This window comes from Harmonia axyridis, chromosome 4, assembly GCF_914767665.1.
Source record: "Harmonia axyridis chromosome 4, icHarAxyr1.1, whole genome shotgun sequence".
Lineage (NCBI taxonomy): Eukaryota > Metazoa > Arthropoda > Insecta > Coleoptera > Coccinellidae > Harmonia > Harmonia axyridis.
In genome coordinates, this window is record NC_059504.1 from 20,932,105 (window position 1) to 21,197,028 (window position 264,924).

Below are 264,924 nucleotides of genomic sequence, written 5' to 3' on the forward strand. Positions count from 1 at the left end.
AGTATGTAATTTTTCACTAGCTTGATTTTCAAGTCAAATAGATGGTTAAAATGTCAAGCTACTTGGCTTGATGAATCCCTAGGCTTATCATTATTTTCTTTCAAAAAGTGGTACAATAAATAAATAGTCAGTTTTTGAGAAAAACTTTAACACCTCGTATATCAGAATACGAAGCTTTCGCAAACAAAAGTTATTTAATAAACCATCAGTATCTATTTTTTACACGCAGAATCACCCTCTAAAGTTTGTCGCAATTATACACCAACGTAAACGTACATCTCTTACGCAAAATTTTCATACGGTCGGATCCTGTCAGTGCAAATTTTCATGCTTATTAAACTGCTTTCTTGGAACTAAACAGGATAACAAAATTTAGAAAAACCATATTTAGGGAACCCCTGGACCAACTTAAGCGCGGCAGTTGAGATCCGGAATTGACCAGAAAATTTCAAGTTTCTAGATAATAATAAAAAGCCAGCATTTTCCAACAGAAAAAATCTCTCAATGAGAGGAAAACACAATTCAAAGAATAATATTAAGAACGATATAATTCTTCATGAGAACAAAACAAAATCAAAATTATTTTGAATTTGACCACGATATGGCGCTTTGTTGGGAGGACGACTGTTCGAAAAAATGTGTAACGTTGCATATAAATAATGCAGATTTGATACCAAAGTCCAGACAATTAAAATGCTGAAGTCAAAACAAAGATGAATTCTCTATATTTGGGAAATCTGACGAATTCTGGATATAAAACAAAACAACAAACAAATGACAAATCGTGTTCCACAAACACGATTAATTCATTGATCAATACACTGAATGCATAAAATCAAGGAATGTTTTCAACATTTAAATCATCCATCTCAATTATCCATGTTAAAAACGTGATTTTAAATGAGACCATCTTCCGCATTTGTTCTCAACAGAAAATCATCGAGATTGTTTAATTGAGGCGAAGTAGGTAATTATTTTCTCGAAACCATTTTGCACGATTCTTCCAATCAAGCCGTTAGCATATAGCTCGTCCTTGAGAGGTTATTTTGCTGTCCAGTTGGTTAAAAAGTTTTTTAAGTAAAATATTCTCTGATGGAAATTAGTGTATCTCTATGTTTCAGTTTCTTAGCCTTCAAAATAAGACCTCTACAGTATATTATTTTGGTCTTGTAGAATTCTTATCTGTCTTATCTAGTCGGAAGAGCTGAAATTCCGATGGAATCATTTCGAATCCATACTGAACATAGGTATATAACAAATTTCATCAAAATTGAAAGTGTGATTTGGGTAACTAACCAGGAATTTCATGTTTGCCTATGCTCAACGCTAAGTATATTATTGCATTGTTAGATAGCTTTTTTGATGACATCAATTTCAGCAATATGTCTTACCTTGGAAAAAACTAAACGGTTCATGAGTGATGAAAAAAAAAAATGGTGGCATCGGGGTCTCACATTTTTTTTTTAATATTGCTGCAGAAAAAGTTTTTTCGGAAAAATCTTTTTCATTTATCATTTTGCAAATACGTAGTATTATAAGACTGTTTGCGGTTTGGACAAAATGTACAGGGTGTTTATCAGAAGATAACGAACTTTGACAACACAAATTCATAAAAACTCAAGATTTTCAAATTAGAACCCATATTTATTATTATTTCAGTCAATTCTACGTATGAAAAAAATGGGGGTTACTAAAGCAAACTCTATACCTAAAATGAATACTTCAAGAGTTCTCGAGAAAGAACTTCAAATGAAGAAAAACCGTAATATCTAACTGTGTGGAGTATTCTGTGACTTCCGCAAAACACAGACCCAACTCCCACAGAAAGAAACTAAAATTCGATGTTTCGATAACCAAAAAAAGCGTTTGCAATCCAATGTTGCTAGGACTTTTTTTAAGATGATCTGAGGAATCTTTCATTTTTGTTTCTATCTCCAATTAAGGAATACCCTGTATAACAAATTTCATCAAAATCGGACAAGCAAAAAGCGAGATGTGGGTAGTGGGTACCCATACTAGAAATTTCACGTTGGCGTATGCTCAACGCGTAACTCATATTCGAAAAAAATGAAATAACCATGAAATTACTTCAGACTCATTCTAAACATACCTACATAACAAATTTCATCAAAATGGGACAAGCAGAAACCAGATGTGGGTAGCAATACTAGGAATTCACGTTTGCGTATGCTCAACGTGTGACCTGTATTGAAAAAAAAAATGAAATTCCTATGAAATTACTTTACACACATTCTAAATATACCTACCTAACAAATTTCATCAATAACGGACGAGCAAAAAGCGAGATGTGGTCTGATGTGGATACCCATACTAGGAATTCCACTTTGGCCCTTCCTCAGCGACTACTCCACATTTGGCAAAAATGAAATTCCTATGGAATTACTTTAGACCCATTCTAAACATACATACCTAACAAATTTCATTCAAATCGGACAAGCAGAAACCGATATGTGGGCAGAGACAACAATTGTTGTCTCTGATGAGGGTACCCGTACTAGGAATTCCACGTTTGCCCCATCCTCAACGAGTACCTGACATCAAATCGGACAAGCAGAAAGCGAGATTTGGATACCCATACTGGGAATTCCTCACATTTGAAATGAAATTCCTATGCAATTGCTTACACGCATTCTAACCATTCATGCATGACAAATTTCATCAAAATTGCACAAGCAAAAAGCGATATTTGGGCAGGGACAACAATTGTTGTCTCTGATGTGGATACCCATACTAGGAATTCCACGTTTGCCCTTCCCCAACGAGTACCCGACATTCGGCAAAAATGAAATTCTTATGGAATTGCTTAGACCCACTCTAAACATTCATGCATAACAAATTTCATCAAAATCGCACAAGCAAAAAGCGATATTTGTTCAGGGACAACAATTGCTGTCTCTGATGTGGATACCCATACTAGGAATTCCACGTTTGCCCTTCCCCAACGAGTACCCGACATTCGGCAAAAATGAAATTCTTATGGAATTGCTTAGACCCACTCTAAACATTCATGCATAACAAATTTCATCAAAATCGCACAAGCAAAAAGCGATATTTGGGCAGGGACAACAATTGCTGTCTCTCTGATGTGGATACCCATACTAGGAATTCCACGTTTGCCCTTCCCCAACGAGTACCCGACATTCGGCAAAAATGAAATTCTTATGGAATTGCTTAGACCCACTCTAAACATTCATGCATAACAAATTTCATCAAAATCGCACAAGCAAAAAGCGATATTTGGGCAGGGACAACAATTGCTGTCTCTGATGTGGATACCCATACTAGGAATTCCACGTTTGCCCTTCCCCAACGAGTACCCGACATTCGGCAAAAATGAAATTCTTATGGAATTGCTTAGACCCACTCTAAACATTCATGCATAACAAATTTCATCAAAATCGCACAAGCAAAAAGCGATATTTGGGCAGGGACAACAATTGTTGTCTCTGATGTGGATACCCATACTAGGAATTCCACGTTTGCCCTTCCCCAACGAGTACCCGACATTCGGCAAAAATGAAATTCTTATGGAATTGCTTAGACCCACTGTAAACATTCATGCATAACAAATTTCATCAAAATCGCACAAGCAAAAAGCGATATTTGGGCAGGGACAACAATTGCTGTCTCTGATGTGGATACCCATACTAGGAATTCCACGTTTGCCCTTCCCCAACGAGTACCCGACATTCGGCAAAAATGAAATTCTTATGGAATTGCTTAGACCCACTCTAAACATTCATGCATAACAAATTTCATCAAAATCGCACAAGCAAAAAGCGATATTTGGGCAGGGACAACAATTGCTGTCTCTGATGTGGATACCCATACTAGGAATTCCACGTTTGCCCTTCCCCAACGAGTACCCGACATTCGGCAAAAATGAAATTCTTATGGAATTGCTTAGACCCACTCTAAACATTCATGCATAACAAATTTCATCAAAATCGCACAAGCAAAAAGCGATATTTGGGCAGGGACAACAATTGCTGTCTCTGATGTGGATACCCATACTAGGAATTCCACGTTTGCCCTTCCCCAACGAGTACCCGACATTCGGCAAAAATGAAATTCTTATGGAATTGCTTAGACCCACTCTAAACATTCATGCATAACAAATTTCATCAAAATCGCACAAGCAAAAAGCGATATTTGGGCAGGGACAACAATTGCTGTCTCTCTGATGTGGATACCCATACTAGGAATTCCACGTTTGCCCTTCCCCAACGAGTACCCGACATTCGGCAAAAATGAAATTCTTATGGAATTGCTTAGACCCACTCTAAACATTCATGCATAACAAATTTCATCAAAATCGCACAAGCAAAAAGCGATATTTGGGCAGGGACAACAATTGCTGTCTCTGATGTGGATACCCATACTAGGAATTCCACGTTTGCCCTTCCCCAACGAGTACCCGACATTCGGCAAAAATGAAATTCTTATGGAATTGCTTAGACCCACTCTAAACATTCATGCATAACAAATTTCATCAAAATCGCACAAGCAAAAAGCGATATTTGGGCAGGGACAACAATTGCTGTCTCTGATGTGGATACCCATACTAGGAATTCCACGTTTGCCCTTCCCCAACGAGTACCCGACATTCGGCAAAAATGAAATTCTTATGGAATTGCTTAGACCCACTCTAAACATTCATGCATAACAAATTTCATCAAAATCGCACAAGCAAAAAGCGATATTTGGGCAGGGACAACAATTGTTGTCTCTGATGTGGATACCCATACTAGGAATTCCACGTTTGCCCTTCCCCAACGAGTACCCGACATTCGGAAAAAATGAAATTCTTATGGAATTGCTTAGACCCACTCTAAACATTCATGCATAACAAATTTCATCAAAATCGCACAAGCAAAAAGCGATATTTGGGCAGGGACAACAATTGCTGTCTCTGATGTGGATACCCATACTAGGAATTCCACGTTTGCCCTTCCCCAACGAGTACCCGACATTCGGCAAAAATGAAATTCTTATGGAATTGCTTAGACCCACTCTAAACATTCATGCATAACAAATTTCATCAAAATCGCACAAGCAAAAAGCGATATTTGGGCAGGGACAACAATTGCTGTCTCTGATGTGGATACCCATACTAGGAATTCCACGTTTGCCCTTCCCCAACGAGTACCCGACATTCGGCAAAAATGAAATTCTTATGGAATTGCTTAGACCCACTCTAAACATTCATGCATAACAAATTTCATCAAAATCGCACAAGCAAAAAGCGATATTTGGGCAGGGACAACAATTGCTGTCTCTGATGTGGATACCCATACTAGGAATTCCACGTTTGCCCTTCCCCAACGAGTACCCGACATTCGGCAAAAATGAAATTCTTATGGAATTGCTTAGACCCACTCTAAACATTCATGCATAACAAATTTCATCAAAATCGCACAAGCAAAAAGCGATATTTGGGCAGGGACAACAATTGCTGTCTCTGATGTGGATACCCATACTAGGAATTCCACGTTTGCCCTTCCCCAACGAGTACCCGACATTCGGCAAAAATGAAATTCTTATGGAATTGCTTAGACCCACTCTAAACATTCATGCATAACAAATTTCATCAAAATCGCACAAGCAAAAAGCGATATTTGGGCAGGGACAACAATTGCTGTCTCTGATGTGGATACCCATACTAGGAATTCCACGTTTGCCCTTCCCCAACGAGTACCCGACATTCGGCAAAAATGAAATTCTTATGGAATTGCTTAGACCCACTCTAAACATTCATGCATAACAAATTTCATCAAAATCGCACAAGCAAAAAGCGATATTTGGGCAGGGACAACAATTGCTGTCTCTCTGATGTGGATACCCATACTAGGAATTCCACGTTTGCCCTTCCCCAACGAGTACCCGACATTCGGCAAAAATGAAATTCTTATGGAATTGCTTAGACCCACTCTAAACATTCATGCATAACAAATTTCATCAAAATCGCACAAGCAAAAAGCGATATTTGGGCAGGGACAACAATTGCTGTCTCTGATGTGGATACCCATACTAGGAATTCCACGTTTGCCCTTCCCCAACGAGTACCCGACATTCGGCAAAAATGAAATTCTTATGGAATTGCTTAGACCCACTCTAAACATTCATGCATAACAAATTTCATCAAAATCGCACAAGCAAAAAGCGATATTTGGGCAGGGACAACAATTGCTGTCTCTGATGTGGATACCCATACTAGGAATTCCACGTTTGCCCTTCCCCAACGAGTACCCGACATTCGGCAAAAATGAAATTCTTATGGAATTGCTTAGACCCACTCTAAACATTCATGCATAACAAATTTCATCAAAATCGCACAAGCAAAAAGCGATATTTGGGCAGGGACAACAATTGTTGTCTCTGATGTGGATACCCATACTAGGAATTCCACGTTTGCCCTTCCCCAACGAGTACCCGACATTCGGAAAAAATGAAATTCTTATGGAATTGCTTAGACCCACTCTAAACATTCATGCATAACAAATTTCATCAAAATCGCACAAGCAAAAAGCGATATTTGGGCAGGGACAACAATTGTTGTCTCTGATGTGGATACCCATACTAGGAATTCCACGTTTGCCCTTCCCCAACGAGTACCCGACATTCGGCAAAAATGAAATTCTTATGGAATTGCTTAGACCCACTCTAAACATTCATGCATAACAAATTTCATCAAAATCGCACAAGCAAAAAGCGATATTTGGGCAGGGACAACAATTGCTGTCTCTGATGTGGATACCCATACTAGGAATTCCACGTTTGCCCTTCCCCAACGAGTACCCGACATTCGGCAAAAATGAAATTCTTATGGAATTGCTTAGACCCACTCTAAACATTCATGCATAACAAATTTCATCAAAATCGCACAAGCAAAAAGCGATATTTGGGCAGGGACAACAATTGCTGTCTCTGATGTGGATACCCATACTAGGAATTCCACGTTTGCCCTTCCCCAACGAGTACCCGACATTCGGCAAAAATGAAATTCTTATGGAATTGCTTAGACCCACTCTAAACATTCATGCATAACAAATTTCATCAAAATCGCACAAGCAAAAAGCGATATTTGGGCAGGGACAACAATTGCTGTCTCTGATGTGGATACCCATACTAGGAATTCCACGTTTGCCCTTCCCCAACGAGTACCCGACATTCGGCAAAAATGAAATTCTTATGGAATTGCTTAGACCCACTCTAAACATTCATGCATAACAAATTTCATCAAAATCGCACAAGCAAAAAGCGATATTTGGGCAGGGACAACAATTGTTGTCTCTGATGTGGATACCCATACTAGGAATTCCACGTTTGCCCTTCCCCAACGAGTACCCGACATTCGGCAAAAATGAAATTCTTATGGAATTGCTTAGACCCACTCTAAACATTCATGCATAACAAATTTCATCAAAATCGCACAAGCAAAAAGCGATATTTGGGCAGGGACAACAATTGTTGTCTCTGATGTGGATACCCATACTAGGAATTCCACGTTTGCCCTTCCTCAACGAGTACCCGACATTCGGAAAAAATGAAATTCCTATGGAATTACTTTAGACCCATTCTAAACATACATGCAAAACAAATTTCATCAAAATCGCACAAGCAAAAAGCGATATTTGGGCAGGGACAACAATTGTTGTCTCTGATGTGGATACCCATACTAGGAATTCCACGTTTGCCCTTCCCCAACGAGTACCCGACATTCGGCAAAAATGAAATTCTTATGGATTTGCTTAGACCCACTCTAAACATTCATGCATAACAAATTTCATCAAAATCGCACAAGCAAAAAGCGATATTTGGGCAGGGACAACAATTGTTGTCTCTGATGTGGATACCCATACTAGGAATTCCACGTTTGCCCTTCCTCAACGAGTACCCGACATTCGGAAAAAATGAAATTCCTATGGAATTACTTTAGACCCATTCTAAACATACATGTAAAACAAATTTCATCAAATCGGACAAGCAGAAAGCGAGATGTGGGCAGAGACAATAATTGTTGTCGCTGATGTGGGTATCCATAGTAGGAATTTCACGTTTGCCCATGTTCCACGCGTACCCCACATTCGGAAAAATAAGAAATTCCTATGGAATCACTTAGACGCAGAAAAGTTGATATGGGTACCCATGGTAAGAATTTCGTATAGGACAATCTACAGCTTAAACAGGATATCCACACCAAAGTCCTACAAATTCTGATAAAAATTGACTGTTACATGGATGTGCGGACATACAGACCGACAGTGAAGCACGAAGCCAAAGTTGTTCAGATTAGTATGGAATGCATTTTGCGAGTGGACACTTTGAAATCAAAATCATTCAATTTTTTATGGTAGAGTGATGCCAATCCTACAATACCGTATACCTATTATATAACCTGAAGTAGTTAGCAGACAAGCTATTACTACTTGAAAATTGATAACGAAAGAATACCACATCATTAGAATGAATTGTCAGTTTCGTTCAATATTGGATCAAACCGAAGAAAAACGCTTTTATATAACAAATTGAAGGCACACGGTTTTTGTTTGCACTGTGTCAAATTGGGAACTACCTATCCAAGTGGAACAATTTCTCCAGTGATTTTCTGATTGCATTATACTGGATCTTCTGAGCTTTTTGTGAGTAAATCACGCTATACTTACTTTCTCCAGAAAAAAATTTATTGGACAATTGACAAAATGTCCCCAAAGAGAAAGATTACTGTAAGAGGAGGAAGGACAGAAAGGTTTGAACAGTTTTGAGAATCATCCAATCCGAAGATATTTGATTTTTATGATCGAAGCCAATTGGAAAAAATATTGATAGTGGCACCACCTAGTCAGTAACGCGACTTCCAGTTTAGAAGTTTGTTCTTATAGAGGACCGACAACTGACGAATTATACAGAGTGATTTCTTCTTCATAATTCTTTTTTTTTGGGATATTAAGATTTGAAATATCTATAGGTTTAGGATACGTTTTAGGATTTACATCATCCATTTGTAACAAACGACAGGAAGATATTTTTTCGCGGGTCCAGCCCTTTTTCGCCCGATAAACTTTTTTGTAGTACGCCTCTTGTGGATTCTAACATATGAAATGAATTCTATTTTTTGTTCTTACATTTTTTGTCTCTTGTTATTTTCACGCATCTGAGATCATCATTGAGAAAAAAGTGAAATAATTTTTTTAATTCGCCACACTTACTTAATGGAAACTTTCAACTAAAGATGGGAACTATTACAAACAGAAAAAAACAAAACCGCTCCGTATTTGGTTTGTGATCTAAATTGAAGTTTCCTTAAACATTAATTAAAAATAAGAAACCTAACGAACCTAGATTTCTAATTTGATCGTAATAGCTCAAAAATTGAATGAGCTATGAAGAAAAAACTAAAATATACTTGAACGCTCTGCAGTTCGGTAACGAAGCTTTTGCGGATACATGTTTATGGAAAAAAAAATCTTATTTTGACCTGAAAAATACGCCCCTGAAATCTGACATAAATACTTAATTTTGAATCATTCTGTATATTCACTATCCAATCTGAAATTTTAGTGGACTACCCTTTCATAGATGATACTACAGCAACAATACCAATGCGCCATCTAGAATTTTTGGAAAACGGTTAGTCGAGAAATTTGTCCATAGATGGTACGACACGCGGACTACCTACGCTACATCTTATTGTGGGTTATCCAACTAACTCTTACTTTTGGAATTCAATAATAGATGACACAAGGATAGGAGAACTGTTGCGCCATCTAGTCCTAAATTGTCGACCTATTTATCCGAAAACAGTTTCTTGTTTTTGCTTCTGGAACTACGAGAGGTAGAAGAAGTATTGTGATCACTTTTGGGATGAAAAAGTTTTTGGTCTACGATTTCAAAGATTCTGTTCACACCTTAGAATATAGATAATTAATTATTATTGTTCTAAGGTTTACACACAGATCATTCTGAATAATTGTGATTTTGTGTAAGCCTATTATTTGAATGTGTGTCTGCAGATCATGATAAATACTTATCAGATTTTAATGAAATGTGGATGGGTATTAAGTTTGGGTCGTAGATGATCCCATACAAAATTCAGATTTTTCAGATAAGCAAATTGTGGAGATGTTGTAAATGGTTACATCTACATCATCCATATTATTTTTCGAAACCAGAGACAATAATTCAATATTATTTTCAAAGTGGCTATGAGTTTAGTCTTAGTTGAAATCTAAAAAAATACAAAAAAGGCAGAAAGTTGGTGAAACAAAATAATTATTATTCATCAAAATTTATTGCATCTTTTTCACGGTATGTCGTTCCCGAAAAAAATAGAGAAATATGGCTTTCACGAGTGGTAGGTTGATTATTTTGAATTTAGCGAAGATGAAAATGCCGACCGGAGCCCTATCAGGGAAATCAGGTGGTTGTTTTTAGTCAGAAATTGCATGGTACTAAATCAAACATGTTATTTTCGATGAATCACCTGACATTTTCAAAAAAATGTATTTGCAATACTAAATTGAAGAAATCTTTGTGTAACGCCTTTCAAAAATATTTGAATAAATGGAAGAAATCTGGTAAATCAACTAAATGACAAACTCCGAGTGAGTATAGAAATAATCATGCCAACCTAATGACAAAAATAAAAAATCAGGCTTTTTATTTGTTCATACTTACTGGTACTCAAGGAAGTAACAGATTGTTAAATGATCAAATTGGTCAGAATTTACGTCCCCATTTCTGTCCATTTTCATTTTCAAATATATTTTCAAAAATAATAGACATTATTTGAATAGATATCAAATTCCAAACATTCCGTTAGCATGGTGCGCTACTAGAGGGCGCTACCGCCTCGTCCGTAAACCGCAACACTCAATACCCACCGATAATTACTCGATCCACAGGTAAAATATCAACAACCGTGCATTAAACGAATGCGACCGAAGTCGATCACGGGTAGTACTCGGTGTGCGGTCAAGTCTTGTGCCAATTTCGGTAAATATGTACAACTTTCTACCCTCCGTCCTGTGATCGTGTACACAAGTGAGCCCAAGGGTGAAAAACTAGTGAAAACCCAAGTAAAAGTGGTGCCGAAAAAAGGATATATCACGATGTTTTGGAACTATTGACAGTTATAACCAGAGAAGCAACAGGTGAGACCACTGCGGACACGTAGCTATTGTTACCGTGCCAAGTGTACCGGACAATTGGGCAACTGGAAACCCTTGAAGTTTGAACATTTTTTTGTCGATTCTTCGTTTGGCTTATCAAAGTATAATTGATAGGATTTCGAAAGCGGATCTGTAGAGTTCAGTACTGAGGTCATGTGTCGCATCAACGGTTATGTACATACATAAATATACCGGTTCTCTGGGTACCTACTTATGTCTTTGGTTGTTAGGATGATAAACAGGTGTATGGGATGAAAACCAAAGATGTAATTGTGGTTATTGATAGGTTTTCCTTTAACTGTCCCCCTGAATTATGGAGATTCAAGATAAGAATCGAATGTTTATTTATTCTCCTGGATAAGAATACGTGTTTTGAGATTGATTCGTTTGATTGGCTTCCTCTTAAAATTCACGAATTCCAGCTGAAGGAATTCACGTCAGGTAGCAACATATTTTCATAACAAAACTCCGTGAAAATAATTTCTGATTCTATCATCACTATCAAACCTCAAAACTGGGTTGAACTATCCAAAATAAATTATATTTCTAAGCTTACATTGTCACTTTTATCACTGTAATAGATATCTAAAGAGCAATAGTTCATAATAATTCAATTCACAGTCTACATGCCTATGATTTCCACTCGAATACAGCTCCTTATGAAGAATCGTTTTTGATTTCCATATATCCCATAGTTTTTCTTCTGTAATTTCTTATTTCGATAACTCGTTGTATAATCTCTAAAATCAAAAGTAAAAAATCGTTATTCTCGAATAAGAATTATCAATAAAATGTTAGTGAATTATACCCATAGTTAAATAGTTAAAGTTTTTCTCGAACGATTATCTGACATAATAAACCAAGGATAATGGGCACAGAAAATTCTAAGAAACTTGAACGAGAGCATAAAATCGAACAAAATATTGCACGGTCTAACGCCCTATATGATTCGAAAACTATCACGGTACATTATTCTATTATCTTAATTTTTATTTTCCGTTAGTCGTATCATTGTGAAAACTTCATGAATTTTCATGGATAAGACGTTGTAATTATTGTGGAAGTTTCGAATTATAATCGGTTGAGATAAGTGTAGTTTTATCGAAAATCGATGAAACGTGGAAATCAACGATATCCGTCCGAGTAGGTAATTAGAAGTCATCGATTATCGATTTGACGCTAAGTTGATTATGAGTTTTATGCTATTCAGTTTGATGTTTGCGAAAAATATCTTTCGTTGAAGTAGGTTAGTAGGTATTAAATATACAGGGTGTTATTGAATAAATGCGTCGAATTCAGGGGGTGATTCCGAACGATAAAATTATGACAGTTTTCTATTATGTATAACTTTTATTCGCTAATGCTTCGTATTTACAGATTCGAGGTGTCTGTTTATTTATTGATCTCTCCTTTTTGAGGGAAAGGATGGTACGCCACTGAGATATTTTGAATTGAAAATCATTTTCGAGTTGCTCGTTCAATTTGTAAAACAAATGCTAAACAAATAAAACATCTTAACTTTAATAAATTTTCAAGAACTATCTACCTAATAGATAATGTATTGAAGAAATAAAAAATATGCGACAAAATATTTAATTTTTTTTTGCATTAAAACGGCGTCCTGTAAGAAAAAAAAAGACTTTTTGTCAGAGATCATAATCCGTGTGCCAATGAGCAACATAAAATTCAATTGTATGTCAGTAACTTACAAAAACTTTTCTGAAAGTTTTGTGATTAGTTGACTTAGTTTATTTTGAGCGGGCGTCGTAGGTAGACAAGGGAAGGTATGCAAAGGGAAAATACGCTATATTTTACAGATTTTCTTCGATGAAGGCTAGAATGCACGCCAGGCGGCTAAAAATAGAGTATAATGACAAAAAATAGGAAAATTCCATGGATGACTTTTTTATTACGGGGTGAATTATGTAATAAACGAATTTCATTTCGAATAATGTTTGAATATCCCCGTAACAACAATAATTTCTATTGAAAACTAGTCTAAAATGATTACATTATGGGTAAGCAATATTTGTCGCGCGAAAGAGTTTCATTCAAGATGTTTTCCCACGAGAAACTTTACTTTGAAGCATTTTCATGCTGTAAAATCACTTCATCATGTTGTAATGTATACTAAAATTTTCTGGCACAGTACAGTAAATCTAGATTACAAAGAGTGCAAAACGCGTCCATGAGATTTGTCTGCTGTGTGCCGTTTTGACATCATGTAACGCCTTACTTTCGGGAACTCAAAGAGCTCAAAAGGGATCTAAGGGCTTACTATCTATGTATGCTAGCGCTACAACTTTATAAGCTGGTAAAAAGCAAACAACCTGGTTATTTGTTCAGTTCTCTTGTTTTGGGATCTCAAATACACGATATTAATGTAAGGGGGAACACTTACACAATGGACTAGTTTACTGATGTTGATAATACTATATTTGACACGATAGAATTAAAATATAGAGCAAAACTGATAAATCAGTGAAAAAATTTTGAAAATCCATTAATAAATGACTGAGAAATAGATCATTTAAATTGACGTATTTTAGCGCGGAACGTCTTTGGTCTCCGACTCGTCTGTGACGTCACGCCACTTGCCTGTGATCGCTACACCATAAATTACGTTTAAATACTTAGCCGCGCCAAGGCTCTCGCGCCGTTTGTAGTTGTACAGTGTAGTTTTAACTCGAGTTTTGTTTTTATGTCACCATAATGGAAGAAGGCTTCGTGAAAGGACAAAGTTATTTTTACTCAATAACTTATTTCAAACCAACTTACACCTTAGTATTTTTATTATCAGAAATAGACAGCTAGTACTGATAGGTACTTACATCAAAATGATCTTCACACACATATGAAGTAGTTTTAGGTCCAATTAAGTCACGCCCCATTAATTTGCACCACTTCTTCCTTTGATTCATGTCATTTGGTACATGAAAAAACAATTTATTGGGGTTTTTAATTGTCGTGCTTGCACACATAGGCACAATACAATATTTGTAGGATTTTTTTTATTTCAGCCATCGTGTAACGAACAAAACACGACACGAACGGCACAAGTGATTGTACACCAATGAATTCGTAAGCACTCTGTGAATACCAGTCGCCTCGTGTAAGTGGCGTGACGTCACACACTAGACTATGAAATTATTCTTCCAAGCGCAACTTCAAAGTCCCATAACTTTTTCATTTCTAGAGATATTTCAATGATTGTTCCACATTTTTGTTTCATTTTACTTAAATTTTTAGAATTAATCCTTAACAAAAAAAAATGAAAACTAGTCCATTGCTCAGAACAGCTAAGTTTCGGGGATGCTTCGCGTTCAATGCTCCTACGGTCCTGAATGAAATTTTTGATAGTTTACTACTTTCTGAGAGGTCGTTCAGGAAGAGAATAAAAACATTTCTATTAGGCACGATGTAAAAAAAAGAGAATATTGTGATTTATTTTGATTCTTCATTGGAAGTTTTTTGTGTTTTTACGGGCTTATTGTATGAAATAGGGCTTATTGTATGAAATAGGTTATTTTGTATTTTGGTACTAACAACTCAGATTATTGATGTGCAAATTTTTTATATGAAGAATAGTGGAAGATCGCCTTTGGCCGAACTCTATTCCTTTTGGCTAACCTGACATCATTTAGGATTTAGTTCATAAACATTATTATTATTATGTGTCTCGTTGCATTGCGGCCGTTTGTCTTTCAATACTCGGCTCGAACGCATTCATTGCGTTCGATAACAATCGCCTGTGATTGTTTCAGTCGATATCAACAACTCATAATACACTACGGCGAGCTAGTCCCAACAAATAGTGAGCATAACCTTGAAACCGTGAATATTCGGTTTGGCCGTCTAAGTGGAAGCATGACCGGGATATCCCCATGATTTTCTGCGCTTGGGATGATCGTAATGAACCCATTCTTAGCCTCCAGTCACACTGCGATACAGAAACCCCTTCCGTCTGTGCCTTGCAAGCAGCTGTTCACAAGCAAACAAACGCCGTTCAACATCCCTCGGCTTCAACTCGTACGACACCCAATTTCCTCGTTTCTGAATCATTCCCATGACTTTCAGGCGTTTTGAAATGGCTTGTTGCGTCACTCACAATGATCCTGCCAATTCTTGTTGCGTTTGACACGAGTCTTGATCAAGTAATGCCTCCAATTCTGCATCTTCGAAAACCTTCTATCTTCCACCGCCATGCTGGTCAAAGTCACCGTTCTTGTTGAATCCACTCTCGGCACTTTCTTTCGCTAATAGCAAATACCATAGGTATTTGGGAGCATTCGATGAGCCTCATCCGCAGATTTCTTCAAATTGAAGCATAACATTAAAACCTCCCGTAAATGACTAGAATTTGGCTCGTAAGCTAACATGCTTATTCGAGAATAACTGTATGATGCAGACACAAGTCGATTAATATTTCGATGGCGTTATATTTACAAACACCTAAGTTTATTGTATGCCATCTACGATCTATTCATTTCGACTACCACTTACCGCTACAGCCATCTATTGCAAAAGGGCGGAAGCAAAGTTGTACACTTAATAGTTTCAGAAAAAAAAGCTCTGAACAGCGTATGGATTTTTTTATTTGAATTTTCGGTCTATAGGTACATTCCAAAACTGTGGAAATTCCAGGGGTTGAAATATTTTTCGGACATTCCCAAAGGTGAATCATAGAAAATAATAAACCAAAATCGGCTCATCAAAGAAATGCACTGTTTATGTTCAATAAAAACCTTGGATAATACAATATATTATAGGATACAATATGAAATAATCTACATCGCTCGTTATTGACGGTTGGGAGGCCTTTATCCTTTATTTACCAATTTTATCGACCATAAACGCGTAAAGTAGGTACACCTTCATTTCTATTACAAGTGATTTCGTAAGTACAAAGTCAACACACGTCTAAATAAACTGATTTGTCATACTTCTGGAAATTTAATAATGGAATTTATGCTTTATTTCAGATCGAGTTAATGAATAACCGCTACAATGGTCATCGTTACAAGGGTAAGTTTATATTATTCTGTGGTTGAGGTTTCTGAATCAACTGTTTTTACAATTTGACAGTAATAAAGTTTAATGGCAAATTTGTATTTTAAAGAAAACTCCATCATTTTCATAGTAAATTTTAACGTTGTTGAAGCGTATATCGTGCAGGGCCGTCACTAGTAAAACAGCCGCTCTAGGCAGAGACCCATTTTGCCGCCCTAACAGAAGTTTACTCTGCAGAATACTAAAAATTAATTTTGGATAATCGGGGAACACAGTTTGCTCAAGCGTTTCTACCGCCCCGGCAAAATATAAATCGGAACCCTTTCAGGTTTGGGATTTTGTACTAAGCGAAAGATTCGTTCTTCCGGTAATCCAGATTTCCCAGAAAAAGTATATAATGCCGCCATCCATTATTTGCCGCCCCTCTAGAGTGGACCCTGCAGTTTCAGGCTCCTAGCTCAGTTTCGATTTTGAAAAAAAACTTGAAAATTTGTTTTTTTTTTGTTTAAGATTATCGAGTAAAACAATCGGATGATGCGGATGAACTATTATTTAGTTCGAATGCTTCCACGCCCAGCATTAGATAATTTGATATAAAAAATGAAGAATAATATAAAATAATGGCATGTGGTTATGAAATAATAAACCTTCTTATATTTCTTAAGTAGGATCAGTTGGAAGTGATGAAAAAGAATTGTTTTCTTATATTTTGTGTTCCATTCTGAGGAAACAACATTCTGATTAGAGAATTGAAAAGAAAACAATCCAGAACCCCAAAAGGCAATAAAATTCGGCAACGTAAAGGGAACGCCGACAAGCCTGATGAGTGCATGTATTTTTTTTAGCGTCAAGCACTATGAAACAGCAAACAGCACTATGAAGGGATCACGCCAAATCTGGATATTTTTGAGTATTATGTATAATTGAAGGTTTTCGATGATAATTAAATTTTTCGGTATTTCTTCCTGTTGTTACTGACTGAATTAAATCTCATTTGGTACTTTGAATTGCTATACATGTAATTTTTGTTGATCAATCTTGAAATGCCGTTCTTGAATGCCTCCCTTGGCGATAGCCTATCCCCTAGCTACGGCCCTGGTCTCGTGCAGTTTTTAATTGTCAAATGTCAAAAAAGTGAGCTTCCTAGATAGCAGGCTATTCAAAATTAAACCCCTTATAGGAAAAACTTTAATAAATCATGATCAACTCTACCAAATAATAATTGCTGAAACATTTCAATATTTCAAACATAGACGACATATTCACTTTAGGTATAAAATACCTATAGTGACTGTTTGAAGCTTTCAGAAATCTGGGGATATTTACTCAGCCTACGGGCCTGTTGCCATCAATTCAAAATGTTGTATATTTGTAATTCTCTTTGTAAATTAAATTTAACGTTTTCATTTCATTATTTCTTCGAAATCGAAACCAAAATTGAAAAATTCGAAGCATGAGAATATTTCGGCAACCACTTGTTGATATTGATTTTTTAAAACTTGGGAACGATGCCGCAAAACGTTTTATGACAACATTTCACAGCTAAGATGAATAAATTATACACACATCAAATAAAAAAAAACTGTTGTTTATGGTGATAACATGTTTATTATTGGAATTGGTATTTACTGCAACTCATGTAGCAAAAATATCATTTCTATACGAGGTGTTACCAAAAAAGAGGTGAATCCTTGTTGAAAATTAAAGGGAGTTTCTCATGTAAACAAAAGTTCTTATAAACGTAATCCATCATCTCATTTAAAGGAGGAGAAAAAACTCTTTATTTCAACTCCAAATGCTTTATTCAATGGCTACATGTTTCGATCTCAGAAATATCATCTTCAGGACTACTATTTGTTTTCTTTTGAATTGAAAAGAAACGAAATAATAGTTCTCAATTCAAAAATATTGATTTAAAAGATTGATTCATTGTCAAACTTCTTCAACTTTCATTTTGTAATTATAAAAGCAATAGTTTTCAAATAATGAAATGAATGGAATTGCAAAAATCTAGTAGGTGGTTGTCAAGCACAGTGGCGACGCCAGTTTTCAAGAATAGGGGAGCTTAGGAGAGGCCAAGATTTCGGGGTGCATCTAGTTCATGTTAAATTCATGTTGTTTTTTTTATTATGCCATATTGCAGGGGGTACGGCAACAATTTAGGGGTGAGCGGTACCCCTCTTGCCCCCCAGTGTCACAACTGGACTTTGGATGGCAAAAAATGCCATCTTTCAACTCTTGCTAGCATTTAAAAAAAAAAAATAAATACTATTTATTCACAATTTTGAAAGTGTAACTTTTCAAGGAAATGCCTAGAGCTTTTGTTTACAATGTGTGCGAGAAAGACCCTCTTCAATTGTAGACAAAAATCATTTTTATAGATACATAACAAATTTTCATTTTTGCATGGCATCAAATTAAAGAAAACTCGATATACTTTCTTGTACAAATTCGCCAGTTCACCAAAGAATATTAATTGGTAACCTTGGTGAGAAATTCGCATGATGTCTTCACTCTCTTCTATGTGATAATTACAGTCAAATAATATCTTAATCACTCTGTGAATTATGATAAACAGAAATAATCATTACCTTCAACCGCTTTTTCCTTTCAGGAATGGCCGAAAACTTTCTCGCAAAAAATGTATTTCGAAAAAGTAACAAGCAATGGGCAATTTTGAAAACTGGCGAAAGTGAAAGCAGAATTATTCATCGAACAGTGATTTTGTTTATATCAATAAAGGTTTTTCATGTCACTGATAATTGAGTTTAAAACAATGCGTCAACAAAATTGACATCATGATGAGCTGCAACAATCAATTACCGCAAAAATTTCAAGGGCATGACAATGAGAGTTCAAAGTAGAAGTATGTATTTTCATAAGGGAATATATTGTAGAAGATTTAATATATATACTATCTATGAAATAATTTTGATACGGATATCTCTTGTGAATGATATGCTGATTTTTACATACCTTCTTTTGATAATATACACACCATCAAATTTATGGAGACAGATAAAAACTCAACAAAGTTTGTAGTTTACTTTCTCTTGAACCCTTTGATCTATTTTAGCAATATTTTTCGGGAGAAATTATAGCACTTTTAATGGTTTCAGTACATTGAAAAAAAATGTTCTTTGTATTAAAGAATGACAGTCATCAACTTGATTTCATTGAGATGCAATGAACTTTTTTTCAATATAATAAAATTTTATTCTTTAACTTCATTTATTAGATGCATAGAATAGTTAACATAGATAGAAGAAGGATACGCAATTTTTACATGTCCCCAACATGGTTAGATTACGTTGTCGGATTGTGATATATTTTCAAAACCTCAATTTTATATCATTATGAATGTATATTAAATTGAATGAAATATATTTATTTGAGTGATTCCTGATTGAATATGCAAATTCGAATACTTGGAATCCAATATTTTTCCTAATTTTAGAATTTATAATAAGCAGAATATTTATTATTTTCTGTTTATACCTACTGAAATCCAAGGTTTGGCAACTTTTGCTCTCCTAGTGTCATCAGTTGTTTCACGTCGTTTGGCGCGCTTGAAGTTCGTTTTCTGAATTTCTGATATATTTAGGCATTTATTTCAATATATTTTGAGTTAATATGAAAAGTTGATTCACTATGGGACATAAGAAGTGCATTATTTGTGGAGAAACTTGCAAGTCGAGTGAAATATCGTATCACTGATATTTTTCATTTCCGCGCGCTTCATGTCATATTTGATAGTTCATCTTTGGGACAAAATTTGCTTACTGAAAATGACATATGCTCCCTCTATCTATGTTTATTACTCTGAGATTATATGTAAAAAGTATTGCATTAACTAGTTCGGACAATTACAATGAACAATACTTATACATTATTGATACAAAACACAATTGATCGGATAAATGGATAAATGGCCAAAGTATTCTACAGAAAATAAACTATAAACTTTCTTCTTATTTTGCCTGTACCCCTAATTCTAAATCAGTGCGAAAGTTTATAGGAGGTCAATATTTGTCTAAAATTAAAGGGAGTCTTTCATGCAATCAAAAGCTCGTAGACCTTTCCTTGAAAAGTTGGACGCTTCCAAAAGAGAGAATTGCTGACGATTTGAAGGAATGGCATTTTGAGGACGTGTTCTACCAATGAAGTTGTGCAAACAAAACGTGACAGCCACCTACTAGATTTTCGAAATGGGGGTTGCATGTTCCATCTTTTCGAAAAATCACAACAAAATTTAAAAATACCCATAAGTAGCCTTTTCTTTGGCGAAATATGCCTACAAAATGCCACTCTTTCAGCTCTTAAGCAATTCAAAAAAAAATTGATATTTTTCTCATATTTTGGAAAGTGTGACTTGTCCAAATAATCTCTTGCTTTGGAATTATCTATTTTTGATTCGATTTCGAAAAACTGTAGGATTTAGTTACTGCTATAGTTTTCGAGTTACCAAATTGAAGAAATTCAGAAAAGAAACAAATGATTCAAAATTTTATTTACAAAGAGAATGACAAATAGCCAACATTGGAATTGATATAGAGGAAATAATGAGGGGAATTGAAAATCAAAGAAAAAGAATGAGGACTTATTCCTCAAGAAAAAGTGCTAACCGTAGACAAGTGTTTCCATCTTTCGCCCCTCATCAGAAAGTGAAAAAAGTGTTGTTCATCCCAATATTATTTCACCTAAGTGATTATGGCCTAAAGCCCGAAACACTCGTCTATGTTTAGCGCTTCTCCTTGAAGGATGTATGCGATCGAAAGAATATGTTGCTAGACTGTTAAAACAATACTATTATTCCTTACAAAACAAATTTTGAGGTTCTATTTCGAATGTTTCATTGTGTATTGGACGGTTAATTAGGATCAATCGAATATTTCATATAAAATCTGATAATCATGAAGCCTGAATTAACCTACCAAAACCAACACTTAGAGAAAAGAAACGAATACGCAGAATTAGAATAAGTACATCAGCAACATAGCAAAGGGTTGACAATACAAACTTCAGAAATATGTAAGTTTTGTTAATTTTTCAAGGTTCAAGCTGTTCAATCTCGGATTCGTCATTATTCACCATTGCTTAGATAAATTTAAGTAATTAAAGTAATTTTTTTATTAAATATAACGAAATTTTCTTATTTTCGGCTCTTCAAATTGTGAAATTGATTCAAGAATGCTGGAATACGCAAAAAAGTACTCTACCGATAATAATCAAACAAAAAAACTATTCGTATCGTCCTCGTACATATTTTCTGATCTGCGCGGGTGGTTCGATCAGACGAGAAAACTAGCAGATGAGAAAAACAGGGGAACAATACTGGCTTAACCGCAAAATAGGACATAGCCATTCGGAAAGAACACCGGAAGAGACTTCACGCTCAACTGGTTGCAACAAAAAGTCCATCCTCACTACTAAACGACAGGCGTTTGAAGTAGATCGATGGAAATTTAGTGATTCAGCTCTTTTAAAATTTTTTGTACGGGTTCCGGCAGGGTTCTGTTTCCGGATTGGGACACCTGGTTCCGAAGACTCGTTATTGAACGGAAAAATAATCCAACGATGTAAGATCATATTAGGTGTACAAATTCGCTTCCGCCGTTTTGCAGTAGATGGCTGTAGCGGTAGGTGGTAGTCGAAATGAATAGATCGTAGATGTCATACAATAAGCTTTTTATGTTTTAAACATAACGCCATCGAAATATTAGTCGATTTGTGTCTGCATCATAAAGTTATTCTCGATTAAACATGTGAGCTTACAAACCAAATACTAGTCATTTGCGGGAAGGTACAATTTTCTGCTTTAAATTGATGAAATCTGCGGCTGAGACTCATAGAATGCTCCTAAATACCTATAATGAGGCAGCTATCAGTGACAGAACGTGACGAGAGTTGTTTCAACGCTTCAAGAACGGTGATTTTGACGTCAAAGACCAGCGGAAGAGAGAAGGTTATCGAAGATGCAGAATTGGAGGCATTACTTGATCAAGACTCGTGTCAAACGCAATAAGAATTGGCTGGATCATCGGGAGTGACGCAACAAGCCATTTCAAAACTCCTGAAAGTCATGTGAATGATTCAGAAACAAGAAAATTGGGTGCAGTACGAGTAGAAGCCGAGATATGTTGAACGACGTTTGTTTGCTTGTGGACAGCTGCGTGCAAGGTAAAGACGGAAGGGATTTCTGCATCGCATTGTGGCTGGAGACGAAAAATGGGGTCATTACGATAATCCCAAGCGCAGAAAAACATGGGGATATCTCGGTCATACTTCCACGTCGACGACCAAACCAAATATTCACGGTTCCAAGGTTATGTTCAGTATTTGGGGGGACCAGCTCGGCGTAGTGTAATATGAGTTGTTAAAACCGACTGAAACAATCGCAGGCGAGCATTGAAAAGCAAACGGCCACAAAACAACGAGAGACATAATAAAGTGATTTTACAGCATGACAATGCTCGACCCATAATTGTAAACGTTCAAATGGGAAGTCCTACCCAACCCGCCGTATTCTCCAGACGTTGCTCGCTCGGACTATCACTTGTTTCGATCAATGACACACGGCCTGGCTGTCCAGCACTTCCGGTCCTATGAAGAAGTAAAAAAATTGGATCGATTAATGGATCGCTTCAGAAGATTACCAGTTTTTTCGAAGCGTGATGGGAGAAAGTAGTGGCCAGCGATGTACAGTGCATCCCATTTTGGGTGAGACTGCCAGGTTTCTCGCTTGTTATTTAAGATAGAGCCTTGCGGTTTTCACGTTCCTGTCCTACTTTTTCGTGAAACTCAAGTTGGTCTAATCAGATTTTGCATAACTGTTTCCGTTCAAAAGATACAGGGTGATTTTGGAAATTGATACTTTGCGGACACCTCCTTTATCTCCGAAGTTGTTAGGAATGATGCTGAGGTAAAAACTACGTCTGAATCAGAATTCTGCGTAGAATCCAGTGGCGTACTCAATTTTTTTTTTCGGGGTATGGTTTTGAAGATTCAACACAAACCTATATTTTTTTAATGGAACACCCTGTATATTATTACTTCGTTGGATTCGTAATTTTTTTTCCTTCAAAATGATGTATGATACTATGTAGGTAGGACGTTCAGAAATATAAAAAAACACTGAAACATCAAATAATGATGGTTTTTTGTTAATGGGTCATGAATTTCCCAAGTTTCAATAAGAGGATTATTACTTTTGATTTTTGAAAAGTATTAGGTCATTGATGATACAAACATTCTTGTTGTTATTATGGCTACTATGCATTTGGCAGCATTGTTTTATCAAGCTAGCATTGGGAAGAAAAAACCAATCTGATCTAGCTGTCATCGCAATGAATTATTATTATTATTATTGATTCTTTTTTATATGGGAAATCCATTGCCTATTAACGAAAAAACCATCATTATTTGATGTTTTAGTGTTTTTTTATATTTCTGAACATCCTACCTACATAGTATCATACATCATTTTGAAGGAAAAAAAATTACGAATCCAACGAAGTAATAATATACAGGGCGTTCCATTAAAAAGAATATAGGTTTGTGTTGAATCTTCCAAACCATACCCCGAAAAAAAATATTGAGTACGCCACTGGATTCTACGCAGAATTCTGATTCAGACGTAGTTTTTACCTCAGCATCATTCCTATCAACTTCGGAGATAAAGGAGGTGTCCGAAAAGTATCAATTTCCAAAATCACCCTGTATCTCTTGAACGGAAACAGTTATGCAAAATCTGATTAGACCAACTTGAGTTTCACGAAAAAGTAGGAGAGGAACGTGAAAACCGCAAGGCTCTATCTTAAATAACAAGCGAGAAACCTGGCTGTCTCACCCAAAATGGGATGCACTGTACAATACTTTGAATCATGAATGTATTCGGGATTCGTACGCTGCCCGAAAGATGGGAGAAAGAAGTGACCAGCGATGGACAATATTTTGAATCATAAGTATATAACCAATTTTTTAGAATAAAGCCGCGGATTTCGGAAAAAAAACGGTGGTAGCAAAGATGTACGCCTATCTACATATATCTACACCTATATCTGTTAATACTGAAATATTGAATTTTTTCCGATTATCTTCTCGAATTTCCTTTGATTTGGGTGACGGGATCGGTATGAAATTCAGCAAAAAGCTTGAAATTACAGGTCTTCATCTAAATGCAAAATTTCATCTGGATCGAATCAGTCTCTACCAGGCAAACAAAATTTCGGAACTCCTAGTCGGATTTTGCTGTTGACGAACTCAACTTCTGCCTTAGATATCCGAAAAAGATTTCTGTTAAAGAGTTATCGTGCTTAAGCACTGATTCATGATCAGTGAGCCGACTCTTATAGTTTGAGACCATTCCCGGCACAAAAGCCGAAAATTACAGCCACCTTGACAAATTGATCCTATAACGCACTGTTCGAGAAACGAGTGCTCAAAACGTAAAATAATATCCCACAGAGATATATAATTCTCAACAACGAAAATCTAATCGAATCTTCGAATTTTACAGCCCATAAATCATTTGAAGACGAACATTTCGCTAGGCTTTCATAGGTTAATTACTTCGCTGTCTATTAAATGGAAATTACCAAATATACAGACGTTAACATCTGTTGAGGACTGTTTGACGACCCAGAAGAGATGGCAGGACTTGGGTAAACATTCCTCAGTGTCTGTCTCTCCACAGAAATATAAGTAACGGTAACGGTCAGTTATTTATGTGTTGATTACCCAGCTGAATACCTAGACTGAGAAGAATCGCCCAAAGATCCTGCACGATGCTAGCCAGTCATAAATATTAATGGTCATTTTTTTCAGCGATCTAATGAACAAATAACGCTTCTGGATGTTAGCGCTTTGCTTGGGCTAACAATATATTACTGTTACTCTTCGACAATCGTCGAAGCACAGATAACAAAATTATCTTCGAGTCAATCACTGATTTCTATAGAAATATCACAGATTTATCCACATGCAAAATATTTATCAGCAATTGATGAGAATCTGAAGCAAAATGCTTCTATAGATTTCGAGAAATTCTTTAAATACATACATTCTTATTAGGCCAATTGATAAGCGTTGTGAATGTAACTACTTTTGTTATTTGAGAAAAAGAATTTCGTGTGCTGATGAAATATTGCTTTTTGAAGAGAAAAATACAGTTGTAGCAAGAGTTTCCGGGGTCTGCACCAGAAAAATCAACCATCATTGATTAGTATGCTAAGTTTAAAAGTGGTGAAATGAACACCGAAGACGGCGAACGCACTGGACGCCCAGAAGAGGCTATCACCGACGAAAAAAACAAAAAAGTTCACGAAATAATTTTGAATTACCGTAAAGTAAGGTTGATCGAGATAGCCAGACATTGTGAAGATATCATCTGAACATGTTAAAATGCAATAAACCAGAATTTTTGCGTCGATATGTGACAATGGATCAAACATGGCTCCATCATTTCACTCCGGAGTCCAATCGACAGTCAGCTGAGTTGAGTGCACAACATGAACCGAATCCAAAGCGAGGAAAAACACAACAGTCAGCTCACAGCTGGCAAGGTTATGGCAATATTATTCTGGGATGCGCAAGATATAATATTCATTGATTACCTCCAAAAGGGCCAGACCATCAACAGCGATTATTATATAGCTTTATTGGATCGTTTAAAGGATGAAATCCTTAAAAACCGGTTCCATTTGAAGAAAAAAAAAGGGGTGTTGTTTCATCAAGACAATGCGCCGTGTCACAAATCAATGAAAACAAATGCCAAAATTGCATGAATTGGGCTTCGAATTGCTTCTGCCTCGGCTTCTGCATCTCCCATATTCGCTAGATCTGGCCCCCAGTGACTTTTTCCTGTTCTCAGACCTCGCTGGAATGAAATTTAGAAGAAGAAATTGACGAAACTGAGGCCTATTTTGAAGCGAAAGACAAATCGTACTACAAAAATGGTATCGAAAAGTGTGAAGATCGCTATAATCGCTGTATCTCCCTCGAAGTTGAATAATAAAATCGAATTTTGACAAAAAAATATGTTTTACTATGGTAGATCGGGGACTTTTCAATAGTCCTGTTATGTATGAAGATTCGTATTCCTTTTAAAGCTCATAATTGTGACAAATCCAATTAGTCTAAGAAATTCTTATTGATCTATTGACCCACATACATCGTACTCACCTACTATTTACTAATTACTTATTCTACACATACAAGAGACGGAAATGCACTATCATATTTAGCCCATGTTCTTTGTTTTCTCTTCCGAAATAAAGAACAGGACCTTGATCGCAATTATTATTGGAAGTATTTGCAGTCGTTGACTAGCTCTTGCGATTTAAACCCAAGTAGTACTTGTTTAGTTCAGTTCCTATTTGTTGTTATTTTTCATTTTCTTCTTTTTCTATGGTTTTCGATGTGTTTGGGCGTGGAGTTAGTGCCGTTAGTGGTAAATATACTTGTGGCAACATTGATACTAACTTATGATCTGTCAAATTTAACATATTACTTCATTATAGATATAAGAGATCGAGCACGGATTTGAGACAGGAAATAAATCTTATCTAAGATAAATGTTTATTGATTTATGAAGATTGGTTAATATTGTCAATTTTTAATATTTCATATATACAGGATGTTCCACTATTGACGCGTCGCTCCATTACGGTTAAGCTCCAAAATGTTTGATTTTTTTTCGACACAGTATCATTAGGCTTTTCATCAGAGCTACATTCTCAATTGGTGGGTGTACCAAAAAAGTGTGAATTACCAAACATATTGTGTATATATTCTTGGTTTTATTGAATTGTCAGATTGCATGGAACAAATGAACCTTAGTATTTGAAGTTTCATATACTGCCATCGTTTCTGGGATAAGCATTTCGATTTTTCATAGATTGAAGGATCTTTGGAAAAACCTAATTACTCCAAAAAGAATGAATTTATCTAAATGATGTTTTTAATGTGAGTATTAAAAGAATGGAGGTAAGTATACTGACTTTTTGAAAATCATTCAGAACTCTACTGGATGTTCAAAATGACGCAATTTATTGATGACCTATTCAAACGTTAAAGGGGGGTCTTTTTCCAAATGACTTACCATGTAGTTTATTTTTTTAATAGCAAAAATAGTAGCACATTTTATTATCTTAGAAAAATTCTCTACCGAATGAGAAGATAAAATGAAGATGTGTCATTTTAAATAAGCCCAATATTAACGTTTGAATGAGTCATCTATGAATCGTCTCATTGTGAACACCCAGTAGAGTTCTCAATGATTATCAAAAAGTCAGTACTTACATCCGTTCTTTTAGTACCTATTCTCTTTTAAAATCTCATTCTAACAAATACCTTGATTTTGGAGTCATTAAGTTTTCCGAAGACCAATCTTCTTCTTCTTCCAAAGACCCTTGCATATATGAAAAATCGAAAGATCTCAAAAACAATAAGTTTAAGTATATGAAACTCCAAATATACTTGGATTTATTTATTCCGTGCAACCTGGATTTTCAATAAAAAAACGGTGTGCCTAAGTAACAAATGTTTGGTCATTTACACTTATTTGATACACCCTGTGTATTTCCAAACAAATGCGAAGCGTATTGATACTGTGATGCATTTTTATGCAGAATTTGTCTTCTGCCCAGGGTCGCCGCCAGACATTTTAGCGCCTCGGCAAAATAAAAATTCGCCGCCCGGCTTTGCCTTATTTATATATTTTTTTTTTAAAGGAGCCTCAGTTATTCCTCTCAGGCATCTTTTCAATATCATATGAAATCGTATTTTTAACTCAAAATCAGCTTGTCGAATTTATCAAAACGTCGTTTTGTCGATTTCATCAAGAAACGTCCAGCATTGTTCAAAAGTACGACGCTCTATTTATAAGGCAATAGTAAAAAGACAACGTACTTCTTTAAAGGTGCAAAAACTACTGACTTTGCGCCTCTTCCATTTGGCGCCCCGGCAAAATGTCCAGTATGCCGCTCTTGGCGCCCTGATTCTTCCAGCAACTATAATATTCCTTGACATTAAGATTTAAGGTTAAGATTTAATGGATCAAATATCCATGATTGGATATTGGATCCATTAAATCTTAACCTGTACTTTGTTCAAGACACTTCCAGTCAAGGAATATTAATCAAATTGTTTTAAAACACGTGACGGACGTCGATGTATATTAAAACAAAATAATAATCACCTGTGATACGATATTTGAGTCAATTCATGGGTTTTTTCATGAAAAACACACTTCTTATGCCCATAGTGAATCAAAGTTTTATATTAACTAAAAAATATTGAAATAAATACCTAAAAATATCAGAAAACAAACTTCAAATTCGTCAAACGAAACAACCCATGACACAGATCGAAATAATAATGGCCAGTTGCACCATTTGCCTAGACATTGATTACTTTCTGATTTCTTAAGAGAAATCAGAAAGTCACATTGATTACTCTCTGATTCTGAAATCAGAAAGTAATCAATGTTTAAATTTTAATCAATGGCACAAATGGTACAACTGGCCATAGGGGACATGTGAAAATGGCGTATTCTGTCGCTATCTATGTTTATTACTCTGAGGTTCGAACATTATCAAAAATTTGGGAAATATTTGATAGCCGATTGTTCCTCCCTAAGATGTCTAAAAACCAGGTGTATGAACTGATTAGCTTTTGTTTTGCCAATTTTGAGAATATTAGTTTAAGCTTCTGATTGGCTAGGATCGGGTTTTAATTGATGTATCCTGTCAAAATCAAAGGAAAAAAGATCGAAATGAAAGGAATGACATTGCGGCGCCGCCACGAAATAAAACTAATATTTTCAATTTGGTCGAATGTAATTCCATTCAAAAATTGACGAGTGCACACACCATGTTTTTAGACATCTTATTCCTCCCATAACAACTGAGTTGTCAATTGACACTTTCAAAAAACTATCAACTACAATCACATTTTTGTATACGAAATTGTCATAAACTATTCCTACTCGAATTATACAGGGTGTTTCCTAAACATGCGGCAAAAATTCAGGGGGTTGTTCCTTGGACTATTTTAAGCATGTTTTGACCTTGGATGATTTTTGAAAAACCTCTTTGTTTCGAAGATACAGGGCGAACAACATTTTTCATATTTTTAAAATTAATAATAGTTTAAATAAAAATGCGTACCGCACTGTGTTTACTATACTTAGTAAACACAGTGCGGTACGCATTTTTAGGTACAATTTATTTTTAAATTTGTTTAACAACATTTCAATTACTAAAAACGGCCAGTTTTTTGACTAAAAATTGATAAGTGCAGATGGTAAAGGAATACAGATTAAACACGGTTTTCATTTGAATTCGTTTTGTGATGTATTAGCAATTTTTAGTAAAAAAACTGGCCGTTTTTAGTAATTGGAATGTTGTTAAACAAATTTAAAAATAAATTGTACCTACTTAGTAAACACAGTGCGGTACGCATTTTTATTTAAACTATTATTAATTTTAAAAATATGAGAAATGTTGTTCGCCCTGTATCTTCGAAACAAAGAGGTTTTTCAAAAATCATCCAAGGACAAAATATTCTTAGAATAGTCCAAGGAACAACCCCCTGAATTTTTGCCGCATGTTTAGGAAACACCCTGTATACAAATATAAAATAAGATCCAAATCTAGAAGATATAAGGTAAATCGAAACTGATCATTATTAATTTTCTTCCTATATACTGATCTAGATCAAACCAATCATTTTTATATATTTCCAGTTCAGTGCCGGTTGTTAGGATTATTTCTTATGAAGTAATAAAAAAAGTATCATTTACATTTCATTTTAACTTAAGGCTCATTTTCACGCTGATAGTAACTATCATCGTGGAAATGAGTCTTTAGAGTTGCTTTGCGGAAAGAAAGTGAAGGTTTGGAACACCATTTTCATCAACCTAATTTTCATATCTCTATAGAATATATTAACATAACAATGTCATTGTAATGTTAATCATAGATTACTACTTCTTATTTTTCCTCCGTACTAAAAAAGCATTGTTTGATTATTCTTTCTTTTTTTCAGGGCGATTACATATGGATCGAGCCAATATCAGGCGACGAATTCGATGTTGCCATCGGGGCAAAGGTAATATCGACAGAAGGACGCAGGATACTAGTCAGAGATGATGATGGCGTGGAGCAATGGCTATCCCCCGACAGGAGGATAAAAGCCATGCACTCCACATCCATTCATGGTGTGGAGGACATGATTGGGTTAGGTAAGTTGCAGGATTTATTTCTATTCGAAATATTCCAGAAAGTTAGGCAAAAAAATATATGCATATTTACACTATGTATATGCACATTTCTTAAATGATCGGTGGCGGCTCGTAAACTGTTTGATAGGCAATAACCAAGGTCTGTATATTACACAGGTTGTCTCGTAACTTGGGTTGAAGAGTGGGGTAACGCGTCATCCGGTGTCTGTCAAGGTCTATAGAGTGTCTGTATCGCCATTGGCCATCATTAACAGACATTTTATCGTAGCTATTTTATGATTGAAAATATTGAAGACTATTTAGAATAGTCAACAAACGATATACGCGATCAAACTAATAAGAAAATCCGTGAAAACCCACGATTTCATTGCAATCAAATGTTATATATTTGAATGTGTAAACCGAGTGACGTCACGAATGGTTGACGCTGATTGGTTGAAAGTTATGCGACAACCTGTCTAAATCTATAAACCTTGGGCAATAATTACCGGACAATGGATGTCAAACGGCTGAAGAGAGAGAGAGAGACAGAGAGAAGTACCGGACCTGGCCCACACATGGCACCAATGTCATACCACTTTTTTTATCGTTAATACCAAGATTCTAAAGATGAGTGGCAAAAATTCGGAAGATATATTTAAGTCTGGATCGAAATATTGTAGGCTAAGTGACGCTATTTTTATGTTTGATAAATGGGTAAAAATTTGTATTCACAACTTTGAAAGAACTTTTGTCCAGGAGGAAGTTTTGGAGCAGCGTTTAGCCACCTCCTATCAAAAGCAACAACGCATCGTCAAATCCGAAAGCTGTTTGGAGTTGTTTCAATGGTTGAACAGGATTTCTTCTATGGATATATGACAGAGTGGATGAAACATCGATTCATCACTACTCTCCAGAGCATAAGAGAGCTTCAGCTGAGTAGACAGCAGTTGTGAAAGCAGATTTGCTACCGATCGATGAAAACCATAGTCATAGAACGAATTGCTCTTCCAACTGCTTGATAACCCAGCTTATTCTCCAGATCTAACCCCCAGTGATTACTGACTTTTTGCAGACCTCAAAAGAAAATAAAAATTGGCTCTAACGAAGGAGTGATAACCGAAGTTGAAGCCTATTTCGAAATCAAAGACGAATCATCCTACAAAAAATATATTGACAAGTTGACACTCTTGAAGATGACTATGTTGACGAATAAAATAATGTGTTTTTACTGGTTAGGCCCGGGACTTGAGTGGGCAATATGGTCATGTTAACCTCGTAAACACTCACACTTACAAAGACCTAAAGATCTGTTTTACTACCATGAGCCTTTCCAGAAATGTATAGTCTGTGTAGTAGAGAATGGGTCTAATTATCGATTTGTATAGCCTGGATTGTACTTCTGTACCTAAATGTTTATTGTTCCAAACAATATCGCTGAGACATCCTGTTGTTTATGCTGCTCTCATGGCTTGTTCTTTTATCTCTGCTCTTCCATGCTTATACCCAGATATCTCTACATCTAGATATCTGAACTTAATCTCTTGCTGTATTATATGACTTTCACAGCTTGCTTCTAAGTTGGTGTTTTGGTCACGCATTTGATCTTGGACGTTGATATAACCATGTGAAATTTCTTCGCTGTTAGATTGAACAGATGCAATAGTTTCTGAAGATAATCTTCGCATTTGCTATTAATAATACATCATCGGCGGTATTCGAATTTCTCTATTACCAAATGCATACCATTTTAGTTTGACCACCTGTTTTATCAGCTCGTCTATCAAGACACTGAATAAGGGTCTGAGGGAGTCACCTTGTTGAATGCTGTTATCATCTATTTCCCTGTTTAGTTCTTGTTAGCTTTGTAAAATCTTGAAATATGTTTTCAATCAAATCATACCATTCAATACTCGTTGCAAACGCATGGAAACGACAAACCAAAGGAGATAATTACAATGTGAGGTGAAATTGGGTAAATTTCGATGCAGCACTACCAGCTTTTGCACAACCATGTTGAAATGATCAAGTGATCTCTAATCTCTGGAGTTGATTGTCAATTGCGATTGGAGGTCCCAATATCAAAAATTGAGAATACATACAGGTAGAATAATACCTACGTCACAAAATGTTGAAAAGTCCTACTTTTATTCTCATTGTCATAATCGATGCTGCACCTTTCTGATATAAGCCGCCACTGTAATTTGATGTATCTTAATCGTAAAATATCTATTCATATGAGATCTGAACATATATCTCACATGAAATAATTCATAATCAAAACAATTGATTTTCGAATTGAAATTTTCTCATAACCACTTTTTCCTTCTTTTCCCTATTAGAAGAGAATCGCCATAAAAAAACCAATTTCTAAAATGCGACAATTTCTACAGGTGACCTCAGAGGAGAGGCTGGAATACTCAGGAATCTTTTGATTAGATACGGTGAAAATTTAATATACGTGAGTATTTATTTTTTTAACACTACTCTTTCCGCAATTTGAAATCCCCTCTAAACAAATGAAAAGTTACACTGATCGGGATCAATTTCATAACACTTTCCTAATGACGAGAAAATAAAAAAAAAACCTCTCCATAAAATTTCGAGTTATTTCTCAAGAGATTGGATGATAATGATCATTCCATTGTAAATATGTGAATTTAGAAAAAATGCTGCGTCTTCTTGCCATGAACACCTACAGAAAATTCAGTCGTGTATCTTCTTGCATTTCATTAGCTCTTTCTGCAAAATGTTCGTTATTGTAATTGATCCTTCTGAGAAGCTCTATAGATAAATTTTTTGATAACTTTAGACATTGACATTATGTGAAATTGTTTCGTGTCCCCAAAAGATTATTGTAGTATTTACTAATGATTACTAGACTACTAGTTCTTCTAAATTAATCCTAGTACTCAGTAGTCAATACAACAAGAACATTGACATATTAAACACAACAAGATGAAGATTAGTCGATCAGTGTAACATTGTAAAAAAACCCCCAACAACCAAACGAAAACTGTATTCGCTGCCTTTAAAACCACAATATTTCTTCTCCAGACCTACACCGGATCCATCCTGATAGCTGTGAACCCTTACCAAATACTGCCCATCTACACGGCGGACCAGATAAAGCTATACAGGGAGCGCAAGATAGGCGAACTACCTCCACACATCTTCGCCATCGGCGACAACTGCTACAGCAACATGCGTCGCTACCGTCAGGACCAGTGCATCGTCATCTCCGGAGAGTCAGGAGCTGGCAAGACGGAGAGCACCAAGCTGATCCTCCAGTACCTGGCGGCCATCAGCGGCAAACACAGCTGGATCGAGCAGCAGATCCTCGAGGCCAACCCCATACTGGAGGCCTTCGGCAATGCCAAGACGGTCCGTAATGACAACAGCTCCAGGTTCGGCAAATACATCGACATACATTTCAACACGGGAGGAGTTATAGAGGGAGCTAAGATCGAGCAGTATCTGCTGGAGAAGAGCAGGATCGTTTCGCAGAACCCGGAGGAGAGGAACTACCACGTGTTCTACTGTGTCCTGGCCGGTTTGGGAAGGGAGGAGAAGATGAAGCTGGAACTGGGAGATGCGCAGCAGTACAGGTATCTGACTGGGGTGAGTTTTGGCTTGTTTTGTTGTTAGGGTTAGAATCCCGGTGTGTTTAGATTTGGCAATTCTTCTGTGTCCATCTGGCTTGAACTGGATAAGGTTTATCCAATGTTGTAAGTTCCCATTAAGGATTCTAGAAATAATCCAGCTAATCAGACGATTGAAGAAGATTTGGGAGGACAATTTCATATCAATAAACCTGTAAGATTCTACTATTGCTTTCTTGTCCGTTTCTTCTTGTCCCCGAACCTAAAAGGAATAAGTTGGTATCGTCTAGTTAATGTATCGGCTTTCTGTTTTTGTTTCCTGAATAACTCATCCAGCTAATATCCTCCTGACAACTTCAAAGGTAGTATCTGATTGTAAATATATTTCGAAAGTATGTATGTATTTTTGCCTGAAAATGAATCTATCCATTCTGATAATTCTATTCGTTCTACTACATCCACTTTTCAAATGGTCTAGTATCTAGACACAAGGATACTACTAGTGATGTTTTAGTTAAATTTATGTAACCCATGATGAGTAACTCCAACTGTTTTGATGTACTCAACGAACCAGATATATCTGGGATGTTCAAGTTAAAGTAGATTAAAACTACTTTGTTTTTGTAAATGGAAACGGTGTCCATTTGGATACATATTTCTATAGAATGATGTAAATACTATTTTAAATAAGAATGTATAGTGTTAAGAGAACATCCCAACCACCTGCTATGTGAATTGAAAGAATTAATACTGAAGGTTCCAACATATTTCCTCTCCATTTGGAAGCTATGAGAGGAATAATGAGGATATCTGTCTCTACTATACTCGTACAGCCTTTTCTTTAAGATCTTTCTGAAGAGGACCCTAAAATGATTAGAACAGTGGTTCCCAAAAATTTTTTTCGTGGACTCCTTTCTTAGCTTTACTGGTTTTGGTGGATACCCTTAATGTGTATACATTAAGGGTATCCATGTAGATACCTATGTATATAGGTATCTACAACCTTCTTATTTAGTTCAGAATTGCTTGGAAAACTTAAGAAATGGATAAAAAATTATATTCGGTAAAGACGAATAACATTTTCTTGTGCATTATAGAAATTCCAGGTATTATTTGATAACGTTGAATATTTTGGAATAACACAATAAAATTGGATACTTTGAGGATTGAATTTTAGTCCTACGCAGTTTCGCGCAGCTTGGTGAGCCGATATTTTTGTTATTTACAATTGAAACCAGAAAAATTTTCGTGGACCCTTATTTGTTCTTCTCGACACCGTGGACCCCCTTCGCATCTCCTGTGGACCCCTAGGGATCCACCTAGACCACTTTGGGAATCACTGGGTTAGATGCTTGAAAATAATAATAATTCCCAACAAATAAAAAAGATACAGTTCAGAATCCCGGAATGTGAAAATGAAAGACACAATTAACCCTATGCAACAATTATATGATGAATTCGAAAGATAGAATGTATCTGGTCATATCCTGTCGATAATCAGTAACACGTGAAAATATATCTTACTGTACCTTATAATTTTCACATGAACATAATAATAAATTTTAACAACTCGTTTACAATATAGAACTAGGCAATTTCTTTAAGTCTAAAGTAAACGTGTTAATGTGATTAACATGGAAGAAATCTCGGAATCAAGTACAGCAATAACAAGATTAATACACACACATAATACTCACGTTTCGATAGTTAGAAAGATGACCTTGATTGTATATTTGGCTGTATCATTGATGGATTTCAAAAAAGAACTATCCTAATCGATATCAAACAAAGCAATGTAGATCTTATAAGAAATTTTTTTAGGATTTAAACTATTTCCTGAATGCATAGATGATCAACCTTCCCAAGTCTTTACTTTAGTCTTGTTTTTCTGCTTGATTAAAAATCTTAATTTTTTTAGAACCCCATCACTTTAGTGGCCACATATTTTAGATTCTTAGGCAAGAAATTATATCAATTTTTGCTTGATGCAGGGAATTGTTATTGATTTTCAAGAAGGCTCTGATTTATTATGTTTTGGAACGAAGGCAAAGACAAATCATAGAAAATATTGAACCAATAATTTCAACATTCCTGTGAATGCTCCAATTCATTCTATTCATCATCAAACTTTTCCAGGGAGGATCCATAACCTGTGAAGGCAGAGACGACGCGGCAGAATTCGCGGACATCAGGAGTGCCATGAAAGTACTTTTGTTCTCCGACCAAGAAATATGGGAGATTCTCAAACTCCTAGCCGCCATCCTCCACATAGGCAACATCAAATACAGAGCAACAGTAGTCGATAACCTAGATGCTACCGAGATTCCAGACCCTACCAACGTCCACAGGGTGGCCAATCTTCTAGAAGTTCCTCCGCAACCCCTCATAGACGCCCTAACTCAAAGAACCCTCTTCGCTTACGGAGAAACCGTAGTCTCCACCTTATCCAGGGAGCAGAGCGTGGACGTTAGGGACGCCTTCGTCAAAGGCATCTACGGCAGACTTTTCATCCTCATCGTCAAGAAGATCAACAGCGCGATCTACAAGTCCAAGGAGCGCCAACGCACCTCCATCGGCGTCTTGGACATATTTGGCTTCGAGAACTTTGCCCACAACAGCTTCGAGCAGTTCTGCATCAACTACGCCAACGAAAACCTCCAACAGTTCTTCGTCCAACACATCTTCAAGCTGGAACAGGAGGAGTATAATCTAGAGGCCATAAACTGGCAACACATCGAGTTCGTAGACAACCAAGACGCCCTAGATCTGATAGCGATAAAGCAGTTGAACATCATGGCGTTGATAGACGAGGAGAGCAAGTTTCCTAGGGGTACGGACCAGACGATGCTGGCTAAGCTGCATAAGACGCATAGTAACCACAGGAACTACCTGAAGCCGAAGTCAGACATTAACACATCGTTCGGTCTCAACCACTTCGCCGGTGTGGTGTTTTACGACACCAGAGGGTTCCTGGAGAAGAACAGGGACACCTTCAGCGCCGATCTTTTGCAGCTAATCACCATTTCAAGGAACAAGTTCTTGCAGCAGATCTTCGCGGACGATATAGGTATGGGGTCGGAGACCAGGAAACGTACCCCGACACTGTCCACGCAGTTCAAGAAGAGCCTGGATTCGTTGATGAGAACCCTATCCAACTGTCAGCCGTTCTTTATCCGATGCATCAAACCAAACGAAAACAAGAAACCGATGCAGTTCGACAGGAATCTGTGTTGTCGACAGCTCAGGTACTCCGGTATGATGGAGACCATAAGGATCAGGAGGGCCGGTTATCCTATAAGACACGCCTTCCGCGACTTCGTGGAACGTTATAGGTTCTTGATTCCAGGGGTGCCACCTGCCCACCGTACTGATTGCAGGGCGGCAACTTCAAAGATATGCGCCGTTGTTTTGGGCAAGTCCGACTACCAACTGGGACATACCAAAGTGTTTCTCAAGGATGCTCATGATTTGTTCTTGGAGCAGGAGAGGGATAGGGTGTTGACGAGGAAGATATTGATCTTGCAGAGGTCTATAAGAGGCTGGGTGTACCGTAGGAGATTTTTAAGGTTAAAGGCTGCAACGATTATCATCCAAACTTACTGGAAAGGGTATGTAAAAATTGTGTCCATCATAATATAATATAATTAGTCGCTAGGGATCTCTGCATAGAAAAGGCTAGTAGTAGTATTGTTTTGGCTTCAAGATGAATTTTTTGTGAAATAATACACTTTCTCCAACGAATAAATCAAGGTTCAAGGCTTTTTTCAGTGCAAAGAGGTCGATTAAAGTCACTACTTTTCTTCAAAGTATACCATCAATTGAAATCTCAGAGTGGTGAAGAGGAAATGAGAATGAGCTTTTTTGCGCTTCATTCATTCGCCAATTGCAACCTTGGAGACCCGAAGTATATGTGTGGCCCCAAGTGTTTGAATTTGTAATTCTTTATATCCATGCAAAGTTTCAACTCGGTCGGATCGATCTTGGTTCGTTTTTATCTCCTTGAATTTTCTAGTCTGATGATTATCAACACAATTATGCACAAATCTTGATTTGGTTATTCTACATATACATGCATCCCAATCAGAATTGTAACCACGCAAATGTTAGGTATTTATTTACCAAGTTTCTGAATAAATAGTGATTTAGAATCAACATTCCATTTTTTAAATTGCAACGATTTTGCACGCTTCAATTCATGTTACGCTACTGGAATTTTCAAAGACGCGGTGGTTTGTCGATTCGTCGTGTGTGGTTGGTCGTCGGTGAAGCACCAAAGGATGGGCGTATCTAGAGGAAGAAACTAGAGAGAATTTTCTGAAAGATTTTTAATAATTATCGAGACTTTAGGAAAGATACCTACCTTGTTTTAGATTTCAGCCATTACTAGTTTACTTTGAAATTTAGAATTTAATTTATCGGCGAGAATTGTTTCGGGATTCTCACACTTCCCGTGGGTTTAGAACAACAGAAATCTCTCTTGGTATTGAAAAATATCAAGAAGTACAACCTCCCTTTGGATTAAACAATTAAAATCTGCATTGCGATTGAAATATCGTAAAGAAGAACTTCCTTGAGATATAGAAGGTGGAATAGTACGTACGTTAAACCACTTTAGTTCCTGAAACTGAGAGAATACCTGCGTAATACCTGGTGTGATTACATCAACTTCAATGGGAATTGGGTACTATAGCTTCCAGCTAAGATCTGGTGTTTAGAAGGCTGAAAATAATCTACAGAAGAGGTTCCATCCTAATAGCACAGTAATTCCTTAAAAACTGATTTAAGTCAAATTTTTATTTCAATATTATTTGTTTAGAGTGAAAAGAATGGTTTTATATATTTTAATTTTATTAAATTTGTAAAAACCTGGGTAGGAGTTTTGTTGCCAAATAAGCCAAACCACCCCTAGAAATCAGTCATTGGCATCAGTCATGGGCAATTGTAACGTTACAATATCCTTTTCGAATTTATTATGGTTCTATTTATGCGATCAACATAAAATTTTAACGGAGCACTGAATTATAATTCTTCAGCCAAATGCAAATTTTCATTTCTTTCGAATCTACAGTTTTGAAATGAACAAAAATATAAAATTTTGAACAGCCATATTTACGAATCAAAATTTCGGAATATAGAAAGTCAAGTACGGATCGAGATATTGAATGCTACATTTGTTGTTGTTTGAAAAATGGATAAAACCAATTTTTGTATATTGATAAAACACTGTATTTTGATGGGAAAAAATAGTGTGCAAGCAAAGCAATATGGTTTGATTGGAATGATTGCCAAAGTTGAATATTTCGAAAGCAAAGGGGAATCTTTCAAGAGAAAAGGTATTGAAAAGTAAGAGTGTTGAAAATTGTTTTTACTGATGAGACTTGGGGCTTGTTGAATGAAGTGTTAAAGTTGTGCTAACTTGAAAATATTTTCAAAATACTTTTTCAACATTATACAGAATGTCTAATGTGTTCCACGAAGAAGAATGTTATTTCTATTTTCCCCTTATTTATTCTCATTATTTCAGTTACATCCAGAGGCAGAGGTACAGAAAGATGCGTGTAGGTTACATGAGATTCCAAGCTTTGATTCGAGCAAGGGTCTTATCCCACAGATTCAGACATCTCCGAGGACACATCCTAGGCCTACAGGCCCATTGCAGGGGCTACCTGGTGAGAAGAGAATACGGTCACAAGATGTGGGCCATCATAAAGATCCAATCCCATGTCAGGCGAATGATTGCGCAGAGGAGGTTCAGGAAGATAAAATACGAGGAAAGACACCACGTGGAAGCGTTGAGGTTAAAGAAACAGGAGGAGAAGGAGCTCAAGAGCGCCGGTAACAAAAGAGCCAAAGAAATAGCCGAACAGAACTACAGAGAGAGAATGTACGAGTTGGAGAGGAAAGAAATGGAATTGGAGATGGAAGACAGGAGAAGGGTAGAGATTAAGAAGAATCTCATAAACGACGCTGCAAGGAAGGCCGATGAGCCCGTAGACGACTCAAAATTGGTGGAGGCCATGTTTGATTTCTTGCCGGATAGCAGCAGTGAAACAGCGACACCTGGTGAGTTCGTGATGATGGTATCAAGCAGCCTATCTTTATATTTTCTTTTGTGTGAATGTTTTAGGTTCTACTTCTTTTAGCTCAATGAAAAAAGTTGTTTCTACCGGTGGTCTGTTTCGGAAGAGAAACGAAGGAAAATCCTACAGTGATGATAGTTCACAAAAACAAAGTTTGTCGATATTTTCAAAAATACTATGCTGTTTCGACGTTCGACGCTTTTTTTGTGTCAATACGTGAGAGTTTCTGAGACATTATTATCGATACTTCCCAAACCTCATCATAAATAGGCTTTTCCTTAGATCACGGCATTTCCACATATTTCCTAAAAAAGTGAAACTTCTAGACTAAATATTTCATTTTATTGGAGCGATTTCATTTTGTTGAGATGAGAAAATGACTGTGTCGAAATCAATTGGAAGAATTTATTTGCAACTAGAAAAAAAATATTTCTCTATTCATCCACTATTTTCATCAATTAATATTCTGAAAACAATAAATATAATGATTTCAGCTTGCGAATTTCCTGAAAAAGTACAGAATATCGCTTTTACAATTTCCGCAAGAATTTTTTCTACTCGAAATCTAATTGGGTACTGGTTTTGACAATTCATTGGCTTGGTCATGGGCCTAGTAGTTCATTGAAACTCTCACTGAGACTATATCATCTCATGAACAATCAATTGTCAACGGAAATACGACCTCTAGAAGTTTCACTTCAAAAAATATTTCTTAATTTAATTTAGTTATACATGGTGTTTTCAAATCTGAGGTAGAAAGGAAAATGAGGGATTCCTTGAATAATAAACATTGGCCCGCAAATGCTTTGTTTTAGAGATACTGGGTGTTTCTTGTGGTCCTATATTTTTGTGATTATTGAACCAGTTATATTTAATGATTTTTTTGGGGTGCTGAATCTGAATCCAAAGTGTGCCACCAACATTCTGTGACAGAACAAAGAAATTAAAAAAAAGTGAAAACATTTCAATTTTTGGCAGTTTTTTGCATATAACTCGGCAAATATCAATTTCTCGTGTATGACCTTCCTATACGAAAGTTTTAATTTGAGTACTGTATTGTATGAATACGACGGCATTATCTCCTCAATATATTCATGTAGGCTTGGTTAATCGATCGTCTAGAGGTATGATATGATTGACTTTGTTGGATTTGTAATAATTAAACTCTTTTGAATTATTTACATCTATTTACATAGTCACAATTATACAGTACAAACTCAGTATTGAGAAGATCTTTATTACGTCTTAATTACAAGTTTCTCACTACGGTACTGAATTTCGTCTTTAACTCTAGTTTTAATTACTCGAAACGTCTTGGATTATCATGTCTTCGTCGTACTTCAAGTTTTCGGTCGTCTCGTCTTTAACTTGTTCGCGACTCGTCTTAATCTAGTCCGCGAAACGTCTTTTCGTCTTACGTCTTAAGTTGACCGCCCGAACTTGACTCGTCTTCGGCTTAAGTTAAACTGTACCCGTCTTCGGTTTAATTTGAACTGTGCACTCTGCCGATTGGAACTACTCTCTCTCGAATATAGACCTCCCTTCTCTCGGTTTGACCACACCCTTAGGGGAAGGTACCTTCCCGTAGTCCAATAAGAGCTTTTGCCGTACCACCCCCGAAGATCTTCGCGGATTCCTGGAAATCGAATATTCTAGAAGGACTAGAACCTGAGAAACAGATGTAACACATCTGGTACAACCGTCTTATTCTCGACCTCAGTAAATCTCTTAAGTTTTACAACCGACATGACACATCTTCGACACCCCGAAGAATAACAATTCCTTTTTACATTATGTACAATAACAATTCGTTCCCTGTAAATCGATTGAAACTGTCATGCCCTCGGCACTAAAAGAAACTAATAGGTCTCCAAGCATCCGGTTGACCATCTCAATTCGTTACAGGGAATAATAACTGGATCCTACATTCATTGAAATCAATATAAACAAATAAACTAAATTTCAAAAGGTGATTTTGAAAATGCTTTTTTTCAAAAATATGATGACTTTATAGTTTAAACCCATTTGAATTGTATTGGAAGAAGAAATTATTGAGTAGAAGACATACCATTGCCCATTAAAATAAATTGAAGTTTTGCAGTGGAAAAAGTGAATTTTTGTGAAGACAGAGATGAAACATGCATATTCCAACTATCGTTTGAGCCAGAACGACTTAATAAGAGAAATTTGTAGAAAATTTTACATACTTTGCTTTTGTATAGAAAGGTTATTCACAGAAAATTGATATTTTCCAAGTTACATGCAAAAAATTAAATTTTTACTTTTTTGCATTTTTTCAATGTTCCGTCACGAAATTTTGGTAACAAAACTTAGATTCAGATTCGTCACCCCAAAAAAGAATTTGATCCAGAACGGTTCATCGGACGAAAAACTCAATGAAAAAAATTTTATATACTTTTTGTCTGTAAAGAAAGATCATTCACGAAAAATTGATATTTTCCGAGTTATATGCAGAAAACCACCAAAAAATAAAATTTTTCACCTTTTCCCGTCACAAAATTTTGGTGGAAAACCTCAGATTCGGATTCAGAACCCCAAAAAATATATTAAATCGAAGAAATCAAAACTACCCCAAAACTTTCCTGTGAAAAACCCATATTGACTGGACGACAAAACTAGAAGAAACCAAAAAGTGTAGTATTGGACCAAATTTTCTTACTACCAACGGTACACAAAAAGAACGTTCTGGAACAGATTTGCATTCAAAATTAGCATCAAATGATGAAAACTTTAAATTGGAATATTTATTTAAATTTTGAGAAGGGAAAAAGCTATAAGAAAAAACCCTTGAAAAATTCACACTATAACTGTATCTCGAAAACAAAGCGTTTGCGGGCCCATGTTTATAGAACTTTTTTTTTAAATGATAAATTGATCATTTCGTTTGTACCTCCAATTCAGCAACACCCTGTATGTATTCTGACCTGTAGACAATAATTAAGCTTGAATTCATCTTATTGTGCTATTTTGAGGAATTTTCAATGTGCAATATTATAATCATTACTCATGCTGCGTGATGTAGTGTTGGAAGCCTTGCTCTACTACAAATTTTCACTTCACCAACGAACATTTTCAGTAATCTGTTTGTTGTTACAGGTCGTGAGACTTCGGTGTTCAACGATTTGCCGTCTCAACCATCAGAAAACGAGATCATAAGTCCTATGCATACTGGTTCCGACGATGAAGAAGATTTGTCCGAGTTTAAGTTCCAAAAATTCGCAGCCACTTATTTCCAAGGAAACGTAGGACATCAATACTCCAGAAAACCTCTGAAACATCCTTTGTTACCTCTACATACACAGGGCGATCAATTGGTAAGTTCCATACTCATCCTTGGGAGACTGAGTTTTTTGTGGTATCCATAATGCTTTTTTCAAGGAAATCATAGATTGTGAGAGGATACTGTTCAAAATAATAATAATTTTATTGATCCTTTGGGACAACCATGCAATTTTATTTTTCGGCCATTTAATTGGTAAAATATCAATAAACCAACAATCAGGTCATATTCTCCAAAGTAACACTTCACTCAATAAGTGCCAGGCCTAACCAGTAAAATCATATGTTTCCTTAAAAAGTCTACTTAATTCGTTAACATAGTCATTTTCAAGTGTTACACATATAATCCAACGCCTCTTACTTTTCTGTTGAAAGATTCATCTGCTTTCGAAAGAGGCTTCAACTTAACAAGGCATTTGCTTTGATTATACAGTATGTTTTTCCATAAAAGAGCAATGTTTTAGCAATACCAGAAAGTCTGTTTTATCCATTTTTCAAACAAGAACAAATATAGCGTCAGTATCAAACCTTCAATATTTTCCGAAATTATGGTACGCATCCTTAGAGCTGTGTACTATCTAATAATAAAAAATTGTTTGGCCATTTGTGAGCCAGGCCCAAGATTTATTAAAAGATGTGGTACTTTGACTTTTGAGGCCAAAGAATAATGTATTTATCGAAACTTTTATTTTTAGTTATTTTTCCACGGTACATTTTATCTAATATTAGATCGCCAACATCAATGATGGAATATTTCTCAGTGAATCATCTAAGAGCTCTTTAAGATACATCCAAAGTTGATTTTATTCTCGATTGAGTTTCATTTTTTATCATAAATTTCGATTCATAACAAGAAGAACTCAGAAAAAGTATCCACACCCATATAGTCGAAAAAACGCTATAAATATGGCTAAAAATCCAGTCTCCCTTAGACCCCTTCTCTCGTCTTTCAACCAAAAACCTCTAAGAATTCATTTCCTAACGACAATATTACTTTAAGGCCGCCCAGGCGCTCTGGATAACGATCCTGCGTTTCACTGGAGACCTACCTGAACCCCGCTACCACACAATGGAACGCGACAACACCTCCGTGATGTCCAAGGTCACCGCCACACTGGGCCGAAACTTCATACGTAGTAAAGAATTCCAAGAGGCCCAATTGATGGGCATGGAACCTGAGTCGTTTCTCAAACAGAAACCTAGGTCCATACGCAACAAACTGGTCTCGCTAACCCTCAAACGTAAAAACAAGCTGGGTGAGGACGTAAGGAGGAAACTACAAGACGAGGAATACACCGCCGACAGTTACCAGAGTTGGCTAGAGTCCAGACCGACCTCAAACTTGGAAAAACTACATTTCGTGATCGGTCACGGTATCTTAAGAGCCGAATTGAGGGATGAGATATACTGTCAGATATGCAAGCAACTGACGAACAACCCTTCCAAGTCTTCGCACGCAAGAGGTTGGATATTGCTCTCCTTGTGCGTGGGTTGCTTCGCTCCTTCAGAGAAATTCGTAAACTACCTCAGAGCCTTCATAAGAGAAGGCCCGCCGGGATACGCCCCCTACTGTGAAGACCGACTCAAGAGGACCTTTAACAACGGTACTAGAAACCAACCTCCCAGCTGGCTGGAACTCCAAGCCACCAAATCCAAGAAACCGATAATGTTGCCCATAACCTTCATGGACGGCAACACCAAAACCCTACTCGCCGATTCCGCCACCACTGCTAGAGAGCTCTGCAACCAACTATCCGATAAAATAGGCCTGAAAGACCAGTTCGGGTTCTCCTTATACATAGCTCTTTTCGATAAAGTCTCATCTTTAGGAAGTGGCGGTGACCACGTGATGGACGCCATCTCTCAATGTGAGCAATATGCCAAAGAACAAGGGGCTCAGGAACGCAACGCCCCTTGGAGGTTGTTCTTCCGTAAGGAGATATTTGCGCCTTGGCACGAGCCGGGAGAAGACCAAGTAGCTACCAATTTGATATACCAACAAGTGGTACGTGGAGTTAAATTTGGGGAGTATAGATGTGATAAGGAAGAAGACCTAGCGATGATAGCTGCTCAACAATATTATGTCGAGTACGGTCCTGATATGAACCAGGAGAGACTGTTAACGCTGCTTCCAAGCTACATCCCGGATTACTGCTTGACGGGAGTCGAGAAGGCTATAGATCGATGGGCAACCCTGGTCGCCCAAGCTTACCGCAAGAGTTACTACGTGAAAGAAAAGGCTGAATCTCTTAGAGTAAAAGAAGACGTAGTAAGTTACGCCAAATTCAAATGGCCTTTACTCTTCTCGAGGTTCTACGAAGCCTACAGGAACTCCGGTCCTAATCTCCCCAAAAACGACGTGATCATAGCGGTGAACTGGACGGGTGTCTACGTGGTCGACGACCAGGAACAGGTACTCCTGGAGTTATCCTTCCCGGAGATCACTTCCGTGGCTAGTCACAAGACCAACAAGGTCTTCACCCAAACCTTCAGTCTGAGCACGGTTAGAGGCGACGAGTTCACCTTCCAGAGTCCGAACGCCGAGGACATCCGGGACCTGGTGGTCTACTTCCTGGAGGGTCTGAAGAAGAGGTCGAAGTTTGTGATCGCGCTGCAAGACTACAGGGCGCCCGGGGAGGGGTCGAGCTTCCTGACGTTCCTAAAGGGTGATCTGATTGTATTGGAGGAAGACAGCACGGGAGAGACGGTGTTGAACTCTGGCTGGTGTGTGGGGAGGTGTGAGAGGACTCAAGAGAAGGGGGATTTCCCGGCAGAGACGGTTTATGTGTTGCCGTGCATGTCCAAGCCGCCAAAGGAGATCTTGATGCTGTTTTCTGCGGAAGGTAAGTCTTAGTTTGAATCAATTCTAAAACTTCTGCCTATTAAATATTCAATTCCTTTTAACAGTCTGAAAGGTGAGACTGCTATGTTACATTGGCGCAAAAAAAAGTGTAGGTTTCGAATATCACCTGTAATAAATTCAAACAGTGAGATTCTAAGACTAATTTTCTCCGAATAGTGTTATTATTACCCTGTTAGACAAAATTCCTTCTCGGGTTTTTCAAAATTTATGCAAAATCATATTAAACAAGAACTGATGTTGGAGTTTGTTAGATACCAGAAGCTCCTTGAAATTATCAATATTTTCATGTTTACTCAAGATTGAGAGTGAGAATTGAAGAAAAAATGTTCGAATATATTAATTCTTCACTCTATGGAAACGTAATCCATCTTCTCTTATTGGGGTTATAATAAGTATAAAGGAGAAAGAAAAAGCTATCTATGTCGACTCCTAGTCTTTTATTAAAATTGCTGCATATGGTTCGATCTCTCAAGAGATCATCTTCTAATTCAAAAGAAAATAAACAAGTTCAATCATTGCTCTATTTGATTTCGTTTGAATCAGTAGGGACTGGAGCCCTGCTACAGCAATCATTGCCCTGTTTGGTTCCTTTTGAATTAGTAAAGCCTGAAGCCCTACGAGCAATCATTGCTCTGTTTGTTTTCTTTTGAATTAGTAGGGCGTGAAGATGCTGTGTATGCACCCAAATCCACGTAACGTTCAAACAACATGCAATAGCAAATTGCATATTCCAACCATGGCTTTGTTATTCAGCTTGTATGGTCAAATTGGAGAGACCTATACAGGGTGCCCCGGGGAGAATGCGACAAACGAATACCATAAATTAAGGTCATCATGGAGGACCCGTATCAAGATGTTTCAATCGCCTGAGTGCCTTCGTTGGGGATATACAGGGTGATGTTCATCTTATAAGTGAAATTTTACAGTTCAATAACTCTTTAACTAATCGACCGAATAATTTCAAATTTTGAAGTTTTGTCAACCTTTCCTATCGCCTTCCTTCAATATTTCTGAATTCGAGTAAATCTAATCCGGACTAGAAAAATTTCAGACTTTTCCTATATTCGTGAATATTGGATCACCCTGTACGTGAACATTATGATTTTTTCTCATTTTCGGAACCACAAAGAATCAATTCATTATAAAAATTCTAAATCTCTGCTTGGTACGGTCATACAAGGTGATCAATAAACATTCCCTTATGAGGGACATATTTTTAGTCCAATAACTCTTCAACAAATCCACCGAATAATTTCAATTTTTGAAGTTTTTCGCCCTTTACTATCGCCTTCCTTCAATATTTCTGAAATCGAATAAATCAGATCCGGACTAACAAAATTTTAGACTTTTTCTATTTTCTTGAATATTGGATCACTCTGTACGTCAATATCATAATTTTTTTCGTTTTCGTAACCACAACGAATTAATTCATAATCAACATTCTAAAACTCAGCTTGCCACCGTCATACAGGGTACCAATAAACATTCCCTTATGAAAGAAGTACAACCGATTCAACCGAATAAGATAGCGAAATCTGTGAAACAACTATATCATATCAACGTGCTCAAAAATGCATTAAAATGAAGGAATATAATTTTGAACAATATCTGCTGAACTGAAAATATTATATTTTTGATTAATTGTTTTCAAGATCAAATATTTTCATTTTATTTGCTGTTTTTGTTCTATTCTTTATCCAGTTTGTTGATTGAAAGTTTTCCTAAATAATTTGAGGAAAATTTAGGTGAGACATTCGTGAAGGGTGAAACAACTTCAATTTTCGAGATAATTCTACCGATAAATTCAAGATATCTTGAACTATGAAATTTCTTTCATGAAGAAATGTTTATTGATCACCCTGAATAATGGCGCCAAGCAGAGATTTAAAATTTTTATTATGAATTAATTCTTTGTGATTACGAAAACGAAAAAAAATCATGATATCAACATACAGGGTGATTCAATATTCAAGAAAATAGAAAAGGTCTCAAATTTTCCTAGTCCGGATCTGATTTACTCGATTTCAGAAATATTGAAGAAAGGCGATAGTAAAGGGCTACAAAACTTCAAAATTGAAATTATTCGGTGGATTTCTTGAAGAGTTATTGAACTAAAAAAATTTCACTCAAAAGGGAATGTTTATTGATCACCCTGTATGACCGTGCCAAGCCGAGATTTGGAATTCTTATAATGAATTGATTCTTTGGGGTTCCGAAAACAGAAAAAATTATAATGTTCACGTACAGGGTGATCCAACATTCACGAAAATAGGAAAAGTCTGACTTTAATTCATGGTATTCGTTTGTCGCATTCTTCCCGGGACACCTGTATAATACGTTGTGTATAGATCAGAAAATCCTTCAAATTAACTTCTTGTCAATTTTTCAAGGGCGTAGTAACGATATACGTATTTTTCTAGGTGCAGAACACGGGAGGTACCTCAGCAGGCAATACTCAATGAATGGTCTGGACAACAGGGAGAACAGACCCCATACCTTAGCCGAATACTCAATAGACCACTTCAGGCCTCCGATGAAGCGGACTATGTCCAAAGCCTTAACTCTCACGTCAGGTCGAAGAGGAGGAACTGCAGATGACCTGTGGAGGCATAGCAGGGAGCCCATCAAGCAACCTCTACTGAAGAAGTTGCTCAGTAAAGAGGAGTTGGCGGAAGAGGCTTGTTTTGCCTTCACCGCCATCTTGAAGTACATGGGAGACCTGCCTTCCAAAAGGCCAAGATTAGGCAACGAGTACACCGACCACATCTTCGACGGTCCTCTTAAGCATGAGATACTTAGGGATGAAATATACTGCCAGATCATGAAGCAGCTCACGGAAAACAGAAATAGGTAATAAATTATGTCTATCACTTTCAAAGACAAAATTCATCAGATTAGATGATATTTCTTCTGTTTTATATGAATTGTCAATGTACGACGTTAGGTCCTTCCACATAATATTCGATAGTTTTAGTACAAACTTCAAAACCAATTCAGAATTTAATTTTTCATAATACAACTCATTCCCAATCTTCATTAGTCAGTCGCCATATATGAGCACAGGTTCCATCGTTCTGGCTCTTGTTTTACATGTGCAGTAAAAACCTTCAACTGGATCTTCGATTTCGTCTTCATCAATGTCAATACTTGACTTGTACTTTATCCATAGTTGATGGTTGGTTCGTCTTGTGAAGCGTGAATGCATTCGCATCCGTTAATGAACCTCTCCATATCTAAAGTTGTCAATTTCCAGGATTCCAGGTTTAACTCTTGCCATTTTATCTTAATATAAAAAGGAGCCAAATTGATCAATGAATCCACCAAAGGCCGTCTAGTTATTTGAATTCGCCAATTGCCTTACTTGTCATTAGTATATTTTAGATTAAGATTTTATTAAAGGGTTTCGTTGCACTGTGACCCATTGTGTCTTTGTGCCTCCCGTCAGAGCTATTCTCGCCATAGCGTGATCTACAGCTCGCCTTCCAGTTCCGGAGTTCCAATGAACTCCAGTATCTGGGATGGCTTCAAAGAAGTTACTTCCTCACTTCTACAAGTTTCTTATTCAAAGCAGATTGTGCGTTGGCTAGTGATGTCGAAGCATTCCGTCACCAGGTGATCCGGAGTTTCTTCCTCCTCCCCACAGAATCTGCACTCGTCATTTTCTGCTAGACCCATTCTCATGAGGCGTTTCCTAAGGTGACAATGCCCTGTGAGGAATCCAGTGAGGAGGTGTAGTATATTCTTGCTAAGATCCAGATACTTCTTGGATCTCGCAGTGTCAATTATTGTATTTACGCTTCACAAGACGAACAAACCATCAACTATGTATAAAGTACAGGTCAGGCTATGGCATCGATGAAGACGAAATCGAAGATCCATTTGAAGGCTTTTAGTGGACATGTAAAACAGGAGCCAGAACGTTGGGAAGCTGTGTTCATATCGCAAGCATTTTATCGTTTCTGAGATACGCGCGTCATCAACTGAACTACGTTTAAGATGCCACCTCACGAAACACATTGCAATACCTTTAAGTTGATGACAAAAATAAATTATCAAAAAGGAACAAAATTATCCAACGATGCTGACTGAATACTGCTTCAGAGCAGAGAGACTTGCTGGATAATATGCCATTCAAGAATGCAGTTTACATTCTTTCGCTTCAAATATTCCAATGAAAATAGAAAAATAATAAACGAATAATAAAAATAAAACATTATATGCGCAAAATTGCTAAGCAGTTACGTTTTTTGCCTACTCATGTAACTCATAAGTAGGGACGATAAATACCCCAAAAAAATTTAAGAAACCTTATCGATCAATGATGAATAACCCTTCTAGACACAAAGTAGGGAGAAAATATTCAAATATGTTCCTTGGGTCAAAAGTTATGGAGTAATAAAGTTTATAGCTTTTATCGCTATGTCTACATTGAATACCCAATAACTTGAGAACCAGCTTTGACTAGAGAATTCAGAAGATCTTTTCTTATTGAAGGCATAAAGATCTACAAAATACTAATATTTGACATTAATCGGTAACCATTCTTCATACATTCAAGTGCCTGGTCCTTTCTGTAATCTGAACTAGGGCTGGGACTTTTTCGCCTTTTTGTATTCGAATATTCATTCATAAATTTATTCGATTATTCGAATAATTCATTCAAACAAATATTCATGCTTGACTATTCATGAGTAGTCATGAATATTCAACTATTCGTTGATTATTCAGTGATTATTCAATGATTATTCACTGATTATTCAATGATTATTCAGTGATCATTCAATGATTATTCAGTGATTATTCAATGATTATTCAGTGATTATCCAATGAATATTCAGACAATATTCAGTGATTAAACTCATGTTTTAATGAACAAATAAAATCCGAGCGTTTTGAGGAGTGAATATACCCTTTGCGACGTGGTATAATCGTTTTGGTGTGACGTCACACACCGCCATTTTTGGTTCTCCTGTCAGTGTTCGGAATCCAAACAAATAAATTGTCATTCAAATTAGTACGGTCTCGTTGAAGGAATTGGCTTATTTTCATGAATAAGAGTATTTGAGATCTAGCAAAAAATATGCATAAATATTTAACAGATCTATTTAACGAACAGGTAATATTGAACAAAGTTTACTATAATCTAATGCATAAATGTAAAAACGTTCGTTATTCCTGGAAAAGTCGGGAGTATCCTGGTTTTACCGAAAAAATTGTCCTATTTTTATAATCAAATTGTCGTTTGGTAAATACAGAGTTTTTTTCATCACATGAGAACGTACAAAATACAATAGACGCAGTAAAACCTTCACAATCTACATAGACCCTTTACAGGTCTAGAGGTACAAAAAGAATGATGAAGCGGATTCTGAGAACATTAAATTCTTCAAGAATACACTTCGTGATCAATTATTCGGAATTTTCAAAAAAACTTTGTTTTCTGATTCAGTTTTGTTAGGGAAGGATGTTACATCAGTCGATGTGTGTACATTTTAAGACCATATATTCAAAAGAAAATAATGATTCGTCGGTTCGCAATTCAGAATACATAAAACAATATTTGACCACTGAAATAGAGCAATATGTCTAGAAATAGCAATACATACTGAATAGGAAGGCAAGGTTACATTTTCGAATGTAGAATCTTGTATTACTATTATTAGAACTCTTTATTACTAAATTCATATGTTAGAATCTTATATTCCATTTTTATATGTTTTCATTGATGAAATCCAAATTTTATTAATTTTTCTTTGGCTGAATACCTTTTTGTACTACTATTAAATGAATAATTTTAATTCAATTGTATCTATCAATTTCAATTTTATGTAATTTCCAGTAATTTTAATATTAATAAAACGATTTGTCCGTAGTGAATCACAAAACCTTGTTTTAATCATTCCTGAATAGTGAGTCAAGTGATCATTCAAACTTTCATTCGTTACTTCATAAATATCGAACTACTCACTGAATAGAAAACTATTCACAGATTATTCATGAATAGAAAAGTAGTCATTGATTATTCAACTATTCAGTGAATACTCGACTATTCACTGATTATTCATGAATAGAAAAGTAGTCATTGATTATTCAACTATTCAGTGAATACTCGACTATTCACTGATTATTCATGAATAGAAAAGTAGTCATTGATTATTCAACTATTCAGTGAATATTCATGATTATTCGAATAATGCAAAATGCAATTATTCGAATAATCATTCAATGATTATTCGAATATTCAAATCATTCATTCATGATTCCCAGCCCTAATCTGAACCATTGATGTAACTCGATCATCACTTAATATCACTCTATCAACTTCCAGGTTATCAGAAGAGCGTGGTTGGGAACTAATGTGGCTTGCAGCCGGCCTGTTCACCTGTTCCCAAAACCTCCTGAAGGAACTGACGGCCTTTCTGCGCAGCAGGCGTCATCCCATAGCCCAAGACGCCCTTCAAAGGCTGCAGAAGACGTTGCGCAACGGTCAGAGGAAGTATCCCCCTCACCAAGTCGAGGTGGAGGCCATTCAACACAAGACCACGCAGATATTCCACAAGGTCTACTTCCCGGACGACACGGACGAAGCCTTCGAGGTGGACTCCAGCACAAGAGCGAAGGATTTCTGCCAAAACATCAGCCAGAGGCTGAGCCTGAGATCCAGCGAGGGCTTCAGCCTGTTCGTCAAGATCGCGGACAAAGTCATCTCTGTACCCGAGGGAGATTTCTTCTTTGACTTCGTCCGCCATCTGACCGACTGGATCAGAAAGGCAAGGCCTACTAGGGACGGCATAACGCCGCAGTTCTCGTATCAGGTATTCTTCATGAAGAAACTTTGGACTAACACGGTTCCGGGGAAGGATAGGAACGCGGATCTCATCTTCCACTTCCACCAAGAATTGCCCAAGTTGGTCAGGGGCTACCACAAGTGTTCCAAGGAAGAGGCCGTCAAGTTGGCGGCTCTGGTTTACAGGGTTAGGTTCGGAGAGAGCAAACAAGAACTGCAAGCTATACCGTAAGTTTTGATATCGCATTGTTTATATGTTTCATGTTTTTTCGTTGAGTAGAATCGAGTGGTTTCTATTTTTAGAATTAGAGTTAATTGTTTGTTTTTTTTTTTTTTGGGTAAAGCCCTCTTTGTAGTGAACTGTATTGGGTGTCCCAATTTCATTGCCTAGTGAAGAGATCTCAGAATCTTTTTGAGCTATAAAAAAATGAATGGCACATTGTCGGGTACGATTTTTGGAAAAATCAATGTGCCGAAAGTTAAACTGTTTTCAAGGTATAAGAGAAAATTGGAAAATGGCCGGAAATGAAAAGTTCTCATAACTTCTTCATTACTGGTGCTATAAACATGAAACAAAAACATCCAACACACACTTTTTGCAGTAGAATCCATTGGTGTAATAATTTGTTTTATTGCAATTAGTTTTGAAGTTATAAAACAAATTGTGTTATTTTAGATGTAGACCATAATAATAGTATCAGGTGTACAACTTTGCTACCGCAGATTTAAAATAGGTGGTTGTAGCGGTAGTGTAAATAAATAGATCGTCGATGTCATACAATAAGTTTAGGTATCTTCAAACATAACGCCATCTAAATATTAGTCGATTTGTGTCTGCATCATAAAGTTATTCTCGATTAAACATGTCAGATTACGGGCCAAATTCTCGTCATTTGCGGGAAGTTTTAATTTTCTGCTTTAGTATCAAGAAATCTACGGCTGAGGCTAATCAAAAGCTCTTAAACACCTCTGGTGAGGCTGCTATTAGTGAAAGAATATGCCGAGAGTGGTTTCAACGCTTCGAGAACGGTGGCTTTGACGTCGAAGACCAGCATGGCGGAGCATGGCGGTGGAAGAAAGAATAAGGTTTTCGAAGATGCAGAATTGGAGGCAGTACTTGATCAAGACTTGTGTCAAACGCAACAAGAATTGGCAGGATCATTGGTAGTGACGCAACAAGCCATTTCAAAACGCCTGGAATTCATGAGAATGCTTCAGAAACAAGGAAATTGGGTGCCGTACGAGTTGAAGCCGAGAGATGTTGAACGGCGTTTGTTTGCTTGTGAAAGGCTGCTTCCAAGGCAAAGATGGAAGGGATTTTTCATCGCATTGTGACTGGAGACGAAAAATGGGTTCATTACGATACTCCCAAAGTCATGCTCAGTGTTTGGCAGGACCAGCTCGGCGTAGTGTATTATGACTTGATAAAACCGACTGAAACAATCACATGCGATCGTTATCGAATGCAATTAATGCGTTTGAGCCAATCATTGAAAGACAAACGGCCGCAATACAACGAGACATGAGAAAGTTATTTCACAGCATGACATTGCTCGACCCCAAGTTGCGAAATTGGTCAAGACATACTTGGAAACGTTGAATTGGGAAGTCGTACCCCACCCGCCGTATTCTCCAAACTTTTCTCTCTCGGACTATCACTTATTTCGATACATGACACACGGCCTGACTGACCAGCACTTCCGGTCTTATGAAGAAGTAAAAAATTAGATCGATTCGTGGATCGCTTCAAAAGATGGTAGTGACCAGCGATGGACATTAATTTGAATCATAAATGTATGTTCTTTACGATAAAGCCTCGAATTTCGAAAAAAACGGCGGAAGCAAAGTTGTATGTAACAGTTTGTTTTTGATGGGATCTCCTGCTCCATCGAGACCTTATTATGTTGAATAATTTCTGACAATTCTTTTTTTTTTTCAGTCAAATGCTCAGAGAGCTCATACCCAACGATCTGGTGAAAGTTCAAAGCAGCAACGACTGGAAGAGGTCCATAGTTCAGGCTTACAACCAGGACGCTGGTATGAGTCCTGAGGATGCCAAAATCACCTTCCTCAAAATCGTGTACAGGTGGCCTACCTTCGGTTCGGCCTTTTTTGAGGTTAAGCAGACCACCGACCCCAACTATCCGGAGATGCTGTTGATCGCCATCAACAAACACGGGGTCAGCCTGATCCATCCACACACAAAGGTAGGTCTGACTTTATTGATGATGACGTTTTTCAGGTTTTTTCGGAATTCACTTTTATTGGTAACATAGGGTGTTTTTTTTTCGAGGTATATAACTTTAAGTTGGCATTACTGTTCAAGATGGCGACCGATTTAACAGCTGTCAAGTGATTTATTCTCAGTTTGGTTTGGCAATTCATCATGTATAGACTCACGGCTGAACAACGCTTGCAAATAGTGCAATTTCATTTCGAAAATAATGGTTCTGTGCGGAATACGTATCGCGCACTACGTCCATTTTCTTTTGTTTAGCGATGAAGCGCACTTCTGGTTGAATGGCTACGTCAACAAACAAAATTGCCGCATTTGGAGTGAAGCTAATCCTCAAGTGTATGTCGAAACACCGGTACATCCAGAAAAACTGACTATTTGGTGCGCTTTATGGGCTGGTGGAATCATTGGTCCGTACTTCTTCAAAAACTATGATGGCCAGAACGTTACAGTCAATGATGATCGGTATAAAGCCATGATTACTAACTTTTTCATTCCTGAATTGAACAACCATGATGTCCAGGAGCTGTGGTTCCAAAAAGACGGCGCAACATGTCTATAGCTCTAAAAAAAACACCCTTTTTAAATGGGGCAAAAGCGGAAAGCTAAAAAGAGTTCACAAATCGTTCGATGTTAATTGAAGTGTTAGTAGCCATACTCAGCTGAAGGAGTTAATATTAAGTTTACGAAATAATTGTTGAGGTAAATGAATATTGCATAGATGTAGTTATTTTGCGGAAACAATAGTTATTTGTTTTTCAGGCAGCAAAGTAGTAGATTGCCAGGCGGCTGATAGTTCATAGCCCAGCGTAGCCTGGCTAAGAATTGAGCCAAGGCAGTCAATCAATTTTGCTGCCGAGTTTAACATATATTTGTTTTAGATTGTTTATAATGATAGTAGGATATTGTATTTGCAAATTATTACAATTCCCACAATATTTTTATTTTTCCTGTAGGGATTAATTGAAACGAAATTTGATAGAAATCGCAATTGTTGGAATGGTTGGTTTCTATGGAAATGTATATGTCCATGATAATTATAGTTTGACTACTTATGAAATATCTAACAGTTTTTCGAAAAAATATCAAATATATTTATATTATGGACAGTGATAGCGATTTAAAAGTACTTACTCCTCCAGAAATAAGGAAGGTGGTAAAAAATATTGATTGTCAGAAAATGACGAATGTTTTATTCGCATTGAATATAATCAATTCGCTGCCTAGGCAGGAAAAGTAATACTTTGCTGATTGATATGTGTCTGCAAAACCAATATTTGCTGTCAATCGGAGAAAAAGTTATTTACATACAGTACAGGCAACGATACGTCTCAATGGTGTAGATATCTAATCTTCTCTTTCTTTATCAGCCTTTCGAAATCCACTCCTGGATATAGGCCTCCCCTCTCCTCTATCTCTAGCTACTCTATCTAATGTCTGCTTCTTTTATGGAGTCTCAGTCTTCACTGCATAATATGTCTTGTCAAACGAGTGTCGTCTTGTCGTGCAATGTAAACTGCCCAAGTCCATTTCATCATGGTAGCAATTCGTTTTATTACATCTTTCACCTTTGCACGCCATCTGATATATTCGTTTCTTAGGCTGATGCCTAGCATTAGTCTCAAGATGGCCCTTTGTGTTGTTCTGATCTTGTTAGCGCTGCTGCAAGTTAGAGTAATCCTCTCTAGCCTATATGTGAGGACCGGGAGAATGAGACTGTTGAAAACTTTTGAGTTCAAGTTCAAGTGCAGCTGAGTTTTGAATTTCGGCTTGCTGGTTTTCTATTTCCAGTTTTATCTGATGAACTGAGAACACTTAATCCTGGACCCTTTCAACCGTTTGGTTAACTATCTGAATTTGCCTTTCTTCTGGTGTTACGATTTTAGTCTTTGTCAGGTTCATTATCCGACTTTTTCCGTAGTTGTTCTCAGCTTCAAAAGCATTTGTGTAGTGTGCAACTACAAAATCCCTTTAGTCAAACAAATATAGTATGGTGCGGTCATTTGAACAATTCCTTTTCTAATATCCCTTTGAGGAAAGAGGGTACGAGTAGGCGTGTTCGAAGTTATTATATCTAGATTAGGTAATTAGTATTTTATAGGAAACGAAAATAATGTTTTTTTTATATTTTTATTTATCATGATTTTAATTCGACTACGTTGATCAATGTTTTCATATCAAATTAAATATTAATTGGCCTTAGGCTGAACAACAAAATGAAATTATCATTCTAAAAACATCATGAATGATGTTTTCGTGATGCTTGGCGGAATTATTATTCCGTCCATATTCTTATTTGTATACGATCGCTCCGTTGGAGCATTATTCTTTATTATTATAATTAACATAATTTATTATGTTGTATGGTTTATCCTCTCTAATTTTGTATTTTCATGCCATGCGTGCAAATCATTAGAGAAGTGTTGTTCACGCTCTAAGCTAGTTACGAACCTCACGAAGTCCGCTGAAAATATTTGTGTGTAGGTAATTTTTTACAGGGTGCTCTTTCGGATTCATTATCAATAGTTTCAGAAGTATCATTGGTCTGGTGGTAAGGACCTGCGTTGTGTAAACAACCTAAAATACTTCGGAAAGAAAACTTATTGAGAAGTATGGATTAAAATAGATTATCTCGTTATTGGTTTATACAGGGTGGCCCCTTTTTTAATGGGATTGTATTGGTAACTTTTAAACCATAAGAGTTAGAAGGTCGGTCAAATGGAGAAAAAGTTGCATGCATAGAAGCATTATCAAGCAGTTCAAACAAATCGAGATTATCAGGGCCGGTTATTGAGATATCATAAGAAAAGTAAATTCTGTCATTTCGATTTTTCTTTTTTTCCCACTTCATTTCAAATATTATTTTATTCGACAGTAAATTATCCTCAATTTGACTTAATCAGATTTCGTATCCAACGTATCGTACTGGGCCACCCTCAACCTCATTTTTTTCAATACGGACCTGCATATTTTATGACACTTTTCGAAATAACTTTTAACGCTGAATTCAACGAAATATCATACAATGTCATTCAAAGTTGATTTTCAGGTGATTTTGACCCTTATCCAATTTTCTTTGGGTCGGATCTGTATTACATTTAGGTACCTTTAGTTTAATTAACAACATGCAATACATTTCGATGAGAAAATCAACTTACTCATCTTGAACTAAATGGAACATATCAGAATCAAAGCAAGAAACCAGTAATAACTATTTACATATTTCCATTTTCATTTGTTCCATTGAAACAAATTACAGAATCGAACTTTATTTTGAGATCATTACGATATAATTTTTGCAAGGCTTGGTATTCAAATTTAAAATCATTGTATTCGCGTCTCTTGACTATTTTATTAACAGCAATTTTTGATATATTCCATTAACTGGCCACAGTTCTCGATTTTTTTTTCTGGGTTCAATTGAATTTGGGTCAGAACATTGATATTGTTGATAGACTTGTTTTTTCTTACATACACACCAGTAAATTTGGATAACAGTCAAAATCAACTGAAAATCAACTTTGAATGATATTGTATGATATATCGTTGAATTCAGCGCTAAAAGTTATTTCGAAAAGTGTCATAAAATATGCAGGTCCGTATTGAAAGAAATGAGGTTGAGGGTGGCCCAGGGAGTACGAAACGTTGAATACGAAATCTGATTAAGTCAAATTGAGGATAATTTACTGTCGAATAAAAAATTCCTGTAACATTTTTTGATAATATTTGAAATAAAGTGGGAAAAAAGGAAAAATCAAAATGACAGAATTTACTTTTCTTATGATATCTCAATAACCGGCCCTGATAATCTCGATTTGTTTGAACTGCTTGATAATGCTTCTATGCATGCAACTTTTTCTCCATTTGGCCGACCTTCTAACTCTTATTGTTTGAAAGTTACCAATACAATCCCATTAAAAAAGTGGCCACTCAGTATAGAAGAGGATAGGTCCAATAAACCCACATAAAATAATCCAGCTGGATATTTCCATAAGTTTGTCCATGATTGTTAATTCTTATGATTGTTAATTCGTTGTTATACGATCAACGATCTCAAATGACAAAAACGGATAAATAATTTCAAAAGTTTGCATGCTGAAACAAGTTCTGTTATGTTTTCGTTTCGGTCTCTAAAAAACTCGATTGAAGTGATGGATGATGAATTTGTCGAGTTTCTAACAAATTTCAATTGATGATACATTCTAATTTCTTACCGTTCATTTCTAAACAGTAGTACAAACTGTATATAAAATAACTTCTTGCAGTTTATAAATTTGTTGTTATTGTTGATCCTTGTTGTGTTACAAAAGGTTGATAAAAATATGGAATCAGAATTCAATGGCTGCCTAGAAACAAAATATTAATAATTGCAACACATGAATACTTGAGATTCATTCAAAAATGAATGCTCTTTTAAACCGCTACCTACTCATTCTAACGAATTTTGGACTCGTAAGAGGAAAATTCGCGTTTTGAGGACATCTTCTCAAAAACTTTAAGAAATTTTGACGTCATAAATAAAAGTTATGAATTTTGTTCCTAACTTCATCCACACACTGTAGGTATATCTTCAAATATGTTTTAAAAAGTTTTCAAGGTTACTCAGTTCATCATTCCTTTCGTTCAAAATTGGATTGATTGTTGAATTCAAAGAGAAACTATCAATTAATAAGAAAAGACTCTTTGCTAAAATGCTTAGTCACATATGTGGATAATCGGACAAAATGGTTCAAAAATGGAGAACATGAAGAAAAACAAGTATCAAACAACCATGTTTCAATGAACAAAAAAGAAAACCCAGAGAAAAACGATAATAAATACCTGGGAATGATCATTGATAAGCACCTGAACTTCAATGAACAAATCGAAGTAGTTGGAAGAACAGCAAAGCAGATCGATTGATTTTATACCCACCCATCAATAGAACAAGTATGTAAATTGAAAAAAGTAAGGATATGCAAGTCAATAATTAGACCAACAATGACATGCGACAGTGAAAATGTCATTACGAACAAAATAAAATCAACAATTTGGAAAACTATAATATAAAGCCAAACACTGAAGGAAGTGTTAGACGCTAGACAAGAAGATAAGGAATACGACAGGCCACAGTAGAGACGCCAACATCAAGGATAATATACTGACAAAGAAACTGCAACACCTAGAAGGAGCTGTTTAAATTTCAATTTTTTTGTAAAACATAGATAGTATAGCAAGAAGTAAATGATTGAAATTTGGAGAAAAAACGAAGGGTATATAATTTTCTTTAATGATTTTGTTAATATGTAATATGAATGTGTTTCTCCACCGCGATTAATCTATACACTTCCCAACACGTCTCGGCATTGATACAATAAGATGGTCTATTTCTTCTTGAGGTATAGTATCCCAAGCTACCTGTACTTCATCTCTGAGAGCCGCAAAAGTCCGTGGGGCTGGGGTAAATTTCCAAGCCTTCTACCCATGATTTCCCAAACTTCGAAAAAGTTTAAACTAACTCTGGCAACATGAGATCGGGCATTATAATAATAATAATAATGACTTTATTTTCACAATCAAGTTTTTTTTTACAGAATATTCCCTTCAAATAGGAAATTATATGTAAAAAAAGGCGGAGTTCAGTAATGCACTAGACTAAGTGCATATCCTGTTCATTCTCGAGCCGGTTAAGGTAAGGGAGAACATATGGCTCCACTATTTCTTGAAGATAACGAAACGCTGTCATGTTACCTCGAATAAAGACTAAAGGCAATCTACTTGCATGTGCAATAGCACCCCATACCATAATGCCTACTGTCCGGTGTACATGATGCTCAACTCAAACTGAGTTTCACGTTTTTCTCCCCGACGTCGTCTAACCCTTTTTCGGCGACCATTCCACATTCCAATGTTGACGTTCTCTGTACCACTGTTATCGTTGCCGGCGATGCTCAACCGTCAGAGATAGCTCCTCCTGGGTGTTGCAGTTTCTTTGTCAGTTCGTTTGGTTTATATAGGCAAAGTGCAAAAAGAGCATAGGTACGATAGAATGAATGATCACGAAAATAGCAGAATAAAGAAAATGAAAAGAGAAAAGCAATGAGAATTATGTTAGAAGAATACCTGAAATGAACTTAGGGAAAACGAGGCGAAATGAAAACATGAAAAGCGAACAGAGCATGAAACTAAATACAGCAGAACTTAGTTCTAGTCTGTGAATACATTGATACAGAATACTATTAAGTCACCACGCTCCGTTATGGAGATGAAGGTGTATATGGCAGGCAACATTGAGTTGCCATAAGAACGATTCCGTCAATGGTCCCGGTCTTGGATGAAACACCGCAATCTCCTAAGAGAGGTGGCACTAAAAAAAAAGGATGAGAACTCCTCGCCAAAATATATTTTGGATCACCAAACTCGATGAAAATAACACTTTGATTCCCCGCGGTTTTGAGCTTTTTCATTCACTTCCGTGGATTAAAAAATATAGCTCATTGTTATTTTTCAAATCGACACACTGTATAAAGATGACACCGGATAATTCAAATTGTATTCTTTCCATACAAACGAAGTCCCTGAATGGGAAAAAATAACATTCTTGTTATTCTGTGGGAAAATCTGGAAATGAGGTAGCTGGATAAGAGGCAATAATATTCTGTAAGAATAATAAGATTCCCACCGTTCTCACGATGGGTGCATGTAAAATTGAAGCACTTCCTGCTATTAAGACGAGCGTGTTCATTCATTAGACTCCTAGCTTAGTAATTAGTGAATAGCAAATATTAATAATTTAATGAATAATTAGCGGTTTCTGATTGTCTTGTCATTGAGGAATTTTTCTTATGCAACATCTCCTCACGAAAAACATTAGATAATGCTTTCAGAACAAGCAACACATGAGGTTGGAGAATTTTTGCAGTTGGTCTTTCCAGTTTCGCCTGCATTTACGCTTATTCGCATAAGTTTTTAGGTAAATATAGAAAGAATAAAAGAGAAAGAATCCTATGAATTAGGACTCAGGAACGCTTTGTTTTTTAACAAAAAAAATATTTCTGTAACGTTTGAAAATTTTTGTCGTAATTTTGATGGGATAGGCACAAGAAATTGAAACTCATTTTCAAAGAAAACTTTTTATGTTCACCAATAAATTTCATGCTTGACTGATACAAATTTTGAAAATTTGATGTTTTTCCATAATGATTAAACAGGCCGATTAAAAAGTCCCCGATCTACCATAGTAAAACACATTTTTTTGATAAAATTCTATTCGATTATTATTCAACATAATGCCTTCGAGGGCGATATAGCGATTATAGAGATCTTCCAACTTTTCGATACCAGTTTTGTGGTACGATTACCCTTTCGCTACAAAATAGGCCTCAGTTTCGGCGATTACTTTTTCATTGGCGCTAAATTTCTTTCCAGCGATCATTCTTTTGAGATCTGAGAACAGTGAAAAGTAGCTGGGGGCCAGATCTGGCGAATACGGTGGATCCAAAAGCAATCCGCAGCCCAAATTCATGCAATTTGTGACACGGCGTATTGTCTTGATGAAACAGCATCTTTTTTTTCTTCTAATGGGGCAGTTTTTTAACGATTTCATCATCAAAACGATCCAATAACGCTATATAATAATCGCTGTTGAGGGTCTGGACCTTTTGAAGGTAATAATTGAATAGTATACCTTGCGCATCCCAGAATACTGATGTCATAACATTGCCAGCTGACTGTTGTGTTTTTCCTCGCTTTGGATTCGGTTCATCGTGTGCAGTCCACTCAGCAGATTGTCGATTGAACTCCGGAGTGAAATGATGAAGCCATGTTTTATCCATTGTCACATATCGACGCAAAAATTCAGGTTGATTGCACTTAAACACTGCTCAGAATCATTAACACGTTGTTGCTTTTGATCGCTTGTGAGCTCGCACTGCACCCATTTTGCACACAGCTTTCTCATGTACAAATATTCGTGAATGATATGATGTACACGTTCCGATGATATCTTCGCAATGTCTGCTATCTCGATCAACTTCACTTTACGGTCATTCAAAATTATTTTGTGTATTTTGTGATTTTTTCGTCGGTGACAGCCTCTTTTGGGCGTCCACTGCGTTCGCCTTCTTCGGAGCTCATTTCACCACGTTTGAACTACCATACCAATCAATGATGGTTGATTTTCCTGGTGCAGATCCCGGAAACTTCATCAAGCCAAGATTTTGCTTGAACTGTATTTTTTCCCTTCAAAAAGCAATATTTCATCAGCACACGAATTTTTTTTTCCATCTTTTTCCAAATAACAAAAGTAGCTACACCCACAATGCAATATCTCACAAACCAATGGTCGGAGTGCTGTCAAATTTTGACAACTTTTCAATCGGACGAATACATTCACAACTTTAAAAATTCAGTTTAATTCAATATTATCATAGCGAACCTATATTAATTTTTTATAAAATGTTATGGAAAAACTGTCGAACTTCAAATGTGAATGAAATGAAAGAAAATTGTGAAAATTCCAAAAAATTTTCGACAAAGCGAAAACAGTAGTTGGAAGAATACCAAAATTTTGTGAAATGGATAGCAAAAAACTGTGTGGAATGTATTAATGAATAAATCAGAGAGTGATGCGTAGCACACGACGCCATTTCGGGCAAGCACAAAGTCACTTCACACTCCCCTGTCAATACCGACGATACCTCGGAGGAGGATGTTCTCCGGGAAAGAGAGGGAGAGAAGAAGCGAGTTGTGAGGGAGGAAGAGCAAGGCTTAGCGTTGTTAGGTACCCTACACTGTAAATATACTGCTCCGAACATCAACAATTCTTCTGACAGAAGCCAAACAAATAACAAATTAGCATGACGACATAAGATCATTTTTAACCCAATAAATCAAATAAACTTTTTGTCAGCTGTCACAAAATCTTAACAACCTAAGAAATAGATATATATGTATCTCATTATTTTTCCTTCAACGTAGAGTATAATGTGGAGTAACATTTGTTTTTTTTTTTCAGGAAATTCTGGTCACTCACCCTTTCACAAGGATATCGAATTGGTCTTCAGGAAACACCTATTTCCACATGACGATAGGCAATCTAGTGAGAGGGTCGAAGCTGCTCTGCGAAACTTCGTTAGGTTATAAGATGGACGACTTGTTAACCTCGTATATCTCTCTGATGCTGACCAATATGAACAAACAGCGTAGCATCCGAGTCAAATAATAAGTACCTATATTTTTTAGTCGATATTTTTCCACTCAACACTGCAATACTACAAGTGAAATTAGGTTCTTCGAGAAGTAAAGGGCTTTCTCCGTCCATTGTTATAGTCAATTATTACAGTTAGTTTTATATTGGTTAGGAATTAAATACTCACGAATTTCTATCTGTATATGAAGATTGATAAAAACATATTTATTTGAAGATGTATATTTGAAATAAATTTATGATTAAAATTGGTTCTATTCTATTTCCGTTTAACCTTTTTCGAGTATTATTCTATTTGATTGGCGGAATGTTCGTAATGAACTAGCATTTCTTAATTTATATGGATTTTTTCTTCATCCCAACTATTTTAGACTTCTGTGAGTCCAAACAGAAGCTTAGAGATTGTACGAGTTAGGAGAACCGACTATGTTCTATATCCCATCAGCACTGTTTTTAATCACACAAAAATTAAAAACTGCTGTGCATTATTTTCCTTTCGATATGAATATGTTAAATAATTCGAGGAAATGAAATCTATTGGACAAAACTCTTACACTTCTTCTTGGAATCAGAAAAAAAAAATTATATTCAAGAAGTTTTAGGAGACTGGTGCGAAGACTTCTTATTCAAAAATAAAATAATCATATAAAAAAGCTGATCTAAACCACAACATGTTTGGTCAAATGAAAAGACGCCTATGCGAAAATTACCTTTTAACTAAATAGCAAATATTTAACAGATTAGATCATTCTTTGCAATTGGCCTATTTATGAAGTGAAAAATGTCGGTATTAGGGTATTACATATTTTGTTAAAAGTGCAATAAAATCTACCTCCATCGAACAAATTTTTGAAGCTTATTTACACTTTCATTCTACGAGATGAAGGATTCAAATTGAACTACATAAAAATTCCAAAACTGATGTCAATTAAAAATAGAGCACCAGAATATTTCCATACACTTTATTCAACAATAGTTTATGTCTAATTATCAATCTCCTGCGTTGTATCCTACTTTATCCCTCCAGCTTTCTAAATTAACAATCAATGCAAATGCCAACAGAATCCATCTAAAAAAATTACATACTCTATTCGCCATGAATAGAGCTCTCTGAGAACGGGAGCAATAGTTATTATGACAATTTAAAGTTCTACTCATTGTCTCTTCAAATTCCCACATTCAAATTTAATAGTTTTGTTTTCGAATCAAGATATCACAGTTTTCTCACAATTCATCTTGTGGGAACTTCCTTGAAAGTGTGTTTAAGTGTATGGGAAAATGCACAACTTCCTCATTTTTATTCATAATGCAGAACAGGAACGAGGAAAAAATAACAAGTTATTCATTCAAATATTGAAATGAAATGTCTTTGGAAGAATCACCTTCTGGGTTTTTGATATATTGGGTCTAAATAAATAATTATTTTTCTATTACTAAATATTTTAATCTGTTTTTCTATAAAATATGCAGCATACTGTACAGATATTTATTTAATCAATTCAAGAATTATATTCTCTTTGAAACTTTGTACAAAATTTTTATCTAATTCTAATATTCGATGTATTCTAAAACAATGTGAGAAAATAACGATAAAATCTATAATTTTATAAATAATTGTTTATCGTTACTTTCATTTAGATTCGAGAGGATTAAAAAATAAATGAGCAATCAGTTGTTAGCTGTATTCTTTACCCTAAGTGAATGCTTTGGTCTTTATTATTATATTAAATAGAAATTCGGGATGTCTTCTCAAAAAGTAAAATAACAGTCATCATAATTTACAAAAAGAGAGCAAATAGTTTTTTTTTCCCGATTCAAATCTATCACATTCATTTCCAATGTGTAGTTTGTTCCCTTGTTGATCATTGGAGTATTTTGAGGAGACACAGTCGTCTTGTATTAAAATTATTCTAATTGTCTCAAGTGGAGAGCTTTTTAGTATTTGCACACAATCAAAAAAAATATCACAACAAAACCAAACAGATCAAAAAATCTGAAAATCACGATTTAAAACTAATTGAACTTTCAAATGATAAATTTCCAAATTCTTATTTACTGCAAATAAGACTTTGAGAACCTGAATTATGTCAATAAAAAAATCTATGATTCCAGGTATAATATAACTGCTCATCATAATATAATGAATGTTTTTGAATGCAAAATACATCAATTAACCATAATGATAGCTAATAAGAATAATAACAGAGATTGAATCAAGAACAACATGCATGTCACATAATTAAGAAATGACATGATGCAAGAAATCATTACAGGAAATTTGTCAGGATAATTCAAAAATATCCAAATCCGTCTACAAAAATGAGGAAATTAAATTTGAAAGTTCATAATACGTTATATCTTTTCCAATGAAAAATTCATTTAATTCTTTTTTTTACAAATGGAGTTAAACATTATTGGACAGTTGAAAACAAAAAGAAAGGAGTTGATAGGAAACCTGAATTCCCATGATCGAAAGTTAAACAACCACAAAACCCATTTTATATGAACAAACAATAAATAATTTTCAAAAAATACTGATAACAAGAAAATAAATTATAAACAAAAATGAGTATGAGTTTTGAAGTGCCAAAATTCGTTGTCAAGATATTCTTTAAAATTCATCAGACCATCAAATCCTATATGTTACCTTCGTTAAGGAATTCATTTCTGACAAAAGTACATATTCATTCAATACCTTATTCAAATTTACACTGAATTCTGTTTTATTTTTGAAGAATCTACCAAAACAAGAGAAGCAGGTCATTGAATAATTTGGAATAAGAAGTAAAGGGCAGTCAGAATTTTTGAAGATAATCCATTTTTGCTTTATGTATAAATCAAATGAATCCTATAAAAATTAATTATACAGGGTGTTTCCTAAACATGCGGCAAAAATTCAGGGGGTTGTTCCTTGGACTATTTTAAGCATGTTTTGTCCTTGGATGATTTTTGAAAAACCTCTTTGTTTCGAAGATACAGGGCGAACAACATTTTTCATATTTTTAAAATTAATAATAGTTTAAATAAAAATGCGTACCGCACTGTGTTTACTAAGTAGGTACAATTTATTTTTAAATTTGTTTAACAACATTCCAATTACTAAAAACGGCCAGTTTTTTGACTAAAAATTGATAAGTGCAGATGGTAAAGGAATACAGATTAAACACGGTTTTCATTTGAATTCTGGGTGTAACTTAATAAGAAATGATCCTGGTGTTTTTGAAAGGGTTCGGCAGTCAATGAGGAGAAGATTGGATGCTTGTATGCTGGCTAGAGGTGGTCATTTTCAACAGTTTTTGTAGGTTGAGTTGAATTTTCATGTAATTTTTCATAATAAAATGTTATTATCTGAAATTTTGTTTCCCCTATATCTTCGAAACAAATAGGTTTTTCAAAAATCATCAAAGGACAAAATATTCTTAGAATAGTCCAAGGAACAACCCCCTGAATTTTTGCCGCATGTTTAGGAAACACCCTGACAATGTGTGTTTGATGAGATGAAGAATTTAAAGTATTAAATTTTTATGTCCTGACTATTGTAGGTTGGTAAGACCTCACAGAGCAAGTTGGGTGTGTGAGAAGTCTCTCTCAGTTCAATTTTAAAAAAAAAATACTACTAACAAAACGTTTAGTCAAGAATTTTGAACAATTCTGGAAAAAAATACTGCTACAATAATTAGTAATAGTATTAAAAATTGCACCAATCTTTTGAGAGAGCTGACCACCCATAACCCCTCAAGGAAGCCAAAAAGCAAAACTACCAAGACAACAGGCACTTTTCTACTATTAGAAATAAACCTTTACCACGCAGTTTTCACCCTCAACACATACTTTTTTCAATGCATGTTCCCTGCATGTTGCTGACTCCAACTGTGTTCAGGATTTTGTTGCTGTATGGTCCCCGTCCTCATCACATCGTCTGCTGGACCATAGTGAGGCCTTGGGCCAGGCTCAGGCGTGTAGGTAAAGGTTAAGCCTGTAGCATAAATAATACCATCAGATCTTACCAGAGAAACAGGTACTTGGGTTGGTTGCCGCACCCACAGCCATTCTCCTCTAAATTGGGATATGTCAGGAACAACGCACAGCATGGATTCCTGAAGAATAAGATGATATGATTGTTTTTATGTTTTTCACAACGACTCTCCTAGATTTAAAACATTTATACTAAAAATTAGAAAAAACAATTATTGAGTAACGGCAATTTTAAGTTCAGGGAGGAATATTCTTAATTTAATAAGTAATAAACTAATGATTTGTTCTTCGATTTTTTTATTATTTCCGATATTAAACCTTTACAATGGGGAGAATAAAAATTAATAAAAGAAAAAACCGTGCGACTGCCATCAAGAGTTTTTTTCAGAAACTATCAAAGTTATTTGAATTAAATTCTTCACAAAAATCATGTCCTATACCCTATTTATCCTCTTAGCTCTAGAGATCCATGAATTTTGAACATAAAAAACAAGGAATCAATTTTTGAAAAATCATATGTATCGTGTGTCCCAAATTTTTGTCTAGTGAGGGGATCTCAGAATCCCTTCGAGCTAGAAAAAGGTCGATTTTTTGGAGAATTTATTTGGTGAAAACCGCAACCTCATAAATTCAACTGTTTTCAAGCTAAAACGGAAAATTGGAAAATAGCGTGAGACGAAAAGTTGTTGGGCTCGATTTCTTGGAGAATTTATTTGGTGAAAACCGCAACCTCATAAATTCAACTGTTTTCAAGCTAAAACGGAAAATTGGAAAATGGCGTGAGACGAAAAGTTTTCATAACTTCTTTATTACTGGTGCTATCAACATGTAGAATCCATTGGTGTGATAATTTGTTTTTTATTGCAATTAGTTTTGAAATTTCATACGAACTTGTGTTTTTTTAGATGTAAACCATATGAATTTCTATAAAAAATGAAAAAATCTAACCATGTTAAATCCAGAAACCTTGGTGGCTAGCGAATATTTCATTTATCTGAAGTTCACAGATTACCAAAGATAGAAATTGGTTGATTTGCCGTGTGAAACTGAAACTTCTGATCATTTTTATAGTTTGATAAAAAATGTATATACCATCTTGTAAATTTTTGAAAAGGAAAAAATTAAGCGATTTCATTTGTCATAGAAATTTATATGGTTTACATTTAATAAAACACAAGTTTATAATATAACTTCAAAACTAATTGCAATTAGAAACAAATGATGACACCAATGGATTCTACTGAAAAGAGTGCTTGTAGAACACCAAATTAATTCTCCCAGAAATTGAGCTCGAAAATGTAGCATTTATTTTATTCTAGCTCAAAGAAATTATGAGACACCCAATACAGAAATACTATGCAGAACTATGAAATTTCAAACATCTAATACCATGATTGTATCGATTTCAATTTTTTTTTTATATCTCTTATATGTTTGCAGTTATGAATTTTTCAAAAATCCCCAATGAATATGAACATCTCTTTTACACAAGTAGCTCCATGGTTAGAAGGCTCTTCCAGTACACAGGTTCAATTCCAAGAGGTTGAATCCCTGAATTTGTAATATTTAATAATAAACCATAGTATGAAATTTGCATTTTTTTTTGGTAAAGATTATGGAATTAGTTTTGTGAAGTAGTGATACATAAGTATCATACAGTTCAATGACAATAACCAACTGAAATTTATAAAAAAACTATGTGAAGACTATAAATGAAAAGACTTGTCCTTTTCTGAACAGTAACAAGGAAATTCTAGCATGTCCAACATTTTCATCAATATGCATACAGATCTTTGCCTTCTTGAATAAATTACTTTTACATTTCGAATTTGTTTCAAATGTCTATATTCACATACCTGACATCTATACATAGTTTCCGCTTCAACATCACCAAACCAAACTTGAAGGGAAGGAGAAAAATTATCTCCGGTCAACTCTAACATAGCAACATCACCACCACCATTCAAATGAAGACTATGTACAATAGGGACGGGTGTTACAGGTGACCGGACAGGCCCCATTCCCTCGTAGAACTGATATTCGGCCTTATCAGTAGAAATGATGGTCCAGCATGCCCCGTCATTTATCATTTCCTTATTGGCTTCCTTTGGGCATGGGGTAGCCTGAAACTGTATTATCCTTTCCTGAGATAAGCACAGGTACATTCGCTCTGTGTCCTTCATGTAGAAGGCACATTTGTGGAGTTGGGAAACAGGATCGTCAGCTTCAAGAAGAGCCTGCTGTTTATCCACCTGGAAATATAATTTTTTTTGTATAGTTACAATTGATATTCATCAATTCTATATCAGCCATGGATTATGAACAAATTATTAGTTTTACTACAGTAGAATTGTTGCCAAGTGAAAATCAAAATTAACATTGTGAAAAGTGAACAAATTACAAGCAAATTTTATAAAAACTGTTTACAGGAAGAATGAATTTATGCATGAAATATTTTATGATCTCATCAATTTTCCTACAATTATAAAGAGCTTATTGAAAAATTGTCCTAAGTTAATTAAACAAAAGTGTACGCAATTAAGTTCTTTCGCATACTAAATTCAAATTTTGATATTTTTGTTCATTGACATGGAAATATAGGTCCGTTAGTAAGTAGTAGTACTATTCCTTACCTTCCTGATTATCAATCTGGGCAAAGCCATACCGGTGACTGAGCAAACTAATTTAACAGTGGACCCATAGTGTATGTACCCATCTCTCACTTGAAACTCCTCACTTTCCGACTCATTGTCATCAAGTAGATGTATCGTAAAAGCACCCCACTGAGTAGAACTGGCATGAAAATGTCCGTTTTCCACATGCAGATACCTTGTACTTACAGTTTGTGACCTTAACCGATTAAAAAGTGCCACCTTAGTACCACTAGCTATACACAAATCAGCGTTCTTTAAAGATTGTTTTTTCTTGGAGGGTTTAGAAATAACTTTGATCCTTTTGCTATGAAACACACCGATATCATGTCCTGAACCGTAGAACATCTTCACAGACAGCATGAAATGTTTCCGTTTATCGGAATCTGATATGTACAAAGTTTTCGCAGCACAATACTGTTTCCCATTGTTCAAGTCTAATTGTTGCATGTCTTGGTCGGAGTTACCGATTCCTATGAACGCACACAGCTGAGAGGACTGTTCGGACTCACCCTCCCTGGCCATCTGTTCCTGTCTCAGTCTCCAACCATCTCCGAAGAGGTATATACAGGGGGGTGGACAGAAAAAACGTTTCTCGTTACCATAGGACTTCTGGGCTACTTTGGCGTGGAGTATAACAATAACCATGTCTGATCTATCGCGTAGATACCTCTCCATAGCTTCCCTTGTCAGCCTCCTATCTTCTCTGTATCCCCCAGGCACAACTGCTCCAGAAAACCTACCTCCGTACATTGCCCCCTGTTGGGGTGGTGGTGTTGGGGGTGATTGTCCATGGGCTATCCCAGGCAGCCCATATTGATGGGGCATCTTACTGTTTATTTATTTACAACAAATAACACCAAACACATTTCAAACGTAACTCATGTTGAATTGACTATTTCTTGTACAGGACAATAAAACTAAACAATCGAATCAGCTGTCTTGATTTCAACTAACCCCGATCTGTTTTCAATCCGCCGAAATTGTAGACTACCGTAGTACGTGAGAACCACCAAGCCGGTTGCCCACAACAACCGATACCTCATTCCAGTTTATCTTCAAACACCTGTTTTCGAACTCGATTTTCCGACAGTACAGCCAACCCCACCACTTTCCAAACTCGCGTAATTCCATTCTTGAACGATCTTATTCGACGTGATTCACATATCGACCAGATATCATAGCTTACGGACAGGGATTTCAAGACGTTTTAAACGTGTGCTTCGAGAATGTTTATGAGCGCCTCGTTGTATGATTAACCGATCTCGTAGGGTTATTTAATTTGACAATATTGGTAGCGTTATGCGCCGTTCAGACGGAACCCCGTCGAGCTAAAGGTCGCCATGCCCCATAGGTCGAACTCGATGAACTAATTTTTATATTAAAAAATGGTTTCAGTATGAATTTCCGAAAATATTTAAAATTAAAATGTATATTATGAATATGAATTTCTGAAAATTTTTCAAATAAAAATGTGTGATATGAAAAAATTATATATGGAGTGCAATAGAAGAATATATTTCTAAAAAAGTTTTATATCAAAAAATCTTTCAAAATAATGGCATTGGCATGAATTCAAGATTAGTGAATTGGTGATGACAAATGTGTCCCTCTTATTAATATAGACAGAACCAGAGAAATTCTAAAGTTTGTATTATCGACAGTGTTGCCAGGTGGTTAATTAATTTAGTTATAGTTGAAGTAGCAGAAATCTGTATAAAATATCTTAGAAACTTTTTGTCATTTTTTCTATGATTTAATTAAAAACTGCTTAGAAAATCTTTAGTGAGATTTTATTTTTTTTTTGTATACAGCATCCTTCATTTTATTTATATCTAAAAAATGATGTTCTTTATTTAATGACGATTGTTTCATCATACGATACCATGATATAATCAGGTGATAATTCTTGGATACTGATCATCTAATTATTGAATGAAGTATTCTATGAAGTTTTGTGATAATTTTGAGGATAAAAAATGATATCACCAATTTCAATTCTGCTGACCTGTATCTGCAAATCCTTGCAACAGACTTCTAAACTTTGAATTTGAACTTTTTATTTTCTCAAAATTGGTTTGGTTTCGTTATTCGAATAATATAACTGCAAGACCATTTGCATTTTCCAAAGTTTTTCGAAATCGAACACAAAATTCAAAATTTCGAAGCGTGAGAAAACTTCGAAAACTCAAAGTATCATTTTCAGTTAGCAAATTTGTACCCAATATGAACTATCAAATTTGACATGAAGCGCGCGGAAATGAAAACATATCAGTGCATGGGCGCCCGCAGAAATTTTTCTCAGGGGGGGCAAAATGAAAATTATTGAAAAACGATAAGGCGTCCATGATTGTCGTAGGCGACATACGTATTCCTTTTCTTTCTATTTCTGTATTTATATTTATCAGCAGCGTCTACTCTGAATTTCAAAAGATCACTAAAAGTGGTACAGGTTGAGCAGATTCCAAAAATGTATCACATGTTGATTCCAATTGGTACAGGGTGGACAAAAATACAATAGTTTCGTGTGTGCTCATGAAATAACGCATAATATTCTTTATTAGTTAAATTAACAATATAATCAAAAATACTTATTGTCTAGCGGCAATTGGTTTGAATGTAACACCCTGTAGTTTGTTACATTTTTAGATTAATAAAAATGAGCTGTTTCCAAACATGTTTGGTACTTGTGGTCTAGCAGACAGAATATGAAAGAAATTATTTCTTATTTTTATACATTTTTATTAATCTAAAAATGTAACAAACTACAGGGTGTTATATTCAAACCAATTGCCGTATTTTTGATAATATTGTTAATTTAACTAATGAAGAATGTTACGCGTCACTTTATGAGCACACACAAAACTATTGTATTTTTGTCCATCCTGCACCAATTGGAATCAACATGTGGTACATTTTTGGAATCTGCTCAGCCAGAGTAATCGGAAAATTGAGACAAAATGGGGGTGCTCCATTAAAAAAAAATGACGCTGCGGTCATTACTCGAAAGTAATTCACCCTGTATATTAGATTATTATTTTAAAATACGGTAAATTAAAATAAAAAATCGACCTGTTTCAGGATTATTTCTTAAAATGGTCTGTTTACCTAAAAATGAATTTTGTTCTTGACGGTTACGGACGCAGTGTATAAGATGAATTTATAAACAAATTGACACGCATGGAGTGCTTTCGGTTCCATGATTTTTCTTCACCCAAGAAGTGCTCAACGCGCCTAAAAAAGTTTTCAATTCAAAAAATACCTCTGCCGATTATGGATTATATGTATAGTATGTAATTCCATTGAAAACCGGAAAATAGTTGTGAATCTATTACTTTCCTTTTTTCCTTGCCCTTTGGATTGAGAAAGTAATATTGAGGGTGCTGTGCTGAAAAATGAGGCATCCAAAATCTCAGGGGGGGCCATGGCCCCCCCTGGCCCCCCCCTGCGGGCGCCCATGTATCAGTGATACGATATTTCTCTCAGTTCGCAAGTTTCTCCACAAAGAACGCACTTCCTATGTCCCATAGTGAATCAACGTTTCATATTAACACATAATTTATTGAAATAAATACCTAAATGCATCAGTAATTCAGAAAACAAATTTTAAGCGCCAAACGATATGAAACAACCGATGACACCAGGACAGGGGCGGATCCAGGGGGGGGCCATGGGGGCCATGGCCCCCCCCTCGCGGACCTTATAAATTTAAAAATATATCCTGAATCATCGAAAACAATGCATATGGGCACTCAGAAGTGTGAAAGATTGGATATGATCTAGAATGGTTGAATGGATCTAAAGAGGTTGAATGGTTTGGCATTAATGCATATACACAGGACCATTTGCAGCAGTCTGAATGTTGAAAATACATATTATCCGAAGATACGCTAATCAAAAATAGGAGACCAGAATTTGTTATTGAATTTTTAATATTTGATCATATGTTTTTATTTAATAGGAATCCATTATTTTTTCAATGCTGGCTTTAGTTATTTGTATCTCGCGTTGTACAAGTCCGATCAGTTTCCACTATATGGCGTTAGAAAAATGAGATTTCGCACTACAAAATCATTCTGACAGTTTTGTGATGAGTTGACTCAGTCAAGTTTGAGCGCGCCACAAAGATAAACACAAGCAGAAAAAATACGCTATTTTTTATAGTTTTTCTTAGATAGAGGCAAAAAACAAGCCAGGCGGCTGAAAATGTGAATAGTGTTTATGGACCTGATACTGTAATAGCCAAACATGTGCAATTTTGGTTGCGTCGATTCCGTTCCGTAGTTTCGATGTCAAAGATGCACCACGCACTGAAAGGCCAACTGTCGTAAATATCGATAAAATCATGGACATTGTCTAGTCCTGTTTCGATTGCTCAAGAGCTTAAGAGTGCACAATAAACCGTTTGGAACACTATTTGCATAAGGCTGATCTCAAGAAGATGCTAGATATATGGGATCCACATGAATTAACGCAAAACACCGCATGGACCGAATTTCCACTGCGAATCACTGCAGAATCGCAACAAAATCGCCCCATTTTCGAAACGCTTGGTAACTTGTGATGAAAAGTGGATCATTTACGACAACGTCAAGCAAAAACGGTCGTGGTCGAAACGCGATGAGCCATCGGAAACGGCCGGGAAGATTTTGCTTTGTGTTTAGTGAGATTGACAAGGAATTATCTACGAAGAGCTGCTCCCCTAAGACACAACTGTGTACTTGGAACTGTAGTTATCAAACGAAACAGCGCATATTTGACCTAAACTGGATCATTCTAACTATGGTAATTGAAGCCTCGTTCTTTATGCAGAAATAATGGATTTCTTCTTACTACTCCTTATACTTTCATGCGCCTGAGTTTTCTTGTGAAATAAATTTACATATATTTATGAAATACATAAAATTTTTGGAACTTGTTTTTGGAAACTGAATATGATATGATTTACAAAAATCCATCTTTCTTTAAAAAAACTCTTGATCCAGTAGGTACAAAAAAAAATTCCGCCATTTTTCTAACCTATATGAGCCGTGACTTTCTATGGCCCCCCCCTCAAACATCGCCTGGATCCGCCCCTGCACCAGGAGAGCAAAAGTTGCCAAACTTTGGATTTCAGCAGGTAGATACAGAAAAAAATAAATATTCTGCTTATTATAAATTTGACAATTAGGAAAAATATCGGATTCCAAATATTCAAATTTGCATATTTAATCGGAAATCACTCAAATAAGTATATTTCATTCGATATGTATAATATACATTCATAATAATATAGTAAAATTGTGGATTTGAAAATATATCACAATCCAACAACGTAATCTAACCATGAGCGCCCGCAGAAGTTTTTCTCAGGGGGGGCAAAATGAAAATTATTGAAAAACTATAAGGCGTCCATGATTGTCATTGAAAACCGGAAAATTGTAGTGAATCCATTACTTTTCTTTTTTCCTTGCCCTTTGGATTGGGAAAGTTAAATTGAGGGTGTTGTGCTGAAAAATGAGACAATCAAAATCTCGGGGGGGTCATGGCCCTGCGGGCGCTCATGAATCTAACCATGTTGGGGACATGTAAAAATTGCGTATACTTCCTCTCTATCTATGTTTATTACTCTATGTTCGAAAATCAATTGTTGATAGTGGTTTTATGTTAAAACCAGGAAAAGTCCCCAATCTGGCAACGATGCTGGAAAACGTTATATATCGTCATTTCGCTTCTAAGATGAATAATATACTATAAAAAATATTTTTATGATTTTCTATATGGGAAAATTTAAATTTCCAGAATGTTTTGTGGAATATCCTACGCACTGCTTTTTATTTTTCAAAGGCATCCACCGATCAAAAGATTCATTCTACATTGAATGAATTAATGCAATTCCCTCGTTAATTCTAATTGAAACTCCCCGATTCATCATCTTCAAATGAACTCGATCTGTAAACGTAAGACGAGATCAGATCAGTCTTGATAAGCGGCGTTATAAAACCAATTTAAATATAATAGAGTGTACGGGTTCATGTGAATGGGGCTTTAGTCCAGTGATTATCGCCGTTCCCCCCTCACCTCTCCGGGCGGGCTAGGTCAGGCCGTGGGAAAATACCGTGTGGGAAAGAGTGGGTGGCTTGGCAGAGTGCGTTTGTTTTGTTTCCATCTCTTTCTCGGACAAGACGCCTATCGGAGATAACACGTGGACGTGTGACGTTGCTTGTTGACGGCTGGCGGATTCCCCAGAGAAACAATCGAAAATTGACGTGATAGCTCCCCGTAGTTCAGAATGGCGATCATATTAGATGACAATAGGGAGGAAAATCTAGATTTTTAAGTTCAGGATGCGAATTTCGAACATAATCTCTATTTGACAGTATAATCAAGGAAAGCACTGACGAGATGTTAGTAGCTTTTGAGTTTACGTCGATTCATGCGCCGCAGCGCCCTTAGAGACCACAGAACTGTATTGGTATATCCAGGGCCGGCGCGGGCAATTTTGGCACCTGAAGCAAAGAACTTTTGGAACCCCTGCTGAAAAATCAATAAACAGCCAATCCTCCCGAACAAAAAACATCGCCTGCCTCGATGATAATTCGTCATTTTTGATTTCTTTAGCGATTTTGCAAATCGTTTCTTTCTAAAGTCGTTTCCACTGGGTTCCTTTTTTTTCGGACATTTTTACCTACAATCAATTCCTGGATTTCTTCGACACCGATGAACAATGCGTAAGTAATATATCTGATTTTCACATTCACAATCGATCATATACATACGATGAAAGATTACCTATCACACCACAAGATACAAAGGGTGGTAAGGCATGCAAAGCTTCGAAAACTAAATGGGATTAAAAACATGTGTTCCGCTGACAACATTTAGCATTTATCAGTAACTAGTTTCGAATTCAGAATCGTAGAAATTTTCCATATGTTGAATGTGTAATCAACTTCCACGTAATTCGAAGTGTTGTTTTTCGTCTTTGTGAAATACATTCCATCCCTGATTCAATTTGGGCTAATAGGCAATGCTGCTTATATTGGTTGGTTTGCCATGTGTTATTTATTGAACAGGCGGCTTGGTAAAGACTGTTTGGAGATTTCATTGCAGGAAATGTTGATAAACGCAGCTAACCTCATGTTGTTTTTAAGAATACATACTATTTTTTTTCAGAAATATGAAAGGGCGGCCACAAACTGGGCTAAATTGTCGCCCCTCGAAAAGAGGCGCCTGAAACAGTCGCTTCACTGTTTCACCCCTAATGCCGGCCCCGAGTATATCCACCTAGGGGGGAGGCTTTGGGGCTGCATACCCCCCCCCCCAAAACACCAACAATAACAATTCAGTTTGTTAATGGAAATAACATTATTATTTATGAGACCGCCATTTATTGCTTCCATCAGCATCTTCAATAAGGAATTTCTTGGGGTTTTCATAATATTCGAATTTTATTGCCACCAGGTAGGTAGTTCAGTATTTGAACCAAGGGCGTAGAAATGGAGGGTACTGGGGATAATTAAACACTGCCCCCCTCCAGATTTCCAAATTACCAAATCGCGAATTTTCGCAAAGACGAACAACGAAAATTTTTCCATAAAATTAACCAATATCGCGAATTCTCGCAAAGACGAAGAACGGAAAATTTTTCCATAAAATTAACCAATATCGCGAATTCTCGCAAAGACGAAGAACGAAAATTTTTCCATAAAATGAACCAATAATCATTTTCTTCGAAATCCACACGGCAGTTAAAAATCGGACTCTTTTACGGTTTATGAGTTTATTGTCGCTTTCAAGATGAGTACTTTTATTGCACTACGAGCACGTCTATGTCCGAGGTTTGTTATTTTCCTTTATCTCTCCGCTTTCTCGGCATCGCCCCTTATTTGCCATCTGTGATTTTTTGCATTCGTCATCGGCAAACACTAACCCGTTGTTTTCGGTTTTTTGTATCATTCTCGTCACAAAATTTCAATAGTGTAGTTATCAAAGAACTGAACTCAGTAATTCGCATAGAAAAATTGTGTGCGGTGTGTTGTACCATTTTGTGTTTCATTCAAATTGCAATTTATTTGTGAAGACATCAGTTTTGAATTAACTATATCTACACGGTGTTCCTAAATTGTAGGTACAAATGAAAATGACAGATTTCTCGGATCATTTCAAGAAAAAAAGTCCTATAACATGATTCCCCAAACACTTTGTTTTTGAGATAAATGTATTAAAGTTTAAGTTTTTTTCTCATAAAACCTTCCCTTCACAAGATATTTAATTCAAATTAGCAATAGATATTTCAATTTGAAGTTTTCATCGTGTAATATGCTAATTTTGAATGCAAATCCACAGGGTGATATTTTTGTGGAAGGGTGCCTGATTCCTTCCTTCAGAACTATTTTTGGGTGAACCGATGGTAGTAAAGAAAAATTTAAAAAGAAACTCTGGTCCAGTACTACACTTTTTGGTTTGTTATAGTTTCATCGTAGGTATCTGCTATCCATTTCGAGAAAACAATTTCAAGCAGCTCTCTAATAATCCTAAGGAAAATCCAAATTATCATAAAGATCCTGCTAGTAAGCTGTAATAAAGGAATTACATCATTATAAGTTTTGGCACCTACTTATTTACCTACTCTGTAGCGAAGATTAATAAAGATTTGATAAACTGATGCAAGCATCACTAAAAAGTACGACACACTAGAAACACCCAGTATCTCAAGAACAAAGCGTTTGCGGGCTCATATATTTTATTCTGAAAGTTATCCAAGGAATCTCTCATTTTCCTCCGTAACTCTAATTTAGGAACATCCAGTATAAGGTCAGAAAAACCGAATTGGTAGATATCAAAGAAAAATATTTTGAGTAATTTGATTCAAATTTCGTTATCAAACTTCTTTTTCTAACATTACAGATATGACTAAACGTTGTCGTTAACAATTTTTTTTTCGAAAGACCCACACTATTATTTGACAAGGAATCACCACCTAAATTTTTTCCCAACTATTTATATACACCCTGTATATTATAATAATACAATGATAAATGGCTCGTTTCGTTGAATTTGAATATGTATTATGACTTTAAAATAAAACTGAATATTTAAAATTATCTCCGAATTATAGAATGACTTTTTCATATTTAAACCTACAACCCACAGCCGTAGAGATTCCACATTCAAAAATTTTATTAAGGTATTGGTGCAAATTTGATGAAGAAATTGATAAAAATTCATATAACCATATACCTACTACTACTACTACTATAACCAAAGTACTATTAGTACTTTGGTCTTTTCAAACTCAAAAAATATTTTGTGTTTGATATAAGTAACTTAGAGTTAAGTATGTTATAGCTTAAAGCTATAACATACTTAACTCTAAGTTACTTATATCAAACACAAAATATTTTTTGAGTTTGAAAAGATGGTCCCGATGAAACTATACAATTTTGGCGCCAAAATATAAACCCCCTGTTTATTTTTGATATTTGATATGTTAATTAAACGGTGATGAAAAACTTGATATGATCAATGTCTCGATCGGTTTGAAATTATTATTTTTGTAGATTTGCGGCATTTTTACGTGAAATCGAACAATCTAGTTATAAATCATCCGGCCTATCCATCTTGCAGGTTGCAAGAATGTAATGTGTTATTATAATAAATTTTCTACGGTTCCCACAGTACTTCTTCCCATTTCGAATCTTCATGTGGCGGAAACATCATACCATGGGAACTTTTATCCATCCATTTAAAGCTCTACATACACTATCCAGATCAATTATTCATCGTATATTTCCCTTTTATATTCTCAATATCTATACTGATACTAAATATCGAAGGAACCATCAAAATGTGAATTCAGTTTCACAGGTAGTTTGCTAGAAACTTCTCTTTGGTTTTATTCTTTCACATTGAGGTAAAAAAAAATCGAACTAAAGGAGATTTTGAGAAATGTATTCTATGGACTCCTTTATCCAAGGTCGGAACCGTCAAAATTACTCCCCACTTCAAATCAGAGACAAGTCTCATTTTCAGAGCGTCGTCTACAGATCGTGGGAATTTTCTGCTTTGATTTAAGATATTTCGCGCCTCCAGTTTAATTATCATTACTAGTCTGTCTTCTTGTACGTACCATGGGAGTTCACGGTCTGTGGAGGCTCATTGAGCCTTCCGGTAAACCCGTACCTGTGGAATCCCTAGAAAACAAAATATTGGCTGTCGGTATCCTTTCACTTTACATACATTGAAATAGATTTCAAACTGTAAAAAGACAGTAATAATAAATATGTTTCTTCAATACAATAATTACTCTTCAAACAATGAATAAAACATTGATAAATAATCTACAGATTTTCCAGGTTATCATAACATAACCTCAAATTTAAATATTAGAATTTTTCTTAAAAAAGAATAGATGTTTCAATTTGGTTGCACCAGGCAATAAAAGGATTTCAAGATGCTAAAGGTGCACCAGCTCTTAACGCTCATTTATTGGGCATCTTTCACAGAGTTTGTAAACTTTTATATTTCAAAATCAAACCTGTGTTTGTTTTTGATGGTGGTGTACCAGTACTCAAAAGAGAAACTATTGTAAGTTTAATATATCTTTCATAACTTAAATACCTTCAGTCTAGGTAAATTTCAGGCTAAAAGAAACAAACTGAAGCATAAAAATATATCAGAAGCAGATAAAATTCAGAAACAACTGCTGGATACCTTAATTAAACATTCAGCGGTCAACAAAGTATTAGGAGAAAAGGCTAAAACTGAATTAGCTTCTGTGTCTTCTTCTAAACAAGAAGATGACTTATTCAAACTGCCAAAACCTGAGGTGAAATCGGAGAACAACGATGATCAAGATTCCTCTAGTGATTCTGAGTTTGGGAGTCCAAGTAAAAACTGGAATCTACACAATATTGATACCACATCTGAACATTTCAAATCATTGCCTGCAGATGTTAGGCATGAAATCCTAACAGAATTGAAAGAGACAAGGAAGCAATCTTCTTGGGGAAGATTACATGAATTGCCTACCCAGAGTGATGATTTTTCAGGTATATTTTAACTTTTAAACCACTTCAACATACAAATAAATTTTATTTTCATTTTGCAAGGTTTCCAAATGAAAAGACTTCTTAAAAGACAAGAAGTTCAAGTAGCTTTAGAAGAAGCAGAAAAAGAGATGGGTGGTCACTCACTTTCATTAGTCGAATTAGAAGAAATTCTCAAAGATCAAGGAGTTATTACTAAAAATACAATAGGAAATAGAATCGCTTCAGATGAAAATACAAGGTAAAAAAAAAATACAAAATTTGGAATGATATTTTTATAATTTTTTTCAGATATCTCTATATTAAAGATGTGAAACAGGCTTTAGAAAGAGCCAGGCGTGAGGAGGAAAAGAAAAAGTTGAAATCTATAAAAGAAGAAGATCCTGACAAGGTTACGAAAGAAGAAGCTTTTGAATCAGAAACCAATGAAGGTGATTTGGAACTAGAAGCAGACATACAGAGAGCCATTTCTCTCTCTTTGCAGGACCAGCCATCAGGATCTGGTCAGGGTGGAAGAAAAAAGCTATCTGATTTTTCTTTTCTAGAAAATTTTGATGATGCAGACTTTGAATCAGATACAGAAGATGAGGACATAACTCAGACCACTAAAATTACTAAGTTAACTTCTGCTCAGAACTATATGATGGAATATAGTGGCTTGGCACCAAATGAAATAGCAAAAATTATTTCAAATAATGAAAAAAACAAAACGAATAAAAGAAAAATTTCAACAATATTAGAAGATGAAATCTATAGAACAGACACTGCAACAATCGGAAAGTCTGACAAAAAACACAATAATGATGAAATCGATAAAGAGAGAACAGCAGAACCAAAAATTAAAAGGATGAGATCAATGGAAGACAATGATCCATCAGAGGTATTATTAGAAAGTGAAAATTCCTCAGATAATTTTGAAGAAGTGGTAATGAATGTACAGACTGAAACTGTAAAACAGAAACCTGATTTTTCAATAATTGATGGAGATAATATTAGTGAAAATAATAGTGATTCTGTAAAAATCTCAAATTTTGAAAGCGAAAACCGGAAAAAAATTGAAGTGATAGAGGACACATCTAAATATAATAAAAAATCCTCGATGGAAGAACTGATAACTGGAAGTGAAGAATCTGAAATGGAATTTGAAGAAGTAGAGGAGACCTTGTCAGAAAAGGAAATAAGAAAGGATGATAAAAGTGATTCTGTTAAAATCTCAAATTTTGAAAGCGGAAAGACAAAAAAAATTGAAGTGACAGAGGACACATCTAAATATAATAAGGAAAAATCTTCAATGGAAGCAGAACTGATATCTGGAAGTGAAGAATCTGAAATGGAATTTGAAGAAGTAGAGGAGATCTTGCCAGAAGAGGATATTACAAAAGATGATATAATGGAAATAAAGATTGAAACTAAGGAATTTAATGAAGAAGATGACTTCTTCGCTGATATTTTTAATTCAAAAAATGAAATTTGTGAATCAAAAAAGGAAGAAGATAGTATTGATGAAAAAAGTCAAAATAAAGTGAAGGAAAAAAAAGAAGAAAAGATAATAGGTGTTAAAGAACACACAGATAAGAGTGAACTTCTAGTAGAACTGATGGAAAAAGCTGAAGATCTGAGAAACAAAGAAAGAGACGAAAAATCTTCAGAAGTAGTAATTTCAAAGAAAGCAGATTTGAAAGATAAACCTAAATTAACAGAAAAAGATTTGATTACTCTACAAGATGATTTGCATAAAGAAGAGCAGGAACTGAGGAATGAGCAAGGTTTAAGGGAACGGTTAGGAACAAATATCACTGATCAAATGTACCAAGAGGCTCAGGTAAATATAATTTTCATTTCATTTTCCCCATGGAAATATTTATTAAGTTATTTATTATTATTGAGTTATTTGGTGTTGTATGGAAATATTTCAACAATAGAAGAAAAAAAAAAACATTATTTACTTTGAGTCAGTTAACACTGAAAAAAATAATATTTACGTAAAAAAAATTTTTGCCATTTATGTTGAAAAATCGTAAGAAGCAGGTTATTTTCAACTGGTGCATTTTCCACAAGATAATTCTTACCTGTGTGACTGTGGTGTTTAAATATGCTTATCTCAAATAATGAAAAATTTTTACTTGGAGTTATTTGAGTCGTAAACAATCAATGTTATTGTGAATATATATTTTCAGGACTTATTGGAGTTGTTTGGTTTGCCTTATGTGGTGGCACCAATGGAAGCCGAAGCCCAGTGCGCTTTTTTGGAAACTGCGTCTTTAACTGATGGAACCATTACCGATGATAGTGATATATGGCTATTTGGTGGTAAAACAGTCTACAAGAATTTCTTCAATCAGAGCAAACATGTTCTAGAGTATAGAGATGAAGATATTAAACACCACTTCAGTAAGTATTAATTGAAGAACAATTCGAGGATATCGGGTGTGGTAGTCAAGCTCTATAAGATATCCCCGAATTGTTAATTTTCCGTAGTCGATATCAATAAGTTGATTAATTGAAGAAATCTATAAAGCTAAAACAAAATTTATGACTAATATAAATTAACATAACTTTTACATAAAGAGTGGAAACTTTGCTTTTATTATTATATTATGCAATATATCATCGGTTTATAACAAAATTTTTCAGCAAAATCAATTTTCTTCTTTCAGAACTAACGAGGGAACAGATGATTTTACTCGCGTTATTGGTAGGAAGCGACTATACCACTGGCTTGCAAGGTGTGGGTCCAGTTACTGCAATGGAAATTTTGGCTAATTTTCCGCCTAGTAGCACTTCAAGTTTTACCTTGTCTCACAATCAACTCTTGGTGGGGTTGAACGAATTCAAATCCTGGTTTGTTGGAGGAAAGTCGATAGCCAGAGGAAAAAATTCCTTGCGGAACAAAATGAAGAACGTTACTTTCACTGAAGGTTTCCCAAGTATGCAAGTGGTTCAAGCATATTTGAATCCAACAGTAGATGACAGTGAGGAACAATTTTCCTGGTCTAAGCCAGATATTGTTGGTCTTATTGATTTTGGTAGATCCAAATTTGGATGGAGTAAAATTAAGACAGAAGATATACTCAAACCTATTATAAAAAGAATGAAGGAGAGCAAATACCAAAGCACTCTCCTCAATTATTTCAAAATAAAACACAACTTGAATGCTGAGGAAGCTCAAAAACTCATGAGCGAGAGAGTGAGATTAGCTGTGAATAGAATTGGAAAAGATCCTAAAGATATTGAAGAGAGTGATGGTTCAGATTGTGAGGAATCCATAAAAATCAAAAAGAAGAAATCTGATAAGGGAGATAAAATGAAAACTATTTCTGTAAAAAAGAAAGCAAAAAATGTAGAAGACATGTTGTCAGATGAATTCATTGAGATAGATCAAATTGAAGCACTGCTAGAAAATGTTGAAAAAGAAACTAAAACAGGTAAAAGCAAAGAAAGAAAAAAGAAAAAATTGCCTAAATCGTCAAAGCTCTCAGATGATTTATTACAAACCGGAGTTAAAGAATGTGATGAAAACAAAGAAATAGAAAAAACTAAAGAAGTAATCTCAGTTGAACCTTCAGAAAGTATTGAAACAAAAAAAGAAGAATCTATTTCACTACTAAAAAATAAAGAGATGAACCTTCTAATTCAAGTATTGTCTAATCAAGAACCAAGTACCTCTAAGAATGCTACTAAAATTGCTAAAGTTAAAAAGGTGGCGGAAAAAATAGAAAAGTTGATTAACCCAGAATTAGAACCAACTAAAAAGAAAGACTCTTTTGAAAATTCAACAGAACAAGAGAAGCTACCTAAAGTTGAAAGTAATGTAATGAAATTGAAACGAATAGCTAAAAAACTGGAAGGAAAAAGTGTAGAATTGAACACAACAAAAGTAACCAAAAGAGGTAGAAAATCAAAACCATCCACTTCAAAAGGTATTGATAACATTGATGAAGAGTTGCAACTGCTGGAGAAAACTAAGGCTATATCAGAAAAACGTGTTGAAGAAATAAAAATGGAAGCAGAAAAAATGGTCCAACAAGAATTAAATAAAAAGAAGTTAATTGAAAGGAAGCTACACAGGAAGGAAATAATTCCTCAGAGAGAACGAGAACAGAAGAACTTGATGAGGACCAGAATGAAGGCTATTGAAGTTTTTAGAAAATCAAAAATTGACCCTTGTGCGAAAAAAGGAGGCATGCACAAAACAAGACAACCTAAAGAAGATGCGGAACTATCTGAAAGTAGTAGTGATAGTGATTTATAATTGATTGAAATAATATTATGATTGTCTGTGATAATTTATTTATTATTTATAATATTTTGAAATTAACTTTTAAACATTTTTTTACAAATAGATATTTTTTACAAAATTCATGATTCTTCATCTACAAGTCCACTGAAAAAACTTGATGCATTTCCATATTTTGAAGATGGTAAATTATTTTTCATTTCTCTTTTAGAATCGTGTTTATTGTGTTTATTATTTACTTTGTCAAAATCTGCAAAGTACTCGATATTCCAAAAATTAATGTCACTATTCATACCCAATGAAGCAATGAATGTTCCATTATTACAAATATCAACTGTTTCAACTATACTATTTTCATGTTGACCAACTATCCCTAGATGTCTATGAGGGAAAAGATGAGTTGCTCTTATAATTCCATCATCGTGAGCTGTCACAACAATATTCTCAGTTATTGGTACTATTGCGTTGATAGGATGTTTGGGTCCAGGAAAAACATCACTATGAAGTCCAAATTGATTCCAATTGAAAATTAAGTATTTCCCCTTGTTAGTTCCAACAACTACTTTCGTTTCATCACGAAATAACCCAATACAGGTTAAATCTTCCTCATACTCTTCTGATTGTACTAAGAAATTCCTGAAAAAATGCAATATAATTTGAAAATTCAATAATATTGTGTTTATTCTTTTATATTTACCTATTTCTTAAATCAAAAGTCGTCAAGGAACCATCCCCACTTGTACATAATAAATATTTTTCTTCTTCATTTGTTATCATTTGACTTATGTATTCCTCATTTCTTCTAGCTTTATATATTTGTTGAGGTACTCTTGGGTCCCACAACCTAATATGACCATCATCATCACCTGTACCAAAAATATGTTCTCCAAGTACTGATATGCAATACATTGGACTGTCGTGAGCATCTTCATAAAATTTTATCAACTTTTTTGTAGCCATATCGCTCAACATGATAGCTTTGTCTGAACCAATAGTGAACAGAGTTTTGCCATCATGGCTGAAGTCCATACCTCTACATGATCTAGTATGGAGTTCCAAAGTGCCAATATTAGTATTTTCTTCAAGTGAATATTTATATAAATTAACATCTCCCAAAGCATCCGATACTGCTAGAATATCTTCATGAGGGTGGAATGAAATAGATGTAAGATCTTCTTCTAGTCTGATCGGTGGTGGATGATTTTTTTTCTTTTTTGATGCAAGTCGAATAGCCTTTATAACTTCATCTTCTTCCTCATCTATAGGATTTTCTTCATTTTCTTCCTCATCTATAGGATTTTCTTCATTACCACTTGGTTGTTCATCAGAATCACTCATGCTAACACTGCTGTCATCACTATCTGAATCTACCATTGCGGATATAGGGGCTAATTTATCGGTTGGACACATTTCTTAATAGTAATCAGTTGAAAAATATGTTTTAGAAAATATGAAATATTGCTTTACTGGTATAAATATAAGTTAATATTTTTTGAGGTTAGAAGATGTACCACAGATCTATTTTTCTTCTTCATTCAGTTTTCATGAGTGTACTTTTAAATCACAGAAATATTTTTCTTTTGAACCATGAATATTTTTGCAGAATTTTGTTCTTGTATCCCACAGAAAAATGAATAAATGAAACGCCTATTCGATAACGTCTATGAAACTTAAATTTTCAACTACTGCTATTCTTCTATTAATAAATACAATAATTTCCAAAAGTTCTACTGACCATTAATTAGGTCATTATTTCAATCTTGATAGATATAACATCCACTGTCATGAAAGTATCAGTATGTTTTTCTGTCATATCCGATGTCACATAACAGAAAAATTTATGTATTTAGAAGAAAAGAATCTTAATCCTATTTGATTACTTATCGAAAACAATTAGGATCAACTTAATCTTATTAAGTGCGGAAAACCTATATCAGTTATAATTATTCCTTCTGGAAATATGACAATGGGCGATGAAACTCCTGTAACATCGCTGATATTTCCTGTTTTAATACGCCCCATTCTTTCCCAGGTATTTATTTATTTGAATTCAAGTATCAAATTCACTTTACACATTATTTCAGTTAGAAAAACAGGACATATCAGCTTCCCAAACATTACGGTCAGCTCTAACCAAAGCTGAAGCTTCCTATCCTGGTATAACATATGATCTAGTTGTTGGTATTATGAAGAAGGGCGATGTTGCAGTTAATATGAATGAAAGTATTTTGAGACTTCAAGGAGGAGTTTCAGACTCTGATGGTAAATGTCTCATCTTCTACAAACAAATAGTAAAAATGGTTCTTGCTTATTAATTTTGCTATTTTCAGTCGTAGAATATAGACTTAGCAGGTCAGAGGATGCTTTTCAAGAATTGAACAAAAAGTCAGCATCACTTAAAAGGATACTCAGCAGGATACCAGATGAAATTACGGATAGAAAAACATTCCTTGAAACTATTAAGTGAGTTTCTATTGTTTTTTAACTTCCAGTACTGCATATGTATACATTTGTAGAGAAATTGCGAGTGCCATTAAGAAACTATTGGATGCTGTGAATGAAATTAGTGGTTTCATTCCTGGCAGTACCGGAAAACAAGCTTTAGAACAGAGAAAAAGGGAATTTGTGAAATTTTCCAAGAGGTTCAGTAACACATTGAAGGAGTATTTCAAAGAAGGACAGTATGTAAATTTCTGTATCATGTTTATATAAATTTTGTGTGCTATCTCATTTTATATATAATGTTGACTGTTGAAAGACAAAAGTGTATAAATTTCTCTTTTGGTCCAATTGAGTTGTATATATTTCAAATAGTTTTCATCATTTGATCAAAATTAACCTTTATACCCTATTGCTTTTCAAATATTAATATACACTCTTTCACCAAGTACCTTTAGTTGTTATTCATTTCTTTTTTTCTATTTATGATGATAAGTTTCTTTGTGTTGTTCTCATTTCAACAATAAACTGATTATTATTTTTTTTTTAGTGCCAATGCAGTGTTCATTAGTGCCCTCTATTTAATTCATCAAACAAATATGATAATTGCGACTGTCAAAAGCAAATGTGAATAATTTGGTGCCAAGTGGTTCGATTTTCTTCTAATTTAGTATTGTGCGTTACATACAATTTGTTGAAGTATATGGAGTATGGTTAAGGTTAGGTCATACACAAAGTCTAGGAGGATTATACAAAATGACAATGTTATGATAGTATTTAATTAGATTATAAAACTATTTGTATATTATTTGAAATAAAGATATATTGTTGTACACAACAAATGTAATAATCGAAAATACATATTTTGAAGTTATTCCTAAATTTTTTTTGATTCAGATAAGTCGTACAATTGTCTTGAACCGTTTTCGAGATATGATCTTAAATTTTAACCATTAAAACGATGAAATTTTTCGAAAAAAGTGGCCTACGTCAAATAGTACCACAGATAAATGATGACAAGTGGGGTATGTCTAAATATTATTATTATAATATAAAAAATGGACATTCCCATCTAAAAAACAAGGTGGTATCGAGTTTAACCACTTTTGCACCATTCTGTAGAATAAAAAATAATTTAAGTTCATGCGTTGAGTGCTGTCGATTCCGTCAAAATTTTAATCATTCAACGACTGCAACAAATTGAATAATCCTTTTTTTGTTGTGTTTATTACTTGATGAGAAGGTTCATACAACAAAATATTTTCTAAAAAATCGTACGGGAAAGAAGAAAAAGGCTTTCATTTTTCCTCAGACCGACTGAGCAATCATATAGACAATTAGAATTATGTATTTTGGGTTGCCTGACAGAACGTGCGAAGCCAAGGCGGACAAGAGCATAATTTGACACGTCGAAGGATGTTTTTTGGATTGTCTGACAAAGAGTGCGTTGTCGGGGCGGGCAGCTAGTATACTAGGTGGTCCAACGAAAACTTAACACCTCGAAATTCCGATTTTAAAATGAAAATGTGGAAAATCGCTCGGACCCGTTAATTTCTGATTCGAGGGGGAACAACTTCTCCGCTTTTTTCATACCCGTAATTTTAACCCCCTAACGGGGATGAGCACAACCAGGGCCGCCACCAGACATTTTGGCGCTCCGTCAAAATAGAATTTCGCCGCCCTGCTTTGCCTAATTCATCTGGCAATTATTATTATTATTTGAACTGGGGTCGATTTGGTTCGGTAAGCCTTCCGAGAACTGCGACCATGCAGATCTTTTGTTCTCTACCCTACTCATTCATAGAAACCCAAGGAGGTCGTCAATGACGTTACTAAAACTGACAACCTCCTTAGAGGCCTTGGCCGTTACCTCTCTGGTATCCAGGACCAGCTTACCCATGTGAATGGTTCTTAGGCCAACCAGCTGCGGACACTTGCATACCATGTGTTCGGCTGTTTCTGCTTCTGATACACAGAGCCTGCAAATCTCATCTGCTGACTTTCCCATATGGTACAAATGATGTTTGTACCGACATTGCCCCGTCAGCAGTTCCACCATCACCAGAAGCTCGGCTCGTGACAGCTTCAAGAGCTTTTTGGCGTAGGTAGGTGAAATCATCACGAATTTCTTTGCCTGAACAAGTCTAGGAGTGTTAGTCCAGTAGATTATCCTGTTGTTCAACTCCCATAGCTGGACCGCAGCTATTGGTCTTTTCGTAACCCACAGAAAGGCTCAGGTCCAGCAGGTGTTAACCTTGATGCACTTTTTGCAAGTTCATCAGTTTTTTCATTTCCTTAAACTCCACAGTGCTCTGGTAACCATAGTAGAGTCATCTTATTTCCTCTGGCCAGCTTTATGATGTTACGGCGCTCCCATGTCAGCAGAGACCCCTGGCAACACGATTCTAGGGATCTCAGCGTGGTTTGGCTGTCCGTGGTGATGTAGTTATGCGCCCCCTTGAGGTTCATTTTGAGACACTCCTGAGCGCATACGTAAACAGCCATTATCTCGGTCTCACTTCCCAGGGCTTTAGGGACCCCCTTGCCCTTTCATCTGGCAATACTATCTACCTATTCATCGAATTTTGTTAGAGTATTAAATTTATATATTTAGTTATTTACCTGAAAAAAATATTTTGGCAGCTGAGCGCTATGTAGAAAAACCATTTATTATTACGTTTTTCGATTTAATAAGTTAAATGTATATATTTGAGCCTCATTATTCGCTTTCGAACTCGGGTTCTTAAATTTTCTTTGAAGGAGCCTCTGATATTGTTCTAAGGAATTGTTCAATGTTCAATGTCATATGCAATCGTATTTTTCAACTTAAAATCACCTTGCCAATTTAGCATTGGACGATTGTCGATTTCTTCAAAAATAGGCCTGAATTATTTAAAAGTATCAAGCTACAAGTACAAAGATGATGCAGTTCGTGAAGGCTGTAGCTGAAAACCAAAACTATAGTTGAGAGAGCCTTTCAGGACCGTAACTAGCCAAACTGCCGCATTAGTCAGAGACCCATTTTGCCGCCCTAACAGAATCTAACTCTGCAGAATTTAATAAAAATAAATATTGGACAATCGGGGTCCTTGGCCCATTGTAGCGTTTCTGCCGCCGATTTGGTGTTTTGTACTAAGCAAAAGATCGGTGGAAGGGTGTATTGGTGAATTTGTATTCAGAGATTTAGTGTGGAAAACACTTTTTTTATAAAAAGTATTTAGTGAAGAAAAAATGCATTTTTTATGGAATCAAATTTGAATCGAATAGATGATTCAGTAAACGGGAAATGTAACGAATAATAAACGTGCTCAACTGAATTCTAATAATGATAAAATATATGGATTGACCATCTGTTATTTTTGCCGCCCCTCTAGAGCGCGCCCTGCGGTTTCAGGTTCTTCTGCTCAGTTTCGACTTTATGAAAAAACTTGAACAATTTGGTTTTCTTTTTTTCTTAAAGATTATCGAGTGAACCAATCGGGTGAACCATCTGTTAATTTGATACAAAAAATGAAAAGTATTAGGTATAATATAATGGAATGTGGTATGAAATTTATTTACGGATATCATGCCTATCAATTCATATTTATTTGCAATTGTCAAAAATTCCATAAAAGGAAAAATATAAAATATTTGCTCAGAATCCAAATACAATAAAACGTGAAAAAAACCAGCTATAGGCGGGCCAAACTGCTCTTACGTCACAATTCAAAAACTCATCAATACTATAAAAAGCACATTGAAGCAGCAGATTCTTAATTCTTCGCTTGAACTTATCTTTGGGCAAGTTCTGTATAGCCGAAGAGATTCTATTAAGAAGCTTCATACCCACATAGCAAGCAGCACTTTGTGTTTTACTTAAGCGACATCTTTTAGTTCTAAATTGATGTCTTCCTCGCGTATAATAATCATGATTAGACCCGATAATATCAAAGTTACCCCTATTCTTGTTTACAAATATCAACACTTCCAGAATATATAAAGAGGGGAATGTTAGAATTTTTCTATTTATGAAAAGGGGCTTACAATCACCTCGATAACCTGCAGCAAAAACCATCCTGAAGGCTCTCCTCTGCAACGCGAAAATTCTGTGGGGGATAAAAACTTCTAATAGTTTTTAGGGAAGGTAAGTTGGAAATGGTGAAATAGAATTGTTTCTCGTATATTTTGCATTCCATTCTGAGGAATCAACATTCTGAATGGAGAATTGAAAAGAAAAATATTCCCAAGTGGCAATAAAATTCGTCAACTTTTAGCATAGCGAACGCCGGCAAGCCTGATGAGTGCGTGTGTTTTTTAGGGGCAATAACTCGTAAACAGCACTTTGAGAGGGGATTGCGCCACATCTGGATATTTATGAGTAGGTACATATAATGCATAACAAAGATTAATCTTTGATGCATAATGCGGAACCTTTGATGGTTTTTGATGTTGATTAAATATTTCGATATTCCTTCTTGTTGTTGCTGATCGAATTGAATCTCTTTTGGTATTCTGAATGTTTTGTTGATCAAGCTTGAAATGCCACCCTTGAATTTTGGCCTATCCTGCCTCCCCCTAGCGACGTCCCTGGCGCCTATTCGATTTCAATGAAATTGGCGCTTGGCAATTCTTAATTTACCACAAAGAGTGGAGTTTTTTCTAAGAAAATATTTTGATGAAGATCTTCAAAATGAGCCTATGATGTAGGTATCGCAACACCCCTCATCCCTATTCAAAATCATTAATGTTCTCAATATTCCTAGCAATAATGAAATATTCAAAAGATAAATATTTTTATTTTGTCTTCATGGAAAATTATACGAAATGTTCTGCGTCCCCATTTTGCGATTGGTAAGAATCAACCCCGTATCTAGAAAAACCCACGATAAAATTTTTGTGACGTAGTAGCAAAGAGTCACGTTGATTGAACACGTGAATTTCTAAAACGGTTCGATATTCGACGTTCTAGCTAAATCCCATTATAATGTTTTGAGACGTCGAGAGCACACGATGCTCTGCAAAATTTCGCTCTTTCGTCGTATGAATAATTTTCGAGAATCAGATGTTTTCAGAATCTAGAAGCTAGAGTTGGAACCCTATTCTAGATTTTTCTATTGTCCCCATCAATCGTAGTGTTTGGTATTTTTGTATTGCATTTGGTGAGTGTTTTTTATTGTTTTTTTTTGTAGCGCTCCTACAAATTCAAGAAATTGTTTTTGCGATTAAGTATTTTGAGTTTTGCCATAGTGTAATCATTTTGGTAGTTTGAAATCACGTTTTTTTCTTTTTAAATGTTTAGATCTTCAATGAATCCAGGGTTAGATAGAACAGTGCATCCGGCCTGGATGCACTGGATCTTGCCCATTCTGCGAGAGAATATGTATTTTGTTTGCAGAATAAAAGCCTTTATTATTATTATTATTATTATATATCTTTATGAAGAAAAAACATTTCATGTAACTTCTATTCGTCCGAGTTATTGAGTTGAATTCTCAAATTAGAATGATAAATTATTCCTAATAACCTTTGAAAACCAAATACCTACACACATCAGTTTCCAGAGCGCGTTCAAATTGAGTTTTTTAAAAATTTGCTAAAAAAAAACAGTTCTTATACTGGGTTACAATTATTTAGGTAGAAGGCCAAAAAACTTGCGTTATTTAGGGATGAGTGTGTTGGTATGAGCAAATCCGATATATCTCTATTGGTTTCCGAGATATCTGGAAAAAACTGAAAATCGAGATTTTCTTTTTTTTTGTATAACTCATTTGTTTTTGGAGATTTGGTTTAAAGCCATTATCCAATATAAAGATACTAATGGTGTCTTCAGATTTTTTCTGTTTTCCATTGCTTCAGAGACGCTATAGTCAAATGATGATTTCACATGACAATTCTTCAAATTTGCTCACCTAGACTCGATATTTTTGTAGAGTGTGATACATTGTTGAATTTGTAATTTTTTTCTTCATCGCCTCATAAGGGAAACCAATATGGCGTCCATAAAAAAAAATGACAATCGCGTTTCTGAAACAATGGAAAACAGAAAAAATCTGACGACACCATTAGAATCTCCATATTGAATAATGAGTACAAACCGAATTTCGTGAAGTTATCTCCAAAAAAAAATGAGTTATAGAGAAAAAAAAATCTCGATTTTCAGTTTTTTCGAGTCATCTCGGGAACCAATTTTAGCTATTTTGGATCTGTTAACATCAACACATTAATCCCTAAATAACGCAACTTTTTTGTAATTTAAGCTACCCTGTACCTCTAACAGTTTTCGATATCCCTGCAGTGCCCCTACAAATAGTTCTGACCCTGTATATCGCATTGAGATTTACAGAGATTGAGTGTTTTTTCGGGTATGTTTCCGGGATGGCAGTGCCCCACTGGGAAAAATTGAGGGCGCCAAAAATTCATTCACGGCGTTCTACTCCACGAATAAAAATTCTCATGTTCGAAATTCAAAGTGCTGAATGAGAAAGCAATTTCTTTAAAAGTTAAAATTTTTTCAAAACCTTCGGATGCTTTGCACCTCGGAACTTTGTATCAGGGCCCCAACAAACGCGCGCGGGCGAATCTATAAGGGGCGCCAAAACCCCTTATAGAGTGACACCAGTGTGAAGAACTGAAGGACCTAAGGTTTTTTAAAAAGAATTCTTTTAATTTTTCAACAATTTCAAACGAGCAAGGCACCAAAGAAATCTATTACACAGAAAATAGAGATATTATATACAATGTACAGTTCCGAAAACTCATGTGCATCCCCATTTTTTTTCAAATTTACTTATTTGTAGTAGAATAATTTGGTATGATGTCTTATTTCAAATTAAAATTGTAAGCAAAATTATGCAAATTGTAGCAAAATGTGCCTAAACTATTCAAAAGTTAGTTGATCATTTTAAAAATTATAGTGATGATAATGTTTTCGAGGAAAAACTTGCTGATGCTGGAAAACTAGCGGCTGCTCTTGAAATAGAGCAAGGTTTTTCTCCATTAAATACTGTTAGACAAAAGTATATAAACCAAAATTGTTCGATTATGAACACACGCATAAGGGCCTTAAAATCCAACAACCGCTTTTGAAATAAATTTCCTTTTGGAAATAACTGATCAAAGACTAAGTTCTTCAAATGGAAGGTTCGATGAGATATGTGATAACATTTTTGATTTTATTTGTGATATTCTTAAATTAAGTTATGAAGATTTTTTAAAATGCTGTCATGCTCTACAACAAAAACTAACTGATCAGGAAAAAAAGAGGCTGACTTGAAAAAAAAAAAGATTTATTCAACGAGATAAAAGCCCTAAGATTGTTTTCATTACCTGAAATGTCAAATCCTCTTGAAATTCTACAATATATTTTTGAAAATATATCTGACTTCTTCTCTACCGAATATTAGTATTGCCATAAGAATCCTTCTCACTTTACCTGTGTCTGTTGCTTCTGGTGAGATATTATTAATTAAATTATAAATACATGATAGAAAATTATTTGAGGTCTACATGTCTCAAGAAAGATTATCTGGTTGGCAATATCAGCTATACAACAAAATATGATTTGGTGACGCATCTATCATACTTTATTAGGTGATTTTTGCTTGGTTAACTGTTTTGTATTTGAACTGAAGGTCTTCCTTAGTAGACAACTATGGGTTTTTGAAAAATTCATTTAGATTTTGAAAAAATAAAATACATAAGTAAACCAGTTTCAAACCTCGATTAGTAGAAATTTACAGTACCTATTTGTTTTGAGTTACTTCAACTTTACCTACCTATATGTGTCATCTGCTGCAGTTAGAATTTTCAATTATTAATTTTTGTTGAAAAAAAATCGAGGGATAATTTAAAAATGGTTTCGAGTTTCGTATAAAATTTATGTAGGTACCTTAGTGGCACCGGGATGGCCTATTAGACGTTTATGGAAAACTAATCATAATTTTCAGCTGAAAATTTGCATGTTGGTGTTTGGGACAATGATCATTCTCCCTTAAATATTTTCAGATCTCTTCAACTTCCGTTTATACCGGAAACAGTCTATTACTTCCTCATTTCAAATGGCACATCCAGTATATTATTGCATCATTCTAGCTTTTCTTTTCTAGCTTTTTTGATGAAAATTTCGGCAAAATGGTTAAGAACTCAATGGCTCATGAGTTAATGGGATTCTCATGAAAAAAAAATGGTGGCAACGAGGACTCAAATTTTTTCGATTATTTCTGCAGATAAAGTTTTTTTCGAAAATACCTTCCTCATTTCCGATTCTGCCTACCTAGTAAGTATTATAAGACTGTTTGCAGTTTGGACCAAAAATGTACAGGGTGTTTATCAGAAAATCATGAACTTGAACAACTGAAATTCATCAAAACTCAGGATTTTCAAATTAGAACCTATATTTTTTTATTATTTCAGTACAAAAATAGTGGGGGTTACTTAAGCAAACCCTATAATATCTCAGCAAAATGCCATACCTTTGGTACAAACTCAACGATTCATGGATTCCTAAGAAAAAAATTGTGCCGACGAGGCCTCATATTTTTTTTTTAATATTTCTGCAGAAAACATTTTTGTAGAAAAAAACTTCTTCATTTTCAATTTTGCAAATACGTATCTAGTATTATAAGGTGGTTTGCAGTTTGGGCCAAAAATGTACAGGGTGTTTATAAGTTTATAACAAGAACATGAACGTGGACAATCTTATGTTTTGATGAATTTGAGTTATCCAAGTTTGGAAAAATTCTTTTTCTTCAGAAATATTTAAAAAACGCGGAACTCGTCTCCACCATTTTTTTCATAAGAATCCCACAAACTCATGAACCGTTGAGTTTTAACCCAAGATATAGCATATAGCTGAAATTGACATAAAAAAGCTATCTAATGATGCAATAATATACTGGGTGTGCCGTTTGAAATGAGGAAGTAGTAGTCTGTTTCCGGTATAACCGGAAGTTGTAGAGATATGAAAATATTTGAGGGAGAATGATCATTGTCCCAAACATCAACATGCAAATTTTCAGCACAAAAATATGATCAGTTTTCTATAAACGTCTATTAGGGCATCCCGGTGCTCACTTAGATACCTATTATACATAATTTTTATACGAAACTCCTGATAGGCCATCGCGGTGAAAACAACTCTCCTCTATGTCTTTGAAACGTTAATTGATATCTTTGATCTGTTATATGAGTGTCACATAAACCATAAAAATTACTGATTTTTTTTTAATATCCCGAACAGAAACCAAGATACCCATAGAGAAATATTTGAAACGGTAATTTTTAGAAACGCCCTGTAACTCGAGAACTAATCAAGATACCTATCTATGTTATGAGTTAATACTTTCAGATATCTTATTAATTCGAAAAAGAGATCGGGGGTCTTTGAAGGTTTTTCTCTGAGTCTTTTCGCCTTTTTTCCAATTTTCGCTTATAACTTGAAAATAAAAGAAGTTGGCCAAAAATGAATACCTACCACTCTTGTTACTTTTTCAGAAAAAGCGAACGAGAATGGGGTATCAGATTTTATCAATCTCCTCTGGTACAGTTGTAGTGCTAAAACATCGAAATTTGTCCATCCTGTACATTGTGACGAAAAGATGCACGGAAAGTGGGCTGCAAAACAGTCAAGTTGAATAATATTAGGAAAGGTCATCCTCACTTGACCCGTGCCGTGGTAACGTAACGGAAGTAATTCACTGCTTTGGAATTAGGTAGCGCGGCATCATATAACAACAAATATCCAGATCATCGTCTTATTTTGAGAGGGATGTTTCTATTGTTAGGTTTCGTATTTCTGTAGGAATATTGATGGTTGCGTCATGGATACCAATTACAGCGAACCTGTCGATAAAAGCTGACAATACTCAAGGACGTATCAAGGGAACGCTAGGAAAGAATGGAAATATTCCTTATTCATTTAGTTGACAGCTATATCAACTTCAGAGGAGCATGAATGAATTAGTAATCAACGAAGGGGGGCGAAAATGTCTACAACCAACAGTTTTTTTATTAATCTTGATTAGATCATTGGGACCGGTTTCGGAATAATTGATTCCACTTAAAAAAAAAGGGTGATTCCGGAGGAGACCGTCAGATTTTAGAAGTTTACACTAGTCAAGGCAGTTTCGAAACAATATTTGGTTTATGGTTGGGGGCCTTTATTGAGAGTCTACAGGGTCATTTGTCCGATTCGACCGATTTTTCTTTTATTCATAACTTTGGTATGGCTTCATCAATATTGATGAAATTTTCAGTGTATGATTGTCTACTTTCAATAATTCTAACACTTTTTCAAAAATACAGGGTGGGAATTATGATAAGTTCAGATTAAATTTGCAGGTTCAAAAAACACCCTGTACTTTCCGTTTTCGAAAATTCGCTCTCTGCTTCAGGTTCTACCTAAGATGCATAGAATACCTGGTGTGTTTACTGATTCGATTTTGTTTCAGACTTTTTGAGAGACCCACCTGTTGCTTTGGTGGTCTGCTTCACCAGAGTGCTGTAAGGTGGCGCTCTTTAAAATTTTTCGAATTCCCGCATCTACCTGGTGCCGTTTAAAAAGGAAATACTGATTTTAGACTCTGCAAACATTCACAATAAATTACAATTCAGTTCATATCAAATTTTCAATCAAATGAATAGAATATAAAATATTATTGTTCTATACTCAAAGTTCACGACAAGAGCGTAGAAATAGGGGGATACTGGGGGTAATTACACGGTGTTCCTAAATTGGAGATACAAATGAAAATGACAGATTTCCGGATCATTTTAAGAAAAAAAGTCCTATAACATAAGTCCCCAAACATTTTGTTTTGAGATACATGAGTTAAAGTTAAAGTTTTTTCTCGTATAACCTTCCCTTCACAAGATATTTAATTTGAATTGGCTATAGATATTCCAGTTAAAAGTTTTCACCATTTGATATGCTAATTTTGAATGCAAATCTACAGAGTGATATTTTTTCTGGAAAGATGCCTTCTTCTTTCCTCCAAAACTATATTTTGGTGAATAGCTGTTAGTTAAGAAAAATGTAGAAAAAACTCTGGTCCAGTACTACACTTTTTGGTTTGCTATAGTTTTGTTGTATCTGCTATCGATTTCGAGAAAAAATCTCTAGTAATCCTCAGGAAAATCCAAATTATTATAAAGATCCAGCTAGTAAGCTCTAATGAATGCATTAATTATAAGTTTTGGTATTTATTTACCCAATCTGTAGCGAAGATTAATAAATATTTGATAAACTGTACGACACACTAGAAACAACCTGTATATTGAAAGCAAAGCGTTTGTGGGCTCATATTCATGAAACATTTTTTTCTCGAAATTATCCAAGTAATTTCTCATTTTCCTTCGTAACTCTAATTTTAGAACACCCAGTATGAGGTAAGAACAACCGAATTAGTAACAAAAAAAATTATTTCGAGTAATTTGGTTCAAACTTCTTTTTCCAACATCACAGATATGAATAAAAGTTGTCGTCAAAAAAAATTTTTTTCGATTATCCCCCACCAAGAAAAAAAACTACGCCTATGGTCCATAAGAGTCGAGAATTGAGAGAAATGTCAAATGTAAACGATGTATGCGCCATCTGAAACAGACCGCGATCTCTCGAAATCAAGTAGGTATAAATCTGAAAAATCTCCCGTTTTGTCTGAAAGTTTTACAGGTATAAGTAGACACACCAGGTTTTCTTTGCATCTTAGTTCTACCATAAGTTGACATTACTGGAGCGTTTCAATTTTTTTTGGCACACGTCCAGTTTTCCAAGATAAAATTCTATGCATCTTAATTATAACCTATTCCTTCGATCGGAACCCGATTTCACTTCTGTGTTCTTAGGGTGCGTTCCGTTCAAAACTTTCAACGATAATGTGACACATAAATTAATAATTATCGATCAGTTCTACGTTTTCATATTTTGAATTCCATAATATACTACTGTTTGTGCGGTTGTCCCTTCATTATGATATCATTTAGCCTAAAGGTCTCACGCAAATTTTAAGCCGAGTGCGTCCGTCCAGCCTACGTGTACAGTGTGTCCCAAATTCGAGCATCTCGAGAACATTAAGACTTAATGAAAAATCTTCATGGAACCCCGATCATTTTTTTCGAAATAATAAGATATCAGAGTCATAGATATCTTGATACGTTTTAAAGTTACAGGATGTTAAGGCTTACACAGGAAAAATAATAATTCCGCAGCGGTTCAACTCCATGCTTACTCGCAGAATTACAGTTTTATTCAGTGTATGTGCTTTCTCTCTTAACAAGGCAAATTAAACAAGTTAAAATCATTATGGTATTTTCCTTCATCTATAATCAACATTATGCTGTCCTTCAAACAAGAAGCAACAGTTTTGTTACTCAGACCCCGAAGAAACAACATTTTGGTACTTCGAGCCGAATAAAATCATACAGTTTTTGATCCGGTTCGAAGGACCAAAAACTGTATGATTTTATTTGGCTCTGAATATTTATGAGTATGATAAATAATGAGCCACCTTTGATGTTAATTAAATTTGTCAGTTTTTTTCCCGTTGTTGTTGACTGAATTAAATCTCATTCGGTACTTTGAATTTCTACACACGTAATTTTTGTTGATCAAGCTTGAAATGCCGCCTTTGAATTTTGGCGCACCTGGCGAACGCCTACCCTATCAAAATTCAGAGGCAACAAAAGTTAGCCTGATGGCGGAAAATTTGTAAATCAGCCAATGATGATGATAGATTTCGAATTTCATTGGCGTATCTTTGCCGCTCGTGCTGTAATCTTGGAAAAATGGCAGTCAAAATCAGTTTTTTGGTAATGTCTCCATTCCGACTCATTTTATTATAAAAATAATCATATAAATATTGAACCAGAAATATTTCTTACAAATTTATGTATATCCGCTTTTCTTTTTATTTTTTTTTTTTTGGAAAATAAAATATATTAAAATAAAAATAGTTTTGGCGTAGAAACTAGGGCTGGGACTTTTTCGACTTTTTGTATTCGAATATTCATTCTTAAATTTATTCGATTATTCGAATAATTCATTCAAACAAATATTCACACTTGATTATTCATGTGTACTCATGAATATTCGACCATTTGTTGAAAATTCAATGAGTATTCATTGATTATTCAGTGATTATTCAACGAATATTCAGTGATTAAACTCATGTTTTAATGAACCAATAAAATTCGCGCGTTTTGATGACGTGGTATAATCGTTTTAGTGTTTGGCCTCTCGCCATATTGCGATCATTTCCACATTAACGAGTAATGACGTCACCGTCATTTTTTTTAAATGGAACTCCCCCATTTTGTCTCAATTTTCCGATTACTCTAGCTGAGCTGATTCCAAAAATGTATCACATGTTGATTCCAATTGGTACAGGGTGGACAAAAATACAATAATTTTGTGTGTGCTCATAAAGTAACGCCTAACATTCTCTATTAGTTAAATTAACAATATTATTAAAAATACTTATTGTCTAGCGGCAATAAACAAATAATGACATTTCATAAAAAACTAGACGGCTATGTTTCTTTTAAATTGATAAGAAATAATTTCTTTCATATTCTGTCTGCTAGACCACAAGTATCAAACATGTTTGGAAACAGCTCATTTTTATTAATCTAAAAATGTAACAAACTACAGGGTGTTACATTCAAACCAATTGTCGCTAGACAATAAATATTTTTGATAATATTGTTAATTTAATGAAGAATGTTACGCGTTACTTTATGAGTACACACAAAACTATTGTATTTTTGTCCACCCTGTATCATTTGGAATCAACATGTGATACATTTTTGGAATCAGCTCAGCTAGAGTAATCGGAAAATTGAGACAAAATGGGGTGTTCTATTTAAAAAAATGACGATGACGTCATTACTCGAAAGTAATTCACCCTGTATATTAGATTATTATTTTGAAATACGGTAAATTAAAATGAAAAATCGACGTGTTTCAGGATTATTTCTCAAAATGGTCTGTTTAGCTGAAAATGAATTTGTTCAATACTTTACGGACACAGTGTATAGTATGTAAAAGTATTGAAAATGTCAATAATTGGTCGAAAAAGATCAGATAAACAAATACAAAAAATTACCATCGATATGGATTTACTCTGATTAAAGTAATTCGAACTTGATATATTGAATTATTGTAATGCATTATGATACTAATGAAAAGAAAAGTCCCCCTTATGGAGTTCATTGAAAGTGAGCACGTGTTCAGGGAACGTGCTCGATTTCTTTATGATTTTCTTTTCAGCACTAATAGATTTTTACCGCGGATGGAAATGAATGGTATATAATATTGTTTGAGGTTCAATAGCTTGCTTACGTAGGTAACAGAAAATTATTAAGTATCACGTGTCCATCATGACTGAAATGTCAGAGAAAATAGAGATATCGTTAGAACAAAAAGGAAAAACGTCTTATTGATATTGGCTAAAGTGAATTATTGGATTTCACATAAATACAGGGTGTTGGAGAAAAAGTTCGCCCAACTCCAGGGAGAAAATTAATTACACTTTGTCATGTAATTTTTGGTTGCAAATGCTTAGTATTTCTGACTAATTGACTGTTTATTCATCAGTCTGAAAATTAAATAATAATAAAATTTAGTCACTGCGCATTAATTGTCATGCAAATAAGAATTTTATGATAATTTTTGGCAAGCATACCGGTAATGATCTCTTTTTTTGAAAGAGAAAAGGCTATGCCACTTAGATATTTCAAGCTTTAAATCATTTTCAAATTCGTTCATTTTGTGACAAAAAATCTCTCATGCCTTTTTTTCGTAAGGGACGCTGTTTTTATGCAGAAAAAATAAGTTATTATTTTTTATATATGTATACCGGTGTAACAGGATCATGGTACATCCCCCGTATCGTACCTCTGTTAGTTTTGAAGGTAATAGATTGAAATTTGGGATATCCCATATAGGGGGAGTCCGGGAGAGTTGACCCGCCTCACACCAAAATACCCATATTTCTTATTGGGTTAAAATATAGCTTTTTTTTGTTGATTTTATATTAAGGGGCACTATTAACCTACATATTGTCACAAGGACGAATGGCGTACTTCAAATAATTCAAAAGTAATATACGAATTCTCACAAATATAATTTTGGCTAATATGTCCCACCTGGGTGGGAGACTCTACCCTCCATATGGGGAGACAATACCCGAACTTGAAAATAGGTAAAATGATAAGTTAAAATACTGACTGTATTCAAAAATATAATGTTTTAATGTCAATGCACATAGTATAACATAAAAAAAAATAAGAAAATAGGAACCATAGCTAAGGGGTGAGAAATAAGTATTTGGTAAACTAATGAGTATCACAGATATAGATAATACAAAAATTTAGTTCTTCATATTCTCTCATTTTGAGCAATGAGGGCAAATAAACTCTTCCTTGTCATATCTTGTTAGCCCAACACACATTTCATGGACATATTTTCCACAAACAGCGCACAGTCGCATGGCTATCTTCTCGTCTGTCCCACATAAAAAACAATACCAATCATCTACGTCATATAAGCCATCAGAGCTATCATCATACTTGAGTTCTTCTTCAGGACTACTTTCACTGTCACTTGACTGTAAAATTTGTCTTTTGACAGTTTTTTTCTTTGTTTTAGCCTTTGTTGTTTCCATTTTAATTTTTTTTTCCTTCGGTTCGTCATTAACACTCGAATCGAATTTTTCTGGTGTTTTAGTCAAAATTTTAGTTTTTCCTGGCTGTCTACCACGACGAATAGTTTTTCTGGGAGCAGATTTTGGAAAAGGTCTAATTACTTCTGGCAAAATTATTTTTGATTTCAGACCTATCCCGGATTCTGCATTTTTAATATCTGAACTAGCTCTAGATACCACTTCTTGCGCAGTGACAGCGATCCCCGATGCAGATGTCGAAGGCTCTGAAATGTGTTCTATAGTTGATGATGAAGCTGATTCAACACTGGTAACATCTAAAGGTAGTTTGTGAGCTTTTGATGTCGAAGCAGCTGTCAAAGCAACCTGGTCTTGAAGTTCACCAGTCATCTCTTTATCCGTTACTGAGGAGCATAAAAAATCCTCATCCGTGAAGATATCTGGGTTATAAGGATGTATTCCGGTTTTTCTGAATCCACTCAATATATTGGATTGACTAAAAGCCTGCGACATGATAGTGCTCACAAAACCAGGTGTATTATAAATTGTAATGGTTCTCCCTGGGTTACTCAGCATCCAATTATTCATAGCTGCATTATATCTTGCTTTGAAAGATGAATAAATAGCAACATCTAAAGGCTGCAACTTGTTGCTACAGTGTGGTGGTAAGGTCAGTAAAGTTACTCCATTTAGTTTTGCATATTCGATAACTTCAATATTGACGTGACTCTCATGGTTGTCGAGAATGAGCAGGACTCGGTTTTGAAGTGATGCGTTCGAATATTTAACAAAGTGCTTCATGTATTTCACAAAACTTTTTATTGTCATCCATCCACTTGGATAGGAATCGCCGTCTGAGCCTGTTGGTGCACCATCTACAAAACTCTCATTGTATTTAACCCTTGGGAAAATAAAAAAAGGTGGAATGCTATTTCCTAAAGCGTTAACGGCGAAACAAACCGTCACTAGTGAGCCACGTTCGGCTGAAGTAACTTGTCCTACTTGACGTACATGTTTGCCTGCTAATACCTTCGGACAATTTTGAACAGTCGTACAGCCAGTTTCATCACAATTATAAATGTTGTGAGCTTCAAATTTGTATTTTTCTCTAACGTTTCTCAGATTTTCGAAAAAATCAGCTACGTTTTTTTTGTTAAAGCTTGTTGACCTTGACAAACTGGTTGCCTCGGGGATTCTTGAGCTAAGTTCAGAGTTTCTTCGCATAAATCCAGTGACGGCTCGTCAGGGTCGGCAGGGTCGGCCGGGCCGACCCAAAAATTATCAGGAAATAGAAAATAGTTCTAGATATTCAATTCATTCAAACTCAATCGGAGTTATCGATTTCGATATCCAAATTCCCTCGGTAATGAATATTTCCACTCAGAACAGGAAAATATAACTTATACCGGCCAATATTTTCTTTCGGACCCACCTAATATTCGATTTCCAAAGCATCCAGCGTTGTTATTCCCTTTCATAAATTGTAACAAACCACAATCGTAAATGGTTACTTTTCGTAACATCACCCCAAACAAGTTATTCCAGAATTGTACGTAACACCGTAACATAAGGTCTGAAATGTAACACAAATGTTACAATTATACAATTGCAACTCCTGGAATATCACTGAAAGCATCTCATCACGTTAGGTCGGCCGAGAGCCGATGGCGGAACCAGCGCTACCGAGAGCGCTACGTAAAGGAAAAGATACTACGACATACGCCCAGAATACGACCACTCAGTAGAACGGCACAACAACTCGATGTAAGGTCGCTTCCCAATACACAGGGTCGGCTGGCCGGTTATCCTATTGCAGAGCGTCAAGCAGCAACTTTTTACAGTTTATTTCAAATATTTGATAATTAAATGAATGGTTAATTATGAGACATTATGTCCTAATCAGAAAAGAACTTATTTATGCCGTTCGATAGTAGCTATTGATTTTCAGATCATGAAAATATAATAAATATATTCATATGAATGGTTGATAATGGGATATAACGTCTTAATCAGAAAAAAACTTATTTATGCCGTTCGATAGTAGTTAGGTATTGATTTTCTGATCATGTACTGGGACAATGCTATCTTCGGCAATTCAAATATGCTGAATGGTATTGCGGAATTCATTTTCTCAAATAATATTGTTTCCGATGTTCCTGAATTATATAAGTTATTTTGTATGATTTTGTCCCTGCCACCAACATCCGCGTCAGTAGAAAGAAGTTTTTCAGCGCTCAAAAGAATAAAATCTTTCAGTAGGAACATGATGTCTCAAGACCGTTTAAATAACCTGGCACTGATATCAATCGAAAGAGGTTTAGTTAAAGAACTAGCCAGAGGAAACATTTTTTTCGAGAAAATAATTGATGACTTCGCGACAAAGAAAGATCGTCGAATTGATTTGATCTATAAAAATGAATAAAGGGTAAGCAAGCTCATACATTTTCGACCAGAATACATGCGGTCATTTCCACAATATTTTTTGTGGTCTTTATAAGATTTTTTTATATTTTATACATTTATTTATATGTTTTCGTGAGAGGTTTTCTGTATGTTTATTCAAATATATATTTTATGTTGATAATTGAATATTTTATTATTTCTGTTTTTTCAAGAGTTTCATTTTATTTCAGTTTTCATTGATTTGAGAACTACATTTTTATATTGGGTTATAATAGGGCTATTCTAGGTGAGGTTTCCCATTAAAAACAAAAAACCAACCCGTCCTCTTGGGTGACGTGGAAATCTATTTGTTTATATATATTTATTTATATAGTTATAAGTATGATAAGGGGTGTGGGAAAATTTATATATATTTATATATATATATATATCTATATATATATATATATATATATATATATATAACCACGCTAGTGTGAATTTAAAAAAAAAATATATATATATATATATATAGATGTGTGTGTGTGTGGCCGACCCACATCTCGAGGGCACGAGCCGTCACTGATAAATCCTCTGAACCAATCTTTACCAGCACTTTTATTGGGAGTCCAAGACTGTGGAACTCTTTTTGAATTGATCTTTGCATACTCGCAAGTCAGTTTCTGAGCCTCTTTTCTAGTCAACCCATAATTCATCTTACTGCAAGTCAGAAGATAGTTTACGAGTTTCTTTTCTTCTTCTATTGAGAATATTTGAGAAGTTTTGAACTGGCTTCCTAGTTCATTTATTTTAGTTAATTTTTGTCTATCCCTGAGATAATTTCGCAATGTATTTCTATCTATTCCATACTCCAGAGCAGCACCTCTAATAGATTTTCCTTTGTCAATATCATCTAAAGCATTTTTTATCACTGATAAATTCAAATTACTCCTGTTCCTTGTTGAATCTTTCTTCTTATACTGGAAGGGCATTTTGGGTGTTCATTAATCTGGAAATATAGAAAAAATTACTTTACTAGCGAATTGCGGGAGAGATTACCCTGGGTAAAGTCTCGCCCTCACATGTGCCTAATGTCTCCCAACCCACACTAATATGTTGGTTATTCAATAAAAAAAAAATTTATGCCACTTTCATAAAAGCTTTATGCTGTTAGTGCTATAAGAATGAATATACTTGCCATATAAATAAGTTACTTACTTGAATCTATGGATACAAAACAACAGCAATGAAATGTTAAAAATCGGAAAAAATCACTCATCAGACACGAAACCACGTTATCACTTCGCATTCCTAAATCCAACTGAATAGCGCAATGATGTCGCGGGAGAATCTCGTGGTGAGCGTGTGACATCCAAGAAGTGGAGCCATCTCTTAATACATAGACACACAAAGTTTTTATGAGCCGTGCTTATAGTCTCCCTCCTGGTAAACTCTCCCGGACTCCCCCTACATAATATTTTTTGATTTTTTGATCTACAAATGATTTTTTTTTACTTCCTGTTTCGCCGGATGTGATAGCAACTTTCGATTTTTAAATGGAACACCCTGTATATTATTACATTTTTGAAATCTGCATAATCGTCTGAATCCAATGATACTATATAAGTGACATTTCAAACGTCAAAATTTTTTATAATTTAATTTTTAGTTTTCCATTTAAGTGTGCCATGATGGTTCCGATTTATTCCAATTGACCCGTCTAATACTAGAAAAATCGAAATCCCGTCAAAAATACTAAATTGCGTTTTTTATGAGCAAATAAAGTACATCATAATCGTTTTTGGGGTAAAACTCAATTTTTTCTAATGGAACCATATTGGTACCATGGTACCATTTATTAGTACTATTAATAAGGAATTCATCCATACCTGGTAATAAGATGTGCGATCAATACAATCAAAATTACAGCTAAAACAAAATAATTCTATTTTTTTATTTTCTTTCAGCTGTAATTTTGATTGTATTGATCGAACATCTTATTTCCAGGTATAGATGAATTCCTCATTTGAAATAAATCGGAACCATCATCGCACACTTAAATGGAAAACTAAAAATTAGATTATAAAAAATTTTGACGTTTGAAATGAATTTTGATTTTGTGCCAAGAAATAGTATGGCAGAATTTTTATACTAATTGGATCAGAAATTACGCACAGTATTCATTATCTAATTTTAATTTGAATTCGTTGTCTTTCTATATATGATATAACACCTAAACACCTGGGGGGGTCTTATAACAACTTCTATTCCTGGAATTGAAGACTATCCAGATGCTGCTCCTCTAATTTCGTAATCTTCTATTTAGAAAATTTTTTGCATACTTCAACTCTTCTGTACCATAGGTATTGATATTGAGGATCAATTCACGTTCTCTCACTTCCTGTACTGTACAGGGTGGGCAAATTTCGATGTTTTAGCACTACAACTTTTAAACCAGAGGAGATAGACAAAATCTGATACCCACTTCTCGATCTCTTTTTCTGAGAAACTAACAAGGGTAGTATTCATTTTTGGCCACCTTCTTTTGTTTTCGAGTTATAAGCGAAAATTGGAAAAATGTCGATTTCGAAAAACATCTATATCTCCGCTAATACTGATGATAGAGCTCTGAAATTAAAACATTATACAGGCACTTTTTTACGTGAAATCAAGTGGCGTGGTCGTCTTTTCAAAAGGGTTTTTAATTACGAAGCTATGACCCAAAGTTATGTTTTTTCAAATGGGAACACTAGATTTCTGTGCTATTTTTTGAAAGCTTAATTTTTCCTGATTTCAAAAATATATAACATCATATGGTTCGTATCAATACAAATAATAAAAAATGGTCAAAAACCTTTTTTTACCTAAGATTCTCATTATTTCTATGGTTTCAACTGTTGACGAGCACAGAAACATTGAGCTTCCTATAACAATAGAAGTGTCCTTCCGTTAATCTGATTTTTTCTATGATTTTTACTAATTTCCTTCGTAATTAAATTGTTCAATCATATATGCATTGTTTCATGTGCTATTTGAAATGGATTGGTATAGTATATCCAAAGTCACTTGGAGGAAAATGAATATTTCAATTATACAAGGTTCGTCCAAGTTTCCAGAACTTCCTTTGGACCCAGTGAATTTATTGCCTAACAATACTTTTAGATAAACCCCGGTATTTTGCAGATCGCGGTATCCACTTCAAAGGGGCATATATGGCCAAGAGTTTTTATGGAATAGTTCAAGTGACTTTGAATAAACTGTGCGTATTCATTCTGGAGACCTATGAAAATAATCTTCTGATACATCCATCTCATTACAACTCTTTCGATTGAAACAATCGATCCTGTGGATCTTTTCGTTATTTCCGAATCTATTTTTAGATAAAAAATTTATAAAATATACCTAGATTCGAATTTTGTATAAATTAGTAAAAAGCATAGAAATAATCAGATTGATGGAAGGACACTACTCTTGTTATAGAAAGCTCAATTTTTCTGTGCTCGTCAACAGTTGAAACCATAGAAATAATGAGAATCTTAGGTAAAAAAAGGTTTTTGACCATTTTCTGTTATTTATTTTGATACAAACCATGCGATGTTATATATTTTTGAAATCGAGAAAAATTAAGCTTTCCAAAAATGGCACAGAAATCTAGTGTTCCCATTTGAAAAAAACATAACTTTGGGTCATAGCTTCGTAATTAAAAATCCTTTCGAGAATACGAGCACGCTACTGAATTCTACATAAAAAAATGCCTATATAATGTTTTAATTTCAGAGCTCTATCATTAGTATTAGCGGAGATATAGATGTTTTTCGAAATCGCCATTTTTCCAATTTTCGCTTATAACTCGAAAACAAAAGAAGGTGGCCAAAAATGAATACTACCCTTGATAGTTTCTCAGAAAAAGAGACCGAGAAGTGGGTATCAGATTTTGTCTATCTCCTCTGGTTTAAAAGTTGTAGTGCTAAAACATCGAAATTTGCCCACCCTGTACTGTCAAAAATAAGGGGGAAGGGCAAACCATGATCGGTCAGGTTGTAAAATTTTATGAATTAACAATAAATTACCTCAATTTCATAATTTTCGATAGTGTAAGTTTTTTTTTTAATATTAAAATGGTAATTTCAACAGTTTTAATGCATTCTAGCAACAAAATTCAATAACGTCCTACTGTCCTCTGCTGCTACCATTGTAATGTACCAACTGCCAATGTACCATACGTAATGAAGAACAATGGGGCATTCACACTCTCTATATAAACTCCTGTACTCCGAAATTGAACGAACAATTCACAATTTTTCTTATTTGGCCATTTTATCTTTCTAAAAAATGAGAGCAATAAATAGTCAGAAACTTCAACATCCTATGAAAACCGAAAAACGAAGCATTCACTAACAAAAGTTCTCGCAAAAGTTACCTAACTATCATTATTTGCACATGCAGTATCACCCCATGGAGTTTGTCGCACACCCTGTATATTAGGTTGCTTGGCAAAAGTTTTTACATTTGCAATCGTATGTTTTATTTTACAAACAACAAAAAAACACAATAAGATTGTATCAATATCGGGAATAATAATAAACAACTCTTTTATTCATTCAACTTTTTTCAGATTCACTGTCGATTTTGAGCAATCATGACTTGGGTCAATAGTAATCATCAAATACGTAACACGTTTGCCTCTTTACTTAGACGGAATGGAGATGCAATAACAGTAAACTCAGATTGTTTGGGTAAGTAAAATTTTTTCTACATTTTGTATTTGTGATAGTCCTACTCTAAAATGTTTTATCGACTCTTCAAGGTTAATACCTCTGAGTCCCTTCTAGGTAATTAGGATCAATTAGTCAAATGAAAATGACATTCGCTACGAATAACTCGAAATAGGGGAAAGGTGCCCAAGATGATCCCCTTAAGCAAGAATTGACTTAATTCTTTAGTTTCTCCGAGTAGCGCAAAACTGAAAACTTATACTCCTCTTAGAAGTGTCCTTCTTTCTATTGCCCTTGTGGGTTGTGGTCCTTATACAGTGACCATTAAGTAGTTCAAGGCCAAGGACAATTTAGGGAAATAAAAGAACGGGATAAAATACGTATTCAATTTATTTCCAACCCACTAAAAGAGTTTGAAGAAGATGCAAGATGATAATTTATCTAATCGATTCTTAGGGTCGCTGGTCACTTGGGTCGTAGCACTCGTAGCAGGTACGTTTTCGACGGCCTCGGGTACAGATGTGAAAATCTTTAATCTTCTTGTTGTCGGTACAAGTGTTGCACATATGTTGTAGATGTAGTTTCTCGTAATCTGGTCTGAACTCAATTGAATTATTCGCCCTGATATTCCGAGTTTTATGGGTATTCAGGCTTAGGGGTGTGGCTTTGATAATTCTAAGTTTGTACACCGAATTCTTCAGCTCTCGGACTTGGAATATTTTCGAAGGAATCGATAGATTCCCTACACCCTAATCGAAATATTCAGTCATAAATTTTTTTTTGATATATTATCGATTTCCCAAAACCTTACGAAAGGTGTTTAAGATGATCCCTGTGGATCATCCAAGGGATCATCTTACCTCTTTTTTGAATAGCTTCAATATTTTCAATGATGAAGTATGTAAAATAAATATCTTCAGATATTATAAAATTATTTTGAGGCACAAAATATATTATAGATTGTCAACTGAATAAACAACTTAAAATCAACATAATATGGGATATAATATCAAAAAAAATTAGAAAAAATGAAACTCTATTCTGAGTTGGGGGTTCAATAATGAAATAAAAACAAAATAAATTACTATTAATGATCAACAAAATTTTTTTATAGAATTGACTAGACTTTTTTTTCACTTTTCTATAATATCAATTGCTTTTTGGCATTATGCGAACGTCGCAAATGAATGAATTCACTTGAATCATCACTGTCAATGCCAGTACAGGTTGGCATCTGTCACTGGAAACATTTTCTATGCAGAATAAACATTTTGCCATGATATGAAATACCTACTTTTTTGGTATTTGTTTAATAACTGAAAATACTTTTGATGCATCAATCAATATTCTATAGAGGATAGATTCAGATAATAATAAGATAATTTAGTTGGGTTCCGTCAACTTTGCTTAGGTTAGAATTGTTAGTGCGCCAATTAAAAATTCAACCAGAACTTAAAAGTCTCCCTTCCACAGAATCCCTAGAAGAAATCCTCAAGAAACTGAGCACCGAAGATTCCAACCTTAGGACCTTTAGAAGAGCGATCGGATTCAGCAAGCACATCCAGAGTGACCTTATACCGTTGCTGGTTCACCTCAAAGAGAACAAGAATGTAACCAACTCCCAAAAGATAGTCAACTGTACCATCAAACTTCTGGTTAACCTTACCATCCCCACTGAGTACCTATTACCACTGGAGGCCATGGAAAGCAGCGACGTGGGTAAGCACAGCATCTTCGAGCTCAACAGCCTCCTCAAGGAAAGTAAGGAATCCTTTTCGGACAGTCGTAATACAAAGGCTGTTTTGGACCATATAAAGCAGATGATGAACTGCGAGAGTCCTCTGACTCTGGAGCAGTGTGACAGTGTCAACGATTGCTTGTTGCTGCTAAGGAATATTCTGCACGTCCCCGAAACTAGTGTTCAGGGCAACCATTCGACCTTGCAAAATCAGATTGTGTGGAATCTGTTCACGCAGAGCATCGATAAGATCATCATCTTCTTAATAACTTGCCCGGAAAAGGTGAGATTTTATCTTGATGAGGTAAAATAGTTGTAGAATTTTTCGGTCAACTCAAATTATCACTTCGAAGTGGTTTGTTATTAATTCTTATACACCATTTTCTTCTAAAATTGCTTTCATCCTAAACTTTCAGTTATAATAGTTCTTCCCGTTTAAAACTTCAAACAATGCTGCATCCTGGTGGTCATTATATGTCGTTATTTTTTTATTATGAATAAACTCTTGTTTCCATTTACAACTCACCTCATTCTATTCATTGGCCATCCTGGAACCATAACCTCTTGAATATATTGACAAAAATAATGTGAGGCGTTGTGAGCACGATTGAAAGAACAGTAGAAGTTAGGAATATAACAATTTCAACTTTTGTCGAAAAGAAGTGCTTTACTAGTTCTTTTAAAAATGTTCACCAAATTAGAGTTCTGCCTCTTTTCAGATCTGCTGGAGTGTCACGATGGTTCAGTTGATAGCTCTTCTATACAAAGATCAACACGTCGGTACCCTGCAGAAGTTATTGAACCTATGGTTGGAGGCTTCGCTCAGCGAGAGCTCTGAAGACAACGAGAGTAACACCTCTGCACCATTTCAAGATGACGGCGGTTCTTCGCAGTTCATAACTTCTGATCCTAATTCAGACAGCAGTGATACCAACGGAGGAAACGAGCTTGCCAAAACCACAGATAACGGCTTGAAGGAGCCCAGGACTCTACACAGCAGGAATAAATCGATCGCCGAGATAAAGAGGGTTCAGTCCACGGAGACTGAGGCCAGTTCTAGCAGTGGCATCTCTTCTATGGTCAGTCAGTCGACCAGTAATAAGGTAAGTTTATTGAATTTCAAAATTTATTTCAAATGAAAATCGGTGTAGAAACCCTATTATCTACGATACCTAAAAACCCTGGTGTACGCACTGATTCGATTTTTTTCGTACTTTTTGATGTAGTCCACCTGCTGGTTTGGCTAGAACTAACCAGGTTTCTTTAAGATGGTGTTCTTCAGACTTGTTCGATTCATCGCTATATCTGTCTGTGGGCTTTTGAAAATGAAATCATGATTTGAGAAACTACAAACCTTCACAATTCAGTTCATATCGAATTCATATTGGAATATAATGACACACAGCTATTGTTCTATTCAGAGTATAGAAGATTGTTACGAGCATAGAATATAAAATATTATTCTTCTTAACTCACAGGTCACAAGAGTCAAGAATCACGAGAAATGTCAAATATACGAACTATAGTGATCTCTCAAAATCAAGTAGGCATAAATCTCCCGTTTAGTCTGAAAGTTTTACAGGTATAAGTAGACATACCAGGTCTTTTAAGCATCATAACACGTTACTCAATAGGTTTCGGACCTCAAAATCAGAGAGCGTACTGACATTGGGGTATATGCTCCTAAACTGGGGATCTCTAAAGCCCTGGGAAGTGAGCCCTCCATTTTACAGACGGAGATACTGGCTGTTTACGTATGCGCTCAGGAGTGTTTTAAAAAGAACCACAAGAGGGCACATGTCTACATCACCACGGACAGCCCAACCACGCTGAGATCCCTGGAATCGTACTGCCAGGTGTCTCTGTTGACCTTGGGAGTGCCGTAACACCATAAGGCAACTGGCCAGAGGCACTGGTACTGTAGGTACCAGGGCACTGTGGTGTTGCAGGAAACGAAAAAGCCGGTTAACTTGCAAAAAGTGCATCAAGGTTAACACCTGCTGAGCCTTTCTGTAGACTGGGAAAAGACCAATATAGGGCAGCGGTCCAGCAATGGGAGTTGAATAACAGGATAACCTATTGGACAAACACTCCTGGCCAAGAAATTCGTGATGATTTCACCTACCTACTCCGAAAAGCTCTTGAAGCTGTCACGAGCCGAGCTTCGGGTGATGGTGGGACCGCTGACGGAGCACTGTCGGTACAAACATCATTTGTACCATATGGGAAAGCCAGCAGATGAAATTTGCAGGCTCTGTGGATCAGAAGCAGAAACAGCCGAACACAAGATATGCAAGTGTCCAGAGCTGGCTGGTCTACGAACCATTCATATGGGAAAGCCGTTCCTGGATACCCGAGAGGTAACGGCCAAGGCTCCTAAGGAGGTTGTCAGTTTTATCAACTTCATTGACGACCTCCTTGGGTTTCCAAGAATGAGTAGGGTAGGGAACAAAAGATCTACATGGTTGCAGTTCGGAATGCTTACCGAGCCACAACGACCCCAGTTCAAATAATAATAATAAGTCTCGCACCTGGCGTGCAGATTGATCTAGTGGTGCCACTTTTTTCTCGTTAGTATCAAACTTAGAACATGTGTCAAAATTTGGGAACATAGAGTTCCAAAAGATGTTGATAGAAAAATGGAGAAAAACGATAATGCTCCTTATCACAAATCGATGGAAATAATGGACAAATTGAACGAATTGAACCTTCGTGTCGCTATTCTAAAATTAACCATGAACTTTTTCAAAATGAAAATCACAGAAAATAAATAATTAGCTACAAAATAATCAAATAGCACATTGTTCCAGTCCCAAACTTCCCTATGGACTGACCAAAGCGTCAACTCGAAGAAGAGACCATGTCCTTCTTCCAACAGCGAAATATCAGATTGTGGTTACGGAACACAGGTCGAGAATCAAGAATTTGTATCGACCTCCAGCAATGATGACGATCAGCCAAGTCAGAAACCGGTTCATCAAAAACCACACACTTTTCAGAAAACTAGATACATATCCGGAAAAAAGGCAATTACTGCCCTGGAAAAGAAGGAGCTTCGACGAAAGAAATTGGTGAAACGCAGCCGTACCAACATGTGAGTCTTAAATTATTAATCGAAATTGATACCTCGCATAACGCTTGGTGAAACATAACTTAAATAATAATAAAAGTAAAAAATTGTGAACATCAAGTCAAGTGTTTTATTTTATTTTCTTTTATTAATACTAAAATTATTAATGTCAAATCAGTAGGTCAACAGTCTGTAGATACAAAACCTCTTTAACCGCTTGATATCGAACTTTAGCCAGTTCATTTATAAAGCGGAGCAAAAGGAAGAACTGCCCATCAGCCCATCCAGAATTGAACTGAGGATAATTCACATAATCGAACAGTTTATACCCCGTATTAATCTACAAATAAAATATACAAAACATCTCAACATAAAATATATTTCAACAAGTGAAGCCATATATTTTCTTTCTTATTCTTCTGTAAAATCGTAATACTAATAATAATCTATTTACAATTGATATTCATAATCCGTTACGAATACGATCCTGGCAACCATGCGATTTACTTAGTTTATATTGCTCCGTCTTATATTTGAAAGGGATATTAGTAGATCTAACAAACCTATAGAACCGAATAGAATTATTGAATTGATAGATCAGCATCACTGGTGAATATAAGATTGATTCAAGCAGCCATTACATTTATCAATCAATTATATCTAAAGTAATTCCTCTTTACATAAGCGCTTGTCAAGTAGAGTAATCGGATACGTATAAATGTTATTGAGTTGTACGCCAATGTATTTTCCACAGAACACTAGAATTTTCGCTGAATTGACAGAATTGTAACACTTGCAAGTCTAAAGAGTTTTTGGCGAGTCTTTCTCGAGCCAAGTATTAATGCGCCCTCTCCCGGGGAGTTGTGTTTCGTCCCGAGATCTCTGGTGGACTCATCAGTTAGGCTATCCAGCGATCTCTGCCTAAGACACACCTTCTCACATATCGTTGAGGAGTGACTCTGTTGCAATGCGACGACCCCTTTAAGCCCGCCGGGGCCGATGTTAGTTGGCGCATACAACCTATAGCGCCATCTCGGAGCAGACACAGCCACTACAAGTTTATACATCTCCACAGCTAGTAGATCTAAAAAGCTTTGAGATATAGAAATTTCCGGACTTTATAGCTGTGGTTTTGTCGGTTTTTCAACTGTTGTTTCGCCTACAACTTCATGCCTTTCTAGGCTGTATATTGTAACATTAGATAACTCCGAATAGAGTAGTGTCCATCTAAATCATGGGACAGACATATCTGAATCTGTTGAACATCTGGCTACTGAAGCAATTTTTTAAGCCTATACAAAATGATACACTCCTGACTCCAGATATCTATATAAAAAGTGATCGAGCTTGATATCTAGCTGTTAGTAGATCTTTAAAATTTACAGACGCGCATGGATATTAGATCTGTAAACTGATTGAACCATAGAACTGGTAGTCGGTCGAACATTTTTTTAATAAGAATAACTTAATTTCATTATTTGATTTTGGCACAAAATTTATCAAATTAATATTCCGTGGTACCTATATTTTTGAACCATCAGAATATATTTATTAGAACAAGATGCCAGCATTAGAACATTGCCTTTTAATTGTCTATACTTGCCTGTTCATTTATCTAGAATCAACGTGAAAGGCCTGATGCACCATCTTCCTACTGACGATGATATCTCCAACGTTCTGAAAGAATTCACGGTGGACTTTCTTCTGAAAGGCTACGGAACCCTGGTCAAAGACCTTCATACCCAGCTGGTGACCAATATTCACATCCAGATCGACACCTCCCATTTCTTCTGGCTGGTAACATATTTCCTTAAATTCGCAACTCAGCTCGAACTGGACCTGGAACATCTGGTTCCGGTGTTATCTTACGAATTATTGTCCTATCTGGTATTCCAAGGCGTTTGGAATCTGGAGGAATTCGAACTTAGGAGAAGAATGGTCTACGTGGATCTGAAACCATCCCTGAGGAGGCTGCATTTGGTGAGCAGGATTTGGGAGAACTTTTAAACTTAATTTTTAGCATTCGATCATTCCTCATGTAGACACCAATGTTATTGAATTTCATGGTCAATCTCACACCATTTTTTAGTGCACTTTTAATGTGCAATTCCTCCTGAGGTCATTGGTTGGCTGATCAGCAAGTAATTTTTCTACTACGCCTGAGGGTCCAGTCATAATAGATATGGATAAAATTTCTTTGGACAATCATTCCTAACCAGATTCTTATATTCGTCATCCAGGATTAGTTGTCCCTTCCTGGTCCTTGTTTCCCTTTAATTTGCCCTTTTGATTAACTGGAGCAATTGCTTCTGACTACCCCGCAAGGGTAGTCAGTTTTCTGCCTTTTAATAGCTGTTATTAGCTTTCTATATGCATTAACACAGTCTGACACCCTCTCATTCGTATGTCCAAGAGCATTCTGTGAAAGTCTCATATTTCAAATCCTTCGATTCGCATCAGAGGTGCCAACTTGAGTGTCCAGGCCTCCACTCCATATAAAAGAATTGAGCATTAGAATATTATATACAGGGTGACTCATTTAAAGTCCACCCCCAATAACTCAATAACGAATCAGAATTTGTGAAAACACTCTGGCAGGTCGATTTTTGATGACAGGGGGAATGATCTGGGATACAAAGCTTGTTTCTACTAGCAACCCCCTGGAGATGATGCAACCCCATCAGAAATTTGAAAAAGGGAAAGTTTCATAGCACAAATGTATGCATGGATTCAAATTTGTATGAACCTGCAATTTGAGTTCTATAAAGTGAATATTCACAAAGCTACAGGGTGTTTTTTATGAAATTATGATACCGATAAAACAAAATGAAACAGAGATGTTCTAATTGATCGTATAATTTCTATTGAAAGAAAAATATTTTTAACAAACAGTAATAGTAAAAAATTACCACAAATTCTGAAATTTCTCACCATTAGATTGCATGCACTATACGCTGAACGCTCTATTAGTGTGACGTCACACACCGCCATTTCTGGTTCTCCTGTCAGTGTTCCGAATCCAAACAAATAAATTGTCATTCAAATTAGTACGGTGTCGTTGAAGGAATTAGCGTATTTTCATAAATAAGAGTATTTGAGGAACGATTTCAGTATTAATTGATAGACAGAAGGAACGAGGTTAATACTAGTAAGTTTGAATCCTGTATCTTTCCCCAGATTTTGTAAAAAGCCGTGTTTATTAGTTGAACTTCAAGTTCGAACTTACTGGCATTAATCTCGTGCCTTCTGTCTATCAATTAATAGTAAAATCGTTCCTTAAATGATCTTATTTATCAAAATGAGCCAATTTCTTCAACGGCAACGTACTAATTTGAATGACAATTTGTTTGTTTAGATTCCGAACACTGACAGGAGAACTAAAATGGCGGCGTGTGACGTCATCACTAATAGAGCGTATTGTGTGCTTGATCGATGACCATAGTTCTTCTTAATTCTTTATTGGTCTTGTCCCTAGATATTTGTTTAGTGCAGAAATTGATTTATGTTATCTTCTTTTAGCAGTTCTATATCTATGCTGTGAGGTTAGGCTCTCTTATATTTTCTCAGTAAAAATTTTAGCGAATATAAAAAAGACAATTAAATAAGAAAGTAGCAGGTGTGCTTAAACTATCTCGAGGCAAATTCTTGCAGGTTGTAACAGCCATAAGGGAGTTCTTGCAAGCAGTCGACACTTATCAAAAGAACCTTCATCTGAATGAGGAAGATAAAGGCGTGTTACTTGGTTTGCAATCAAAAATAGTGGGAACTCAAGAGCTTGGATCTTTCTTCCTTCTGTTACTGAGACACTACAACAACAAATTACAAAGCAGACAATATTTGCAAGACTTAATACTGACCAATCATATTTATCTCTTGTTTCTGGATAGAGTTTCCAAGATGAAGGACGTTAAACCCAAGTTTAGTTTGATGGAACATTTGAATAAGTAAGTGATTGAAATTATAACTCAATTCCACTATCACCATAAGGAAGTTTGCCAAATTTGAAGTTTTATTTTCAGAATGAACGGTTCTTTCCTGAATAATTTAGAATGATATGTAGGAAATAATTAAAAAGCCTTATTAGCCTAAAAGGATTTCCTACCTCAGTTATCCAATTCAGTAAAGCTTGAATGCTGAAAATTGTTCTGTTCTATCAAGTCATTTTAAATATTATGTACTTCACTCAATAAAGCCTGGCCTAATCAGTAAAAACACAATGTTGATATAGTACGTCAACGCTTCCCTAGCTCTTCAATACATTTTCTTCATAAAGATTCCTTTTTGCTTTCGAGCAATCACTTCTTCATAAGAGCCAACCTCCCTCCCTCCCGGGAGCACCTTATAACCGTTATTTTCGATGTAGCAAAGTCTGCATAATACTCATCAAGCCATTGGTTTGCTTGCGCAGTATTTTTTCTCAAAAAAAGTGTTTTATCAATATGCGAATCTCGTTTTATCCATCTTTCAAACAACAACAAATGTAGCGTCACTTAACTCTTAATATCTCGGTCAAGACTACACTCCATGTTCCCAAATTTTAACACGCATCTTTTGAAGTTCGGCACAAACACTGACGTGTTATGGATGTAAAAGAAATCTAAAAATATGTTGCGTTCAATTTTCAGATTTGCAGAGGTAGAAATAATGTGTCAGTATGGAGTTCTCCTAGAAAACTTTAAAGAAAATGGAGAATACATCAATAACTGCATCTTCACCATGATGCACCACATAGGTGGTGACCTTGACAATGTATCCATCTTGTTTCAGCCGAATATATTGAAGACCTTCTCCCAAATATGGGAATCGGATTTCCACGTTTGCGACGTTAGTATAACCATTCATAAGTAAAGCATCTCTTTATATTGATCAATATATGGATCAACAGCATAAGAACTTCTCCTAACTAGCACAAGCTCTGAGGTGTCCCAAAGGCCCAGGAAAGTTGAGATAGATATTTATGTTTCTACATTTTTTATCCCATCACTCTTAGGTCTCTGTGAAACCTCTCAAAAGTTTGGAACTTGTACGAGTAGTGTTCTGTTTAAGTTTTGTTATTGTTATCACCTCGCCACGATAGGCACAGCACTCAATTTTTTAATCAACAGTGCAGTGCAGTAGACTATGTGATCAATGAATTTATCATATTGCATCTCTTGCCACATTGAAATGAGTTTTAAATAGAGATAATACAATAAAGAAATTGAAATAATCTTAAAAAACATGTGAAACGGATGAGTTATCAACATATGATCCACACATTTATGATTCAGATTTCAGAATTTTTGTTTGAAACCTCATAAGCTTAAATTTGTAGGATTGGGCTGACCTCATCGAATATGTCATTCACAAATTTATCAACTCGCCAAGAAAGAACCATTACCTTTCCGACAAAAATCTAGAAAGTACTTCAGATTCAGAGCAATTGGAGTAAGTAGCTCTACCGTAAATCTTAACTTACATCTACAGCGGTTAATTTTTTTTTCAAGGTGTAAGGAAAAGGAGAAAATTAATCAAGGGTCCCATGAAAGCGAGAAAAATGTAGAGGTGGGCGACGAAAGTAATAAGAAATACAGCGATAATAACCTCATGAGATACAAAACGCAGATTTCCATAATCAAAGATCTGCTATTGCAGAATGTCATCAGTGAAAAGCAATATAAGGAATTCACCAAGAACGAAAAACCGGAAACGAATAGATCTCAGGCTGGAAGGAAAGATGTGAAAAACGACGAAGATATATCTGTGGACAAGGAAGTGGAGGCCTTGAGAAGTTACCTGATCAAAGAGGGTAGGGAAAAGTATATCTTCTGGTTGCAGGACGTTCTCTTGGAATTATGCTACGCCAAACTATTACTAGAAGATCCTCAGAGATTTGGAGATGCCAGTACTACGGTAGAACCAACTGTCTACTATAACTCTAGTAAGCATAACGTATTCATGGACATTTCCATAATTGATTCTGAACGAAAGTTTAAAGTCTCTTCTTGATGTAACAACAATTAAATACAATAGTATTAGGTGTAGAACTTTGCTTCCGCCGTAGTTGAAATAAATAGATCGTAGATGTCATACAATAAGCTTATAGATATTTGTAAACATAACGCCATCGAAATGTTAGTCGATTTGTGTCTGCATCATGAAGTTATGGTGGATTTATGCACCAGTCCTAAGAACTAAGAATTGAACGCTAACAAATCAATGAGGGCGTTTATGCAGGTTTCCTAAGAACTAACGCTACCAGGCCAACTGTTAACTAAGAACTAAGGGCTCAGGTAAAATATAAAAGTGCACGTGTGCCGCATGGAATTCCAATATTAACGAGTACCAGTTTCTATCATTTTATGTTCTTCATTCGTGTTTATCGATGAAAAGTATTAGGTGTATTTGAAAAAATTAAATTTAATTTTTTCACAATAAATATCAACGTCAAACATCAAAGTATAGAACAAATAGAAAGTAGTTCGAGCACGTGCGCATGCCTTAACTAAGAACTAACAAGAGAGTGCATAAACGCCACTGAATTCTTAGGTTTAGTTCTTAGGTACGGTGCATAAATCCACCATTATTATCGATTAAACATGTGAGCTTACGAGCCAAATTCTTGTCATTTGCGGGAAGTTTTAATTTTCTGCTTTATTATGAAGGAATCTGCGGCTGAGCCTCATCGAATGCTCTCAAATTATCTATGGTGAGGCCGTTTTAGTGGAAGAACATGCCGAGAGTGGTTTTAACGCTTCAAGAACGGTGGTTTTGACGTCGAAGACCAGCATGGCGGTGGAAGAGAGAAGGTTTTCGAAGATGCAGAATTTGAGGCATTACTTGATCAAGACTCGTGGCAAATGCAACAAGAATTGGCAGGAACATTGGGAGTTACGAAACAAGCCAATGCCTGAAAGTCATGGGAATGATTCAGAAACAAAGAAATTGGATGCCGTACGAGTTGACGCGGAGAGATTTTGAACGACATTTGTTTGCTTGTGAACAGCTGCTCGCAAGGAAAGACGGAAGAGATTTCTGCATCGCATTGTGACTGGAGACGAAAAATGGATTCATAACGATAATCCCAAGCACAAAAAATCTTGGGGATATCCCGACCATGCTTTCACGTCGACGGGCAAACCCAATATTCACGGTTCCAAGGTCATGCTTAGTATTAGGTGGAACCAGCTCGGCGTAGTATATTATGGGTTGTTAAAACCGACTGAAACAATCACAGGTGATTGTTATCGAACGCAATTAATGCGTTTGAGACAAGCATTGCAAGACAAACGGCTGCAATACAACGAGGAGATGATGAAGTGTTTTTACAGCATGACAATGCTCGACCCCATGTTGCGAAAGTGGCCAAGACATACTTGGAAACGTTGAAATGGGAAGTCCTACCCCACCCGACGTATTCTGCAAGACGTTGCTCCCTAGGACTATCACTTGTTTCAGTCAATGGCATACAGCTTGGCTGACCAGCACTTCCGGTCTTATGAAGAAGTAAAAAATTGGATCATTTCGTGGATCGCTTCAAAAGATGACCAGTTTTTTCAACTCATTCACTTTCAATTCGTACACTGCCCGAAAGATTGGAGAAAGTAGTGACCACTGACCAGCTGTGGACAATACTTTGAATCATAAATGTATAACCAGTTTTTTACATTAAAGCCTCTAATATCGAAAAAACGACGGAAGCAAAGTTGTACGCCGATGTATATTGAACAAGAAACGCCGCCAATTTAACTTTCAAGTGCATTCACATTTAAAATGATAAATGAAAAAGTCTTTATATTCCTAAGAAGCGCTGACTGTGACCTAAAAGACTATCAACCACCAATGCATAGCTTATATGTCTTAACATAAAAAAGTAGATGAATTCTAAAATTTCTGATTTTTCACATTTTCGATTAACGACCATTATTTCTCCATTAGTTGAATTAAAACCGATTGGAAAATCTATCTTAGCGGATATTAGAAAAAAATAAATTGAAAAACAGCTATACTTGCAGTTTTTTCCCAATGAAATATATAGGTACATTTTGACCTCGGTATCAATTTTTTTTCACTTGAAAAATTCCATGAGTTTATCATTGAAAATAATGGCAATGCCACATTCCTTCAGAATTATATCAGGAAAAGCATTAAATTGATTTTTTTGCGTCTTCTATTTGCTCTTAGTTGGTCTACTATTCAATAAAAATCTCTTTTCAGTGTTGGATCTACCATTGCCTTTCATTCACTGGACAACTGAACAGAGTAATGCTTTAAAATTTACACCTTTCGTTCTGTTATTGCATAAATTGGGACTTCACCTGCCGGCTCACACAGGAAGACTATTCGTCAGAATACCTAACTATTGGACAGTTGGAGTGATTTATGGAAAAGCCCAACAATTGGGTCCTGTAAACAGAGGTGAGAAGAAAATAATTTATTACTTTCGAAAAGTTATTTTCATGAACATGTCTCTAGAACCCCTTATTTCCAGAAAAAATCAAGTTTGATGTCAGTGTATTCGAAGGTCCCAATAAAAAAGAACCAGTTTATTCCTTGAAGTTGGAAGAGAATGGCACTGAGGACCATAGCAAATTTCTTTATGATTCGTCTAAACAAACACCCTACTTATTTCGTTACACACCTTTGTAAGTTGCAGAGTTAAAGTTTTCATGCATACGAAATTATGAGATCGATTGTAAAGATGTTTTCTGTTTCCGAATCTGTAATATCAGATGCATGGAGAACTCCACCTAATTCGTTTTTCCAGATAACAAAAGATTCCTTTTCAGGCCTAATTCAATGGATTGGTCACCCAGGTTATCTTCTGTTTCTACCGAAACAGATACCAACTTAAAAAGGTAACTATCACCTCATTTCAATTTACAAACATAAAACTGAATTCAACATAATTTACCTATTATTTTTTATGTAAAATACAGACTTGACGAATTAAATATCATTACCGAAGAAGAGCCAATGTACATCAATTCCTTTCCACAAATGGAGATAGCACCATGTTTCAAGAACTCTACACTTCTTTCAATAATACCTTGTTCTACAGCTAACCAAGAGGTTGATGGCAGTAGTATATGTGATACAGCTTACTCAGGTCTTACTGGTATGTGCGTCAGCGACGAAGAAAATGTTGACCATCTATAATACGATTAAGTTGGTTACACTAGAAACTATTTAGTCGAGATCCAACTGATTATGTCCGTTTACACTGAAAGAAGTAAAACTAACAACTGCCTACATAGAGATACAGATGCTTACAAACCCTGGTGTAGAAATTCATATCTGAAAATGTTTGGAACAAAATACTGTTATGGTACTCTAAATTCAGTGAGTGCTTCAATAAACTACAGTTAACCATGGCCGAGGTGCCAATAAAAATTATTGGTAAATAAAGTTACGTACATAATGAGAAACAGTTTTCAAAATTTATACTTCTTTCTAATAGTGATAATTGAAGTGTGTAGCACTAATAATCAATAAGATTTCTAATCCAATAGAAGACCTAGTTGACAGGAAAGTTGTTCCATCTCAAAAGATATAAAATGTAAATAGAGAAAAAGAAAAGTAAAATATGATTGTGCCAACTTCAGGGTTTATATAAATCTCTGTAGAAATGGGCCTAAACAATTATGTTTAGATTCTTTAAGTTAATGTACAGGTGTATCAATAGTGGATGCTGAATTATCATCAGTTCCATATAATCTTAAGATAAAGGCTGTTCTTTACACATAAAGTGTTTGCAGTTTCTATGAAAGTACAGAGAAAATAAGTTTACTGAGTGCCATTGAAAAATCTGTACATTTTTATGTTTATTTGTTATATGTATTTTTTCAATGAATGTCAGTTCCTATTTTTGGAAGAATTCAAAAAAAACTTCAGATATTGTTAAATTTCTTATTTTGTTGTATAGTTTTCTAAAAAATAAAAAACTTAGTTGTTTGACTTTAGTTTACTTCATTGTTTAATATTTCATTAATTTTATAGTGTAAAAAGATAAATGGCAAAAATGTTTTGAAAACATTATATAAATATCTTTATCTCTTCATTTGACAATATTTCGTTTCTACAAAGAAATCATCTCAAATTTCGTGAGCTTTCACAATCAATACAATTGTTTTTGACATTTATTTATGTACCAGCATTATCAACAGTATAATCAAATACATGAGATGTTTTTAGGAACATCTAAATGTGTTATACTGTTATATGTATGGTGCAAAATTTATCTAGTGTTTGCAAACAGAAAAATTATTTATTCTAGCTCTATTTATTTCAAAGAAAAGCTGAAAATAGCCAATTCCAGAAAAATATCTGCCCTTATATTACAGCGAACTTTTATTTTACAATTTTACTTCCATGAATGAAACAAAATCATTTGAATGAACCAGAGCATAAATCTTTTTTTCATTTACCCTTATTTTTGAATTGTTCATTTATAAAGGAGAACTTATTCATACTTGAATCATTAATTTTATTGAAATAACTCCTTTTTGATTAATCTGGAATGTTCCAAAAGATCCATGTAGTTTTAAATGTTCACCACATGACCTAATGAACGATGGAAGGTTGAAAAATAGGCGTTAGTTGGATTTATATCATTTAATTATCTATTATGAACATTATAACAATAAATGAGAGAGCTACCATGCTATGATACGTGTATACGTCGTAAGTATGACAACAGCAGATCTAAATCACGAAAATGCGGTTTCATTAAATAAATACCGGATTCAAAGATCAAGGTGAAAAGTAATAATAAATATTCATCAGACTTCTTATACCTCTAATCAACGTACACGATTAAATAAAAAAATTGAAATAAAAACACTAAGTTTTATTTACACATTTTGCACACTGTCGGAAAATTATAAGTCATAATACTTTAAGTATATTATATACAAATTGTATAAAATAACTGAGTGGAAAAAATATCATTCTTTGCAACAGGACATATTCCAATAGTATGTTTACACAAAGAAAGCAGAAAATATACAGGAGAAAAAAGAGTAACCAACATCATCGATGTGGGCAACAACTATCAGATGCATGTCCCATTCCTTATCATTCGAGTCTTCGAATATACTTATTACTTTGTCCTCTTTCAAACGGAATGCTTAGAGCTTTTTGACTTCTTCATTTTGATCATTTATGAGTGATATTTTTGTTTGATTGGATAACACAAGAAATTGCAGAATATGCAAATCTTTGGAAGTTAATTCTTCAATCAGGGATATCAACTGCAAAAAACATAAATGCTCTATATGACATGGTCAATTCTATGAAGACTTTAATCTTTATTTTTAACTTTCCCTAATGTATAAGATTATGTTCATGACCCTATGATTATTCGATGGAGTATGGTTTAAATCAAGTTGAAATTTATTGAAAACAATGTATCCAATTATATTGTTTGAAATATTCCAGAAGAACAATCAAAGTTCGGTAAAAAATCAAAATGAAGATTCATTTCAAAGACACCCTACATATCTCCGAGTTCTCTAATGCATTCCATCCAAGGTCGAGACAACAAATTCCAAATATTCAAGCTTATCGCAATAAGTAACCCTAAGTAGTTCATTGTTAATAAAGTGGGAGGAATACATAGTAAAATTTATCAAGCGTATTTTTCATTTTCCAGTTGTCTATTTAGAAACCTAGACTGCATCTCTTTTTGAACAATCGCTTTACCAAGTCCATTTAAGTAGAAGTTTTAACCACTAAAAAGCGTTCCTTCTAATTTCTTTTAGCTTCATGTATCACAGTTCACTTCGTTTGCCCTTATAACAATTGCGATGTAGGCCATCGTCCTTGTTAAACTTCCTAGATAACTTTGTAACAAAACGACCAAAAGGAAAATACTTTCGTTAACGTCTTCAAAAATTATTTCCACTGACCGTTAAATCCTCAAAGTTACCGTAAGATAACCAGCCGTTTCCTTACGAATGGACCTTACTACACTTCAGCATTACCACTCTCACGCAGTTTTTCGGCTTCTAACTTAGCAGCGGCGTGTTCAGCTGCAGCAGCACGGGCAGCAGCAGCGGCCGCAGATCGACTAGCACTTGAACGTAGGTTCTTCTTCTCCCGCACTGATTCTGGATCGATAGGAGGTAAATCACCAGATTTACGCTTTCCTCGGGTGCGTTTTGTACTCTTCTTTGGTGGTGACGCGGTTTCTCTCTCCTCTGCCTCGTTTATCATCGGCTGTTGCGGTTCTCCAACCTCCTCGTACTTCCTCTCCTCCTCCATCTCCTCTTTCTTTTCTTCAACCAAAGGTTCTTCCTCCAAGGTTTGAATGGGTTCAGGCGGAATTTCCGCCTTGGGTGCTTCCGTTTCCTCTCCCGATCGCTTGACCACCGTAGAGGGTGGCAGCAAAGCTTCAATATCAACGCTTTCGGATTCCCCACCTGGGGGTTTGGTATTAGTCATCGCCGGTATTTTTTCTGTTAGTTCTTTCAGTTTTTTCGATGGGTTATCGTCAAGGTTTTGTTCCGTGCTGTCTCGGTGACGCTTGGTCGACGACGCCATCATCATCGGGTTCTCCGGTGCGTATGCCTTTGAGATCATCAGTTCCGCATTGTTTTTACTAAGTTGCTCGATGGCCTCCTTCATTTGCTGTTCCTGCGTCTTTTTCGCCGTTTGGTTCACTTGAGCCTCCAGCAACTTAGTAAAATCGGACAAGCCTGGCAAGTCCTTCTTGTCCTTCAATTTATCGGGCGTGGTGAAGTCAGTGGGCAGCATACCTCTCAAGCTTTCCAACGCCCGCCGCTTCTCTTCCTTCTTGTCATTCTTTATCTGTTTGAGTGAAGCGTCCAAGGAACTTGCTGCTTTAGTAATGCTCTCTAGAATCTGTGTATCAGGAGGAAGCAACAGCTGCTGGAGGTGGGCGTCCCTACTGGAGGTTCTCGGTTTGGAGGAAGAGGAGGTGGTCATAGTGGAGGACGCTGAAGCTCTAGAACCCATACTGGATTTCCCAGATTTTGAATTCGGCGAAGGAGCCGCAGTCATGTTACCGCCGTTGAGCAAACCGCACTGTTGGGCCAAAGTGTCGTACGCTGCCGACATCCCAGGTTGCAACGTAAACGGGTTCAATCCTCCCAATCCCAGTGGTGTGTACAACAAACTGGGGTTCGGGAAGAAGAACGGGAATGGGTTGGAAGTCGGTATCGAGTTACCGGAAGAAGGTGTGGAGGACTTGCTGGAACTGTGAGCCTCCTGAGGCTTAGATTGCTTACCGCCACCTCCTCCTTTGCCACTGGACTTCTGAGGATCTGGGCCCACACCTGCAGCGGCAGCTGCAGCTGCCAAGGCTGAAGGATCCATCCCTAAACCTGGCAGGCCCAAACCGGCCAGGTTGGCGAAGAGATTCATGTTGTTGAGGTTACCGAGACCGCCCATCGATCCCAGAGCTCCCATGTTGGGCAAACCTGCGAACGGCATCAGCAATGGACTATTCTTCGGATCGAACTGTCCCAAACCGGATAGACCTGCAAAATCGTTGTTAGGTTGTTACTTGTGATAACGGAAGAATCGGCAAAAAAATGTTATATACAGTAAAACCGCGATCAATCGTGCGCAGATTATCCGTGGGATGGGTTAGATCAACCGTGCAAACGTTCGTCTCGAGGAATCCCTATCAACATCGGGTATCGCAAAATTCGTTATCTAGTGAAGATATCTCAGAATTCCTTTGAGCTGAAGGAAATGAATGGCACAGTTTCGGGCTCGATTTTTGAAAGAATTATTAATTTTGTGAAACTGTAACCTCATAAACTGTTTTCAAGCTATAAGAGAAAATTGGAAAATGGCGTGAAATGAAAAGTTTCATAACTTCTTCATTACTAGTGTTATGAACATAAACAAAAACATTCTATAGGAACTCTTTCAGTAGAATCCATTGGTGTTATAATTTGTTTTTTATTGCAATTAGTTTTGTAGTTATAATACGAAATTGTGTTTTTAAATGTAAATCAACAATTTCTCTAACAAATAAAATTTTCCCTTTTGAAAAATATATCATGATATAAATTTCTTATCAAACCATAAAAATCATTAAAAGTTTCACAGGGCAAATTAACCAAGTGCCTAATCTACAAAGTGAGTCAAAAGTGCTCAATTAGTCGATAACTCCTGTAGATTTTGAATGATTCAAATTTTGACGGAATCGACATCACTCAGCGCATAAGTTTGAATTTTTTTTTTTTACGGGCTGGTCCGAAAGTGATGGAACACAATACTATTTTTTTTTATTGGGACTTCTCAATTTTTATACCAAACACATGATCTCAATAAATCTTTCAATAAAGAATTGAAAACATTTTGTTTTTTTAATTTTTATTTTTTTGTGACTTTTCCTGTGGTTTAGATTTTTCTTTAATTTGTCGTCCTTTCTGTTTCGAAAAATATCAAGAACATTTTACAGATGAACAAGAAATAACGGAGAGATTTAGAAAATAGCTTAAAAATTTTATATTAGCCAAATAGCTTAAAAATTTTATATTAGCCACTTACCTGAAAGAAGATTAGAATTTATGCCTCCAAGTCCAGCGCCAGTCAAATTGGGGAATGACAAATTCGACGGCAATGACGTGTTGATACTAGCAGAACCCACGCTTGAGTTGGAGCCAGTAGGACTAGCCATGAGAGGGGGTCTACCAGGCATATTACCCTTTTTCGATGTACCTGAGGAACATGAACCACCCTGTACTCGTTTCTGCAGATCATGGCTTAGGTTACCCCTTTCCTTCACCAACTCCGACCATTTAGGGTCTATATCATACATAGGATTCTCCAACAACCACTGTCCCAGCCTCTTTAAAGTTGGCGCCTTAGGTCCTGTCAGTTTCTTACCGCTCACCCTGTGTATAACGGACACGTTTTCGTCTCCTGTAAGTTTCTTCCAGTCTAAAAGCGAAGGATCGATCCTGGGTCTTCTTCTTCGCGGCGAAAGATAATCAGCACCCAAGGGCTGCTCAGCTAAGGCCGCATTCTGTTCCGCCAACCACTTGTTAACCTTGGCCTCGTGCGAGAACGAATTCACCTTGGCGCTGTAGTCAGACACTTTGCTGATATCTGCTATCATAGCCTCGTAGCTCTTTCGTTGCTGTTGTTGCTTCTTCAAAAGCAGGTTCTGCTGTTCAGCTTGGGCCAGGAAGGACGAGAAGCTGTCCTTGCTAGAACCTGGCATCGTAGGCATCATGTTCGGCATCGATACGTTCCGGGATGCAGATGAAGAAGGTACGGAAGTGACTGTGATCGTGAACGGTTTTTGTGATTGATTGTGCGAACTACTAACTGGCGCCGAGGTAGGGGTTAACGTAACGCTTGGCGGAATCGTAGGCTTCTTCGAAGGTTCAGGAAACAATGATTGTTCTTTAGCTGCGGATAATCCTAGTACGATTTCGTCCAATTTTTTTCGTTTCTTTTCTTTTCCTACCAAAGGTTCAGGTTCGGGCTGAAATACAAAAAGTTAGGTTATCGATGGTATTGACAATATTGAGAAGTGTAACTTACGCAGTTCTTTCTTTTCATGAGCTTGGATAAGGTGTCGTCCAGTTTGTTACCGCCCATTTTTGATGATGAATTGCCACCTGCCATCTTCTTGGAAGGCATGGAAAAGTCTTGAACTTCGCCCATATCGGTCATTTGTCTTTCAGGTTTGGGAATGCTGTAACAAATAAAAAAAAATTGTATGGCTCTTCAGTAATGGATTCTATTGCATAGGCAACTATAAAATCTTTTTTCTACATTCATGCAAAAAGCACAACTTTATTGAACTATATTTAGTGGAAAAAGAAGTTCTTTATTGCACTAGTGCAATAAAGTTTTTATTGTACTCATCTGTCATTCTACTTCAACGTGCTGTCATCATGACAAACAAATATTTCAGCCTGAAGGAAATAACGATGTACAGTTACCAAGTACTAGTACGTTTACAGCAGTAACAAATCAAGAAGTGGATTTAAAAAGTACTTCACTACGAAATATTCATATTGAAAATTGCACCAATTGTTCATTCACTTTCAACATTGAGGGTAAAATGAAGTTTGAGTTGAATTGTTCGTAACATATTAGTTCCTGTTTCAATGCAAATCGATATTAATAATAAAGTATTCAAGTTGCCCTTTTCATTTTCCTACACCTAGTGCCGCACCTCAATAAATCATTTTTTGCTTTTTGCATGAACGTAGAAAAAATGTTGTATGCAACTCGTGCAAAAATTGTTTATTGCACTCGACGTGTTGTCCAACTTGGCCTAACGGCCTCGTCAGACAATTTCACGTCGAGTGCAATAAACAATTTTTGCACGAGTTGCATACAACATTTTTTCTACGTTCATGCAAAAAGCAAACATTCACTATTATTCAACTTTAATTCATGCTAATAATTATTTTACGTATATGAGGCAATAATGTATGAACTGCTTTTGTTTTTATTATTAAATTCCAAACTGATGTTTTGTAAAAAAATGTTTTGACTAATGACAAGTGGATCATATATACTAAGCAAGTTAAATCAGATATTAAAATCTGCTAGTAACTGTTTGATAAGAATTAAATAATCGACTCACCTAGAACTCAAATCGATTGGAGTCAGCGTACTGCTAGTACCAGGTATGACAGTAGTTTGTCCGATAGTCTTCGCAATCGGCGAGTGATACTTCATATCATACATGTTCATGTTACCCATCATCCTCGAAGTGCCTTGATGCGCAGGAGGCGGTTGCAATGTGCTCTGAACAGGTGTTGACCTCCTAGAGTCCTCTGAATCATCATTATCGCCCCAACCCATGGAATGTTTCATCATCGGGTTGCCCAGATGACTGGTGCTATTCAATAAAGCATGCAACTTGGCTCTTTCGGTCTCCACATCGATGGCTATGTGTCTTTTCCTCTTCTTCGTATTAATATCCGAATCTACAGACATTGGGGTGGAAGTTTCTCTCTTGGGAGGATCGTTGGGAAGCTCATGGATTGGAATGTCGAACTCATTACCAATACCTGAATTCAATCAAATTGTTTGATCAGACATCAACATATAATACATTTATATCATCATTGTTGAATAACTTTGTGTTTCATAAACATGTGAAAAATTAGATTTTTACCAATAAAAATATACATACCAGTGGCGTAGGCCGAGAAACTCTTGGAAGCTGGCCACTCCTTGGTTTCCACGGCATAGATTATGTGCTGGAGTCTCACTTGAATAGCGTATTCTTTGGGCCATTTCACAGCGTTGTTGAACAGCTGAGCCACAGTGGTTTCGCTAAAGTCCAAGGCACCAGTTTCCTGCTTGTCTCTTAGGACAAAGGTGTCGATCTGGGAGAGCCTGGACAGAGGCTGGATAACCTCTAAGTCGGGGAACATGGCTTTGAGTTCGGCTGCTTGTTTGGAACATAAGTCGTTCTCTTCTTCAATCTGAGTCTTCTTTGTTGCTTCTATTGGTTTACTTTCCACAGGTGCCTTAGACATATCTTCGGGTTCCTGAGTTTCCTTCTCTTCACCCTCCTTAACTTCAACGCTTTCTTTTTCCTCTTCCTCTTTCTTGTCTTCTTTAGGTTTCTCTTCTTCTTCTACTACTTCTTTAGTTTCAGTCGGTTCTTGCTCCTGTGCTGGGTTTTCCTCAGTCTCTGATTTGACAACAGCAAGTTCGGTCTTGTCTTGTTCTACTTCTTTTTTGTCTTTTTCATCAGCATTTTCTTTCTTTACGACTTTTTCTATCTTCAGGATACCTTCACCTTTTTCTAGTTTTACCAATAGTTCATCTTTATTCAATTTCAATATGTCCTCTCGACTACCCAATTTAATGGCGTCTTTAGATTCTTTGGCCTCGTGAGAAGTCACTTTCTTTCTTAGGATTTGATGGAAGGATAGGCCTGGATCATCCAGTAAGTAATAGTCTGTTCTCCCTAATCCATGTCTGAAATAAAATAACGAATGTTATATACATCCACTTTCTCAAGGATTTTTCAACACTTAATGCAACAGTAATACTTACTTGGCAACACCTATTAGCAACTCCTTATCATGTTTGCCAGAGATCCACCAATCTGGCATATCTGCAGATGTTACACAGACCTTCAAACGTTCATCCAGTTTCGGATGAGTAATAACTTCTTCCCTTATTCTTGATAATAGTTCCAACCTCTCCAGTGTTCTTCTGGCCTTCTCCTCCCCTATATGCTCTATGGTAGCATCGTAACTTCCTTCCTCATTCAATATACCTGTCTGCTTCTTACACATCATCACGAAGTGCTTGTAGTACTCAGTCAATTCTTCATCAGTCTTTTTCTCCAGTTTCGACAGCTGCTTAAACTTATACCAATCATAGGCCTTCCTCTTTCTGTAGTAAACCACCCCGTAAGATGACACCACTCTGAAGAAGTCCGCCTCTTCTCTCTTGGTCCATCTCTTGTTGATCGTCAGTTTCTCCTTCTCCCTCATGGCCTGCTCAATGACCTGCTTACCCTGGCGTTCCATCTTCTGAAACGTTTAGTATCACACTTCTAGATTTACCTGATATGGTTAGTAGGAGACGCAATGTTCGAATATTCAAAGTGAATGTCTAGGTTAGGTGATGATTGAGAAGAGATGCTACACGCAACATACAGAGATCTAGAGGGCTTACCTTGTTAACGACTTCTAATTTGAAGGAACATCTTGAGGGGTAAGGAATTCAGGGAAGGTCAGTGGTTATACATATGTTAAATTGTAGGTCCAAACACTACAGCCCTTTAAAAGTGCCAAAATACTAAATTAATAATTGTATGGTTAATTATATTGGATGTATCTCTCTATAAAAACGGTTCATTTATTTGAAAAATTTCTGTCAATTAATTTGAATATTCATAATGAAAAACACTAAGAAGGTGTTAATGAAAACCTGGCATAAGAAAGACCAGTTATGTTTGCATTTGAATTAGTGTATATTACTCTGATAAAAAATACTACTGATTAGTTACATTAGAAATGATCTAGTTACGGTCAGTATTGAGTAAAGATCACAATCACATATCAAAACTAACATTGACCAAAAACAAAATATAAGGAAAAAAAAAACAACTAGAAGAAACATATCGGAATTACTCACGAGAAGGTAGAGCGCCAGTTGCTGGAGATCCCAGCCAGGAAGTCCTAGGCCTGGAACAGAGTCCCTTCCATCGAACTGCTGGGTGACCTGGGCCAATGCTGCCAACGGTGAGGACATGGATGGAGGCTCTATGGCGTTCTGGACACAAGTGCAATAACTACATACTAACAGGTAGACAAGAAGCGCGCAACATGCTAGTGCATATCTCTCGTAAAAGTATTTTATGAAGGAGATAACACAGCCATGATGCAAACGATGATTGAATTTATAATCTTGATGGCAATACACTGAATGAAACATAAAAGAACGTGGAGCCCGTATATTCACCCTCTATAGACGCTTATTAACTACTGAAGTAAACTCTCTGGATTTCATCGTGAAGTTCAATAGATTTATAAAAATAAATTAAAGACTCATTATATACATATGTAGATGCTTTCTACTTAGTACATTTTTTACTTATTCACTTGAAACATATTTTACATTTAATAATTATAATTCTAAATTTTAAATGAAAGTAAATCCAGCACTTCTTAAAATAATTTTACCCTTTAACAAGTATGACTCCTTTGAATTCATAACTTTTGCAGATACATGAATATAAACGTCTTCAGTTCTTGGATTCATTCAGTGGAAATAGTAAGGAACTGCCAATAAAGATAGTAAAATTTATGAAATGAGTTAAATCTATTTGAAATGATGGTGAAATGATACAACTAAAATAACAATTAGAACAATCCAAGCAACAAAACATGTCCTGGAAGCACATTCAATATCTATATTGAGATTTACTGATAATAACATGAAAATTTTAAACTTTTAAATCATAAAAAGAAATTAAATGAACACGAGGTCCTGGCAAACATTCTTTCAGAAAAGACTATCATTACTTTTAAGATTTTTGTATGGTACCTAGATGAAAAAATAATTGCCAAACACTCAAACCAAAAGGAATCCTCAGTATTGTTTACCTTCAATTTGCTATTAGCCAATTTCTGTTCTTCCTTACGATAGCTTCTTTGATAGGAGGTTATAACCCTTCTCAATCTGGTGTTGAGATCTGTGATAGTGGGCCATTGCTTATCGTCCAATGGTTCTTCTGTCCTCATTTCCTCGTCAGGATTATGAGTCTCTGAGGACCCTGACGGTCCAGGTGAAGGTTCGGGAATTTCCGAATCTGTATTTTCCTTGGTTTTGGATTTAGTCTCGTCAGTACCGTCATCATCTTCTGCTTCTTCCTCGTTACTACAGAAGAAAAAGGGATTGAAATGTGAAATTGTAACAAGGGCAGTGTAAATTATATTCTAATGCTCTAAGTTTCCCTACTGGTTCTCATCTTTATTATTGATCTTACCTTTTGTCCGCAATTTTAATAATAATAATATACATGCACTGATAATTGAAAATAGTTATGCTAAAAGACAAGCTAGTAGTTGCAAAATGGAAATTATAATCCACAAAATTAATGTCTAAATGTGGCTAAACTCCTAGTTTTCGATAACTTTCATGGATTTTCAATAATATCATTTTATTTTGAGTTGCGTCAAGTTGGCATTATTCATTATGAAGTTCTTTGATTATCAGAGATGTTAAATAGGTAGTTATTCATTACAGTACCCACAGAGACAATGAAAAAGGGTTCTACCCGAAACGTTTGTATAATTATGACTGTGATAAGAATCAAAATGAAAAATTTGTAGTAAACAATAATCCCAAATAATCAAATAGCGAACAAATTCAATTATAAAAATTAATGGGATAAATAAATTAATATTAATAATGAATTTCATAGCTAATTTTTAAAAGAAAAAGGATTAAAAAGTTGACTACAGTGTGAATAGCAGCCATTTCAAATGAATTCACTCCCAATATAAATAACCCCTGTATTACTTAGATCCAATTTCATTATCAACCTTTAAAATTACATTTAGCCCCCTGCAGATATTGCTAGTCATTTTATGATTTGATTGTGGGACGATTGGCTTAGTTGCTTAGTAGGAATGTATCGTTGAGGTCATCTGAAGATATATTTGGTTTTCTATATGAACTTTTAGAATATGCAGAAGAACCAGGTTAGATATTGAAATTGGATTAAAAAGCTATTAACAAATGAATGTAGCACTCAAGTAACCTCATATGCTCATCATATAGAAAAAAATTAGTGCTGCGTAATTTCTTTTTTTTTTCGCTTTGTAAAATATTAAATATGATAGAGCACCCAGACGTTATCTTATCTACTTGTAGATCACAAAAATTTGTGAACTTCCTTATATTTTTATTCTTTATTAGTTATTTATTGTGTATATCATTATCGAAAATATTACAATAAATTACATTTTTAGAATTTATTTTGTCGTATGTTCTGATTGTCATAATTCAATCATTTCTGAGTTCAATTTTCGTGTAAGTATGCTTACGTTATTTTCTTATGAACTTTATTTTGTTTAGCAGGAAAAACCGCCTATTGAATTTAACATCAAAATATGATAAAAGTTAGCCATGCTTTAGTTAGCACATATTTTGTTGATAAAAGAATAAGTAACGTCTGGCTTTTGAACTATAATTTCAATGACCTGAAAGACTTGAGTTCAATGGCTCTTTGCGTATGTATTTCATATGAGCAATAAATCGCTGTTACTATTTGTTTAAGTTAACTTCACATATTTTAAAATCCTTGTAGGTTTAAAGCGTGAACATAAAAACTAATTTGGATTATGAAATTTTGGGGGAAAATCATTAATGAAATTGGACTTTAGGAGTACATGTCACAAGAATACTGCCAAATTACCTGAAAGAAATAACCGACAACGAAAGCAATAAAATTAAATGAACAATACACCATATTGTGAGTCGAAAACAGATCCATGAGAGTCATCGAGAAGAAAAGAGCGGGTGAAAAGTTAGTATATATATAAAGTAAACAGAGTAGGAAATTAAGATCCTGTAGGTGAGTCCGCCTCGAGGCTCCAATTTTGTTATAAAGTTTACTCACTTTGCCGTAGAGGGCGTCGATGGTTGCAAGTTCGTCGAGGCCGCCAACATCTGAAGATCTCGATCGGAGGGGGGGCCACAGCGGGACAGGAAACAAAGGTTAGGGTCGGCGCGCATCGCAGTGTAGTTCTCATAGCCGTGCTTCAGCGTGCCAACGAGCAGAGACTTGTCACACTCTGTGTCCCACCACTCGGTAGGCAATTGCTCCGTAACGGGAGGATTTATCGGCAAGGCACTGTGGATTACGTTACGCCAATTGTAAATTTTGGAATTACGAACGACTCGTTTTGCCGGATGCGCCATCTCTCGTTCTTCCGAAGCGAAACTTGAATTAGGTGCAATGAGGGTGATGGTGACTATCGAATGTTGTTTTGATTAAAATATTCGCGAATGTCAAAGTTTTTTAATAGATTCCGGTGTATTCAACCACTATAAAACATGTCGATTACTCATTCAGTGATAATAATGGGGACTCCATGTCCAAAGACACTGAACGTCAAATATAAAATTCTGCGAGGCCACAGTCTACGATAACAAATGAATGAAGGCTTATTAGTATCATTTTTTATTGTGCACTTGATAGTTTCCATCATTGAATTCATTAAAACAAGAAAACCAACTTTAACCGATGCCTATTGCTAACTAGCTGACTAACACGTTTATTCTTACATATTCAAAATAAATTCTCAAGCTACTTGACAGGAGGAAAATATACAGTCTCTATATATTTTGCAGTGTTTGAATGTTTTATAGTTCTAGCAGGAATTCATGAAGATTTACATATTTTATAGTATATCCTCTATTTTTCTTAATTGGCCTTGAGTAATAGAAATCATTTCTCTTTTTTCCACCTTCATTGAACATATTGAAGTTTCGCTTCGTTTGAGAGAAAATTACCCTCAATTTTTTCAACTTTACGAGAATTTCGAATTTCAAATCTCGAAATTTTTCTGTTTGTCAATCGGCATCGCAAAGTGCCTTTGTTTCCTACTTCATCTGATTCTCTTGATGTTATATGTTAGTCGAGACATCATTTATCAGTTCACTACATAAAGCAAACGTTCAAAAAACTTGGGCAAAAATGGGGGGAACTAACAGGATAGTGTTTTTGACTTTCAGGATATTTCCCAACCTCATTTACTCTGTGTCGAATTAAAAAAATCAATGATTCCAAACAGTGATGAGGCTAATATACAAAGGTACAGACACTCCAAACACATTGCATTAAATGATTTAGCAAGTATTTTACAAATTGCATTAATAATTTTTCAATGACGATTCGCTGGATTGTCAAAAATTCAATTCAAAACTTTCAAATTAGAAAATTCTTCCTCTCAATTTTGAAAATTGTATTGGCAAAAAACATTGCCTTAGTAAAATACACTGCAGCTCTCGAAGCTTAAGGGTAAACAGCCATTTCTCACAAAACAGACATGTTGATAAGCCTCTGCTTCTATCATGAAAACTACCACAGAATTACAGGGAGATATCTCAATTACAATCAAGCAGTAAAACTTCACATATAATGTTATCTGAAATGCAAATATTTCTCTTCAAACTGAGTACATTACAGTTACCACACAAAAAAATTAAACCTTGCAACTAACGTGCAAATTTGACAAACAGAAAATTTCAAGTTACAAATCGAAATTTACCTGTTTCACAGTTATGTAAATGGATACCAAGTATGTGAACACTGTATTTTTCTGAATGCACGGCAGTTACTTCATGGACTTTAAACGATAGTATTTTGATCCAAAATGAAAATTTGGGGACTAGTGCCGTACCGTACAGGAAACTGGATATCGATAAGTATTGGACCGTCTTCGATTGTGTTAATAACAAAATGTATGTTGTTAAGAAGTAAGCGAAAAAGCTGTGGAAATATTATTATGCCATCGTTATCGAAAAACTCTATCCATGATTCGGTTCTATTCCAAAAGCTGCAACTCTAATAGGTCAATTTCACTTTTATACAGGTAGACCAGTATAACAGAACATTTAGTTTTTTGAGGTTGTAGATTTCGGAATTGAACCAATGGACATGGCACTCAGAATCAGTTAACTGATGTTTGATATCGAAAAAACCAGGAGTCATGAAATAATCGATAGAGGCATTTAAAAGCTCCGTTTATGAAGCTACATGTGACAGGGCTTGCTAAGCTAAGCATGGCCTCAAGCAGGGACATGCAAACATGTTAAAATATTAAATAGACAAGCTGAATCCCAACATTATTCATTAGCCGATGTATGTACTTTTTTTCTTAATTTAAGAGTAAATGGGTAATGAGAACGTCCTTAGGTAAAACCACTGGATGAGTACAAAAAAAAGCCTTCAAAATATTGCAATGTATTTAGAGAAATTGATTATAAAAAGTTTCAATTTCAATTTTTTCTTTTCAATAATATTTTTGGCTGTTTTCAATCCTTTATTGTGAGGAATACTTTCAAATCTAGTCTCACCCACATTTTTTGCCCAAGGTCCGGAAAAAAATGCTTACCTTTTGACTTATCAAATAATATCTCACAGCTGAGTAATAAAAACTAGACTAAAAATGGAATAAAAAAAATTTACCTGGCATGTACTCCATCGGCTATATGTTGAACTAGATCTCCTATTATCTCATGCTTGATGTAATAAAGCATACGGACTCGTAATAATACTCTGGAAACAACACGAAGTTCATTAAGAGGAATCGGAAGACTTGAAACATAATAATGTCTCATAAAGTATTATGTCAGCTTACTTTTTGATTTCATTAAATACCTAAAGTATTCTCTAAATTAGCATGTAATTCATCATTCGTATTCATGAAATTGAATATTAAAAAAAAGAATAATGATGGAATACTCACTTGTTTGCATGTCTACCAAGATGTTTCTTGTAATTACTCTCCAAGAATATATCTCCATCATACTTTTCATCCTTGCTCCAGTGATTTGGGTCATCAACAGCATCTAAAGTATTATCTTTCTTCTTTTTATGTTTGTTTCTTATGCCCCTAGGCACAGGATCCTTCAGACCCTGATGATTTTTGGAAACTTTTGACTCATCTCCAGGAGTGATCAAGTCCCATATGAAAGATCTTATTTTTTCATCCCCTCGATAGAATCTTAGGCAATATAAAAGCTGCAAAGAAAGGGGGGACTCAGAAACTTGTATAAAACTATTTTTATTATTTTCTTTTTTTCTTGCAAAGCTCAACAAATGCTTACAATTTTTTTCAATAACAAAGAAAAATCAATAATGGAATAATCTGAAACTGACTCAACAAGCACCATGCACATCACGAATACTTAATACTAAATTTCTGGACATTGACAGTATACTCTTCTTACACATTACAAATTAATTGAAATGTAGATTATATAAATAAAAAACTGCAGTTGTAGCCTTAGTTCACTTCAACCAGTACTAAGAAAAAAGCTTGCAAAATAGAGAATTATATGAATCAGTAAAATTAAATTGAATTAATTCGTTCAAGTGATGTTTTAATTTTTGTGACTCCAAAATAAAGATCACTAGAAATAATTATCCTAAAGGCCAATAAAAAAGTTCAATAATAGAAAGTATCAAAATAATTGTCAGTCTGGGTTAAAACATTAAGACAAAAGGACAATACTCACTATGATCCTTGCACAATCCTCAATATCCATATCTTTCCAACCTTTCCTTAACTGGGAGTTCTGTAGTATCTCGTGCCACCTGCCCCATCCAAAGGTGAGAAGTCCCCTCTCAACCATAAAGCACTCCCTTCTGGCCCAACTGCCATACACGATCTCTCCTTTCTCTCCTTCCCTTGGGTAATAGTCATCTCTGAGTTTCTTCTTCTTCAGTTTGCTTCTTCTGGTTCCCCTCATTCCCGGTATACCTTCGTTCTCAGGGTCGGTGTCAGAGGAGGTCTCCAAATCTGACATGTCAATAGCGCTCTCGTCGTGTCCGTATCTCTTGATCTGAGTTCTTCTTCTAGGTTCAGAGATCACCAAATCTTCGCTTTCGTCTTTCTCGGTGGTATCTATCTCAGCCTTCTTCGCCCACTTGTTCCAAAAGTCTGGATCGTCTAGATTTATGTCAGATCGGTTGGCGCTCGAGGCGAAACTGGCCTTCGAGAAGGTTGATCCCTTTTCCGACTCCATAGTAATGACCTGAGTACGCCTGGCCAGTATAACGTCAATGTCTTCTTCGCAAAACTTATCGCCATCATTTCCTTCGTCCAAGAGGGCGCCATAGGCTCCCTTTTTGAGCAGATCTTCAATCTCTTTCTTGCTCAGCTGACGGTTGCTGGAATCTTTGCTTTGGGAGGTGTTCATACTTTGCAAGATGGCCTTGTCCAGGCCCAACTTCAAGGAGGCCTTGTCGAACATTTCTCTTTCGTAGGTGTTCCGGCACAATAGTCTGTATATCTTGACCATCTTCTGCTGGCCAATTCTGTGACACCTGGCCTGCGCTTGAAGGTCGTTTTGAGGATTCCAATCACTGTCATATATGATGACAGTGTCTGCTGCCGTGAGATTGATTCCCAAACCGCCGGCTTTGGTACAGAGCAAGAACACAAATCTATCTGAGTCTGGTCTCGAGAACCTGTCGATGGCGGCTTGTCTTAAATTCCCTCTAATTCTACCGTCAATTCTCTCGAACGGGTACTTCCTGTACATCAAATAATCTTCCAGGATATCTAGGCATCTCACCATCTGACTGAATATCAACACCCTATGTCCGTTAGCTTTTAGCTTTGGTAATAACTTGTCTATAAGAACCATCTTTCCGCTTGAGTGAATCAAGGATTTATAATAAGCGTCTGAATCGTCTCCTTGGGTTTGTTTAAATTCATATTGAATCTGTTCCTCGGCCCCGTTCAACAGATAAGGATGTATACAACACTTTCTAAGTTCCATCATAGTATTCATCAAGTTTGGTATGTTGCTATTCGTTGTTCCTTTAGAAAGGAACGAGAAGTTTCTTTCTAATATACCCCTATAATACTTCTTCTGTATATTGGTCAATTCAACCTCGACCACTGTTTCTTCTTTGGGTGCTAAAGATTTCTCTACATCTTCTTTCAATCTCCTTAACATCATCGGTTTGAGCAAGCATTGTAACTTTTGAACCTCTTGTTCGGATTTCAAAGCACCGAACTCTTGTAAAAAGGCCTCGGAACTGTTAAACTGATCTGGCTCGAGGAAATTTAGGAGGGAGAACAGCTCGTTCACGTTGTTTTGAAGCGGAGTTCCGGACAGCAACACCCTGTGGTCTAAGCTAAGCTGCCTAAGGCCGTCTAACAGCTTGCAGTTTCTATTTTTGAGCCTGTGAGCCTCGTCTATGACGCATATCCTCCAGTTGAAGTTTTTCAAGTCAGCAACGTCTGTGACTATGATCTCAAAGGTCGTGATGAGGATGTTGAATTTGGTAAGTTCTTTGATTGGTTTTCCCTGGTCATTCTTGTAATACATTTCGTATTCTTGTAACATGTTCTTGCTGGCGGCGGAACCGTGATATACAATGACGTTCATCTCGGTCCATCCTTCGATTTCTCTCTGCCAATTGGGAATGGTGGAGAGCGGGGCGATGACTAGGAAAGGACCTCTCATTCCAGTTTCCCATGCTGAATTCAAGAACGTTAAACTTTGAATAGTTTTTCCTAGACCCATCTCATCGGCTAATATACAATTTCTGCCGTTATACCAAGAGAACAGCAACCAGTTCAAACCTTCCAATTGGTATTCTCTCAGGCTATTTCCTGCTTTGTAAATGGGTGACTTGTCCAACTTGACCCATTCTTCGGCAGTTGGTTTTTTCTTAGGTTTCCACTGGTCTTTAGGCGGTATCTTATTGAATTTCTCGTACTGCTCGATCTTGATTGGATCTACATCTTCTTCCAACTCCCAGGTGCAATCTTCATACTGTAAAGATCTCCATTTGACTAAATAATGTTTAACGGTCTCTTGTGTGACCGGATCCGTATGAACCGCTACGTCCAAAACTCTTTCAACTTCGATGTAATCAGGGTTGAAAGGTTCGTCTTCTAGATTCTCGAATATGTTCAACTGTTGCGCTTGTTTCTGTTTGAATCTTTTGATCTTGTTAGCTATGCGTTTGTCACCCTTGAAAAGCTCTTCTTCTGTCTTCCATTCACAGTGCAAGTAGGAAAAATTCCTGTATTTCACATAATATTCTTCAATTTCTTCCATCTCCCCATCTTTACCCTCAGTCTGATCATTTGATGGTTTCGTTTCTATCTTAGTTTCTTCTTCTTCCTTATCAGAGTCTTTATTATCTTCTATATCGATATCTTTCTCAGCAGGAGTTTCAGCTTCACCTTCTTCGTTTTCGTTTGCCTTCTCCTCATTATCTTCGGTTTTTTGTTCATCGCTTGGAGGTGTAGGTTTCTTCGGTCTCATCACCATCCGGGACGATAGAACATGTTGTACTACCATTGAATCTTCTTCGGTAGTGTTGACGTAAACAAAATTTGGTTTGTTAGCATTTTCCGCCTTTTCTTCGATATTCGATTGAGATGATTCAGGCCTGGGCGCAGGAGGAGTGGGACCTGACGATGACTTTTTCTTTGATTGCGATATAGGAGAATCATCGTCTGAGAAACGGAGCATAACGTCATCGATATACTTCTTCCTCTGAGTATTCCTTGCGGATCTTCTCTTGTTGGAATCTTCGTCTTGCGGCGAAGGAGGCGGCGACGATGCCATATCGTCGTTTTCTCCGTCAGATTCCGGCACTATAGGTCCTCTACGTCTTCTACTTCGAGATGAACCGGAAGTGTTTCTGTTCCTCACTCGCGGCGTTGATGATTTTTTGGCCGGTGCGCGTATCCTCTTCTTACGCGGTATCTCTCCTAATTCTTGAGGACTCAAAGGTTGGTCTTCAAACGCATACTCGTCTTTGACCACAGTCTCTGTAGATTCAGGAATAGATTCCGAAACGTCGTCTGGCGTTTGGGAATCTACTACAGCGTCAGTTTCCCCGGACAGATCCGCCGACGTAGTCTCGTAAGCGGCTTGGGCCGAATCTGGCAAAGCTTTTTCTTCCGACAGAGATTTGGACTCATCGGCCGAAGCATTTCCTAAAGCTTCGTTCACACTTTCTCTGACTGATTCTGATAAAGAATCATCTGTAATCTCAATCGATTTAGTCAAAGTATCACTAGCGCTGCTGTCGTCCAGGGTTTCGCCCTTCTTCTTTCTGTTGCGTTTCTTCGAATTGGGATCTTTGGGTTCTCTTTTCTTCCTTTCTTTAGGAGTCTTGACTTCAGCCGTTTCCTGACTATCTTTGGGCTGCTTCGGTTTGGGCGGCGCCCTAGGCTTTCTTTTTTTCTTATCGGCCAGTTCTGCGATTATGGAATCGTCTCCCATGTCCATTATATCTGCGGGTTCTTCTGCAGGAATACTGAGTCCAGTGCCAGGAGTAACACAATCTTCAGACACCGGAAGTTGTTGCGGGGCCATCGCAATGTTAGTGATCGGCTGAGGTATCTGTATAGGAGACACAGCCTTTTCTCCCTTTCTCTGTCTGGGTTTCTTAGCCCTTGCCCCGCTTTTAGATCTACCCCTTCCGGTTGTGCTGGTAACTTGCGGACTATCTATCATCGGTGAGGTGAAAAGAGGAGATTGTAATACGCATTGAGGCCCGCCATTGCATTGTTCAGTGGCCTCGTGTTGACTCAATACGTTCAGTCGTTCTTGCAGATGGGCGATCTTCTCCTGATGATCAGGACCGGGCGGCATGCAGTAAAGTTCTTGGAGCTGTTGTTGCAGAGCAGCCCTCTCCTGCTGATGACTAACAGGCGGTTGGTAACCCTGAAACTCTTGATTCGGCAGGATAGTATGTGGGATCATGCCCGGGTGGTTCGGGATACCCATCGGCATGTTTGGATGCGGTATCGGGTGCGGCAAGCTTCTCGGCGGCATGGCGGTACTTTGATCGTACAGAGCAGTGGATTGAACCGGTGGGATATTCACAAGGCTTTGCGGCAAAATGCCAAGCGAGGGAATCTGCGATAGTTGATTAGACGCAACTGCTGGAGGCGTTGTGCTGTTCATTGGACCGGCCTGACTGAGCAAACTCGGGGTGGCAGACGCCGCAACGTTGTTCGTTTCGCTAGCAATCGGCGCTGGAGTCGAGACATTGGTAGGAGTGACGGGCAAGTCTTGAGATCCGAATGTGTGGACGACAGACGTCGGAGTGACATTTGTGCTAATCTGACTTGTGTTTGACATAGACAAGGTAGGAGAAGACCTGCTGGTACTTATTTGGTTAGACATTACGTTAGAAGGGGGCGGTGGCGACGTCGATGGTAACGAAGGGGCCGCAGCCGGTTGAGATTGCATAGAGAAACTGGTAGGAAAAGACGAGTTGCTATTTTGATTTAGCGAATGTTGATAAGTGGATTGTGCGACCACGTCATTGTTGGAGTCCATCGAAGAGTCCTGAGACATGGAATTCTCTTGGGAAAAGGTGGAAGGCGCATTGGACTGCACTAAATCGTCCATCTTAGTTATGGTCTTTGGTGTGCTAGGCTCGCTGTTGTAACCAGACATGCTGGAGACGCAGTTGAAATCCGTGAAGCTAGTCGTAGTTTTGCTCTGGGTTGGTTGTTCTATCGGAGAAGCGTTTTCGCACATTTCTTCCTCAGGTTTCGAAGATTCGTTTATTGGCAGAGTAACATCCGGAGCGTTATTGACATTATCGTCTGTCGTTGAAGATGGTGTAGGTGTCGGAGGATGAGGCGAAAGACTGCTAGCCGACGAGTAGGGAACATTAATCTCCCTGTTCATTTCCGAATTCGTGGTACTGCTGGGTTGTTTATCTGGCAAACTATTCGTGGGAGATTGTACCGATTGTATCGACGGAGCAAAGTCTTTGTGCACATTCTGAGGAGTAGGTGGCTCCCTTAACGTCATATCTGGTTTGTTTAGGTCATCGTTGAAATTGAAACTCATACTTTGTGGTGGCATACCGAGATTACTCATGTTCTGATTCGAGGGTAGAGATTGAGAAGTGGGAGGTATATTGGATTGTTGCGAATGCGGCGGAATCTGTTGTTGCTGCTGCTGCTGTTGTTGTTGTTGTTGTTGAGGAGGAGGAGGAGGTTGAGGTTGCGGCTGTTGTTGCTGTTGTAAACTTTGCATCTGGGAAGGATCCATCATCCCCATCAGTCCGTTGATGCTGGAGATGTTATGCGACGGTGCTTGTCTTGGAGGCTGAGCGGACCACTGATCCGCCATCTGGTTCCTCATCCCCATAACTGGAGACAAGGGATTCTGCGACGGCTGAGGTGGTATCAATGATGTCCTCGAAGGATACGGCGGATACTCTGTATTGTTGGTGCTAGAAGGAGGCATCACCATTTGTTCCAAAGCTTGCAAGGTACTTTGCTGCGAATACGGCGGGATAGGAGCCGGCGAAGCCGTTGTCGTCTTCGGTGTCAGGCTGGTGGCCGGCCTAGGACTGAGGTTTGTCTGTTGCATTTGCGGGTGCGGGGACATGTTCGGTTTAGCAGGAGACATCACTGGACGTGGCGACATCTGTGGGGCTTGTGGTCTTGGCGACATCTGAGGTCTGGGTGACATTTGAGGGGATAACTGAGGAAACGGCGCCCTATATTGCGGACTGGAGTTGCCCAAAGTGCCCGGATGCTTCTGAGCGTACTGCTGCGCAGGGGTCGGCACCTCCATCGACCTCTGCTGCATCAGTTGGTGCGTCTGCGCGTAGCCTGGGTGCGCCATCGGATTTTGCGGCGTTGGTTGCGCCTGGTTTGATGCCGGGTGCCCCATGTGCGTAGGCGTCGGTACCGGATGGCCGGAGTGTCCCATCTGACTGGTATATTGTTGTTGCGCTTGTGACACTCCTGCCATCTCCATTTGATGGTGGGCGGCGGCGGCGGCTGCAGCATGAGGATATTGGTGGTGCTGAGGTAGTCGTTGGTGCATGTAGCCACCGTAACCTTGGGACGCTGTCGGTGTAGGGTACCCGGTAGCGCCACTTTGAGGATAGTGTGGGGCGTGCCTCTGTTGCATCTGGGCATACGGCTGGTGCGGCTGCTGCATCATCGGGTGGAATTGCTGTTTCTGTGTCTCTTGTTGGTAAGCGGAAATTGTTTGTTGACGGTAGGCGCCCATTTGGGAGTACCTGGGTAAAAACCTACCATTATTAGAAGGAAAGGAGAAACTAATGGTGAATTGAAGTACCTGTGCATCGGATAGTTGGGCGCTGAAGCGGCGGGCGTCGAGTGTTGACCCCACGCGGTCGCCTGCATGCCGTTACCATCAGCCATACCGCTCAGCTGATGATCGGGCATCGAGTACATGTTATCCGTCTGGTACGGATACTGGTTAGGATTTGCTGGTTGAGGTGCGGGCGGTGGTCGCGCCATTTGTCTTTGGTGGCCATAGGCACCGCCAGAGGGCGGTCCCATCGGCCGGTCGGCTGTGCCGTAGCCTTGGGAGTACATCGCCTGCGCGTTCGGGTCCATATGGTTAAAGTCCGTGCCGCCGAAGGTCGCCAATTTCTGGAGGGGGGTCTCTTGCGAGTATGCGGGTTGCGTAGAATAGGCCGATGTGGCATTGCGCGCTCCCGTCACCGCAGGTTCGAAATGATCGGGGCCCAGTTCGGGCAGACCGTCCAACATACCACTTCCATCTTCGCCGAACAAGTCGTAAGAGTCCATCGCTTTAAGCGGCACATATCGCCTTCTTGTTCATCTCACCACACCATTGCTGTAAAAAGAAAGAAAAAATACATAAATATCATCAAGAGTATTGCATGCAGAAAAAAAATCTTGACAAAACTAACTTGATTCAAGTAGTTTGAATGAAATTGAAGCTGAAGGTGATCAGCTGAACTACAAAGAAACGTTGCCCGCAAATCCTATGCGCGAGGTAATAAATAATATATTATATTCGCTGTACTTTGCTCGAAACAAGTGTTTTTACACTTATCGAGACACTATTGTTTGTTCTTTGATATTGTTTGTGTTTTGTTCATCCTGTGGATTTCTGAATAAACACATGTACAACATCCATGACCTAGCCAGGATTCGAACTTGGTACCTTCGGCACCACAGTCGACTTTTCAGTCCGCTGTACTATAGTATATCCAGAGTTGGAGGAAGTCAAAATATTTCGATTTCACAAGGATTGTTCAAGTTTCCAAAAATTCCTTCGGGGCCAGTGAATTTATTGCCTTACAATACATTCAAATAAACCCTGGTATTTAGCGCATCGCGGTATCCACTTCAGAGGAACGTCTGGCCAAGTGTTTTTATGGACTAATTCAAGTGACTTTGGATATAATATACCGAGGCAGTCATTTAAAATTTCTAGTCCAAATTTGTGAAAATTACCGCTCGCATCTCAGACAATTTTGAACAACTTCGATTTCTTGCCTGTGTGTGTATCTACAAATCCTTTTCAACTCTCAACTACGATTTTTATCAGATCCGATTTCATTTTTTCCAGATATATGGTGCGCTTTGAACATGCGCAAAAGTGAAGTTTTCATGATCTCCTTATGTCGTGTAGTTCTAGTGGGATTTTGAAAAAATTTCATATTAGTATTGAGGTTGTAACATAATGGATCCAAAAGAATCTCAGCTATTCAAATATATGTTACACGGTGAATTAGAAATTTAAGGGAGATGATAGAATTTTTATAGAATGGCTATATTTGGCAGTATTTATAATACATGCATTCAATTAACTCAATAAACATTCATAAGATTTTAATGTTAGTAGGTGAACTATCAAATTTCCAGTTGAAATTACATTTTTCGAAATCTGTTGAATGGAATAAAAATGAAAATCAGAAAATATAACAATTTGTCTTTTGCATTTCGATCGAATTATGCGTCTTCAAGGTTAGACACACTGAACGTAATCACGGCGTCTCAAAAAAAAAAATCAATATTTTATCTAATTGGAAAGGTGTGTACTACCAATTAAAGGTTACAGGTGGATTATTCGTGTAGGAAGACAATCATTAAATTATATCAACTGAAAAGTTTAGCGGATTCCCAGGCCATAAAAATTAGAGCACTAGCTTAGAATGAAAACGTCTATGATCCTCCTACTATAACGGTATCAAAATTTATATGCGAAAAAAAATTTATCTCGAAGATAATATAAATTATTGAATATACTAAAAATTGTTCTAAATTTTTCAACTTTTTGACAAATATTATTCTAGAAAGCCAATTAGATGTAAAAGAGTTCTGATTAGTATATAGCCTTCACGAAAATAACTTGAAACAAATATTTAGTTTATGTATTTTGCAAATAAAATTTGAAGTAAGCAGCCTCCACGAAGATAACTTGCAAAAAATATTTTCTGTATGTATTTTTCTCAGCATTCAGATATAATTTGAAATGAACAGTATGTCAACGGACCGATTGATACCATACTACCATGCCTCAACAATTGAGCAACTTTTTTCAACTAAAGATGAAATTATTATAAATGTACTGTATAACCTATCTTTCAACAGTGCCTTGACATCATAAAACGTTTTCTAGCATCGTTGCCAGATTGTGGATTTTTTTCTAGTTATAATAATAAATGTCATACCATTGCAAAAATAAATACACCAACTCTAATTCTACTATGTCCACTGTGAACCAGAAAAACTCAATAAATAATAAATGTAGTAACTCAACATTGAAATACATTTATTTCGTGATTCTTAAATAGGTGACATGATATGTCATGTCATTGCTGAAATGAATAGTAACCACACGTTAATTCTACTATGTCCACAGTGAACCAGAAAACCTTTGTTAATAAGGTAGTAACTTTACATTGAAAGAAATTAATTTCGTGATTATTGAATGGGTGACTGCATATGTCATGCCATTGCAGAAATAAATACACTATAGTAACCACACTATAATTCTACTATGTCCACTGTGAAAATGAATAATAAATGTAGCAACTTAACATTAAAAGAAATTTATTTCGTGATTCTTAAATGGACGACCATTTATATAAATTTGACAGAAGAAACGTCAAAAATAATAAAAACAATAATGTACCCTGCATGAGAGTAACGATTCAAGCGCCATCTATGATCATTGATCTGAAGTACTTACAGAATATCGAAGAATTTCTGGCAATCTCGAGGGTCTACACAATGAATTTAGAACAAGTCTCACCTGAAGTTCGAACCGCATCGAAAACCTGGATGAAACTGTAGAAACAAAAGAGCCAATGTGATGACTAAAACCGACGGCAACCATTATCGAAACTTGAAACGTTATGATAAGGAATTTTCGGTAACAATGTCAACCGGCGTTATCAAAACTGAAAATAATGGTATTTAATCAAATTAAGCAGAGAGTCGATTTACCGGTACACACGATGTAACTAGAACTGCCAAGGTATCTTGTTCATAGTTTTACCTCGCCTAATTATAATATTATCGGAATTGATAAAGGGAAAGTATAAATTATCGAGTTGTGTGTGTATATCGTTGCCTGCGAATATAATATGGAATAATAAATGTGGACTTCCGACTTGGAATTATGTAAGGTGAATTTTCGTAATTCACGGATAGTCGAACTGACGTTTTTATGAAATGTAATAGAATCGCGTGAAATGATCAAGATTCGTTGGCAAAGGATTGATTTATTGTTGTCTTTCTAACTCGTGGAATAATAAAATTCTATCCGAGAGAACTCTATTTCAAGTAAATGCAGATTGTGGAAGCAAATCGAAATTTTTGTCCATTCGTGCAATCTGAACATCTCCCGATTATTTGGAAGAGTACAGAGTGTCCCAAATTCGTGGATTTTACGAAATTTTTCGGTTTTGACTGTTTTGAGTAGAGATAGAGAGATGTAGTGCTCCTTTCCATTGAACCAAAGATGCCAAAAACAGATTTGCTCTAGCTGTTCAAATTTTGCCATTTTCAAACATCGACTGTATTTTGGCAATTGCAAAATACTGGGTGTATAAGAATATTTGGGGAAAAATTGTATGTTCCTTGTCAAAAATACGGCGATTTTTTCATATACATTTTTTTTTATCCTCCTCTCTTACAGACCACTAAAGATGGTGCCCGAAAAGTAGTTTTCAATTTATTTCTCAAAATCAAAAAAATTCACAAAAATTAAATTAAGCTGACATTTTATGCGGGCGAGAAGGCACCCAAAAACCTTTATGGGGGTGTTCCACTATGATTCCAAAGGGAACGAAAAAGCCACCCCTCAAACTTGTTTCGCAATAACTTTTTCTATATTCATATTTAACAATAAGAAAATTTATTTTGATTGACTGATTCCTTATTAACAAATAAGGCCTCTTGTGAATTTTAGCTGAAATTCACGGTTTTTGAGATAAAAAATTATCAACACATAATACGCCTGAATTATGGCGGCTGAAAATAATTTTCGGCCTTAAATTTATCCAATAGGCGGATGTCAAACCGAAATTTTTATTGAGAACCGGTACAAATATAAAATAAAATTTTTAAAGGATGTTCCTAAATTGGAGGTACAGAGTCTGTACGATGCAAAATTCCTCGTAACATTTCAAGAAAAAAGTCCTATAAGCATGGGCAAATGGCAAATGCTCTGTTTTAGAAATACAGTTTTTTTTTCTCATAGCACCTCTTTTTTGCCAAGATAATCAAATTCAAAGTTTTCATTATGTGATAATATGCCAATTTTCAATGCAAATCTACAGGGAAGTGCTTTGTCTGGAACAGTGCCCACTTCTTTCCTGGAGAACTTTTTTTGGTGGATCACTGGTAGTTTACAGAAATATAAAAAAAAAACTTTATTTCAGTAAAAAGGTGATGAATGTGTTAATTGAATTTTGGTACTCATTTACCCAATCAGTAGCGAAAATTCGATATAATGGTTAAATCGTCACAAAAAGTAGGACTACACAAAAACCACCCTGAATATCGAAAACGGAGAAAAACCAAGCGTTTGCGGGTCCTTTTTATATGACTTTTTTCAATTATCGTTGGATTCTCTCGTTTCCTTTTGTCAATTTTAGGAACACCCTGTATATGTTTTGTTTTTCTATTCCAACTCCCCTAGGCCTTTGTGAGACCTCTCAGAAGCTTAGAGCTTGTACAAGTTAGAAGAACCGGTTGTATTCTGTGTAGGTTTTGTTACTGTGTCCCATCGTCACTTCAGAAACATCATGTTAATTCTTTAAAATGTCTGGCACCGGCGCTAGCCTAACTATTTGCTTTTGAGTGAACAATTAGCAATGCTGTGAAGGTAGGAAGGTAAATAGAACATAACCAGTTTTAACTCGCAAAGGAATTGTGTTTCTGAAAAGTCTCACAGAGTCTAAAAAAGTCCAAATACAACTCATAATGATTATTATTATATAATAAATAATTGTTTTAACAGCTTGAACTTAACAATTCTTGAATCAGATCATTCACAAGTCTAACCCAAATATGATGAAAATTTTATTTTATGAAAACGCGAAAAATGTTTGTTTACTATGCATAAATATTTCTTATGCATGCATAAATATTTTACTTGGCGTTATTGGAAAAGAGTGTTTTGCGTAGAGTGACATGAAGCAAAATAAAATTATTTTCATTTATATTTGAGGTACGGTATCACTTCTTTCAACTTTTCAACACATCTTGAATGTAGTCCATTTCATAGTAGGAATTTCAAAATCCAAATTCGTTCAAACAATTTTTCAAGGTCAGAGATTTTAAGTTTTCAATATTCATTATTTTTTTCTACTCCAACCATACCTACCTGAGGTAAGGTTATGTCATAACCAACCACAAATCGTACCTGAAGTAGGATTTAACTTTGAGGTTTAAAGTCGACGAAACCTCTCAATACAATAACTGACTACAAGGACGACTTTAAAAAGATTTTTTTTTTTTTTAAATGAGGGTTTCAGGCCGCTTTTTATTTGTTTATTATTTGCAATAAAAAACTTTTGCAATTGTTGGGGAAAATATTTCAACCACCTCTGAAATATTTGGATCTCGAATGCCGGTTTGAAGTTAATGACAATATCCGAGAAGATATTTTGAATAAGTACCTTTGAAATTTTGTTTTCCTGATGATGACAAAACTAATGATTCGATCCAGATGAAATTTTGCATTTAGAAATAATAATTTTAGGCTTCATTCAAAATCTTAGTAATAGTAATAGAGGGGAAAAAAATTCTAGAAGAACATCGGAGAAGAAAATACTCAATATTTCAATGACGACAGATTCGGTCAAGTTGAGATTTTGAGTGTAGATATAAAATAATAATTTCGTGTTGATTTCATGGTCGGAACCAAACAAAAATCAAGTTTAATATCGAAAAAATCTAATATGTATTTCAGTGATAAATCACAATGCCAAATATGCAAAATTTCATGTGGATAGTTTCACTAGAACTTCAATTCAAGCAGAATATCGGAAAGATTACTTAATATTTCCGTAAGAATATAGGTCATGCCGAATTTCAGCAAGATCGTCACACAGGTATCCAAGGGCGCATAAGACACATAAATAATGAACGAGCTCCCAAATCCCTAGACGGTCAGTGCTTTCAAAGAATTTTTTTAATCCCATGTTCAGCTAATGGTTAAGTGTAAAAATTGCAATGTTTTACAGCTTTCGAAATTCTTGGAATTCACGACAGACTTGCATTGACACTTATTTACTATAGGTAGTGTAGGTACCTATTTTATGGGTTGGAATGCAGATAATTTAGCCAACGTTCCAAATCTCGGAGGCCATCGCTAAAATCAAAAGGGAGCTGTAAAAATACCAAATTACCCATGAAGACGAGAGGGCACGGTCATTTCCTGAAACTATTCAAATTTTCGGTTGTTCAATGTCATTTCAAACTTACAGGGTGTCAACGTACAATGAATTGAAATCGAGAACACCTTGTATATCAATTGATGGACTAATGATATGGAAAAGCGTTTGGTCAATTAGAGAAACCAAGTGTTCAAATATCTGTTAGAAAGAGGATTTGCTTGCTTTTTTGATTTCAAGTGTTCAAAGTTAGTCACTTCTTTTGAATGGTGGAGTTTGACTAATTTTTGAAAAGATTAAATTTTAAGAGAATAACCATTTATCTTGAAGTCAATTACAATATAAAATCAAAAAAGAGAAATTCTTTGGCTTGAATAAATATTTATTATTAACTGTTTCACCGATATTTTTAAAATAGAATACCTCTTAAATATCATTTCAAATTTTCGAAGGAATCCAATGAATAAATCTTGAAATATTCTGCGATTGAATTCTTAATTTCCTCCGAAATAATAAATTTTATGTTTATCGGGTCATCGGAGCCAGAGAATATTAAGAAGTAGGATATCGAAAAAAAAAATATTTGATGTAGATATAAAAAAAGATTTCAAGCTTCATGCAAAATTTAAAGCTGATAACATCAATCAGAACCATTGGAAATTCAATAATATTGAGGAAGAAATTTCGTGAAAAATTAAGTAGAATATCTAAAAAAAAAGCACAATATTTTGATAAAAACACATTGAAATTAAGTTTATTTATGTATAATATTCGAACGAATGTTTATCCTAATTTCAGGTTTATCGTATTTTTAGAACTACTCATCTAGATGAAATAACCGACAACATTGACATCAATTATGATATCATTGTTGTATGCACTATAAACATACTTTATTTTAATAAATAACATCTCATAAAGTAAGTACAACAGATCTGTGGTCCCCAATTGGCACCTAAATGAATGAACGCTCAAAAGCTCCCGACACCAAGTTAATGATATTCTATAGAATAGAAAACAATTTGGAATTTTTGAGACAGTGGACACTTTGAATGGAGTGAAAAATCTGGGTTTTGATGTACAACTAATGTGCTAATCGAAGCATACAAAATTTGTTAAAATATGGAAAAATTCTCTGCGAACTTGCATTTCCGATAAACATGAATAAAATAACCAGCTTCTAACAATCATTCTAAAATGATCAAACATTTTCGAAGTTTGAAATTCTTGAAAATTACTTTCTGAAAAATAATACTCCAATCTCTAAACCTTACCATTTTCGAGAAAATAGGCATCAAACATTTGAAATATTTGATTTTTCATAAAAAAAAGAATCGATACTCGAATATTGATGGTATTTTTATTGAAAAATGGAGGAAGTAAGAACAGAAAGCAAATTAAATAAATGTTTTTTAACCAAGCTGTTAACCTCAGCTTTTAATTTTCCCAAACTCTTCAAAAAGTTTTTAAAACTTCAACAACCTGCGCGACTGAAGTGAGATCATTTAGAACTTATGTTTGCAGGAATTTTTTTTTGTATTGATAAGCAATCTACTCTTGCTGTCATGCCTTGTTTGTTATACCTGGAACACCCTATATACTGGGGATTTTATAAAATTTGAACAGAAAAACTGATCGATTTTAGTTCGAGATGGTTAATGAATTGTAATAAAACACAAAAATGATTTCATCATTGGCAATCGCTACAATAAAAGTTTTAGAACCCCTTATAATCATAATAAATAGGAAATTATTATTTTTTCTTTGGAACGTGGAAATAAATGATTTCTCCGATATAATTTCAGATGAATCAGTTAACTGTCAATGGAAAATAACCGATGGCAATAGTTGAAAAATCACCTCAACGAAAAAAAAATATTTAATTTACCTGATTCATCTGAAATCATGTTAGATTTCCGTGTTTTACTGAGTGTTATCAATAAACCAGAATCGGCAGTAAATTTACCGCCTACCTATCATAGTTTAGGAGTTTAGAATTTTTGAAAGTTTCATCCGAATTACTAGTAAGACACAAATTTTTGTCTTGAAAGTTTCGTCGTTCGTAAAACTCATCAGAACATTATTGACGAACTATCATGTCACTTCGCTAATTCTTAGAGCTTGTTTCAGCTTCAATGCCGTTATTTAAGATTTTTTCTTCGACAAACAGCATTACCTGTCTTGATTCAAGAAATATAACGTTGAAATCAGCATATGTCACGCCCGCCATATTGAATAAACCTCGACAATTGCCCATGATCACAACACTCTGGCAATTTAAAAATACAATTAAATATTAATAGAATAGAACGACAGAGAGTAATTGAATAGATCCATTTGGTGAATATATCCGTTGATTATTGTCACAATTTACTGTGAACATTTACATTATTTCTGGATTTTTCTAATTTTGACCTTGTATCTAAGATTTATGAATCCTAAACGTTCTCAGTTTATAGAAAAATCTTATGTTCAGATGATGCTATGTTGTTCGATGAATTGTAATGATTAAGTACCAACTTTCTTCTTTGAACGTGAATTCGCAGAGGTAGGTTCATAACATTAATGATTCATTATTTTCAAAAATTAACCAGGAGCAATCTTCTATCGAAATTTTCAGCATTGCACCAATTTCAAACTGACTCAGGCTATTTACCTGAGTTATCTTTTAGATTCATAATTATAATATTCGATTTCAAAGCTGAGAAAATCATAGAATCGAATAAGAAATAAACAATATCAAAATACACAACAATATTTCATGTATCTACAGACATTTGCTCACTGTAGTTCTAGAATTATTCATTTTAAATATAAATAAAATTTATTTTGAGAGAGGCGGTTCATCAATCGATATAATAAACTATGAAGATGAATAACTTGGTAGAAAAGAAAAGCGATATTCTCTTATCTATTTATCCTGAAAAATCGTCGAAAATAGCAGTAGTAAACATAACAATAGCAAGAGTGTAACACTGGTCAATGAAAATATGTCATGTTCTTACCAACAAGTTATTACTATTGATCAAATTCATTCGAGGAACAATAGCCTAAATAATTCGCAGCCCGCCCCCGTACAATATGAAAACCTATCAAAGCGAATCGATGCCCTGCGAAATCACTCACACTAGAATAAATCTGACAACTGTTCCCTTCCACCGGGCATTTATCCAAACACAACACACAAAACCGATGTGAGCCGGCCCAAAAACAAATACAAATTGCCGAAGAAATTGTCTCTTGCAGCAGAGGATTTTTAAAAACCGGTCATTCATTTCTAATTTCTGTAGAAATGCCGATTTGAAGATATCGCCTAGGCCTAATTACGGTTCAGGTATTGGGTCGTCGAATGTTCCAAGAATCTTACGCTACTACGAATCAAACATGCTAAACAAACAGTCCACATGCCTCCAGAAGACAGCGATTGAAGCTCAAGGGGAAAAGCTATACGCTTATGAGCTCTAAAAAAACATGAGCGACATAACTTTCCTCCCATGAGTCCCAACCAACTTGCAAATTACATAATTACGAACACATACCATTCAAATCGATAAAATTTACCTATTCGACGACACCAGATCGGCTACAAACGTGAAAACCGATGCCGAAATAATTGACAATCGACGTGGGAGACCCCTCGCATCGAATTAAGAACGAGAAAAGTAAGAAAATCCATGACAACGACAGTCGGACGAATTTGCAATTACCTACATCGACAACGCATTGGCAACCGCGCACAACAGAAGATACGGCCAGAAAGCGACTAAACTTAATTACTAAATTGATTAGCAGCGGGTGTCCAGACTCACTTTGGAAATAATTAATTCACGATCTCCATGTAAAAAACGGTACATCTGCCACCTTCCACTTTCACGGATTCTGGAAGGCCGTTTCGGGAATCCTACAGATCAAGCATGCTTCGACGAAACAAATATCATCCGTCAACTTATCAATCTAGTTGTCGGGAACAATGAACCTTACCGCGACCGCCATTTGAAAGATGTCCAGGCTTGGGTTCGAATTAGCGACATTTGCGGTGTTCGTCAAAGGTCACAGCTTCCCGCATCACTTTTGTTTTATTGCTTCGATGTAAACAAAGGCCCTTTGAGTAATCCCCAAATTTCTCAGCACAGATTTCAATATTTCACGTATTCCAATAATACAACATCAATCGTAATGAGACCTATCAGACTGTTTAATTGGTAGGAATATCACAATTTAGGATACAGTTGTGGAAACACAACCAATCAGGTGATAACTTCAACGGATATGTTTGATTTTTCGACGAAACTTTTAACAATATTTACCGAACCGAAAGGAAATTTACAGCTATCCTCAAGAATTGACCGATTTACTCAAAATATCATGAAAACTTTATGATCAGCAATTAAAATAAAAGTGCTATTACGATTTGCATTACTTACCATGGATACCTTAGATCTGTCTGTTTCGGTTGTTCTCTTTTTACTGCTTCGTATGACAATTTAACACATTAACCGGAAATTTCACTGAATAAAACACTTTGATTTTGTAAATCGCACATACATAAACCGAACTGTAGTTATAATTATCGTTGCATATCACGTATATAAAGATATTTACCTAAAATTATTTTGTATATAATCCGCACGTATAAATATGTACTCCATTTTATCATTACGCTTCTGTTCTGTGAACGGAGCGCTACCTGGTGGGCAATTTTTAGAGAGACATCTGTCATGGCGCCAAATTTAAAATAGGAAAGTACCAAATTAAAATAAAAATTAATACGGAATACTCAAAAAGCCCTAAAATTGATGTCGAATTTATTTTTCCAAAAAAAGATGCGATTGCAATTCTTTCGTAAATAAATTATTCTATAAATAATGTAATTCAATAATATATAATATATTGGTAATATAATTTTATTCAGTTGGCATTACTAGTTATTGAAAATTCTTCAATAAGCTTTTGCCCCGTGTTTCATCACAATTTTCAAAACAATAAAATAGAAATCTGATTTTACAATCAAAATTATATGGAAGGAAATATTCGAAATTATATAAGTTTAAATTTACAAAATCTTACAATTGTTTTTTTGACTTGTGTCTGAAGATAAATTGATTGTATATTTGAGATGTTAAATCCAGCAATTTGTATGTATTCAGTAAATCGTATAATAGAAACATTAGAATAATTTAAATATATACTGGTAAAAAGATGTAGAATGGATTTAATGTAATTGTAGATTTACAACTACATATACCTATATTATTTGAATAACAAATAAATAAATAAATAAAGACCTTATTATTATTATTAACAAAAATAGTGAAAGAAGAGCAAAAAGCGGACATTTCAACAAAAAAGTTAAAAACTTAAACATGACTCTGACTCATTGAAAAACCTTCAGATATCGAATAGGGAGGGACTCATTAAAGTGGAATCATGAATTTGACAAATGTGCACACCTTGTTTTAATTCACATTTGTAAGAAAAAACTTGTTGCTACATATCATTTAAGTTGAATCAAATAGCATAAGTTAAACTTTCTCTAACAACTTATTTTATTCTAGATTATATAATGAATTCATGAATGGACGTAGTTTTCCTCTCTCCAAAGATTTAGTACCACATCTTCTGAAATAACTAAAAAACCAAATGACAACATATTTATTTCTTCAGATAAATATGGTTACTAACCATACTCGCAATGAGTATGAGATGACGAGGTCATCTCCTTAACTTCAACCCCCTTATTTTGAATAATGATGGGGGTTTTGGGATAACTAATTTTGAGGATTGCATGGAGTATTATCTAACCCTAAAATTTCCCTCCAAAATATCTATCAATAATGAAATGAAATAGTGAAAGAGACAATGTAGAATTTATATCGAGAATATTATTCGAATCCAAAATATTTCAAAGATATTTAGTAGTTGTACTCTTCCTCTATTTTACCTGTCATTTCCTTATCGATATAACCCTTGAAACAAAATTTCAGATAGTACACGATAAGATCTTCAAAATGAGGTATTGCAGCACCCCTCACCCCTATCAATATCAAGAGGTTGTAGTTGTGAAGAGCGGAAAAGTTGTTCCCACTCAATCAGAAATTGATGGTACTAAACGATTTTCCACATTTTCAATTCAAGGCCAGAAAATGGAGGTGTTAAGTTTTTGTTGGACTATACTGTGTTGGAGAAATGATAGTGATTTTTATATAGAAAAAAATTGCGGCAATCAATTATTTTAATTTCAATCTATTAAATCCTAATTTGGGTTGAGTAAAAATCAATTAAACATTGAAATAATTTATTTTCAATAAAAATTAATAATAGTCAACATTTATGTAGATAAGTACAAATTATTTTTTTCTTTTCATTTTTTTAGGTACTGGTTCATCTAGTAGCATAGTTTCCTCATCTGAATCCTCAATTTGAACTGTACTTATTTCTTCTACAATTTGAACTGAATCATCAATTTCTATCAAACTTATATCATCATTGCTTGCTATTGTTTCAACCATTACAATCGATTTTCCATGACATCGTCCCACTGAAATAATAATAAGGAGAAATAATTTAATAGTTAAGAGGATAAGAAAGCAGAAAAAAATTGTTATTGATGACAATACCTGCTTTAGGACATAATTCCAAACCATGATGAGAAATAGCATCTTTAGCTTGTTGCATATTTAGACCAAATATGATACCTCTGAAATGAATGGCAGCTAATTAAATTTTTTCGAGTACCAATTTTTCAGTGATAATGTTGAAAGAGAATTGATAAGCCTTCAACTCTTATGCCACTCACGAAGCGTTTCTTCCAGCGTTTGGTAGTAAGCGTCGAAGAGATTCCAGTCAGGCAGTCAAGTTCATACTCTGAATTACAGTCGTACGGCCGTGTCCCAAGCTGTCTGACTGGAATCTCTTCGACACTTGCTTCCAAACGCTGGAAGAAACGCTTCGTGAGTGGCGGGCATTAAAGAAACTTACAAATTTATAACATCATATGCACTACTTAAGTATATTAAATTCGAAACCCCACTTGACAGAATAATATTTCTTGATTTTCCAATAGAATGATATAAATGAGATCTATTTATAGTATTTTTCCTTATGGTTGAATCTTCTTTAGTAGGACCATACAATATTTCAAAGAAAAATCCTTTTCTTATGAGATGATTGTAAGAATTTCTATCTATTCTAAATTCTTTTTCTTCTCCACAATAAGTCAGTATATCTGCTTCTACACTTGTGCATATGAACTACAATAAGAGCATTTTAAATTTGTATTTTCATTATCACCACTACTTACCATAAATGCAATTTTTGTTGTCGGTAAAACTGCTAATATAGTATATTTTTTGAAATTAGGAGATTTTGTCTAAAAAAAATTCATGATTTTAATTTGTACAGTTAGTAGTAGACTATGGTATAACTTACAACTTTATAATAAAAATCTTTATCAGAAAAAGTGACTGTTAACCTATTCAATATAGTCATATCTTCAAAATCCTGAAACAAATAAAAATTGTATAAATCATTAACGTAAGACATAGTCGGTAATTATATCAATGCATATTATTTTGCAGAACATACCTTCAACAAAGTTTCATCTATCTTAATAGGTTCTGGAACTAATTCATTATTATCTTTTGCATCTCCTTTCTTTTTTTTCTTTTTATTATTCTCTTTATTAGCTTCTGGTTTCTCTCTGATTACTTGATTTATTGCTATAGTTCGATAACCATCTGAAAAATTAAAAATCAAATTATCAATCCTTAATAACTTGAATTATGATGTCAAACAAATACAATAAAAACTGTTACCCTACTCTATTCATTTTCAATACATGAAATTAATTAAATAACGAATGAAACTTACATTGGCGTAAGACTTTTAATGTGGCAACACAATTTTCTTTGGTAAAATGATTTTCTGGTACACATAAGTCGAAAAAACCTTTAGTATTCATATTCAACAATATCTTAATAAAACCTGCATATAAGTAACCTGATATTATTATATTCCTAAATAAATGTATTATTTTCAGTACACTCGAAGTAATGTCCTGTAATACAAAATCCAATACTTCGTAAACCTATGGGGGCCCGCGGTATTCACATTTTCAAAATATTGGCTGCATAGGTTAGATCATAGAGAAATTGTCATTCATTGACATAGAATAAAGTTATAATTAGATTAGGCATCTGAAAATTAGAAAGCAGCGCCAAGGTGAGCAGACGTAGAACTATAAATGTTGACATTGGAATGTTTTGTTGTATTAGTTGTGTGTGTATTTGCTTTATTTAAATTTGATTTTACAATAAATATAAAAACTTTTCAGACTTCTATAGTGAACAAGTGTGCTACTGTGTATATAATATTTTCATTTTAGGTAAAGGCGGAAGGTATCATCATTTGTTTCAGTTCAGTCTAGTGATATTGAAAGTTATGCAAGGATGGAAGACTTCGAAAAATGACGAATAACAATCGTGTGCATATAATATGTGAACGGTTCAATCAACATTATTATACTACAGGATTCTAATAGTACCTTTTTTAGGTCCAAATGGCAAGACTGAGTTTAGTAGAATACTTAGGATATCTTAAAGGTACAAACACTTCTAGAAGTGTTTATAAAGGTGAAGAAGTTTTAAATGCGGGTCACATAATAAAAATGTTACATGTTATTTGCATGACTAATAAACTTTAGTTGAAAGGTTTTTTTACTTATCCGAATTGATCATTTCACATTACCCTTCAATTATACAGTCCCAACAAAATATTACAAATGCTAATGTATTGAATATTTTTAGGAATACTACAGAAAGTCACATATCCATTTTTATTTATTTATTAAGAGATAACTCAATTTACATGAAACTACTCATATCGATACCTATTTATCGAATTAAATTATTGCTTAACTAATGAATCATCAAAGAATAATGAGAATTCAATTGAAAATATTTCACTTATGAAATGTATTTATTCTGAAAATATATTCGGCATATTATACGACTATTTTAAAATAATTAAAATGTGATAGAGAAGTATCAGTGTTCCCTGAAAAAAAATATATAGAATTTCAGAGTAGGTACATGTCCAAATATTTCTGAGGAATTTTTCCAATATTGTGTAAAGGTACCTTAGATTTGAAGACAATGTATGTTTGGCACAATTCTTGTGAAACGCCAAATAAAACAGATAATGTCACATATGAAAGATCACATTTCAATTTTGTTAAAACTAAAACAATACAATGCTTGATTGTTAAACGATCTGATCTTTGATCACTGTAAATAGATTGTACTGCTTCTACTATCTTATAGTTTCATATTATTGAGACCAGTAAAACTGTTCAGAGCACTATCTGTTGTTATCAGGTCACACAAAGATGATACTTTAGGAGTATCCACTTGCACTTCGAAATCCTTGAAAGTTTTAGGCCCATTATAATCAGGCTGACCCTGAAGAAGCTGTAATAGACCTTGTACAGCATCGATTTCATCTTGGGAAGTAGATTGTAGAGCAGGTTCGATTTCTTCACAAGAGCATTCTTCAGCAATAAGTTTTTCTTCGTTGATATTTCTTTGATTCAATCTTTCAGATCTACTACTAGAACATTCAGGTTCTTCCTTTGTGGTAGTGGATTCAACAGGAAGATTTCTGGAAGGCACAACAGTCTTTTTCAAACATTCTTTCTGTATAGAACTGGAATCTGTAAACGATTATTATTATTATCCCCATAAATATAATCTAAAATTTTATGTGCTATCAGTGCTGACCTCGATAAAAATAATCATCATCGATAAAATGCAGGGAACATACTTTCATATTTCTTGTCACTGTTTTATCGATTTTGAATTTCAGTTGCCAAGCTTTTTGTCGATCCATCAGCACTTTACTCCCCAATTTCCTTGCCATTCAAACACGATATTCATTAACAGTTTGAGGGAAAGCATGGAACTTGATATTTGACCTTTTTTTCCAGGAAGAACACTGAGGAACTGAACAATAGCGAATCGAACGACTCATAACTATTGAAATGATTCAAAAAATATATAAATATTTGTAGAATATCACACAAAAACAAAGCAGAATGCGAGAAACTCACAGGAATGAAAAGGACTGACTTCCTCTGAGGCAAACCATGTCAACATTTCTAGTTACTCTGATTGTCACCAGGTGGCGTAGCGCTTATGTTGATTCACAAAATTCCTTCTTGCAGCTCAGAGAAATGTTCATCATATAGTCTATGATTTAAAGTCAAATCTCATTTTCCTAACCTATAAATATATAAATAAAAATATGTTTTTTAAGGAGTATAAAAATAACAGGACGTTATGAAAACACGAATCTATTGAAAACCTATGATGCTCTTATTCTTATTCCTGAAGTAGACAGAATTTTAATTTATATTATGAGTTTCGTTAGGCCCACTTTCAGAGTTTTATCTGCTATCTTGGCTGTTTCAAAAAAAAATAATGAAATACCTAGAATTTATCAAACTACAACAGGCGGAACAATGTTTTACAGACAACTGAAATTAAGTTGTATTCATAAGATACGAAAGGAGGATGAGACAACAATTCAACCTAAATACCAAGAATTTAAGGACGAATCTGAAGTAGTATTAGATATTTATGATGAAGCCAGAATTGAACAATATGGATATAATCTTCCACAAATCGAAGAGGAAGAAAATGATCGATATCAAGGATTAAATTTGAATCGTAAATTAATTCTTCACTTTCAGTACTTAACACTAATCACTTCTTTTAAGGAGGTTTAACTGGTGTTTTTGATATAGAAGATTTAATTGATGTCCTGAAAAGAGAAAATGCTTTAGATATATTTGTTGCAAAGATACCGGATGGTATAAACTATGCAGATTATATTTGTGTGGCTTCAGTTAAATCAACGAGGCATATGCATGCTGTTTGTCAGTTTGTCCGAAGAGTATATAAGATGAAGAGAAGTAAGAAAGACAGGATACCTAAATTGGAAGGAGAAAAATCAAAGGATTGGCAAGCTTTGGATTTAGGTCTGTCATTTTTATGAGCTCACTGTTTTGATGATAATGTAATAAAGCGATGGGTTTTTCCACATTTTATTTATTTTAGGTAACATAGCTTTACATATTTTCTCAAAAGAAGCCCGTGAACGATATGATTTGGATTCATTGTGGGCTGTTGGACCTAAGATGGATTTAGAGTATAATAAAGTAGATCCTCTGGTTCAGATGTTAGAAAACAATACTTATAGCCTTGATGATTTAAAACCAGCAAGTTGAAGAATAAAATTATTGTGTAAATGAATATAATTTCTCAAATTTCCAAGTCCTTGTTGAAGAATATTTGATGGAAGAAGAATTTGAAAAATAGAATTCATCTTGATTTAATTCGACCTTTTCAGTGACATGAATAATTTTTCAAAAACTTGGCACATTATTCTTCATTTAGGTTTATAAAATGTGATTATTAGAATCCAATGTTATAGAATAACAGGATGATAGTATTTCTCTAATGCTGTTGTGATTAAAAGCCCCAAACAAAAAAAAATTAGGAATAGCTCTGGTTTTGTTTAAGAAGCTCTTGAAAGCTAGTTAATTCATTGAGATTTTATATTTATACAATATGAGGTGTTATTTTTTCATGTTTTAATTTATCTAGATAATCTCATGATACAAATCCTCCTGAAATTCAGTATGAACATTTGACAAATTAAAACCTAATCTGAAATATTGAATTTTTTCTCTGATATTCTGCTTGGGTTTTCTCTGCTCATGGTGACGAGATGATTTAAAATTTCCTGTGGAGCTTGAAATAGTCAATATATGTAGTTCTGAATACAAAATTTCTTATAATCAAAATTGAAAGAGCCATATTTACGGAACCTCTAGTCGGTTTTTGTCCATTATCGAACTCAACTACGAACTTACTATGGTTTTTCTCTTCGGAAGTGATCATAATATGATCACTTCCGTTAATATTATTAACGGACGAACATAATTGAATTTGATCGTGTACTCTTCATTAAGGAGTTGAACCTTATCTTTGAGTACAAAATTCGAAAATTACAATCATGGGGACGATATGAAGTAGCGCATTCTTTGGGGGCAAGAGCCCAAAAAGAGAAATAAAAAATTAGTCGATATAGTTTTGAAACATCAAGATCCTCCAATTATTTTATAGTTGAATTTATTACTACCGTTAGGCAAAAAATTATCCGAGTGCTGTAGCGATCGGACACTGTAACAAAACCTACTCAAGGCACAACCAGTTCTCCTACTTTGCCCAAGCTTTTGAGAGGTCTCACAGTGGCCTAGGAGAGTCGAAATAGAAAAAAAAATTAACATTTAAAAATTTATTAAAGTAATTTTTCCATTTTCTTATTAATCCACATATTAAGTAATCCGGTTATTTAAATTAATTCCCCACAACCCATGGACTAAAAAGTTATGTGTCTACAAACTAGAATTCTTGAATGTGCTTCTATTATTCTCTAACGATTTGGTTGCAATAGAACTGAAACATTCAGTGGAGTTGACTCGTGGGGGTTCCCCCCCAAGCAAAATATTGCACTTTCTCTTAATTTTTTTTTAATTGTTACTTACAATTTTGTTATTTCTTTTAATCGATGGGGGTTATAACCCCAATAAACCTCCCTCATATTAAGTCTGTGAAAATGTTTGATGGAAAGTTCTGCTATTTAATAAACTATTTGCTAGTGCACAGATGAATATTATCGAGTTACTTCAAATCTTTCAAATTGAGATACATCACAAATTTTTTTTTTCTATCTAAATTTACATCACCAGTTTTATATCTAACCAGCTTGGGGAAACTGGAATACAATTATTAAATTCTAAGTATTGATTGACCATCTTCTTCCTGAGAAAAATTCTTCATACATTGTGTTCTAAATTAACAAGCTTATGGTTTCTTACAAGAAAAATTCTCATGACTGTGTCAAGGTAAGTGCATCGATTATCTCCTAGGTATATTTATTTATAGGAATCCTTGAATCCGATCCTTTCAGTGTAAGTTTCGTATAGGTAATCCTTGAAAACTAATTTTTTTTGGGTGGATAAGATAACACTTATCATTACCTGATTCTAGCTAATTCGGTCCTGCATCGGAGCTCCCAGTGAATCTGTCGATTCCTGCGCGGAGCTACGTATCATCATCCGATTACACGTCAAAGGACCACGTGATACGTGGCGCCTAATATGAGATATCGTTCGAAATGAGTTACATCCTTTTTCTTTCCTTGTTCTGCCTGCGTAGTCATTACATAAATAAAAGGTAGCGCAATTAATTATTGCAATTGTTGTTTTTGATTGAACCGCAACGAACGAGGTATTTACAATAGAACCTCTTTAAAATATTACACCGGCGAGTTGTTTGCTCCTAGGCGCAGATTCAAGATTCAAGCCTCAGCGCTAGTGCATTGTGAACTTGGCAGCTGTGTAGACGTATGTCGGTCGGATCGAAACACAATTTTAACCTCAAAAAAATCGTTAATCAAGTAAGTAATAAACATAAATAAAAGGATAAGTGAGAATTTTTCAATGCTTGAGGGTTAACAGGATTGGCTTCGTTGATTTTTCTCTGCTCTCGTTTCACTGTCAAAATTAACAACGTGTCAATAAGTGTCATTTGTTATGAAAGAACCTAATTTTTTTGCATGGAAGTGTTGCATTTGCATTAGGAATGCAGGGTAAGAATAGCCAGCAGATTATGTTAAAGAATCACAGGAATACGTGATATGTTTATGTTTTTCTTATAAGAAATCGGGTATGATTCATTTTTAGGTTCTCCTTTCTCTTCTGATTTATTTCCGATCCTTGTGAAACTACCTCTTGAGCTTTCTGAATGTGAATCCTTCGTTTTCAAATTTTACCTTATGACAAGTCTTAATTTTTATTGCGTTATTACAGATACTAAGTATATTAAATCAGACAAGAAGTATATTTAAAATGTCGAGGAAAAGAACACGAAGCAGATCAGAAGATACATCACCTCATCTCCTAACCTACAATATGGTGAGTTTCTTATTATGAAATCTAAGAAATTCTATGATATAGGTACACAGAATAATGTGAGAAATTTTTAGAATTCTAGGTATTCATTTAATTATATCTAAATGAGATTTCGTTCACTACTTTTTTTGAGATATTATAGCAAAAGAATGTTAACTGTTACATAAAATTATAATATAAATATATTTGATTGAAGTATGAACCAGATAACAAGTCTCTAATATACTCGTCTCTTTCCATGTTCGGTAACTTCTCGGATCACCCCCGTATTTATCAAGAATTCACCATTTAAAATTCTCTTTCATTATTCTCCCAGGGATGCTCCTCCGTTCGGTCAAGGTTTTTCAGATCGATAGTTTAGCGCAATATTTTCATCTCCCTGTTTTGTTCTTTATTAATAATTATTAATGAACCGATAATATATCTCATATTGATCAAAGACATGAATGTCTCAAGGGAATGAAATTTCATATTATAATGTACCTGGTCATTTTATTTTGAACCCTCTAGGCCCTAGGGAGATGAACCTTCGAATTTACGTTGATCATAGACTTTAGTGGTTGAAAGTGATTTTAGAATTCAAGACGCGGAATTTGGTGACCTTGAATAAATAACATACATAAGACAATCACTTAATATTCATTAAAAAATAAGTAATACAAATTAATACATAAATCCATTTAGTATTCAGATCAAAACTGAAAATACAGAGCAGTCTATTCTATGCTCTATGTCTATGCAATTATTTTTTTCACTATTTTCAGAATTTATAGAAGCTATGCTTATTTTTAATTTTTCCTACGTAATATCGAGTAGCGGTTTATGTTTAGATCGAGGTTAATACAAAAAAAATATGTATAATTATCTGTTATTTGGTTGGATTCTTCGATAATTCAATGAAGGCAAAAAAATCCGCTCAAGGATGTAATCTCCAATGACTCCAATTAATGTATGTATTAATTATATAAGGATTTAATAAAAAATGACGAAATTTGAAGTCGTGGATAAACATAGAAAATGAATATAATAATATAAAGGGATTTTTGATATACAGTAATATACAGGGTGCTTCCTAACTACGGTACAAAACTTCAGAAGATGATTCGTTAGGTCGTTTCAAAAAAAGTTCCTATGATCATATACGTACTTATAACGGAGTTGCTTCGTTTCTGAAATACAGCGCGTTAAAAACAGCATTGATAAAGTAATTATAAATTTTCTTGAACCGATTTGGGTCGAAATTGCTAATTTTTTACTTTTGATTTTTATTTTTTGTTGTTCATGGATAGTTTTCAGAAGGATTTGAATTGAATTTTATTTTTTTTCAATATCTCGAACATTACTTCAGAAAAATATCAAGTGTTCTATAATTTTGAAATGACAACACCATATTTTAGGAAAGCCTAAAATTAAAATTGAATAAATTATTAATTAATTAGACATATTCGGTGGTCGTCAAGATTTCCGGATTTAACACCGTTAGTACTTTTCTTTGCCTACATTCAAAGAACAAGATTTACCAATTTGAAAATGTCTAATGGTGTTAAATCCGAAGATCTTGGTCGTCACCCAATATTTCAATTATCTGTAGTTAACAGATAATTAAAGATAGGTACTAGGTTGATTTGCCGTGTAAAACTGAAACTTTTGATGATTTTTATAGTTCGATAAGAAACTTACATATCATGTTATATATTTTTGAAAAGAGACAAAGTTATTTTATTTGTTATAGAAATTGTTTTGGTTTACAATTAAAAAAACACAAGTTTTATCGTAACTTCAAAGCTAATGGCAATAAAAACAAATCATTGCATCAGTGGATTCTACTAAAAAAAATGCCTGATGTTTTGTTTTCATGTTGATAGCACCAATAATGAAGAAGTTATGAGAACTGTCCATTTCACGCCATTTTCCAATTTTCTCTTATAGCTTGATAACAGCTGAATTTATGCGTTTTTCACCAAATGGATTTCTCTCAAAAATCGAGCCGAAAATGCGCCATACATTTTTTTTCTAGCACAAAGGAAATCTGAGACGAATTTGGGACACCGATACAATGTTATTTCATTTATTGGTGATATAACGAGAATGCTACAAATTTCACATATTGCCGCATCAATCTTATTCATTGCCTAACATTGAAATTGTAAGCTGTTGGGGAGCTTTTCATAATTTCCTGGTATCTTTGTTAGTCATAATTTAGAAATCTGAATTAATTTTTTTGCCATTAAAATAAATGTATCAGATTATCAATTGAGGACTACCGTTCTTTATTTTATGCATTAAACTTTCTTTGTATCGGATAGTACCCCCATCTAAAACTTTATTTGATTGAGCGCTCGATCCCCGTACAGGTCGCCTCATCATTTCGTTACAACGTCTGTTATTCTCGAGCTGGGAATGGCCTTAAACGATAAGGTTCAACTCACCGATGACGAATTAATTTTCAAATCGTATATGTCCGCCCGTAAACACGTTAGCTCTCGAGCGGAAACTCCTAGAAACTTAATTTTCAGGCTAGATTAGTGGCCGTGGTCAAGTTCATTTATGGGCAATTTCGGAATTTGCCTTTCCTGGTAAATTCAAAATTACAGATTAAATAACAATTTCAAGCTCCATGAAGAATTTTATATTGATCATATCACCAGAACCAGACAAAACTCAAGAAATCTATCGAAAAAAATTACCCAATTTTTTCGTTACAACAAAACCGACGGAGTTGAGATATAAAATAACAAGCTTCGTACAATCATGATCACATAAACAGAACAATAGTAGAATCAAGAATCAATTTGGAATATTTATTTCTCTAATTCTGTGGCTGTTCCGTTAGTTCTGCCACATCTTGTAGAACAGAATCATGCGAGAATATCGCAGATTCGCATAGATTTCATAGTTGTATTTTATTATTATATGTACTCGGAACTATCCTGCCACGGATTTATCATTATTATCATTCTGTCAAATTTTTGATTCAGAAAAAAGTTCTGCCAACTCATTATTATCATTCTGTCAAATTGTTGATACAGAAAACAGTTCTGCCAAACCACATTTTCCAATGCAAAAGTCATCAAATGATATTTATGGAAATAGTCCATTGATTTCAATAGAAATTTAGTGAATTAGAGAAAATAATGTATAATACTCGTACAGAAGACTCATTCTAACGCTCGTTCATTAAAAAACTCGACACTTCGTGACTCTTTTTTGAATTTTGAACTCGTGGAATGTCAATGTCAATGCGCTCTGCACTTGTATTATAAATAGGTAACTGTTATAATGCAAATACAGGAGGCATTGATATTTTTCCACGAGTTCAAAATTCAAAAACGATCCACTAAGATGATTGTTTTTGAATGAACGACTGTTAGAATAAGCCTCGTGTACGAGTATTATACATTATTTTCTCTAACTCACTGTATTTTTATTGAAATTATTGGAATATTTCCCTAAATATCGTTTATGATTTTTGCATTGAAAAATGAAGGTTTGCAGAACAGTTTTCTATCACAAATTTGACAGATAAGAGATAAATCCGTGGCAGGAGTGTACCGAGTACCTACCAACAGATAATAATGAAATATAGCCATGAAATATGTGTGAAACTGAGATATACCTGCACGATTTTCTTCTACAAGATATGACAGAATGAACGGATTAGCCACAGAATTAGAGAAAAGAAATTAAAATATTTCTGTGACAAAATTCCGTACGCAAAATTTCGAGTATAAGCCTGGTCAAAGCCGTAGATAATTGAAGCATGATATAAAGAAAAAAATGTAATATTTCAGTGATAACATCAAATCCAACCAAATTAAGATTATGCCTCAATATAAAGAAGAACAATTTTTTAGTATTCGTGATAATAGTGCTGTTAAAACCAGAGAAAATTCAATAATAATATCGAAAAAAAAATTGAGTAAAGCACTGACCTGAAGCCGTTGAGCGCTTGTTTATTCATGGATATTCCTATATACAATTCTGTGGTCCCCAAGGCTGTAATTAGCGCATGAATGAGCTTTCCTCGTTTTCATTATTGTATACATACATTTAGAAATCCATTGAATTTTTCAATATTTTTCTTGACTGCTGTACCAATTCTCTAGAGATATACTGACTGACAAAAAAACTGCAACACCCAGAAGGAGCTGTTTAAATTTTAAACTTTTTTTTGGTTAAACATAGATAGTACCTATAGCAAGGAGTTAAATGAATGAATTTGGAGAAAAAAATCTTGAAGGTTTTTTCATGTAAACAATTTTTGTAACTTAAATATTGTAGTCGTTTTTTGTGAGTTTTTGAAATTTTACAACAAACTAGCTGTTCGAGGAGATCCAAAGTTGATGTTTAGTTGTTGTTAAAATGCCTAGAGCACGTGTACGTGGAAATTATCGCCAGCTAATTGAATTTGAAAGAGGTTGAATTATTGGCCTACGGGAGGCGGGGTTGTCATTTCGAGAAATTGATTACCGTACGAACAGAAAATCAACTACTGTTATAAGATGTTGCAAAAGAGATATCAAATCACACAAATGGTATCTAATTGGTATTATCAAAATACCAATTAGATACCATTAGATACCGATTTGCGACAACTCGATCTTTGGCTGATGAGTGGTTAGGACAACAAGGCAATCCTATAACTGCCCTTACGGTCTTTTGGACTGCAGCATCATCGATCCCATCTTGTGTTACCTCTGACGGTTGGGCATCGCCGGCAACGATTACATAGAACGTCAACATCGAAATGTGGAATGGCATCTAGTCGTCTTTTCTGATGAATCTCGATTCTCCTTGAGTGCACATGATATCCGAAAAAGGGTTAGACGACGTCGGGGAGAAAGACCTCAGTTGATGTTGAGTGTCATGTACACCGAACAGTAGGCATTATTATATGGGGTGCAATTACAAATGCAAGTAAGTCATCTTTAGACTTTATTCGAGGTAAAGTGAGAGCACTACATTACCTTCAAGAAATAGTGGAGCCATATGTTCTCCCCTACCTTGACGAACTCGAGAATCAAATATTTCAGCAAGATAATGCCCGACCTCATGTTGCCAGAGTTAGTTTAAACATTTTCGAAGCGACCCATCTGAATCTTTCGCCATGACCGCCCAGATCCCCTGATCTTTCGCCCATAGAACATATTTGGGACATCATGGGTAAGCCTTCTACCCATGATGTCCCCACTAACTTTGGCGGCTCTAAGATATGAAGTAAGGAAGCATGGGATAGTATCCCTCAAGAAGAAATAAACCATCTTATTGCATCAATACCAAAGACGTGCTGGGAAGTGTATATATAATCGCGGTGGACAAACTCATTATTAACAAATTTATTGAAAAAAATTGTAAACCCTTCGTTTTTTTCTTCAAATTTCAATCATTTACTCCTTGCTATACTATATATGTTTAACCAACAAAAAAAAACAACAAATTAAAATTTAAACGGCTCCTTCTGGGTTTCTTTGTCAGTTAGTATACTAGTATTTGGCACGTAACCTGTTACGATGATAAGAATAGACCGAATAATTTAATTCCGGAGGACTATGGGAGGTGACAATAATACACGCAATAGCATCACTCTTGTCTGTGGTTCAATCTCTTCCAACTTAGGTTAGGTTGCGGAACTGTTGGCGTTTATTTCGGTGGGGCCGTTTTTTTGGGATAGGTCAGTTAACCCGAGAACTGCCGTATTCACGATCTACTGATCAGAATGGCCTGAAACGGAAGATTGAATTTGACAGAAAATTACATGTAGAAAAGATACTTTCAATTAACTTTTGACTTATCTGTCCAACGAACACACGAATGAATTGAAAAGCATTATAATTTAATCAGATTCATCACATTTCTGGAAATCTTATAATTATTCGGAAGATACTTCAACTTCTTCTCAGGTTCTTGAGCCATGATATCCGTCGTCTTCCTGGTCCTCTACTTCAACTTATACAGTGAATATTCATCAATTTTATTACTGACGGCAGCCCAAAAGCTTCTGTGCCTCAGAGTAATAAAAATATATATAGAGGGAGTACACTCAATATTATCTGTGTTATCTGAAAGTTGTCATATTGTAATTCAGTTTCAAATGAACAATGATATTAAATTAGTAAAAATGTGCATCAATTGAATGAAATTTATTTATTTGAATGATTCTGAGTTAAATATGAAATTTTCAATAATTTGTCTTCACTTTTGAATTTGCGCAAGAAAAATTTTTGCCATTTTCTCTATCTTTCTGCTAAAACCCAAGCTTTGGCATTTATGCTGCATTTTTGCTAGCGATGTTCGTCAGTTTGCAGTGTTTCTAGAAATTTCTAGTTTATTTACTTCTATATTCAAGTGCTCTCCTTTGTGGGGGAAATTCATGAATTGAGTTAAGAATATCACAAGTTGTTAGTTCCTAAAATGTGTTTTTAATTCGTTACTCATGTCAAAGGAACCAGGCATTTGAATTTATGAAAAATAGTTACTGGTTGATTTAATTTTTTAATATTGTTTTTTGCCCTTAATAAGAAGAGCTGATCATAAGACTCTGGTCAACGCTGGTACCCAAGTTGTATAGGGTGTTCAACGTTGAAATGTCGATAAAAGCTAAGCGAATTTTAATTTTGCAGACACATACAATCAGCAAAGTATTACTTTTACTTACAATATCCTACATATATCATTATGAACAATCGAAGAAAAAATTATATGTTCAACCCGGCAAAGTAGATTTTGACTGCCTTGGCTGAATTCCTATACCCTCTCTATTCTCGGCTATTATGAACTATCAGCCGCTGCAGTCAATCTATTACTTTGCTGCCTAGTGAAAGAAATAACTATTTTGCTAATTTGCAGGTAAAAAGGATATTTTTCATTGATCGCCAAGTTTTTTGATTTTTTTACGTGTATTTATCTTTACGTATGAGTTTCATGACTAGGTGGTAAACTTAACTGCTTAGCCTTTTTTTACATACAATGTTTCATTTTAATTATTTTTTATTATTACGCTTTTTCATTAAAATATCAAAGGCAAAACAATATAGCTGGTAATGTTCAAGATGCCGCTTCATGAAACACATTGCAAGATCTGGCAAGATGACAATTGTAATTGATCAAAAAGGAAGAAAGTTACATATCAAGTTGGTAGCTGACGATACTTGCTGAATCCCGATTTAGAGCAGAGAGACTTGCTGGATAATATGCCATTCAAGAATGCTGTTATTGTATTCTTTTGCTTTCAATATTCCAATAAAATATTGAAATAATAAACGAGTAATAAAAACAAAACCTTGTATGAGCAAAACAGTTTAGTAGGAATTTTTAACTTATGCTCGCCACTCACGAGGCGTTTTTTCGAGCGTTTGGCAGCAGGCGTCGAAGAGATTCCAGTCGGGCAGTCAAGTTCATTCTCTGATTCACAGTCGTGCGGCCGTGTCCCGAGCTGCCTGACTGTAAAATCATCCGAACGCTCGACTATGATAAAAAAAAATCAAAAAACCTTAGCTATCAATGAAAGAAAGCCTGTTTTGTAGCAAAGTAGCGGAAAACCTATTAAATATGTTCCCTGGTTAAAAAGTTATGATGATACGAGTATTACATTTGTAGCTTTTATCGATACTTCTACTTCAAACACCCTACAAAAAACATTACACATTCGAAATTACCCGGTAACTATTTTTAATACATTCAGGTTCCTGGTCCTTTGTAAGCTCATGCTGGGGACCATATTCTCTTAACGAAGATGACCTTATGCTCCCTCTATCTATGTTTATTACTCTGTGTTCTGACCCGGAATCTACTTTATCGTTCTGAGACATCTAGATTAATTAATCGATTCTCATTTTTTATAGTGTTAGGTGAATATTGGTAATATTCGATAGAATAGAACAATTGATCATTTCGAGGTTTTCACCTTCGAAAAACCAACTTTCATTTAGAGTTAATGATGCTTTTAATGGTCTACGCTCTAATGCAAAATTCGAATGAAATATTATGTTCGCAATTTGCTTTAACGTTCACATAATTTTCCTTTCACTATGAATTTATATTTTGGAATATGTTCCTATATATATATATTCATCACTGGAATTAATATTGCCTCGAAGTAAAAGATTTTTTAAAGGACCCCGCACGTTTTATATGGGAAATGGCTTTCCGTGAATTTGGCTGAATTTTTGATATGTTGTAGTTCTTGATAAACTGATCAGAAGTGTCCCTAACCACAAAGCTCAAAAATGGACAGTTTTCGAGACATGGAGCTTTGAAAATGGGTTTTTTGCAATTTTCGGGGTTTTTGCTCATCAATCGGGGAGCTCTCATTTCTGGTTGGGATGGAATTTGGATGTTCGGCGGCCAGAACCCGACTGAGAAATGATCTTCCTTGGTTATATTAGGCACCACCATCGATAATTTTTTATACACTGCTCCACATTGGCTATAAAATGAGATACAAAATCCAAGATCTTCCATACATCTTTTCATGCCACAAGATAACGCCAGAATAATTCATATGACCGAGAAACGACATATTGTGAGATATTTTATAATAACTGAATCCTCATATATCTGATGTCCAATAATATCAAATATGTTAGCCAAAATGTTCATAACCAGGCTAATATAATTTCAAATTGTTTTTTGTTTATTATCATTATTGTTCTTATTATTATGAATGTTACTCTCATTATTATATTGTTTTTGATTGATTTATTCATTCATTTTGACAACAATCATATTATTATATAGTATTCATTCATATGTGTGAAGTTCAAAAAGTTCATAAAAAAAAATTGTATTTTCAAGAATTCGTGGGTTAATTTCGGAAGTTCCATTCATAGTTAGCTTCCAACACTTGGACTTCTATATTCTACCCGGATAGTACTATATTGTATCAAAACTGCAGACATTTTCACAGATTCGTTTGTCTGTGAGATGCTATCATCAATTTCGAGACATTCTGAGGAAAATGTCTTGCCACCCCATTGTCAGATTATCGAGATTTGTGAGAAACAAATCACATATCATATGTAAATGACATCAATAGTGATCACAATTGTGATCCCCGAGGATATATGATTATGATTTTCCCATTTTCCCCCATTACAGCTCGCGGTGCTTGGTTATGAACATTTTGGCTAACATATTTGATATTATTGGACATCAGATATATGAGGATTCAGTTATTATAGTATCTCTTAAAAAAATTTCACAATATGTCGTTTCTCGGTCATGTGAATTATTCTGGCGTCATCTTGTGGCATGAAAATATGTATGGAAGATCTTGGATTTTGTATCTCATTTCATAGCCAATGTGGAGCAGTGTATAGGAAATTATCGATGGCGGTGCCTAATATAACCAAGGAAGATCATTTCTCAATCGGGTTCTGGCCGCCGAACATCCAAATTCCATCCCAACTAGAAATGAGAGCTCCCCGATTGATGAGTAAAAACCCCGAAAATTGCAAAAAATCCATTTTCAAAGCTCCATATCTCGAAAACTGTCCATTTTTGAGCTTTGTGGCTATACATACTTCTGATCAGTTTATCAAGAACTACAACATATCAAAAATTCAGCCATATTCACGGAAAGCCATTTCCCATATAAAACGTGCGGGGTTTTTTCCACAGAAGAAAAATAGGTTCTTAGGTACTGCCGCGTTTGACATTTCTGCGTCATTGTCGTGTTGGCCAGACTGGCGAACGGCGCTTTAGTTCTAATGCCTCTATCTCTAATATTCGCAAACCGATGATCTGATTCCGGGCAATTTTCATTTGTCATTTGTTATCGGGGAATATTTTAAAACAATTTCGTAATAGAGCATGATGTAATTTGAACATTTTGACAATGTACCGGTAATTGAGAAACAATTATGTTCGACATTTAGAGAATTTTAGACATAAAGTGAAAAGTTATACTTTGGTTCTCTTGTACGGTGCGGGTTTGTTTCCAGTGATTTCGGTATTTCTCTTCTTACATTGGTTATGATGATGAATTTCGACGTGCAAGTATGTAAAGAAATAATATTTCCATTTTTTTAGTGCTTAATTATATCATATTATGTGTAACAGTGTAACTATAGTTATTTGTTTTACTAGGCAGCAAAATAGTAGATTGACTGCCCCGGCTGATAGTTCAGCCAAGGCATATTTCTTTAGTTAACAAATGCTTCATATTCCGAGGTGAGGGGTGTTGAATTTTATTTATTACTCTTAATTTTTTGAAAGAAAAAATGGTACGCCACTAGAATATTTCAAAATTAAAATGATTTTTGAATTATCAATCAATTTGTAAAAAAAAAATTTCTCATAATTTTTCGTATGGGGCGCCACTTTTATGCAAAAAATAAAAGACCTTAACTTTATCAATAACCATCTAATAATTTATCAAAGAAATTACACGCATTAAGATGTTTTATTTTATTGTATGAAAACGGCGCCTTATACGAAAAAAGGCAAATAGATTTTTTGTCACAAATTGAACGAGGAAATCAAAAATTATTTTTATTTTGAAATATTCCAGTGGAATACCATTTTTTTTTTCAAAATATTAGGAGCAATAAATAAACTTCAATACTAGGAATACGGAAGCATTTGCGAACTGAATTAAATGGCAACATTTCATTATTTTTTCATGTAGAATCACCCCCTGAAGTTTTTCGCACATATTCACTAACACCCTTTATTTAATACTGTCATTCTCCATTTAAATTTCATCAATCAAGTTTGCCGTCATAAGGGTTGAAATTTTACAGGGATTTTCTGTTAAAATATCTCCATGAAATCTACAGAATCAATCTATCCGAGATAACTATCGAAATGTCCAATTTTCTGTGCCGAGCAAGATAGAAGCAAAAAATTTGCCGCCCTGTTCTTGACCCTTGGGGGACTCCACGATTCAATGATCCCGCGCTATCGCGCTGTATTAGATTAGTGTATTTTTTTATCAGTAGGTTTGTTATCGAGATCAAGGCCATAGAGTTCCGCCTTCTAGGCGGATTTTGATAAAAATCGAACGAGCCGTTTCTTCGCAGAACTGTCGCTGATAATAATTGGAGAGATCATCATTTGTATTTATGCGTCACTAAAATCAGGCGTGTTTGAGATCGCCTATGATTCAGCTGTTTGGACGAGGATGAAAGTGGAATTGCTGGACGGAAATAGAACAACGCGGAATTCCCCCAGTACGGTCCTGGTGCGCTGACGACGGGTTTCATTTTGGACATTGAGAAAATAATAATAATAATATTTATGGGAGAAGGCTTGAAGGTGTTTTGATTTTCTGTTTTCCATATTTTCATTTTATAAAGATGTTCTGTATAAATGTATAAATGCTATGTCAAATGCACTGACAGGTGGTTTTGTGCCCCCATTCTTTTATGCGCCTATTGCACCCTTGGAGGCGAATTATAGGCCAATTAAAAAGTCCCCGGTCTACCAGAGTAAAACACATTTTTTTGGCAAAATTCGATTTTATTATTCAACATAGTTGCCTTCGAGGGCGATACAGCGATTATAGCGATCTTCCAACTTTTCGATACCATTTTTGTCGTACGATTTGTCTTTCGCTTCAAACTGGGCCACAGTTTCGGCGATTACTTCTTCATTGGCCCTAAGTTTCTTTCCAGCGTTCTTTTGAGGTCTGAGAACAGGAAAAAGTCGCTGGGGGCCAGATATGGCGAATACGGTGGATGCAAGAGTAATTCGAAGCCCAATTCATGCAAATTTGCCATTGTTTTCATTGATTTGGGACGGCGCATTGTCTTGATGAAACAGCACCTTTTTTTTCTTCAAATGGGGCCGGTTTTTAACGATTTCATCCTTTAAACGATTCAATAGTGCTACATAATAATCGCTGGTGATGGTCTGGCCCTTTTGGAGGTAATCAATGAATATTATACCTTGCGCATCCCATAATACAGATGCCATAACCTTGCCAGCTTTAAACAATTCAATAGTGCTACATAATAATCGCTGGTGATGGTCTGGCCCTTTTGGAGGTAATCAATGAATATTATACCTTGCGCATCCCATAATACAGATGCCATAACCTTGCCAGCTTTAAACAATTCAATAGTGCTACATAATAATCGCTGGTGATGGTCTGGCCCTTTTGGAGGTAATCAATGAATATTATACCTTGCGCATCCCATAATACAGATGCCATAACCTTGCCAGCTGACTGTTGTGTTTTTCCTCGCTTTGGACTCGGTTCATCGTGTGCAGTCCACTCAGCTGACTGTCGATTGGGCTCCACAGTGAAATGATTGAGCCATGTTTCATCCATTGTCACATATCGACGCAAATTATTCAGGTTTATTGGACTTAAACAGCTTCAAACACGGCTCAAAATCATTCACACGTTGTTGCTTTTGATCGATTGTGAGCTCGCGCGGCACCCATTTTGCACTCAGCTTTCTCATCTACAAATATTCGTGAATGATATGATGTATATACACGTTCAGATGGTATCTTCACAATGTATGCTATCTCGATCAACTTCACTTTACGGTCATTCATAATTATTTTGATTTTTTCGTCGGTGACAGCCTCTTTTGGGCGTCCACTGCGTTCGCCGTCATTTCACAACGTTTAAACTTAGCATACCAATCAATGATGCTTGATTTTCCTGGTGCAGACAGAAACTCTTCATCAAGCCAAAATTTTGTTTCAACTGACTTTTTTCCTTCAAAAAGGAATATTTTATTAACACGAAATTCTTTTTTTTTTCATCTTTTTTCAAATAACAAAAGTAGCTACACTCACAACGCAATATACCACAAACTAATGGTCGGACTGCTGTCAAATTTTGACACGTATCGTTTGAAGGTTGGTACTTACTAAAAATCATATGGATTCAATACTAGCACCGCCATCTGTGCATCAGAACAGGGGCTTTTCAATTGGCCTAATGTATGAGATGTGATTCACCATTCTCTGATTAGTTTATCTAGACGAGGTGTTCTGTTGCTATTATCCTCCTGATATTCGGCATGAATATTTGAGTTATCATTTCACTTTTAAAACTCTCTTATACAGGGTAATTCACCGCGATGGTCTATTAGACGTTTATGAGAAACTAGTCATGATTTTGTGCTGGAAATTTGCATGTTGGAGTTTGAGAAAACGATTTTTTTTCTTTAAGATATTTTCAGATCTTTACAATTTCCGGTTATACCGGAAACATACTACTACTACTTTCTCATTTCAAATGGCACACCTAATATATTATAATATATTAGGTGTATCAAATATAGTATCTAATAATGCAATAATTATTGCATTATTAGATACTATATTTGATGACAATTTCACCAATATGCCATTACTTGGTTGAAAACTCAACGGTTCACGAGTTAATGGGGTTTCTCGTGAAAACAATAACGACGAGGACTCACTTTTTTTTTAATGCTTCTGCAGAAATTTTTTTTTTTAAATTTCGATCCTGCTAATACGTATGATGTATTAAAAGACTTTGCGGTTTGGACCAAAAATGAACAGGGTTTTTATGAAAAGATCATAGACTTGACCAACATTAAATTCATAAAAATCAAGATTTACAATTACAACCTATATTTTTCATTCCTTCAGTCAATTCTACCAATAAAAAGAGAGGAGGATACATAAGTAAACCCCATAGAGCAATAAACATAGATAGAGGGAGTATACGCAATTTTTACATGCCCCCAACATGGTTAGATTACGTTGTGGAATTGTGATATATTTTTAAAATCACAATTTTACTATATCGTTATGAATGTATATTAATGAATGGAGTATATTTATTTGAGTGATTCCCGATTTAATATGAGAATTTGAATATTCGGAATCCGACATTTTTCCTAATTGTCAAATTAATATTAAGCAGAATATTTATCATTTTCTATATCTACCTTCTGAAATCCAAGATTTGTCAACCTTTGCTCTCCTAGTGTCATCGGTTGTTTCACGTCGTTTAGCGCGCTTGATGTTTGTTTTCTGAATTTCTGATATATTTAGGCATTTATTTCAAAATATTTCAATAAATATGAAACGTTGATTCACTATGGGACATAAGAAGTACGTTCTTCGTGGAGAAACTCATGAATTGAGGGAAATATCTTATCACTTATGTTTTCATTTCCGCTCGCTTGTCAAATTTGATAGTTCATGTTGGGGACAAAATTTGCTTACTGGATATGACATATGTTCCCTCTATCTATGTTTATTACTCTGAGGTAAACTCTTAACCATAAACCTAGAATGAAAAGAGAGTTATCGAGGAAGAACTTCAAATAAGCAAAAACTGCTGTGCTAACATGACGGGCGGACTCGACAATGACCATGATTTTACCGACATTTTCGACAATTGGCCTTCCAGTGCATCTTTGACATCGAAATTACCGGAACGGAATCGAGGAAACCAAAATTGCGTGTAATTAGCTGTAACAGTATCAGGACCATAGACACTATTTACATTTTCAGCCGCCTTTATCGAAGGAAAACTGTAAAATATAGCGTATTTTCCCTTTGCCAATGTTCATCTTTGACGCGCGCTCATACTCAACTGAGTGAATTAATCACAAAACTGTCAGATAAGTTTTTGTAGCACGAAATCTCATCTTTCAAACGCCATCTAGTGGAACCCGAACGGACTTATACAAAGCGAGTAACAAATAACTAAAGCCTACGCTCTATTAGTGATGATGTCACACACCGCCATTTTAGTTCTCCTGTCAGTGTTCGGAATCTAAACAAACAAATTGTCATTCAAATTAGTACGTTGCCGTTGAAGAAATTGGCTCATTTTGATAAATAAGATTATTTAAGGAACGATTTTACTATTAATTGATAGACAGAAGGTACGAGATTAATGCCAGTAAGCTCGAACTTGAAGTTCAACTAATAAACACGGCTTTTTACAAAATCTGGGGAATGATACAGGATTCAAACTTACTGGTATTAACCTCGTTCCTTCTGTCTATCAATTAATACTGAAATCGTTCCTCAAATACTCTTATTTATGAAAATAAGCCAATTCCTTCAACGACACCGTACTAATTTGAATGACAATTTATTTGTTTGGATTCCGAACACTGACAGGAGAACCAAAAATGGCGGTGTGTGACGTCACACTAATAGAGCGTATTGGAAAAACAATGAATTTCTCTTAACTATACCTAATATGAAAGAGTGAAACATAAAAATGAAAATAAAATGAAAATTTAAATTAAAAGAAAAATATAACTGTTTCACACATTTTTGGTTATTATGCTTAATGTATTCGTCATTTGCGACCACTCCAATGTTCATATTTATCTATGTAGACACCTATCGAATTTTCAAGATTATCACAGATACCTTTGTTTTGTAGACATATCTCGCTGCACCTCTACGTAATATTTTTTTTTTTAAAAGTGCCGTTTCGAACGTATGAGATATCAATAGCGTTCGATTCTCGATTACAGGGGGGATTCTGAAGCCGTTCATAGGAAATCCTACAACAAATGTTCCGATAAATTTCGTTGATAAACCTTGGTGACATTATCAGTAGCTGTTGGTGTGTCGCAAGGTATACAACAATATCGGTAATCTATAATAATTGGGAGACACAGTATGTGGAAGAAATTAACAGGAAAAAGGTCACGACACAAGATGGTTTTCAATGTGAGTGGTACAGCGTATAAAATCTTTTTGTAGCCGGAAAAATATTGATATTTACCGTTTTTGTGGGGTTATGTAATGGAAGTGAAATTAGGTTACATACACAGTTCGCTGAGTAAGTTATTAGTTTTGTTCGATATTGATCCAGTGAATTCGGCTTCTTAGACAATTTCCTTAAAATTTTCTACTTTTGCAAGAGTTGAGCACTGCCGACTCTTGAAGGTCTACCTAACTTTATACAGAGTGAACCGACTTCAATTCGGCGCATGCTTATAGTTTAGGTCATGTCCTACCAGAATATCCAAATTTGATTTTATTAAAAGTGTGTTAGTTTTCAAGATATCGACAGCTTTATGAAAATCGTCAAAATATACACCTTAGTCATTGTTCTGAGTGCTACAGCTACAAATGTTGGTTTTTTGTTATTCTCCTTTCGACCGAAAATTACAGACGAATCAGCCTACCCAACATGACCAAAGATTTTCCCAATGTTCCTATGGTATACTGAGAAAAACGGAATGGTTCCAACTTTTTTAATTTTTCAAATTTCTACATCTAACTTAGATCGTTTCTGTTATAAAAACAATGATATCAGACTAACTCGGCAAGTTACGACAAAACTTAGCCTTTTAAGTAAAATTTCCGAACAATAATTGAGGTGTAGATTTTGATGATGTTCATAAAACTGTCGAAATCTCTGAAACTGAGACACTTTTATTGAAATCAAATTTGGATATTCTGGTCGGGCATGACCTAAGCTATCAGCATGCACCGAGTTGACGTTGGTTTATAAGACACCCTGTATACTGAACCCATGATATGATGATGCAATGCTTTTAAATGAATACTAGTTTTTGTCCACGATTTAATCATTGGAAGACCATGCTTTTTTTTCACTTTCAAAGGATATTGACGAAAACACGGAAAAACCCCTGACTTCACGTCAGTTGTTTGTTCTTTTTCCGATATTTTGATCGAATTTTCTATGATTCTGATGACGCTATTCACACGACATTTAACACTAAGCTTGATATCGTTATACAATATAATCACGCACGAACCTTATTCTTCGAGATCATATCCGGCTCAAAATTACAGAACATTTAAAAAAATGGTAGAGTGATCTGTTCAGGGAACGGGCGCTCAAAAATTGAGAAGAGTGGAGTTTGTCAATGTTATAACACGGCTTCTGTTGCTCTCTTATATGATGAGTCTGGTTCGATTTATGTGAATACAATAAAAATTCATCATTTTCAGTAAGCAAATTTAGTCCCCAACTTGAATCAAATTTGACATGAAGCGCGCGGAAATTAAAACATATCAGTGATACGATATTTCACTCAATTCGCGAGTTTCTCCGCAAAGAACGCAATTTTTATGTCCCATAGTGTATCAATGTTTCATATTTACTCAAAATATATTGAGATGATTACCTAAAGACATCAGAAATTCAGAAAACAAACATCAAGCGCGCCAAACGACTTGAAACAACCGATGACACTAGGAGAGCAAAGGTTGACAAACCTTGGATTTCAGAAGGTAGATATGATATAGAAAATAATAAATATTCTGCTTATTATCAATTCGACAATTAGGAAAAATATCGGATTCTGAATATTCAAATTTGCATTTTTAACTCTCAAATGAATATATTTCATTCAATATAATATACATTCATAACGGTATAGTAAAATTGTGGATTTGAAAATATATGACAATCCGACAACGTAATTTTACCATGTCTAGGACGTGTAAAAATTGCGTATACTCCCTCTATCTATGTTTATTATTCTATGGTCTGACAGTCCCCTTCATCCCCATTTTGGATACGCCACTGATTCTTATCGGCCTCTATGGTTATATAAATCCAGAGAAGATGTAAATGTCAAATATAACGAACGTCAGAGGGTAGCCTCCATACTAAGATGAATTAAGCAAATAATTTCTTCAATCGAAAATAATCCTATTGTAAGGCTTAACATGGTTTTTGCTTCTTTTTCCAGTCGCTTTGCCGGGAGGCCCCGTTCAGCGATGAACCCGAAGCCATCCGAAATAGGGAGATGTGCGATTATACAAAAAAGATAACTATCGAAATGGCTAGAAGTGGTAACGTGTCCAGGCCAATCAGGATTTACGCCGATGGTATCTACGACCTGTTCCACCAGGGTCACGCCAGACAGTTGTTGCAAGCAAAAAATTTATTCCCCAACGTTTATCTGATTGTTGGAAGTAAGTAATGGTTTTTCCTCTGTGGTTCTACGAAATTCCCCACAACGTGAGGTATAACTCGAAATCGAATACAATAGATATCAAAGTCCATTTATGTATTTTGTCATTTGAATGAAGGTCGAAGTTTTAAAAAATCGGTCGTCTGCGTTTGCAGACTGACGTATCAAAAAATGAAACGGAAACACACTGACCTCTGGCCAAGTTCAATAATTCCTTATCAAACGGGAATTTGTAAATATAACGTTCCATAGATTTTCAGGAATAGATCGATGATCTTTGAACATGAAACTTTGGAAATGATTGCTAATCAATCATTTTAATCAGTTTGCCAAAAATCAATTTATGTTAATTCAACTTCTGTCAATTTCAATTAGAAGACGAAATAGTGTTCTCACTTAAGTACTAAATACTTTTTTAATTATTTACGATTTACGAGTTGTCGTAACATTCATCAGATAGGTAACAGCCTTGACATTTTCGGATTATTATAAATTTAGGATCTACGGAACAGCTGACCGAAGCTCCGCCTTCAACCACAGAATCGAGTTAGTGATTCCGGCGAAGGAACACGAAGACCCTCTATCGGCTTTCGTCGATAACTGATTGCTGAAACAGAGACGTATTCTAACTGGTTCAATGTTTTTGTACGCTTCTGGAGAATAGGAACCTCTTGTTTTCCCAATTTTTTCAAATTTTGAGCTGAAAATGGTTTCAGATGATTATGATAAAACAGCACTTTCTTTTTCTTCAAAAGGGGCTGTTTTTTCGCGATTTCATCCCTCCATTAGCACAAATAACGCTATGTTATTGACGCTGTTGATGGTTTTTTTTTATTATTACTCAATCAGCTCTGTTAGACTTCCTGGAACTGCGTCCAAATTGTTATTTTGTTCTTAATCCTGCCTATTCATACAACATAAGGAGGCCATCGATAATGTTAACGATGCCTTGGCTGTTACTCTGTGAGTATCCAGAACTAACTTTCCCATATGATTGGTTCATAACTATGCGGTATAAAAGGTATTTGGACTGAAAGTATCCTGTCAGCAGTCCCACCACTTCCCAGAGCTCAGCCCGTGGTAGCTTCAAGAGCTTCCTGGTATAGGTCTATGAAAGCAACATAAATTTCTTTGCCTGAGCAAGACCAGGAGTGTTCCTCCAGAGGGTTTTTCTATTTTCCCACTCTCATTGTTGGACCTCTTCCTTATATTGGTGTTTTATAAGTGCACAGAAAGCCTCAGGACCAACAGGTGTTAACCTTGATGCACTTCTTGCAAGTTCATCAGCTTTTTCGTTTCCTTCAATCCCACAATCCTCCGGTACCCATAGTAGAGTTTCTTTATTGCTACTGACAGGCTGGTTTATGGTATTACGGCACTCCTCCATGTAAGCAGACACCCCTGGTTATATGATTCCAGGGACATCAGCTTGGTCTGGCTGTCTGTAGGGATGTGAATTTACGCCCCTTTTAGGTTTCTTTTGAGACACTCTTGAATGCACGTATATACAACTAGTGTCTCGGTTTGCAAGATAGAGGCTTACTGCCCAGGGATCTAGATATCCTCGTTTTAGGCCCATATACCCCAAAACCTGTGCCTTTCTCTGATACCATATGGAGAACCTTTTATCCAACCGATTCACGAAGTTCATTGCACTGAGATGGTCTTCCTTAATTATCAAACAAAAGTTTTTTCACTCAAATGAACAGTTGCACCGTTCGCCTAAACATTGATTAAAAATTTAAACATTACTTCATGATTCCTCTTGCTCCATCTTTCAAATGACGTTTAATGTGACCTAATCACCGATTATACTACACAGGAAAATTTGGACGTTTATCTTCCCGATTATTTTAAAACAGGGTTCTGGGCATAGAAGTAATATCAATTTGATATTAGTTCTATGGTTCTATGCAACTCAAAACGACTTATCACATAACCATAAACATTATTTCTCTATGACATAACCTGAGTGTGTCACGTTGTGTGTTAGGTCTATGGTTCTACGCAACTCAGAACGACTTATCACATAACCATAAACGTTATTTCTCTATGGACATAACCTGATTGTGTCACGTTGTGTGTTTGGTCTATGGTTCTACGCAACTCAAAACGACTTATCACATAACCATAAACATTATTTCTCTATGGACATAACCTGATTGTGTCACATTGTGTGTTTCTGTGTTTGGTTTTGTGAGTAATTTAAACTTTGAAATATGGATTCAGATTCGTGAATTATCATTTAATGATAATTTATAATACATAATTTAAAATTTATGTTAACTGTGTCACCACAAGAGGAGAGAACGTTATACTAGAAAACTGAAGTTCCTGATTTCTCTATGATCACCGTCAAGATTTTGCAATGTTGCCAAACATATGTTCTGTTTCGATAATTATCAAACGGTGCAATCGAGAGAAATTATAAATATCGGCTAGTACTAAACATTGATTATGGAAACAATGTTTATTATTTGAATGGTGCAATTGGCCCTATATGCTATATCTCACGTACTAATAATCTAATAGCTGTCAAATTCATACACGTTTCTTTCAAGATTAGGGTTAACAAAAAATCATATGGATTAAATACTAGTAGCGCCACCTATGTGTCCGTCTACGAAATTTTTTCTTATCTTATCTAAGAATTGATGTATATGTTCTAACGTTATTATTTTTAGTTTGCAGCGATAAATTGACTCACAGCAAGAAGGGCAGAACGGTGATGAGCGAGTACGAGAGGTACGAAGCGGTGCGGCATTGTAGGTACGTGGACGAGATAGTCAGGGACGCGCCCTGGGAAGTGGACGACGTCTTCGTGGCAAAGCACAAGATCGACTTCATAGCCCACGACGACATCCCTTACGGTACGGACGACAGCAATGACATCTACGCGCCTTGGAAGGCGAAAGGTATGTTCGTGGCCACACAGAGGACGGAGGGCGTGTCGACGTCGGATGTAGTCGCCAGGATAGTCAGGGACTACGACATATACGTCAGGAGGAACCTGGCCAGAGGTTACACTGCCAAAGAACTCAACATCTCCTACCTGAGCGAGAAGAAGATCAGGCAAGTATATCGTTTGTGAGCGATCGTATTTTATGCGCCATTGGGGATCACATATACAGTTCTATAGCCTTTAAGGAGCCTGAAAAGCTCCTGGCTTCTAACTCGGACGATGCTACAATTTAAATCTCTCTCTCTCTCTCTTTCTCTCTCCCCTCTATCTCCACCCTCTCTCTCTCTACTGAAGATACTCCATCATTACAGCTAGGCCTCGAAATGTTTTGTCTGTTCTAGAAGGACGCAGTGGCGTCTGGCTTGCGGTCTCGTTACAATGCTCCCTCCCTAGACTGTACAGGGTGGGCAAATAAGAGAGGTAAGCGGCTATATCTCAGGATCCACTCATCGTAGAGACTTGCAGTAAAAAATTTCACTACTAAAGTGATAAAGAGAACAAACTGGAAATTGTTTTGAAGGTCATACCTCTACCGCTAGGGGGCGTAATAGCTACCGTCGAGTAGAAAAATGAATTTTACTCGAAAATGTTTCATATGAAGTTGAAGAAAAAATATCATCACTGTAATCCTTGGAAAATTCTCTATCTTTTTGAATTGTCACTTTCGATTTTACGACACCAAATAAGGGTAGGTGAAAGGAAGAAATCTGACTGATTGAAAGGCCTGTAACTTCAGTTTGGCTCAACAGTTTTGAGCAAATTAGATCTCTTCTGAAAGATAATATCTTGTTGATTGAGGACAAAATATGGTCATAATAAATTTGTTTTTGCTGCTTTCGGTAGGGGCCGCTTAGTCAGAAGTTCATTGTTTTCTTCATTTTACTCCGAAATTTCAAATGTAATGATAGGATTTCCTCAACAGAAACAGAAATCCAATCAAACTTGTATGAAAAAGCCAAAAGGGCGCAAAGCGATAGCTTCATGTGTTCTGGAGTTATGGACGAAAAAAGATATTCTTTAACTGATGCACTGAAAAACTAAATTGTGTCTTCTTTCGGCCATAACTCCAGAACGCCTGGAGCTATTGCTTTGCGACCTTTTGGTTTTTTCATACAAATTTGATGGGATTTCTGTTTCTCTTAGAACTTAAAGATACAATTTGGTTTTTCGCAGTGCATCAGTTGAATAATATCTTCTTTCGGCCATAACTTCAGAACGCCTGAAATTATCGCTTTGCGACCTTCAGGTTTTTTCATGCAAATTTGATGGAATTTCTGTTTCTTTTGAGGAAATTCTATCATTACATTTGAAATTTCGGAGTAAAATGAACAAAACAATGAACTTCTGACTTAGCGCCCCCTACCGAAAGCAGCAAAAACAAATTTATCATGACTATATTTTGTCCTCAATCAACAAGATATTATCTTTCAGAAGAGATCTAACTTGCTCAAAAATGTTGAGCCAAACTGAAGTTACAGGCATTTCAATCAGTCAGATTTCTCCCTTTCACCTACTCTTATTTGAGGTCGTAAAATCAAAAGTGACAATTCAAAAAGATAGAGAATTTTCCAAGGATTACAGTGATGATATTCTTTCTTCAACTTCATATGAAACATTTCCGAGTAAAATTCATTTTTCTACACGACGGTAGCTATTACGCCCCCTAGCGGTAGAGGTATGAACTTCAAAACAATTCCCAGTGTACTTTAGTAGTAAAATTTTTCACCGCAAGTCTCTACGATGAGTGGATCCTGAGAAATAGCCGCTGACCTCGCTTATTTGCCCACCCTGTACATACCCGGTACAGTGGCTAAATCAATGGTATTCTTCATTTCTCCAGTTTCCTTGATCATATAAATAGCACCCAACGGTCTTCTTTTGAGCCTTGATGTTCGCCTCAAAGTCGCAATGCTTCCTGACCAGATCTTCCACTTGTAGATGTTATCTGCTAGTTTCTCTTTGAGAGCGTCCTTCCTCATTATCAACCAAAAGTGACGCCTCCCTCTTGAACAGCTCAGCGTCCAGGTTCTGATCATAGATGTCCTTTCGCTTCTCCCAAGTGCCTAAAAGCAGATATCGAAGCTTCAGAATTTCTATCTTGTCGGATATGTCTTGGGCCATGAAGTGGTTATCTTTGATGTAATCCACGCAGGTCTCCCCATCTCTTTGTCTTTGATGTCGATTTCCACCTTCAGTTCGCCGTGTTCCTCCACAAGTAACTCCGCCTTCAACAATCTTTGAGAGAGTTCGGGACGTAGTACTCTAGCTAACATCTCGTTGATCCAAACCAGTAGATTTTTTTATTGGTCTATATAAACTTTGAATTGTTCAGATTACTGGAAGTTATATTTTTTCTTCTCTCTGCGCACACAACAAGATATTTGTAAGCTTTCACCGCATCTTCCCTCTTGTCGTCAATGTGCTCTTTGGTATCTGGGAACTTCTCGATGAGCTTCTTGCTGTATAAAGTCCATTTTGTCCTGATCACTTTCAACTCGCTTTCGACAGTCTGATATTTCCTGCGAAAATCTTGGATACTTTCCAAGTTTTGGCCATAGGTAACGTAGGACAAGTCAGCCTCTGTCTTGTATATACCAGAGATTATTTCTTCGGCTGTTTTATCGAATATATGCACCTGCTTTTCTTCGTCCAAGACTTCCTTCCGAACGTTTACCAGCTTCAGAATATCTTGCCATTGAGTCTGGACCTCAGTAATCTTCTGCTAGATCTTGGAGCCGTAGCTGCATTTGACCCCTATCGGAGCGTTTCCGCTGACTAAATAAGATAGAATCTTTACCTCGATGTTCATTATACTAGCGTGAAAAGGGCCGAAGCCTTGAATTAGAAGTTGCACATGCTCAACGTCAACTCCATACTGTTCAGAATCGGACTTGTTCGTCTGGCCCTTGATTCGTTCCAGGAGCTCGGTGCACTCCTGGATGGGCCCGAAATAATGAAAGGCTTCAGAGAGGGAAATCTCCCTCTAAGCCATCAGCAGACGAAACTTCTTGAACTCGCGAGCTGTTTGTTCCTATCTTTTCTTGATGATATCTGCATCGTAGTGGTCTCTTTCCACCAGATCGCGGACAATTTGTCGATTGTTTCCTGGTAAACTTTACCTTCAGCAGCTACTATATCATGCTTTCTCTTGTAGCATCTACGTGGAAATCTTATCTCTACCAACCTAACTTGTTGCCAAAACTGACAAATTTTCTTGAATCCAGACCTCGGCCTCTGAACTCGTAAAAGATTTGGGACTTAAGAGCATCTTGCAACCTCAACCTCCTTATACAAGCCAAATCCCTAACCATTGCGAATTTACTCTCAAATTCCTCATTGATATCACTGGAGAACTCATGATCTGATCTCGTCATTTTGACTGCCCTGTCCAGCAAACCTTTCACGGTGTGTTTCCTCGAGTTCAGCTTGATTTCCAGTGTCTAAAGCTTTTTCTGTATGCTCTTAAACGCGGTAAGGCTGGTATCCAGGTCCAAAGACGCTGCCAGCGGTTCCCTGTAGTTCAACCACTGCAACATCTCGTCTATCTCGTTGATGCTCTCACAGTTTTCTATGTGCTGTAGAAATCATTTTTTTCGGCTGGAGATGGCTATGTTGTTGACTGAAGCCAAGTTGTCTTCTTTCAGTCAAATCTCAAACCCTTCCATTGACCTGATCTTTGGCATAGTGATTCAAACATTTGAATCAATATGCCAAAGACACCATTGTCCCTCGCCTATTATACATTGAACTCTCTCATCGCTGGCAATAACATTTGTGTCGAAAGTAGAATGCTCCTGGATTTTACTTTGTAGGTTATGAGGTAGTTCTCATTTGCAGCTATCCAAATCTTCTGGTTTAACCAGATCTCCACGCTGCAAATGTTTGTCAGGAATTTATGAAGAGCTCTGGATTTTTCCAGTTTCAGTCTCCTAGCTTCCATAAATTGCAAATGTCCATTTTTCCTATCCAGGATAGCGTTCATCCTTTTTGACAATTCCTGTTTGTACTAGTTCTTTACTTGGTCCGCCAATTTCTTCGATATAACCTCCTTTACTATTTTCTAAGGGTTTTATCCTATCCTCGCATTTATTTCCTAAAGATCAATTGCACAGTTCAAAAAATAAACATTTTTTCCATAATCAATGTTTAGTATTAACCGATGTTTATATTTTCTACTGCTAACCGTTTGCTTATTGACGGTGTTTAGCTAGAGAGGAGATATTTTTGGTAACGTTGCAAAATTTCGGCGTTTATCATAGAGAAATCAAGAATTTCAGTTTTTTAGTGTAATGTCCTGTGCTTTTGTGGTGCCAAAGTCAAAATAAATTATTAAATAATAATTCATGATCTGAATGTGAATCCATATTTCAATTTTGAATTTTCTAAAAAAACTAAACACAAACGCACAATGTGACACAATCAGGTTATGTCCATAGAGAAATCATCTTTCTGGTTATGTCATATACCATTTTAGTTGTACAGATCCCTGTTCAAAACTAATCGGGAATATAAACGTCCAAATTTGCCTGATTAAATTATTAAATAATAATTTATGATCTAAATCTGAATATTCTGAATCCATATTTCAATTTTGACTTTTCTAACAAAACTAACCACAAACACACAATGTGCCACAATCAGGTTATGTCCATAGAGAAATAATGTTTCTGGTTATGTCATATACGTTTTGAGTTGTGCAGATCCCTGTTTAATTTGCCTGATTAGTGTAAACAATGATTATGCATAATTTGCATAGAAACCTTGGTATGTCTACTCATGCCTGAAAAACTTTCAGACAAAATGGTAGATTTTTTTGATTTATACTTACCTTAAGAGTTCATAATGGTTTCAGAGGGCACATACAGCCTTTATATTTAACATTTCTCACGATTCTCGACTCTCGTGACCTTTGAGTATGGAAAAATAATATTTTATATTATATATAGAGACAAGAATGAGACGCACTACTCCCCAATAAATTTGATGCTATATTTTGCATCCTTGTCTCACACATCTTTAAAGGCAGTTGGAGATGGCGCCACATCCGCTTTGTGCGTTTTAGCGCGGGAATTTCAAATTATTGATTTCATCTTCTTCTTTTCATTTTTTAGTCCTTAATTATATCATATTATGGGCCAGCTGCACCATTTGCCTAATCGTTGATTAAAAATTTAAACATTGATTACTTTCTGATTTCTCTTGCACCATCTGTTAAATGACGTTTAATGTGGCCTAATCACCGATTACACCAAACAGGAAAATTTGGACGTTTATTTTCCCGATTAGTTTTAAACAGGGTTCTGCGCATAGACCTAATATCAATTTGATTTAATGTCTATGGTTCTGCGCAACTCAAAACGTCAAAACATATGACTTATTACATAACCATTAACATTATGTCTTTATGGACATAACCTGCTGGTGTCACATTATATGTTTCTGTGTTTGGTTTTGTGAGGAATTTCAAAATTGAAATATGGATTCTGATTCAGATCGTGAATTATCATTCAATGATAATTTATAATGATAATTTGTGATTTATTTTAACTTTGTCACCACAAGAACAGAGAACATTATACTAGAAAATTGAAATTCCTGATTTTTCTATGATCACCGTCGATATTTTGAAATGTTGCCAAACATATCTCATGTTTAGCTAAACATCGATTATTATCAAACGGTGCAATCGGTAGAAATTATAATCATCGATTAGTACTGAACATTGATTAGGTAAACAGCGTTTATTTTTTGAATGGTGCAATTGGCCCTATATGATTTCTTGTCAGACTTTTGCTCTGCAAAAATAAAAACATAATATTCAAAGTATACTGACTGGTGTGGAGATTTACAACTTTCTTGTTTATACTTCTTGGAGATTACATTTATGCTACTTCCTCTTCTCCACAGACGAAACGAAAATTAATTAATTATGATTAAAAATTACCGACAACTTTTAAATTTCTGACAGAGGATGCACGTCAAACTTTATTCCGTGTTAAGATGCATAGAATGCATCTTATTCCATGTTGTCAAAATTGTTTGGAGCATGTATAATGAAGATCATAGATTGCACTATCGCCATATAAGGAATAAGAGAGAGTGCGCCTCTTTCTTGGAATGGTAGTAAATATTTTCAGATTTGGCAACGCCAACAAAAGCGTACGTAGCGCCTCTACTGGTGCCTTTCATGACCGAAATAAAGATAGCTTTATGCGAACTAGAATGATATACAGTCCATTCAGGAATTATTGACATCGAAGTAGGCTATGAACGTCTAGTCGCGGCTTTATTTCTGGTTACAAAAATATCACTAAAAATTGCTATGGTTCATCATAGAAATAACCAGTTTAAATTATTTTCATCATTTTTGTATCCGAAAGATCCTGAATTTTCGAAATTACGATTATTACGAAGGGACGCATACAGTCATGATTTCATAAATTGAAATTCAGATTATATAACGTAAAAATATAGTGAAATGCTATCTCATTTCAAGGAAATACAATGAAGAGATATCTATTCATTTAAGAGTCGCCCATGAAAGATCCCATTGAATATCATTAAAATATGCATATTCCTTTTCACCAAAGGCTCTTCAAAAATTGTTGCATTACTGATGGACACTGGATACCAACCTGCTCGCAAAATTCTTATCAAATAACTCTTATGGATCATTTCAACTGTGGTGTGGTGTCTAAACTGGTGAAGAAAACAGAAAAAACTGGTTGATAAATTTAAATGTGAATTGTGAATTTTAAAATTTTATTGCATTCTATTATTAGATATCTTCAAGTGGGTAAGAGGTAAAGAAATTCTTGAAGTTACTCTTCTGAATATTTTTTTCGATTAAATAATCAGTAAAAATTCTATAAAGCAATTGGAATTTATTAGATTTTTGGATTACTTATTGAAGAACAAAAAACAGATATAACAATACTTAATTTCAATATAGAATATAAATAAACTATAGATGCAATGCCAAGACTTTGTTAAGCAATCCAATTATAAAATAATTATCTCTTCATAGATTTATATAATCCTCATGATCACCACTCTCAAAACAAAACATCCAGGTAAAATCCAAATATCCAGCATTCAAAATAGTGCTCCTTCTACTTTTACCTTTGAATATACTTGAAAAAATTTTGTTTTCTTTCTAGAGTCCACTGTTGAATAATGCTGGCATTTTCAAATAGGTAACCAAGTTTCCTCCAGATGAATGAATTTCACATTTTGTTGCAAATATTCTCTCTATTCACCATAAAATCGTACTCAACTTATTATATTTTTCTGTTTATCAATAAGAATTTTCCTTTTATTAACTGTTTTGAACTTGTAACCAATTAAGTTTATGTAAGTTGTCTTCGACTGATTAAAATCCAGATGCTTCTTGGTCAAATTTCATCCAGGCTGATATATTGGTTGCTTTTGGTTCGGCTTTTGGTAACAATCAAATCATTCAATGATTATTTGAAGGTGAAATGGTATTGCACAGGTTTTCTTTCACTAATAATCCAGGTTGTAATGACTTGCCTTCTTCTTTTTTCTAACAGTACTGTGAGAAATACTCAAATAAACTAATCAATGTGTGTTTGAAATTGATACAACTTTTAAGTTTCAAAATTTCTTCGATCAAAACCAATAATACAAACAAACTGAAATCTAACCTCCTGTCAATGGCATTTCCAATGCCAACCCGAAATCTGCAATTTAAAATGTTACTGAATGAGCCAGTACCAACTTAATTTCGATTTTCCAAAGCCACCCGGGATGTCAATAATTCCTGAATGGACTGTACAGTCCATTCAGGAATTATTGACATCGAAGTAGGCCATGAACGTCTAGTCGCGGCTTTATTTCTGGTTACAAAAATATCACTAAAAATTGCTATGGTTCATCATAGAAATAACCAGTTTAAATTATTTTTATCATTTTTGTATCCGAAAGATCCTGAATTTTCGAAATTACGAAGGGACGCATACAGTCATGATTTCATAAATTGAAATTCAGATTATATAACGTAAAAATATAGTGAAATGCTATCTCATTTCAAGGAAATCCAATGAAGAGATATCTATTCATTAAAGAGTCGCCCAAGAAAGATCCCATTGAAGATCATTAAAATATGCATATTCCTTTTCACCAAAGACTTTTCAAAAATTGTTGCATTATACTGATGGTCACTGGACACCAACCTGCTTGCAAAATTCTTATCAAATAACTCTTATGGATCATTTTAACTGTGGTGTCTAAACTGATGAAGAAAACAGAAAAAACTGGTTGATAAATTTAAATAGTGTAGCTTAGTGAATGGAAGAGCCATATCATAATAAGACAAATAAAATTCAAAGAATCCATTCAGTATATGAAAAATTTTGACATTAGTCACTATTTATCGAAACTGTTCATGACAGGAATGATTGATTAAACTTGTATGAACAATATAGGTACTATTTGTACTCGAGTTTTCTGTTTTTTATTGAAATGCTTTTATACTAGTTTCTATTAAATTACATAAATTATTTAGCCCATAACAGCTTTAACTCACTCACTAAAAGCATTTTTGCATGAAATTATTTTTAATTGGTGAATTTTAAAATTTTATTGCATTCTATTATTATCTTCAAGTGGGTAAGAGGTGAAGAAATTCTTGAAGTTACTCTTCTGAATATATTTTTCGTTTAAATACTCAGTAAAAATTCTACAAAGCAATTGGAAATTATTAGATTTTTGGATTACTCATTGAAGAACAAAAACAGATATAACAATACTTAATTTCAATATAGAATATAAATAAACTATAGATGCAATGCCAAGACTTTGTTTGGCAATCCAATTATAAAATAATTCTCTCTTCATAGATTCATATAATCCTCATGATCACCACTGTCAAAACAAAACATCCAGGTAAAAATCCAAATATCCATCATTCAAAATAGTGCTCCTTCTACTTTTACCCTTGAATATACTTGAAAAATATTTTGTTTTCTTTCTAGAATCCACTGTTGAATAATTCTGGCATTTTCAAATAACCAAGTTTCCTCCAGATAAATTAATTTCACATTTTGTTGCAAATATTCTCTGTATTCACCATAAAAGCGTACTCAACTCATTATATTTTTCTGTTTATCAATAAGAATTTTCCTTTTATTAACTGTTTTGAACTTGTAACCAATTAAGTTTATGTAATGTTATCTTTGATTGATTAAAATCCAGATGCTTTTTAGTCAAATTCCATCCAGGCTGATATATTTTGGTTGCTTTTGGTAACAATCAAACCATTCAATGATTCTTTGAAGGTGAAATCGTATTGCACAGGTTTTCTTTCACTAATAATTCAGGTTGTAATGACTTGCCTTCTTCTTTTTTCAAACAGTACTGTGAGAAATACTCAAATAAACTAATCAATGTGTGTTTGAAATTGATACAACTTTTAAGTTTCAAAATTTCTTCGATCAAAACCAATAATACAAACAAACTGAAATCTAACCTCCTGTCAATGGCATTTCCAATGCCAACCCGAAATCTGCAATTTAAAATGTTACTGAATGAGCCAGTACCAACTTAATTTCGATTTTCCAAAGCCACCCGGGATGTCAATAATTCCTGAATGGACTGTACACAAAGATAGATGACGAAGGCAAAATCGGATAAATTTAGTGAAGGACATATACTCAACTATTTAAAGTTTATTTATTTCAACAAAATTCAATGTTGGTTACAGAAATTCTCGAAAGGAAACTTGGAAATTTTCAGGGAAAAAGTTATAGCGAAACAAGATTGAGGGTTGGCTTTTTCTACCCCTTGGAATCGTAGACGAACACCCCCAAAAATTTTATTGAATGCCTTTTCGCCCGCATAAAGTGTCAGCTCAATTTCATTTTTGCGTTTTTTGGTTTTCAAGAAAAAAATTGAAAACTGCATCACAGTTCATTTTTTGTTTTATAAAATTAGTAAATATCGTTTTTTGGTTTATTTACTCATAGTCCGATTCCACGCAATAAGTTAATAATATGTTTTAACGTTAAATTCATGTAATCATTGTATTATTGTAGTTTCCATTTTCAATCCTCCAATTTCAATTGTCATTTATTAATCATAGTTCTCATTTTTCAATTTTTCTTATTGTTCGCTGTACTTGATAAGTTCGTCAATGCATTGGTAGGTATCATAGTTGGTCAACCGGCTCGTATTTTTCAAAGTTATTCCTGCTTATTATTTAGTTTTTTTTAGTTTCGCTATCAGTTTTTTATAACATGTGAAATCTGGAATTCTGATAAATTAATTTTAATTCATGGTAGAACTCGATGAGTAAAGATAGAGAAAGAGTAAATTGCAGCCGAGTTGTAGAATTTAGCCATTTTTGATATAGAGAATTTAGTTTGGTATTAATTCAGCTGTAAAGGCATTATTTTCATCGATTCAATTCGGATAGCCTTGAATTACCTTTTGGATTCTCGATATAATTTGGATGATTACTTCAGCTTCATTTTAATCGGACCAAGTGATGATCGTACCAATTAACCATTGACGAGCTTTCCAGGATCAGGAACATCTTAATCTCAACCCGGGAAGAGTCGCCCAGCGATTCCAATCATCGCACCCGGAATAGGTCGACCAGCAAGGTCTATAATAATAATAATAAAGTTTTATTGATCCATCATTCACAAATCAAATTGTATTGGACATGTCAAAGGCAAAATAATATTACAAATTTACAAACTGAAACAACAATCCTTTTGATGAGAATTATGAAAAAAGAACAACACACTCACAAATCCCAAAAGCCCGTAGCCATCAAAATTAAATTAATTATATAAAATAATTTCATTATAATGTATCTGTGAAAAAAACTCTGAATTCTGAAACATCATAAAAAACCTCTGATCAGTTTTTTTCTGAAAACACTCAAAGTAGTGGCATTTCTTATTTCAAGAGGCAGTAAGTTAAAAAAATAACATCCTGCATACTCGGGAGTTTTTTTATATGTTTGATAAGTAAATCTACTCAATTTTAGTTGATTGCCTCCCCTGGTGTTATATTCATGTCTATCGCCGACTTTTTCGATTTCATTCCTCTTTTTGTACGTACGACAGAGTACCTTCAGTAGATATATACTCGAGAATGTAAGTATGCCTTCCCTCTTGAATGTTTCTCTGCAAGATTCCAACGGCTGTAGGTTGAACATGAGGCGAATTATCCTTTTTTGGGCAATGAAAACTCTTTTACTTTCAGTTGCATTGCCGTATACTATTATATTATAACTAATTCTTGAGTAAATTAGTGCATAATAAGCGCTCATTAGTCCTTGTTTGTTCAAAGTTTGTTTTAAGTTTAACAACGCATAATAACCACTATTTAATTTCTTGCATATCTCCTCCACAAGATCCATCCAGTTAAGCTCACTATGTAGAGGCGACATTCACTCCAAGTATTTTTTACACGAAGACCGTGGCAATTTGGTCCCTGCTCGGGCGCCAAATGATTATTTCTTATATATATTTTTTTTCCAGGTTGCAAAACAAGATGCACGAGTTGAAGGACAAAGGCCGCAAGGTAATAGACACAATTGGAGAACGCAAAGATGACATGATAGCCAAATGGGAGGAGAAATCAAGGGATTTCATCGAAAGTTTCCTCCTGCTGTTCGGGAAGGAGAGACTCACCTCTATCTGGAACGAATCCAAAGATAAGATAATGAACGCGCTCAGTCCTCCTAGTTCACCTCCAGGTTCCCCTAGTTCCAGCAATGGCGATCCGGACGATGATACTCCCCCAAGAAAGAACGCTAGGTTTGAAGCTGCCTCTAGTCTCAACGAATACTACAGTAATGATTACAGTGACGAAGATGAGGAGTATGTCACGCCTGCAGGATCAGTGAAACATTGATTTTCGTGTAGTTTACACATTTAAACTTACCACGCAAGGTATTCGACTGTTGATGCAATTGTTGTATATGTCTTACGTTTTTAAAATATACAAATTTATTTATTTATTTTCAATATGTAAATTATTCAGATTGTTGTTGAGAGTATTGTGATTGGAAAATTTTGAATCCAAAGTGTTGTTGAGTATTATTAATGGGCCTTTTTGGGACGTCGAATTTGTTAAAAGGACAATTCTTTTACTGCGAAAAGTTTTCATGGTGTTTTGTATGAATGATATTCTAATTGAGAGTGCAAGTTTAATGTGGGGAGACCTTGGTGATAATGTGCCTTGAATAAATTTTTTTAAACCTTTGTTGAGTTGTCAGGCTGTAGAAATGACATTGGCATTATGAATGTCACAAATCATTCCTTTGTTGAAATGGCGTATGCTAAATTGAATAACTTCTCTTAAAAAAATTAATTGTTTCATTCCATCACTTTTTTCAGGGTCATTAAAATATTTAACAATCAAATTTCGATATTTGATAAAAAATTTTCCAAGTGAGACTGCATAGAATATTAATACTCAACACTAGAATTTTAATTCCATGAAGGTTTATGAATATATTTGCGATAATAATCGAGTTTTCTTTTTTACTTAATCGTTGCAACTTCAATTATATAACAATTATATTTGTCAAACAGGAATATTTCAAATTATTCGGTTGGTGCATATGAAATATTAAATCTCAGATAGCAAAGAGAGAGCATCAATAAGGATATAATCAAAATGCAGAAAATATCACCATTGGACAGATTATATTCAACAAAATAAACACCAATCTAGGAGTACAGTAAATGTGCCAATGAATATGTAATTCTCAAAAGAAATTCATCAAAATAATCCATCCATTGTTTTTATTTCTATATTCATACAAATTTCATAAGTGTTTTACTATTTTTTTGAAATTGTAAAAATAAATGATCTGTACATTTATTCCAAATATTTGGAAATAATCCTATCACGAAATAAATACTTTTCAAATTTTTCTCCTGCATCCCTCATTTTTCAAAAAACTTCTAAAGAGATTCCTTCTGCCTATATATGAACGTTTTACATGCCCTTCTTTTATACTGATTTTGTATTATACATTTTTTCTGAAGCAGTTCAATGTTAAGGTGCTGTTAGAACTTGATAGTAAGTGGCATGTGCACATTTAGATATCAGAATGTATAAATTTTTGCCAAAAAAACTTTATAAGATATGGATATTTGTTTAGCAAGTCATTTTAATAAAGGTTTTATTGACATTGTAATTTTTTTTTTGATTGGAGCTTTGAGAGGGTAGTTATTCTGAACAACAAAAATACATACATACATGGAATTTCAGCTAAAATAATATTTTCAAAAGTAAGAAAAGCATTTACTTTCAACAAGCTTTTTCAAAGAGTGCAATGCGTTATATACCAAAATATTTGGATCCTGAATCTACCCTGAAATTTCAAGTGTCTAGCATATTATTTTCAAGAGTGTGTATTGGGAGTCCCAAATTCGTTGTCTAGTGAAGGGATCTCACAATCCCTTTGAGCTAGAAAAAAATAATAATAATGGCACATTTTCTGTCCCGATTTTGAGAGAATTAATTTCGTGAAAATCTTACTGCTCTCAAGCTATAAGAGAAAATTTGAAAATGGCTTGAAATGAAAAGTTCTCATAACTTCTTCATTACTGCTGGTGTAAACATGAATCAAAAACATTTTACAGCAATTTTTTTCATTAGAAAACATTGGTGTAATTAAATCATTGTTTTTTTATTGCAATTAGTTTCGAAGTTATAATACAAACTTGTTTTTTTTTTTCAAAAATATAAATATAAATTTCTTATCAAACTATACAAATCCTCAAAAGTTTCAGTGAACTTCAGATAATTTAAATATTTGGTGGCCACCAAGGTCTTCGGATTTAACAGCGTTAGATTTCTTCAACATTTTCAAACTAATAAATATAAATATAACGGTGTTAAATCCGTAGACCTTGATGGCCACAGAATATTTTTATTATCTGAAGTTCACAGATTATCATAGATAGGCCCTAGGTATCTTTGCTGTGTGAAACTGAAACGTTTGATGGTTTTGATAATTTGATAAGAAATTTATAAATCATATTTATATTTTCGAAAAGGAAAAAAAAGCTTTTTTACTGAAAAAAAAATGTTTTGAATATTTTGATTCATGTTTATAGCACCAGTAGAAGTAATTTTCTTATAGCTTGAAAACAGTTGAATTTATAAGTTTGTGGTTTTCACCGAATTAATTATCTCAAAAATCGAGCCCGAAAAAATATGCAATCAATTTTTTCCTGCTACAAGATAACGAATTTGGGATACCCGATACATTGCGGTCATAGATGAGGGATCCTTTTGTATTTATCTATGATTGCGGCCGGATGAACAGAATTGATTTTGACCCCGAATTCTTCTTCCTGATCCGAACCACTTTCGGATCAAAATTATGAAATTACAGACAATTGGGCAAATTGCTAGTCAGCTAGTTTCCTGACTTCAATAATGAATTTTAGGGATATACGAAACAATACAAAACTGCTAACAACAGCTTTTATTTCCTATTGATTAATTATAACTAACAAAGAGGATATAAGAATTATTTTTTCCTTAAATCTGCTTTATAAGGGTATTTTTAGTAATTAGATTAGTTAAACAAAATCGCGAAAATCCATCAAGGTTTCATTATTTCTATTCAGTTATAATTTTCGAAGTTCTCCAGACATTTTTTCATTTATGTAACTGTTGATCAGATTCGGATATACATAACTATTATTACTCCAAATCAATTAACGATAAGATGACGCTCATTGTATAAATTAACTGTTATTAGGGAATCCTAGTCGTGTTTGATTTCTTGCGATTACATATTTGCTCCACGAAAATTTGATGATAGTCTTCAAATGAACAGATATTATTATCTATAATCTGTGATAGTCTGTCCGAGCCAGAGGAATTTTCAAAAATAGCAGTTGCGTTGTTTGACGTTACCACTTACCACCACTTCCCGTAAACAATTTCGAATCTTATCGACACCATAGATAAATAGATATAGATGTGCAACTCCTGATCGAAACGCCTCCAATCGAAGTCAACGAAGTGGAAACCAACTAAGGAAAAAGGTTAATGAAAGCCGGTAATATAGATAGTGCCGATAGTGGTGCCATCTATTAGCAAATTGACTCATTCTACTCTTGGTCTTGACGATCTGCCTAGTACACCAGGAGACTCTATGACGTTTCCCCCCTCTTCGCTACTTCTTTCTCTTATTGTTTTTCTTTCTCTATGATTCTTGCCTTTTGCTACCTGTCGCGACGGTTTAAAAAGTGATTTCTAGCCAATCACCGAGAGTTATTTAACTTCAAAGTTACTATGGTGCATTTTCTTACCAAACAAAGTAAAAATACAAAAATATGAAACTTAAATCCTTCAACATGTCCAGAACTGATATAAAGTCGACGAAAAGTGTTCATTTCAAGTGATATGTTGTATTGTTGTCGTGATTTTTATACACTTTTTGTATTATTTTTATGGATGTTATAACCAATAATCCTGTGGTCAAAATGGACGAAGTCAACAACGTTCGTCAGAACAACCTAGTACCGCAATATTCCACCTGCAGCTTTGATTCCAACGGTGATGAATTAAGTAAATGTGATAGTAAGTAATATATCTGTATATATCAATATTTGTTAGAAAATTTGAGAAAGTTTGGTTATGTTGTCCCACCATTCAAGGTTGAAGTAACTGAAATTCGAAGACTGTTCTATTAAATTTTAAATTGAATCTAATTAAGAACTTGATTTATGTTGAACCATGTTTTCAGATGCTTCCTCATATCAACGGATATGTTTCATTGGCGATGTTTCGTACGATAATGATCTACGAAAGGTTGCAGAACATTACAACCTACCCATTGTTACGTCTGAAACAGGTCGAGAATTTGCTCAAGAGAATAATTGCAGTACAATATTTGTGATAGATAAGTTCCATGGTCCTACTTTTTCCAATTTACACAAAGCAAAACAACCTATATTAGGGCCACCAGCCCTAAGGCAGTTAGTTAAGCGAAATGAACCCCTTCCAAATAATAAGACTAGGCCATTGTATAATCTGGCGATGTCTGGAGTTGTTGTGTGTTTCACAGGGTTTAGAAATAAGGACGATTTGGTAAGCTGTTATGTCTGTCAGTGATTTCAAATCTAACAATTTTTTTTTTTTAGGCACAATTGGTACCTCTAATACATCACATGGGTGGTTCGATTAGAAAAGAAATGTCCGCCAAAGTAACTCATTTAATAGCTTACACTTGTGGAGGACAAAAGTATCATTATGCTGCTACGTTTAAAGTACCTGTTCTCAATCAGAGTTGGGTATTGAATGCGTGGAAAGAAAAATATGCCCTCGATTTTTCTGCAACAAATGATTCTTTTTTGGTAAGCAATATGTTGAATAAAGTTCTGAGGTAGTAGTACTAAATTCCTAGTAAGCTTTTGATTCGATTTTTTCGTATTTTACATACATCTTTCTGATAATCTATACTGCATTAATTTTTATTATTTCTGTCGCATAATTAGTGTTAATATATCACAATTTATTTTCTGTTTATTATTATATTCTTTATTGGTTGTATGATTCTGTAAATCTGATTATTCTTGTTATTCATTTCAGAATTCACACAAACTAAAACCTTTCCAAGGCGCTCATATCAGATTTGAAGGCTTTCCAGAAGACGAGGAAGTACACATGAGAGAAGTATTAGAAGCTAATGGGGGTAAAGTTTGTGAGACCAACGATCCAAATTGTACACATGTTGTAAGTTTATTGTAACAATTTCTGAATCTGCTAGATCCTAGGAGTTTATATTGTTTTTGAAGTTTTTTTCTTCAAATTTTTGGGGAAATTGGGTGAATATATTAACATTTTTATCCAGTTTGGGGTTTTTCCATTAGAATAATCTGCATTAATATCCAAATTAATTCAATAACAATTTATTTAGTAGGTTTTTAGAATTATGATTTGTTTGTTGATATATACCCTCCTTGTTATTATCTAGTTTAACCCTTTCAACTACCATTGCTAAGGCTGGAGGTTCGTCAAAGTACAAGTTTTGAATTATTCAATTTACCAGCTTTATGTTTTGAAAATATACTGCGGGTCAATACTAATGAGAAGAACATTCATTTTGAAATGTCATCAGGAATATCAATGTGTATAGTTAATTCAAAGGTTTGTTGCAAAATATTGACTTAAGCTTCATGAATTTCGTTTCATCAGTTCGGAAATAATGAATATCATTGATAATAATAAGTGATGAATCTAATTGAGAAAATTAAATTTCAAATTTATTCTCCACTAAATTTGTTTGTGTACAGAAAAGTAACAGAATCCATCCAGGACTGTCAAGCTCACCTGTATTGTCTCCTCCGTTCGCCCATTTACATAAGTTTTCAAAAATTTAAAATTAAATTAAGGACATAATTATGAGATATTAACTATATGGACTTGCCTCCCTTACACCTACATGTAAGGAAATGTAGCCTGCTCGAAGCAATAAGGATTTCCCATAATGGAAAGCTCCTTCCTGGGAACTGGGTTGGACATATGAGGATACTGAATCAACTAGATTCAAACCTCCTCGCAAAACCATCAGATATTATGCCAACCACCTACGATTTTGAAACGCCCTTTGAAACGGTTATAAATGACCGTCATAGTGCAATAAGTTTCATAAATCGTCTAGACAAAAAGTCATCCATATGGTTTACAGATGGATCAAAAACAGAGAAGGGCACCGGCATTGGGATATATGGACCTAGACTGAGGATCTCTAAAGCCCTGGGAAGTGAGCCCTCGATTCTACAAGCCGAGATAATGGCTGTTTATGTATGCGCCCAGGAGTGTCTCAAAATGAACCTCAAAGGGGCGCATATCTACATCACCATGGACAGCCAAGCCACGCTGAGATCCCTGGAATCGTGCTGTCAGGGGTCTCTGCTGACTTGGGAGTGCCGTAACACCATAAAGCAACTGGCCAGAGGAAATAAGGTGACTCTACTATGGGTACCAGGGCACTGTGGGGTTGAAGGAAATGAGAGAGCGGACGAGCTTGCAAAAAGTGCATCAAGGTTAAGACCTGCTGGACCTGAGCCTTTCTGTGGGATAGGAAAAGACCAATACAAAGCTGCGGTCCAGCTATGGGAGTTGAACAGTAGGACAATCCACTGGACTAACACTCCTAGACTTGCTCAGGCAAAGAAATTCGTGAAGATTTCACCTACTTACACCAGAAAACTCCTGAAGCTGTCATGAGCGGAGCTTCGGGTGATGGTGGGACTGCTGACGGGGCACTGTCGGTACAAACATCATTTGTACCGTATGGGTAAGTCAGCAGACGAGATTTGCAGGCTCTGTGGATCGGAAGTAGAAACTTCTGAACACTTGATATGCAAGGTTGTCAATTTTATTAACGTCGTTGACGACCTCCCTGGGTTTCTATGAATGAGTAGGGTAGTGAACAAAAGATCTATGGTCGCAGTTCCCGGAAGGCTCACCGAAGCAAAACGACCCCAGTTCAAATAATAATAATAATAACTATATGGAACAAATATAAAATCTATGTAGAACTTCACATCAGACGGGAATGGATAACTAAGAAACCGAGAAAAAAGCCTAAATAAGACTTTTGTGGTCATATTCATTATTTATTATTGTTCTGAGAGGTCGCAGAAATTGTGTTCTAAAAAATACATGGTTTTACTGGTGAAAGTTGAGAATACTATTAATGAAAGTTATACTGATTGAACCGTGAAAAAGATAAAAAACTGCCAGTGTGTTTTTTCGCATGAAATTTCTGAAAAATGTATCTGTAAAGTTTGAATAATGGGCCCTAAACATGTAAAAAAATTTATTATCAGAAGATATTCTGATAAGAGCATTATCATAACGAAGAATAAATCATTTGTAGACCCCAGTAAAGCTATCAGAACCACTTTTTTTTGTCATAATTTTAGACTATTTAGACATTACCTTATCGAAAAATTATATACTCCCAGTTTAGTGAATCTGGAAAAGAACATGATTTCTTGTCATGTTGTCATTCATGATTGAATTTATTCCGAGGAGGAACCCAGATTAAAAAAAAATATGTAAATCAAGGAATTTGGCAGTGGGTTCAAACGTAAGCCTAAAATGAACCATAAAATTATGGTGAAATCAAATCATCCGTCAAAAATCGTTCACTTGTTGGTTCTCCTTGTTTAACTTTAAGCAAGTAAAACCCGTGATTTCTCCCGTAATTGAAGAGCAAACATTTTTTAATAGGGTACTAAATGAGCCTTAAATTATGGCAAAAAAAAATCGATAATTCCAAAGTGGTTCTGCTAGCTTTAATGGGGTTATTTGTAGTATGTGAAATGAATATTGGAAAAGCTGGCTATACTTTGAAATGTTCTGGAACATATGGAAAATGAGTGCAGTTGATTTGCACCAAAATAGACAAGGATGAAGTACTGAAGGGGAAAAGAGTTAAATGAATATGTCCCAAAGATGGGGATGTTGAGAGTGATAGTTCATCAGAAGAGGAGGAATAGACAAAAATATTAGAAAAGTCACAAAAAACTCAAACACAGAGAAAGACGAGAACAGAACTCTAGAACTGTTTAATAAAATCACGGAAAAAGTAATTGATTTGGAGAAGGCTTTGTAATTTTGAAGTAAGATTAATGAAATGAATAGGGCCTATGAGAATTTGGGGAAGGAAAATAAGACAATGTAAAAGGAGATTAAATATTGAAATTAACTCATGAAGTAGCCATTTTGAAAGACCAAGTATGTTAAACTACGTCAACTACTGAAATGCAACAGAAGAAGTCATGATTATAGGAGTTGAGAATAAGGACCAGATTATAAAGGTTATTGAATACTTGGATGTTGTAGTTAAGGAAGAACAACAAGAAAAGACTGGAAACCATTCCTAGTAACATTTCAGAGTTCATAATTTTGATTATGGAAAACAGGAGAGAAAAAGGATCATTGACTTCGCGACATATCAAATTTCTCGGAAGTAAAAAACTCATTTCTATATATATGAAGACTCACCAAGAAAAATGCAGGAACTACTTGAATCATCAAAAAAGCTCACATATTTTGGATTCAAATATGTTTGTATGAACATACTCCAAGACTTGTATTGATTACATTTTCCTGATAAGTGAATGTAATATAGAAGTGAAAAAGAAGGGCTGTTGCCCATACTGGTCGAAAGGATCATCATAGTGTATTTGAACAATGTTTGATTCCAAACATAGTGAGAGAAGTAGGAATAGAACAAGTTGAACACTATATCGATTAAAGGAACTGAATGAAGCTTTGGATGGCATGAGTTTGTATAGAATCTATAAAAGGAAAGATGTTGATCAGTCTTAAAAGCTATTTATGGAAGTCTTGGTGGTGCAAAAATGTGGAGCTAAATATTGAAAGTATTTAAAAATTAATAAAAAAGCCATTACTCTGTTTTAATCAGAAATATATACCAATTGCTGGAAGACAATTCGGATTGTAAGATGGGAGGTCTGCATAAGATATCTAAATTTCTGGTGCACTGGACAAAATCATACCAGCATTGTGTATTTTCGTTGATTTAAAAAAGACTTCAATATTGTGAATCATGATGGACTAATGTATACACTGGAAAGGATAATTAAGTAGAAGAGTAACCTTAATCCTTTCTGGAAGTTACATAAAGAGAATTAGTTGTGAAAATAAGTGAGTACATTATTGATGAATTGGAAATATCATTGGAAGGCCGCAAGGTACTGTATTAGGGCCAGTATTATTCTTGGCTACATAAACTCAGTATTCAACCCAAAAACCCTAAAAAATGTGACATAGCAGCATTTGATGATATTGTACTTTACTTGAGTGCCTTGAGCTGAGAGCTATTGAAAGAAAAGGCACAAATTCCATTCTTATTACATTCTTATTATTATAAAAAAAGTATTAGAATACTTTTCTGAAAAAAAAATTATTAGGAAAAAGTAACTTCCTTATCAGCAATGAATTCTAATGCTGCAATAAGCAGAAAATGATTTCATGAAAATTATACTATCTCCCTATTGTAAACCTTGGAATCGGGGTATAAGCCAAACAAGTATACATATTGATATTCTGTATTATTTGTTCATTGTAGAAGTGAATCGCATTTTATTGAACGTTTCATGTAAATAAGGACACACAAGTTGAACGGGCGAAACTAGATTTTACTTTTATGTTTTATGTCTCTTAGAGCACCTAAAAAACTATAGAGCACGGTTATGGATTTTAGGTGATGGATTACAGAGAAGGCTACAGCATGGACGCAGGCGCACAGTTAACCTCGCCCACAGTTAACGAACCCTTCATTTATCCCGATAACCCCACCACTCCTCTCACCTCTACCGCCGTCAAAGAAACAGTGGATGAATTAGAATCGTTCAGTCGGTTCCAGACAATCTATAACACTCCTCTGAATTCCACGACTCGTAGCGTTTTCCTGGAAACGTTAGACGAGAGGTCACACGACGACATCAGTGTGTTAGACCAAACCTTGAACACAACTACCTCTTCAACAACCCGGAAGAGAAAGATCGAGTCTCCAGAGTATTTTTGTACCATCAAGAGGAAAAGGGATAAGAGCTTTAGCGAGAAAAAGAAAAGGGTCTCCAGCTTTTTTAAAACTCCGATCAATTACTTCTCGCAGAGGAGAAGAACCATACATTCGACCAGCTTCAACGAAAGCCTCAACGAGAGTGTGATTTCCAGTTCTGGAGTGTTCAATGTGGACACTGTTCAAGATCTCAGTCACACCTTGGATAGTTCTCAGACGCCGAAGAAGTCTAAGAAAAACCTGTTGAGAAGAACGTTCAGTTCAAAGTTTTCCGCTAGTAAGAAGCGGTCGAAGGCTGACTTGAATTCATCCAAGTATTCTTTGGCGGAGGGTGTGGGAAGTGGTGAGAAGGACGAGGTAGACAAGTTCAATACTTCCTGTTTTCCGGCAATAGGCCGGGTTCCTGCCCTACCCAGCCTAGCTATACCTGATCAAACCGAGCCTAGCAATGAGCTGACCAGGGAGTTAAGGGGGCTGTCCGTAACATCAGCTGCGGTACTAACTTCATTTCATATTGGTACTAACATTGACTTACTCCAAACATTTCATGGAGAATCTCTTTCTTGATTAAATAAGAACACACACAAACAACAAACACGTTCTCAAAAATTTTTATTGATATCTTAAGTAAAATAATCATTCATTTTATGGAATAAGGTTAAGTGAGGTTAGATTTCTAGAAAAATTTATATTTTATGTAAATTCGATAATATACAATGCTTGCTATAATAGCTTTCATAAAAACACATTTACTCTATTTTAAAGGGGTCTTCTGTAAGCTGGTTTATAGTCATTTATAAAGGAGCTCAACAATAAACTTTTGAATAGACTAAAGGGTGTTAAGTCTAACTGAATCTAATAGAAATTAAAAATTATACTTATCTAATCCAACTTCATCTGATAGTATATTGAAAATAGTTCATTGTTTGCTAATTTGCTCACCAGCCAGCTGTCATTAATCAAATTATTGTAAACAAGTACATTCAACCTCTCCTAACCTAGAAAGATTGATAGGGAGAAAACCCCTCGATCGAAATGTTTGGATTACGTTGAAAGTTCTGCAAATGTGTTAAAGTACAAGCCATTTTTTCCCTTTGCAGAACTTCACTAACAAGAGTGTTATTCCTTCTAACATTTCAGGCTTAAACCCTGTAGAAAATTATTGAACTGTCTCCAGGAGTAGACTTCAGTTTTTTTTTTTTTGTAATTTAACATGCAAGGGTTTTTAGAATGCTCTCTTATATGTTCTAATTTTTGTTTATATCTAGGTCGTGGATGAGTCTTCGGTAGGGGAGAAGCCAGACGCTAATTTGAAGACATGGGTGGTTAAGGCAGAATGGTTTTGGATGTCTGTGCAGAAGCAGATCACTCAGTGCGAGAAGGATTACCTGTTTGATGACGTATGTACCCCTTTTAGTACTTTTGGTTTCAATTGCTCCCTTTTGTGGTGCTTAACACCATATTTTTTAAATTTCACATTTTCGAAACATGAATCCAAAAATAAAATAAAAACACATCACTTAGGGATACCAACCTAAAATCAATCTGGGTTCACTGAAACTATGAATTATTTCTGTTTTGTCTTGTTGGAAGATTCTTTGCTATGGATCCACTAAAATGAACACGAGGAATCAGACAATTTTCGTAAAATACTTTTATATAATCTACATCCATTTTGCCTTTCGGTGTTTGGATTTCGTAAAAAACTTCCGCTATGAATATACCAGTGCTTTTCTCTGAAAAATCTTTACAAAGAATATGCATAAATTTTATTTTATTACACAGCTATATGTTCGCCAAAATAGCAAGATAAGAAGTTAAATAATGTGAAGAAAATAGAACTAAGCAATTTCGATATAACTAGCTAGACAATAAAAAAAAATAAATTTTCATTTTCACAATATAGTTAATGAATTAATCTACATTGACTGCATGTATGGAAAATAATGGAGTACATTTTGTTAAATTTATTTGTTATGCATATGTATATTCTGTTCAACTCAAACAAACTGCTTTGATTTGAATTTATATGAATATTTGAAAGTTATCCAACTTATGGTGAAGCAATCCTTCGTTGTAGCTTCATTATTTGTTAGTATTTTATTCAAGTTAATTTCGTTGTGCAAGTATTGTGTTTTGCAGATCTAATCTTATGTGATACTTTTTAACAGACCAAATAATTAAATGTATATAAAATATAGCTTGCATGTTTTTAAAGGCGCAATTTCAAAACTTATTATCCCGAGTAGTATTTTCAACCAAAAAAAAAATATTGAGGAAAATGGCTTTGTTTTCAGTATATCGAACAAGTGCTCTCCCCCAATGGAAGGAGGGACTCCCATCAAGCCACGCCCAGCAGTGCCAGCAGAAGGAAGCGCAAAAGGATCCACGAGACCATCCAGTCCCTAGTCAACCAACAATCGCCCACTTTACATAAGCGTCGATCGTCTGTAAGTGATGCTGGTCTTCTATCCGTATCGGGCTCATTCTTAGATTGTACGGCCAGTCCGGACAAGGCCCTATTGGACGGACCCGAAGTCAGTGATTCGTCCAGAAAGGGCAAGACCGCACGGCATCAGGTTTTCCTCGAGCTGCTGCAGACCGAGTCGAACTATGTCAACATTCTCGAAACCATCATATTGGTGAGTAATCCGATGTCCAGAGACAAAATTTTTGCTTTATTTCATTTATGCTTTATTTAATTAATCAGTTAAATGAAAAAAATGTTGCTTTCTTGGAATTTCAAAAGAAGCTAGCGTATCAATTTTCATATCAATCTGACAATTCAAATTTGCTGAAAAAATCCTACAAAAAACCATTACAAGTGAGGGAAAAACTCTAATTTGTGAACATTTTCGAAAAGGCTGGTTAAAGTACTTCCTTTCGAAGAAAGTTGGAACTATCGTTATATTCTACTGATCATTCAATTGTTCTGGCAACACTGCATATTATTTTTGTTCCTCTGTACAAATATTGTTGCATGATGGTATTCTCTCTTAAGTGAAAAGCATATTATTATTATTATAATGATAGATTTTTGTAATTTTTATGTGGAATGAGTAAATAAATGAATTAACACATAAGTCCTTTCAGCAGATTTGAGTTTCAAGTGGTGTTTTGTGTTAAAAATTATTCCATGAGTAATAAATAAAGATTAAACTCTATTTACCATTTCAGATGTTCAAGAAGCATCTTGAGGATATGACGGGAGAGGAAGCATTGCTCAACAACACAGAAGTGAACCTTATTTTCGGCAAAATTCCACCAATCTATGATGTGCACGTCAAGATGCTTGGAGAACTGAGAAAGACTGCCGCTCAATGGACCGAAGACCGGTGCATCGGGAGCATCATCTACAAGTATGCCAACGAGCTATTGACGGCCTATCCACCCTTCATCAACTACTTTGAGGAGATGAAAGAGGTGCTGATTAGGTGCGACCAGACCAAACCGAGGTTCCACGCCTTCCTGAAGGCCTGTCAAACGAGACCGGAGTGTGGCAGACAGAGTCTCACGGAACTGATGATAAGACCTGTACAGAGGCTGGGCAGCATAAGTCTGCTATTGAACGGTAAGTGTATGGAAAAGATCAAGTCGAACACCCCTGCCATTTGTTATTAACTATCGTCTAATCCAGAAGTTTCTAAACTTTTTTCTTGTAAAATACTTCCAAAATTTGAATAGTGTTGGTGTATCCTCTACTGCTACATTTTTAGCATATTCCTGAAACTAAATGCAATATGAGATTAAATTGAATGAAAATGTGAAAATCAAGAAATTGGTAATATCTCGGCTCTAGGACTGATGATGGTTCAATGGAAAAAAGGAATAAAAATCCTTATTAGAACGCCAACGTTTCAAACTTATATTAGTTCTTCATCAAGGCCATTTAGTTGGTTTTTCTGTGAACTTTCTCCCATGTCATACATTCTAGACTCGTCCAGGTTACACAACTTCATCTTCGAAAAATTCTGTGATAGACTTACCCCTGGTTTCTGAAAGACTGATCAAATCTTTGTTCAACTAATTCAACATTCAACTTAACAGCGATGTCAAATACATTTGGGTTTCTGAAATATTTTATAGTGTAAATTAACTAGTCATAGTTATCTGGAGCTTTTAACTTGAAAAGAAAACTTGAAATGCATTTCAGAAACCCAAAATGACGCTTGACGTACAATTTTCGTGTAATATTTGACCACTGTATTAACTGGCAGAATGTTCAAATAAAAGGAGTTAACCTTACTTTCAGCAACCCAAGTGACGCTTTACCATAGATTGACAGCTGTGAAGTTGAATTTTACGTTGATTGGCCTTTCAGAAACCGGCCGTTAGGGCAATACATATTGATATTATAATTCGATCCCAATAACGATAAAAGAAAAAAAAAGGATCTTGAAGCTTCAAAATGCTTTTATCAAATTCTTAGTACAACCATTTTTTACCGAAATACACCCTGTCAAAAATCATTGACAAATTTGTTTCTTATGCATTTCTCATAAAACTTCAGTTGTTAAATGCACTCCAGCAAAAGTTTCTTGATATTCACTTTAAGTATGAAATGACCTCACACCTAGTTTATTACCAACAAAAACTTCTTGTTACTGCTTGAAACATTCACAAATCTGCTCTCCTTATTGCTGTTGACGTGTTATTTTGATTGGTAACTCAAATTTGAAGTTTTCAAGACATCCAAATATTTTCACAATCATTTGTTTCAGTCAGAAAATAATGCTGGAAAACTTTTTATGGCGTCATGGTACTGCTAAAATGAACAGACTAGTATTATGTATACCTGAATGAAAACTTTTTTGTAAATTTAATTGCATATAAGATTTTTGCAGTAACTTTTTAATTCTGAATCTTTGATTTTTCTTCCAATTAGTCATTAATTATTATTATCAATAAAATCCAAAAAAGACATAATGTAAATTTATTTTTCTTTCATTTTTTCATTGTATTTGAACAAAATCTACTGAACTTTCTCAGGAACAAAATGCAGATAAAAATTTTCTGAATTGGCCTTTTTTTCTAGATATACTCAAAAATACTCCAGTAACAAATCCAGATCATGCAGCTCTGGAACAAGCTCAAGAAGAACTGAAAGAAATCATGACGCACATAAATGAGGATAAGAGAAAAACTGAAGGTCAAGTGACGTTGTTCAACATCTTCAATGAAATTGATAATTGCCCGGTAAGTAATGGATTTTTTTTTCGTTTTTTCATTGTAACTGTTAGCTGAAACTTCCTATTCCATCAGGTGAGGTTGGCTAAGGTTAATAGAATACATGGTGTAGGAATTTCTCCCTAGACACATTAAAATTTTGTCCAAAATTCGTGCCAAGAATTGTCTGAAAAGGGGGTTTTATGTTCATTTGAAAACCTCTAAATGGTTGTCTTGCTAGAATCGATTTTTTCATTTGAATTGGAAGAAATGAATAGAAAGCAATATGTCAACAAATTTATAAATGAATACAGTAGACTTATGATTAATTTAATCTAATGGAATTTTAAGAAATAAATTGAAAGGTTAGAATTATTGCCATTGAAAGTTTGCATTCAATTTTGTGGTATTCTCATCTTTGAAAAATTTACATTAATATTAAATCAGGGCATTCAAATGACCAAGAAATGTGTATTTTTTCATAGAAAGCTGGTAAGAATGATTGACATAACAGATAAACGTCAAAATGTAAACAACTAAATCGACAAAAGTATTTGACGATATTCACTTATTTATCTCAGGACTTATTCCTTTTGTGCATTCGAGAATGAGAGAAATAATCAGCATAGTACCCCTTCACAATTCTAACATAGATAAGAGCATATTCTTTGTGTTCATCGAAAACTGTGTTCAAGAAGAGGGTAAATGTATCATCTTATTAATATCTTTGAATTCTTTGCTTATTTTGGTGGGATGCTTCTGAAATTTTTCTTAATTATTTATTTTCTGGAAATAAAATGCCATTCAATATACAGAACTCATTTGGATTTGATACAAGTTCGCATCTTCTCAGAGGTCCCACATAGGAGATAGGAGATTGGAATTAAAAAAAAATAAAAACTTTGAAAAAGTTATATTACAATTTATATATTTATTGTTCTTAGAGTGTATAATTTCGAAATAATCCTTGATATCTTCATTATCTGTTTGTTCTTCATTGTTTTCCAAATCTCTACCATATTTATGAATAAACACAACAACAAACACATTAACATCTTGTTTTATAATATTGAATAATCAGTACATAATTTCAAATATTAGGATAGTCCTACAAGTGGGACACGCCCTGATTGAATCTAGGCTAAACACCATTTGTCCTAACAATCTACTATGGAAGTAATGTTTGCATTGACTCATTGATAGTTGCCTTTTTAATTCACTCACTACAATCCTCGTCAAAAGTCATGTCCCTAGAAAAAACAAAAAGAAATATTATTTCTTTGTGTGATTGATATGTACATTGATTGAGTACATAGTATCCATTGACCATTTCACATGAAAGAAATTTGTAACATTTCGTGTAGAGTATTTTTCTAAAATGAACTAATCTAATATTATTATGTATAAACATTGGGATCCGAAAACTTTCAGATGTACAGATAAAGTTATATGATTGCACCATTCCATCGTTTGTAAAAGAGTAGAAGTAAAAACATTAACCAACAAAAATACACCCTTCCACTGTTGATCTCAAACTAAGCTGACAATTACTTATTGAATAACAAATAATAACTATATGTCTTTCTTCTGTTTCTTTTATTGAACATCTACGGTTTTGAAAAGTACACATTTGAATAAAATTTCCAAATATTGAATGTTAAATTTTCTCGGAAAATACAGAATTTGTTCTTAATCTTCATTTTCTATACTTATTTTATTATAGTATTGACATAAACTTAACTCATTGAAAATTTCGAAAAAATAGTATCTATAATCATCAATAATTAAAAGCCTTGAATTCAATTTGACATGTCGGCAATATCTTTACTGTGAATTCAAATAATTTCATGATTACAACATATATCACCAAGAACTGAATTAGTCATCATACCCCAATTTTGACAGTATTATAGCGGGCTTCACCAATTTTTTATTGTGGAGGAAGAAAAGATCACATCATCTTTGTGTTCAATTCCAGTTTATTTTTGGTTTCACCATATATGCCAAAATCACAATCAACGAATTTGTCAGTCAGTCTATGTTTTATGTTATTACTATTTATTTGTTATTATGTTTTTATTACTTCAAATCTACATATCAACTAATAAGTTTTTCCCGTAGATATACATTATACAAATTCCAAATAACTATCGCACAGTAGGTATATAAGTTGTTGTATTTCTTCATACTCGAATAAATAGGAGATCTTCTGCTTAGTTCAGTATTAACTTTGTTTAGATGAAATTTATCCCTATTTTTGGAATTATGTTGATGCATCTCTCCAGATTTCTCAAACAGTAAATCATTTCTGATGGGTTTATTATTTATTCTGTACTGGTTGAGAATGAGTATTTTGTCGAATTTTATCAACTGCGATTCCCACTATAACACAGCATCATATGTATGTATAGTTGGAGTATTATTAGGGAAACCGTATAGGGCTCTTATAGCTTTGTTCTGCAGCACCTGTATTCATCTTAAATTTATTTTGGCAAGCATTTTGGGCGAAAATATGTCTCAACCACTGTCCACACAATGTATTCTAGGCATCTTGGGTTAATATAATATCAAACTTTATTCTTACAGCCTGAAATGGTGTCCGCCCATCGAATTTTCATCGCCAAATCGGAAGTGATACAACTGAACTCGCCGGACGTCCTGTCCAGCAAGGGCAACAACCTGGTCCTCTTCCTTTTCTCCGACCAATTGGAAGTATGCAAGAAAAAATCGAAATCCTTCAACAGCCTTAAGAGCCCCACGGGCGTCAGTACGTCTTCTCAGAGCAAGACGAACTGTAAACCTTACAAGCACATCAGAATGATGGCGCTAAACACGATCAAAAAGGTGATAGACATTAAAGAAACCGAGGACTGCCAGAAAGTTTTCAGTTTGGTTTGTAGGCACAATGACGAGGTCAAGGAGAGGTTGTATTGTTTCGCGATGGCCGACGAAGATGCAGACAAGGCTGATTTTCTGAAGACCTTAACTAAGCAAATGGCAACTAATTCCTGTACTGCTGATGCGGTAAGTATGGTGGCTGATTTTCAGGTGAAAGTTGCAATTCGTTGAAAATTGTTAGAATGCGTTATTATGTGATTCAGTCTTCGGTCCACTTTTGGCTCGAAATTCGGAAATAACAGACATTTGGGCAATCTGAAATCAAGTTGTTCCTCTGTAATAAGGGGGCAAAAACATATTCTTCAGTATATCTTCTGAACCCTCATTGTATAAACCAAACACCCGACATACTTGGTGATTATCATGGCCTTTTTAAATGGTTATATAACACGTAGTGGTATTTGAAATATTTTCAATTTTTTCATCGCGCACATGGAGACAGAGAACGTAAAATTTGAATAAGATTTATACTCAATTTATGAACGTTAATTTTGAAATTTCATTCTAGTTATCAGTATCAGTGAAAAGCGGTATAGTTCTTTGTAATACAAGTGCAGAAGGCATAGATATTCTTCCACGAGTTTAAAATTCAAAAACGAAGTGGCGAGTTTTTGAATGAACGAGTGGTAGAATGAGCCTTCTGTACGAGTATTATACATTATTTTCTCCAATTCATTGCATTCTTATTGAAATTAATGAAATATTTCCATAAATATCATGTAGTGATTTTTGCATTGAAAAATGTTGTTTGGCAGAACTGATTTCTTTAAGGCAAATTGATGAATTGACAGATAAAGCAGTGGCGGAATGTTCGGAGTACCAACATATAATAATAAAATATAACCATGAAAACTGTGCGTTTCTGATATATTCTCGCACGATTTTGTTCTACAAGATGTGGAAGAATGAACAGAATAACCACAGAATTAGAGAAAAGAATATTTCAAAGTCGACTACATTTATAAAGACCCAGTATTATAAATGAATATGCTGAATAGAAACATAATTCAAAAAACTTCTTAGTTAATCCCATAGAGTAATAAACATAGATATATAGATATAGGTAGTATACGCAATTTTTACATGTCCCCAACATGGTTAGATTACGTTGTCGGTTTGTGATATATTTTCAAATCCACAATTTTACTATATCATTATGAATGTATATTATATTGAATGAAATATATTCATTTGAGTGATTCCCGATTAAATATGCAAATTTGAATATTTGGAATCCGATATTTTTTTTAATTGTCGAATTTATAATAAGCAAAATATTTATTATTTTCTGTATTTACCCCATGAAATCCAAGGTTTGGCAACTTTTGCTCTCCTAGTGTCATCGGTTGTTTCACGTCATTTGGCGCGCTTGAAGTTTGTTGTCTGAATTTCTGATAAATTTGGGTATTTATTTCAATATATTTTGAGTTAATATGAAACGTTGATTTACTATGAGCCATAAGAAATGCGTTCTTTGTGGAGAAACTCGCGAATTGAATGAAATATCGTATCACTGATATGTTTTCATTTCCGCGCGCTTCATGTCAAATTTGATAGTTCATGTTGGAGACAAAATTTGCTCTCTGAAAATGGCACATGCTCCCTCTATCTATGTTTATTACTCAGAGGTTTATCTCTATTGGCGATTTCATTAACTTTTTTTTTTTTCTAGGATAAGTTCATGGCTTATCTGGAACCTCAGCAGTTGGAGATCGATACCAGCGATCTGAGCAATGGAACGCTATCGAAGGCTTTCAAGTTCGCCAGTCGTACGAAAATGAAGGTCGGGAGGGCGTTTTCCTTCAATAAAACGCCCTCTAAACTAAAAAGGGCCGTGTCTTCCATGATGTCTCCGTTCGGCAGCTCTACGAATCTGACCCCCGCCAATCAGCTAGCCCAGATGAAATTGGCCAGCTATAGCAACATCAACGTAAGTATCTATAAAATGTGGCGGAGTTTCAAATTGTGATCACACCATTTTTTTTTTTTACCCGAGGTACGTTTGTTGTCGCCAGCGTAGAGTAATCAGTTTGGTACGTCCGTTAATTTTAAAAGGTTTGTCCATTTGATTTTTTTCTTTCTTCACTTTTTCATTTCTTCATTCTCGTTAAGTATCATTGTTCAGTTTCGAAAAATTTATATGTAACTAATCGATTAAAGGGTTGAATGTAAGGAGGTTGAGGTTATGCAAATTAATTTTGAAATTTGTAAGTTATGGGTAGAAAATATCATCCTGTTCTTATGAAATATTTTTTTCCCTTAAGGTTATCGTGGTTGCACAAGTTGGTTGTTATTCATTTGTACACTAAGATTTTTTTGATTAAACAGTCCTCATGAAATAACCCTCATAAGCTTGTTGGAAAATACTAACATTTAAGTACCAGATTATTTTCATACTAATATTGGATCTGTGAATGAAGTATGTACTGTTCCTTTGGTGACATTCAGATGATATTTTGAAAAATTTTCATAATGATTGATAATTCTGAAAGTTTTTTTTTTAATGATTCCAATTACTCTACTTTATTAACAGATCAAAATGGTCCTGTGTTCTTGAGTTTAACTAATATAAGACTATTTCAATTTTCAAAATTTTTCTGTAGTTATTCGAAGCAGCTACCTTTTTGCTACATGAACCCATGAAGAGCATAAATCCGATATATAATAAGTAACCATTTGAAATGCATTCTGAGTAGAAAGCCTGCTTCGGAATGTCCAAATTCTTTTTTTCGCTGAGTTGGCACACCTGTTAAGAGCTGGGCAGTATTCTAGTACTTAAAGTACTCAGTTCGTGAGTAATTTTATTTTGACTTCTGGGTACTCTAAAATTTATTGTATGTTATGTCTATCATTGCAAAGTCCTACTTGTATGATGTATCCTGAAGATGTGTATGTTTTTGCCACTCCTATGTAGATCATTTCCAAAACATTTGATTTTGATAGAAAGCACGAGCGAAAATCACTTGACAGTCTCGACCTTTAGATTCTTGTCGAGACAAATATGAAAGAAAAAAAAAAACAAAATAAAATTTTAGTTTCTGCGACATCTAGACCATTCTAGAAATTCTTAGAAGGCTATTTAGTAATGAAGAATTTTTTTTTTAATACAAATACGACTTCGTTGTTAACTGTTTACAAATTCTTTTCTTATACAACTAATACAATAAATGATCCAATGTGCGACATCCTAAATAAAACATACTTCCATCACTTAGTTCTTTAGAAGTATTATATTTGTTCTTCTTATTCAAGCGTCCTATTTCTAATAATTACTTGAACGATGAGATTGATAAATGATAAAAGTAACAAAAGTTCGAAATGAATAAGATTTTGATCATCTCATTAAAATTTTATGTATTTTCGTGTGATAGTAATAATTTCCTATTATTTTCCACTATACCAGTCGAATCCTCCTTAGATGGCGCTAATCAACCTTGAACCATATTTCTAACCTTATCCTTCTGTGTAATGTTTATGTATTGCCACCATACTTTTTATTAGAAATGCACAAATTGGAGCCAATTTGAAGGAAGTAATTGAAGTCAACTTTATAAAATTTAATAATGAAAAAATGAAATGAAATGTTCCCCCTTATTTAAGGAATCTAAATATTTTTGTCATGTGATTCAGTCGTTTTGGCCTAATATGAACTTACTTTTTCACGATTTTTCTATGTTTGCTCAGAATTTTCACCCATGATGTTCTTTTTTCAGGAATTAGGAAATGGTGAAAACGAACCTGAAAATCCGCCACAAGCCCCCTTATCTGTACAACCCACTCGTAAAATGAAAGCAGCATCTTTAGGAGTGACTGCTATGAAAAGATTATAACAGTTAGTGTTTCAGATATCACTTTTTTAAGTTTTATCTCTGTCGAATATTTGTATATAGCCATCATAGATCAAAATAATAATTAAGGATTAGATATTAACTAAATTCTATTATTTATGTTTTAAAATCAATATATTAATTGTGATTGGAAAGTAATTCAAGCAATTTTTAAACTCTGTAATATATTTATTCTACCAGATTATAAACTGTACAAATTGTAGTTTTATACCATGTTAAATACACCTTATAGGTGAATTTTAATTCAATATATTTTATGCTTCTGGATTTACATTTAATATTTCTTCTTTATTTGTTGATTCTCTATTTTGTACTTTCCCATTGTTTCTTATTGTAAAATTTAATTTATTTTTTCAAAATTTCATATTGTTTCAACAAAATTTCAGATTGTATGAACGCACAGTCTTTAATTGTATTCATTATTGTGAACCATGAAGTATGGAAATTGGTATTTTTGTTAGAATTTTAGTAATAAACATATCGAATCTTTAACAAAAAATCTACTATTAGACAAAGAGAGCTTGAATCAGTATGGGTTTCTGAAGATGTTCAATTGAAATCGTATTGAGTCTGAATTGAATTGAACCGATGCAATCAACTCAATGCTCCAGTGATATCATAATGGCGCCATTCTTGGCATTTATTTGATCACTGTAATTATTCTTTTTCGCCTCATCCTATTTGACCCTTTTTTCTCCTATTCTGTTCTGGAGAAGTTTATCCTCCCTAAGGTATTTTTGAATCGTCTTTTCAATATCACAGGTTAGCCAGAAAAGGAAATTCAACACAGAAATAAGGAATTTCTGCTTGGGAAAAGAATTTTCTTCAAACTGTCAAATTTAGATTTTTTTTATTTCTTGACTCTAATTTCACATCGTGAATCCCTAAAAAGCTTCAGTCCCAATTAATTCAATGTGAGATTATTAGTAGCTGAAAAAATTGTTTTGATCGTATTTTGAGGAATTTTTATTCTTGAATGTTCTTGGGAATTTTGCTATGAAAACATTTCAAATTGTTGTCTATTCTAGAAGATACTTTAGAACTGAACTTTCCTTCAGGTACTTGGCAATGTTTTCATATGTGCCACTATCTTTTCTTTATTACAAGATCTTATCAATGATATATGAGTTCTGACCCAAAAAAAAAAAACATCATCATGATAGTGAGGCCCTAAGAAAAGCGATGGAATTGACCATTCTCAATGAGATCCCTTTACCTAAAATGTTAGAGAATTCTATCAAGTTCAGTATAATATATCAATGTTCTAAACTTCAACATTTTAGTTCTGTTATACAGTAATTCTGAAGGCACCAACCCTAACCATTATGGCACTATAACATCTTATAATTCATTTTGCTAGCGCACTGTAAAGAACCCTCAAACAACAATTTTGATTTTGTTAGTCAAATGAGAAATATGCTCACTCCATCTAAGGCGTTAGTTTAGAAAAGTTTCTAGGTATTTAATTGATGTGGCCATCTTTATTAATGCACAGTGGACGAGCACAACCAGTGGTACTAGCACAAATGTGATATGCATATTGCCCCTCCTTGATTCGCCACTGGGATCAATGATGGAATCACAGTATGGTAACTCCTCCATAGCGTAGCGTGCACGCAAGTCACCATGATGGTTTTTTTGTTGAACGGTATAATATATACATAATAGTATAAACTTATGATGATGCAGGAGAAGACGGTATAATATACATGTGTATGTTTTTTAACTTTTTTCGAAGTTCTATCGTCCGGCTTTGGAAATCTATTATTTATCAGACTTGAATCAATATACTTCACTTGGGTTAACCGGTTCTAGAAAATAATGAAAATATGAATATATTTCCAATAGACATACTAAATAATAAAAACAAAAAAATATATTTGGGTATGTCACTAAAATGAGATGAAAATATATTTCGGTAACCTATATTTCCACTTAACATGGATATAATTGAAAAAAAAAATGTTGATCCGCCACTGGAAACTCCTGCATATTGGGACTATTGTTTATGTTTACAACGTTAGGCAACGCCTAGACTTGAAAGATGAAATTGTCTATGGGACAACGCCATAGACATGGTTTATTTTGATACGTCTATGGACAACGCCATAGACATAGAGTAATATTATATATTTATGGACAGCGCCCATCCAATTCATAGATCTACAATAACATATCATTTTATGTCTATGATCCAATTCGATTTGACCCAGTGCCATCTAAAAGGGAATAGCGATACTATCTAGAATTTTATTCATACAAAGCAGTCTCTTTCGGAAAAGTAATGAACTATCAAAGAAAATACAGGGACGGATTAGACCCAATGTATCTTAGACCATTAATAATCTATCTATATTCTAAGCAATGTATTTTGTTATAATAAAGATTTTTTATTTGAGGTTATAAGGAGAGGGGTACATTAACTTGTAAATGAATATGAGAAAAAAAAATTAGGATCAAATTGAAACTTTTTATATAAGCAATATATCAACTTTGCTAATTCATAGTGAATATGAATTTCATTGTTATTCAAATTTCATCGAGACAAAAGTTACTGGTAATACCTAACTCCTAGTTTCGATGTCAACATCGTTGTCGAAACTTATTGAAGGATTTAAAGGAGACCATTTCCGGCTGAACTAGAAATTCGCAGTTCAATGTAGCAGCAGCTGTTTAATGTTGTTTTAAAATTTCATCGATAATGGGGATTCAATAAAAGTACCTACCTTTATTCTAAAACAAGTTGAAGAATGGGCTCCTATTCCAACACGAATGCGAATGCATGAGCAAGAGAATTGCCTTCTGCGACGAGTATTACACTACCATCTTCTCTCTATTTCAGTTAAGTTTTGTGAAATATTGTCGAAATTCAATGAAAAATTCAGATTATACATCCTAGTGACTTTTGTATTGTATCTTGACTGTTACGAAAATTGACAGATTAGGGAATTTGAATTTTAATCGTACCTTTTGAAAAAAATTATAATTGCGCATTAAATTACTGAATTATGTCTGACGAAATCAACCAGAATTAAGAGAAATTGCGAATAATGTTGCAAATCATTTCACTATATCCAAATTATTTTATTTCATATTGACAATTGACGTGTGTTTGAATTTGATAGGACCGGAAGTAAGATGTCTGACATCTTAATCGGAAGTCAGTGTAGACAACCACAAAACGAAAAATTTAACTAAAAACAATGCTGTAATGAGTTCATTACAGCACTGTTTTTAGTACTGTAATAAACTCATTACGATACTGAAATAGAGAAACGTTCCTTTACTTTTTAATGTACCTTCCAAAAAACTAAAACTATTCGTGAAGTTCCTTACTATTTCTATAAGGTAATTAACTGAATTCCTTATCGCAGATATGGTTAAGTCGAAAAGAGGTAAGTATATAAATGAACCACTTCCTCCAGTTCACATTGCATTAATATTTATCACCTTGTAACGGCGTAAAGTTGTTGATAAGTTGACCTATATGGATATTTCGTATGAGACAATGGAAAGGGGATATTTATTTCAAAATGAGAGTATAATGTTTATCAGTTTGTCCCTTTTTTCTTGTCCAATATCGTATTTCTTGTTGAAGTTATATAAGAAAATGCGAGTGAAAATGCGGTTTATGTTATAAGTATAATTCATTGAGCGTTTCTTCATTCATGCGGCTATTTCACCCTTGAAGACATTAGCTCCTGACTACATCCTTCATTTTTTTATATTATTCTTGAATTTTTTATGATTCTCATCAGTATATTTTGCAACAAGCTTGAAATTGTCCTTCCTTATACCGGGTGAATTTTTTAAGCTGAATCAGAAAAAAATTGAAAAAGAAACTTCTTATGGAAAAATTTTTCGAATTGAAAGTAGATGGTTTTACGGGGGAAGTCCATTTATGCCCTCGTATATAGAAAGTCAAAAAAATTCCCGCCTCAACCTCAACATAACATAATTTGATATTATGATTTGTGCCAAATATGGCACAACTCACGGTTAAGGGAACTAAAACATTTTACTTATTCAAATCAATTTATGAGAAATGGGTTGTAATACAGTGAAAGAATAGTATATTCTAAAACAAGTTGCAGTTCTATAACACGAATGCGAAATGAGTGTTGGAATTGCCTTCTGCAACGAGATATTTTCTCTGTTTCAGTCAAGTTTTGTGAATTATTGTTGAAATTCAATGAAAAATTTAAATTATATAACCTAGTGACATTTGTATTGTATCATGGCAGTTGGTGTGACTGTTACAAACATTGACAGATTACGGAATTTGGATATGAATCGTACATTTCGAATTTTGAAATTATTTACAATTACGCATTAAATTCGTTAGTTATGTCTGACGAAATCGATTTAACACCACTAGAATTAAGAGAAATTGCGAATAATGTTGCAAATCATTTCACTATATCCGAATGATGTTATTTTGACAATTATTGACGTTTGTTGAAATTTGATAGGATTGGAAGTCAATATAGACAACCACAAACCGAAAAATATAACTGAAAACGATGCTGTAATGAGTTCATTACAGCACTGTTTTTAGAACTGTAGTGAACTTATTATGATACTGAGAACTAAATAATCGAAAAATCAATTTTTTTCTGAGGATGAGTATCGGTGTATTCCTTCTTTCATATTGAAAAAGAATTGTTTTTTTATGAATGCGTAGATACTTCTCGCTCAAATTGGAATTCAGGTTTTATTTCCATATTTTCTGTCATTTCTGATCGAAACCATTAGTTCTCAAATTTGCCAAATGTTCTGACACATTTCTCAGCTCGCTAACACAGAAATCAATTATGATACTGGCACTTTGTAACTGCTTAGAAACGTTATTAATGTGGACTGAATCCTCATACCAAGTTACTATAGAACAAATTAATTTGAAGCATGAAGTTTTCAAAGCTACATTTTTGCAATTACTTCTAGTATCGCCTTCGTTCTCATCATTCGCTGCGATTTCACAAATATATTTCTCTCAAGTGATACCTTAGCGGCGTCATAGCATTAATTTTACTTTCCCATCTAGTGGCATAGTATAAGGAAAGGATAGTAAGCCAGTGTAGTGCTTTTTTCGATTTTGTTGATGTTGAGCGCCATCTAGTTGTACTCACGTTTTAATCGAATTTTACTGTCAAAAATTGGTCCGTAAAGTGGAGCCCTCTGAAAAAATCGGTGTTATTTTGAAGAACTAAAATATTTGAAATAGAGTGGTCAAAAGATTTTTATATTTTGATATTTTTTCTGCTCTGTAATAAGCATTTACGCCAGTGGCGTGTATTTCTGATAAACAAGTACAATGCTACAAGTTATCATGAAATCACTAATACTACTACTATACTAATCACGTCCACTGAATGAATTATCGTATTATTTCTGCGCCATCTATAGCTCATGATTCAGCGCTATCTGTTATCGAGTTACTTCTCCAAATCCAACTACAGTAGCGACCCCTGGTGACTATTTCCTTGCCGTCAAACGGCGATTCGCTTTCTATCCTTTCCTTATACTATGCTAGTGGTACTAAGATCTATAAGAGTTAGTGGAAAATTGTATTTTTTCAAAGCCCTCACCGTTTAGTTGAACTTGAAAAAATACGAAAAGTTCTTGAACAATAGAGAAAAAAATTGATACTTCACCAGATTTACTACTCCTACTACTGACTACTGACATGAACTCAGGAGCTTTTGAGCGCTCATTCATGAATGCGCCAATTGCACCCTTTGAGACCACATAACTGATAAGTTTAGCTCAGTTGTTGATAAGTTCAGTCAGAAGCTTTTGAAGTCAGTGAGAGTCTCATTTTTACTGTTTTGAATCAAGAGTATTGAGGAAGAAGACTTTCGAGTGCAACAAACAGTTAGGTATTCAGGCATGCGTGGGCAGACGTATTAAATTCAATTTATAGCGAAATTCTAATAACGACATGACCATAAAAGATTGCATTAAACAATAGCCAATCATGCTCCAGTTCTGGTTTGATAGAAGGCTGGTGTTTATGTTCCTTCCGATTGTTACGTTTTGCGGTCTTTCCATTCCTTATCGTCGATTTATTCGTTGGTAATTTCAATCAGGTGTCGAGTACCTACATATCTGCATAAATATTTTTATGCGGTCCTCGATGGTAAATGACGCTTGACATCGAAGAAATCCACCACGATAAATCTTTATTTTGCTCTCTAAATTTGAGCGTGACTGACTTTTTGCTAGCATAACCATTTGATATTTATTTGCATATTCGGTTTCAAATTTTGAAATATCCGCTAGCAAAAAGAATTTGAGATCTTAGTTCTATTTTATTAAAACTTTTACTTTTTTGTCATCTACTTATTGAACTCTAACTGACAAAGAAACTGTAACACCCAGAAGGAACTGTTTAAATTTGAAATTTTTTTGCTAAAACATACATAGTATAGCAAGGAGTAAATGATTGAAATTGGAGAAAACAATCTTGAAGGTTTTTTCATGTAAACAATTTTTGATACTTAAATATTGTAACAATTTTTGATACTTAAATATTGTAGTCGTTTTTTGCAATTTTTCAAAATTTTACAACGAACCAACTGTTCGAGGAGATCCAAAGTCGATGTTCAGTTGTTGTTAAAATGCCTAGAGCACGTGTACGTGGAAATTATCGCCAGCTAAGTGAATTTGAAAGAGGTTGAATTATTGGTCTACGGGAGGCGGGGTTGTCATTTCGAGAAATCTCTAACCGTACGAACAGAAATCCAACTACTGTTATGAGATGTTGTCAAGCGTGGTTTGATGCACTGGACGTTGAAGGGGCAAAAATGAAGTTCAAGGTCGACGTCTAAGACTTATGGCCATTTAGAGACCGATTTGCGACAACTCGATCTTTGGCTGATGAGTACTCAGGAGAACAAGGCCATCCTGTAACTGGCCGAACGGTTTACCGCCGAATAAGGTCTTTTGGACTGCAGCATTAATGACCCCATCTTGTGTTACCTCTGACGGTTGAGCATCGTCGGCAACGATTACAGTGGTGCAGAGAACGTCAACATTGGAATGTGGAATGGCATCAGGTTTTTTCTGATTAATCCCGAGTCTCCTTGGGTACACATGATGGCCGAAGAAGGGTTAGACGACGTCGGGGAGAAAGACATGAACCTCAGTTTCATGATGAGCGTCGTGTACACCGGACAGTAGGCGTTATGGTATGGGGGGCTATTGCAATTGCACATGTAAGTAGTCCATCTTTACTCTTTATTCGAGGTAATATGACAGCGCTGCGTTACCTTCAAGAAATAGTGGACCCATATCTTCTCCTTTACTTTAACCGCCTCGAGAATCCAATATTTCAGCAAGAGAATGACCGACCTCATGTTGCCAAAGTAGGTTTGAACTTTTTCGAGGCGACCCATATGAATCTTTTGGTATGGCTGCCCAGATCCCCCGATCTTTCGCCCATAGAGCATGCTTGGGACATCATTGGCACAAGGCTTGGAAAATTACCTCAGCTCCCACGGACTTTGGCGGCTCTGAGATATGAAGTACAGGTAGCTTGGAATAGTATCCCTTAAGAAGAATTAGACCATCTTATTGCATCAATACCGAGACGTGTAAGGGAGTGTATAGATAATCGCGGTGGATAAAAACATTATTAACAAATTTTTAAAAAAAAACTATAAACCCTCCCTTTTTTCTACAGATTTCAATTATTTGCTCCTTGCTATATTTATGTTTTACCAAAAAAAAATTTAAAATCTAAACAGCTCCTTCTGTGTGTTGTAGTTTCTTTGTCAGTTAGTATACATTGTGTCACCTCTAGAGTTTCGCTAATTATGGGATGCTTTATTTTTTACTTTTCATGTGGGTGGTAACTGATTGCTTCGATTAGCTTCGGGTTCCTGTGGTGGTTTAGTTTTTCGAGCGTTTTCATGTTCTTTGATCGTACTTGTTTACTTGATTCTTGAGATCTTTTCTGATGCACTTCATTCTTATGAATCTTATGAGCTTTTGTGACTCAAGATCTTATTCTGTTCGGTGTCCAGTAACCTCATGTGAGACTTGGCAGTTTGACCCCATACAACAGAGGCGTAGAGAAAAATCGGTATTATTATTGCTTTGTATAATCTCACTTTATTGGACAGGTTCAATTTACTGTTTCTCGCTAAAAACAGGTACCTACAGTCCGATTTTTCCTTTGTATATTTTATCTTTATTAAATCTTTGTCGGGTTTCCAGGACATTTTTCTGTCAATTTAGTATCGGTGTGTGTCTTAAAGTTTTATAAAGTTCCTCATCTCTACTAGGCCATTCAACAACAATGGTCAAAAATACGAAACATTACATAGAAACCATGAGCACACAGGAAATCTTCAACCAGGACATTATGGTAAGTTTCAAAGCTTCGATTCATCCAGCTTGGTTAGAAATGGTCACCCAGATCGAACTCTCGAGATCGGGATATTGATGACACATTCGTGATCTTGCCTCATGGAAAAGAAATCATTACTGGATTCCTAGAACACCTTGATAGCATAGAAGAAACGATAAAATTCATGATGGAAATTGAGGAAAACAGCTGACTTGCATTTCTGGATGTGCTCGTACACAAACAGGAGTGAATTCCTCGAACCACGATAAACAGGAAGCCAACGAACACAGATCAGGGTCTTCACTTCGAGTCTAACCATGATCTCAACACCAAATTGGTAGTAGCTAGATGCCTCTATAACAGAGCATCTAAAGTATGCTCTAGTATGGATGATAATAATGAGGAATTCGACAAGAACACTGGTGACTGGAATCCTCGAGAGGAGCGGCTACCCAAGAAGATACTAGATAATAGAAATCGCCAGGACAACAAAATGAAAATACGAAAACCCCAACCAGAAGCACAATAAGAATCAATAGAAGCGATAAGCCCAGCCATCCCATGTGTAAAACAGTTATCAGAAAAACTGATAAGAATTGGTAATGGTTACTGTGCGAGAACAGCATTCTACACGAAAAACACTATCAGGGTTAACCTAACCAAGGTGAAACATGACTATAAAAATCAAAGAACTAAAAATTGCGTATACCAAATATCATGTGAAAGTGACAGAGCGTACATTGAAGAGACTAAACGCCCTTTGAACATAAGAGTCAAATAGCATTAAAGAATAACCCGACTGGGAGAAATATTTAAATCCAGGCTAGGATTTTTGGATTCCAAGGAGGTAATTCTGAAGCTACCACTGGGTCTTCATGGCTTGCTAATATAGCAATGTCATCAGCGAATGTACCAGTAGTTGTGTCTGCATATGTTGGTAGATCGGTTCTGTGTATAACAAATATAACAGAGGGCCTAAGACGCATCCGTGCGGGACTCCAGATGTGATAGGAAGATAATCCGTTGTGATGTCGTTCACTCTAACTCTAGAAAGAAGAGTGTTTAGTAATTTTTTGCTTAGTATGACAGTATGAAAAATAGTCTTATTTTTGGTAATTATCCAAAACTCAAATATTTAATATCTATCATCACGTGATGAGAAACAAACTGGATTGGGTGAATTTGCGATTTTCGTTTCTTTGTGTTCTGTTTTTTCAAGAGACATATTCTACAATAAAATATGCTAAATATTTTGACAGTTCCAACAAATTCATTTAGGAAGTTTATTCAAAACTGTGGGTATTTAATACAGCATTTAATTCTAACATCAAACGAATTGCTGCAGTAAGAATGTAATAAATCGAAGTAATAATATTTATAATTAAATAATGAATTAAACTATTTCATCTATTATGAAAGATTGTCAATATGACTGTAGTTATTATGATATGACACATTTTATATTCAATTTTAATTAAAGACAAGTTCATAATTCCTCTTGTGACTTTTCTAATATAATTATCCCGATATGTATCTCAACAAAGTTAATTACTCATATAAAATCTTCATAAAAAAAAAGGTTGAGTCAATAATTTGTTTGATAAATATTTATTCGGATGAACGTTTTCACTTTTATGTGCTGAATAAACATCACATTTGAGGTAGGATCTGAAAATGTATAAAATGGACTATTGTAATTAGGCACTTGTCAAATCGTGCCTCATTAGCTGAAATGTAACTAGGTATCTTATACTGTTTCTCACCTTCACAATATTTATCAAACAAAATGAAAAAATTCTGAGAATTAACACTTGATCATTTCACCCATTAAGAAATAAATCAATTCTCTTTAGATTAATGTTACAACCTCGTTTTGTTGACTGAAGTTCGAGAAAAATAATGTGGACAAAAGTTGATGAATTTGAGTATAATTAATAAGGTTTAATACAATTTTTCTCATTGTTTACGTATTTATTTTGTTTCCTAAAAGTACAAATACTTATTCTTCGCAAATTCGTATTCTTTTGTGTTTTAATATACACTATTAATATTTTAGCCAGGCATTATCGAGCAGCTATTGAATATTTCATATGTTCTCTATGACTCAATTCTGAAACCTCTGTTTGCAATATTTGTTCAATCATATGAATAAAAAGATTTAAACCATGATATCCCTATACATATTTCCAAAATACTTGAGTCGATTCTGCAATAACGATATACATTACAATTCACACTTTCTCTGAAGATTTCTTAGAAACATAGATAGATGTGTCATGAATTTTAACACTAGCCCAATAAAATCGGTCGTTAAATTTTTGAGTAATTCTCAAAATTCTCAATTAAGCGGTAACCAAGGTATTGCTGCACTAGAATATAAGGCCTTAATTACATCTCCAATAAACGAACCTAATAAGCAGAATCCTATATAGGAACAGAATAGGTGCAAAGATAATATCTCCAATAACTGTAGCAGAAAAGCCCTACTCTCCTGACAATTGTATTTGTTTGCCTACCTGTCGTTATTGTAATTTCATCCCTTTCAGGTTGTAACTGATCTTATTGCACTCATAACATCAGGGGCTATGGTGGGTTATTCCCACTAATCCCACTTCAGAGGAGGAAAATAAAATGCAAATTGGGAGAAGGTTTTTATTTTACTTGGAATTTCTTGAAATATTACAGAATGAGTATTATACAAAAATGTTGAATATTATCTACATTTTACAGTATGTTCAGAGGATCATTTTCATCCTAACAATTATTCAAACCAAATTACGTATCAGGAGAAACTTACTTATTCACCCTTATATTCTAACATACTATACTATATCTTCGAGTATTGAAGTGAAATAACAATATATAATAATTTAAAAATTAATATGACGTTGCTCAAAAAAAATTGGATCACAGATAATTTTCATTCTCTATACTTGTAGAAGTATTTCAGACTATCCATTAAAAAAAAAGAAGAAAAATATAGTAGGAATTCATATGAAAAGAGGTATTACGGAATGATCATTCTGTATCAAGTGATAAAAATATTAAAATTTTGTAATCAAATTTGAATATAAATTCACTCTTTTTTGGATAGGTATTGTTCTCTTGGAAATAATAATCAGATGAATATGTTTCTACCATTACATGTGTTTAGTTCGATGAGTTTTATATTATATATGCTTTTTTTAAGTTTTTGATATATTTGAGCTTTTTAAATTATTTAATTGATCGAAAAGGTGTAAAAACCAATTTTTGCATCAAACTTTTACCTATAATTTTCAAGTAAAGCTCTACATGGATAAATGATTTCTCCACTAGATTTTCGGATCTTTGAATCAACCATGAAAAATTAAGGTCCTTAACCCAATATCTCATTATTGTTGAAATTTCGTACCATAGTCATAAAATATTTTCTTTCACTTAATTCCTCTATTTTTAGGGTTTAAAAGACACGAATCGAATTCTCCAGTTAGCAAATTTTTCTAATTACTGATATTCATCATATTGCTACTATTCTATTTCAAGATTATACACTCCCAAAAAAGTGATATCAAAATTTTACAGTAAAATTAATATATGTTTAAAATTAAAATTCGTGCATTTCAAAGAACTCCACTAGAATTAATATTTCTATTACTGACTACCAGAATTTGGATTTTGACCAAGGGATACCGTTTCATACTATATACTGCAGAAATTCAAACATTTGCCTGTAATCTTGTAGATTCCAAAAAAAAATTGAAAACTTGTTAGAAAATGAATTGGGAAGTAGTACTTGAAAAAAAATTATGAAAATTTCCAAGAAAAATGTTTAATGTTAAGCTCCATAAATCAAAGGAGGTGTGGAATATAGACGAAGTGTTTTTCAGAAATTGAACAAAAGGGAAACATAAATTGAACAAAAGTTTCAAAAAAGGGATTACATATATTTATTACAGGCACTTCAAAAGTAAATTAAGTGGCAGGTTCATCAACCATGATATTCCTATATTTTCAAAGTACTTGAGTTGATTCTGCAATAACGGTGTACATTTACACTTCACACTTTCTCTGAAGATTTCTTAGAAACATAGATTTGTCATAAAATTTTAACACTAGCCAATAAAATCGGCCGTTAAATTTTTAAGTTATTCTTAAAATTTTCATTTAAGCGGTAACCAAGGTTTTCTGCACTGAAAAAGAAGGCCATAATTACAACTCCAATAAACGAACCTAATAAGCAGGATCCTATATAGGAACAGAATAGGTGCTAAGATAATCTCTCCAATAATTGTAGCAGAAGATACCTACTCTCCAGACAATTGTATTTGTTTGCCTACCTGTCGTTATTGTAATTTCCTCCCTTTCAGGTTGTAACTGATCTTATTGCACCCATAACATCAGGTGTTATGGTGGGTTAATCCCACTCTAGAGGAGGAATAATAAAAAGCTAATTAGAAGAAGGTTTTTTATTTTACTTGAAATTTCTTGAAATATTACAGAATGAGTTTTATACAAAAATGTTGAATATTATATTTTACAGCGTGTTCAGAGGTTCATTATCATCCTAACAATTATTCAAATCTAAATTATATAGGTATCAGAAGAAATAAAAAAAAAAATAGAACTACTGGGAAAAATTCCTTCTCAGCGGTATAACTTACTTTTTCACTCATATACTCTAACATACTCTACTATATCTTCGAGAATTGAAGTGAAATTACAATAAAATAAAAATAGCAATAAATAAATAATAATTTAAAAATTAATATGACGTTGTGAAAAAAATTTTGATCACAGATAGTTTTTGAGTCTTTAAATTATTCAATTGATCGAAAAGGTGTAAAAACAAATTTTGTAACAAATATACATAATTTTCAAGACAAACTCTACATGGATAAATGATTTTCGGTTTTTTAATTTTACCATTAAAAATTTAGGTCCTATATCCAATATCTCATAATGGTTGAAATTTCGTACCATAGTCACTAAACATTTTCTTTCACTTAATCCCTCTATTTTTAGGCTTCAAAAGACACAAATCGAATTCTTAAGTAAGGTAATTCTTGTAATAACTTACTGATATTCATCACATTGCTACAATTTTATTCCGAGATTATACCCTACCAAAAAAGATATATCAAAATTTCAGAGTAAAATTAATATATTTATTGAATTGAAATTCGAGCATTTCAAAGAACTAGAATTAATTTTTCGATTGCTGACTACCAGAATTTGCATTTTGACCAAGAGCTACAGCCTATACTATACGATATACTAGAGAAAATCCGACCTTTGCTTGAAATCTTGCAGAATCCTAAAAAAATATTAAAAAAATTTTAGAGAATGAATTGGGAAGTACATAGTAACAAATACTTATGCAAATTTCCAAGAAAAATGTTTCATTTTCGAATAGTTATTTCGAAAAAGAAAAACCATTTATAATTTGTCTTTGTAGATTTTTCAAAATTTGTTTTTTCCATTTCAGAGCTCCATGAATCAAAGAAGGTGTGGGATATAAACAAAGTGTTTTTCAGAAATTGAACAAAAGAGGAACAGAAATTGAATAATAGTTTCAAAAAAGGGATTACATAGATATATTTATTACATGCACTTCAAAAGTATATTGAGTGGCAGGTTTCACAATCTATGATTTTTTAAATTATTGAATAGTATAAATTGGGCTTAATCCAAGGGAGGTATTGTAATTAATAATAATAATGATAATAATAATTAATTCAAGAAATATATGATCAGCTCACTTGGATTCTAAATGTTGGGGTATCGTATACTGCTCCAATTTCATTGGTTAGAAATTTTATTACGGTTACCTAAAATACCCCATTGCTAGCTACCGATATTTTTTTTCTCTATAGGTAGTTTGTACACAACCGACAAACTCTCTTTTGAAATAAGCAATGGATACTTATACTTGAAAAAAATAATAAGCGACTTAAATAGATTTTTTTTTTGTAAATGGACATGGGACAAAATTCCTCAAATAAAAAAAAACAAACAACACACCTAATCATCAATGATCTATAATCTTAAATGACAATAACCAAAAATAATAACAATTCCAGGTTACGAGATACAAGTTGAATATACGTTCTTGTATCAGAAGTCTTCATTCAAAAGATTATAAATTTTTGTGCATGTTAAGCTCATTTTTATTTCCCAATTCACTATTGAGGGGTGAGTAGTTCGACACAGTGATGAAAGATTAATGCTCAAAATCACATTTATCTGTAGTTCGTTAATGGGCAAAATCGAGGAGTTATCTACCTTAAAATTTTGTTTTCCCAATAACTGAGGAAATATCTCTCCGATCAAACTGAAATTTAAAAATCAGTTGCGAAATAGTAAAATGAATGTCCATATATTTTCTATAACTCAATTCTCAAACCTCTGTTTGCAATATTTGTTAAATCATATGAATAAAAAGATTAAACCATGATATCCCCATATTTCCAAAATACTTCAGTTCATTCTGCGATAACGGCATACATAACAATTCACACTTTCTCTGAAGATTTCTTAGAAACATAGATGTGTCATGAATTTTAACACTAGCCCAATAAAATCGGCCGTTAAATTTTTGAGTAATTCTCAAAATTCTCAATTAAGCGGTAACCAAGGTGTTGCTGCACTGAACTATAAGGCCATAATTACATCTCCAATAAAATGTAATAAGCAGTTCTCTGAATAGATCGAAACACTCAGCGGTATAGGTACAGAATAGGTGTAAAGATAATCTCTCCAATAATTGTAGCAGATAAGATACTTACTCTCCTGACAATTGCATTTGTTTGCCTACCTGTCGTTATTGTAATTTCATCCCTTTCAGGTTGTAACTGCTCCTATTGCACTTACAACATCAGAGGCTATGGTGGGTTATTCCCACTTCAGAGGCGGAATAATAAAATGCAAATTAGAAGAAGGTTTTTATTTTACTTGAAAATTTCTTGAAATATCACAGAATGAGTTTTAAACAAAAAAATGCTGAATACTATATTTCACAGCATGTTTAGAGGTTCATTTTCATCCTAACAATTATTCAAATCCAAATTACGTATCAGGAGATAATTTGAAAGAAAAAAAAATAACCACTAGGGAAATAAATAAATAATAATTTAAAAATTAATATGATGTTGCTAAAAAAAATTGGATCACATATAGTTTTTATTCTCTATACTGGTAAAAGTATTTCAGACTATTCATATAAAAAAAGAAGAAGAATATAGTTGGAATTAATAAGAAAAGAGGTATTACGCAATGATCATTCTGCATCAAGTGATACAAATATTAAAATTTTATAATCAAATTTGAATACTGATTCTCTTGGGAAAGATAATAATAATAATGACTTTATTTTCACATCAAATGTTTTTTTTGAAGAATAGGCCCTTCAAATAGAAAAAAGTCGGGTAAATATGTTTATGCCATTATACGTGTTCTGTTCGATGAGTTTTATATTATAGGACATGCTAAAAAAGTAACGTAATTCGTCAATAATTTTTGTACGAAGTACTATCAAGGAAAATCCTCGCACCTGTCGATTTTTAATTTCAAAATGAATTTATCGTATGCTTTCATGAATTTGATATTTCTCACCCCTGAGAAATTTATCATTTCAAGAATAAGAATCTGACACCAATCACAAATTGTTAATTTTGTAATAAAAAATAGCTTAACAAATTCTTTTTTCAGTCACACCGCTCAATGTGCAATAGAATGTCTTTTCATTTGATATATCAGAATCCATCTATTCCCATTTGAGAAAATTAAGTAGAGGGTGCGCGGCGTAGGGGGTGAGACAGATCAAATTCAAAATAGCATACGATAAATTGATTTTGAAATTAAAAATCGACGGATACGAGGATTTTCCGCAATAATTCTTCTTACAAGAATTATGACGGGTTACTTTTTTGGCACGCTGTATATGCTTTTTTCAATGTTTTTAATGTATTCGAGCCTTGGTTTTTAACAATTTTTTTTTCCTTTATTTTTACGCTTTACAAGACACGAATCCAATTCTTGAGTTAAGAAATTTTTGTAATTACTGATATTCATCACATTGCTACTATTCAATTTCAAGATTATGCACTACCAAAAAAGAGATTTCAAAAGTTCAGACTAAAATTAATACGTATAAAATTAAAATTCGTGCATTTTAAAGAACTTCACTAGAATTGATGTTTCTATTGCTGACTTCCAGAATTTGAATTTTGAGCAACGGATACAGTTTCTAAGGCCTATACTATACTATAAACTATAGAAATTCAAACCTTTGCCAGAAATCTTGCCGATTCCTTAAAAAAATTGAAAACTTTTTAGAGAATGAATTGGGAAGTTGTACCTAAGAAAAACTTATGACACTTTCCAAGAAAAATGTTTCATTTTGGAATCGTTATTTCGAAAAAGAAAAACCTTTTACAATTTGTCTTTGTAGGTTTTTAAATTTGTTTTTTCCATTTCAGAGCTCCATAAATCAAGGAAGGTGTGGTATATAGACGAAGTGTTTTTCAGAAATTGAACAAAAGGGGAACATAAATTGAACAAAAGTTTCAAAAAAGGGATTACATATATTTATTACAGGCACTTCAATAGTATATTACGTCGCAGGTTTCACCATCTATGAATTTTAAAATTCTTGAATAGTAAGTATATCTTGGGTTTAACCCAAGGAAGGTACTGCAATTAAAGAAATATATGTTCAGCTCACTTGGATTCTAAATGTTAGGGTTCCTTATACTGCTCCAATTTCATTGGTTAGAAATTTTATTACGGTTACCTGAAATACCCCATTGTTAGCTACCGATATTTTTTTTCTCTATAGGTAGTCTGTACTCAACTGACAAACTCACTTTTGAAATATGAACGGTTATTTATTTCTTAATACGGAATTGCAATGAATACTAATTCTTGAAAAAAATATTAAAGTGGCACCTTGAATAGATTTTCATTGTAGATAAATGAAAATGGGACATAATTCCTTAAATAAAAAGAAACCAAACAACACACATAATCATCAATGATCTATAATCTTAAATGACAATAAGTAAAAATTAAAACAATTCCAGGTTACGAGATACAAGTTGCATAAACGTTCTTATCTCAGAAGCCGTTTACCTACCTTCAAGGGATTTAAATTTTTTTGGCATGTTCAACTATTTTTATTTTCCAATTGACTGTGTGACTGGTTCGACACACTGATGAAAAATCAATGCTCAAAATCAATTTTTTCTGTAGTTCGTTTCAATGGGACAACCCCAGGATTTATACACCTTAAAATTTTGTTTTCTCAATAAATGTGAAAATATCCATACGATCAAACTGAAATTTAAAAACCATGCAAAATTTTTTTGGAAAACTTTACGGCATGCATTTATAATTTTTACGTACTTATTTATCTCCTAAAGAAATTTTTTTCAAAAAATCAATAAATGTCAGCATTAGCATTTCACACTAGAGAAAGTGTTGACTTCAGAAAACTGATTAAAGTTCCTATTGTGAAACCAAAATCAACATACAAAATTTCATGAAAAAATTAGATGAATAGGAATATGAACAATTTGTACAAAAACTCATAATAAGGGCATGGCTAGGATTTTTTTCTGGGAGGGGAATTGAAAATTATAGACGATATTATATATTGAATATTATTTTATATTGACTGAAAGGATAAATAAAAAATCATAAATAGAAATAAGATCTGAAGTGGTGATCCAAAATTTTTACTCCACAATAGATTGGTGGTGTAGGATCAGAGAAACAGGAAAATGATACTCTGTTAGTTCGCCGACGTTTCGGAAAAATTTATTTCCATTCTCAGGGCTCTACAAAATTTACGGAAAACATCACTTGTAACATTGATGAAAAGTGTTTACAAAAATAAAGGAAAGATGAGCATTACTGAAAGTTATTGACTAGAAAATATCACCGAAAAGATGGTCTGGCATAATTAAGACATACAATGAAACATTATACAATTTAAAAGATTTTCAGTTTAAAATAAAAAAAGTAATATACATATATATATAGGTATGAACAAAGTACTTACAAGCTAGACAAATGTATCTTCCCAAGATCATATCATTAAAATTCAAATCAATCCTCCAATATTTCACGTAAAAAGAAATCATAATAAATTAAAAAGCGGGGACAAACAATGCGACCGATGCATAGACAGTACGTCGACAGACGGAGGTGAAATCAAAGGAACAGCGGACTCGAAACAAATTAGGGTAAAAAACTTAGACGTATGTATGTGATGCACTGAAAACTGAGTAATGAAGTTGATAGGGGCTAGATATCTTTATTTTATTTTTATTCATTTCGTAGTTGATTATTTGTTTTCAATAAGGAATAATAAAATCGGCTAAGTTGTTGGATGTCAGCTCTAGAATTTACTGAGTCATGGATACTTATTTGTAACATTTCAACAATTAGCCCTATTTTGACACAATTTTGACGTCTTCAAAACTAAAGCTGTGATTCTCGTTCAGGCAATGTTCGGCCAAGGTTGTTTCAGGGTTGGAGATCGGCAAACGGACAGACCTAATATAGTTCTTGGATTCTAGATTTCAGATATCGGCCCGTCTGTCCTATGTTAACGCGAAAACAATTCCGACTACTGATTTTATACACTACGTTAGAGTTCAGAAGAGTTGGTGTCGGGTTTTTGATAATACTGAAAAATGCTTGCCTAAGGTATTTGCACTTTTGAAAGACACCCTAACGTTCTCCTTTTGAATAATCCTGGATAGTCTAACAGAGTATCATTTTCCTGTTTCTCTGATCCTACACCACCAATCTATTGTGAAATAAATAGAAATGATTAGCAACCTACAGGACCTTTTGAATCGAGCTTAAAATCAAAAAAATAAATTTTGATATACTCTTTTTCTGGGAAGCAAATCTATTTAGCATTGCATCGTAACGTAATATATTTCAGAATCTTGTTAGAAATGTAAAAATGCTAAGTTTACCAGACTTTTTTGACTCATAGTCGATCTGATATAAGTATGTTTTTGCGTTTCAATAATGTAATAATGCGTAAATAATGGCTCCAATTTTCAGCAATTTTTTATATTCCAATAAATAAAACTTAACTATGATCTAATGAATTTCTTCCATTCTGCCCTGTTAGTCGCTAATTCTTTCGCTTCTTTTAGCTTCTTTCCTCTCCTCTGTATTTCTCTCTTATTTGCCCCATCCCAAGTCTGTTGTGGTCTTCCTCTCTTTGGCTTCTCCTCTATTCTGGCTTCCCATACCTTTTTAACTTGTCTATCATCTTCCATACGCTGTAAGTGACCCCACCATCCCATATGTCTCTCTCCTACATATGATTCTATTGAATTCACCTCCAGTTCATTTCGGACATTTTCATTCCTCACGCGGTCCATTCTTGTTATTCCCTTTATTCCCCTCAAAAATTTCATCTCCATTGTCTGTATGTTACTTTTAATTTTTCCTGTTGTACTCCATGATTCGTATCCGTATGTTAGCACAGGTCTGAATATTATCTTATATACTGTGTGACGTGAAATCACACGTATGCCTGTCGGCTGCTCAGTTGATACGGTGAGGGTGTGGGCACCAAATGAACTTGTTAAACTTGACTAATTAATTGTTGGGCGCCAGGCTTACTAAAGTAAACCAAATTTCATAAAAATGAAATTTCTCAAAAAAATATTAATAGAGATGATAAAAAAAAATGAAGTTAAGTAAGATAGATAAGAGAGATCTTGCTTAGTGGTAAGAAATAAAACGAATTAAATTTCACAAATATATTAAAACTATTTAAAAAAAAAATATATATTGCTGAAGGCTGAAAAAAAATAAATTCAGAATTTACAAAAAAAAATATTGCTGAAGGCTGAAAAAAAATAAATTCAGAATTTACAAAAAAAAATATTGCTGAAGGCTGAGAAAAAAAATATACTCAGAACATTTACAAATGATGAAAATTTCACTGATCTTACAATTCGAATATTAGGTCTCCAGACAGAATTTGGAATAAGTAGGTTATCGAAAGATGAATTTTGATATCTCACGTGGTAGATCTTGTTTCTCAATTTTGATAGTTGCTTGATATCAGAATATTGCTCTTGGATCGAAGTGGTGAAAAACAATTCAAATCTCGGGTTCCAATTTGGTGGATGCTCGCCTGAAGTGAAACTCCCCACTTCAACGGCACTTGCAGTATTTCGTCCAAATATTAGATGAAGGTTTCTGTGTAACCTTGATCAGGATGCAGATTCAGTGCAGCCTGGTTAGGAACTTGTACGAAAATTATGGAATCTTCTTCGTATCAAAATGGTTGCTTGAGCATGCGTGGAGAGAAAAATTCAGGAAATTAGATTTGTACAATTGTCGAAGATAAAAATGTTCTGGTTGAATTTGGAAAAATAGTATCAAAAGTATTGTATAAAATTTGGAATTGACAGAAATTATAAACTATTATATAAAAATGAGTTACTTATTGAATACTTTCCGGAAAGTGAAAAAAACTTATGTTATAAGAAACAATTAAATACAAAGAATAAAAAAAATGTACATATGATCCGAGAGTTATTATAAGAAGGAAATTTATTTAATTTGAATGAAATTTATAGTTAATTACAGCAAGAAAGGGAATATGTACTTCCTGGCGGCTCTCAAAAGAAAGAAGAAAAAAAATCCTTACACACTACTGTGTGTTAAGAGAAAAAAAAGAAAAGAGACAATGGAATATCAAATTAAACTATCAGATATCAAATCGTTAGATAGAATTACTGTTATTCAAAGAAATAATTAGGTAATATTCAATATCTAATATTGAGGTACTCAACCATACGTAAAGCCACCAAAAAATATCACACTCACTCTCCACCTGTTTTCAATCAGTCGTCAAATCATAGTCATCCTCTTTTCAGCTGAAATCTGAAAAATTTCCACATTGAACGACAATCTCCGCGCACTCTCTGTATCAAATATGAGAATCGATAGTGTTCGATAAATTACATCGGGGATCAGTGGCGTTTCTTAAACATGAGCTGGGCAAAATTATATAAGGTCCGTTGAATCGTTACACACCACCCCAACTGGGCGAAAAAAAATTTGGAAACTTTAGAAGTTTACAATATTTTTTTTTTTTTTATTTTTTAATTCGCTATACAGCAAAGGAAATGACTTAAGAAGCAACAAATTTAAATCAGACTCAATATTCATATTATATGAAAAGATACGATGCAAGGAAAACTTTGAGAGATACAGATAGGTAAGATAAATAAGGCATGTAACATAAATCAAAATGATATGAAAAATGCATTGATTCCCAAATATCATAAATACCGAAGTAATTCAGAATCAACACAACACATTCCTGCTGAATAGTTCACATCATGAAAGCACAAATTTTCCGTAAAGGAGCTACCAAAGATAGATTCTTTCATAACATTGCACCATCCAACAGTAATTCATTATGTATCCACGCATAATACTTGCAATAGAGAAAAATAGAGAAAATATTTAGGAGTCATCCGAATCTGCGCTAAAATACTCCTCCTCAGCCGAATCCGAATCATCATCATAAGATGATTTAAGATCTTTAATGTGCCAACGACCCAAATCGTTACCATCCACGTCCTTAAGCTCGTATACCAAATCTGAAACAACCCTAGTAATAATGCAAGGCAAATATTTAGGAGCTAATTTCGCAGAATAATTATTAGCCGCTGAAGACAAAGTTACATTTCTTTTCCAGACTTTATCGCCGACATAAAATCTTACTTTTCGTTTTCTTAAATTGTATTGATGAGCATTTCTAAGATAGGCCTGATGTAATTTCTTGCGAATATCTACAAATAATTCGGGCAGTTTCTGCACATCATCAATGCGTTGAGACTTCTCAGATATAGAAATTGTATTATTTTGATTATCAGAAATTTTTCCATAGAAATCTCCAGTAACGGGAATATTTCTAGCGAAATTAAGGAAAGCCGGAGAATAACCCGTGACATCATGTTTTGCCAACCTGATGGCCTGAGCCACTTTAAATATAGAAGAATCCCAGGTTTTATGATTTTCATGAATATAACACCGAATTGAAGTTACAATAACTTTGTTGACTCTTTCCGTGAAATTTACTTGGGGATGATATTTAGCATTATACCAAATTTTCTGAACACGATAAGTTTCCATCAACTTCTTGAACTCTTTACTGACAAATTGACTTCCATTATCGACAATAAAAATCTGCGGTACACCGTAAATAAGAAAAACATTATTTTCTATGAACTTGAGAATACTCTTAGAGGTAGCTTTTGACATGGGGTGTACTAACACGAATTTGGTGAACCAATCGACAACTACTAAGACATATTGATTACCATTTTTAGATCTTGGGTATGGACCTAACAAATCAGCAGAGATACATTGAAATGGAAAATTAATATTCTTGTAAGAACCCATGTGACCAGCTTGGGGTAAATTTGAACTTTTACACGCAGCACAAACAGAACATTTTCTTACATATTTATACACATCTTTCCTAATTTTTGGCCAGTAATATAATTCCGATATTCGAGCTAGCGTTTTAGATATCCCTAAATGACCTGAAGTTTCTTTATCGTGATAGAATTGAAGAATCTCATGTCGATTGGCTGAAGGCACAACAATTTTCCAATCGGTCAAATTACTGACAATAGTATTTCGTGATACAATATGCTTATAAAGTATTCCATTCTCGACACGAAATGAAGGATAAAGTTCGGGATTCTTTTGAACATTCTTAACCATCGATTTATACCATTTATCTGGTTGAAAATGAGAAACATCAATAACAGAGATATCAGCTACCGAACGAGACAATGCATCGGCCACTACGTTTAAAGAACCTTTTCGATGTTTAATAGTGAAATCAAATTGAGAAAGTTTAACTGCCCATCTAGTCAAACGTCCTGATGGGTTTGAAAGGTTATGAAGATATATAAGAGAAGCATGATCCGTTTCTATCGTGAATTTTGTACCTTCTACATAACTTCGAAATTTTTCGATACCAAAAATGACCGCTAGGAGTTCTTTTTCTGTGACGGTATATTTACGTTGACAAGATGTAAGTGTCTTACTAGCGTAAGCTACTGGATGTTCTACGCCATCGCATTCTTGGTATAAAATTGCACCTACGCCGGTATCAGAAGCATCACACTGAATGACAAAAGGTTTTGAAAAATCAGGGCTGGCTAATACTGGTGCAGAAACTAGGCGAGATTTTATTTCGTTGAAAGCTACTTCGGCTTCCGGAGTCCAGACTATCGGTTGTCCTTTCTTCCTACCATGTAAGAGATCTGAAATTGGGGAACAAATAGATGAAAAATCCCTAATGAAACGACGGTACCAACTGACAAGACCTATTAAACGTTTAATTTCAGTTGTATTTTTAGGAGTTGGATAATTTACTATCGCGGAAACCTTTTCTGGATCAGTTCGTAAACCATGTTCATCAACTACAAAACCGAGATAGATCAGAGATGGACGACAAAATTCACATTTATCTAAGTTTACAGTAAGATTAGCATTCTTAAGTCGCTGATATACTTCCTCCAAAACTTTGATGTGGAGTTCAAATGTAGGAGTAGCTATAATTATATCGTCGAGATAAACGAAGCAATACGGCGCTAAATCAGGTCCTATTACCTTATCCATTAAACGAGACATTGCTTTTGGACTATTCTTTAATCCAAACGGACAAACGACAAATTCAAACAAACCACGTCCATGCACTGCAAAAGCGGTTTTCGCACAGGAAGATCTATCTAACGGAATTTGGAAAAAAGCTTTCGTTAAGTCAATTGATGAGAGATATTTAGCATCCCTTAGTTTATTAAGTATACCATCTATTAGAGGCATAGGATACGTATCATCCACCGTTACTTCATTTAACTTTCTACCGTCAAAACATACACGATATTCCCCCGAACGTTTTGGAACTAACCATAAAGGGCTACACCAAGGAGATTGAGAAGGTTGAATTACCTTTAGTTTCAACATTTCGTCGATTTCTTTATTCAAATGAGTCTGCATAGCAGGAGATAAGGGATATTGTCGTTGGACAATAGGTTTAGCATTTCCGGTGTCGATATGATGAGTTATTAAGGGAGTACGACCTATCCTATCTTTAGGAGCGATATATTCGAAACATTTTATTATATTCTGAAGATCATTTTTCTGAGAGGGTGTTAATTTAGAAAATGGTTGAATGGCATTAATTGTACACACGGAGGAATCGAGAGAATAGGAAAGATCAGAAAACTTAACTTCAATACCGAACAATTTGAAGAAATCCATTCCTAAAATGAGATTATGAGTAACAGATGAAATTATTAAAATTTTTAACTGCCTCACGACACCTTCAAGTGAAATAGGAACCAAAATATACCCTAGGAAATCTTGAGGTTTACCATCAGCAGTTGTAACATTAATTGGGGACTCATACTGTATCGGAATATTATATCTTTGGAGAAGAGCAAACCCTGCGGAACCTAAAACAGAAGATGTGCTGCCAGTATCGGCGAGAGCGAGAATTTTCTGATCAAAGACTTTGACATTGAGATAAGGGCGGTTATCGTTAGGTTTCATGACGAAAAGAGGATTCATATTTACAGAATATGGGCGAGATGATGAAAGTTCTACTGGTTCTGAGTGTTTTTTCTCCCCTTCGATTGGGTTGAAGTGTGACTGGCTGATGGCCGATTTACTGAACTTTTGCTTTCTCGACTGGTGACGACGTTCAGTTTTTCGCCACCCCGATTTACGTTTTTTGAATTGCAATTATTACACCTAGATTTAACGGTATTTTTTAGACCACAACCATAACAAAAAACAGTTCTAGGTTTTCGACATTGAGGATAATTATGACCAGTTAAACCACAGTTCCAACATCGAGAATTAGATACTATAGATATATTAGTGGAGATATTATTTTTTTGGAAATTTGGTCGGTGACTTGGGGATGAAAAGTTTGATTCCGGCAAGGGTCTACTGAGATCTGGTTCCAATAGGCCAGCATCATGATTCGAAGGGGCTCTGTAGCGATCAGCCCATATTCGAGACTCTTCCAACTTCTTGCAAAGTTCAGACAACTCACTCACAGTCTTGGGACTATACAACGCTAATCCTGAAATATAAAAAGGCAACAAATTTCGGCGAATTTTCCTAACTCTGATCTCCTCATCTGGCTTGGCAGTTAACCTGTTAAAAAGACCCTCCATTGAAGAAATATACAAAGAAACTCGCTCATTACAACCTTGAGTTCTGGAATTGATTTCTTGCTCTAAATCTTCTTCATAAAAGTATGGAAGGAAATCTTTTTTCAACTCCTTGACCAATTCACCCCAATTTTGAAACTTGCATCTATTATTCACAAACCACGTCCACGCAGAACCTCTGAACAGATCGCAAGCAGACTGAAATAACTCCTGTTCGGACACACCTCGAGCTTGCCTCAATAGTTCCACCTTTTCCAAGAATGAAGTAACTGACTCATCCTTAACAGAACCTGTGAAATAAATATTCCATTTATAGGGAGGAACGAACCTACTATTCGAAGGACTAGCATAATTGACAGGAGCATTCTTCTCAGTTGGAGTAGAAGTTCTAGCTGGAGAAATTTTTAAATCGAGATCTGCCTCTAACTCTAGCACCTCATACTGAATTTCCTTCTTTGCCAAGATTTCGGCATCCTCCTCCGCAACAAGCATGGATAAACGATTCGACAAATGAGCTAAACGACTCGATACTCTATGAAAGATAGGATCATCTTTAGTTCCACCGAATTTAGAAATAATATCTTTAAGATCTTTAATAGTTTCTTTCATTTCAGTTACATCCTGGTCATGAGTATAGGGATTTGTTACAATATAAAAACTACGATTTGCCTTTTCTTGGCTCAAAAGCCCTCTTAAAACTTTCCTCTTACTTTCAACATCGGCAGTTGGTTCAACGCCGCGAATTTTAATTTCATAGACCAATTCATAGGCCTTCAAATGATTGGGATTCATTCTTTATCAAATTATAGAAATCAGTAACGAAATTAGTGTAAAAAAACGAAAATATAAAATAAGAAAAGTGAATTTAAAGAGAAAGATGGTCGTTCAATATGGTATAAAATGTGAATAGGAAAAAATATTAATACTGAATAACAATGTACCAAATTCTGTCGGATCAAATGTATAACAAAAAAATTCCACTCAGCAAGATTTAGAAAAGAAAAAAAATTATGTCAAGCTAACGCATCCCTTGAGGGCCCCACGTTGGGCGCCAATTGTGTGACGTGAAATCACACGTATGCCTGTCGGCTGCTCAGTTGATACGGTGAGGGTGTGGGCACCAAATGAACTTGTTAAACTTGACTAATTAATTGTTGGGCGCCAGGCTTACTAAAGTAAACCAAATTTCATAAAAATGAAATTTCTCAAAAAAATATTAATAGAGATGATAAAAAAAAATGAAGTTAAGTAAGATAGATAAGAGAGATCTTGCTTAGTGGTAAGAAATAAAACGAATTAAATTTCACAAATATATTAAAACTATTTAAAAAAAAAATATATATTGCTGAAGGCTGAAAAAAAATAAATTCAGAATTTACAAAAAAAAATATTGCTGAAGGCTGAAAAAAAATAAATTCAGAATTTACAAAAAAAAATATTGCTGAAGGCTGAGAAAAAAAATATACTCAGAACATTTACAAATGATGAAAATTTCACTGATCTTACAATTCGAATATTAGGTCTCCAGACAGAATTTGGAATAAGTAGGTTATCGAAAGATGAATTTTGATATCTCACGTGGTAGATCTTGTTTCTCAATTTTGATAGTTGCTTGATATCAGAATATTGCTCTTGGATCGAAGTGGTGAAAAACAATTCAAATCTCGGGTTCCAATTTGGTGGATGCTCGCCTGAAGTGAAACTCCCCACTTCAACGGCACTTGCAGTATTTCGTCCAAATATTAGATGAAGGTTTCTGTGTAACCTTGATCAGGATGCAGATTCAGTGCAGCCTGGTTAGGAACTTGTACGAAAATTATGGAATCTTCTTCGTATCAAAATGGTTGCTTGAGCATGCGTGGAGAGAAAAATTCAGGAAATTAGATTTGTACAATTGTCGAAGATAAAAATGTTCTGGTTGAATTTGGAAAAATAGTATCAAAAGTATTGTATAAAATTTGGAATTGACAGAAATTATAAACTATTATATAAAAATGAGTTACTTATTGAATACTTTCCGGAAAGTGAAAAAAACTTATGTTATAAGAAACAATTAAATACAAAGAATAAAAAAAATGTACATATGATCCGAGAGTTATTATAAGAAGGAAATTTATTTAATTTGAATGAAATTTATAGTTAATTACAGCAAGAAAGGGAATATGTACTTCCTGGCGGCTCTCAAAAGAAAGAAGAAAAAAAATCCTTACACACTACTGTGTGTTAAGAGAAAAAAAAGAAAAGAGACAATGGAATATCAAATTAAACTATCAGATATCAAATCGTTAGATAGAATTACTGTTATTCAAAGAAATAATTAGGTAATATTCAATATCTAATATTGAGGTACTCAACCATACGTAAAGCCACCAAAAAATATCACACTCACTCTCCACCTGTTTTCAATCAGTCGTCAAATCATAGTCATCCTCTTTTCAGCTGAAATCTGAAAAATTTCCACATTGAACGACAATCTCCGCGCACTCTCTGTATCAAATATGAGAATCGATAGTGTTCGATAAATTACATCGGGGATCAGTGGCGTTTCTTAAACATGAGCTGGGCAAAATTATATAAGGTCCGTTGAATCGTTACAACTGTCATCTTCGTTTTCGTGCTAATTTCCTTCTTCTTCAAGAATTTCCAATTCAATGCATGATATAGTTTACCCGCTTTGTCGATTCTATCTTCTATGTCAGGTTCTTGTTTTCCATTGTTGTCGATTTTTACCCCCAGATATGTAAATTGTTGTACTTGTTCAATTGCTTCTCCCTGTATCTGTATCCGTAGCCCTTCCCCTTCCTGGATGATTCCCATAACTTTAGTTTTCTTCTTATTTATCTCCATTCCATACATTTTCAGCTGTTTATTCCTCAGAGGAAAGAAAAGATAGAGGTGCCCTTAGAAGTAAATAGCGTTGTATTGTAATCAATTGCAACAGTATGATGATAAAGTGAGATAGGACAACAACAAACCTGCAAAATTGACAACTAGAGGGGCGGTAAACATTTCAGTGGCGTAGTCAATGGTTCTCTTACTGCCTCTTATTAAGTTTTCGGTGCTGAAATGTTTGGAACAAACATATGCATATTTCGGCAAATTGTTCATTTGCAATATTAATACGTGGCACCATATTTTGCTAAATTCTCTATTTGAAGGAAACCTACAAATGTTAGCATTGAATTAAGTTTTCGATATCTCACAAATACTACGCCATAGACGAGATATATTCTACGCCTATGGACTCAAAACGTGAACTTACCTATGATAGGTTAGGTTTTCATTTCCGATTTTTTACACACTATACATGTTTTTCGAGTATTTTCCATGATTGAAATTAACAATATGTAACTTAAAATTCAAAAACTTGTATGAAATAACGCCGATTACAAACGTGAAATTAAAATGAATAGTTAACCCTTAACGCACCTTTAGTTGTCACGTGCAATAACAACAACAGAACCGTGTTGCCAAATCCACAGAATATTCGCAAAACATCTATGCGACAGAACGGAGAAAAATTTACTCCTTCCTCAGAATGGCAACGCAGTACATTATAAGTGTTTGTAAACAAAAATGTTATAGCGATGTCAACAAATGCTATAAGGCACCTCTATCTTTTCTTTCCTCTGAGGTGTATTCCATTCCTCCACGTTCTTCTGTAGACCATCTTTCGTTCCTGCCATGAGCACTATGTCATCAGCAAATGCACACAAGTTATTTCTACCCTTCTCATGTTCTTATGCCCAACTACTAATTTTTTCATATTTTTCCTACATTCCCTTATTATTTAATCCAAGAAAATGATGAACAGCGCTGGACTGAGCACTCCTCCTTGCCGTAAACCCTCCGTTGTTTCAAATGTTGTTGATGTCATATTTCTGTGAATGACGTAATTTATATTTTGACAATAAAGACTCTCTCTGGCTTGCTGAAGTTCTTGGTTCAGTCCTCTCTTCCTCAATATTTGCCACATCTTTTGTCTTCTCACTATGTCAAATGCTTTCACCAGATCTACGAACATGAAGTAAACATTTCTTCTACTTTTTGCGCCTTTTCTATTTTCTGTTTGATAGAGAATTTATGGTCCTGCACACTTCTCCCCTTCATAAATCCACTCTGTGTTCCGTCCAGTGTTGGTTCCATATTTTCTCTGAGTCTGTTCTCCAAAATTGCCTCATATACCTTCATTGCAGTGCTCAATAAGTTTAGTCCCCTATAATTCTCGCTGTCTTTAGTATTTCCACTTTTATGAATGGGCACTATCATCGCTATTTTCCAATCATTAGGAATTTTTTTTTATACGCATCTCTCGGGAAAAGACTGAGCTTATAACGTCCTTTCAACCGCCCCAAGATGAATTTAGAAGAAATCGGTTTGTGCGTGTCTTAAACTGCTGTAAGTTGTAACCAAGGGGGAATACATCTTGAGGTAGGGTATTCCATAGCCTTGCAGTTCGGTAAAGAAAAGCCTTCTGATACACCGATGTCCTAGCTGTAGAAAGATGCACGACAAACTGGTGACTATTATCGGCTAGCCTTGTTCATGGGCGCCCGCAGAAATTTTTCTCAGGGGGGGCAAAAGATGAAAATTATTGAAAATTGATAAGGCGTCCATGATTGTCGTAAGCGATATTAGTATTCCGTTTCTTTCTTTTTCTGTATTTATATTCATAAGTGGGGGGAGGACTGTGCAAAATAAAAATTATGAAGTTTTCCACTTTAACATTTTTTTTAAACATCAAGAACATTGGGTGATGTGAAATAATACGGTAACTCTCTTCAAAAAGAGTCACATTCAATGGAAGAATTTACAAAAAAATAAATATAAAAATATGGAGAACAAAATGAAATAATTATTATAATTGCTGATAAAGAAAAAACAACGAGTAATAACGAAATGAAAAATATATACATATATGCTCGATAAAACTATGTTCATAAGAATAATAAAAGAATAATAATAAATCTTGAAATATACAGTGAATGACGCAAACAATGGAGTTTAAAACATGGTACTAAAATATGATTCAAAATAGCACAGAATTGCTCCAGAATGTGAAAACAACAAACAAGTATTTTATCAAAATTAACAAATCATAAATTGCAAAAAACAACTCATAAAAACAATATTAATTCTGAAGACAAAATACTTAATCGTTATACAACAGAGTAGGCATATTTTATTCGGATCTAAAATTTAATTCTGCGCTGAAACTACGCTCTATAGCACGAGTAGTACATGGAAATGTAAGGAGAAGAATAAGGCATTCTTTGATAGCAGGATAAAATTTACATTGTCCGATAAGATCTTCAATTTTTATGTTTTCATCCATTTGTGATTTAGATAAATACTCATTCCAAATGTTCAATTCACTTTCTAAATTTTCAATGTTATACATATTGCCGACCTTAGATGCGAAAGATTCAATATCTAGTAATTTTGAATTCTTTGGCAATTGAAGAAAGAAAAAAGAATCTCGTTTCAAGGGCTGAAATCAAATGATCTAAATATGGGATGAATATAGATTTTTCGAAGTATCTTCAGCTGAATCTGCTTCATAATTAGATCTGTATATTTGTCTACCGCAAATTCGTGGTTTTCCGATCTGTATTTTGAGATTCAGAGCAAAAGTTGATGCTTTGGAAAAAATTTCTGTGAAGCATGCATCTGCTGATCTGAGCGACGTTTTCCACATATTTCTATAATTAAATTTATATGACGGTGAAAATCTACAAAATTAATAGAAACACCTTGTAGTGTATTTGCTATTGGTTCCAATATATTTTAATATTTACTTGCTACCGTCAAACAAATCACAAAAGTGAAAGAGTTTATTGCAGCCCATAACTGAGCAGCTCTTTTTGTTGATGAAGAATTCATTGAGATTTCTCCAGATTTTATAGCAAAAAGAGTTTTGAATATAGTATTGAAGTTTTCAGTGAAAACTTGCAAAGATTTATATTTAGCTGACCAACGAGTTTCACAAAACAAAGGAATATTTGGAATCAGATTTCTTCTTAAGGTACTCTCTCGAAAAAAGACTATAATGTCATTAACGGTTCCAATGCTCTTACGAATCTCAGTTATTTTACTGATGTCATTTATTACTAAATTCAACCTAGTGGAGGCACAACGGAAATAAATTGCTATCTTGTACTTGTCTCTTATGATATTTTGAACCCTGAGAATTTCACCAGCCATTGTTGAGCCTCCATCATAACCTTGTGCTACAAGTTTGTCCAAATTCAAACCAGCTGCGTTGAATGAATGGACCTCTAAATCTTTATCTCCAACGTCTACTCTGAATTTCAAAAGATCACTAAAATTTCCAGAGTTCTTGTTGCTCTCTCGTATAGGCATATCTTCAGTTCCGCAAAAAACTTTTGTTTTTATAATCTGTAAATTTTTTTTTTTCGATTTTCTCCAATACTTTTTTTCTCACATTCATCTATTAAAGACAAAAGGAGAGTATATATGAGATGTTTTTTTTTTTTTTTATTGACATGCGTGGATTGCGTTCGGTTCCACGATTTTTCTTCACCCAAGAAGTGCTCAACGCGTCTAAAAAAGTTTTCAATTGAAAAAAATACCTCTGCGGATTATGGATATGTGTATAGTATATTATGGATGTCTTTATAGTAATTCCATTGAAAACTGGAAAATTGTTGTGAATCCATTACCTTCCTTTTTTCCTTGCCCTTTGGATTGAGAAAGTAATATTGAGGGTGTTGTGCTGAAAAATGAGGTTATCAAAATCCCCCCCTGGCCCCCCCTGCGGGCGCCCATGGCCTTGTTCGTCGATCAAATTGAGCCCCTGGAGGAATCATGGAGGCAATGGCAGCAGAACACCTTCCGTGGTAGTATCTGTAAAAAAGGCATAAGTCTCCAAACTTCCTACGGCGATCGAGACTATGAAGGTTGGCAGTTAACGTTGGATCGTTTATTAGGCGCACTGCTCTTTTTGAATGGAATTTGCTTTTTGCTCCAAGCTCTTTGGCATTACAGTTATAATTTCTATTTCAATTTTGATTCTGAAAAAACAAAACAGTTCTTACCGTATTTATTAATCAGTTAATAAAACATTTTTTAGTAAATTTTTTTTATTCCATACATTTCAAAACGTGAACAGCTGAAATAATAATAATAAGTCCTTCAGCCTAACCGATGAAATATTTTATCATGGAATATGAAGCAGAACAACAACAAACTATTAGCACTCTTTACTAGTGAATATTGATATCTTAATTCCATTCCTCAGCTGAGTCACAGCTTTCTAGTCTATCCTTTTCTTACCTAAAATTTAGGGTCATTCCTTCAGATAAACAAGATTATACCGGAGGAAGAATTTCATGCAAAACAGTAAACAACATTAGTACAAGGAAATTGAACGGTGAACTGTCATTAAACAGTTCGAAAATATGAATTTACAACTGTGTTTGCAAGCGAACGAAATCAACAACAAGCTGCAAATAAATGAGTCATACTTTCACCTAATCATGTTTACACTTGTGTAAATAGGATAAGCACGCCAATTCGAAGTTGCTATATATTTTTGAAAAATAATTCACTCTTTTATAACCTCATGATTTTATGTTCAATTTTATGTCTTTCATTTGAGAGTCGAGAATTTGTTGACCTGTAAATATTTTATCGCAAACTTTACTTAGAGCTCTTAGGAGCGGTTCACACTGAAGAAGTAAGTTTCATTAAATCATTTTTCGTTTTGTCTATTATTTCTGAAAACTAGTTTGAATTCAAGGATTAATTATTCAAAATGAAATACATTTATTAGATAATAGGTACATTAATCTAGCAGAGACACGAACACATTTGAAATGAATAAACAAGAAAAGAACAGTTAAAATTTTATATGGTTTTTTATTCCTCCAAAGCGTAAACTGAAAATCCAGAGGAGATAATATTTTTTCTCCTAGAACGATTCCATAAAGTTAATATTGGAAATAATGAACACTGCAAATTTCAAACTAAGGTTTATCTTTTCCTCATTCAACGGACATCTCGACACTTGGAAAAAAAAATCAGTGAAAAAAAAAGCTAACCTATGCTTTGGGGTAAAAATACTGTAATCAGTATCATTGCAGCGAAATATGTTTTTAATTTAATGAATTTGTGTTGTTGTGTTCCCGAGAAATGATTTATTTTAAATCTATTTACCTTGTTTTTTTTTGTTCTAAAAATTCACAGGCAAAAAGGATCAATGCGGGATAGCGAATTTCTTTAATACATTTAATCAAGTAGCTCTTATATTTTCCGAGAAGAGCTCTAGACGGCAAAGAGACGAGTTTTTTAATTGATTTTGGATTTTTCCATTCTAAATTGTGAAGTTTCAGGGGGTCGAAAATTTTTTCTATAAAAGATTTCAAAAGTATTGTATAGGAAATGATGAAACAAACTGTGAATGTATCCAATAGTATATAACATTACTAGCAAGGTAAGAGGGTTTTTACTGGCGAATGGAGGATATAATTGACGAGCCGCAGGCGAGTCAGTTACCTCCTTGAGCCAGTAAAACCTTGCGTGTATTGTTTTATATTTTATTTGTTTCTCATTTGTAAAAAAAGGTTGGATAAATTCCAAAAAAATCTCAATAATTTGTCTCAAATAACGTAAGCTATCATAGACATATATATAAGTCTATGTAAGCTATGGAAGCGTTGCCATGAACATGTCTTTTTATTTTTCTTTACATTTGTTTTGGCGAAAGCGAGAATGAATGTACCAAAAGAAATTATTGAGGCAGCCAGTATTGTAGCTTCAAGTTTATTACCTGCAAAATTAGCTTCAAGGTACGAGCGAGAATACGACGACTTCAAAAAGTGGCAAAATAAAAATAGTGTGATTGGGGTAACTGAACATGTTTTGTTGGTCTACTTGAATCAACTATCAGCTAGATTCAGCCCTAATACTTTATGGGCAAAATGGTCTATGCTGAAAAGCTGCTTGGAAATGAAAGAAAATGCCCCTTTTTGCAGGTTTGTTTTCCTTAAGAAATTTATTGAAAAATATGACGTTTAGTTGTCATTTGCAGATTTCAAAAGGTAATAGCGTTTCTGAAACGAAAAAATGAGCGTTATACGCCAAAAAAGGCCAAGGTATTAAGTAAAGAAGACGCTGAACAATTTCTTTTACATGCTCCTGATGACCAGTGGTTGCTGGCTAAAATTGTAACAATATTTGGGATTTTTGGATGTTATCGATGTGACGAAATTCTCTCCTTAAACATGAATGATGTAGAAGATATGGGAAAATACGTTATTGTGACATTGCGGCAAACAAAAAATTTAACAACAAGAAGATTCACCATAACCGATGATGGCTGCAGCTTCAAGCCTTGCATGTTATACAGAAAATATGTAAATCTTCGGCCTCCTGGGACAGAAAGCCTAAGATTTTTTTTGACATACCGACATGGAAAGTGCATTTCCCTTAATGCTGGCCAGCACACTATTGGTGGTATCCCAAAGCAAACAGCGAAATATTTAGGTTTAAAAGACCCAGAGTTTTCTTTTCACAGAACTGGAGCGACTATGGTTGCGGATTCGGGTGGAGATATTTTAGCACTAAAGCGTGCAGGAGGGTAGAAGAGCACCGAAATTGCGATGAGTTATGTAGATGATTCGGTCAACAAAAAAATCGAAATGTCTAGCAAATTATTTGGTAGTAAGGAGAGTAAAAATGTTCTGCAGTCCTCGAGTTCAGCAGTTTTGTACCATGATTTTCAACATATATGACGATAAAACAAAATTTTCTGATGTAAATAATACTACTAACTTTTAAAAATTTTGCAAGTTAACTGTCAGTTTTACAAGTTAGTGACTTGATAAAATAAACTTTCTTGATTAATATTGTGTTTTTGGAAACTGACGTTTACAAATGAGAAACAAATAAAATATATACCTTGAAGATTTCCAAAGTACATTAGGTACCTATTGGAAATAATAAATTAAAATAACTCATTCACGTTCAAAAGATTATCGTATAAAATACACGAATAAAAATCTTAATCATTATTGGTAGAAAGTCCAGAAAGTACAACTTTCGTTCTTGCTCCAAATTGAACATAAATTTGTTTGAACTAAGAAACGATAACGAAGATAAACATAAATCCAAATATCTGTGCTAGAGCTCGCTTCGATTTTGGTGCTTCATTTACCGAACACATTTATCATCGACATTACTTTGAAATAGGATGAGAATTCTTGTGAAAATTCAAAAAATGAACGGAATTTATGTGATATGCGTACTTTACTATGTCTGGATAAGTGTTTTAATTTATTGAAGCTCAACTAGGAAATGTCAATAGATAAAGAAACTATAGATAAAAACAAATGGAAATAAGAAACAAGGATTTCACGAAAACATTAACTATATAAGGTAGGAACTCACTCGCAGTACCTAATTATTTTCAAAATCTGGATAAAACTTTCAACAATAATATTTTTTTTTCCTTTCATTCTTTCAATATACCTGAAACATGAAACATAAGAATGATCTATAATTATTAATATAATGAAATAATTTAGAAATAATAAAGTTATTCAACTTTAAAGTATAATTGACATTCAAGGAAATCCATATACACAGGGTACTGAAATTAATTTTGAATAATTATCTTTATTTTCGAAAGTTCTGACATATAACAGTTATTTTTTGTACAAATACACTGAATCAAAAGTGTACATAAATTAAATGAAAAAGTTCATTACTTTTTCAAACGATGAATAAAAACATTAATTCGAATTCAAATTCAAATCATTTATTGAAATAAAATCAAATACATACCTAAAACATAAACAAATGATAAATCTGTGAGGCGCAGTCTTCACCCCACCTCAATATCCCACAAATCACCAAAAACATATCCACGAATGACATTCACTCTCACATTTCAAAGTTTCACTACATGTGATTCAAGAGTCTTAGGCAGTATACTACAGCACAACCAAGAATGTCTAGTCTCCAAATTCACAACCTACAGTCCAAATAAAAAACTCCCTCAAATTGTCAACTGTTTTCATAAATAAATTTTTTGCACATTTTCTTGAACAATGAAAAGTCGTTCGCAGGGCCAGCGCGAGCAATTTTGGCCTGAAACAAAGAATTTATTGGCGCCTCTGCTGAAAAAAAAACAATAAACAATCCCCCCCCTCAACAAGAAACATGACCTGTCCCGATGATAATTCGCTATTTTTGATTTCTCTAGCGTTTTTGCTAATCGTTTCTTTCTAAAGTCGTTTTCATTGAGTTTCTTTTTTTCGGACATTTTTACCTACAATAAATTCCTGGATTTCTTCGACGCCGATGAACAATACGCAAGTAATATATATGATTCTCACATTCACAAGACACTCCGTACGATCGATGTAAGATTACCTATCACGCCACAAGATACAAAGGGCGGCAAGGCATGCAAAGCTTCGAAAACTAAATGGGATTAAAAATATATGTTCCGCTGAAAACATTTAGCATTTAGTTTCTGTACTCTAATGACGTATACGATTCCTCTAGGGATTGATTGGTCTTATTTCCTCTTTTACTCAATAATATATATTTCTAATAATTTCTACTACACATAGAAAAAATGAACTAACTTAATACTGTCAGTGACTAACGTCTTTCACTTGAAAATCTAATAAAATTTCATTAAGGAATGAAATAATGTAAAATAATTTTTGAAATGAGATACATTTTTATGCATCTCCTACTGGTTATTAGTTTATTAATTGTATACTCTTCTAATTTCACTGTTACTGATGAATGGAAGATGAATGATTGAATAATTCATATAAAGAAAAACTCAATAATTTTTTTCACAATAAAAAAAATCTCCATATTGATTTATTTTTAACTGTAACAAAGGTACTTACATGTAAGATAACCATAAGATACCTACTAACAAAACAAATCATATAATTTTCTAGATAAAGAAGTTTTTATAAAATTTTTATTGTAATGGAAAATTTTCAATTATTCTAACAAAAATATGCAAATTTGCATGCGCTGCAAGATGAATATATACAAGCAATTGGATTTTGTCTCAAATATCACAGAGAAAATTGTACTTATAATTGGACTAAACTTCTAAAGGTATCTCATAATTGGAATGATGCCTAGATTAAAAAAGAAAATTGAGGAATATTATACTTAATTTAGTACCTAATTCGATCATTTTAGATAATTTGTAATTTGCATTATAATGAAGAAAAAATTCTGATACAATGATCGAAATACATAATTTACCCTTGAAATTTTGACAAATTTAGAAAGAACCTGCTTCATACATCATAATAAATTGTCAATAAAACTGAGAAATACTCTTATATGTATATATAATCTATATCCATTTTACCTTTCAGTGTTTGGAAGAAATAATTTAATTCTCTCAGACTGCGCAGTAAAAGTATTCATTATAGTTTTCTTATGATCCATGTTTATTAATGCATTCATAAAATTTTCTTGTAATTTGTTTTGGTTTTGCTCCCATATTTTTCTCTTTTAATAATCAGAAAATAATTGCTCCCCCCCTTTGAAATTAAATATGAGACATTCTTAATTTCATAAATGATATTACACGATTTATGGTGTCAAAATAACATTAAGAAATTATCTCGGAACGTATTATATAGCCATTAAGTTTTCTATCACTACTCACCTAAGTCTTTATGAGATCTCTAAGAAGTTCAGAGATTGTACCAGATAGATGAAACGGTTTTATCCCACAGATTATCTGCAATCTGTGTTGTATCCTACGTATGCTTTGTTACTGTATCCCATCGCCACTTCAGACATACTACAATTTGGATTAATCTTTCATGTATCTATCAAATTAATAATTATTTGGACTGTTGATTGGTTGTAGTTTTTAGTTTAATTATCTTCTGAAAATTTGAGAATTTTTTAAGAATGAATGGAACGAAATAGGACTAGAAATATATGCCATCCCCTATTCCATCTCTCTATATATGTAGGGGTATAAGACAACAACACAACAACAACAACAATAACAACAACAACAAACGCTATTTATTGACCGACAATATTAGTCCCGCAGCCAGGTCAATTAACAAAAATATAATTAGGGGAAAGTTGCCCAAGATGATCCCCTTATATACAACTTATACACCCCGGTGTTTAAGATGATCCCTGTGGTATCGGTAAGATGATCCCAGGGATCAACTCACTCCTTTTTCAATTAGCTCCAATATTTTCAATGAGGAAGTCTGTAAAACGAATATCTGCAGATATTATAAAATGATTTTATTGAGTCATTAAACATATTATAGATTATCAACTTAATAAACAACTAAAAATCAACATATAGGATATAATATCACAAAAAAACTGAAACTTTATTCTGAGTTGGGGTTTCAATAATAAAATATAGGTAAACAAAATAAAAAACTATTAATGATCAACAAAATATTTTTATAGAATTGACTAGACTTTTTTCACTTTTCTATAATATAAATTGCTTTTGGCAGGTGTTTTTATGCAAATACCGCAAATGAATGAATTCCTTTGAATCATCACTATCAATGCCAGTACAGGCTTTTTCTACGCAGAATAAACATTTTGTGTCATTTTGATCAGACGACTCAGATTTCACAAATGACCTTTTGACTACTGCTCTTCCTCTTGTGTTGTTTTTATGAGTAGCTCTCCTGCTTTTTATCGTTTCTCCTTTATAAGGAGAATTGTAGTATATAGATATACTATTTTGACGATTATTAAAACCCTAAGTAGTTTAAACAGTATATAAAAAATTTAGGGATATAAGAAATTTAGATGATCCATGAGGATCATCTAAATTTTCTACTGTGAATGTCGACTGTTCGCTCGCACCGAAGTAAAGAATTGTCCTAGACAGGGGGGTGTTAAGGGCTACGTAATGGCATAGAATTCAACTAGGTGGCATTGCTCATGAGCTCGTAATCGAAAGGGATCATCTTACCCGAAGGGATCAACTCGTACACCTTTCCCCTTCTTCTTCCCGTGCCTTATCCTCATTGGACGTTGGCGATTACTATGGCCCATCTGACCTTTCCCCTACTTATTCGATTCAAAAAATGTCTGTAGGTTACTAATTCGATTTACAATGAGGCATAAAAAAATGTTACCAGTTGGTAACCTCTAGTTAGAGGTGAATCAATTAATGATCAATAATGATATAGGTACTGAGTGGGCAGGTCTATCCCTAAACTCCTCGAGATGTTCTTCGATTGTTTTCAATGGGTATTTTGCTTTCGAACTGGAATGCTGGTTTCGTTGGCTCAAGCATAGTATAAGGATATACTATGGCTCAAGTATCTCCCAGTTGTGCGGCCTTTGGGCGAATTTCGTGGGTAGTTCACTCCATCTAACTTCTATGGGCTTAATTTTAAATAGGTTTTATACAGCATTGCGTTTGGAGGGTTGTGCAATGGATTATTGGGATGGCAAATTTTGGATATTTTCCTCATTGCTGTTGTTTCTGCTGTTTGTAGTTTACTGATGGTTGGTCTTCTACACCCCAAGTTGAGATTGTGTCCATAATCGAGAAGTGGTCTGCATATACTCTTATAGATTTTGGCGACACTTTGTTTGTTGATACCCTCGTTTCTGTGAGTAAGGCAGCGAAAAACTTCAGCTCTGGAGAGTACCCTCTTCTTAACCGAGTCACTGTGGTATTTGGAATTCAGCTTTTGCTCTATTTGAAAGCCTAGGTACTTTATGTTAGCTTTAGGAGAGATGTTGAGTTGGCAGATAGTGATGTTGGGAGAAATAGTGGTAAATTGTGGTTGAATATCATTAGTTCGGTTTTGAGAGGGTTCAATAATAGTATCCATTTTTCAACCATTCCAGTGTAGTATTTGTTAGTTCTTGTAAAGATTTTATTACTTGTGATAGGGAACTCTTATGAAGGGGTATAAGATTTTCTTCCAGAAAATTATTTTCAAAAATTGATTTCTGTATCATAAGTAGGTATCCCAAGCTCACTTGTCTAATCCAAAAAATCTTGAAGTCAAATATCTAGGAATAAAATTAACAAAATAATCGAAAATATGACATGTTTATAGTCTAGAAGACATTCTTGTTCACGGAATTATTGTGTTGACACCCAAGTTGTCAACATCAGTAACAGGTAACTCGAAAATCTTATTGACATAATTACTTACCTCGAAACTAATGAGTTGAGACAAAATTGTTATTTCCGCAAAATTGAAATTATTGAAATAAGACTAAGTTAAAAATTCAGTTCAGAAGTTCAGAAATATCTTAAGTGTAAAAGTAAAAGTGTATGAACTGCATTTCAAATTATCGCTAAACACGTTCAAGGTTGTTTATAATTGCTGATGTACGTACCTTAAAAAAATCATAAAAATGAAAACGAAAAAAAAAATTAATATTATTAGAAATTCAAAAAGGTTAATTAATTAATTATGATAGAAAAATTGAATAGTAATAAAGCTCTGAAATTAATCTATCAGGTTAAGAGTTCAATAAGGAACAACTTTAGTTATTGGAAAAAAAATTGAATTATGGTCTTAATCCTAAGAATATTAATTTGAATAGCTAATCGATGAAATCAAGAACACTATATTGAGACGACCCCTAAAAACAAAATTTTTGTTTGTTTTTTTAACAGAATGCAAATTCATATATTTTCTCAAAAATCGAAATCGTTCAATAGTATAGAATATTTTTAAGCGGTTAACAATTTTAAGAGTGAAGACACTCACCAAGAAATGGAGCCTAATTCTCTGAATACATGTATTTCCTAAATAAAAAAAACTCTTGAGAAATGTATTA

At 34.9% G+C, this 264,924-nt stretch overlaps 12 protein-coding genes and 3 long non-coding RNA genes across 35 annotated transcripts; 7 read left to right on the forward strand and 8 right to left on the reverse strand.

The window, feature by feature from the left end:
* Positions 1–10,929: 10,929 nt before the first annotated feature.
* Positions 10,930–64,729, forward strand: LOC123678825 (myosin-VIIa). 2 transcript variants are annotated; one of them, XM_045616061.1, is made up of 14 exons: positions 10,930–11,174; positions 16,175–16,217; positions 30,252–30,447; positions 32,820–32,887; positions 33,484–34,047; positions 36,165–37,636; positions 39,553–40,091; positions 40,156–40,260; positions 43,226–43,443; positions 44,409–46,251; positions 48,692–49,121; positions 52,600–53,286; positions 54,998–55,265; positions 64,290–64,729. In XM_045616061.1, exons 2-14 carry the CDS (start codon positions 16,200–16,202, stop codon positions 64,494–64,496), a joined length of 6,615 nt encoding a protein of 2,204 aa, XP_045472017.1. In that variant the 5' UTR covers positions 10,930–11,174; positions 16,175–16,199; the 3' UTR covers positions 64,497–64,729. The 2 variants fall into 2 exon arrangements, with proteins under 2 accessions (XP_045472017.1, XP_045472019.1); XM_045616063.1 differs by lacking the exon at positions 40,156–40,260 and having other exon boundaries at positions 10,931–11,174.
* Positions 11,722–12,432, reverse strand: LOC123678826. The gene is made up of 2 exons (XR_006747307.1): positions 12,001–12,432; positions 11,722–11,932 (listed from the first exon to the last, which is right to left on the reverse strand). It is a non-coding gene; the product is annotated as an uncharacterized LOC123678826 (long non-coding RNA).
* Positions 64,730–68,211: 3,482 nt separating the features above from the next.
* LOC123678827 (suppressor of hairless protein) lies at positions 68,212–72,357 on the reverse strand. The gene is made up of 3 exons (XM_045616064.1): positions 71,090–72,357; positions 70,313–70,708; positions 68,212–68,578 (listed from the first exon to the last, which is right to left on the reverse strand). Exons 1-3 carry the CDS (start codon positions 71,933–71,935, stop codon positions 68,318–68,320), a joined length of 1,503 nt encoding a protein of 500 aa, XP_045472020.1. The 5' UTR covers positions 71,936–72,357; the 3' UTR covers positions 68,212–68,317.
* Positions 72,358–81,074: 8,717 nt separating this feature from the next.
* Positions 81,075–86,495, forward strand: LOC123677563 (DNA excision repair protein ERCC-5). 2 transcript variants are annotated; one of them, XM_045614159.1, is made up of 8 exons: positions 81,075–81,307; positions 81,501–81,676; positions 81,732–82,140; positions 82,201–82,378; positions 82,429–83,170; positions 83,204–83,959; positions 84,315–84,528; positions 84,795–86,495. In XM_045614159.1, the coding sequence occupies exons 1-8, from the start codon at positions 81,220–81,222 to the stop codon at positions 86,387–86,389; spliced, it is 4,158 nt and encodes a 1,385-aa protein (XP_045470115.1). In that variant the 5' UTR covers positions 81,075–81,219; the 3' UTR covers positions 86,390–86,495. The 2 variants fall into 2 exon arrangements, with proteins under 2 accessions (XP_045470115.1, XP_045470114.1); XM_045614158.1 differs by having other exon boundaries at positions 82,429–83,959.
* On the reverse strand, positions 86,411–87,898 carry LOC123677564 (WD repeat-containing protein 55 homolog). The gene is made up of 2 exons (XM_045614160.1): positions 87,072–87,898; positions 86,411–87,010 (listed from the first exon to the last, which is right to left on the reverse strand). The coding sequence occupies exons 1-2, from the start codon at positions 87,782–87,784 to the stop codon at positions 86,497–86,499; spliced, it is 1,227 nt and encodes a 408-aa protein (XP_045470116.1). The 5' UTR covers positions 87,785–87,898; the 3' UTR covers positions 86,411–86,496.
* A 265-nt stretch (positions 87,899–88,163) lies between these two features.
* LOC123677565 (programmed cell death protein 10) lies at positions 88,164–89,687 on the forward strand. The gene is made up of 5 exons (XM_045614162.1): positions 88,164–88,406; positions 88,459–88,636; positions 88,705–88,837; positions 88,891–89,055; positions 89,364–89,687. The coding sequence occupies exons 1-5, from the start codon at positions 88,335–88,337 to the stop codon at positions 89,446–89,448; spliced, it is 633 nt and encodes a 210-aa protein (XP_045470118.1). The 5' UTR covers positions 88,164–88,334; the 3' UTR covers positions 89,449–89,687.
* A 4,111-nt stretch (positions 89,688–93,798) lies between these two features.
* LOC123678192 (protein timeless) lies at positions 93,799–126,302 on the forward strand. Its single transcript, XM_045615084.1, has 14 exons — positions 93,799–93,954; positions 111,449–111,569; positions 113,022–113,569; positions 114,006–114,389; positions 116,097–116,380; positions 117,976–118,336; positions 120,008–120,300; positions 120,982–121,180; positions 121,671–121,783; positions 121,843–122,276; positions 124,553–124,753; positions 124,827–124,980; positions 125,125–125,193; positions 125,275–126,302. The coding sequence occupies exons 2-14, from the start codon at positions 111,473–111,475 to the stop codon at positions 125,492–125,494; spliced, it is 3,357 nt and encodes a 1,118-aa protein (XP_045471040.1). The 5' UTR covers positions 93,799–93,954; positions 111,449–111,472; the 3' UTR covers positions 125,495–126,302.
* A 632-nt stretch (positions 126,303–126,934) lies between these two features.
* LOC123678191 (chromodomain-helicase-DNA-binding protein 7) lies at positions 126,935–159,860 on the reverse strand. Of its 7 annotated transcripts, none has more exons than XM_045615081.1 (14): positions 159,611–159,860; positions 148,637–149,164; positions 142,061–148,577; positions 141,289–141,563; positions 141,009–141,098; positions 138,435–138,668; positions 136,414–136,687; positions 135,443–135,580; positions 134,351–134,832; positions 133,476–134,272; positions 132,921–133,350; positions 131,864–132,017; positions 130,862–131,804; positions 126,935–129,837 (listed from the first exon to the last, which is right to left on the reverse strand). In XM_045615081.1, exons 2-14 carry the CDS (start codon positions 149,113–149,115, stop codon positions 128,303–128,305), a joined length of 12,348 nt encoding a protein of 4,115 aa, XP_045471037.1. In that variant the 5' UTR covers positions 149,116–149,164; positions 159,611–159,860; the 3' UTR covers positions 126,935–128,302. The 7 variants fall into 7 exon arrangements, with proteins under 7 accessions (XP_045471037.1, XP_045471032.1, XP_045471033.1 ...); XM_045615076.1 differs by having other exon boundaries at positions 134,351–134,835; XM_045615077.1 differs by lacking the exon at positions 159,611–159,860 and adding an exon at positions 158,996–159,199 and having other exon boundaries at positions 134,351–134,835.
* A 1,604-nt stretch (positions 159,861–161,464) lies between these two features.
* On the reverse strand, positions 161,465–163,336 carry LOC123678467 (ribonuclease P protein subunit p30). Its single transcript, XM_045615502.1, has 7 exons — positions 163,056–163,336; positions 162,771–162,922; positions 162,615–162,686; positions 162,487–162,555; positions 162,165–162,436; positions 161,804–161,883; positions 161,465–161,724 (listed from the first exon to the last, which is right to left on the reverse strand). The coding sequence occupies exons 1-7, from the start codon at positions 163,144–163,146 to the stop codon at positions 161,534–161,536; spliced, it is 927 nt and encodes a 308-aa protein (XP_045471458.1). The 5' UTR covers positions 163,147–163,336; the 3' UTR covers positions 161,465–161,533.
* A 2,085-nt stretch (positions 163,337–165,421) lies between these two features.
* LOC123677501 lies at positions 165,422–166,495 on the forward strand. The gene is made up of 3 exons (XM_045614052.1): positions 165,422–165,910; positions 165,961–166,221; positions 166,301–166,495. The coding sequence occupies exons 1-3, from the start codon at positions 165,598–165,600 to the stop codon at positions 166,468–166,470; spliced, it is 744 nt and encodes a 247-aa protein (XP_045470008.1). The 5' UTR covers positions 165,422–165,597; the 3' UTR covers positions 166,471–166,495.
* A 1,033-nt stretch (positions 166,496–167,528) lies between these two features.
* On the reverse strand, positions 167,529–168,287 carry LOC123677504. The gene is made up of 2 exons (XR_006747110.1): positions 167,794–168,287; positions 167,529–167,704 (listed from the first exon to the last, which is right to left on the reverse strand). It is a non-coding gene; the product is annotated as an uncharacterized LOC123677504 (long non-coding RNA).
* LOC123677502 (choline-phosphate cytidylyltransferase B-like) lies at positions 168,032–203,224 on the forward strand. Of its 7 annotated transcripts, none has more exons than XM_045614054.1 (5): positions 168,032–168,153; positions 169,120–169,224; positions 186,855–187,080; positions 189,764–190,151; positions 201,555–203,224. In XM_045614054.1, the coding sequence occupies exons 1-5, from the start codon at positions 168,115–168,117 to the stop codon at positions 201,928–201,930; spliced, it is 1,134 nt and encodes a 377-aa protein (XP_045470010.1). In that variant the 5' UTR covers positions 168,032–168,114; the 3' UTR covers positions 201,931–203,224. The 7 variants fall into 7 exon arrangements, with proteins under 7 accessions (XP_045470010.1, XP_045470009.1, XP_045470011.1 ...); XM_045614053.1 differs by lacking the exon at positions 168,032–168,153 and adding an exon at positions 168,438–168,707; XM_045614055.1 differs by lacking the exon at positions 168,032–168,153 and adding an exon at positions 168,744–168,899.
* A 2,042-nt stretch (positions 203,225–205,266) lies between these two features.
* LOC123678420 (protein ECT2) lies at positions 205,267–223,798 on the forward strand. Of its 7 annotated transcripts, none has more exons than XR_006747242.1 (13): positions 205,267–205,629; positions 205,796–206,139; positions 206,193–206,405; positions 206,641–206,784; positions 211,295–212,110; positions 212,884–213,015; positions 213,913–214,257; positions 214,793–215,186; positions 216,651–216,811; positions 219,368–219,805; positions 221,352–221,609; positions 222,283–222,470; positions 223,393–223,572. XR_006747242.1 is itself a non-coding variant. In XM_045615440.1 (13 exons), the coding sequence occupies exons 1-12, from the start codon at positions 205,500–205,502 to the stop codon at positions 221,697–221,699; spliced, it is 3,399 nt and encodes a 1,132-aa protein (XP_045471396.1). In that variant the 5' UTR covers positions 205,267–205,499; the 3' UTR covers positions 221,700–221,734; positions 223,393–223,572. The 7 variants fall into 7 exon arrangements, 4 of the variants coding, with proteins under 4 accessions (XP_045471396.1, XP_045471397.1, XP_045471395.1 ...); XM_045615440.1 differs by lacking the exon at positions 222,283–222,470 and adding an exon at positions 221,676–221,734; XM_045615441.1 differs by lacking the exon at positions 223,393–223,572 and adding an exon at positions 221,676–221,734 and having other exon boundaries at positions 222,283–222,326.
* A 15,704-nt stretch (positions 223,799–239,502) lies between these two features.
* On the reverse strand, positions 239,503–241,554 carry LOC123678424. The gene is made up of 2 exons (XR_006747246.1): positions 240,996–241,554; positions 239,503–240,653 (listed from the first exon to the last, which is right to left on the reverse strand). It is a non-coding gene; the product is annotated as an uncharacterized LOC123678424 (long non-coding RNA).
* Positions 241,555–241,676: 122 nt separating this feature from the next.
* Positions 241,677–252,107, reverse strand: LOC123678423. Its single transcript, XM_045615447.1, has 2 exons — positions 251,709–252,107; positions 241,677–243,395 (listed from the first exon to the last, which is right to left on the reverse strand). The coding sequence occupies exons 1-2, from the start codon at positions 251,965–251,967 to the stop codon at positions 242,974–242,976; spliced, it is 681 nt and encodes a 226-aa protein (XP_045471403.1). The 5' UTR covers positions 251,968–252,107; the 3' UTR covers positions 241,677–242,973.
* Positions 252,108–264,924: the final 12,817 nt, after the last annotated feature.

What these genes read in the sequence shown, in the direction of transcription:
- LOC123678825 (XM_045616061.1), top strand. An exon ending in AGTACAGGTATCTGACTGGG is followed by an intron (nt 34,048 to 36,164) that starts GTGAGTTTTGGC and finishes AAACTTTTCCAG; the next exon opens with GGAGGATCCATAACCTGTGA. An exon ending in TGATCCATCCACACACAAAG is followed by an intron (nt 55,266 to 64,289) that starts GTAGGTCTGACT and finishes TTTTTTTTTCAG; the next exon opens with GAAATTCTGGTCACTCACCC.
- LOC123678827 (XM_045616064.1), bottom strand. Translation starts at nt 71,935, where the DNA reads ATGCCCCATCAATATGGGCTGCCTGGGATAGCCCATGGACAATCACCC. An exon ending in CCAGATTGATAATCAGGAAG is followed by an intron (nt 70,709 to 71,089) that starts GTAAGGAATAGT and finishes TTATATTTCCAG; the next exon opens with GTGGATAAACAGCAGGCTCT. An exon ending in AAACTATGTATAGATGTCAG is followed by an intron (nt 68,579 to 70,312) that starts GTATGTGAATAT and finishes CTTATTCTTCAG; the next exon opens with GAATCCATGCTGTGCGTTGT.
- LOC123677563 (XM_045614158.1), top strand. Translation starts at nt 81,220, where the DNA reads ATGGGAGTTCACGGTCTGTGGAGGCTCATTGAGCCTTCCGGTAAACCC. An exon ending in TACTCAAAAGAGAAACTATT is followed by an intron (nt 81,677 to 81,731) that starts GTAAGTTTAATA and finishes GGTAAATTTCAG; the next exon opens with GCTAAAAGAAACAAACTGAA. An exon ending in AGATATTAAACACCACTTCA is followed by an intron (nt 84,529 to 84,794) that starts GTAAGTATTAAT and finishes TTCTTCTTTCAG; the next exon opens with AACTAACGAGGGAACAGATG.
- LOC123677564 (XM_045614160.1), bottom strand. Translation starts at nt 87,784, where the DNA reads ATGTGTCCAACCGATAAATTAGCCCCTATATCCGCAATGGTAGATTCA. An exon ending in ACTTTTGATTTAAGAAATAG is followed by an intron (nt 87,011 to 87,071) that starts GTAAATATAAAA and finishes GCATTTTTTCAG; the next exon opens with GAATTTCTTAGTACAATCAG.
- LOC123677565 (XM_045614162.1), top strand. Translation starts at nt 88,335, where the DNA reads ATGACAATGGGCGATGAAACTCCTGTAACATCGCTGATATTTCCTGTT. An exon ending in ACATTCCTTGAAACTATTAA is followed by an intron (nt 88,838 to 88,890) that starts GTGAGTTTCTAT and finishes ATACATTTGTAG; the next exon opens with AGAAATTGCGAGTGCCATTA. An exon ending in GAGTATTTCAAAGAAGGACA is followed by an intron (nt 89,056 to 89,363) that starts GTATGTAAATTT and finishes TTTTTTTTTTAG; the next exon opens with TGCCAATGCAGTGTTCATTA.
- LOC123678192 (XM_045615084.1), top strand. Translation starts at nt 111,473, where the DNA reads ATGACTTGGGTCAATAGTAATCATCAAATACGTAACACGTTTGCCTCT. An exon ending in GTCAGTCGACCAGTAATAAG is followed by an intron (nt 114,390 to 116,096) that starts GTAAGTTTATTG and finishes ACATTGTTCCAG; the next exon opens with TCCCAAACTTCCCTATGGAC. An exon ending in CCCTGAGGAGGCTGCATTTG is followed by an intron (nt 118,337 to 120,007) that starts GTGAGCAGGATT and finishes AAATTCTTGCAG; the next exon opens with GTTGTAACAGCCATAAGGGA.
- LOC123678191 (XM_045615076.1), bottom strand. Translation starts at nt 149,115, where the DNA reads ATGGACTCTTACGACTTGTTCGGCGAAGATGGAAGTGGTATGTTGGAC. An exon ending in CCCAACTATCCGATGCACAG is followed by an intron (nt 148,578 to 148,636) that starts GTACTTCAATTC and finishes GTTTTTACCCAG; the next exon opens with GTACTCCCAAATGGGCGCCT. An exon ending in TGGCTAATAGCAAATTGAAG is followed by an intron (nt 135,581 to 136,413) that starts GTAAACAATACT and finishes ACTTGTGTCCAG; the next exon opens with AACGCCATAGAGCCTCCATC.
- LOC123678467 (XM_045615502.1), bottom strand. Translation starts at nt 163,146, where the DNA reads ATGAATACTAAAGGTTTTTTCGACTTATGTGTACCAGAAAATCATTTT. An exon ending in CAACAAAAATTGCATTTATG is followed by an intron (nt 162,437 to 162,486) that starts GTAAGTAGTGGT and finishes CTCTTATTGTAG; the next exon opens with TTCATATGCACAAGTGTAGA. An exon ending in GCATATGATGTTATAAATTT is followed by an intron (nt 161,884 to 162,164) that starts GTAAGTTTCTTT and finishes CATTCATTTCAG; the next exon opens with AGGTATCATATTTGGTCTAA.
- LOC123677501 (XM_045614052.1), top strand. Translation starts at nt 165,598, where the DNA reads ATGAGTTTCGTTAGGCCCACTTTCAGAGTTTTATCTGCTATCTTGGCT. An exon ending in TCAAGGATTAAATTTGAATC is followed by an intron (nt 165,911 to 165,960) that starts GTAAATTAATTC and finishes ACTTCTTTTAAG; the next exon opens with GAGGTTTAACTGGTGTTTTT. An exon ending in TTGGCAAGCTTTGGATTTAG is followed by an intron (nt 166,222 to 166,300) that starts GTCTGTCATTTT and finishes TATTTATTTTAG; the next exon opens with GTAACATAGCTTTACATATT.
- LOC123677502 (XM_045614053.1), top strand. Translation starts at nt 168,657, where the DNA reads ATGTCGGTCGGATCGAAACACAATTTTAACCTCAAAAAAATCGTTAAT. An exon ending in ATCTCCTAACCTACAATATG is followed by an intron (nt 169,225 to 186,854) that starts GTGAGTTTCTTA and finishes TTCTTTTTCCAG; the next exon opens with TCGCTTTGCCGGGAGGCCCC. An exon ending in CTGAGCGAGAAGAAGATCAG is followed by an intron (nt 190,152 to 201,554) that starts GCAAGTATATCG and finishes TTTTTTTTCCAG; the next exon opens with GTTGCAAAACAAGATGCACG.
- LOC123678420 (XM_045615439.1), top strand. Translation starts at nt 205,500, where the DNA reads ATGGATGTTATAACCAATAATCCTGTGGTCAAAATGGACGAAGTCAAC. An exon ending in AGGATTACCTGTTTGATGAC is followed by an intron (nt 213,016 to 213,912) that starts GTATGTACCCCT and finishes CTTTGTTTTCAG; the next exon opens with TATATCGAACAAGTGCTCTC. An exon ending in ATTCCTGTACTGCTGATGCG is followed by an intron (nt 219,806 to 221,351) that starts GTAAGTATGGTG and finishes TTTTTTTTCTAG; the next exon opens with GATAAGTTCATGGCTTATCT.
- LOC123678423 (XM_045615447.1), bottom strand. Translation starts at nt 251,967, where the DNA reads ATGTATGGAATGGAGATAAATAAGAAGAAAACTAAAGTTATGGGAATC. An exon ending in CACGAAAACGAAGATGACAG is followed by an intron (nt 243,396 to 251,708) that starts TTGTAACGATTC and finishes CACGTCACACAG; the next exon opens with TATATAAGATAATATTCAGA.